At 41.9% G+C, this 288,358-nt stretch overlaps 2 protein-coding genes and 1 long non-coding RNA gene across 3 annotated transcripts; 2 read left to right on the top strand and 1 right to left on the bottom strand.

Moving 5' to 3' along the window:
- The first annotated feature begins 156,816 nt into the window (after nucleotides 1–156,816).
- On the top strand, nucleotides 156,817–241,376 carry ST8SIA4 (ST8 alpha-N-acetyl-neuraminide alpha-2,8-sialyltransferase 4). The gene is made up of 5 exons (XM_074952902.1): nucleotides 156,817–157,244; nucleotides 163,665–163,796; nucleotides 173,917–174,174; nucleotides 201,516–201,809; nucleotides 236,983–241,376. The coding sequence occupies exons 1-5, from the start codon at nucleotides 157,132–157,134 to the stop codon at nucleotides 237,263–237,265; spliced, it is 1,080 nt and encodes a 359-aa protein (XP_074809003.1). The 5' UTR covers nucleotides 156,817–157,131; the 3' UTR covers nucleotides 237,266–241,376.
- Nucleotides 241,377–253,827: 12,451 nt separating this feature from the next.
- LOC141988180 (uncharacterized) lies at nucleotides 253,828–275,539 on the bottom strand. The gene is made up of 3 exons (XR_012639686.1): nucleotides 275,388–275,539; nucleotides 261,764–261,820; nucleotides 253,828–253,872 (listed from the first exon to the last, which is right to left on the bottom strand). It is a non-coding gene; the product is annotated as an uncharacterized LOC141988180 (long non-coding RNA).
- Nucleotides 266,648–271,345, top strand: LOC141987893 (uncharacterized). The gene is made up of 3 exons (XM_074953736.1): nucleotides 266,648–267,230; nucleotides 267,819–268,130; nucleotides 271,323–271,345. The coding sequence occupies exons 1-3, from the start codon at nucleotides 266,648–266,650 to the stop codon at nucleotides 271,343–271,345; spliced, it is 918 nt and encodes a 305-aa protein (XP_074809837.1).
- Nucleotides 275,540–288,358: the final 12,819 nt, after the last annotated feature.

Genomic DNA, 288,358 nt, shown 5'->3' with positions numbered 1-288,358 from the left:
AGAAGGTGGGGCCTGCCTTGCCACCCCTTAAAACGCTACTGCATGGATCAGGTCAGCTATCTGCCAAAGACATTGGAGGTTTTTAGCAGGTCATTGATCCTGCTATATAATAAGACACCACAAGATATGAAGGATATTGGGATGGGTCACTGTGGAGGTACTTGGAAGCAGTGAGGTAGGGATGAGTGGCTTGGAGGGGTCTCCCTAACACTGACTAGTTCAGATCATTAATTCAAACCTTTGCGATTCCCCTATCACTAAATGAATGCATAGGGTGAAATCCTGTTCCCATTGAAGTCAATGGCAAAACTCCTATTGCTGCAATTTCACCCATAGTTTTGCCAGGGTAGAAAAAAATGGTTACTGCATGCTTTTGAGTGTAGCTTTGCTATAATGAGGATGGTACATATAGTTTAGCTCATCTAGTAATGGAGGTTGCCTGGGAGTTTTTTTTAATTTTATTGCCATCATAGAAGCAAGGCCAGAATTTCTTATAAAGGAAATGGAGGCAGTTGATTGCTTCAGTTAGGGAGAAAATCAGAGGAGAAAGTTGTGGTGAGACAAATACAAGTGGCTGTGTAGTGCATGTAAGTTATCTATGCTGCAGAGTGAATGCTTGGTCTGGGCCACACCCTCCATCCCTGCTTCATCTTCTTTGCTCTGCTTTCACTGTTACCCCAGAATTTGACATTCCTGCATGTACTGCAAAACTTGAAAGTACTGCAGTCAGTCATTTTGTATGTTCAGCCACTGCCAGCTGAAAACCAAACATCACAGAGCTAGGAATAATCTTAGGCCTTTGTGAGACCAGGTCAGATAGCTGCATATTTTCACTTTGTTAATTAGAATGGGAGGATGGGACAGAAATTTAAGGAAGAGAGTGAGTGGATTATGACCTTGGTTTTAGGTGCCCCTGACATATTGTTATTATGGCTAGAAATATTTCAAATATTTTGAGATAATGAGTAATTTGTTGAAATGAAGAGAATCGGCGACCCACTAGGAGTCACTATAGGTTATGTTTCAGACTGGCAGCCGTGTTAGTCTGTATTCGCAAAAAGAAAAGGAGTACTAGTGGCACCTTAGAGACTAACCAATTTATGTGAGCATAAGCTTTTGTGAGCTACAGCTCACTTCATCGGAATGCATCCGATGAAGTGAGCTGTAGCTCACGAAAGCTTATGCTCACATAAATTGGTTAGTCTCTAAGGTGCCACTAGTACGCCTTTTCTTTTTACTATAGGTTATGTGTTTTGTTGGAGTTAGCTATAAAAGGTTAGGTAAAAGTAAATACCTCAGAGCAGTCTGAGGGAGCTTTTCTTTGGGCAAAGAGCTGACATCTAAACTCCCCATCAACTGGATGGAAAAGGGCCCCTGGAAGCGGACTGGTAATCACTCAAAACCATATCAGACTGTGAGTAACTATATCTGGGATGTGCTAAACCTATTGTGTGTGTGTGTGTGTGTGTGTGTTTAATATCTAATAAATAGTAGTTTTAGATAAGAGCTTGCTTGCGTGATCAATCATTTATCAGACAGAAGTGCTGTGTTCCCATTGATTTATTCCTGAAACTGCCTGGAAAGAAACAGTTAAGTTACCATGGCTTTGGGTTCTGAAACCCCACAAGATGGTTAGCTGTCCCACCTTATCTGGACAAGACAGCTTATCTGCCCTCAGAACAGTCTCAAATAAATAGCAATGCCAATAGTTACCCTAGTGTTCCATCATTGCTACCCCAAGCAGAGCTTTACCAGTGGTAGGTGATTTCCTAAAAGAAATTAGTTAGTGGTCTCTCAGTGCAGTTGTTAGTAGAAAGATATCCATGCTACAGTCACAATTATTACACTATTGGAAGTCTCAGCAGCGTGACCAAGGATTTTTCAAGGAGACTGAATTACCCTCCCATCCATGAAAATATTGAGACACGTTAGAAGGACAGCATAGGAGAAGCTTGTACTCTTGCTGCATTGGCTGTTTCTAAGGACAGGAGAGTTTAGTTTCCAGTGATGGCAGTCTGACACATTCCATGAGTATTAAAATCATTTAAAAGTTGTGAACTTTAAAATAAAACAAACCCAATCTTGCCTTTCAGGTGTGGGATTTTTTGTTAGCTATAAAATCAATGAATCCATTTATTTTTTTCACACCTGGAACATTAATTCAATGCAATTTATTTTTATATTCCACATTTAACCCCACTACTATGTAGTACATGTAACACTATTCTCACAAAATGCTTTATAATATATCTAAGTAAAAGATAATCTGTAGGATTTAAGGCAAATTTTAAAGAGAGGAAGTGGGGTACAGTGACACAGAAAGAGGAGAATAAAGAGAGGTCCAGACTGATGATGCAGTGCGAGAGTGGCCTTCTTCCTGACCCATTCATTTATTAAATGCACTATAAAGAAGCAGGTAATAACTAGGTCAGGACTTTGATATATTCACTAGGTTTGTATTGTCTAGCCTCGTAAAAAAACAGAAAAGTGTTGTATTATGTATGTACATTTCCCTTCATATATAAAGGTAATCACAGACATTCTTTGAAAAAGTTGTTCTTACACATTGCTGACTTGCAGCTAGCAAATTGATATCTCGTTAACTATACATGCTTTCCTTGGGAAATTAAATTCATAGTTTACAAAAATGGAGCGTGGTCTTTCACTTTGCATTTTCAGTATTTGTTGGGTAAATGTTTTTTGATAAGCAATAGCAACGACTAGGGCCGCCAGTGAATTATATTCCATGCTTGTTGCCTACAAGATATTTCCACATATGCTGGCTAAAATAATATCGTCACTTGCTTTGAAAAAATATAAGAAGCCCCTTAATTCATTAAGTGAACATAAGTCCCTTAAAGTTGGTGTTCTGCCTTGCCTACTAAATTGTCCACCACTCCCAATGATGAATTGTGTTCAGCAGAAGTGAATTGCAGCAATGCTTGGAACCAGTAGTACAATGTGTATGAAAATATTTTTAGGCCCATGACCTTTTGAACTTGCTTCTCAGCAGTCATTAAAATTCAGGAACTTCCGTGTTTGCACACTATGGCCCTCATAATGAAAAGCTTCTTACCCATGCCAAGTCTCACTAAATTCATAAGACTCCATGTGGGCATAAAATTCTGCTTACTGATTACTTTCAGAACTGGCTCATGTTAAGTCAACATACCTTTTCAAAACTCTTGCTGCAAAAGAATTCTAGAGTGGTTTGGGTGCCCTCAAAATTAATGCCTGGAGATTCAACTTTTTGAGATAATTATCCAATGTATGTCTAGCAGCAGAATTCTTGAACTATTACTGGCTTTCAGAGCATGAAAGCTTTCAGAGCAGGGCACAGGAGCCAGCAAACAGAGCTGTAAACAGGGGAGTTTGAGTGGGAGTTCTGTTGGAGGAGAAGGTATTTGTATTTGGTTTTGGTTTTGTATTATTTGTATGTGTAGAGGCTTGTAGGGGCTTTGTGCTGGGAGAGAAGCTGAGCCCTAATTAGCGGGGCTTCTCTGGCTAGGGGTCCTAAAAGATAGCCAGCCAGTCAGGCAGCGGCACAGACAGCTGCAGCGGCCCAGGAGCCAGCAAACAGAGCTGTAAACAGGGGAGTTTGTCTTGTGGTGGGTGGTGGTGTTTTGGTGTGGTTTGTGTTTCCCAGATTAACAGGATTTAGGTGGGAAGGCTATGACAGATACAGAGGCAGCAGTGGGAGTGACCCATGTAGTGGAAGATACAATGAAGATGACTGGATGTGGAAGCTGTGGTATGTACATGATCCTGGAGGGGGCACCTGGTAAGAGTTCTGTCTGTATGAAATGCCGTCTGATAGAGCTGATGGAGGAAAAGATCCGAGGTTTGGAGATGCAGGTGGAAAGTCTGGTTGAGTTTAGAAGGGGTTTGAGCAGATTATGGATCAAAGACATGAGGTATCTGAAGGGAAAAGCTCAGACTTGCAGATGGAAGCAGGACTGGGGGATTCTGAGGGGAGACTGGGTGAGGAAAGTGGTCAGTGGAAGCATGTGACTAAAAGAACCAGGCAGAGGAAAAGACAGGCTAGTGAAGGAGAAATAGAGCTCAAGAATAGGTTTGCAGAGTTGCAAAATGAAGAAGGGGCTTAGCAGGTAGTCACTGAAGATGGAAGGGTAAGGAAGAAGAGAAGAGCAGCTAGTCCTATAGGAAAAGGGCAAGAGTTAATGGAGACTACACCAAATATGAGCCCCAGGAGGATACAGGATGGGTTGAAGAGGATTACAAGGGAGAATAGGAATGGAAAGAACTTGCAGTCAGAGGGAACAGGGGATAGACTGGAGAATAGCACCGTCACCAGGAAAAGGCAGGTCTATGTGATCAGGGACTCTTTACTGAGAAGAATAGACAGGCCTGTAACCAGAGCTGATCCAGAGAATAGGAGGGTGTGCTGTCTTCCAGGTGCTAAGATACGGGATGTAGATCTGAGGTTGAAAAGGATTCTAAAGGGAGCAGGAAAGAATCCCCTAATTATCCTTCATGTGGGAACAAATGATACAGCTAGATTCTCGCTGGAAAGTATTAAGGGAGACTATGCTAGGCTGGGGAAGACGCTTAAGGAAATCGAGGCTCAGGTGATCTTTAGTGGGATTCTGCCTGTTCCTAGAGAAGGGCAACAAAGGTGTGACAAGATTATGACTACCAACAGATGGCTTAGGCAGTGGTGCTATAAGGAGGGCTTTGGGATGTATGGCCACTGGGAGGCATTCATGGACAGAGGACAGTTCTCTCGGGATGGACTTCATCTGAGTAGGGAAGGAAATAGACTTCTAGGATGGAGGCTGGCACAACTAATTAAGAGAGCTTTAAAGTAGGAATTTGGGGGAGATGGTTGGGAGATGTCCAGGTAATCTCCATGCCGGATTTTAGCATTGAGACGAAAGAAAACGAAGTAAGAGAGGATATAGCCATGGGTAGGAGGAAGGGCAGTGTAGATACCAGTCTAATAGGTCATACTGGCTGTAGAATGACCGTGCCTAATAGGGTACAGAATGTGAGTGAGGCCAAACAGCAAAAATTAAGATGTTTGTGCACCAATGCGAGGAGCCTAGGTAACAAAATGGAGGAACTAGAGCTACTGGTGCAGGAAGTGAAACCAGATATTATAGGGATAACATAAACATGGTGGAATAGTAGTCATGACTGGACTACAGGTATTGAAGGGTAAGTGCTGTTTAGGAAAGACAGAAATAAAGGTAAAGGTGGTGGAGTAGCATTGTATATCAATGATGAGGTAGAATGTAAAGAAATAAGAAGCGATGAAATGGATAAGATAGAGTCTGTCTGGGCAAAAATTACATTGGGGAAGAAAACTATTAGAGCCTCCCCTGGGATAGTGCTTGGGGTGTGCTATAGACCGCCAGGATCTAACTTGGATATGGATAGAGTCCTTTTTAATGTTTTTAATAAAGTAAATACTAATGGAAACTGTGTGATCATGGGAGACTTTAACTTCCCAGATGTAGACTGGAGGATGAGTGTTAGTAATAATAATAGGGCTCAGATTTTCCTAGATGCGATAGCTGATGGATTCCTTCATCAAGTAGTTGCTGAACCGACTAGAGGGGATGCCATTTTAGATTTGGTTTTGGTGAGTAGTGAGGACCTCATAGAAGAAATGGTTGTAGGGGATAATCTTGGCTCAAGTGATCATGAGCTAATTCAGTTCAAACTGAACGGAAGGATTAACAAAAATAAATCTGCGACTAGGGTTTTTGATTTCAAAAGGGCTGACTTTCAAAAATTAAGGAAATTAGTTAGGGAAGTGGATTGGACTGAAGAATTTATGGATCTAAAGGTAGAGGAGGCCTGGGATTATTTTAAATCAAAGCTGCAGAAGCTATCAGCAGCCTGCATCCCAAGAAAGGGGAAAAAATTCATAGGCAGGAGTTGTAGACCAAGCTGGATGAGCAAGCATCTCAGAGAGGTGATTAAGAAAAAGCAGAAAGCATACAGGGAGTGGAAGAAGGGAGGGTTCAGCAAGTACCTTATTGAGGTCAGAACATGTAGGCATAAAGTGAGACAGGCTAAGAATCAAGTAGAGTTGGACCTTGCAAAGGGAATTAAAACCAATAGTAAAAGGTTCTATAGCCATATAAATAAGAAGAAAACAAAGAAAGAAGAAGTGGGACTGCTAAACACTGAGGATGGAGTGGAGGTCAAGGATAATCTAGGCATGGCCCAATATCTAAACAAATACTTTGCCTCAGTCTTTAATAAGACTAAAGAGGATCTTGGGGATAATGGTAGCATGACAAATGGGAATGAGGATATGGAGGTAGATATTACCATATTTGCGGTAGAAGAGAAACTCAAACAGCTTAATGGGACTAAATCGGGGGGCCCAGATAATCTTCATCCAAGAATATTAAAGGAATTGGCACATGAAATTGCAAGCCCATTAGCAAGAATTTTTAATGAATCTGTAAACTCAGGGGTTGTACCGTATGATTGGAGAATTGCTAACATAGTTCCTATTTTTAAGAAAGGGAAAAAAAGTGATCCCGGTAACTATAGGCCTGTTAGTTTGACATCTGTAGTATGCAAGGTCTTGGAAAAAATTTTGAAGGAGAAGGTAGTTAAGGATATTGAAGTCAATGGTAAATGGGACAAAATACAACATGGTTTTACAAAAGATAGATTGTGCCAAACCAACCTGATCTCCTTCTTTGAGAAAGTAACAGATTTTTTAGACAAAGGAAACGCAGTGGATCTAATTTACCTAGATTTCAGTAAGGCATTTGATACCGTGCCACATGGGGAATTATTAGTTAAATTGGATAAGATGGGGATCAATAGGAAAATTGAAAGGTGGATAAGGAATTGGTTAAAGGGGAGACTACAACGGGTCCTACTGAAAGGTGAACTGTCAGGCTGGAGGGAGGTTACTAGTTGAGTTCCTCAAGGATCGGTTTTAGGACCAATCTTATTTAATCTTTTTATTACTGACCTCGGCACAAAAAGTGGGAGTGTGCTAATAAAGGTTGTGGATGATACAAAGCTGGGAGGTATTGCCAATTTAGAGAAGGACAGGGATATCCTACAGGAGGATCTGTATGACCTTGTAAACTGGAGTAATAGTCATAGGATGAAATTTAATAGTGAGAAGTGTAAGGTCATGCATTTAGGGATTAATAACAAGAATTTTGGTTATAAGCTGGGGACACATCAATTAGAAGTAACGGAGGAGGAGAAGGATCTTGGAGTATTGGTTGATCATAGGATGACTATGAGCCTCCAGTGTGATGTGGCCGTGAAAAAAGCTAATGCGGTCTTGGGATGCATCAGGAGAGGTATTTCCAGTAGGGATAAGGAGGTTTTAGTACCATTATACAAGGCACTGGTAAGACCTCACCTGGAATACTGTGTGCAGTTCTGGTCTCCCATGTTTAAGAAGGATGAATTCAAACTGGAACAGGTACAGAAAAGGGCTACTAGGATGATCCGAGGAATGGAAAACTTGTCTTATGAAAGGAGACTCAAGGAGCTTGGCTTGTTTAGCCTAACTAAAAGAAGGTTGAGGGGAGATATGATTGCTCTCTATAAATATATCAGAGGGATAAATACCGGAGAGGGAGAGGAATTATTTACGCTCAGTACCAATGTGGACACAAGAACAAATGGTTATAAACTGGCCACCAGGAAATTTAGACTAGAAATTAGACGAAGGTTTCTAACCATCAGAGGAGTGAAGTTTTGGAACAGCCTTCCAAGGGAAGCAGTGGGGGCAAAAGATCTATCTGGCTTTAAGATGAAACTTGATAAGTTTATGGAGGAGATGGTATGATGGGATAACATGGTTTTGGTAATTAAATATTCATGGTAAATAGGTGCAATGGCCTGTGATGGGATATTAGATGCGGTGGGATCTGAGTTAACCAGGAAAGAATTTTCTGTACTATCTGGCTGGTGAATCTTGCCCATATACTCAGGGTTTAGCTGATCGCCATATTTGGGGTCGGGAAGGAATTTTCCTCCAGGGCAGACTGGAAGAGGCCCTGGAGGTTTTTCGCCTTCCTCTGTAGCATGGGGCACGGGTCACTTGCTGGAGGATTCTCTGCTCCTTGAAGTCTTTAAACCACGATTTGAGGACTTCAATAGCACAGACATAGGTGAGAGGTTTTTTGCAGGAGTGGTGGGTGAAATTCTGTGTCCTGTGTTGTGCAGGAGGTCAGACTAGATGATCATAATGGTCCCTTCTGACCTAAATATCTATGAATCTATGAGCAGTGCTAGATGATAGAATATACAACTTGCTTTCCCACAGCAAATGTGGAAACTGCTGCTAATGCTAAACAAATTATACTGAGAATCAGACATACTTATTTCTTATGGTATCTTATAGTACTGTGATAGTATAGTTTCAGTGAGTGGCAGCCACTGTTTTTAGCAATCTACCTATGTATAGTTATCTTTTGCTATTCTTCTACTGCTGCTTAGTATCTAGGTGCAAAGTACATTCATAATGTTTCTTTGTTTTAGTTATAGTTTTTCATGGTTTCTATATTCTGCTGTTTCCCTTTGTTTTATGAAAAAGTGTTCCTTTTTAACTAGGCAATATTTACATACTCATAATATGCATTAATGAGTTTTCAGACTTGTAACAGCTCTTATTTTACCTTAGTTGAAGGATCCTATCCAATCTGATGACCTTTTTAATAGAATGCCATTTAAGAATATTAGTAAATTACAGTATTATCAGGTCAGCTCTGGATAGACAAAGTAGATTTAGCTTCCTCAGGTGGTAGTGGAAGATATACTGCTTTATCCTTCAATGCTCTCACCAGCTATTTTAAAGAAAGATTGCCCATTTTAGTGTTCACTGATCTGAAAAAGTCTTTATGGTATAGGAATAATAATTTCCTCAAACAAATTTAGCTCATTTTTTTTTTTTTGGCACTTCACCACTTACAATGCCATTCAAGACTCTTCAACATGCCAGTATGTTTGACTGTAATTGTGAAGCAAAAATGGTACAGAATCAATTTGCTATCAATGTGTATGTAGCTTTTAAATATTACAAAAACTATCTGAGATCAGATGTCTATTCTATTTCTTATATATGGTCTGCTTATTTAATTTGATTTTACAAATAATATTTCAAATCATTAGAAGATTTGCTCAATCTTCTGTTTTATATCATGGCTATTACAACATTTTCAGTCTCCTGACCATGTTTTCCCAATATTTTATTAATCCAGTAAATTGTACGCAATCAACATTTCCACTATTTTATACACCAGATAAATCCACAAGGAGAGAGAATTTTGGGGTAAATTATTTTGAAAAACATAAAGTCCTTCATTCCTTCTGACAGCTCAAGGTTGGTTTCTTTTTTAGTGCCACATCTGTGGGCTTCGTATCATACAGGTATCTTACTAAGATCTTACAAAGATTATATGCACTAATGATATTCCTAAAAGGCATTTCCATATTGTATACATTCTCAGCAGACTGCAGAGAGTCCATATGTAAGATTCTGATCTATCACTGGACAGGGGTCTGATCAACAAACTGTTATTCACTTAAGTAGTCCTATTAGAGTCAACAGAAAAGTATGAAAGAGGCTCACAAGACTGGGCCCCAAAACCAACATTTTCTAAACTGCATGTCTGTAAGCACATTATATAGCCTTCACTATTGCCAGCTCTCACACTTCTACCACAAAGCTCACACAATTTGGTGTGTTTTTTCCCTTGAAGTCCCAACTCCTGGAGATAGGTGATTAGGTAATGATTTCAACTTTCATTTTTTTTTTTAAAAGAAATTTTCTATCATTAGTGGTTGGAGAGAGAAACATGTCAGCGGGAATGCTAGTAGCTCAAAAACCATAGGCTAAACATGAAGAACCCCAAATTATTTTTAAAAAATCTCATGATTTTACATTCAGTCTTAGGATTTCAGGGGGCCTGACTCATGATTTTCCTGTTGCTCAGTGCTGGTAATGTTGGGCCTGATTTTCAAAGGTGCTGAACATCCACAGCTTCCACTGATTTCATTATCAGACCCAGGTAAATACATATTTAGGTAAATAAATGTGGATGTACACATCTAACTTTAGATTGGAAATTTGGAAATCTGGTCTCTGTGCCCAAATCATGAAAAAAACTTAGCTTAGTTGCCTGTATGCTTCATTATTGAGGAAAAGACAAAATCCCTTTATTTTTTCTTAACACTGTAGATTTCCTACCCAAAGATGAATTCAGCTGAGCCTTAACACAGCCAGGGCTCTACAGTTATGTCACCGAATTTGTCCTGATTTTAAAAAGCATCAATTCTAATCATTTTATGTATCTTAAATATGACTTTGTTTAAATATATTTATCTTGTCATTGCAGTGTTTAGACAAACATATATTTATCTTCATTACTTTTTTCACATATTTCTTAATCAGTCACCAAAAAGATATTTTTTCTTTTATAGTGCCTTAGTATAATGGTAACTATTCTGTTTGTGTTATATCTTCTTTCCTGTCTTTATAAAGAATTATTTACGCCCACAGAATTGTTAATAATTCCCGTTTTACAATTTATCAGGATTCCTAAATATTTACCTAAGTAGTGGAGTTTTCTTGGTTGCCCTGAGCATGCTTTTTATTAACATTTCCTACCTTATAGAAGTCGATTTTTTAGAAATTGATTTTATACAGTCGATTGTGTGTGTCCCCACTTAAGACCATTAAGATGGTACCGAGGCTAACGTCGACTTCCGGAGCGTTGCACTGTGGGTAGCTATCCCACAGTTCCCACAGTCTCCGCTGCCCATTGGAATTCTGGGTTGAGATCCCAGTGCCTGATGGGGCAAAAACATTGTTGCAGATGGTTCTGGGTACATGTCATCAGGCCCACCCCTTCCTCCCTCCGTGAAAGCAATGGCAGACAATCGTTTCGCTCCTTTTTTCCTAGGTTACCCATGCAGATGCCATACCATGGCAAGCACGGAGTCTGCTCAGCTCACCATCGTTGTACATGTCCTGGGTGCTGGCTGACGCGGTACTACATTGCTACACAGCAGCAGCACATTGCCTTGTGGACAAGGCAGACAGTGCAGTACGACTGGTAGTCATAATCGTTTTTCTTCTGGGTGCTCCTGGAAGTCCTCGGTGAGGTCGGTCAGGGGCGCCTGGACATAAATGGGAGTGACTCTAGGTCATTCTCTTCTTAAGTTACGTCTCATGGAGATTCAGTCTGCCTGGAAACGATGACGACTAGCAGTCGTACTGCACTGTCTGCTGCCAGCCTACCCCGTGCTCCCCTCTCCCTCCCTCCGTGAAAGCAACGGCCGACAATAGTTTCGCGCCTTTTTCTGTGCGGGCGCCATATTGCTGTCAGCATCGTCATCCACCCGTCGCTTCCGCTGCCACTCTGCTCTCCTGCAGATGCCATACCATGGCAAGCATGGAGCCCACTCAGATCACCACGGCAGTTATGAGCTTTGCAAACACCACGCGCGTAATCCAGCAATATATGCAGAACCTGCAAAAGCAGGTGAGGAGGTGACAGCAGTGCAGTGACTAGAGTGATGAGGACATGGACACAGACTTCTCTCAAAGCATGGGCCCCGGCAATTTGGACATCATGGTGGTAATGGGGCAGGTTCATGCCGTGGAACACCGATTCTGGGCCTGGGAAACAAACACAGAGTGGTGGGACCACATAGTGTTGCAGGTCTGGAACGATTCCCAGTGGCTGCGAAACTTTCGCATGCGTAAGGGCACTTTCATGGAACTTTGTGACTTGCTTTCCCCTGCCCTCAAGTGCAAGAATACCAAGATGAGAGCTGCCCTCACAGTTCACAAGTGAGTGGCGATAGCCCTCTGGAAGCTTGCAACGCCAGACAGCTACCAGTCGGTCGGGAATCAATTTGGAGTGGGCAAATCTACTGTGGGGGCTGCTGTGATCCAAGTAGCCAATGCAATCACTGACTTGCTGCTCTCAAAGGTAGTGACTCTGGGAAATGTGCAGGTCATAGTGGATGGCTTTGCTGCAATGGGATTCCCTAACTGTGGTGGGGTGATAGATGGAATCCATATCCCTACCTTGGCACCAGACCACGAAGGCAGCAAATACATAAACTGAAAGGGGTACTTTTCAGTGGTACTGCAAGCACTGGTAGATTACAAGGGATATTTCACCAACATCAACGTGGGATGGCCGGGAAAGGAACATGATGCTCAAATCTTCAGGAACTCTGGTCTGTTTCAACAGCTGCAGCAAGCAACTTTCTTCCTAGACCAGAAAATAACCGTTGGGGATGTTGAAATGCCTATAGTTATCCTTGGGGACCCAGCCTACCCCTTAATGCCATGGGTCATGAAGCCGTACACAGGCAGCCTGGACAGTAGTCAGGAGCTGTTCAACTATAGGCTGAGCAAGTACAGAATGGTGGTAGAATGTGCATTTGGACGTTTAAAAACGCACTGGCGCAGTTTACTGACTTGGTTAGACCTCAGCGAAATATTGGGAATATTCCCATTGTTATTACTGCTCGCTGTGCGCTCCACAATATCTGTGAGAATAAGGGGGAGACGTTTATGGCAGGGTGGGAAGTTGAGGCAAATCGCCTGTCCGCTGATTACTCATAGCCAGACACCAGGACGGTTAGAAGAGTACAGGAGGGTGCGGTGCGCATCAGAGAAGCTTTGAAAACCAGTTTCGTGACTGGTCTGGCTACAGTGTGAAAGTTCTGTTTGTTTCTCCTTGATGAAAACCCACCCTCTTTGTTGATTTTAATTCCCTGTAAAACAACCATCCTCGCCCCTTCGACCATAGCTGGCAAAGGAAATAAAGTCACTATTGTTTTGAAACCATGCATTTTTTCTTTATTAATAACAAAAAAGGGAGATAACTGACAAGGTAGAATGGGTGGGGTGGTGGAGGAGGGAAGGACAAGGGCACATTGCCTGTTGTAGCCATACTACAAATCAAAACTGTTTGAATTACAGCCTTCTGTTGCTTGGGCCATCCTCTGGAGTGGAGTGGCTGGGTGCCCGGAGCCTCCCCCACATTCTTGGGCATCTGGGTGAGGAGGATATGGAACTTGCGGAGGAGGGCAGGCAGTTGTACAGTGGATGCAGCAGTGGTCTGTGCTCTTGTTGGCTTTCCTGCAGCTCCACCAGATGCCTGAGCATGTCCGTTTGCTCCCCCATTAGCCTCAGCTTTGCATCCTGCCTCTTCTCATCATGCTCACTTAATGCTTTCCTGGACTCTGCCACGGAATGCCTCCATGCATTCAGCTGTGCCCTATCAGTGCGGGAGGACTGCATGAGGTCAGAAAACATGTCATCGTGAGTGCGTTTTTTTCATCTTCTAATCTGCAATAACCTCAGGGACAGAGATGACAGGGGGAGCATAGAAACATTTGCACCTGCAGGGAGATCAAAAGGGAGAGTAAAATTTAAGATGATACGTTTCTGAGAACAAAAGGGAGACTCTCACAGTGAATCAAGCAATTCACAGCAGACACTACATGTGCTTTAGATACAAGGTCACATTTTGCCTTTTATATTGAGCGCCTGCCGGTATGGTGGCACATCACACATGGCTGGGCAACAGAATTTGGTTTCCAGGAAGCTATGGTAAGCCACAGGGTACATGGATTTGGCTTCTAATGCCTTCATAACGTGGGAATGTTTTCAAACTGCAATGTCCTCCTTTCCCATAGCAAGCAATGCCGGCTGGGTTTGCCATTTAAAAAGAGGGGCTGTGGCTTTCTGGTGGATGTGCAGCACACCCCTCCCTCCACCCCTCCACGTGGTTATTTGGGATGATCCCTTCACCCCTCCCCCCGCTGTGTCACTATGGGATCATCCCTTCTAGCTAAGAGCAAACGGTCCAGCATGAATGGGGTCCTTTTACTGTTCCCTTACAAAAATTTCCCTATTTCAACCAGGTGACCATGAATGATATCACTCTCCTGAGGCTAACACAGGAAGATAAAGGCTGAATGTTGCTTGAATGCAACCAAAACCCAGGACCATTCGCTGCCATGCTTTGTGCTACAATGATTCCAGATTACTTGCTACTGGCTTGGTGTGGTAAAGTGTCCTGGCGTGGAGGACGAAATAAGACAGCCCTCCCCAGAAGCCTTCTGCAAAGGCTTTCAGGGTACCTCCAGGAGAGCTTCATGGAGATGTCCCTGGAGGATTCCTGCTCCATCCCCGGACATGTTAACAGACTTTTCCAGTAGCTGTACTGGCCACGAATGCATCCCAAGTCTTCAGGGCAAATCAAACATTAAATGCTATTGCTTTTAACCCCTGTACTGTAGTTACAAATGTGCACCACCAGAGGTGCCTTCTCCGCCTTCAGGTTTGGGGATCCCGCCTTGGGAAGGTATTGGCTCCAGGGTGATGAAAAGGTCCTGGCTGCTGGGGAGAACAGATTCACCACTTGCCTGCTGTGCCTTCTCCTCTTCCTCCTCCACAAAAATCCTCCTCCGTGTTGCATGAGACTCCCCCCTTGCAGGTGTCCATGGACAGTGGTGGGGTAGTGGTAGGATCCCCCTTTAGAATGCCATGCAGCTGATCATAGAAGCGGCATGTATGGAGCTCTGACCCAGAGCGACCGTTTGCCTCCTTTGTCTTTTGGTAGGCTTGCCTAAGCTCCTTGACTTTCACACGGCACTGCTGTGTGTCCCTGTTGTAGCCTCTGTCCATCAAGCCCTGTGCGATTTTGGCATATATATATTAGTATTTCTTCTTTTTATCAGAGTTCTGCCTGCACAGATTCTTCTTCCCATACAGCAATCAGATCCAGTGTCTCCCATTTCCTCTATGCTGGAGCTCGTTTGCGATTCTGGTGGGACTGCATGGTCACCTGGGGCTTTTCATAGATTCATAGATATTTAGTCAGAAGGGACCATTATCATCATCTAGTCTGACCTCCTGCACAACGCAGGCCATAGAATTTCACCCACCACTCCTGAGAAAACACCTGTGTACTTGGCTAGTGCATTGGAGTTTGAAGTGCTGTCCAGAGTGGTCACATTGGAGCACTCTGGGATAGCTCCCAGAGGCCAATATCGTCGATTTGCATCCACACTACCCCAAATTCGACCCAGCAAGGTCGATTTTAGTGCTACTCCCCTCACCGGGGAGGAGTACAGAAGTCGATTTTAAGAGCCTTTTAGGTCAACGGAACCGGGTTGCTTGTGTAGATACATTCATTATAAAATCGACCTAACGCAGCTAAATTCGACCTAATCCTGTAGTGTAGACCAGGTTAAGTCACATTAACTTTGCATAGTCTTTGTTCTGAAATGCATATCCCCACTTCTGTCACCAGATGGCGTTCCATATGTCAGTAAATACTCACTGCAAATGTTACAAGGAGAAACCGATGAATACTACCTCATGGATGTATTTCTTACAATGAGAATACAAGAAGGCTGACAAGTACTGTCTGAACCTCTTACAAAGACTTGCAGAGAAAACTGATAAGAATCAAGCAGACTGTTTTGCTTTACTTGTAAAGAGGTATAGAAGATTGAATTTCTATTTCCTGTTGCAGATTTTTGTGATGAACAGGTAAGGAGGAACTCAGTGAATTCTGAGCATCCAAAATTGTCTTATGGAGATGAACAATAAAAGCTAAGCACTGTACAGATGGTATGCTTATGAAGATATATAGGGGAGAAAGCTAACAATGTTAAACAGCTGTTTCCCTATGAGGAGAGATGAAGAAAAGTGATGAGTATGGTGATGAGAATTGATCAGATAGTTTGCCTACAAGTGTATGTAAAGAATACAAAGTAGTCAAATCCTGCAGTCCTTATTCAGAGAATACTCCCATCAAAGTAAGAATTTTGCCTAAAGGGAGGGGGTGTCTTTTAGGACTCTACCTTATTGCCTTTCATATAAGAAGACTGAGGAGAAAAGGTTGTTAGAAAAGATGTTCAAGGAAAGCAGTGCAGAACTGCAATGCATTTTTAAGCTCAGTGTCTCCCAACATTTAAACTGAAGTGCATGACATTTTCTGAGCATGACACAAGCAGGCATGATGATACACTCATCACAAATAAGGTTTCTTACTTTGTTTTTGTTTGTTTGTTTTTTGTAGTTGGGGAGGGGAAACAACAACAATTTCAAAACTTGCCATCGCTCCTCTACTTTACCGTCATTGTCCACTACTAGAAGAATCAGTCAAGTATGAACATTATCAATTTAATTGCTTAATTCGTGTTCACCATTAATGTCAGAATAATTGTTTCATAATACACAGTTTACTGTATCATTCATAGATTCATAACTTCTAAGGCCAGAAGGGACCATCCAGTCTATCATCCTGCATCGCACAGATCAATTATAGGTAGTCTATAAATAATGCAGTAGAAAAAATACAATGCTGTACATAAACAGTTTGAGAAGTAGGGTCTTTTTGTTTGTTTTTCAACCATGCAAACAGATATTTTATCAGCAATGGCAACTTGGTCATAGCCTCTTTGAGTACTACCCTTTTCAATTAGGTCATTTTGTCAGCGGCTCATTCCTAAAAAGGCAGCTAAACATCAGTACACTGACTGCATATTAACAGGAGTTTACAATTGATAAATTCTATCATGAATTCAAAGCATTGTTCCAAAATATTGGGTGTCAGTTTGTCCAATTTGCAACTGCATAGGTGTGAATAATACTTGACGGTCTTTCCCAATTTATCTTCAAGAGCTATTGTCTGTATAAGCATATCCTTTCCAAGGATTGCAGAATTATTTTTTGTTCTTGACTTATAGAACTTTAAAGGAGTTCACAGCTTGTAACTGTGTAGTAAACATGTAACTGTTTGACCATTTTACTTTTGGATTAGTTGTGATACCTGAAAGGTGCTAAATGCATAGGGTTAGTTCTAAAAAAAATAGTTTTTTTCATAATGTTGACCCATGATCTTTCCTAGAAAGCTTGCTGCTGTACTGTACATTACAATTTATTTCTTATAATTTGTTTACTTTTGCACTGTTCTCTTTGACAGGTTTCAGAGTGGTAGCTGTATCAAGCTGTTAGTCTGTATCAAGAGGAGTCCTTGTGGCACCTTATGGACTAACAAATTTATTTGGGCATAAGCTTTTGTGGACTCCTCGTTGCCCAAACAATTCCTTTTTATTCATTTTTCCCCAAAAAACATGGTATTTACTGTGGTGTTGGGTGGTTTCTGGAAATATAGATTTGACCCTTTGCTAATAGGTTTCACAATTTTCTCACATGGCAATTTGCGGATTCAGTAGCAATTTCAAAACAAACAAAACCCTTATCTCCCTTTCTTGGGTCGGTTGTTAATGTGCTGAAGTAACTGTGGTCTGAAAGAAGAGCTTGAGGAGTACATTTTATTTAGTTTTCCATTATGTGTACTCAGATGGATTATATCCATTAGATGTGTGTAGACTACTGTATGTTTTGCAGTGTTCTAGGGAAAGATTAGAAAACAAGATAATTGAAGACCAATAGACATGCTACGGTAATTAAGTTCAGAGTTATAGCATGGTAGTAAATAATGATGTTTTGTATTTCAGTCAGAGCTGGAGGAAACCCACAACGAAGTTCAATCAATATTATTTGTTCAAATTGCCAGCAGATGTAGTCATAGAATGTGAATAAAAGTGCACAGCAAATAGTATAGGCAGAAAGTATAAGGCAGAAAATACTGGAGGTAAATTGGTGGCTAAACAACTGGTGTGAAGCTGTAAGTTTTGGTTTTCTGGAACATTTGGCTACTTTCCAGTGAAGTAGGGGGCTGTACAAATGGGAAAGCCTGTGAGCCTAATAAGGAGACTAATCTTAGTTGGAGACAAGCTGGAGCAGCCAAGAGGGTGTTAAACAGCACAAGCAGAGGATGCTAAGATGGCACATTCAGTACAAACTCAGCCTCAGTGGATTGCCACCAAATTGAACCACTGAGGCAAAGAATGTGAAGAGAAAAAATTGTTCAATTTCTTATATACCACAGCTAGGAGTCTGGGTAACAAGCAAGAGGAATTTCAGGTTCTCATTGATAAGAAAATCAGTATTATTGAAATCTGGTGGGATGGTTCATATGATTAGACCAGTAAAATCACTGGTTATATACCAGTGGTTCTCAAACTTTTGTACTGGTGACCTCTCTCACATAGCAAGCCTCTGAGTGCAACCCCCCCTAATAAATTAAAAACACTTTTTTAATATATTTAACACCATTATAAATGCTGGAGGCAAAATGGGGTTTGGGGTGGAGGCTGACAGCTCGCAACCCCCCATGTAATAACCTCGTGACCCCCTGAGGGGTCCTGACCCCCAGTTTGAGAACCCCTGTTATATACTATTTAAGAAGGACAGAGTGGATATAAGAGGTGTGTGTATGGTGGGGGGATGGCACTCTACATTCAAGGCACTGCTGTCTGCTTTAGAGATTAGATAACTCATGACCACCATATCTTTAATGCATATCATTCAGTGTGACAACTAATAAAGCCCGGGAGGGGTTCCTGGTGGGGGTCTCTTACAGATGACTACTGAATCAAAGGAAAGAACAGGAGAAGTTACTCCTTAAGCACCAGTCTGTAATGTGTGGAAAGAGAAACTGGTTTTGTGGGTGTCATGCAGCCGATAGAAAAACATCAGTAGAGTTTCTAAAAATTATTGATGATTATTTTCTAACACAAGATATTACACCTAACACAGGTAAATCTATTTTGGATCTCATTATGGTGAATAAAGATGAATTAATCAGTGGGTTGGAAGTTCGTGATTGCCTATAGACCTGTGATCATGACCTGATTATTCGGTATGGGCAAACAGAGGACTGTCCCAACCAGTAATACATATACTTGGTGCTTCAAATTTCCCAGAACTGAGGAAAATTGGCTGGGAGAGAAAATTTGGACTGAAAAATGTGAAAGAAATGTGGGAGTTTATTAGATGGCTACACTTAGATTCACTGTGTTTCCCTTTCCCCAGCTGTAAAATTTTCCCACTTTATGGGGCTGTAGTAAGAATAAACACAAGTAAAAGACTGGTTTCAAAGTAGCAGCCGTGTTAGTCTGTATTCGCAAAAAGCTGTATTCTACAGCTCACTTCATCGGATGCATAAAGTGGAAAATACAGTGAGGAGATTTATATACACACACAGACCAGGAAAAAATGGGTGTTTATCATACACATTGTGAGGAGAGTGATCACTTAAGATGAGCTATTACCAGCAGGAGAGTGGGGTGGGGGGAGAGAAAACCTTTTGAAGTGATAATCAAGGTGGGCCATTTCCAGCACATTTCCAGGAGTTAACAAGAACATCTGAGGAACAGTGGGGTGGGGGGTGGAGGAATAAACAAGGGGAAATAGTTTTACTTTGTATAATGACTCAACCACTCCCAGTCTCTATTCAAGCCTAAGTTAATTGTATCGAATTTGCAAATTAATTCCAATTCAGCAGTCTCTCGTTGGAGTCTGTTTTTGAAGTCTTTTTGTTGTAATATTGCGACCTCTAGGTCTGTAATCGAGTGACCAGAGAGATTGAAGTGTTCTCTGACTGGTTTATGAATGTTATAATTCTTGACATCTGATTTGTGTCCATTTATTCTTTTACGTAGAGACTGTCCAGTTTGACCAATGTACATGGCAGAAGGGCACTGCTGGTACATGATGGCATATATCACATCGGTAGATGTGCAGGTGAACGAGCCTCTGATAGTGTGGCTGATGTGATTAGGCCTTATGATGGTGTCCCCTGAATAGATATGTGGACACAGTTGGCAACGGGCTTTGTTGCAAGGATAGGTTCCTGGGTTAGTGGTTCTGTTGTGTGGTGTGTGGTTGCTGGTGAGTATTTGCTTCAGGTTGGGGGGCTGTCTGTAGGCAAGGACTGGCCTGTCTCCCAAGATTTGTGAGAGTGATGGGTCGTCCTTCAGGATAGGTTGTAGATCCTTGATAATGCGTTGGAGAGGTTTTAGTTGGGGGCTGAAGGTGACGGCTAGTGGCGTTCTGTTATTTTCTTTGTTGGGCCTGTCCTGTAGTAGGTGACTTCTGGGTACTCTTCTGGCTCTGTCAATCTGTTTCTTCACTTCAGCAGGTGGGTATTGTAGTTGTAAGAATGCTTGATAGAGATCTTGTAGGTGTTTGTCTCTGTCTGAGGGGTTGGAGCAAATGCAGTTGTATCGTAGAGCTTGGCTGTAGACAATGGATCGTGTGGTGTGGTCTGGGTGAAAGCTGGAGGCATGGAGGTAGGAATAGCAGTCAATAGGTTTCTGGTATAGAGTGGTGTTTATGTGACAATCGCTTATTAGCACTGTAGTGTCCAGGAAGTGGATCTCTTGTGTGGACTGGTCCAGGCTGAGGTTGATGGTGGGATGGAAATTGTTGAAATCATGGTGGAATTCCTCAAGGGCTTCTTTTCCATGGGTCCAGATGATGAAGATGTCATCAGTATAGTGCAAGTAGAATAGGGGTATTAGGGGACGAGAGCTGCGGAAGCATTGTTCTAAGTCAGCCATAAAAATGTTGGCATACTGTGGGGCCATGTGGGTACCCATAGCAGTGCCACTGATTTGGAGGTATACATTTTCCCCACATGTGAAATAGTTATGGGTGAGGACAAAGTCAGAAAGTTCAGCCACCAGGTTTGCCGTGACATTATCGGGGATAGTGTTCCTGACGGCTTGTAGTCCATCTTTGTGTGGAATGTTGGTGTAGCGGGCTTCATAGTGGCCAGGATGGTGTTTTCAGGAAGATCACCGATGGATTGTAGTTTCCTCAGGAAGTCAGTGGTGCCTCGAAGATAGCTGGGAGTGCTGGTAGCGTAGGGCCTGAAGAGGGAGTCTACATAGGCAGACAATCCTGCTGTCAGGATTGTCTTAGATGCCTGAGATGATGGGGCGCCCAGGATTTCCAGGTTTATGGATCTTGGGTAGCAGATAAAATACCCCAGGTCGGGGTTCCGGGGTGTGTCTGTGCGGATTTGTTCTTGTGCTTTTTCAGGGAGTTTCTTCAGCAAATGCTGTAGTTTCTTTTGCTATCTGTCCTATCTCGGGGCCTCTTCTTTTGCCGCTCCACCCCCACGAATATGTTACAGTTCTGTGGTGACCTAGAATCCCATTTTTGACATCTCCGACTCAAGGAATATTTCCAACACACCTCTGAACAACATACTAATCCACAGAGACCTTCCTACCAACACTACAAAAAGAAGGATTCTAGGTGGACTCCTCCTGAAGGTCGAAACAGCAGACTGGACTTCTACATAGAGTGCTTCCGCTGATGTGCACGGGCTGAAATTGTGGAAAAGCAGCATCAGTTGCCCCATAACCTCAGCCATGCAGAACACAATGCCATCCACAGCCTCAGAAACAACTCTGACATCATAATCGAAAAGGTTGACAAAGGAGGTGCTGTTGTCATCATGAATAGGTCGGAATATGAACAAGAGGCTGCTCGGCAGCTCTCCCACACCACTTTCTACAAGCCATTACCCTCTGATCCCACTGAGGGTTACCAAAAGAAACTACAGCATTTGCTCAAATAAATTGGTTAGTCTCTAAGGTGCCACAAGTACTCCTTTTCTTTTTAAGTAAAAGACTGTGAGGGTCTCAGATACTATGTAAGTACCTTAGATAGAAAGAGTGTCATGCAGAATTCTTATAAAAAAAAAAGAAAAGGGAATTTTAAATAACTACCCTTCAGGAGTAATGGTAACTAATGGTAGCATGTTATTTGCACATGTAGGGAGGAAATGTGATATTGTTTATATAATCACATGCTCTTCTCCTCATACACCACTGGAAGCAATTAGGCACAGTAATGCAGCTTTTGTAAATTTGCAGAATAAACCAAAGAGGATACCACATCCACCATTAAGGCAACACAGAGTACTAAAGCCATGACCTTCAGTTCCATGAATTGTCAGTAGTAGTAGTAGCAAGCAGGCCTTTTACTCTCTTTTCAAGTTAGATGCTAAAAGGAGAAAACATATTCTCTCCAGTACTAGACAGGCAGACACAAACCAATATATTAGTGTTGAAGAGAGCAGTTCCAAGGAGCGGATATCCCAGGAAAGATTATGAGCAAAACTTTCTTCATTCCATTCTCTAATACATAGTTGCGTGGATTTTTAGATGTTATCAGTGGAAACCATTGAAAGAAGTAGATCTAGAACAGTGGTTCTCAAGCAGGGGTATGCAGAGGTCTTCCAGGGAGTACATCAACTCATCTAGTTATTTGTCTAGTTTTACACAGGCTACATAAAAAGCACTAGTGAAGTCAGTAGAAACTAAAATTTCATACGACTGGTTTATAGTGCTCTATACACTATACCAGAGGTTAGCAACCTTCAGCATGCAGCCCATCAGGGTAATCTGCTGGCGGGCTGTGAGATAGTTTGTTTACATTGACCTGCCCGCAGCTTCCAGTGGCTGCGGTTTGTTGTTCCCGGCCAATGGGAGCTGCAGGAAGCAGCGGCCAGCACGTCCCTGCAGCCTGCGCCGCTTCCCGCAGCTCCCATTGGCCGGGAACGGCAAACCGCGGCCACTGGGAGCTGTGGGGGCCGGGCCTGTGGACAGTCAACATAAACAAAATGTCTTGTGGACAGCAATCAGATTACCCTGATGGGCCATGTGCCAAATATTGCCGACCCCTGTATAATATACTGAAATGTCAGTACAAATTTATATTCCAATTGATTTATTTTATAATTATATGGTAAACATGAGAAAGTAAGCAATTTTTCAGTACTAGTGTGCTGTGACACTTTTTTGTATTTTTATATCTGATTTTGTAAGTAAGTATTTTTTAAGTGAGGTGAAACTTGGGGTTAACAAGACAAATCAGACTCCTGAAAGGGGTACAGTAGTCTGGAAAGGTTGAGAGCCATTGATCTAGATGTTCCAAGTGACTGGGGAAAGGGTGGAATTTCAGATCAAGTAACTTTCTAGACTGTGTGGTGAAATTCTGGCCCTATGGTCATAGAGTCATAATGTTTAAGGCTAGAAGGTACCACTAGATCATCTAGTCTGACTTCCTCTATACCACAGGCCACCAACACCACCCAACAACTGAAATATGACCAAAGTAAATGAAATTGACAGGAGACTAGACTATTATGTGCCACAGACAGAGCATAGGAGGGACCAAGATGCATCAGCACCCAAAGCCCATAAAGTGGCAGGGAAATGATTAAATAAGATATACTTAGATAATCCTGGCAAGTGACCCGCACCCACACGCTGCAGATAAAGGCAAAAAAAAACACCCAAGCCCAAGGTCACTGCCAATCTGACGTGGGGGAAGATTTCTTCCTGACCCAACATATGGTGGTCAGTTAGACCCTGACTCAGTCAGCAAGAACTAGCCAGACAAGCACCTGAAAGAGAGAATGGTCAGTGCAAACTCAGAGCCCCGTGCCCAATGTCCCATCTCCAGATGTAGCCAACCCTGATGATTCAAAAGAATACATTTTGAGGGTGGAGAATCCATCCTTGACATCTGCTGGTGGCCTGCTGAAACCCTGAAGTATGAGTTTTAGGAAAATAAGACTAAACTGAAAGTGAGTCCCAGGACTGTTAAGCCCTCACCCCCACTATCACAAGCAACCTGTGATTTCCAGCCTGAATTTGTTCAATGCCAGTTTAAGCTCATTTGTTCTTGTGCCAACTTTGTCAGTTAGCTTAAATAGCTCTTCACACTCTCTGTTTTTATTGCCTTAATGTAGTTAGAGAGAGTAATCATATCCCCTCTCAGCCTTCTTTTTGCTAGACTAAACAAGCCAAGCTCTTCCAGTGTCTTCTCATAAGATAGGCCCTCTTTCAAGGCTGAATTCCCACTCTGTCACTCCGAGTGCAGAAGTGGGGGCCCACAATGATTTTAAAATTAATACTTGCCACTCCAGGCTTGTATTACACTCCCAAGGTTACAGCTTTTCTCTGACCTTGGCTTGGTAAACGCTTCCACCAACCAAATGCAAAAATACCCCTTTGAACCCAGGAAGAAACACTTGGGAATTCCTCCCTGTGGGGTGCCCTCAAGCCTTTTGACCCCACCCTCCACCCTCCAGGGAAAAGCTGAGAAAGAAAACAAAGGCAATTAGCTGTGGCTATCAGCTAATCAAACGACATGCACAAACCTCTTAGGACACCAAAAATCCAATCTTGTTCTTAAAAAAGGTAAATTTTATTAAAAACAAAAAGGAAAAATTACATCTGGAACTTAGGCTTTTTGCTAGATCTTAAAAGAAACAATTACAAAAATTAAGAACCCAAAATAGCTTTCTTGGGGGTTCAGCTGAAAGGTTACAAGCAAACAAAACATCTGGGGTTAGCACAGAGGAGATCCACAAGCCAAAATAAAAAATAAACCTGATTGTGTCTAACTAAACATTTCCTATCAAAATAATTTTTTCTAGGTATGGAAGATGAATTTTCATACCTTACACAGGTTCAAGCCTTACACAGCATTGCTGCTCCATTCCTGCAGCCTAGAGAACAACAGAAAAAGGGAAAAGTTTCTTTCACAATTTTAAAAGTTCTACCTTCCCATTGGCTCTTTTGGTCAGGTGCCCACTTCCTTTTCTTTACCTGGGGGACTTTTAACCCTTTACAGGTAAAGCAAGCAGAGAACAGCTACCAAGAGGGTGTCCATAAAAGAGAGCTATCCCCTGCTTCATTTACCCTCCATTCCCCTGATCATACTGGTAGCTCTGTTCTGCACCTGTTCCAGTTTAAAGAACAGCAGGACTTGTGGCACCTTAGAGACTAACACATTTATTTGAGCACAAGCTTTCGTGGGCTACAGCTCACTTCATTAGATGCATAGAATGCAAGATATAGTAAGAAGATAGATAGCTAGATATACATACATACAGAGAAAATGAAAAGGTGGAGTAAGAGGCTAATTAATTAAGGTGAGCTATTATCAGCAGGAGAAAAAAACTTTTGTAGTGATAATCAAGATGGCCCATTTAGACAGTTGACAAGAAGGTGTGAGGATACTTAACGTGGGGAAATAGATTCAATATGTGTAATGACCCAGCCACTCCCAGTCTCTATTCAAACCCAAGTTAATGGTATCTAGTTTGCATATTAATTCAAGCTCAGCAGTTTCTCGTTGGAGTCGGTTTTTGAAGCTTTTCTGTTGCAAAATTGCCACCTTTAAGTTTGTTACTGAGTGGCCAGAGAGGTTGAAGTGTTCTTTTACCAGTTTTTGAATGTTATGATTCCTGATGTCCGATTTGTGTCCATTTATTCTTTTGTATAGAGACTGTCCAGTTTGGCCAATGTACATGGCAGAGGGGCATTGCTGGTACATGATGACATATATCACATTGGTAGATGTGCGGGCGAACGAGCCCCTGATGGCATGGCTAATGTGATTAGGTCCTATGATGGTGTCACTTGAATAAATATGTGGACAGAGTTGGCATTGGGCTTTGTTGCAAGGATAGGTTCCTGGGTTAGTGTTTTTGTTGTGTGTTGAGTGGTTGCTGGAGAGTATTTGCTTCAGGTTGGGGGGCTGTCTGTAAGCGAGGACTGTTCTTTCTCCCAAGATCTGTGAGAGTGAGGGATCATTTTTCAGGATAGGTTGTACATCTTTGATGATGTGCTGGAGAGGTAGAACAAGGGTGACAAGTGCCTTGTATGATGGCATTAATAGTTCTCTATCTCTCTTGGACATGAGTCACCTAATACATCCTCAGATCACATTTGCCTTTTTCACAGCCACATCACATTGTTGGCTCATAGTCCTCCTCTGATCAACCTGCACGCCCAGGTCTCTCCCCTTTCCTGTTGCTTCCAACTGATGAGCCTCCAGCTTGTAGAAGAATTTCTTATTAGACCCTATGTGCCTGACCTTGCACTTTGTACTATTGAATTTCATCCCATTTCTGTCACACCAGTTTTTTGGTGTGAAGTCAAAAGGATTTCAGCCTATACTTCTAGATTAGAATTTGTGTATCCACAATTTCTGCCAAATACTCTGATGATTTCCTAGTGACTGTATAAAGAAATAATTTAGTCCCAACAAAGCCTCAACTGGAAAGCAGTAAAAATAAAATGATTGAATACACACTTCTTTTAATAAATGTAAGTAAAAATAACTCTTTTTGCTCATCTTTTTGTCAAGAGACAATTACAAAAAAAAGGTACAGAGCTCCTTCAGCTATTAAAAGGATTCTATTAGTTGCTCACTCCATATTGTTTTAGAGTTTTGTAGTCATAATCTAAATGACAATATACAGATCTTAGTTATTTCTGAATATTCACTCAAGAGGCCTTTAAGATGCTTTATCCTACTAATGTACTAGTGTCTTCTGTAAATGAAACAGTTTATATAAATTATAAATATTTTGTAATTCTCATTTTTAATACATGGCATTTTACATTTTCCTGTGTTCTCTGTCAGGAAAATATTGAACTTTTTAAATAATCAAGTTTCTATGTTTAATAGAAAGACCATCCTGTTTCTCAATCTTTAAAAATCATATTACTTTTTAATATGCAGGAAAGAAAAGTTCACCGTTTATTCTGCAGGGCTACATATTAATTTCTGAAAACAAGTCTCAGCAGTTTCATTACAGTCTACTTCACATTATGCAGTGTACATTATGTCAATTTCGTCAATTTAATTAAAGACATTAATGAGATTCTAATGCCCACTTAATTATTTGATTCCCATTACCAATATTATTAATCAACCGCTTGTAATGCCACTCTTCCCACACACATACAACCCCTTATAAAAGTCTTACTCAGCGAAGCAACTTACAAAAGGAACATAACCTCAAAATCAGTTCTGTGTGGGAAAAGTAAAGCATATCCCTTGGTGATTTCCTTGAACAAGTAGAGTCATGGAAAAGAAATATTTGTACTGATACATAGGTAGTGGACACTACTAGAATATATGTAGCTGACTGCGCTCAGTACTTTTTAAGAAATCCTATAGTTATGCACAACTGTGCTATTATGATGTGTGATCTGTAGAGTTCATAACTGTTTTAAAATTTTATAGGGCTGAAATAGCTACTGAAGATGTCAGCTTGGGTCCATTTGAAACAGAAAACAAAAATGGCTGTTTTTCATTCATTCAGATATAGTGCCAGAGCAATAAAATTAAAATCTTGCTATACATGTTAAAGGAAGGCCACAGTCATTTGCGATGTTGAGGGCTTCAGTATGGTGCACTTAAATTTCTGTTCAATGCACCCTTTGTCTTAGAGCTGAATTCTGCCTTCAGATTTGCACCTTGTATCTCAGATATGTGGAGTAATTTAAGACAAAAACTTTCACATGCCCATGAACTTTGGATACCTTACTTTTTGGGTGTCCAGCTTTGAGATCCTTGGGGATTGATTTGAACCTGAGGTGAATGCCTGCTGCAATGGGAGCTGTTTTAATTTCTTGAGTTAGAGAAAATGGTGCTCTTTAAATCTGTATGTATTTCAAATTTGTAATGCTGGCTCTCAACATGCATCAGAGTTCTACCAAAATACTTAAATCATTCCTATGCCACTATTTAAAGCAAGTGGCTCTTAAGTAGAAATAGATGAACCAGTTCCCACAAGATAAAAATCAGCCCAAAGCCTTCATCCATTTCCCAACAGAGATGCAGGTTTAGATCAGCCTCTGTAAGGACCACTCCCCCGTTTCCTTTCAATAACTCACAGCATAGTGCCTCATCCTTTCACTACACCACTAGCTCATTCCTTTCCTGCAGTTCTCTAGGAGAATTCCTGACCCTCCACTGACATTCCACAACTCTTAAATCCCACTTTGATGCTCTGTTGAAGGTGTAGTTCTATTTTAGATGATCAGCAAGTGAATTTTTTCTTGGCTAACCAGCATAGAAACCCTAAGAACATTTTCATAAATAACAAGGGAGCTTCATTATTACATGAATATTTCAGAGTGATTCCAACTATACTGTATATGGTGTAGGTGTTTAAAATTAGAAGTTATCTTTTTTAATTCTCTGGAGTTTTCCGGATCCTGTTTGCAGGTAAAGGGCGCTATAGGGAAGTGTGCAGTCTGGGCCTGGGTTTGCAAAGAGCCTGCCTGGAGCAGGGTGGGGTGAGTTGTGCCTCTCTGCCTTATGGAGCAGCCTGCTTTCTCTGTGTGTGTGTTTGATTCCTGTGTGTACTAGATTCTAGGAAATAAACTATTGTTACATTGCAGCTTTCCAGAAAGAGTATTTTATGTTTTTAATCTAAACTCTTTTTGTTTGTTTGCTGTGAATATAACACTACTGAGTGGGGAAGAGAAAGCTAACATTTAAACAACTACTTTTAAAATTAGACATGGCTAAGCAGTAGAAAATATATTGTGGAAAATTATCATATCTTGGCAAAGGAAAGCAGTATATGACCTTCTAGGTCTTTCTGGGTAAAATTTTTAAAAATGTTTAAGTCCTATTGAGAGTCACTTTACTCTGCAAGAAGAAATCACAGAATGGGACTACTTAAGGGTTAAGGTGATAATTTACTTGAACAAGGGTGGCAGAATCTAATCCTCCAGTAAAAAGAAAAAAGAAAAGGAGTACTTGTGGCACCTTAGAGACTAACCAGTTTATTTGAGCATGAGCTTTCGTGAGCTACAGCTCACTTCATCGGATGCATAGCATATCGTGGAAACTGCAGAAGACATTATATACACACAGAGACCATGAAACAAAACTTCCTCCCACCCCACTCTCCTGCTGCTCCACTCTCTCTCTCCTCCTCCCTAGAAGGTCATATACTGCTTTCCTTTGCCAAGATATGATAATTTTCCACAATATATTTTCTCCTGCTGGGAGAGTGGGGTGGGAGGAAGTTTTGTTTCATGGTCTCTGGGTGTATATAATGTCTTCTGCAGTTTCCACGATATGCTATGCATCCGATGAAGTGAGCTGTAGCTCACGAAAGCTCATGCTCAAATAAACTGGTTAGTCTCTAAGGTGCCACAAGTACTCCTTTTCTTTTTTCTTTTTACGAATACAGACTAACACGGCTGTTACTCTTAATCCTCCAGTGTATTTCGATTCAGGGAATTGGTTCAGGCTCCTTTAAAAAAAATAAGAGAAAAAGCAATATCAAGTAGAAAATTAACTGGGTCATCACTCAAAATATACATTCTGAATTCAGAGTTGGTGTGGTGCTTTTCTTCCAAAAATGCCAAAAGTGAAAACCATTTATTAAAGATCTTCTTTCCTTCTGTTTTTCCTCATTCTTGTATACTAGCCCTAAAAAACTTCATAATAAATAAAACTAATTTAAAATAAAATGATCTCTTTTAGTGAAGGCAGTTTTAATTTCAGCATTTTATAAGCTGCATCTGACTTCTTGGATAAAAATGCATTGCATTTTTGAACAAAGTGAAGATACATAAGAATTAAAAACAGCATTAGAAGGAAACAGCTATTTCTAAGACAGTGCAGATTGCTCATATCCCACAAGTGTACTGTTACATATTTGTGCTGCAGACAAAATACCTACCTTCTCAGAAGCTTTCTATATTTCAAAAGCTGGTTTTAGGCATATGGTGGCAATAAATCTAGACGATTTACCCAGATATCTGCTTGTTTCCTCTCTGCTAGTTTAAGCAATAATTTTTGCTTACATTGTTTTCACTACCAGATTGTACCGACTCTGAATTCCTACCCCATCACAATCAGCTCTTTAAATGGTAAAATTTTGCCTGTGACAAGTATTCAGGAAGGATTACTGAGTGGAATCTCCTCATTACCAGCACTGATATTTTCTTATCAAGTTTCATACTTAATTGTGTGAAAAAAGCTGCAAATTATTTTTTTCGGCATAGTTTTCTTCAAGTGTTTTGGAGGTAATGAGACAAATTCTCAAATATGTTACTTCCATGCTATTGGGACTCAAAATCAGTAGCACTCACCCAGGAAAAAATTCAATCTGCTTCATGGTTTTGAGATTTCTGCAGGATTTAGACACTAATAGCTACTTCAGTCTCAGTTATATAATATACAGAAGCCAGAGAAAAAAGAAGGGAAGTAGAATAGAGGCGGGTCTAACATATATATGTTTTCTCACTCCAGTACCCACTGTAACCTTTACAATATATATATTCAAAATAACTATCATGAGAAAATAGCATGCTGACATGAGGAATGCATTTAAGGTGGAAAAGATTACTTACTACATCTTCTCCATGGATAAATATATAGACTTCTGGACAACTTGAAGGCCTTAGGTAAATTTTCAGAGAAATAGGAGCATAACAACAGCATGAAAGATCTTGTCATCATTTTTTGCATATGGCCATCATATAGCTTTCCAACTTTCTACCTGTTGGAAGTACTATAGCATAATAGTTGTGATGGGGTTGATTGTTCCATTAAGGCACTAGTCTGTGTTGGAACTGTTGAAGCCCATGTTGGGACTACTCCAGAAGGAGCTCTAGAACTGCATTGTGCCTCAGAAAAGCACTATGGTTACATCTGCAACTCACTCAGTGCCTAAATTTCCATGGTAAAATTTCCCTAAGCGCCTAGGTTTCTGCTTCTGGGCATGCACACTAGTGCCTTCCTCTAGGCATCAGGCACCTATCTCCTGCCTAATACCCAGTGCAATCCACAAACTGGGGGAAGATAGTTGTTCCCGTGCCTATCTTGTCTGAAGAGCCCAACCTGATAGGTGTACTCATAGGTTGCTTAATTCCTCACAAAACCACTGGGGAGGTGGTGGGGAGGAGACCTTTTTAACATTAATCCAGTGGCTGGGTACTCTCTCAGGGTGGACTTGGAATTGCACTCTAAGCACAGACTAGAAAAAGAAATTGTGTTTTAAATTAATATGAAACTTAATGACAGGTTTCAGAGTAACAGCCGTGTTAGTCTGTATTCGCAAAAAGAAAAGGAGTACTTGTGGCACCTTAGAGACTAACCAATTTATTTGAGCATAAGCTTTCATGAGCTACAGCTCACTTCATCGGATGCATACTGTGGAAAGTGTAGAAGATCCTTTTATACACACAAAGCATGAAAAAATACCTCCCCCCATCCCACTCTCCTGCTGGTAATAGCTTATCTAAAGTGATCACTCTCCTTACAATGTGCATGATAATCAAGGTGGGCCATTTCCAGCACAAATCCAGGGTTTAACAAGAACGTCTGCGGGGGGTGGGGGGGGGGAGACTGAATAGAGACTGGGAGTGGCTAAGTCATTATGCAAGGTAACCTATTTCCCCTTGTTTTTTCTAAACCACCCCCCCCCCCAGGTCGTTCTTGTTAAACCCTGGATTTGTGCTGGAAATGGCCCACCTTGATTATCATTCACCTTGTAAGGAGAGTGGTCACTTTAGATAAGCTGTTACCAGCAGGAGAGTGGGTTTGTGTGTGGGGGGGGGGGTGAGAAAACCTGGATTTGTGCTGGAAATGGCCCACCTTGATTATCATTCACCTTGTAAGGAGAGTGGTCACTTTAGATAAGCTGTTACCAGCAGGAGAGTGGGTTTGTGTGTGGGGCGGGGGGGGGGTGAGAAAACCTGGATTTGTGCTGGAAATGGCCCAACTTGATTATCATACACATTGTAAGGAGATAAGCTTAGATAAGCTATTACCAGCAGGAGAGTGGGGTGGGGGGAGGTATTTTTTCATGCTTTGTGTGTATAAAAAGATCTTCTATGCTTTCCACAATATGCATCCGATGAAGTGAGCTGTAGCTCACGAAAGCTTATGCTCAAATAAATTGGTTAGTCTCTAAGGTGCCACAAGTACTCCTTTTCTTTTTATGAAACTTAAGACAGTTTAAAAAGGGAGACCTTTCAACTGCCTTCTTGGGTAATAAGATGATTCATAATTGCTCATCTTTCAGTTTGTTCTTACAAATAGAATGAACTTGTGGCTTTTGTGTTGGGGTAAGTGCAAGTAAGCAGTGCTGTAGCTGGAGTAATTCTGCATGACTCAACTGGAATTTTCCCTGGAACTCTGTGGGAACACATACTTGAGATGTGGTAACTCCCCTGCCCTTTCAAAGGGTGTTCCTGTGACACCTCCTGCACTGTGCCAGCTTTTTCTGGTCAACCTGTAGCAGGGGATCGATGGCCATTACCTCAGACTATCCATCCTTGTTTCATTTGGTATAGCAACCATTGCCAGCAGCAGTAGATTGGAACAGCCTTATCAAATTTATTCTACTTTATTTCTTTGTTTGCAAAATAGTTTTAACCATACACATAAAAGCTGAATAAATATGTTCAAATATGAACAAAGACAATTTCCTCTTACTATTCTTCTCCTTCAAAAGATAAGAGAGAAGAATGAACCTGGGAGGCATCTTTAGGTCTTTGAGGTTTTAATGTGCTGAAGGCAAGTATGATGATGATCATGAACACATGTAACTTCAATAACGTTAATCTGGTATGGTGTGAAAACTCTTATAGTAGCAAAGGCTCCTGAAATTACACCACCAGTTTTTGACATTCCAAGAAAGTGTGGAACCAATTAATTCACTCATTCCTTAGATACAGCACCCAGGAGGGATTTTTCCTCTGTTGAAGGCATCAGTGCTCTAGGAAAAGCCCATTTAGTCTTCCAGGGGCCTAGAAGGTCTGGGAAGAAGTAATAATCAATCAGAAAATAGCAGGCAATAAGAAGGCTTACCTCCTTCATCTCAAGGGGAGTGCTGAATGGAGCTAGAGCATGGTCTTCGGTCCTAACCCAGAACCCTGGGGCCAAGTCGGGGCCTTTTTTAAAATGGAGCAACCAAAAAGTTACCTGTTGTGTTTACTGGTTTAAAGATAAAGCCAGCCAAAGTCTATCTGTTGATTAACTGTTTAAAGACTGGCACCAAGGTCACTGCAGAAGTTGTCCTGCTCTGGGTGAGCTGCCATAGGGTTGAATTACAATTTTCATAGACATCAGTAGAATATCAGTGGTGTAATGAAAGAGCACTTGCAAACTGAAGTCCAGTCATCTACTGGGAGTTTCCATTCTGACTACCCTGAAGATGAGCCTCTGGAAAGCTCATCATGGAAATATCTCTGGATAGCATTTGTTGTAAATAACATTCTCAAAAGTGGGACACAAGAGTCCTCCAGAATCACAACACTGCAGGTTCAGTGTCAAAGAAGGCAGCAGCCAAGGTGTTGATGGGTTTGGGTGAGGACTTTGTTTGTTTGCATCAGGCTACACAAAGGGATAGATTAACTTGGTCAATTTTCTTTATCTCAATCAATAATAATCAGACACCTGTATCCAGGGGGAACAGTCATTCTTACCTTCAAGAGATGAGAAACAGTATTAATTAATAACTGCTCTTGTCACAGCCTAATTTCTTAATAGTTTCAGAAGTCCTTAAAGAGCATAACTAAGTCTTTAGTCTATTGATTCTAAAATAATTTCCCTTGCTGGCCATCGATAAAGTAATGCCCTGTCTAGGGCCCTACTCAGCAAGTGATAGGGCAAATATATGTCCCATTCTGATAAGTATACTGGAATCATGTTTACTAAAACAGATTTCCAATGTCCATAAGTATTCACCCCTAAACATTAGTGTATCTGAGAAATACAGACATTTTTACATTGAATACAGAAGTGCTTAACAAAGCAATGAAATGCTAGTACTAGTCATCACATCTTATTGGTAATAAACAAATTAATTAAAATATTATTGAACTTTTGATGTCTCTGTTGCTGTGCCTTAATGTCTAATCCTGGAAAAGGAAGCTGAATTCATTCGTACATTGTTTATTGCTATTTTATTACTTCTCTCTAAATAACTGAGCTGCCTTTACTAGAATGTGAGCTAGAAAATCTTATGTGCCTTACATAAAGGTATCTTTTAAATTATACTTGGCCTCAGAAATAGCTGAGACATCCCAGTTTCCCTTATATAATTAATCTTTTCCAATATGGACATCAAAAGTAATTGTCCCTATGAAGTCTCTACAAGAAAATTAAACGAGTCCATTGTCAGCCTTCACTGTTTTTGTAATCTCATATTTAGCATATATAACATTAATCTTTCTGATCGCTTGTGCTGACGTGACTACTTGCAGACAGTATGAATGTGCATTTATGACAGCCAAATAGTCTCTGTCCTCTAGAGTTAAAACATCCAGTCCCACTTTGTCCATTACTCCCTCTGTCTGTGTCCTTTGGATTAACTGGCCCAAAATTTGGCACAAGCATTTACCATATCAGTGATGTCTTGTTCATGTCTGATCAATATATTTACTTATTGTGCCTTCCCTTCACAAATTAACTTAAGAATTTTTTTCAGAATACAACTGATATTACAGTGCATTTACCTTTATGGAAAACACCATCAGCACTGGAGAGTTTGTGTGTGTGATATACCTATTGTTTAAGCATTAACTGCTTTCTCCCTACAGCATATGCAACATATATCACAGACTCATTCTCCCCAGAAGCTGTTTTAACTGTTCCCACCTGCTAGATGAAATGGCCTCTGGGTACTGTTAACGTAAATGTCAATGTAAGATTCAGTTTTTTGATCTCTAACATTCACAATCTCATTCCAGATCTGGAATCAAGTGTCATGCACAATTAATTAACTTTAGTTTGATAGTCATCTGGCTGGAGCTTCGATGGTAGCCTTGAATTCTAGATAGTGTCTTCTACAGGCCTTCCTTTGAAATGTTTAACAAGCGTTTTTATTGTGTTTCAACCAAAAAAGGAACTCTATCAACACATTTGTGTAAAGATTTATGGCCAAATGTGATTCCAGATGTTTCCATATCAGCAGTGAGGAAAACAAAAAATATATCTGCATGAGTATTTCCCACATTGGCAATGGTGGCAGGGACCATATCTTTAGGCCATGTGCTAGCAGAATAAAAATGGTTGCCATGATGGTTGCCAGTTTAGTAATTTTAGTAAGATTGTTTTGTTTTGAAACCAACTAAGATTTTCAATTTATAAATAAATCCCTTTCCTCATATTGCATATAGTAATATAAAGCTATAACCCCCATTCAAAATACATTCAGAATTCTCCCAGGTTGCCCATGAATTATGATTCAGTTGATGGTATATTGGCCATGTTCCTTGTATTTTTACAGGTTATCTGGCTGCCGGAAGCTGTCATTCTTCTTCTTCTTTTTTTTAAATGAACAGTTTGTATCAAAGTATTCTGCTAGATTACAAATCAAATCCACCCCTTCCTGGTAGTGTTGTCCTTAAGGAAGCAAGAAGTTCACCAAACACCAATTGTTTTAGATTCATGCATGACACCAACACCTGTTTTTGAGCTTCAGCTCCTAGCTCTCTGGCTGAAGGAGGAGTGCAGGACTTTATGCACTTAGAAGTTGAGGATGACCTTCTGTTATGACATCTTAATATGTAAGATATTCAAGGTGATTATTCACTGGCATTATTTCCAATGTAGTATCTATTTTGTTGATAGAAAATAATCTCCAGTAAGAGCAGAAGCTTTGCTGTTGCATCAGTCCAAATAATTATGGGCTCAATCCTCAGCTGGTGTAAACAGGCATAATCCCCATTGAAATGTCTCTGTTAGGCTGTGTACAAGTGAAATGGATACTGCGGTCGCTTTTTAGTAAGATTCTCTTAAAAGCATAATGGCACAATTAAACTTTATATTGTTGTCCTGCATAACCTTGTCAGTATCTTGTGCACTATCTCTGCAGATTTGTACGTGAGTGCTTCACAGGGGAAAATGCTTTCCAAATGCATTTAATTTCCAGGTTTATGTGGGTGCCCTTCTAACACCTGCTCAGATGTAGTTATGTGGATCAGCTGCACAAAATAGCAATGTGACTTTAAAAGCTGATTTACATTCAAGTATACTGCACTTGTTGTTATGTAAATATATTTTTCCCCTTTACTGAATAAGAAACTGATAAGGCTCAGAGACAAAAATAGTGATTTTTCTGAGAGAAGGTAATCTTGAAGATTATGTAACTATGTACATGGAGTGGGACACAGGTTTTTGGAAAAGTGCATTCTGAAACTGATGTGCAATCTTTGAGCTTGATAGATGTCCACTGAAGTCAATAGGAATTTTTCCATTGACTTCAATTTATATTGGATCAGGACCTTTGTTTACTGCTGTGGTAATAGGAGGAGAAATCAGGCAACAAATCTGAGGGACCTATAGCTGGGGAATTTATAAAACTACTCAAAGAAGCTTTAAAGAATTAGCAAAGAAGTCGGTTGACTTCAGTGGGAAAATGGACAAAATGTAATCACATGTTGAAACAATTGCCTATCACCTAACCCAGAGAAGACAAGAATAGTGTGACAACTTGAAGACAAGGCTGGAAACAATAAACAAACCCAAACAGTTTACTGACACTACTGTACTGTGTAGGTTAATATCACAAATGGTTTATATGTTTTCCCCGTTATTGCTGTTAAATTACATGTACTGTGTTTCAGTTTAGGTTTCCAAGAAAGGTGCTGCTGGTAAAAATTCTAGGAAACCTAATACACAGAAAACTTAAAGGAGGTAAACATACAAGAGGATTTTGATATTTCTCACTTCTCTAATCCATAAACCTCATATTCTCACAAAATTTGCCAGTGGTGTCACATTGGTGTAAACGGGGCACCATCTCCCCCCGAGTAGGCCCTTGTGGCTGAGTGTGGCTCTGCCGTGGCTTGCATCAGTTTCCCCCTCAATGAGATCACTTTAACAGTCTGATCAACGAGAAAACAAATACACTGAAGTTAAGTAGAGTATCTGCATTACTATTTAAATACAGCTTTCTGAAAGGAGCACTTGTCTCCTTCTTCACCTTAGCCTTGTCCCATCATTTACGGTTGTCAGTTCTTGTTCTGCATCTCCGAGTGTTCTTGTTGAGAGCATTGTCCAAGGTGACACCAGCCTTCTTTGTGTCCTCCTTCAGCATCTTAAACCACCTTTTTCTAGGTTTTCTTCATGGTCTTTGTCCTGTGAGTGCTAGCTCTTTTACTTTCTGGCCAACATATTCCATATCTCATCATCTCACATGACCCAGCCATTTCAGTCAAAACTACCTCAACTTTTCCATGATGAAGAGCCACCTGCATCATGGCTTGTACCCAGAGCTTAAATTCAGTCAGAGTCAACTGCAGCAGAGGTTGGGTAAATATTTTAAACTCTCAGGAGCCCAGGCAACTCTCACGGGGCTGAATCCCTGAGCCTGGCACTTCACATGGGGCAGAAGCCCCAAACCCTGGTTCTTCCCATGGGGCTGAAGCCCCAACCCCCGGGGCTTCAGAAATACTTGGGAAGAATTTAAGTCTTGCTTGTACCATTTCATTCTGTAGCCTATCAGCTCTTGTCTTATGCAGCATTCACCTGAGTATTCTCATTTTGGCATTGTGAAGTAGTCCTTCTTTCTTCCTCAGTGGCCAGCATTCCAATCCATAAGTCATGACTGTGCTAATCATCATCTTATTCACTCTGTTCTTTAGTTGACTTGGCATATTCTTATCACAGAGAATTGCTGTCCACTCCCTCCATTTACACCAAGCATTCTCCATGCAGCTCCTAACATCCATATGAAAGGAGCACTTGTACAATGGGTGGCTCCAGTCCTGTGGCCTTTACAGAGGCAGGCCATCCTAGGATCTCACACTTTGCAAAATATATTGCAGTATTACCCGGGGTTCTTTCAACCCAAAGCTCTCAGTAACTTTTACTCTGTGTGAGGTGGTATCAGGAAATAAATCAGGGAGACACCTCCGTCCAACTGCTAGATGGCTGACACAAACAGGACAACACCAAAGTTCTTTCACTTAAAGCTAAACTTTACTTAGTCTCAAGCACTTACACATGTCCGCAACAAGTTAGTAAAACACTCCCAACCCTCGATAATTACCGAAGCTGAGCGTGGCTTTCGAGTCGCACCATAACAGGCTTCAGCTAGCTAGGTTTCCGTCTGCCGGTGGAGACCAAGATGTGTCCAAAGGGAGCGTCCCCGAAGAGCCCCTCCTGAGAAGTCCAATTACCTCAAACTTTTCCCCCTTATTTATACATTAGTAATACAATGACATATCCCTTAAACAAAACTTGCTAAGCAAGCAGTTTTTAAAGATCAGGCAAGAGATTTTCTTATGGTCATCAATTTACCAGATATGTTGTTTTTTTTTCAGAATGTCCATGCCTTAGGTCCCTGACAAACTCCCGGGGGTGCATATAGACAGACTTCCTGTTTTTCTAAAATACATAGATCAGCAATTTCAACATTCTCAGCAGGAAGGATGCGAGATCAAGCTGCCCTGTCTATGGCACCCACCCTCCCCCTCCACCCATCCTGCCTTGGTTACGCTGAGCCTGCTGAATGACCAATTTACGACCTGCTAACTTGACTACTGTTAGCAACAAGCAATAGTGATTTAGGCACTTTACTGGTTTGCCAAAATCTCCCCGAACAGCAGTACACCTAAAAATCTGTTCAGTGTTATCAGGGCTGTCCCTAGAGATTGTGGTGCCCTACACCGGCGGCATAGCTGGGAGCAGGCGTAGCGGAGCGGGCTGAGGCTGGGTCACTCCACTTCCTGCCACCTGGTGAGCGCAGGGCAGGCCTGACCCCGACCCCTGCTGCAGTCCCCCGGGAAGCATAGCTCAGGGGATGGGGTTTGTGGGGGGCGGGCAACTGGGGCTAGGCTGGGGTGGAGCAGGGGCGGGAAGAGGCGGGGTGGGACGGGGGCAGAGAAGGGCAAGGGCATAGGTAGATTTCCTGGGTCCTGCTGTGCAATTTGGTGCCCCAAATTTCCTGGTGCCCTGTGCAGCTGCGTAGTTTGCATATGGGTAGGTACGGCCCTGGGTGTTACCATGTTTCATTAAACTTACAATTCAAAACAAAGAAAAGGCATTTTTCAATGCTTCATCCTTGATTCTTTTGGCATGATTTTTCGCCAATTTACAAAATTAACTAATCTGCAATAGGTTTTCCTTTCTTTGCTAAACATTGGTAAAGTATTACTCTGTTGATCTAATCTGTATATATATATATCATCTATGGCATTTCTAATGCACCCACCACCATAGTATTTAGTCACATGGACCAAAGATGGAAACTAAAAGGAATAATTTTAAACATGTATTCTGGCAAATATGTGACTTAAATAATTTATTAACAGCGCAAGGTTTCTCTTCACTCCTAAAGGAATAAGGAGTAAACTTGTAGTGTGGTATTTTCAAAAATACACAGATTTGACATTTTACCACTTACTCCAACGAGAGCAGAGTAAGACCAACACTAAACTCTTCTGAAAATCCCTCCCTCCCTCTAATGCCGAGCCTCCCTTGTGCAGGTGAAATTTGGTGTCTGAAACATAAAATTTGCTTTCATTTTTTCACCTACAAATAAATCGCAAGTGAAGAAACTTACCTCCTGCCTAAGTATCTGAAAGCAGCTGCAACAGGAACCCAATAAAAACAATATTCTTACTGTTCTGCTTAGTGTGATTAATTCTGTATTAATATATTTTTCTCACCTGTGAACTTGAAGGCAAAGTAATGAAGTGTAATTGAGACTCTCAAGGCTATTCAGAACATTTTTCCATTATTGATAATTAAAGTTGATATGACTGGATGGGACAGAGAAACTGTTACACTGGTGGGAATGTAGCCCTACAATTTTAAATGCATTAGCTTAATTAAAATAAAAATATTAGCGCATCTCTGCTACAAACAAAGGGAGACTACCTTGGATTACTGGTGGGGAATCATTTAAGGAAATGATCCATGACTACACTTTTACACCAAGTGCTAAAAGAGCAGTGAAGAATGGAAACAAGGATGGTAAACTTTGTAGAGCAAAACATTTTCAGTAAGATCCTGGGTAATTTCAAATATTAGTTTAAGTTAAATTAGAACTTAATCACATAGACAATAGGATCTGAGCCACAATTCTTGGTCCTGCTTTGAGAATAAATCTGGGCAAAAATTGCCAGCTAAACAGTTTATGCAGTTTTGGTTGACCTATAACTATTCGCAAATTTGACACAAATTCACGAAATAGTTTTGGCTCCCCCAAAATGTTTCAGGTTGGTTTTGTAAGGGGCCTTAAGCAAAGTTCACAAAATGGAGACAGGGGAACCTCCTTTTATAACCTTTAATCTAGTGGGTGGGGCATTCATTTGGGCTGTGGAGCAGTGATTTGAATTTTGGTCCTACGTTGTAGGAGTATTCTCTAACCACCAGGCTATGGGAAGTTCGGGAGCAGGGTTTTCTCTCCTGTTGAAGCTGCTCCACTGTGTATAAACAGTCAATGGAGAAGGAACATGAAATGGGTCTTCCCCCACTCCCTGGTGAGTGCCCTAAACATCAGGCTATAGGGTAGTTTGGCAGACGGGTGTCAAACCGGGAGCAGCAACACTCAAGTCAAAATCCCTGTTCTACATCAGGCAAAAGAGGGATTTGAACCCTTGGTCTCCCACATTCCTGGTGCTAAAGGTCAGTCTTGTAACTCAAGCCCTTTCATTCCTTTGCTTTTTATTTAAACAATGCCTCAAACCCCAACATTTTATTGGGCATTGAACCACACATTTCATTCGACCAGAAATTAAATTTTTGTCCACTTTTTTGATTTGTAGGAATTTTTTTGGAATTTTCAGTTTGGGTTTGACCTGAATTTAAAGGTCGGGGGCCGGGGGGGAGGGTGTTTGTTTTTCCAGAACTGTCAGAGAATTGCAAAATCAGCTATTCAGCCAGCTCTAGCTGGAGCTTGCTAGCATGGACCCCTGCAATAGGACCCTTGCAGGGGACTCCACACAGGTACATAGCTCTATGTTAGCAGATACCGATGCCAGATTGGAGCCTTAGATGCAACTTCATTAGCAAGTTTTGTTCTCATAGCAAAGCAATATTGGAGTGAGTAGGACGATGAGAATAGCCATCTTATAGCTTGGGTTCTGATTCAGCAAGCATTTAAGCATGTGCTTGACTTCAAGTTCCTATTGTCTTAAACGTTAAGCATATGCTTACGTACTGTGCAGGAAAGTATGCACATGCCTAAAGTTAAGTACAAGTTTCAGTGCCTCTCTGAATCAGAACCTTGGTTAATAAAACAGAAAGAAGCAATTAGGATAATCTCAGAAACAGAGATAGAAAGAAGGTGAGGGATGTGAGGGAAGCAAAGTCTCTCTGGGCACCCTGAAAATTAATGTTTTCTTCCAGGTTACAAAAACCTTTTATACAGCTAATTCCCAGCTAGAAGAATTTTGGAATAAATTGTATTTCTGTCTTCTAGAGTCCCTGGGAGCAGCCCAGCTGGAAAGAAATAGAAGTGAAACAATGTTATCACCCTCTGGTGGATATGTTTAATTATGTGCTGCAGCCAGGGGGATTGTTTAGTTGCTTGATATGACACAAATCTCATTATTTTACAAGCCTAACAGAGCCCCTCAAAATGGCCTCCTTACCCTCTTGCACATATCTCTCTGCACAAAGAACAGGAAAGATCTCTGCTTGATCAGCCAAATTCCTAAATTAATTCAGTCAGAACAATCCCATTTTGGTTTGAGTCATTTTATGCCCCATAACATAAGGTGACATGGGAGCCCCACAAAAGAAAGTGTGGAATTCACTGATGTGCCCAGGGCCAGCACAAGGTCTATGCAACAATCAGATCTTATGTTAGGGCTTTAGGGGAACACAGGTCTTGTGCTGTTTGTTTCCACAGAAGCGAATTACATCTTAAATATTTGTTTTCTGTCATCCTAAACAAAATGATTGTTGGTCTCAGCTATATAAACAAGGTAAAATGACTATGTACATCCATCCTTGGGGGCTTTGTAAATATTGGTGATACTTGCTCCCCCCACATAAACATAAGCTCTGCAGGTGTCTTTTATCCTCTGTTCCATTTACAACATGTACAAAAAAACGACATTACAAGAACGTCATTTAGATTGCAAAGTCAAGCACGCAAAGCACTCATGTGGAGCACTCAAGTTAGGAAGTGCTACTGTTATGTTTGCCAGGGCAATCTTAATTCTGCCCCCTTGTGTGTCCGTTCTGTGCACTGAATGAGGCAGAAGTCCTATGGAAAATACAATATGTGATCATGTATGTGTACAGTAAAGACTGTATCATGATGATTATGAACAAGGAGGTTGACTTTAGGTAGCACAAGCAACCATAAATCAGGCATTTTCTAACTATGAAGTACTTGCCTTTGCAGCATAAATGACATTCTTTTAACTTCGAGTGTGTTTGGGGGGGGGAACGGTGGGAGTTTGTATGATTTTTTAAGGGGGGGACATTATTTTATGTATAAGTATAAAAACTCCCTGCGCATGCACCATCAGGGTTTGAAGTCTGAACCTTCATCATTACAGCACAGACTTTTACCCCTTGAGCTACAGGACCAGCCATATTAGTGGGTAGCAGGAAAAAGCTGCTTTCCTGGTGGGAGATGGGCTGTTAGGGCCAATGTGCTGAGTCTTAGGAGTCGTCAGAGGAGCCTGGCAAAGTTCTCTCTCCCCAGTTCCTCGAAAGGTGAATGTAAGAACATAAGAATAGCTGCACTGGGTCAGACCGATGGTCTATCTACTCCAGTATCCTGCTTCTGACAGTGGCTAGTGCCAGATATTTCAGAGGGAATGATAATTTTGAACGATTCATCCCATTGTCCAGCCCCAGCTTCTGGCAGGAGGAGGTTTAGGGACACCCTAAAACAGTGGTGGGCAACCTGCGGCCTGTGGGATAGTCTCTCTGGGCACCCAGAAGAGAAAGGCAATTAATCCTCTGGGCACGTAGCCCAGTAGGATAATCTGCTGGTGGGCCGCAAGACAGTTTGTTTATATTGACTGGCTGCAGGCATGGCCGCCCGCAGCTCTCAGTGGCCGTGGTTCACTGTTCCCGGCCAATGGGAGCTGTGCGATATCGTGGCTAGCATGTCCCTGCAGCCCGCATCACTCCCTGCAGCTCCATTGGCTGGGAACAGAGAACTGCAGCCACTGGGAACTGCAGGTGGCCATGCCTGCTGATGGTCAATGTAAACAAACTGTCTCGCTGCCTACCAGTGGATTATTCTGATGGGCCGCAGGTTGCCCACCACTGCCCTAAAAGGTGAGGCAAACTCCTGCCCTATATGATGCCCGCAGAGGGGGATGGGCTGCTGGGGTCATGTGCCAGGTCGGTGAGAGGGTGATGAAGTCCAGCCCAGCTCCTCTTCTCATATCGCTGTCACAGAAATCTGATTTATTAAAACGTCTCAAAATATATTGAAATACCTTGGCATTAGTAATATAAATGAAAGAAAAAAATATGGGCCCGGATCCTCATCTCTGCTGAAAAGCACTCAGCACAGCTCAGGACAGGGGATGCAAAAGTGGCTTTAAGCATGGTGGCTGCTCTAATTTAGATGCTGTCTGCCATAAATCCTAAATCCAATTACATCAGCTAAGGATTGCCAGGACACTAGGATGGCTTGGGAATGTCCCTTTCTTTTACATCCTTGCACCAACCCAAGGAAGGGGTGATATGGGAACTGAAGTGGTGACTCTGTGTCACCTGAGGATCTCCTTATGATCAGGTGATCTTTCTGTGGCCAGTTAAGCTTAGCTGTAAGGCAAATTTTCACCAGTACAATAGCAGAAAGCTTGTCCTGACATGGGAGATTCTAACCTATGGTTTCAGATGTAAACTGCTACTGATAGAAATTGTGGAAAATCTGCAGCAGTGGGCCCATCCTTGGGTGTCCCGCATTCACTGCCAAAATGCCCAAGATTAATTGCCTTTCTTAACATTTTATTCCTATTCCAATCAAACTAAATATACTTAAAATGACTAGAGCATCAGCTTATCTACACACGCAAATAAATTTCCCCCCAACATTTGCAAATCTCTGACTTTCTGTGATTGGGTGTTCACCTCATACTGGAAAGGAAGGGGTTAAAAGCAGGCTAAGGAGGCTACACAGGGAGCAGCCAATTGGAGGGAGGCTGCGTGGAACAAGCAATCAGGGGCCAGCAGGCTCACATAAAAGGAACTTCCAGGCCAGATTGAGTCAGTTGTTACAGGGAGCCCAAGGAGAGAGGACTATGTTCTTAGTAGGCTTCAGGACAGTAGTTCCTTGGACAGAGCAGTTGCTAGCAGGGACTGGGGGAGCAAGAGGGAGCTCTTGACTTATTTCTAGGACTACCTGGCTCAAGGCCCTGAGAAGAGAGCGAAGAAGGTACTAGGGCCATGGGGAAGTGGCCCAGGGAACTTAAGCAACAGAGCGGGAAGTTAGTTGCAGCAAGAGACTACTAATCACAGAGTCCCTTGGCTGGCCACTGGGATACTAATCCCTCTCCCTCTACCCCTCCCTGGAAGGGGGAAAACACATATTGTGGCATGGACAGAGGGCTGAGTCATGAAGAGGATGCTGCAGGACTTGGACTGAGGCAAGTCTGTAAGTGGAGATGATTACAGGAGAGGCACCACTAGAAGAGGGTGTGCTGGCTGAGAGAGCTAATGCCTCAGAATACCAGCAGAAGGTACTGCTCTGGTGAGTGAACTGTCACACTTACCCAATGTGAAAAGAAAAGGAGTACTTGTGGCACCTTAGAGACTAACCAATTTATTTGAGCATGAGCTTTCGTGAGCTACAGCTCACTTCATCGGATGCATACTGTGGAAACTGTAGAAGACATTATATACACACAGAGATCATGAAACAATACCTCCTCCCACCCCACTCTCCTGCTGGTAATAGCTTCTCTAAAGTGATCATCAAGTTGGGCCATTTCCAGCACAAATCCAGGTTTTCTCACCCTCCGCCCCCCCACACACAAACTCACTCTCCTGCTGGTAATAGCCTATCCAAAGTGACCACTCTCTTCACAATGTGTATGATAATCAAGGTGGGCCATTTCCAGCACAAATCCAGGTTTTCTCACCACCCCCCTCCCCCCCCAACACACACACAGACTCACTCTCCTACTGGCAATAGCTCATCCAAACTGACCACTCTCCCCACAATGTGCATGACAATCAAGGTGGGCCACTTCCAGCATAAATGCAAGTTTAACCAGAATGTCTGGGGGGGGGGGGTAGGAAAAAACAAGGGGAAATAGGCTACCTTGCATAATGACTTAGCCACTCCCAGTCTCTATTTAAGCCTAAATTAATAGTATCCAATTTGCAAATGAATTCCAATTCAGCAGTTTCTCGCTGGAGTCTGGATTTGAAGTTTTTTTGTTGTAAGATAGCGACCTTCATGTCTGTGATTGCGTGACCAGAGAGATTGAAGTGTTCTCCGACTGGTTTATGAATGTTATAATTCTTGACATCTGATTTGTGTCCATTTATTCTTTTACGTAGAGACTGTCCAGTTTGACCAATGTACATGGCAGAGGGGCATTGCTGGCACATGATGGCATATATCACATTGGTGGATGTGCAGGTGAACGAGCCTCTGAGAGTGTGGCTGATGTTATTAGGCCCTGTGATGGTGTCCCCTGAATAGATATGTGGGCACAGTTGGCAACGGGCTTTGTTGCAAGGATAGGTTCCTGGGTTAGTGGTTCTGTTGTGTGGTATGTGGTTGTTGGTGAGTATTTGCTTCAGGTTGGGGGGCTGTCTGTAGGCAACGACTGGCCTGTCTCCCAAGATTTGTGAGAGTGTTGGGTCATCCTTCAGGATAGGTTGTAGATCCTTAATAATGCGTTGGAGGGGTTTTAGTTGGGGGCTGAAGGTGACGGCTAGTGGCGTTCTGTTATTTTCTTTGTTGGGCCTGTCCTGTAGTAGGTGACTTCTGGGAACTCTTCTGGCTCTATCAATCTGTTTCTTCACTTCAGCAGGTGGGTATTGTAGTTGTAAGAATGCTTGATAGAGATCTTGTAGGTGTTTGTCTCTGTCTGAGGGGTTGGAGCAAATGCGGTTGTATCGCAGAGCTTGGCTGTAGACAATGGATCGTGTGGTGTGGTCTGGGTGAAAGCTTGAGGCATGTAGGTAGGAATAGCGGTCAGTAGGTTTCCGGTATAGGGTGGTGTTTATGTGACCATCGTTTATTAGCACTGTAGTGTCCAGGAAGTGGATCTCTTGTGTGGACTGGACCAGGCTGAGGTTGATGGTGGGATGGAAATTGTTGAAATCATTTTGGAATTCCTCAAGGGCTTCTTTTCCATGGGTCCAGATGATGAAGATGTCATCAATATAGCGCAAGTAGAGTAGGGGCATTAGGGGACGAGAGCTGAGGAAGCGTTGTTCTAAATCAGCCATAAAAATGTTGGCATACTTTGGGGCCATGCGGGTACCCATAGCAGTGCTGCTGATCTGAAGGTATACATTGTCCCCAAATGTAAAATAGTTATGGGTAAGGACAAAGGACACTTACCCAATGTGAATCATAGTCATGTAGAGCTGGAAGGAGCCTTGAGAGGATTTATACACCTAACCTAGGCAATTAAGACACACCTATGGATGTTCTTCACTTTACTGATTTGAATAATCCCATTGAAATCCACCAGACCATTTATATGTGTAAAATTAAGAATCATAGACATGTACAGGTAGAAGGGATCTCAGGAGTTCCTTCAATTCAGCCACCTGCACTGAGGCAGGACCAAGTAATTCTAAACTAGACCTGGCAGATGTTTGTCCAATCTGTTCTTAAAGATCTCTAATGATAGAGATTCTACCACTTCCCTTAAGTTTATTACAGATCTTAATTAGCCTTATAGTTGGTACATTTTTTTTCTAATATCTACCCTAATGCTCTCTAGCTGCAGAATAAACCCATTCCTGCTTGTCCTACCTTCAGTGGAAATGGAGAAAAGTTGATCTCTGCCCTCTTTGTAATACCCCTTAATATTGTTAAAGACTGTTAGATCCTCTCCCCCGCCTGCACCACAGTCTTGTTTTCTTAAGGCTAAACATTCCTGTCTTTTAACTTTTCCTCGTGGGTCAGGTTTTCTAAATCTTTTTTCATTTTTGTTGCTCTCCTTTGGACTCCCTCCAATTTCTCCACATATTTCTTAAAGTGTGGCACCCAAAACTGGACACAGAACTCCAACTGAGGCCTCACTAGGGCCAGAAAAGCAGGATAGTTACCTCCAGTGTCTTTCATATGACACTTCTGTTTAATACACTCCAAATATGTCCTTTTTGCAACTGCATCACATTGTTGACTGATATTGAATTTGTGATCCACCATAACCCCCGGATCCTATTCAGAAGTACTATTGCCTTGCTAGTTATTCCCCTGTTTGTAGTTCATTTTATTTTTCCTTGTTAAGTGTAGTATTTTGTGCTTGTAGTTACTGAATTTCATCTTGGTGGTTTCAGATCAATTCTTCTATCTGTCAAGGTCACTTTGAATTCCAATTCTGTCCTCCAGAATCTTAACTTGGTGTCATCCACAAATTTTATAGGCATACACTGCACTCTGTTATCCAAATAATTAATTAAAATATTGAATAATACTGGACCCAGGACAGACCCATGAGGGACCCCATTTGCTATAGACACTCAATTTGACAGCAAACCATTGATAACTACTCTTTGAGTATGGTCTTTCAACTAGTTTTGCACCCACCTTATAGTAATTTAATCTAGACCACATTTCCCTCACTTGCTTATGTGATGTGGGACTGTGTCAAGTCTTTCTGAAATCAAGATACATTATATCTACAGCTTTCCCCTCCAGTCCCCACCCACTATGCCAGTAATCCTGTCAAAGGAGGAAATTAGGTTGGTTTGGCGTGATTTGTTCTTGACAAATCAATGGTGGCTGTTATGATCCTCTAGGTGCTTAGAAATTTATTGTTTAAAAATTTGTTCCAGTATCTTTAGTTAAGTGACGGGTCTAGAAATGATCAGGTCTGCTTTGTTCCTCTTTGTAAAGATAGTACCTATCTTTGCCCTTTTTCAGTCCTCTGTGACCTCACCCATCCTCCATGAGCTCTCAAAGATTATTGAAAATATTGAATAATACTGGATCCAGGTATTCAGAGTTCCAGAAACCCAAAGATTTCTTTGGAACTAGTTCCATAAGTACCCTAGCATGCATTTCATCATGCCCTGTCAACTACCTGAATACAGCTAACTTACCTAAATATTCTTTAACATGTTCTTTCCCTGTTTTGGCTTGTGTTCCTTCCCCTTTCTTGTTAATATTAATTGTGTTAAGTATCTGGTCACTTTTAATGCCTGTTTTGCTTCAGCCTTCACTACAAAGGTTAAACACCTCAGCCTTCTTGATGTCCACTATTAGTTCTCCTTTCCCTCTAAGTAGAGGACCTACATTTTCCTTCAACTTTCTCTTGCTCCAAATGTATTTGAAGAACCTTATTGCCTTTTATGTCCCTTGCTAAGTGTAACTCATTTTGTGCTCTAGCCTCTCTGATTTTGATCCTGCATGCTTGTGCTATTCTTTTGTATTCATCATTAGCAATTTGTCCATGTTTGCATTTTTTTTTGTTTTTGAGTTTCAGGTCACTAAAGAACTCCTGGTGGAGCTATATTGGTCTCTTACTGTTCTTCCTAACTTTTCTTTGCAGTTGTGCCTTTAATATTCTCTGTTTGGGGAACTGCCAGCTCTCCTGAACTCCTTTTTCCTATAGATTTTCCTCCCATGGGGCCTTAACTAACAGTTCTGAGTTTGTTAAAGTCTGCTTTTTTTTTTTCAGTCAATTGTCCTTGTTCTGCTGCTCTCATTCCCTCCTCTCCTTATCATAATGAAATCTGGCATTCAACAATCACTTTCGCACCAATTGCCTTCAAGCTTCAGATTCATAACCAATTTCTCCCTATTAATCAGAATCATATCTAAAATGAATGTCCCCCTGATTACTTCCTCCACCTTCTGAAACAAAAACTTGTCCCCAGTACACTTCAAGAATTTACTGGACATTTTGTGTTTAGCCATGTTACTTTTCCAACAGATGTCTGGGTAGTTAAAATCCCCCATTACTCCCAGATCTTGTGTTTTTGGATATTTCTATTTGTTCTAGAAATGCCTCATCCAGCTCCTCCTGCATGATCTGGTAGTCTATAGGAGACCCCTACTATAACATCGCCCCTGGTTTTCCCCTTTTATCTTCATCCTGAGTGAAGTCCTGTCCTATTTTTTCTACATAATAAAATCACTATTTCTGTGTTCAAATGACCTTTGTCCTCTCAATTTGACCCAGAATAGTGATGCCACTAGACAAACCAAATATTAGGTGAACAATCCACTATAGGAACTTCCATATTCCCTCAAAATTAAGAGTGATATGTAAAATGCAGTTCTTGGTGGTGTTGGTAACAAAGCATATGTTTTAGCTTACTATAACTATATATCCATTTGGACGCCACTGAACAATAATGAGGTGTCATGGTTTTGTATAAAATATTATAAAATACAATTGGGAGAAAAACAAGGTAAAATAATATTTACACAATAAAGTCAGACACTTCAATTATTATAACATAAAATGAATTCTGGCTGAAACAAGCTTCTTTTAATTGATGAAATCTTCCATTCAAGAGATGGTTAACTGAGGCACCCTTTTTACCGGTGCAGATTTACTGGTATAAATCACTGTGGTCAAAACTTAGGTCAATTGGGCCTCTTAATCTGTTTTGTAGGCACAATTGGGTACATTCTCCTCTAAAAAACCTAAATTGTACCTGTTTACTCATGATGTTGGCATGAAACAGGAGACCTCCTATTTGAACATCTGGTCCTTAGTGCTTGATGGTCTGATCCCATATTTGTCAAACTGGCAACACTTCCCTTGTCAATGGAGTTTTTCTTGTATAAAAATTAAGTGATCAGGCCCTGAAAAGGATCAAATGAAAATCTCATTATCCACTCTCAACACTCTTTACACAACTGATATCCATAGCTAATGGCTGTGTTACTTTGAAAATGTGTGAACAGAAAAAATGGAGTCAGAAATGACAATATATTAATATTGGACATAGAGAAGATAAATATTTTTGATGTGGTACAGAGCATACTTACTGTAACCCATCAAAAGTTGGCATGCATTACAACAACACAAATCCTGTGTTTCAGATATGCCATATCCGTAATGACAGCCTCCTACACATGTTCTGGTTTAACAGGATATTGGAAGGAAAACCACCACACCTGTCAAATTATCAGTAAGCAAACCCCTCTGTAACACACAATGTGTCTCTTGTATCTAAGTAATGAAGCAAATGCAGATCTCTCCAAAAGAATATGTATAAATACTACCTAACTATAGAATGACTTTATTTGGAACTATGACAGAGGGGGAAAAAAACAAAATAAAATATTGGTGTCCTACTGAATTAATGACAGCCTAGCACTGTACCTACAAAATGCTGGAATGCAACATTCTAGTGATCTGGTCCCCAGGTCTAGGGAACTTAACCTACAACAAATAGACCATCACACATTGGTGTGTGCCTTGGAAAATAAATTAAATTTAATTCTTGCTTGATATTTATGTTCGGTGCCTACTGTGCTCCATGAAGCAGGTTCTCCCATGTCCCTTAAATAGATGGTATTCGTCTTAAATAGATGTTTCCTTAAATAGGTGGTATTCATACCTATGGATCAATAACTCCCATATGTAACCCTTCTGCCCGTCAGAATTGGCAGCAACAAGAGCCGGGTTCAGTATCTACGGGTTCCATTCCAATAACAAAATGCAAAACCAGCTCAAGCCCCCATCCAGTGACCTGGGACAAATATATACCACCCCCGCTGGGTGGCGCTAAGAGGCAATCCTTCCCCTCTCGCAAGCACAGAGTCTGAGTGTAGCAAAAGCCTTTTAATAACAGAGAGAAACAATGTGGCATTATGTTGGGGGAACACCACCAACAGGATTCATAACACAACCCATGAGCAAAAACCCATCTCAAGCAAATTGGGCCGTGTCCTTTCCCTTTGGTTCTTGAGTCCAGCAACCAAAAGTCACCCAAAGTCCCAGAAGTCCAACAACCCAAAAGTCTCTGTCCCTGGTCAGTGCAGCCCCAGAGTTCGAAAATTTATCTGCAGAGTTTTACCTCCCAACCTGGGTGGAGGTGGGAGGGTTAAGGGGCACCTTACATGGTCTGAAGCCAATTGCCCCACCTCTCCATGGGGCTCGGCTCCGCTCCTCTCTACCAGCTGTCCCACGAATCGCTCTGCTCTGCCAGCCCCCCATGAGCTGCTCCAGCTGCCCCGCAAACTGCTCCACTCCACCAGCCACTCTGCTCTGCCAGCTGTCCCACGAGCTGCTCTAGCTGACCTGCAAACTGCTCCACAATATATCTTCAGGCTCCCCCACTACTTAACACAACACTCAGTGATTTCAGCTCACAGTAATTTTAGCTCTTTTGTGATTTCAGCTTGTAGTAGGGGAGCCTCAGTGCTGGTACACCATTGGCTCAAAGTGAATTCAGCTCAGCAGCCTGTAACTAAACTCCTAATGTAATCAATATTAGCTCTGACATTCCACAGCAGAGAGAGACGGCAGTGCAATTGGCATGTGGGGCCCATACCACCAAGTACTAATACCTGTACCCAGCCTCTCTCAATTCACTGAGTTTTGGAACCCATGTCCCTTGCCAAGAGAGTGCTATTTCATTGATGGCGAGTACCTCCATCATAACAAAAGGCCAAGCACAGTTCCACTGTCCTTGATTCACATAATCAGGATAATAACAATTTATTCTTCCTGCCCCAATAACAGAGAAACTGGGGATCACACAGCAGCCAAAATGACCATTTGGGCAGCTATGGGCTCATGCTAGGTGGGGTGGGTGTGCCTATGCAAATGAGATCAGCCCCTGAAGTTCTTTTCCACAACTTGCCACAACTCACCACCAGATGTCAGGGTGGAGCTCATCCTGACTCTGCTTACACATATATTGAGCTACTCTCTCTGGGGAGTATGAAGACTTTACTTTTCATATGGATACTTAAAAAAAAACAGTTAAAACAATATGTATTTAAAAATATCTTTTAGTGGTGTCATGGCATGGTAACTGTGGCATTGCAGGAGGTTCATCCATGCAATAGAAATTCTGAAACAATTCTTGTAATTAAAATATATAAAACATTAATGTAAACTTCATGACCAGTTGTCTAGTCACTAAGTAACCTGTGACATCTAATACCAATTTAATAGAATAGGAGTGACTAAATCCAATACACACTTGAAGAGAATCCAGTTTAATCCTACTGATGGATTGAATACTTCACTCAAAACACAATACCCATACTCAGAAGTATGAAAAATAATAAATAATTTAAAAACAATGAAGAGGTAGAAGTCTTCATGAATCCCTACAAGTTTTTATGATTAAAAACACTCCATGCCGAGTTTCACATACAACACTCAGGAACAGACACTAGGAGAAAATATACTGTAGTTATAAACCTTTTAATGTTATATACGTTACACCTAGTATTATACCTTGGTGCATTAGAAAAAATTACAATTAGAAATTGTTGCCAACAACACGCATCATTCAAATCCTCACATCTTTGCCGCACTGTTCATTGGTCAGGTAAATTCCCTCTGTGCAGGCCTCTGTTAAGAAAAATCCAGAATGAAGAAATGCTGCTTGTGCTGTACCCTAAAAATTGTCCAAGTGAACTCCATCAGAGTGCAGGAAAGAGCAATTCAGAGAATAGAGAACTCAGCACTGAGACAGCCCTGTTGCCCGCCCCCTGGTATTCATGTATAGATGGTCAGGACAACTTAAACAGACAACCCACCACTTAGAACAGGTCTGCTGATCTAGACTCACAACAGATGGAGGAAAAGAATAAACTCTGCCTGCACAACCAACCATTTAGGAACATAAAGCACTTCTCTCCTGCAAATGTTTGAACGTAGAGTATATTCTCTGCCACCATGGTCCAGTTGTCACCTATGTTGAGCCATCTGTGTACCGTGAAAGGAAAATACAGGGGGCAGAACATAGCTATGGACCAGAGATGGTTGTAATGACCCATTAAGCCATTGCCACACTGGATCATTTGAAAAGTCCAGGCTCAACTATTCTCAGAGCGTGGAAAATCATTATCCTTGAGGAGATTATGAATCAACCATGATAATGTTTTGCTTACTCTACCCTCTGTAAAGGTACCCTCTGCCCTCCCACACTAGGGCTATGTCTACAGTACAACCTAGTGGTGTGACTCCCCTGCTCATGTACACATCCTTGTGCTAGCAGTCGTCCAACCAGCATGAGCGTGAACAGTGGTGTAGCCATGGTAACACAGGTAACAGCAGCAGAGGCATGGCACAGCCACACCAAGTACCAAGCCACCTGAAACCGATGGGTAGGTACTCAGCATGGCTGAGCAGTGGCTCCGCTGCCACTACCTGTGATACAGTGGCTCCGCTGTTATTTATACTTGCATTAGCTTGGGGACAGCTAGCATGAGTCTGAATACAAAAGCAGGGAAATTGCACTCCTAGCTTGCAGTGTAGACATAGCATGTTTAAAATCATATCTGGACAGTGACTACCTGTGACTTATGGGTTGTAAGAAAGCCCACAAAATTCTGAATCAATACTCCGTTACTGTCTGTATTAATGTTTTAAGTCACCAAAAGCAATAAGTTTTGGAATCTCCAACATCAGGCTCAACAGCTCAGCCAAAGATTAGAATACTGTACACTTTCATGATTCATAAATATTTGTCCCAGGATACATAAAATAAGTGGATACATTCAAATCAAAACTCTTTTTGGCTGAGATCAGATGCATATAGTACAGTTACTCCCAAATCTATCAGAACATGCAATACCAAGCTATTTAATTTCTCCAAATAGTTCCCCGGGGTTAGTTCATGGGTGCTGATTAATGTATTTCCATCAGTCCCCACCCAGCAACAGTTATACCATAAAAGCCAGATGTCAACACTTTGAAAACTAGAGATCCTAAGAATTTTTATTAATGATTATTTTATTACATGGGCAGATGCCAAAAATCCTCAAAGATGACATCACTGATGCAACCACTGGCTAAAAAGTCTGAAGGCGAATGTTGCCAGGCATGAGGCATCCATGCTGGTGACCTCAGTCCTCTTGTTCCACCCACTAGCTCCTGAGTTGGAGGAGGGGTCTGGAGGAGCATGCTTTGGGGCACTGGCCATTAGAATGTGGTTGCCATGCCGTTCGTGAAGAGTGTCATCTTCTCCCTCAAATCCGTTGTCCCCCACATTGCCCTAAGTCAAGAAGCCATAAACACTAGACAGAGATGCTAGGAATTCCATTAAACATAGTGTTTGTGTTTAAATACATCACAACTTGTGGTCTAATAAAGTACTGGGCTGCACTGTTTTTTTGTTCGAAATGGACCTGAGAATTTTGAAACAATATACCTATACCTTCTCTGTGCCCCCCCTTTAAAATGTGTTTATTGTCTTTACAAATAATTCCTAATGAGAGTTATGTTTCAAGCAAGGTCATTAGTTGATACTAGTATTAATAGTCACCTTCTGAATGTTGGACAATGGTACATCAAGTCACTTTTTGAAGAGAAAGTTGGCCTTAGTGCATCCAGTAGATAACTCACTGCATTTATTTTTTTCTTAAATGCATTGGAACCCGGAGCCATTTTTGAGAGGTTGATTTGTTTGAAATGCTTCACTGGAATCAGCAGGGGAGATAGGGGTTAGATCCCCATTTGATAGGGGGTTTTTTTGGACATAGCTGTGAATTTTATGAGCAAAGACTATATCCAATTGCCTATTTGTAACCTTTATTGCTATCCTTGATATTGCTATCCTTGATATCTTGATATTTTTTCAGCCTTTTCTATCCCCATGATTCATACCTATAAAAACAGAGTCAAAACTCTATTTTGTCTATCATTGATCTCCACTGATTCCAAAGAATAATTGTTGAAACTTTATCTTTGTCCCTTGTAATTTTCTGGTGACTCAGGTTCCAATATAAATGAACTACATACTGTCTGTCTGAGAACTTCCCCACTGACTTGTGCTGTGTTACATTAACAGAAGATGTCTTGCAAAGAAGTATTAACCTTTCAACACGTTTTATTTCCTATCATTCTGTAACTTATAAAGTAATAGAAATTAGCAATAGAAAAAGCTGTACTATATTAGACTGAGACCACTTATGTGTGACTTTTCCCTTATTTATTCTGTTGTGCTTTCTAATTCCAGTTCCACTTTCCAAACTATAGTTTCTAACTCATCCCTTGAGAGAATATTCAGTAGTATGATAAATCTTCAGATATTTTTCCTGACATTTTTTCCCCCACTGAGAGCTGAATAAATAAGACAAAGTATTTGAAATCCACTGATCTGCTTCGCTGATATTGACCGTTACAACTGGTCAGGAATTTTTCCATCAAAATGATATTCCAATGGAAAAATGTCCTTCTTGTAGAATCAAAATTTTCTGTGGAAATTTCAGTTTTGATGGAAAAACAAAGTTTTCTGACAGGAAAATCAAATAATGGCACTCCAGCTGCCCCGTGGAAGGCTTTTGCCAATTTTACTTGTGAAAAGGAATGTTTGGGAATTTCTGATCCACAAAAACTTTGTTTTCCCCCCGAGATGTTGACATTATCCATGGGATGGAAATTCTGTTTTCTGGCCAGCTCTGTTCACAACACTTTTTATTTGTATTTATTCACAAATGCTTGGATGAGCAAATGTTTTTGTACAGGCAAAAGCATGGCAAATAAGCATAAATATTTATGGGAGAACTTGCATAGAAAGTGCTCCAATAACTACTTTGAAAAGTCCCTTGTTTTTATTTGCACAATTTAGTAACAAGAAACAAATTAGTAAAAATCACAAGAGAAAAATGTATTTTTACTGTTTTAAACATTCAAATCATCCAGCCATAGATTAGAAACAATGTCATGTCTTGTCTAATGATGATTATATTAGACTAGTTACAGTGTGACTAGTTATAGTGACCCATTCATGATCAATATTTTTGCACAAATTATTTGCAATAGTTCTGAGAATAACAAATTCCAAATAAAAAGACCTGGTTATGGATAATAGATGAAGAGAAGAGGTTAGAATACAGTTAGAGTTGTTTGATCTCTTATTTGCAATGGATAATTCAATCTACTCCAATTGTCACTTTATTGTTTATAGGCAACTTTTTAATGCTCAGCAGCATTCACAGCATTATATGTATGTAATCTATATACTGCAGGATACCTTTTCCTTTGTGAAATTAACTAGTGAGTGCACTTGCTCTATATTGGTATGCTAATGCCTCACTACACGCTGATATGAGACTCTGAAAAGACAAAGCTTCCTATAGTACTCCCTCAGTCTGCAGATTGAAAGATATACCCTGCAAGAGGAATTCTTGATATAGTACCGGGAATCTTTCCTGATCCCTGAAATCATATCCTGATTCACTTATAAAATGTCATGGTGAGACCTTCAGGAGCAACTGAACTGTTTCACATTTTGGATGGCTGCTTTAAATATATTAACAATTTTTAAAACTGATAGCAGGTACCATGGGTGCTCACCATTGTGGAATAGAAATCCTTTTACCTATCTGCACTGGGACTCATGAATCTGAACCCTCAAAGACTTTAAAGTCCAATTATCCACATTGTTGATTCCATCACAAAATTATCAGAGAATGAAGGGGAGTTGTGCAGTTTTGCGACTATACTAAAAGTTTTCAAATTCATAGTATGAACAGAATGATGGTAGCTGTTACCAGATTTGCCCATTACTTTGGGGTATGCTCATTTATTAGGGTTATCTTTTGGGGATGGGAGAAGGGTCCTGTAATTCTATTAATGTACTGCTTGTGTTACTTGTGTGTTCATATGGAGCTCTACTTCTCCCTTCTGCAAGTCCCCTCCCAATGGAGCTATCCTGCAGGACCTAGGTTCCCCAGGGCCGGGTTCCTCCAGCTCCAGAATCTCACACACTCACACACTAACAGAGCAAGTCTGAGTAGACCGGGTCAATCAGCACTTTCAAGCTGACCCCCTTATGTGCCCCTGGTCTCAACAGGTTGGGCCAAGCAGCACTTTCAGCTGACACCCTTATGTCACAGGTTCAGCACATCCCTATCCCCACTTTCACGTCACAATTGTATTGGTAGTAACCCATTTGATGAGCAAACCCCACAGTATTTTGGGCACTGCAGGAATCTTTAGCTTATGTTAAGAAGTGTTGCTGCAGAGTAGAACCATAGAATACCAGGGTTGGAAGGGACCTCAGGAGGTCATCTAGTCCAACCCCCTGCTCAAAGCAGGACCAATCCCCAATTTTTGCCCCAGATCCCAAATGGCCCCCTCAAGGATTGAACTCACAACCCTGGGTTTAGCAGGCCAATGCTCAAACCACTGAGCTATCCCTCCCCCCATAAAGTAAATGGGGGAAGCTAAAAACACAAAAGAGTAAAGTTCAGAGAGAGAGAGAGAGAGAGAGAGAAGCAACCAGCTTAACCATAAAAGTTATTTATTGAATAATAGTGATAACTACACAAGGAGGGCTAAACAAACATAAGTTACACTATTGAAGGTTAATACCTGAGGTAGAAAAGGAAACAGAGAGGGAGGGAGGGATCTCACCCACTCCACAGAGCTTGAACTGTTCGGGGTTCCCAGGTGATGGTGGTAGCTCAGGGTCCTGAGTGCTGGAGACAGGCAGAGCCCCCAGCACAATCAGTCAGGAGATGGCGTTCCAGTGGAACCGATGCAGAGTTTAGCATCAGAACACTTACTTGCCCACAGGTAGTGGGTTTTGTAGAGAAAATACAATGGTTCAAGGGAGAACACTAGATTTGTTCATGGGTAAACTGATGACTCAAGTTTCAGTGTAACAGCCGTGTTAGTCTGTATTCGCAAAAAGAAAAGGAGTACTTGTGGCACCTTAGAGACTAACCAATTTATTTGAGCATAAACTTTCGTGAGCTACAGCTCACTTCTTTAGGCTAGACAATAGGAGCGGATCACTCTTGGCTATGGGTGGTGTTTTCTTCCAGGGAGCTCAAAATTCAGTTTGGCTGCTTCAGTATTTTGGATATCAATCAAGGATTTATTACTAAAATTGGTCTGATAACTGCTACGCTGGGTGTGTGCAGGAGTAGGTTCATTAACATCTGGAGCAGAGATTCCCCCACGATGCAGTACTTCCCTGTTTATCTGGTCCCAGAGTTCAGTGTGGTTCTCTGTTCTCCATTCTGTATGCAAATAGAGATGTCTCCCTGTCCCATCCTTCATGCAGATGAGGCTAGTAGAATTGTCTCTGTTCTTCATTCTGTTTGCTAATGGAGATGTCTTAATCTTGTCACCCTTGTCAGGAGGGGTCAAGGTGTGTCTCCCAACACCCTTCACTGCTCTCTGCAAGCCTTTTCTCTGATTGGTTTTGGTTCAAGCAGAGACTGGGGGCGGTGATGTCTTTCATGTGTCAGACAGGCTAGATACTGCGCCCTGGTTCCCCAAAAACACAGAGCTGACTGGTATCATAGCTCAAACTGTTTTAATCACTCACCCAAGGTGAAATAGTTAAGGTTGCACGTTCATTTTCTACTCTATTGATTTGTCGATAATTGAAATTTGAACTATTCTGCTTCATTACTCTGACTTCTGAATAGTCACTTTTTTTTGTTCTCTGACTAGTTTAATGCACAGGTAAGTCTGACATGACTACTTTTGCCTACAATTTTAAAATTGTTTCTACAAATACCCATGACTTTGATATTTGCTTTCCTGAATATATTGCCAGTAAATCACAAATGGGCCTGAACAAATGCAAAGGGAATTCATTAATGAACTCAAACCAATATTTGTAGAAGAAAAGATTTTACTCTAGTAGTCCGCCTTTTTTAGTTAATACTGTTCTCTCACACACTTGGGGTGAAATTTTTCTTTACTGAAGACTGTAGCAAATCTACCCTTAGTCTTTGGATGGGCTAGGGAAGGGGTGTAAGACTTTTCATATAAATGGAATTACACAAGGGTTTCTTGTCACTTCATTTTTTTTTTTTTTTTTTTTTAGAAATTAGCCCTGTTCCCTCCTCCTTGAGGTTCTGAGGAGACTCCCATTTTGTCTTGATTCTTCTTTCAGTGCCTCTTCTCTTCTGTGCACGTGTGCATGCATACAAATTTGTGTGATAACAAAGGAGTAGGAATGACATTTAACTAGCCTTTAGTTTCTCTTATCAAAACATTATTGCAATCCTGTCTTTACAAGCCTTCTCTGGAGAAGAGGGAACAACTGTCTGAGGTAGTAGAGGCTACAGCTCAACTAAAGCAATAAAATTATTTTGCACCTTCCCATCCAAGGATCTTTAAGTGCATTACGGCCATTAATAAAATGAGTCTCACAACATCGCTGAGATGACAGAAGTACTATTATTCCCATTTTACAAATAGAGAAACTGAACTATTGAGAGGATAAGGTCACACAGGAAATTTGTAATAGAACCATGAATGAAAGCCAACATATTCTAATGCGATTTGTTAGCCACAAAACAATCGGTAATAGAGGTGGCTGAACTATGTTCAGTGAACAATATATTCAACAAATATAACAAATTTTTCTATTCTATTTCCCCCTCCCAAGAAATAAATAGTTTAAAAAAAATCTGTTCATTCTTTGAAATTACTTAAATGATTTATGAAAAATTATTCCTGGTTATAAACTATTAGCCATGTAGTCTGTGGAACAGAAGAGCCCTGTTACAATCAGTGATCCAGCATTGACATAATCTATATATTTTACTTAATACTGTAATGGGGGCCATATAAGTACCTGAACATCTCACAATCTTTCATGTGTTTATCCTCACAATACTCGTAATAGCTAGTGAAGTACTATAATCCCCATTTTACTGATGAGGACTTGAGGCACAGAAGGGCTAAGTGACTTGCCCAAAATTGCATAGAAAGTCTGTGACAGAGCAGGGAATTGATCCTGGGCCTCACTCTCAGATTCTAGGTGCCTGAACCACTGGTATACTCAAGATGATTTAGCTGTTAGATATTGTATGTGGTCTCAACAAAACGAAACTGTAGAAAATTACTGTTTAGTTAGTTCTAGTAATTATTGGTAACAACATGACTAAAATATGTACAAGCAAAAGATGGGAAAAACAACAGAGCCGGTCAATTTTACAAGGAAACAAATTATGGCCCCAATTCAGGAAAGCACTTAAACACATGTTTAAGGCCATCCCTACTCAAAGCACTTATTTACAAGCTTAGAGCTAAACATTTGCTCAAACACCCTTCCTGAATAAGAGTGCTTTCCTGAAACTGAGCCTAAAATAGCAATATCTCCCATTGCTTAACAGAAGGTAAAACTGATGAATTAGTTAAAAATGACTCCTTTGGCCTCTCGGTTAATATCCGTTCTAAACCACTGTGCATACCGTGGCATTTATAATCTGAATTAAACTGATACATCAGTGAGAATATTTAGAAGTAAGGACAAAATGACTGTTCTGTGCCCTATTACAACTGCAATTTTCGAGATCAAATTTAGACCTGCAAGTCCTTTTGCAATTGAAATCAATCAGCATTGACTTCCTGGACTATCTACTTAGCTCATGAGCTGATTTAGAGAAAATAAGAGAAGCCATATGGAAAATGCTGTTAAATAATTTCTTGCTATTGCTGCTGCTCCAGAAGATCTTAAGAGCTACATGCAAATGAAGCAATATTCACTTTCATCTTTGCAATTGCTTTTGAATATTTGTATTGACTCCCCCCGCCCCCCTGCCACCTGCACCCACACAACCTTTCAAGTTTCTGCCTGTTCTGTGTCTGAATGTTAATAACTGCATGGGAAAGTCAGATTACAGTAGGCGTACCTAAAAAGTTATACTGTTTTTAAAGCTTCAACACATTCCATTCTTTCATGTGGACGTGGCAGAGATTCCATTAAAACTGGTAGAATCTTTTAGACCAGTTCAGCTGTTTAAGGATTCCTGTTATGTCAAAATCATTGCTGGCTGAAAAACTTTTTTTTCTCTCCATAAGATGGTATAAAATGTTTAGGGCTATACGAACTGCAACACACCAACGGCTTATCAAGTTGGGGGTATTCCTGACAGTGGACAATGGCTGAAGTGGTTTAAAAAAAAAAAAAAAGCCAAAATGCAACAAGGCAAATGTGAAATACTTTACTGCAGTGGTTGAGGATGAAGAAATATTCCTTTCTGACTTCAGGGCCAAAGCGGATTGCTTTTTGAAGCAAGAGAATCAAAAAGATAAACCAAGAGGTTTCAAACACCTTGTCTAATAAACAGTGAGTTCTCCATTTCTTTTATCATATAACATAATAAAGGTTTATTATATGGTTATAAAGTATGTGACTTGTCTATGATCTCTTTTCCTTCATTTCTTTCAACTCTGCTTCACTCCTTAAATTCCTGGTCACATCACCGCTCTCTTTCCATTCCCATCTCCACCCTCTCTTCCTTACTGGACGCTTTGGGTCTATCTTCACTGAGAAAAATTGTTCTTATGTTTGTGGTAATCATTTTGAAGACAAGGAATTTTGTAGCTTTCACGTGTTAGCAGCTCCAGGTAAAGACTAAGGGGGAATCTAAGGTATACCTTGACCTGCTAACTCATTTTAAAGCAACAGAGTACCTCAGTTTCACTAAGATTTTACCTCATGTTAGTTAACAAGTTAAGAACACACCCTTGTTTCTAGTGCATACAAGGCCCTACTGTCTGAAATAACTGTCCCCTAATACACACTTAAGTCCCTCCATCAAGAAACTGCCCAAAACCCACCTTTTCCATGAAGCATGCACACTCAAACAGTGAAACCCACATTCTTGTTTTATCTGAAATGACTGTCTCCATCAAGGCCTTTAAATTGTAATTCCCTCCCCCTGGGTTGACTATGAACATCTAGCACATTTTTAAATACCACTGTATTAATTAACACTAGGTGCTAAGTAGCATTTAACAATATGCTAACCAACATGTGTTTGCTAGCAAATTTGCTAAAACACTCCTCATTTTCATAGTTTAACAAGGGTCTTGGTGTAGTTGGCATGTCTGATATTTGGCATGGCGTTCCCAATATGTGCTGGGTACATGCATTGGCAACATGGCTTCTTAGCATGATTTATTTATTATTAACTTGAAGTAAGATGGATTGCATCAGCCTTTTTTATTTTAGCCAAGTTTTTACCACTCTACCATAATGGTTGTTTTGCAGTACTGTAGGTAGGAGCGAAGGAAAATCCCCACCATTAATAGACTTCTCTAGGCAGCCTCTAAAAGTAAATATGGAATATAATGCTGTATACTAGTACATTTTTAATGTAGAAATAATGCTAATACTTTTCTGTTCCTTGTGCATGGAATACCCTTCCAAAGCACATCTGTAAGGCACCTTGTCCGTTCTACCTACCTGAAGATCCACCATTGCTGTGAAGCTTATGGGAAAACTTTCTGGCTGGTGTCAAACATGAGGAGTCATTGGGGAATAATTTAAGCTCTGTATTTAAAACAGATATATGCACTGATAGTTACTCCATAATTGAAGTTGTACTCAGATTTCCCCTAACATGTATGTTGCATGCAAAAAAACTGCTAAAAACATTATTAGGGTTGCAAGACAAAAACTCAAGTTAGGAAATGGAAGAATTAAGGTTGCCTCCACCAAGTCTGGCTCTTGACAGTCTGTATTTGTATCCAGCAACTTCCCTCCTCCTTGTTCCTTGACTTCTTCAGGGGAGGCACTGAGAGCATAGCAGACAGGCTACCTGTGCTCAGTTGCAGTGCCAGACCTGGCATAGCCTGGAACAGCTAAGAACTGCAATTGCAAGGTTGAGCATTCTCAGCTGTGGCTGGAGCATGCCCAGTGTGTATGGAATCTTCACAGAATATAGATGAGGTCTAGCAATTTTTTACTAAGAATGTGCAAACTGGTTTTTCAAAGGCTTGTAACTGGACCAGATTTTGCCTCTGAGAAGAAGCACATCCCTGATGCAAAGGCCACTCTTCCTCAAGTGCCTACTCCAAAACATGGGGGCATTAGACCCTCTCAAACGAAAGCTCACCAAATATTTTTAACAAGGGCAAAACAATGTATTTCCATAGCCTCTTTCTCAGAAATAGTTGAACTGTTTTGGCTGAAATTTTCCAGAACATTCAGCCTGAGGCAGACAGCCAGCAGGTAAAATGTCAGCCTCAACCATTAGTTTGGCAAAGTTATAAGCAACTTAAAAATCAGTCGTCCAATGGGGTGTGTCAGGCAAACTTATTAGGCAGGGATATAAGACCCAGTTAAAATAGACTTGATATTTTTCTTTGTCAAATATGTGTTGTGCCAATTCCTTCTAGCTGCTTTCTGGTGTTTCTTTGTGTCTTTAGTTTGTGAGCTCTTTGGTGCAAGGATCATTCTGCCTTTTCTATTTGGAAACATTCATCCATGTTAAAGGAGTTACTTTCTCTGAGTGTAATTTGTATGTAGTTTCCTTTTCAGATTTAAATTTTATTTCCACTAACTTTTCCATTGTTTGAGAAGAGTGTACTTTACAAACTTTACCCCATCTAGCCAATCACAGCTTCATAGAACCATAAAATAAGAAGATTAAAACGATTAGGTCAAGCAGTCCCATCCCTCCAATCTTTCCAGCAGAAAAGGAACTTAAAAAAATAGTAAAGGTAGGAAATGTTTTTAAATTATTTCTGTCAAGGTTCCTTCCCCACTCTGAACTCTAAGGTACAGATGTGGGGACCTGCATGAAAGACCCCCTAAGCTTATTCTTACCAGCTTAGGTTAAAAACTTCCCCAAGGTACAAATTTTGCCTTGTCCTTGAACCCTATGCCGCCACCACCAAGCATGTTAAACAAAGAACAGGGAAAGAGCCCACCTGGAGACGTCTTCCCCCAAAATATCCCCCCAAGCCCTACACCCTTTCCTGGGGAAGGCTTGATAAAAATCCTCACCAATTTGTACAGGTGAACACAGACCAAACCCTTGGATCTTAAGAACAATGAAAAAGCAATCAGGTTCTTAAAAGAAGAATTTTAATTAAAGGAAAGGTAAGAGAATCACCTCTGTAAAATCAGGATGGTAAATACCTTACAGGGTAATCAGATTCAAAACATAGAGAATCCCTCTAGGCAAAACCTTAAGTTACAAAAAGACACAAACAGGAATATACATTCCATCCAGCACAGCTTATTTTACCAGCCATTTAACAAAAGGAAATCTAACACATTTCTAGCTAGATTACTTACTAAATTAACAAAGTTTCTGAGACTGCATTCCTGATCTGTTCCCAGCAAAAGCATCACACAGACAGACCCTTCCCCCCCCACCCCCCCAGCTTTGAAAGTATCTTGTCTCCTCATTGGTCATTTTGGTCAGGTGCCTGCCAGGTTATCTTAGCTTCTTAACCCTTTGCAGGTGAAAGGGTTTTGCCTCTGGCCAGGAGGGATTTTATAGCACTGTATACAGAAAGTTTACTTTTATTTTTATGACAATTTCCATCTTGCATTTTAAAAAAAATCACATCCTTAAAAACTCAAACATTAAAAGCTCTGAAAATGAACAGTTAAGGTACCTAGTCAGTACTCCTCAGCCATGTAATCCTTCACCACTCATACCACCCACCTCTCATCACCCATAAAACCTGCCCACTTGATTTCAGTACTTGAAATATGCTGTTGATGTATTAATTTTTATTTATAAAGCACTTGCCTGCCCCACAAAAGCATTCTGGGTGTTGCACAACAGTCATAAAAACAAATTATCATTAAATAAAAAGAACACTCCATCTATTATTGCATATAGTTTGTTAACTGCATAGTAAACATTATGAAAGGGATATAGTCCCAGTGTGCCTTGAATTATGTCAGACTTCTAAGTAGTGCAATGTGTTGGAAGAGTAAATATTTTTATTAATGGAATTGGAATTATTAATCTGTGATGAAATATGTTGACATAGTGTTGTAGATTTTTATAAGTGTATGTAGTCCAAACAAGGTTTTATTTTTACCGGCTGTATCATAACTGTATATTGTAGCAACTAGTATGGATTTTTTTTTTTAGTATTGTAGTAGTTTAGTGTTATAATATGTTGTAAATGGATTCTTTGAATAGGAAATAGGATTTTATAATCCCCTAGTAATTTATTTTGACTAATGTATATCTTTACAAATTTTCAGTGTGACATTAAGGTTATATTTATATAGCTTCATCACAACCGTATCCAAGTGAATTCATCTTCACAACACTCCTTTGAGGTATAATATTACTATTGGCCTCATTTTACAATTAGCAAACTGAAACACAGAAATTTGGGCCCAGACTTACAAATGAGCTCAGGGCCAGATTTTCAAGTTCTCAGTACCTGCAATTGAGAACAGATTTTCAGAAGTACTCGGCATCCAGAAAGTCTCATTGTGACACGTATGGCCTGATTTGCACACGATGTGCAGAGTGAACTCTCTGAAAATCTTGCCACTTATTTTTGCTGCCTAAATGGAAGCTGAGCTCTATGTAAAACCTGGCCCAGGTTGCAGGTGCTGAGCACTCTTGAAAATCTGGCTATCGGTGAATTGCCCAAAATCATAGAATCATAGAAATGTAGGATTGGAAGGGATCTCAAGAGGTCATCTAGTCCAGCTCCCACCATTGAGACAGGACCACGTCACACAGGAACTCTTGCAGAACTGTGAACTGAACCCAGCTCTCCTGACTCTCAGATAAGGGAAGTGGTTTCTTTTTGAGGAAGGCCAGGGTTGAGGCTCAGGTTTATAGTAGCAAGGTAGCTTCAACTTGTACTTACCAATTTACTTTTAAATGTCTCCATGGGTGGAATTTCTGCTCTTTCCCTTGGAACACTATATAAATTCCTGATTCTGGAAGGAGCACTGTGCTCATGCAGAAACCCACTGAAGTCAGTGGAGTTCTGCGTAGGCTCTCGATGCAGGATCAGTGCTTGGTTGAGGATATGATGAGTTACTTATGACAAAGTCTCAATTTTTTTTAAGTCATCGTTCCACAATTTCACTTTATTTCATATTTGGCACCATATTAAGTAGTATTGTGACATGGTAGATTTTAAAATGGTGCCTTTTGTTAGTGTGCTCAGGTATATTGCACCTGAATTATCTTTGAAAGGTTTGACCCATCCCTACAATACTGTCCACCTGACTTTAAAGGCGGGGAAAATTTCTGGTATGGGTTCTAGCACATGTATTTGTCTCATGCACTGCAGATATGTATTAATAAAAGGTAACTTTTCTGATAAGTGCAAAAGTATACAATTCCTCTTTAAAAAACTCCCACTTGGTACTTTGCATTTACTTTCCACCTATGCTGCACTTATCTGCACTAAATTGCAATTACAACCTGCTTACCCAGGTAAGTGATAGGTCATGTTTCTTAGGTGATTATTATTCCAGATTATGTGCTAAATATTCAGTTAACCTACAGACATAAGGACAGTCTGGCCCTAACCAGTAGGGCATGTGCATTAGTGGGTAGCAGCTGGAAATCTAGATTCCCAATGCTAACGATAAATAATGAGTGCTGTCCTGCAAACCTTTTCTGGTGCAATTTTTACAAAATATTTTGAATATTCAACAGTTTGGTTACCCTTTGCTTCATCTAATATCGATCCCTGAAGCATCTGCTCAGTCACTAAGGGCTTGATTCTGTTAGACCCTGAGCATCCTCAGATCTCATTGGAGTCAGTGGGAGACAAGGGTACTCAGCTCCTCTTATGGGGAACGTTGTACCTTGCAGAATCCAGCCTGAGAATAACTATTTTAATGAACATGATTTGTAGAACCTAATACAGATTTTCTCTGCATCTTGCATTTAAAATACTGGGCTTGCATATATACTGGAGTTTTTTATTTGCCAAAAAATAAATACAAATTAGAAGTAAAAGGCTGAAAGCAACTAGATTTTTTTTTCCAGGTGTATGTGGCCTAATTATTGTGTGCAAATGAGTTCTGACCTTTTTTGAAGATCTGCTTACAGAAGGTGGAAGTGTGTGGGGGTTGCTTGGTTGATTTTTATTTTTTATTTAATTTTTTTGCTTTTATCTGCATTGGACAAGGTCAATATCTTCTCCTACTTCTCTGAAGTTCTAGTTTTGTGGGTTAAGTTTCCTAACCAAGCATTTTACTAGTCAAATCAAATATGGTCATGTTTTAACATCTGGTCTTCCATTTATATAGCTTTTTATGCAAGTGATTTTGTACCCAGTGTATTTTACTGCTAAAGCTAATAAAGCATTTAAACACACCCAGAGACTGAATATTTAAAAGAAATCTATTTGTCTCAATGGAATTTGATGTGTTTATCAAATTATCAAATTTGATAAATTATCACACATATATATGATTTGAAAAAATTAAACTGCCATTAGAATTAAAAGCTGCCAGACTGCAGATAGCTCTGTGTGTGCATATATGAAAAATGAATGTTCTACTCTTTAAGGCAAGTCACATAAAAATACAATATTGGCTACAGCATTCTACTATTCTAACATATATAGTGATTCCTGTTTGACAAGGAAAAATGGGCAATAATGATTCCACCAGAAGAAAGATAAATGAAGAATCAACAGAGATCTGATGTTTGGTTAAATTGTAGCTGCAACTTGCTCAAGATCAATAACTGGACTCTCTACCAGTCCATTATCCAACAGTAAAACACAGTGCATAGGGTGTCCTTCACAATCACTTGTCTTGAGCAAATTCCCCACAAAAATGGAACGTACACAACCAACCACCTTCTGTTCAAAGACCTGGACCCTGAAGAAGGGGGCAGTAAGCTGGAATTTTCTAACTTAATACCAATTAGCATTAAACTACCCCTTATCATAATTATATTTGTCACCTCCTTATTGTTCTTTGCATTCACATTATTTAAATTAACATCTGCCCCATGCTATCCATATAGATAGCATTTTAATAGAACATTCCAAAAGTCTCAAAACCCTTATTAAAAACCCTGCTAAAACCAATTATAACCAAAACATCGCCATAGCACAGCCTTGGGTCATGTCCTTGTCATGTCCTTGCTACCTTCTATTTTCCCGCCTTGCTGTCTCCAACACCTGTAACTTCTACTCACACTAGCAGACTCAATTCCCATACTCCTCTTCACTTAGACTAACATTAGGCCAAAGCCTAATGTCTGCTTAACATATTGTGTATGCTACACTGTGAATGCTATACTGAATTATATACTGTGGAGAAAGGGGGAAAAACACCACAAACAGAAGATTTTTGAATCCAAAAATACATATTGATATACTGAGAGAATTGATTTATTAAATAGAGGAACCCCAGGGTTCAGTTTATGGAGGTATTTAATTTGGCTTGATTTTTTTTTCCATTGGTCATTGTGGCCTGAACTTAATGGGAGGTTTTTAGTCTAGCGTGATTTCTAGACTGTTTGGAAAGGGCAAAGGGTGGGGATTAAGAACTTGTAAACTTACCTGAAAGGAGATTACAGTGGACGAGAAACTGGATATGAATCAACAGTGGGCCCTTGTTGCTAAGAAGGCCAATGACATTTTGGGCTTTATAAGTAGGGGCATTGCCAGCAGATTGAGGGACGTGATCGTTCCCCTCTATTCGACATTGGTGAGGCCTCATCTGGAGTACTGTGTCCAGTTTTGGGCTCCACGCTACAAGAAGGATGTGAAAAAATTGGAAAGCATCCAGCGGAGGGCAACAAAAATGATTAGGGGACTGGAACACATGACTTATGAGGAGAGGCTGAGGGAACTGGGATTGTTTAGTCTGTGGAAGAGAAGAATGACAGGGGATTTGATAGCTGCTTTCAACTACCTGAAAGGGGGTTCCAAAGAGGACGGATCTAGACTGTGTTCAGTGGTAGCAGATGACAGAACGAGAAGTAATGGTCTCAAGCAGTGGGGGAGGTTTAGGTTGGATATTGGGAAAAACTTTTTCACTAGGAGGGTGGTGAAGCACTGGAATACGTTACCTAGGGAGGTGGTGGAATCTCCTTCCTTTGAAGTTTTTAAGATCAGGCTTGACAAAGCCCTGGCTGGGATGATTTAGTTGGGGATTGGTCCTGCTTTGAGCAGGGAGTTGGACTCCTGAGGTCCCTTCCAACCCTGATATTCTAAGATTCTATGAGTCTATGAAATAGCTCTTAAGACACTGCCCTGTTAATTACAGTTCATCCCAAAGCTATTTCAGATAGTCACTATTTCTCTGCTCTGGCAGCTCTCTTTAATTGAGCAATCTTGTGAACAGGTCTGCTGAAAGTTTCTCCCACTACCCCTCTCCTGTCTGCCTTGAATGCTGAAAACTGAAACATATTATCTAACTTAAAACACAAAGAAAATCTTGTGAATGTTATCAATATTGCAATAGAAGAGGCAGGAAATTGGGGGAGGTAATATGGATGAGGCACTGGACTGGGAGTCAGGAGATCTGGGTTATATTCCTGGATCTGCACTGAGCTGCTGGGTGACCTTGGTCACTTTACCTCTCTCTGCCTCTGCTTCCCCTTCCTCCCCTTTTATTTTTTAAATTGTAAACTCTTCAGGGCAGGTACTCTCTTATTCACTGTTTCTACAGTGCCTAGGAAATAGGGTCTTAATCTTGGTTGGGGCTCTCTAGGTGATGCTGAAAAGCAAACTCTTATTTGTGGGTAAAGGAAAAGCCAGCTCACCCCCGTCTAATCAGAACTGATGTTTGGAACTTTTGGCCATCCTTGCACATAGTCTTCTACAATAGATGAGAGGGAAGGCCTTCTTGAGCGAGGAATGTTCTTCCCTGTACTACTTCCAAGCATGTTTGTGACTTCCTTCCAAGTAAAGCTCGATTGTGGAGTCTGATAGGCATTTGCCAGAGAACATTTGTTGTGGATTCATTATCAGATTAAGTGTAGTGCATTCTCAGTGCATGGATTGGGGGCAGGGGAAATCAGGCCCCGATTCTGCAAGTTATTCTGTTCAGATGGACTCTTGTGTCCCTGCTGAACCCCAACTGAAATCAGCAGGACTCCAGACAGGCTTAGGGAGGCATCAGTGTGGAATAAATTGCAGGATCAGGGCTATAGTGTTTTTTATTTTAGCTATGAACCTGGTTATCACTTACAATTCAGTATAAATTTTGTTTGGCATGTCTTTATTGGTTCTCTTGTTTATATTCTTTGAAACTTGGTTCAGTTTTCCTTTTCTGTTATAACGTATTACTTTATATAGCACATTATTAGCATCAGAGTACAGATAAGTGTGGTTTTGTAGTGAATAGGTTTCATAAGTGTTCGGTTTTCTTATATATTGCATTTATTGTGTGGCAGGTGGATATGAGAGCAATTAGACAGTCAGCATTCAAAGCCAGTCATACCAGCTTTCACAGAGAACTACATTTCTGAGGGACAGCTCTATGCCAGAAAGGGTAGAGCCTGGTGTGGGTGTTTTTTTCAAAATCTGAGACAATAATTCAATAAAAGGTGACAGCACAATTTGTCAAACAACAATCACTCACAATAATGTGACTCTTGGCTACAATTACAACCATGATGATGAACTATGTGCAATTGTCATAACTTGAGGAGTACTGTGAGACCAAATGGCAGGAACATAAATGTGTTATGATCTAATTGGAATAAAGCCTCCCAAAGCCAGATAATTCCAATGAGTTTTGGACAAGTGGGCTACATAATAATGGCTATAGACATTGGAAGCACTTAAAGCTGTGAAAATATACAATGCAGTTGGGGTGAACTCCACCATTATATAGAAGACCAATACAAGATCTCAAGACCCATTTCAGCCCACAAAATAGGAGCAGAAACCTTATGTTGACCCTTTGGACAGAGTTGAACTTCACTTTTAATGAGATTAGTTTTGCATAGGAAATCTTTATTGGTCAATTCAACATCACCACCCAACTTTAGTCACAGTACAAAGTGCCCTTATGCCCAGTCATCCTTGACATGTTGTGGACCAGTAAGTGCTAATATGTATACCAATATGTCATTCACTGATGACATTTAGACTCAAGTTCCTCAGTTATTTGCATTCCATGCTTCCAAAACAGTGACTGTTTGATTACCAAATAATTAGCACAATATACTGTCTGGTATTTCTCAGTAAATTATTCAATTCTGCAGGTAAGACCAACTTAATTTGTATACGACAGCAATGAGCTCAGTATAAATACCTAGAAAGTAGGGTGTCAAGTGATTAAAAAAATTAATCGTGATTAATCGCGCAATTAATCGCACTGTTAATAATATACCATTTATTTAAATATTTTTGATATTTTCTACACTTACAGTGATTTCAATTACAACGTAGACTTCAAAGTGTACAGTACTCACTTTATATTATTATTATTTATTACAAATATTTGCCCCGTAAAAACAAAAGGAAGAGTATTTCTCAATTCATCTAATACAAGTACTGTAGTGCAATATTTTTATCATGAAAGTTGAACTTACAAATGTAGAATTATGTACAAAAAAATAACTGCACTCAAAAATAAAACAATGTAAAACTTTAGAGCCTACAACTCCACTCTGTCTTACTTCTTGTTCAGCCAATTGCTCAGAAAAACAAGTTTGCTCACATTTACGGGAGATAATGCTGCCTGCTTCTTGTTTCAGCTGAAAGTAAGAACAGGCATTCACATGGCACTGTTGTAGCTAGCATCACAAGATATTTATGTGCCAGATGCACTAAAGATTCATATGTCCCTTCATGCTTCAACCACCCTTCCAGAGGACATGCGTCCATGTTGATGACTGTTGATGACATGTTGATGATAATGATCCAAACTGGTGTGGACCAATGCACGTTCATTTTCATTATCTGAGTCAGGTGCCACCAGGAAAAGGTTGATTTTCTTTTTTGGTGGTTCAGGTTCTGAAGTTTCCACATTGGAGTGTTGCTGTTTTAACTCTTCTGAAAACATGTTCCACACCTCCTCCCTCTCAGATTTTGGAAAGCACTTCAGAATCTTAAACCTTGGATCGAGTGCTGTAGCTATCTTTAGAAATCTCTCATTGGTACCTTCTTTCTGTTTTGTCAGATCTGTAGTGAAAGTGTTCTTAAAACGAACAACATGCTGGGTCATCATCCGAGACTGATATAACATGAAATATATGGCAGAATGTGGGTAAAACAGAGCTGGAGACATAGAATTCTCCCCCAAGGAATTCAGTCACAAATGTAATTAACACATGTGGTTTTTCATGAGCATCATCATCATGGAAGCATGTCCTCTGGAATGGTGGCCGAAGCATGAATGGGCATATGAATCTTTAGTGCATCTGACACGAAAATACCTTGCAATGCCAGCTACAACACTGCCATGTGAATGCCTATTCTCACTTTCGGGTGACATTGTGAATAAGAAGTGGCCAGCATTATCTCCCCAAAAGGTGAACTCACTTGTTTGTCTGAGTGATTGGCTGAACATGATGTAGGCTCTAAATTTTTATATTGTTTTTGAATGTTGTCCTGTAACAAAAAAAATCTACATTTGTAAGTTGCACTTTCATGATAAAGAGATTGCACTGAAGTACTTGTATGAGATGAGTTGAAATACCATTTATTTCATTTATCATTTTTACAGTTCAAATATTTGCAATCAGAAATAATATAAAGTGACCACTGTTGTAACTGAAATCAATATATTTGAAAATGTAGAAAAACATCCAAAAATATTTAATTTCAATTGGTATTCTATTGTTTAAAAGTGCGATTAATCACAATAAATTTTCTGAGTTAATTGCGTGAGTTAACTGCAATTAATCGACTGCCCTTCTAGAAAGCAAAAAAACAAAACAAAAAACCCCAGAATAACAAAGGGAGGGGAAAGATTTTTTTCCAGCCTTTTAATACTGTCTTAAATCTTGCCTTGTAATCAGAAAACATCTACCAAATTCTGCTTTTAGTTACACCAGCATAATAAAATACCCAATAACTACCATAACTGATTTTTAAACAAAACTCTGACTAATGGTTTGTAGGTTGTGTGGATGGGATTTGGTCAGAAGAAAGGCAGTGTGAAAATTCACATGGAATTTCAGCATACAGTAAGACACACACTTTCCATTTCTCTGTATATAGCAGTCTTTTCCCTCACTCACACAGATACTCTAACTTTCTAAATCCCACAGCGCAAGTAGTAGTGTGTGGTTAGCAGAGTTAATAAGGGGTGAAAGCATTTCTGTATGTGGTATGCAGCATTCCCTGTAATATCACTTGTCGTTATTCCATCAGACATTAAATAGTGTTAGCAGGCTGATATGGTTAAGATTAATGAGACATTGATTCTTATCCAAGAAGCCAATTAACACAACAGGTTTTCTTTCAGTCTGTTGTAGTAATAAACTAATTAACTCCTCCTCTTCCATAGACCAGTAAGATTGGTCAGCATGACATATCTGCTCATTGAGCCAGTCTATTCATCCAGATAATGCTGCTTTTTGTTTCTGGCTTTTTAACATCATTATAACCAGATAGAACCACATCTCCATGATGAGGCTCCTTGCTGCTACAAATGAAAGTATTTATATTAATTAAAGCCAAATGAATGGAGGAAAAATAGACTTTGCAATATGCAGTCATATTACATAGTAGCTGTTTAATCTGTCTTCTTTCAAATTGCTAGGGTGAGTGACATGAGCAATATCAGTATCAGTGGCCTGAAGCAAGAGATTATTAGTTTTAAAGGTTAAAACATCCTTGTATAGATCATATGTAAGACTACGATTCTGTCATGTCACTTTCTGGGACCTCTATGACTACTTCTGAGACAGGGCTTCAGCAGCTGACCAGTGGCCAGCCCCCTGGGGCAGCACTCATTGTCTGTCCGTCCCCCCACAGATCTCGTTTTGGCTGATGGCGTTCACTGTCCATGCTCTGCTATCTGAGAGACTAGGATTTGTGCTACAGTCCCATACATAATAGGTGCCATATCTCCAAATATAGATGTTACAGGAGTGAACACACTTGAGGTTAGGAAAACCAATTGCAACATAACTTTGCCCCACAGTACCCTTGCCAGTAAAGCCAGAACTTGGGGGACAACAATCCCGAGTTTTTTGCATCAATTCAGCTAGATTTCTTAATTGTACAAAATCATTGTCCCCATGCCCTAGATGAGATTCTTAGTAATGCCTTTCCAGAAGCCTTTCCAGAAGCTCAGGTGTTTAAGAGGGGCAGTACAGGAAGGAATGGGTGGAAAGTGGCTTTATCACAAAGAGTGTATGTCTCAAATCTGGGACAGGGCTGGGGCTCATTGCAGCCCCTGGCACAATTTAAATCTCCTTGTAGTTATAGAAAGAGATCAAACACCCATACAGGAAAAAATATTAGTTCTATCAGCTGCCTTCAGAGCCATTGATCATAAGGTATTGTTGACTTGTTTACGGGCTGGAACAGAAGTAGACTGAACTGCCTTGTGATAACTTATTTTTACCCCTCTTGGAGAGATCTCAGAGGGTGGGTTTCAGTAATTGCTTTTTTGTCTCAAGGACACTTGTGTCGTATGAACAATGTTCCACCTTTTCACCCCTCCTTTTCGGTGTCTGTATACAGGGCCATAGAGCGGAAGCAGGGATTGAAATGTTTTCAATATACCAATGACACTCAGCATTGTCTTTTCATTTCCTCCATCCAAATGGTACAGTTGAGTGTCTTTCAGTATATGATAGTGCCTGGGGCATGGATGGATTTGGCTGAGGATTAGTCAAGAAAAGGCTGAGGTGATGTTAGGTTACATGAAGTAACAGGAAAAGGAGGACTTTTGGCACCTTAGAGACTAACCAATTTATTTGAGCATAAGCTTTCGTGAGCTGGAGCTCACTTCATCGGATGCATTCAGTGGAAATCAAGTAACAGGGGATATAGCAAATATTGGCTGAGGGTGTCTGCCCATCGTATGTCACTTGAGTTAACAAATTGTTAGACTCCCAGCTGCTCTTAGACCATCACATAGCACAGTGGTTCTCAAACTTTTGTATTGGTGATGCCTTTCACACAGCAAGCCTCTGAGTGCGATTTTTTTCCCCCTCCCTCCCCCATAAATTAAAAATACTTTTTAAAAAATATATTTAACACTATTATAAATGCTGCAGGTGAAGCGGGGCTTGGAGGTGGAGCTGACAGCTCTCTACCCCCACATAATAATTTCATGACCCCCTGAGGGGTCACATACCCCAGTTTGAGAACCCTGGATATAGCACCAGTGACCAGGATGACTTTTTCCTATTTGTGTCTCGCCAGTAGGTTTCAATCCTTTTTCTGGTATGTGGGCCCCTAATTCAAGACTATTGCAATATGCGTGCTATGGGACTACAACTTAAACCAAGCTGAAGACTGAAGCTGCCTATAGGAGGCAACAGTTCTGTTAAGTGGTGCGTCTCACTGTGAACACGTGACACTTGTACTCTGGCATCTACATTCAATGCCAGTTGATTTCAAGGTGATGTTGAAGGTGTTTGTTCTCACCTATAAGGCACTAAATGGCTTAGGATCTGCCCACCTGCTTGACTGTCTCAATGCTCTGCAACTCTGCCACAGACAGAGCTGGTCAGGATAAAGAATTTCTGTTCCATGGGCAATTACAGCACCTGTGGGGTGAAGGGAGGGGCGGGATTCTTTTGAAATTGGAACGAAAAGTCAAAATTAAGAAATTTCTCGTGACAGTGAAAATTCCAAAAGAATTTGATTTGGGACTGTGAAAACATTTGGTTTTAATAGTGTTGAAATGTTACAATTCCCTTGGTTTTGACTCTTATTTAATATTAAAATATTAAACATAGTGTAAGTGTATATATTTAAGCTATTCAAATATGAAACATCATATGATATACAATACAGGAGATCAGACTAGATGATGTCATGGGTCCTTCTGACCTTAAAATCTACTCGTATAGCTCAATCTAGTCATCTCTCTATATAGTAAAATTACTCTTTTAATATAATATAAAAGCCTAAACACAAAATTGACAGTCAAAATGAAATATTTTGACAGCCCAACATTTTTCAATGGTGGTTGAAATCAACATTCCTGAAAAATATTTAGATTTTGACAAAACTGCATTTCTCAATGGCAGATTGTTCTGTTGAAAATTTTCTGACCACCTCTAGCTGCAGGTGAGAACACTAGATACTGCTCAAGCTAGCGTTCCTTGGACATAGAAGAGAGGGAGCTTCTAGAAGAGGTCCTTGACTTTCAGATTTACTCCCCATCCACTACTTTTCTCTGAAAGAGCCCAACTTTGAATGTATGGGCTTGGCAATGTGCCCTACTGTTTGGACAGGCATTTTAGAAAGGTGGAGATTTGGGTGTGGATTTTATGTGGGACGACTAAGAGTTTGTAGGAGCTGGCTGCCTTTACTCACACAAAAATGCTGTTGGTTTACTATTGCTGCAGTGGTCTGTATTTTTAATTAAGGGCACCTAAAACATGGGGAAAGTATTTTTATATTTACATGTTGAGAACTAAATAAAGAAATAAAATACCTACCGCCTGCAGGGAAGGACTGGTGCATGATGATTGCTGAGCAGTGATTTCTACTGGCCAATTTAAGGTGTGGAGTTAGTAGCTCCACAGGCAGCTTTGTCCTATACTTACTGGTCAGAAAATAAACCTGTAGTTACACAAAGCAACAGGAATTAAGGATCAAAAAAGTCAATGTACAATTATTCTGATACTATATTGTATTAACACTTAAACTATAAAATACTAAAAATGTCATGGAAATTACTTTTTTATAAAGGTACTTAGGTCATCAGAAAAGTACAGAGGGAAGGGATACAACTGCAGGGCAAAATCTCATAGTCAATGAAAAGACTCCCATTGATTCTAATAGGCTTAGGTCAGGCTCTTAATGATCTTTTAAGGATAATTATCAAGTATGCCCTATTTTGTGTGGATGTGCTGAGAGCAGGCAGTCTATTTCTCCTTCTCCTGTTGCAGTAAAATATCATGGCACTACCCTCAGTATAAGGATGGAACCCCTTGTCCCCGTTCAGCAGCAGGCTTTGGCAGAACCTCATGCTATATATATATTTGAAGCTCTGTTGGGGGACCCCTTTGTGTATAGCCCCTGCTAACCCATCCTGCCCTGCACAGATGGAATGCCTTAGGAACATCTCACTCAGCAGTTTCCCAAAGAGGCATAGAGAAGCAAGTAAAGATTTGGGTCTGACCTTTCATCCCAGAAGTTCTCAAACAGTGAATCACTTTGCCCTCCATTGAAATGCAGCCACTTCTGAGGTAAAAGATCATAGCTGTTAAGAGCATACAGTGACACTCCACAATGGTTTAGGTCCAAATGTTTAGAAAAATAGTGTCCAATTAAAACTCAAGGGGGAATTTAGTCAGCTGGTAAGCACCCAAATTAGAATTTGCCAGGGGAAGTGATATTTATGTAATCTTTGATGAAAATGTGTTACATCTCCTCCTCTGTGCTGATCAGAGGACATGAATTGTTGTTAAATCCCCCAGCCTCGTGTCTGTATACTGGGGATTGAACCAGGGGCCTTCCATAGCTAGAAGCATGAGATGCTGCATCTAGAGCTAAAGCTCTAGAGTTGGGGCTGGTAACAACTCATACGATCTGTGAACAGAACAAAAGGGGCCCTGAAACACACACACCTGTGAGCTACACTAATATCCCTACTTGTGAAAAATGCAATGGAATGCTACAGCTGATCAGGATCATGGTATCCTGTCTCAGTTGAAAGGCTTTTCATGTCAGTGGTAATTTCTGCTGAACAGCCACTTCACAGGATGGGAATGGAGAGTGTCAAAGAATAACAACATCACACTCTGTTTTGATGTTTATTTCACAATGTGGCCTTACAATGTGATTGTGGGTAAATCCTACTTGCTTTGGGCCAGGCCCACAGTCATGGGAGTAGCCCCATGGATGTTGCTAAGACTACTTGAAAGAATAAATTGAATTATTTCCTTTCTCCCTTCATCCTCCCTTTCATTTCATGGAAAGATTTTCAAAAAAATGAAACAGAATGATCAATGACAACGTAGTTCTCACATATTTCTCTCTCTCCCTCCTTTGATCAATAAATAACATAAGAGATAATATATACCCTGGCTATAAATATACATATATTTTGGCCATTTCATAATTGCTATTCAAAGCATTATTGGAAGAACTTACAAATGTCTTACAGCTTGTTCATGTTTGTGCAATGGCAGCTGAACTTAACACATCATTTATTTCTTTGACAGTAATGTCTTCCTGCCCACAAATTAGCCTGAATCCTGCTTTTTTGTGCTGCATCTGTCTCTTGCATTTATGTACAGACATGCAATGGTAGGGTTGTCTGGAGTGCTGGAAAATGTCTTATTTTAGGTGTCTATATCCTAATTCTTAAAACATCTAAATATATGAACCTTCTACACAGGTGAGTGAACACTAAATCCAAATCCTAAACTATGGCTGAGGAGCAAATAGCTTAAGTTGAGGGGCAGGAGGATGCAAAGGAGCCATGAAGCTCACGTTTGCACCCCCGAACCATGACTCACTGTGTGTCAGACTGGTCCCAGGTATAAATTAGCGAAGGCCAGAGTCTGATTGTAAGTTACATCAGCTTCCAATGTAAGGGGCTGAAATAACAGCTGGGGATTGGTGGTAGACAGTGAATTGCTGGCCACTGCCCTTTTGCTCTAGCTATGCTCCATATGCTGGCAGATATAAGTTACCACATAGTTCTTTCTAAACAAGTCTTTACCGTTATTCTTAAGGTAAAAAGCATAACAGAGAAAACAAAGCAACCTGCATGCATGCTAGTAAACTTAACAGGTATCACCCCACTCTAGAGATTTCTTTGTGGTTACAAGTTCATCAAAACTTCAGCTCAGAACAAAGACTAAGTCTTATCCAACCTCAGCAGGCCAAGTCCTTCCAATCTTCCCCTAAGGATTGGTAACCTCTGTGGACCAGGGGTCCTGTCCAGTTGATGGATCAGAAAGAAGGCCCGGACTCAATTTAAAATTCAGGCTTTTTTCCAAGTGTCTTTTCTTTGTCTGTCAGTCTCTGTAGAATCCAGTTTGAACTAGAATTTCTGCCCTGAGGGATATCGGGGGAAGTTCATTAGCATCCCTTCTTCCTACTAGAGAAGGTACATCCAATGTCTCAACAACACATACACAATTGCATTTATAATACAATGTACCCCAAAGTATTAACCCTAATTTCAATCAAATTTAACTTCATCCAATAAAGTTAATCTTAATTCCATAAGATTTGCTCAGGATATTTGACACAATCTGTACCTCCTTTTCTTGAGGTTCTTAGGTCAGTGCTGTTAAAGGAGATGCTCTGATGGCATTAGTCATTACATCACTGGTATTTTTCAGGCAAATGACTACTTAGAAAGTTATATCTTTGTCTGCATTACCATTGGGTGAATTGTTCACAAACATCCTTTGATAATTTGTTCAACTATGAATTTGCTCAACAATTAACTTTCTTTTCACTGTGTCTAGTTCTAGTTGTGAATATGAATGAAGCAAATTTCATTCTAACATGCATATGAAATATTAGCATACGTTTCCTCACTCTTCACCCAGCTGTAGTCCACATTCTGCTGTGTACTTGTGAATGATAACATTGCTCTTATGTGGGTCCCATTGAGTATTATAATCCCATCCTTTACCATTCCAGACAGCAAGAGCAAACAGAATCCTGTTGCTGAGCCAAGAATAGACTGACATTGCACTGAAGAGATGCATGTTAACTGGACAAAAGCCCCAAAGTGGGATGTGGAGTTTACTGTGAATGTTGGGATGATTGCCTGGAGACATGTATTGTACATTATTACTTAATCTGGCAAATGTACAGCATTATGAACTATGAATTCCACTAATGTACTACATCATCATCTTAAAGTTGCTACTGAGGAAATCTGTTTTCAAATCCACAGTCTTCAGAGATCCTTTATAACAATCTGATCTATAGGAAGGTGGTTATATGGATGAACCCTGTAGGGTTTTGGGCACAGTTGGATACCAGCCAGCACTAAATACACTGATATCTGCAAAACAGTACTTCTCATTTGCTGCTTATTTCACTGTGATCCTGCAGCTTTTCTGTTTCCTTTTAAATGAGAAAAGCATAGGGCCAATATCACAGATTGACAGAATCCCAGGACTGTCTAGTAGACAACACATTGTACCCCAAGTAATTCCAAAGTACTGATGCATCTGACAGGACCACTGACTCATTTAGGGATGTACTGCATGTTAGGAGTTTCTCCTCCATTCCTAGGGGCTGAATTTATAGTAAAGGTGTCACACTTACTCTCCATGCAGGTATGTTGCTATGTACTATAGATTGGCTGAAATCTGAACCTCTCACATGCTTGTATGAGATGGGGGAAGGGGCAGGAAGCTTTTGCTGGCTGGCTGGATTTCTAAAGTACCTGACCTCCACCAGTCCTGAAAACAGCCAGGCTAGGGGTGGAAGAGGGGCAAAGAGGCTCTCCATCGTCTGTGATCCATGAACTGACTGGGATGGAGACATCCTCCTTAGTAGCTTTCCATGTGTTCCTTCTCTCTAGTGCTCACTCCACCATAGAGGTTCCTCGGTGGAAGAAAAAGGGACCAGGATGGATCTCGAAGTGTGTTTAAAAAAACTAAAAAATATGTACAGTTTGTATTGGAGATTTGAGGGTAAGTGTTATGGAGCAATGGAGGAGGAAGAAGGGATTTTGCTTTGATGGATATTGTCCCTCTTTTGGATAATTGCTCCATTTGTACCCATAGGACTAGCTTGCCTTTACTATATTCTCTGACTTGTCTTCATTATATTTAGCTGCTTTCATTATATTCAGCTGCAATGTAAAAAACCTACAGTATCCTGTAAGGCAGCTGAAGCATAAATTAGTATAAGTGTGACTAAATAGCCCACCACCCTTGGCATAGATAATGGTTACCTTTAGATTTTAGGAATTAAGGAGAGCTTGCTTAATGGTAGGAGTTAGAATGTTCCAGTAAGTGCTACTGCAAGGAACAAGGAAGTAATAACTGCAAATCCACTTAAGCAAGAGGTTATTGGTATAATCATGAGCTGAAATGGTAGTAACACATATTAAGATGCTAACCTATAGAAGAAGGAGACCTCTTCATTAGTAGGATGAGGAGATACAAATAAGGAAAAAGGGAAAAACCCCTACTGAATATGCATTAGACATAGTGGCATCAGCATAACATATTATAAAAGTTGCGTCCCAGCCTCTGGACAATAATGGGTGAGATGTGGCCCTTGGAAGGGGCCAGCATGATGACCGATGAGGAAGATAATGGCTAATATTTCAGGTTGTCCTGCAAAGGATGGTGTGAGTATATGGATGTGCAGCTGTACATTCTATAATCTCTATTTACCTTACTGAGTTAGAGTGTTTGACTTTGCTAAATGGATCAAACTATTTGTAAATATAGAAGAGTTCCTATAGTTTGAGAGTTGCAGCTGTGCACATGGGGGTTCCCTACTATATAGTAATTTTAATAATACTGGGCCTGATCTTGGGACAAGAACCTATATACTCTCAAAGTGATAACTTGGAATTCTTAAGTAATCAATATAATTATTACATAATCTATAGATCGGGCTACACTCTTCACAGCTGTCATTAGAAGTGATCCATGTTGTTATTTCACTATGCCTGGTTTGGGTGAAATCTGTCCTTGGGCAGGGTTTGGCTCCTGGCAGCAATGTAAGTATACTGTTTCTGAGGGAAGAGTTAGGCTGACTGAATTTAAAGGCTTTTAATTACTGTACAGAGCTGTGCTTCACTGCTCTGGCTGTGCCCTCAAGGCATGCCATGCCAGGTCTAGGATCTGGCCAACAGAGTACTTCTAGTGACTACAAATGAGTACTTCCAAACATGCTTAGATCAAGAATCTTGATGAAAGATGTTCATAAAATACCCCAAATTTAGCGCACAGCTGATCTATTCCTATAAGGTGTGCAGAACTGATAGATTGCAGGTTTTTGTTGTGGGTGATCTCAGACAAAAAGCAGTGTGTATATTCATTTATCAAAGAATACAAAGTCTGAGAAAATACTTTAATTGTCTTCATATACTTTGGTTTTAACATTTAAATTAGATAAAACTTTCAAGCGTCTAACGGTTTGCAAGTGCAGTCCTCACACAATTTGAGCAGTCCTGCTCCACAGAAAAGGAATTGTACATTGAGGCTATACTTACAAAGAGATATCTGACTGAAATAAAAGGGGTAGGGAATAAACCCTGAGAGACTACACCCCAAGAATATTCTCTGAGTGCGTTTTGTCCAACTTGAGGTGATGACATGTTAAAGTAAGCCATAGTATAGAAACTAGAAACAATAGCCCATACTTCTATGCCCACATATTTTAAAAAAAAGTATGTACACATACTGGTTGAGCACTATGAGTCCAGTTATGCACTTATTGAAGTAAATATGAATTTTGGCAATTATTTTAAAGGGAGAAAGATAATGCCCAATGTTCTCCAGGGGCTTGGAAACAGGAAACAGATCAGTTTTCACCTCTAGGTCACTGATTCAAATCCAAGTAAGATTATTTATAAGCTTTTATCATTTGACCACTTTTAAGTAAAAGTGAGGTGAATTGAATCCAGTTCCTAGTGGACAGTAACATCAAAAATAGGCCCCTCATAATTGGCACCAGTGGCACTCAATAGATAGATCAGACCTTTGGAGACATAAAAACAGCCATGGAGACTGAACTATCCTCTCACTTTTAAGCTTGGTCTCTCCAGATCAGAGTTGAGATGTGTTGGTGGGGCATGGTGGAGAAGCTTTCACTGTTCCTGTTCTGTGGATAATTAGAAGACCTCAGTTTTTAGGGCTTTGAAACTATCCCATTTCATGAGCACTGTATTCTCACACTTAAAAAAAATTCTGCTGAACTCATCAGTACTGCTTTTTGCAATACTGATTTCTTAACATTATGAGCCACAACATTAACATTATCTACTATAGAAGAATTCTCTCTGTGGGAAGCAATAGAGAAAGAAAAGCAAATTTCTTCCAAGCCACCTAAAGACTAGTTTCTAAATTATTGCACAGCAGAAATTATTTTAGTAGACCTCCTGCTTTTTCCCATCATTGAAAGAGTTGCATTTCTTGAGTGTATAGAGTCTTTGCTAGCAAATACCATCATGGAAATATTTTCCCACTGAAGTTGCACAAAAAGGTCTGAAAACGTCCTACAAAAAGTCAAGCAGCCCCTAGATGGGGCAGGGAATGGAGTCGTTCATTCTAGTACTTCTATATGCTCTATTTCACCATAAACATAAGTTTTATAGTTTTCACCACTCACTGGATTTATTTTTCTCATTTTGTTTTATATTTATTATGTTGTATTGTTGAAGAGAGATACAAACCTCTTCATTTTATTTTTCTATGCTATGAAATATGTACATGCCACATACTGATACATACCAAATTGAGAGACAATAAGTTGACCATTGGTGCCATATCTCTCAAATACAAAATAAGACCTGAGTGATTTTACAATACCAATTGAAACAGCTAATGACATCTGACATGGGGCCAGAATAATTTTCACTGAACATTAGGTTTAATTTGCCTTGGTCAGTTTGTTGAAAGAGGGAGGCCAAATTCCATAGGATAATTACTCTACTCTACTCTACTCAGAGTAACTTATGCCATCACAGTTCTTTATGTAACAGAGTGATATGGGGAGTGGCAAATCCTGTGCTGACATAAGGCCTCCGATTGAACAGTGCTGACCACTTTCAAGTCACGTTTTATTCCAGAATGCAGAATGAGGATCTTGAAGCCCATGCATCCCAATTGTGACAAATTCTGTGTTCTTTCAGTACAGGGTAACGGCGTCATGATGTGACTTCTGAATAATATCAGAAGCTGGAAAATGTTGTGAGGTGTTCAAGCAATATCTATACCTAAACTCAATTAAGACATCTCTGCAAGCTTCTCCTCATGGAACTACCCACACATATCATTTGGGAATGCAGTGTTACACACACACACACACACACACACACACACACACACACACACACACACACACACACACACACACACACACACACACACACACACACACACACTGCCACCACAGGGCCCACCACATCTTGTGGCTCCCTAGAGATCAAGGGGAGGCCAGGGTCATGTCTGAAAAAGCCCAGAAAGGTCTCCAGTCCCCTCTTGGCTCCCTGGCAGCACATTCATAAAACCATTAAGGTATAATCAAACCCTTACCAGGAGTGAAATAGCTCATATCACCATCCGCCTCCCTCTTTCCTTAACACCTTCCTTTGTGTATCTCCGTGTTCATGTTTGTCTGACTCTTCAAGACAGTGACTGCGTCTCTTTGGTTAACCATTACAAAGTATCGTGCAAAGATATGAGATTTCAGAGGTGTTTAATACTAATAATTCCTGTTTTAAAATCTCTTCTTTAGCTGCCAGTGAAAATTCACAGCAGCTTTGTAAAATCTTATTGTTTGTTTGTAACAGGCCAGCCTATATTACTGACCTATTACTTTTGTGCCAGAAATCTTTCACTGATGTTTGAGTCTTCTGAGTATGTCAGAGCTAGAAGTGGGAAAGTAAGGGTGTAAATGGAGCAGAATTTAGCCCAGTTGCTGTACGAGTCAGTGTAATCCGGTTGCTAAGTCACCAGAGTAGAAGTCAAGAGACCCAGGTTCTGTCCCTAGCCATGCATCTGACCTGCTACATGACCTGAGGCAAGTTGCTTCACCTCTCTATGTCCCAGTTTCCCCATCTGTAAAATAAGGATATTCACCTTCCTTAGTAAAGGTACATTCCTTGATGAAGAGTGGAAAAGCAAAGTAGTAGTATCCTTAGAAGGTGTGGTATTTATGCTTCATGCTATAGAACCCACTTACAATCAAAAGTTCAGATTCAGTGGGGGTGTTCTGGCTGTTTTGTGCTGTTCCGATGATGCAAATCACCCATAACCCCAGGTTAATTGGCTCTGTAACCTGCATCTACAGCCACTTTGCATTACCAAAGAAGCAAAAGCAGCCAGAGTGGACCAGTGAATCTTGCCCATTATTAACACTTAAATTCTGATTTAAAAACTGAATTTGTAACATTTGTATGACGCTCCTTTAAATTAACTTTGCATGGAAAAGTGCCTTGAGGGTTTGTTGTACTGTTTTCTTCCCAATGTATTTATTTAAGTACAGAAATAACGGTTTTGAATTGTAGCAATTTCAGAAAATATAGGAAAAGATGGTAATTGTGGAGACTTGTTTCTACATATTTGGCTTTGCCCATTGCTTGTACATTCTGCTGTGAATTCTTAATAGATTAATACACTAGCCTCATAGATCTTTTGCTTAAGGCCTTCAGGAAAACAGTAATAATAACAATTGTATCTTATATTAGACACTTTTGCCTCAGCCAGATCTTATAGCTGACAAATCATGTATTCTTAGTTTTATTTTATACATGGATGGATAGATGCATTTTAGAACTCTATGAAATAAATAAATATCAACAGCTGAACCAACACATGCTATCAAGATAGGCAATACGGTAGGCTAAATTCTATTAGGATGGAAGAAGGTATCATACAATTAATGTTTAGAATACATAGTCGCTCAGGGTGTAACATTAGTATGTTGCTATTGGTGATGATGGAAAAACATCTGTCATAGCTTCCAGTCCTTTTTACCAGAATCTTTCAGTGGACTGTTAACAACTCTAATACTTAAGAGCCTCTCATCTTTCTCATAGACTCCTAAAGCAACTTGTCAATCTAAGGGAAAAGTGTTATAAAGCAAAGACTACACATATGCACTCCTTGTGGAAAGTCTGGTAAAATAGTTTTCAAAAAACTAGGGTAGGAGATCAGGCTCCTAATAAATGCCCTCTTACATTCTTGTTTCTTTCTAAATGTTTCAAATGTGTGTGGGTAGTTGAAGGACTAAATGCCTGTCTATTCCATGACACATATCCTGGCAGTCAGGTTGTCAAAGAGGAAGGGTTTGGGTTCTGTGGAATTTTCAGGGGTAAGGTCTCCCTATCTCATGTCTACAAAGTAGGAACTTGCCTTCTCAGTTCTCCACTGTTCCTCTCGGCTGTAAAGTTGCCCCTGCAGCCAGGCTGCTGTTGGCTAGGTACCCCTGCAGCTGCTCATGGGCAACCATGGAAGAGACTCAGAAGAACTTTAATCAGTTGTAACTCATATTTTAATATTCACTAGGGGATATCCAGCAGCTTAGAGTTGTGCAACATAAACATATTCCCTGCTCCACCCCACCTCTCACTCCCCAAATTCTTGCAATGTTTTTCGATGGAGCTCCATCAGAGTGGTATCCACAGAACTTTAGGGAGACAGATTGGTGCTACAGACATCACAGGACAAGCCACTCAGCTCTTCTACCCACTGAACTGTACATATAATACATTATTTTTTAAATCTGTTTTCACTTGTCAAACAGGTATTTCTTCGGGTTCTGGTGTCTCTTCAATATCTACCTGCAAGGGGCTGATCTCACCAACAAAGTGGAAAGTGCTGTATCAGCAGCAACATCCCATCCCTTGAACTTGGGGAATGCCACTCCAGTGAATTTCTATGAAGAAAGGGCTCCCCATGGTTTTGGAGGTGACTTGGAAGAGCATAGTCAGTCTCATGCTCTACATGTCACAGTCCAGTGCTAACACCACAGATTGCCCAATTGGATATTCAAGGAGAAGGTTAGAGTGTTTGTGGGAATACTAATTCCCTCTGAGCCTCCTTAATGGCTGCTGCTGAGCAGATGGAGAGGTACAATGACAATGGGAGCCATGTTATGATAGAAGATAGAGGGTTCGTGGAGAAGAGTATGGACGGAACCATACATGTATTCATGATCCATTTCCCATGGATCCTCAGGATCTGGGAGGCCTCATTCATGTGAATTTTCAACTGTCCCCAAACCACCCCCGTTGAGTGTATCTCGACAGATGTTTCCTGTCTCTCTTGCTGACAGCTGTTGTTATTCCACGGTATGGGTCATTCTGGGTTTTGGTCTTTACAGTTATAAGGCTGCAGATAAACAAGTAGCTCTTCTCAATATCAATCTACCTTTCAGGGCAAACAAAAAATTTTGTCTCCTCTGAACCGCCTGACAAATGAACTGGGCAGCTGAACACATGATCTATAAAATACACCTCTCTCTTTAAACTAAATATGGCTTATATTCTATATCCTGTATCTTGCTAGAGGAAAAAGTCAGTGATCTGGCCAAAACTCACTAATGATTTTCTATTATTTGAGTTGCTCATCTGCAAGTATGCATTCAAGACTATTCTTGGTGCTCCTGAGATTATAGTTACTGATAACAGAGTCATCTCACTCCCTGAAGATATGGAGTAACTTCCTGTGATCAGAATAAATCACAAGTTTCAGCACTCTTATGAATTAGTAGTTGCCAGGTAAATAAAGCAAACTGCCTTACGATGCTAGACTAGTACATTGTAATAGTACGTGATGGCAAATGAATTCTGCAGTGTGACTATTTTTTCTCCCGAGGCCCACTTTTCCCTGCATAACTCTCTGTCTTGCAGTAGTAGCAAAGTGTCACATATTACAAATTAAACTTTGCAGGATGACTTATGCTATAACTTTTCATCTGCTCAAAACCATGGGGTAGGATTGAATGAGTCATTTTAGCAGTGCCAGGTTAAGTCTGCACACTTGTCTTCCTTTCTCTCCTGCTGCAATATTTTTGTGATCGTGCAATTGTCATATTTGTTTCTCTCCCTCCTGTCATTCAGCCTCCCATGCTCTGCAGTAATAAGTGACGTCAATTCATATCTTTTATTTCATAATGTCAGATTGAAAATGTATGATGATTGGGCTGCATTGTACCAATTATGGAAAGCAGGTAGATTATGCTTTTGTCTATTGATTCAACACTTTTAGTAGGTGAAATGTCTAAGGTCAACAAAAAGATAGAAAGAACCTAAGAAATCGGTATTTTTGACACAGATCTTGGCTATGGCACAGTGACAGATGTTAGTGGGGTGCCGTTGGCCTCACTCAAAGAAATCTATTATTTATAATTACTTAAAATAAGTTATTTAAATTTTTAGCAGTGATAAAAATGTTTCCTTTCTGGGTGACAAGGCGGGTGTGGTAATATCTTATTGGACCAACTTCTGTTGGTGAGAGAGACAAGCTTTTGAGTTTACACAGAGCTCTTCTTCAGAACTGAAAAATGTAATCTGAGTCACGGCTAAATACAAGGTGGAGCAGTTTGTTTAGCATAGTAGTTAACATATATTTCAAGAGACCATTCAAGTTGAAGTGGACTGTTAACACCCCTCCACTGATGCGGGAGGGGGACAAAGGAAGGAAGGGGGAAAATCATTCCTTAAGTTTTCTCTTGTAACAGAGTATAACAAAGTTGTTGTGTGGGGTGTGTGGGTGTTTTTTGGCATACCCGTAAACAGCCCATGAAAGGTGGGGCTGCTTCCTTGTCCCAAAAATTCATTCCAGGCTGAAGTTTACAGATGTGTCTGTCCTTTCTGCTTCTTGAAGAGAGGCAAACAGATTTTTAATAGCAATTCTTGCAGCAGGAGGAGGGCTACCTTCCCAGTAATACATAGATGTGGTTTTTTGTTGCTGAACTTGTGGCTGCTTGTGCAGACCCACCAATCCGCTGATCAGGACCTTGCCTAACAGCAGAACTGCATTCATTTAGAGTAATGAATAGCATTTGTTGTGACAATGCTTGCACCAGGACAGTACGCCTCTATACCTTTATTTTAGAAGTAATTTCTAAGCCATGGCTTTACAGAATTTGGCAGAGCAATACATATGTTGGCCAAATTGTGCTTTGTTCCACTTATGTAAATCCAGAGTAATTCCACCCAAATTAGCAAAGAGAATTTCCCCCTCCTGTGGCAGAACCCTTGAAAGATCATCCTTGCGGAGATCTACTACAGTTATCCTGGAGGAGTGAAGGGATGGGAAGTTGGGAGAGGGTGAACATGGGGCCTACACCTCCCATGGTCCTCCAACAATTGAGATGGAGATGGAGTTCAACAGAGCTTGCAGTACTCAGGAAGACTGCCAGAGACATACATGGGTCCATATATGTGGAAATCATGTTAGTGCCTGAGACTTCCTGCTTCATTGGACCACTGGTGACAGGAGTTCCCACATCTCCATTTGCCTCACATGGGGATCCCTCTTAGGCGGGACTCCCCAGCACAGAGAGGTCTCAACATTACAAAAGTTAACATAGGGATTTACTGCTGACTGTTGGGGATGATGGACATTGCATGTCTCCTTTCCCCTACCATGCATGGATTGCTAGATTGCTCCTCTGCAGGATACGGAGCAGGTAGCAATGGTACCACAGAGGTGGGTTCCTGTGAAGTCTCTTACAGAATTACTATTGCCATTGTAAGCAGGGGAATAGTCCCGCTATTGTGGGGAACTTTCCTGGCTTCTACACTACCCTGGTGAAGTGGGCTAGCAAAAGGATCCGAGTCCTCGCTCCCACTTACTTTACCCAGTGGCCTCCCTGCCCTTGAGACTCCCCTTCCACTCTCCTGTCTGGCAGAGTCCTCGTAACCCCAACAAGGCTGGGCCCAGGATTCTTGGGGGGCTCTACCCCCAACCCTGCTGTGGTCACCTAGGACAGGGGCTAGGGTGTCCCCACTCCGGGGTACTCTCTCTGCATTGGGCGCTTCTCTGACCCACTGATTATTACATACAATTTGAAGCAAATGCAAGTTATTTAATCAACAATTAATTTTAAAAAGAATAAGGGGAAATGGGAAAGGTTAAAGAAAACACATCAACCCGCTCTGTGGCAGGGAATATCACAAACAGTGTCTCTGGAATGTCAGGGCAGTTCACAGTCTGTTCCTTGTAAGTCCCAGGCCTCCTTCTCAGGCCCTGGCTGTGCTGCAGAGATGCTGTGGGTTGGACACTCGCTCTGGTGGTGGCCACAGGCTCTAGGTGGCAGGGCCCTTCTTCCCAGCGTTGCCCCCGACTTGTCGGGGTTACCAATCCCCCTTCGAGTCTGGCCTGCAGAGCCTCCTGGCTGAGGTGTCTCCCTGTACTGGGCCCGCTGCCCAGGGTCCCCCCTCGCTCCCCCCAGCTGCTCACGACACCCGGCTCCGGACTGCTCCAGCCCCAGCTCCAGCTCCACTCTGCCTCAGCACAGCTGCTGCTCTGCCTCCAGCTCCCTGGGCTGCTTCTCTGGCCCCTCTGGCTCTGGTTGCTGCAGCTCTGCTCCCAGGACAGGTCTGCTCTGCAGGCTGCTTCTGTGACTCTGCTCCCAGGACTGACCTGCTTCGTGGGCTGCTTTTCTGGCCCCTCTGGCTCTGGTTGCTGCAGCTCTCCTCCCAGGGCAAGTCTGCTCTCTCTGGGCTGTGCCTCTGGCTTTGGGGCTGCAGCTCTGCTCCCAGGCCAGGGTCTGCTCTCTCTGGGCTGCTTTTCTGGTCCTTCTGGCTCTGGCACAGCTCTGCTCCCCAGCTCAGCTCAGGCCCCTGTTTTCTCCTTAGCTCGGCCCCGCTCTGTCTGACCCAGGCAAATCCAGCTCACACTGAGGACTGGACCTCCCTGGCCTCCTGATTCCCTGATTAGCCTGCTTGCCCTGTCATTCAGGCTGACCTGGAGCATTGGCCTCTCCCCATTGCTCCTAGGGACTGGCAGTCTCAGGGTCCTGATTCCCCATCGTCCCTTCCCCCTTTTAGTACTGGGAGCTAGCAACTAAAACACCCCCACTGATTGTTAGTAAGGGGGCATGGACATGGTCCCCTTACACCATGTTGATTATAGTGAATTGATTTAATTTGTATATAAATTGCCTTTTGTCATTCCAACCCGTCTACTTGTCTGTCTGTCCTTAAACTGGGGCCTCCTTGTAGCAGAAACCATCCCTTCATTGTTTGAGAAATGCCTAATACATGGTAACATGAATATATATTTAGAAATAATTCTTTATTTAACTTTTGGGTGGTGGAGCACTGTGCTACTTTGCCAAAATAGCAACCCACACATTCCAGCTGATTGGGTTAATGAAATATTCTTTTTACAAAATAAAATTCTATCATTTCCATTCAAATGTAACTGTGATTTAAACATAATTGCAGAAGAGGATTTATAATGACTGGAGATTGAGGCTGTAGAATGAATTTAATGAAGGCTAATTAAAGCTAATCACTTTTCCCCCTATATTAAGTAGCCAGAAGTGAATGTAATATTAAAAGAGTATCAGCTGGGTCATTTATTACACTAAATACCAAAAAATGAAAGATAGTGAAGAAACTTAATGCAATAATTACTCTCTAATACTTTCTGGCTAGCAGTATAGTCGGTAAGCACGTTGAGTAGCACAGTGAGCTAGCAAACAGGAGCAGTAAACAGGAGAGTTTTGAGAGAGAGTTTGCAATGACCAGCAAAACTGAGTAGCAAACAGGATTTTTGGAAGGGGATTTATAGAGGGAGCATGAGAGCCAGATACACCTAATAAACACCTAAATTTAGGGTGCTAACATCCCCCCTACATAACACACACACACACACACACACACACATATAGAACAAACAAAACCCCTGCAAGAGTGAAAAAATAATGCAGGCAGAAGTCCAACAGCAGAGCGGGAGCTATCCAGTTTATTGCACTGAATGCGGATATATAATTACCTGCCTTATGAGCAGGTAACATATGTGTGCATTCAGTGCAAGCAGCTCATGGCCCTCAGAGACAGAATACAAGCTCTTGAGACCAGAGTGGCTGAGCTGGAGGAGCTAAGGGAGACAGAGAGGTACATAGAAGAGACTTTCTGGGACACAGTAGAGTGTGACAGCCTCTGTTTTGTATTGCTGAAAGCCTTGGGGAAAGAGAACACTGAGCTGGAGTGAAGGGAAATGGTCCCATAATTGCTTTCCAGATGATGTCATGGCATTCCCTCACACTGAGGATACCTCTTCGTTATTAGGAAGAGCCAGGTAACAGTAATGGGGGATGTAATTATTAGAAATATAGATAATTGGGTTTGTGATGACCTGGAGAACTACATGGTAAATCACCTGCTGGGTGCAAAGGTTGCGGACCTTTCAAGACATCTGAACAGATTTATGTGCAATGCTGGGGTGGAGCCAATGTTTGATACATGTAAGTACCAGTGACATAGGAAAAGGTAGGAAAGAGGTCCTAAAGGCCAAATTTAGGCTGCGAAGGAAGAATTAAATTCCAGGACCTCCATGGTAGCATTCTCTGAAAAGCTTCCAGTTCCACATGCAGGACCAGTTAGACAGGCAGAACTGCAGTGTTTCAATGGATAGTTGGAACAATGGTGTTCAGATGGGAGATTTAGGTTTATTAGGAACTGGGAATCTTTTCGAGGAATAAAAGGACTGGGGCATTTCATCTCGGAAAAGAGATGACTAAGGAGGTGTAGGGAGCCAGGGTGGCTTCCCTCCGAACCAGAGGGTAAAGAGCCACCTTCTCAGCCTGAGTGGGCGGGGCCAGACCAAGCTTACGCCAATCCCCGGAAGGGGAGGGGTGGGACAGGAAGTACAAAGGGCAGGGCCCTTTGTCCAGTGAGGAGAGCACTAGGGAGGGAGACAGACACAGGCTGCTCCCTCGTGATCCTGCTGCCGACCTAGGGGAGGCCCTGGGCCAGGAGGAACCTGACCGGGAGGAAGGCCTGTGGTGACCAGGACTGCCAGCCGCTGAGTACCGGCAGGACCTGGAGGGGCCCGGCTGTAACCCGGGCCAGCGTGAGTCTGACACAGAGGGGGGAGCTGGAGCTGCCAGCAGCGGAATACCCGGACGAGCTGGAGGGACCGGAGAGACCCACTTGAGAGACCGGGTAGGAAGTAGCCTGGGGCAGAACTGCACCGTGGGGTGGGTGTGTTTGGTCAGCGGGCGCAGATGGCTCCCCGCTGACCGAGCGGCAGGACCTTCGCCTCCCGCCACTGTCAGGGCTCTGGGCTGGAACGCAGTGGAGTCGGGTGGGCCTGCGTTCCCCTACCCCGGCCAACCTGCCTTGGGTAGCAGACTCGTGCCGGCGCCCCCCTGCCTGAGGGACCATAGCTCTCCATCGCCCCCCTAGGGGCTCGGAGGACCGACTGAAACATGTCACGGGGGGATATAATAATGGCCTATAAAATCAAGAATGGTGTGAAGAAAGTGAATAAGGAAGTGCTATTTATCCCTTCACATAACACAAGAATCAGGGATTACCCAATGAAATTAATAGGCAGCAGATTTAAAACAAACGTAAAGAAGTACTTCTTCATACAATGCAGCATCAACGTGTGGAACTCATTGCCAGGGGATGTTGTGAAGGCCAAAAATATAGCTAGGTTCAAAACAGAAATTGTTCATGGAGGATTGGTCTATCAATAGCTATTAACCAAGATAGTCAGGAACGCAACCCCATGGGCTCGCTGTCCCCAGATCTCTCACTGCCAGAATCTGGGACTGGATGACAGGGTATGGATCACTCAGTAAATTGACATGTTCTGTTCATTTCCTCTGAAGTATCTTGCACCAGCCACTGTTGGAAGATGAACCATTGGTCTGATCCAGTATGACCATTTTATGTTCTTATGACTCTAAATGGGCACTTTTGCTGGCTATAATCTACCATACCCTGTATTTGTTGTATAACCAGAGTAAATGGGTGTCTAACTTAGGCCTGGTCTACATTACAGAGTTAGGTCGACATAAGGCAGCTTATGTCAACGTAACTGTATAAGTGTCTACACTACAATGTTCCTCCCACCGATTTAACTTACCTGTTGCACCAACCTAATAGCTCCATCTCTGTGAGAGGCGAAGTGGTTAGGTCAATGTAATTAGGTCAATGCAGTGTCTATGTAGACACTGCATTTCTTACATCGTCTGTTGCTGCCTTTGACAGCCTAGCCCCGCCGCCCCGGGGCTGACAGCAGGAACCCTGCCACCTGGGGGCTAATAGCCCGAGCTGTCAGCCCCTAGGGTGGCAAGACTGTCAGGCCCCAGGGCAGCTGGGTTCTGGCTGTCAGTGCCCCATAATACTCCACTTAAGTCATTGCAAGCACTCCTGGTGAGGATGCAAACCGCCAACAGAAGGAACATAGTGTGCACACAAAGAGCTAATTTAATTACTGTGGTGGCTGTAGGTTGACCTAACTTAAGTTGACTTAATTTTGTAGGGTAGACATGCCCTTAGTAAGTGCACCTACTAATGTTATAAATCTAAGTAAAGGCCAGTTTAATTACTTGTTCTGAAAAGGTTTCAATGAAATGAGCAATATTTTGAGAGAAATATATGTATAAGTTATGTTTAATGGCAAATCTTAAGGTAACAGAGGGAGCTGAGCAGGTCACATACACTATAACAGTACTATCCTAGGATCTGAGTAGTCATTCCCTTTTTAACTCCTCAGAGGCCTCATTTCATGGGTTGCCATATTTTAAAATATTTATCAGTAGATATAGCTCCAAACTTGCATGTGTTTGAGTCATCTGCTGAAATATTTGCTATTTAGCTGAAAACTAACAAATTACCAACTGATTTGTTTGTGGATGTAATGATGTCACCTCCCCACTTTTTATTGATGTTTGAGTAACATAGGTTATTTATAATAGTTAAAATATAATGTACCTACTGTAGCATCATTTCAATTTTACCAGTTAACAGAATTTAAATATACAGTTATGCTTATTATTTTAGAATCAAAACCTGCTCAAAGTTGAAGGGCAAAATTTGGTTCTTTGCTAGACAATTCAATCAGAACTCAGGGACTGCAGCACCTGGAAAGAGGATCTCAGTACCTTGATTCCATCAGGCCTCTCTGGCTGTAACTGAAGTACAAAAAAAGGTGTGTTCTTAACTTAGGTTAACTAACGTGGGTTAAAATGTCAGTGAAGACATGGCAATTTAGTTTTTAACTCAGATTAGCAACTTGAGTTAAAGCCTATAGGAGAGTCAGAGGTTGAACTCGAGCTGCTAACCCCAGTTTAATTGCCGGTTCTTCATTGCTCGTTTAACCAGAGTTAGCTAATGTGGGTTAGCTGAACTAAGTTAAGAGTGCACCTTTTTTTTTTTTTTCAGCACAGACATACCCTTTGAAGAAAGAAATCCTTTGGCTCACCAGGAGTCAAATTTTGAAGAGTTGAAATAACTCTGGAGCCTAAGTCCCACTGTCAAAAGTGACTTAGAGCCAGATTTTCAAAGGTATTCAGAGCAGTTAGGCAGCTAACTTGTTTAGGTGTTTTTGAAAATCCCATAGGGTACCTATCCACATCTTGATGCACCTAAATACTTTTAAACAAGATCCAATGGTTGGAGGTTGACAAATTCATACTGGAAATTAAATGTGATTAATTAAAAATCACATTTTTAACAGTGAGAGTAATGAACTATTGGAACAACTCACCAAAGGTCATGGTGATTTCTCAGTCATTGGCAATTTTAAAGTCAAGATTGGGTTCTTGTTTTTTCTAAAAAATACACTCTAGGAATTATTTTGGGGAAGTGGTATGGCCTGTCTGATGCCTGAGGTCGGATTCATGATCACAATGGTCTTCTAGCCTTGGAATTTATAACATGTGGCCATTAGAAAACTTCACCCTATACACATAGTCCCTAGTACCTTTTAGGATCTAGTCTTAAAAGGGAGTGGTGCTAGTCCTTTTATCCCCACCCTAATCTAATACAGTGACAGACAGTTGACTATAGTTAAGATTTGGTGGGTTTGCTGGGTGACACTGAGTAACAACAGATCAGAAGATAAGGACACTGCAGAGAAATCCAGTGATATCTTTGCACAAAGGAAGCAGAGGAAATTCCTGCCTCAGATCTTTTCATGTAATAATGAAGCATTGTTGAAGATTGTAGTGTCAAATGAGGAAGTGCTATAACAAACTTAATTAAATAGCAACATGTCACTAGGATCAGATGATATGCACCTATGAGTTATCAGGAATTTTAAAATGAAGCCTCTGAACTGTTAACAAAAATATACACTCTCTCATTAGAACCATCCCAGTACTGGAGGGTAGGAAATGCTGTGTCTATATTTAAATAGTTTGGGGCTGGTCCTGGTAATTACAGTCTAGTGAACCTCACTTCAGCGCCAAGAAAACTATTTGAAACAATAATTGAAATACAGCATTCTATAACACATAGATAAATGTGGTCTGACAGAAACAAACCAGCCTGGCTTTTCTAAAGAAAAAGTGTGGGTCTCTAATTAGCTAGATTTCTTTGAGAATGCCAACAAAATTGTAGATCAAGAAGAACCAGTAGATATAATTTACTGGGACTTTTAAGAAAACTGTGATAAAGGCCCTTGCTAGGGGCTAGTAAGGAAACTATCATAATCAGGGAGTGAGAAGTAAACTTCTGTCATGGATTAGAAACTGGCTAAGAGACAGAAAATAAAAAGTAGGAATAAGTGATCAATATCCAACATGCCAAAAAGTTATGGAATGCTGCAAGGATCTCTGTACTACACAACAGCTGATCTTTTTAAAATATATGCGTTAATAACCTGGAATTCAAGGTGGCAACATTTACAGATGAGATAAAATTACATAGGATATTCAAGACCAGAGAAAACTGAGAAACTCCAGAGGGATTTGACAACTGAGCAGCACAATGGCAGACAAAATTCAGAGTTGTTAAATGCAAGATAATGCACATTGAAAGGAATATTTGAACTATTTATCTACATTGATGGGTTCCAAACTAACTGCAGCAAAAAGAGCTGGGGGTCACTATGGAGTGTCCCTTGTAGTGATCTGCTCATCTGCAGTGGCCAAAGAAGCAAATAAAAAGTTAGAATGTATTAAAAATGGATTAGAAAATAGTGTGATTATTGTAATACCATTCTATAAATCAATGGAGAGCCCTTACCTGGAATACTGATCATCCTGTCTCAAAAAAAGAAATAGCAGAGCCCTAGAGACAGTTAACAGAAAAGGATTAGAGACACAGAAAGCTTTCCATATAAGGTGAGATTGAAAAGGTTAAAACTATTTAGTAAGCTTATAAACAAAAGGGGACATGATAGAGAGACAAGGTTGGTGATGTAATATCTTTTATTGGACCAACTTCTGTCAGTCCAATAAAAGATATTATCTCATCCACATTAACTCTCTAAGCCCTGGTCTACACTATGAGTTTGCGAATTTAGCAGTGTTAGATTGATTTAACCCTGCACGCATCCACACAACAAAGCCATTTTTGTCAACTTAATGGGGTCTTAAAATCAATTTCTGTACTCCTCTCCAACTAGGGGATTAGCGCTGAAATTGACATCGCCGGGTCGAATTTGGGTTAGTGTGGATGCAATTCGACAGTACTGGCCTCCGGGAGCAATCCCTCAGGGCTCCATTGTGACCGCTCTGGAGAGCACTCTCAACTCGGATGTACTGGCCAGGTACACAGGAAAAGCCCAGCAAACTTTTGAATTTCATTTCCTGTTTGGCCACCGTGGCGTGACCACCCAGAGCTCATCAGCAGAGAAGACCATGGAGTCCCAGAATTGCAAAAGAGCTCTAGCATGGACCGAACGGGAGGTACTGGATCTGATCACTGTATGGGGAGACGAATCTGTGCTATCAGAACTCCGTTCCAAAAGACGAAATGCCAAAATATTTGAAAAAATCTCCAAGGGCATGAAGGACAGAGGTTATCACAAGGACCCGCAGCAGTGCCGCATGAAACTTAAGGAGCTCAGGCAAGCCTACCAAAAAACCCAAGAGGCAAACACCCACTCGGGATCAGAGCCCCAGATATGCCGCTTCTATGATGAGCTGCATGCAATTCTAGGGGGTGCCCCTACAACTACCCCACACCTGTACGTGGACTCCTGCAAGGGAGTCTCACACAACAGGGATGAGGATTTTGGGGATGGGGAAGATGATAGCACACACCAGGCAAGCGGAGAAACCATTCTCCCCGACCGCCAGGAACTGTTTATCACCCTGGAGCCAATACCCCCCCCCCAACCTGGGCTCCTGGACCTTGAAGGCACCTCTGGTGAGTGTACCTTTGTAAACATAATACACGCTTTAAAAGCAAGTGTGTTTAATAATTTTCCCTGAAGACTTGGGATGCATTCGCGGCTAGTACAGCTACTGGAAAAGTCTGTTAACGTGTCTGGGGATGGGGCGGAAATCCTCCAGGAACATCTCGGTGAAGCTGTCCTGGAGGTACTCCCAAAGCCTTTGCAAAAGGTTTCTGGGGAGGGCAGCCTTATTGCGTCCTCCATGGTAGGACACTTTACCACGGCAGGCCAGTAGCACGTAGTCTGGAATCATTGCATAAGAAAGCATGGCAGCGTGTAGTCCTGGTGTTTGCTGGCATTCAAGCAACATCCATTCTTTATCTCTCTGTGTTATCCTCAGGAGAGTGATATCTGAAAATAAATCATCCCCGCTGTTAGCCACAGAGTGGGGGGAGGGGTGAAGCAATCATCCCAGAGAATTGTGTGTGTGGGCGGGGGGGGGGGGGGGGTTAGTGATGCACATTAACCCGAAAACATCAGCCCCTCCTTTTAAATGGCCAATGTGTCTTTTTCAATTTTAAACTCCCTTTTTTTTCCTCCCGCAGCTGCAAATGTTTCACCACTGCGACTAGCATCTCCGTCCCAGAGGCTAGCACAGATAAGAAGGTGAAAAAAATGCACTCGTGATGAAATGTTCTCTGAGCTCATGCAGTCCAAACTGAAAGAGCCCAGCAGAATGCGTGGAGGCAGACAATGGCAGAGTCCAGAAAAGCACAAAATGAACGCAAGGACAGGAGGGACGCGCGAGAGGATAGATGGCTGGAGCAACAGGAGAGGTAGCAGGATCAATAGGAAAGGTGGCGGCAGCATGATGAAAGGAGGCAGGATGCAATGCTGAGGCTACTGGAGGATCAAACTGATATTCTCCAGCGTATGGTTGAGGTGCAGGAAAGGCACAGACCGCCACTGTAGCCCCTGTGTAACCAACCACCCTCCTCCCCAAGTTCCATAACCTCCTCACCCAGATGCCAAAACCTTGGGAGTGGGGGGCCCCCTCTGGGCACCCAACCCAGAGGACTACCCAAGCAACAGAAGGCTGGCATTCAATAAGTTTTTGAAGTGCAGTGTAGTCTTGTCCTTCCCTCCTCCCCCACTCCCCCCAGTGCTTCCCTCCTCCCCCACCACTCCTGGGCTACCTTGGCAGTTATCCCCCTATTTGTGTGACGAATTAATAAAGAATGCATGAATTTGAAACAACAATGACTTTATTGCCTCTGCAATCAAAGGAGGAGGGGAGGGTGGTTGGCTTTCAAGGAAGTAGAGTGAACCAAGGGGATGGGTTTTCATCAAGGAGAAACAAACAGCACTGTCACACTGTAGCCTGGTCAGCCATGAAACTGGTTTTCAAAGCTTTTCTGATGCGCAGCACACCCTGCTGTGCTCTTCTAACCACCCTGGTGTCTGGCTGCGTGTAATCAGCAGCCAGGCAATTTGCCGCAACTTCCCACCCTGCCATAAACGTCTCCCCCTTACACTCACAGATATTGTGGAGCACACAGCAAGCAGTAATAACAATGGGAATATTGTTTTCGCTGAGGTCTAACCAAGTCAGTAAACTGCACCAGCGTGCTTTTAAACATCCAAATGCACATTCTACCACCATTCTGCACTTGCCCAGCCTGTAGTTGAACAGCTCCTGACTACTGTCCAGGCTGCCTGGGTATGGCTTCATAAGCCATGGCATTAAGGGGTAGGCTGGGTCCCCAAGGATAACTATAGGCATTTCAACATCCCCAACAGTTATTTTCTGGTCTGGAAAGTAAGTTGCTTGCTGCAGCTGTTGAAACAGACCAGAGTTCCTGAAGATGCGAGCATCATGTACCTTTCCCAGCCATCCCACGTTGATGTTGGTGAAACGTCCCTTGTGATCCACCAGTGCTTGCAGCATCATTGAAAAGTACCCCTTTAGGTTTATGGACTGGCTGCCTTCGTGACCCGGTCCCAAGATAGGGATATGTGTTCTGTCTATCGCCCCACCACAGTTAGGGAATCCCATTGCAACAAAGCCATCCACTATGACCTGCACATTACCCAGAGTCACTACCCTTGATAGCAGCAGCTCAGTGATTGCGTTGGCTACTTGGATTACAGCAGCTCCCACAGTAGATTTGCCCACTCCAAATTGATTCCCGACTGACCGGTAGCTGTCTGGCATTGCAAGCTTCCAGAGGGCTATCGCCACTCACTTGTGAACTGTGACGGCAGCTTTCATCTTGGTATTCTTGCGCTTCAGGGCAGGGGAAAGCAAGTCACAAAGTTCCATGAAAGTGCCCTTACGCATGTGAAAGTTTCGCAGCCACTGGGAATCATCCCAGACCTGCAACACTATGTGGTCCAACCACTCTGTGCTTGTTTCCCAGGCCCAGAATCAGCGTTTCATGGCATGAGCCTGCCACATTGCCACCAGGATGGCCAAATTTGCGGGACCCGTGCTTTAAGAGAAGTCTGTGTCCATATCCTCATCACTCTTGTTACCACGCTGCCATCGCCTCCTTGCCTGCTTTTGCAGGTTCTGCATGTACTGCATGATAATGCGTGAGGTGTTTACAATGCTCATAACTGCCACGGTGCTCTGAGCGGGCTCCGTGCTTGCTGTGGTATGGCGTCTGCAGGAGAGCAGAGTTGCAGGGGAAGCAGTGGTTGGATGACCGGTTTTGCAGACCTACTGCACCTTCTGCTGCCAGGACACAACAGCTGAGTGGGCTGCATGCTTGCCGTGGTATGGCGAGACAAGAGCAGCCAAGCAGAGTTGCAGTGGAAGCGGCCCTGCGTGACCAGCAGGAGAGTAGGGTCGCAGGGGAAGCGGTGGATGACGATGACTGTTAGCAGTCCTACTGCACCGTCTGCTGAAAGCAGTATGGCGCCCGCACGGAAAAAAGGCGTGAAATGATTGTCTGCCTTTGCTTTCACAGAGGGAGGGGCGACTGACGACATGTACCCAAAACCACCCGCAACAATGTTTTTGCCCCATCAGGCATTGGTAGCTTAACCCAGAATTCCAATGGGTGGCGAAGACTGCGGGAACTGTGAGATAGCTACCCACAGTGCAATGCTCCGAAAGTTGATGCTAGCCTTGGTACCGTGGACGCACTCCACCGACTTAATGCGCTTAGTGCATTAGTGTGGGGACATACACAATAGACTGTATAAAATTGCTTTCTAAAAAATCGACTTCTATAAATTCGACCTAATTTTGTAGTATAGACATACCCTAATATCCTGGGACCAACACAGCTTCAACAACACGGGACATGATGGAGGCAGTAAAATAACTGTATAGAAACGATAATTCAGCAACTTATATTTATCCTTGATAATAGTAAAAGAATAAGAGGACATCTAATAACATTGAAAAGTCATAAATTTAAAACTGATAAAAGGAAACACTTCTTTTCACTATGCATAAGTAATCTGTGGAACTCACTGCCCCAAGATACCACTGAGACCAAGAGCTTAGCACAATTCAAAAAAGGATTTGATATTTATACGAATAATTAGAACATCCACAGTTGCATTAGGGATATAAGCCCTAGAGGAAAATGAACCATTATTTGTCTGGCCAATAGGAAGCAGCTTCTCTTGTGCCCAGGTTAATCCATAATTGGCCATTTTAAGGATTCTTGTATGTTCCTCGAAAGAATCTTGTGCTGGCCACTATGGAAACAGATAACTGGATTACACAGATCACTGGTCTCATCCCATATGACAGTTTGTATGTTCTTGGTTTTGCCTTTAGATGTGTATTAATCGAAGATTTTATCTATATCTATGAAAAAATACCTGTAAAATATAGGTTATATTGATTTGCATTCAAATTTTTATTTTCCTGCTGTAGCTTAGGCCACTTCTTTTACTTCAGCCAGGCTGGGGACATCAGAACAACACTATCTAGCCTCCATTATTAGTCCTGTTCCTGTACAGGTGCTCCCTTCGCTTTGGGATTGAAGCACACAGACAGGGTGATAGTGGGGAGCCATGCACAGCAGAGTTGTTTTTTCTCTGGATGGAGGACTTTGTTCTCTAGGGCTCTTAGCCTGACACCTTTCACAAGTACTTAATTCACTAAAAGAAGAAAGAGAGAAGGAAACAAAACAAAAAAATGGTGGGCGGAATCATGTTTTCAGATACTTTGGCATTTTTATCTTGATGAAATATGACACTTCAATTTCAGTTCAGACCCAGAGGATTTGTGAGTGAAATACATCAATTTAGCTCCGTTTAATATTTTTTAAAAGAAAACTGTTCAGTACATTGTAAGTGCATTAGCAGCTTCAGAGCTAGGCATTACTATGTAAAAAAGTGAGATATGTGTGGGAAATAATCATCTTCGCTCCTTACAGCCAACACATTTTTTTTAATGGTACCAAAAAACCCCAATGCACACACGGCCTGGAAAACCACCAATATTTGGAATTTCAAGTGGCTTGAAAAATATTGGACAAAAAATGTATTGTTAGCCCCTTTTGTACCACCAATGATGTTGATTGAACTGAATTAGAGATAAATCTGGTATCTTAACTTTAACAATATGTAACAATCCTAACTGAAAATATATGGACTAAAATTCTGTTTTGGACCACTCGCTGATTCTACTGCCACACCCAGGTTTCCCGAAGGAGGATGGAGTGCACCCTCCTAACTCAGTTCATGACTACAGTAGGAGTGTATGGCTGGTCTACCTAATTCACGGCCATGAAAAACACATCACGGACTGTGAAATCTGGTCTCCCCCCAGGAAATCTGGTCTTTTGTGTGCTTTTACCCTATCCTATACAGATTTCATGGGGGAGACAAAGCGTTTCTCAAACTGGGGATCCTGATCCAAAAGGGAGTTGCAGGGGGGTTGGAAGGTTATTTTAGGGGGGCTGTGGTATTGCCACCCTTCTGCGCTGCCTTCAGAGCTGGGCTCCTGGTCAGCAGCCACTACTCCCCAGCTGCCCAGCTCTGAAGGCAGCGCTGCTACCACCAGCAGCGCAGAAGTAAGGGTAGCAGTATTGCAACCCCCTTGCAACCCCCTTGCAACCACCCCACAACTCCTTTTTGGGGTTAGGACCCCTACAATTACAACACTGTGAAATTTCAGATTTAAATAGCTGAAATCATGACATTTACCATTTTCAAAATCCTGTGACCGTGAAATTGACCAAAATGGATCGTGAATTTGGTAGGGCTCTATATATCAGTAAAACACTCTTAGCATAGAGACACCCTATACCGGCAAAACTGCGCTTTTCCTCGCATCGCTTATCCCAGTGCCACTCATACATAATCACACCCCTGTCCAGGAGAAGTTTGTGATGTAGATCTGGCCTCAGAAATAGCAGAACTTTTGCTGGACAATTCTCCTCTTTTGTGCATTTTTATGCTAAAAAGGATAATCTAGTTCACAGAAATTTAGGACAGAGAGAATTTGAAGGATATATAGCCATACAGCACAAACTACTACTTGTCAGTAGGTACCAGGTGTCCCCTTGTACTGCTATTTTTACATAAGTGAATGTCTCACCAAAACTTGTATTAACTAACTGCACCAGCTCCCTCAATGATTTGAGGGAGCTTTATGGATACTTTTGATTAAAAAGCCATTTTGCAGCCCTACCTCTTTGCAGAGACCAGCAAGCAAAATCAAGAACAGCCATCTCCTTTTCCCTTTCCCTTGAATTCCACCTGAATTTCAACAATTTCCACCCCATCATCAACCTCAGCCTGGACCAGTCCACATAAGAGATCCACTTTCTGGACACTACAGTGCAAATAAGTGATGGTCACATAAACATCACCCTGTACCGGAAACCTACTGACCACTATACTTACCTATATGTCTCCAGCTTTCATCCAGACCACATCACATGATCCATTGTCTACAGCCAAGCCCTAAGATACCAAACACATTTGTTCCTATCCCTCAGATGGAGACAAACACCTACAAGATCTTTATCAAGCATTCTTAAAACTACAATACCCACCTGGGGAAGTGAGGAAACAGATGGACAGAGCGAGAACGGGTACCCAGAAGTCACCTATTACGGAACAGGCCCAACAAGGAAAATAACAGAACACCACTGGCCATCATGTACAGCCCCAAACTAAAAGCTCTCCAGCACATCATCAACCATCTACAACCTATCCTGGAAAACAATCCCTCACTCTCACAGACATTGAGATGCAGGCCAGTCCTCGCTTACAGACAGCCCCCCAACCTGAAGCAAATACTCACCAGCAACTACACACCACACCACAAAAAGAAAAGGAGTACTTGTGGCACCTTAGAGACTAACCAATTTATTTGAGCATAAGCTTTCGTGAGCTACAGCTCACTTCATCGGATGCATACTGTGGAAAGTGTAGCAGATCTTTTTATACACACAAAGCATGAAAAAATACCTCCCCTCACCCCACTCTCCTGCTGGTAATAGCTTATCTAAAGTGATCACTCTCCTTAAATAGGTTACCTTGCATAAAGACTTAGCCACTCCCAGTCTCTATTCAAGCCTACGTTAATTGTATCCAATTTGCAAATGAATTCCAATTCAACAGTCTCTCGCTGGAGTCTGGATTTGAAGTTTTTTTGTTGTAATATAGCAACTTTCATGTCTGTAATCGCGTGACCAGAGAGATTGAAGTGTTCTCCGACTGGTTTATGAATGTTATAATTCTTGACATCTGATTTTTGTCCATTTATTCTTTTACGTAGAGACTGTCCAGTTTGACCAATGTACATGGCAAAGGGGCATTGCTGGCACATGATGGCATATATCACATTGGTGGATGTGCAGGTGAACGAGCCTCTGATAGTGTGGCTGATGTTATTAGGCCCTGTGATGGTGTCCCCTGAATAGATATGTGGGCACAGTTGGCAACGGGCTTTGTTGCAAGGATAGGTTCCTGGGTATAAGGAGAGTGATCACTTTAGATAAGCTTATTACCAGCAGGAGAGTCGGGTGGGGGGAGGTATTTTTTCATGCTTTGTGTGTATAAAAAGATCTTCTACACTTTCCACAATATGCATCCGATGAAGTGAGCTGTAGCTCACGAAAGCTTATGCTCAAATAAATTGGTTAGTCTCTAAGGTGCCACAAGTACTCCTTTTCTTTTTGCGAATACAGACTAACACGGCTGTTACTCTGAAACCTGACACCACACCACAGAAACACTAACCCAGAAGCCAATCCCTATAACAAACCCCGTTGCCTACTCTGTCCCCGTATGTACTCTAGCGAGACCATCAGAGAACCCAACCACATCAGCCACACCATCAGGGACTCATTCATCTGCACATCAAGGGTGGTGAAGCACTGGAATAGGTTACCTAGGGAGGTGGTGGAATCTCCTTCCTTAAAGGTTTTTAAGGTCAGGCTTGACAAAGCCCTGGCTGGGATCATTTAGTTGGGGATTGGTCCTGCTTTGAGCAGGGAGTTGGCCTAGATGACCTCCTGAAGTCCCTTCCAACCCTGAGATTCTATGATTCTGTGATTGACTAATGTGATATATGCCATCATGTGCCAGCAATGCCCCTGTGCCATGTACATTGGCCAAACCAGACAGTTGCTATGTAAAAGAATAAATGGACACAAATCAGACATCAGGAATGGTAATATACAAAAGCCAGTAGGAGAACTCTTCAATCTCCCTGGACATTCAATAACAGATGTACAAGTAGCCATCCTTCAACAAAAAAACTTCAGAAACAGACTTCCAAGAGAAACTGCAGAGCTACAATTCATTTGCAAACTTAACACCATTAATTTGGGCTTGAATAGGGACTGGGAGTGGCTGGCTCATTACAAAAGCAATTTTCCCTCTCTTGGTATTGACACCTCCTCATCAATTATTGGGTGTGACCCACATCCACCCTAACTGAATTGGCCTTGTAAACACTGGTTGTCCACTCGTAAAGTAACCCCCTTCCCTTCATGTGCCAATATATTTATGCCTGTATCTGTAATTTTCACTCCAAGCATCTGAAGAAGTGGAGTATTTTACGCATGAAAGCTTATGCCCAAATACATCTGTTAGTCTTTAAGGTGCCATCAGTCTCCTCATTGTTTTCGTGGCTATGACTAACACGGCTCCCCCTCTGATACTCTTTTCTTTCAGAAACTCACAGTGGAGGAAGGGGATGTCTTTCTCAAGGTCCTTCAAGGTTTTCATGTGTTTCCATTCTTTGTACAAAGTTGCTGTTTACTTCTATTGATGAAAGTTCCACATATAGTTCCTGGCCCTAAATTAATAATCTGCTAGCAAAAAAGCCACAGGACCAATGGCAGAGAATGTGAGAGTGGAAGAGGAGGACTAGGATCACAGAGCCAGGCAAAAAAGAATGTAACAGTCTTCACAGCTTTTTGTCTTGGATTGTGTTTTACCTCATTCTCTCTGTGAGAGCACTGATATAATTCCCTCATATTAAGAGGGGATCTAACATGGAATAAAGAGTAAAGTGCTTCATAGCACAAGTCCCAGATCATCTCTCCCATTTTTAACATACTTTTTATTTGAGTAAAGGAACAATCAAAAAGAGGAAATAATTATCAGGCAACATATATCCTTGGAACAACAGTGGCACAGGAAAATCTGCTCAGCAGCTCCAGGGAAAGATGCAGAAGCAACCCAACACCAATGATGCTATGCAGAACCAGAGGAAGAGAGGGCAGAAGAATGCTCCAGCTGATATTGAAGAAGCTGTAATGGTAAAAATAATTTGATGCATTAATTAAAAGCTTTGGCCCTAAAACAATAGCTGCCATCTTCTCCGTCCATGACCCTACGATTGTTTTTTTTCTTCTCTGCCTGCAAACAATGTAGCAGGAAATCATAGAGCAAATGGAGGAGTCATAGAAAAGGTCTTCTGACCTAGAGAACAAAGTTGCATCTTCATCAGTCAGCAACAGCTCCATAAAGAATTAGGATGTGACATTGCTGTAATCAACAACTTGGCCATCACTTTTCCTTTTTTTCTTTTCTTTTTCTGTCACTTTATGGCATAGCAGCCTCAGCATGTGAGGCCATGACCACCACCTACTGGAGTTTTGGCATAAACAAAAATCTGTATTCTCTCACCCAGTCCTGTATCCTTAAAAATATATATATATACTACCCCACTTTCCTGTTACTCTTACCAATCCTTTTAGACTGTATTCTTTCACCTTGAGACATCTCAGTTCTTCATAAAGAATCTTTGTTTCTTTGTGATTCTTCCTGCAATGCCAGAGCACATGGTCAATTATTTCTTGGACTTTGCATGTGTTCACAACCTGTCTTTGTGCTTGTTTAGTAAATATGAATTTCCATTCAGGTCACAGTGACCTGTTAGCACTCTGAATATAGCTGCTTCACTTCTTCTATCATAGCTATTAAAAATACCATTATCCTCAAGTTTAGGACATATTTCATAGAACCTTTGTCCTTTTCTTCTCTTTGGTCCATAGTTCTTGCCAGTCCATCTTAAATTCTCTCTTAACCAAATTTTGAACTTCTGTTTACTCAGAGGAATCTTTATATCAACCTATTCATTCATTAAGGCATTATTTGTTGCTTTATCTGTTATTTCATTGCCTGGTATCCTGACGTGCACCAGATTCCACACGATTACTATATATATGCCTAATTGAACTATCTCTGTAGTTAAGAATATTTCATTGATTAAGTGATTCCTGCTTTCTGAGGCTCCCTTTCTAACTGCCATTATACCCCATAAAGAGTCAGAGACGGAAGCAGTCATAGTATGGCAGACATCCCTTATCCAGGTCAGTGCCAACTGTATGCCCATCAATTCAGATCATAATGGCCATAAAATTGGTTAGTGTCATTGATCTCGTAACTCCAAATTCAGCTATACAAAAGACTGTTCCCACTCTACCTGTGTTGTCATTTCTAGAGCTGTCAGTATACATTTGGCAATGATGACCCCATTTGTCATATACAAATTCATAAATCTTAGTCATCATATTTGATGGTCCTGCACTTCCCTTTATCATATAATTCCAAATCCACAACTGAAGATACAACTGTACAGCTATAGTCTGATTTCCCATAACTAAAGATTTTAATTTCTTCCAGATTTTCCTTTTCACCTAAGTCTTTTACTCACTTTTGGACCCTGTTGGCATATCAGAGTTAGTGGCATCCAATTACCTCTTGTCTACTTAATTCCCAGCTGTCCTCATATATTCATTTAGAGCTCTTATCACTATTTCCATTAACTTTAGCTGAAAAGGTTAAATCTAACAATTTCATCCTTAAATTTATAGGCATTTCTCCAGTTGCTATCTACAATGCACACAATGGAATTGTGATACTTGCACCACATGTGATTCACAGAGCTCGGGCTTGGATGGGATCTAATTTTTTTAGTGTTGATTTAGAAGCTGAATGAAAGGCTTGTCATCCTTAATCTACCACTAGTCTTATTAATGTCCTATACAACATCTTCAACGTGTTCTTATCTGCACCTCAATTGTTCCCAGCAATACTTTTAAGCAAATTCATCCTTTCTTTAACTTGGAAGGGTCATATAGATAATGTCAAGACTAAAGATAGTTTGTTCTCATACATAACTCCTAAGAATGTAAAATTTTGCACCACCTCTATTTTTTCTGCATATGTGCCATTTTCCCAATCTTCCTTTTTGTGAAGATCGTTCCCTTTGTTTTAGCAAGTGAGAACTTAAATCCCCAAGTATCTCCCCATTCTGAAATCCCTCTAAACACGTCATTGGTTCTCTCCACAGCTATCCTAAGTCTTCCATGTTTGAGCTATATAAGATACCCACCTCATTCTAAAACTCATGAATTCTGCTGATATTTAAAAGTAGAGCTGGGCAGGAAACAGCTTTCCAATCCCATGAGAATTTTTGGGTTTTGAAAAAATTTCCCGTCCCAAATGGTGACAAAAGTTAAAATCTCAAAAATGTTCTCAAACTGCAAATCCCCCTCAAAAAAATTGCAGATTGTGTCATTCAAAACATTTTGCTGAGCTTGCAATCTCTTGTTATTGTTTCACATTTTTTTTACTATAATTTGGGTTACAAATTTAGGAGACAAAGTCATTATGAATTGAAAAAACGGGACATTCCTTTTCAAAAATGTTAAAACAGGATGCCTTGATCATTTTGAAACTTTTTTTTTTCAAAAGTCAAGATACTCTTTCCTGTTAACAATTTCTGGTTCAGCAAATCAACAATTTCTGACGAAAACGTGTTTTGTTGAAACATTCTTGGTCAGCTCTAATAAAAAGAGGTCATGTTCATATTGCTTTACTCCAGAAAATTAAACCAATCAGTTAGAGCACTCTAAGCATGAATGGGTAGAAAAGACATTGTCTTCATTAACATGCAATAACAAATCTGGGTGCTGGTGGGTGAGGTTGTATACCAGGGTTCAGCAACCTATGGCACGTGTGCCAAAGACGGCACACAAGCTGATTTTTAATGGCACGCTGCTGCCTGCCAGGTCCCAGCCGCCGGCCCCGCTCAGCCCGCCAATGAAACCACGCTGGTAACAGGCTGAGCGGGGTCGGTGGCTGGGACCCCAGCAGGCAGCAGCGTGCCATTAAAAATCCTGCCTGCCCCGGCCTTCTCTTCTCCACCCTCCCCTCCCCCGGGGCAGGACCTGGTCCTGGTGGCTGCTGCTGCAGGGCAGGCAAGCTCCCCCTCCCCTGCCTCTTCCCCCAGCGTGCTGGGTTCCTGCCCCTCCTCCTCTTCCTCCATGTAGCCGATCAGCTGATGGCCCTTGCCAGAGAGGGGGAGAACCGAAGCCGCAGCATGCTCGCTGCTCCATGGAGGAGGCGGAGAAGAGGTGAGGACGTGGCCTTGGGGAAAGCAGGTGGAATCAGGGCATATCCCCTCCAGCCCCTGCCGTGAGTCGCTCTGGGTAGGGGGCTGGGAGCACCCCCATGACCCCAGCCCACCCCGCCAGCCCTCTGCCCTTACTCCAGCACCACCCACACATAACCATTCCCCCACACCTCATGTCCTAACTCCTGCACCTTCCTCACATACCCCCAGCCCACTGCCCTGACTCCTGCACCCCCCACATTCCCACCCCCACCCTGAGCGCCAAACAGGAGCTCCTGCACCCCCCACACATTCCCACCTGCACCCCTCACACCAAATGGGAGCTGCCCAGGTAAGCACTCCACACCCAAACCTCCTGCCCCAACCCTGAGCCCCCTCCCTCATTCTAGCTCCTGTCCAGACCCTGCACCCCAACCCCCAACCTGCTCCTTCATCCCCAGCCCTGTGTTCAGTGCACTCCCACCCTCAGCTCAGTGCAGAGAGAGGAAGAAAATGGGCTAGAACCAGTGAGAAGGTAGGTACCCACTCTATGTGGGCAGGGCCGGGATCCCAGACCTGCAGCAGGCTTAGCGGGGCCGGCAGCTGGGACCCTGGCTGGCAGGAGCCTGCGGATGGAACCCCAGACTGGCCGTGGGCTAAGTGGCAGTGGGCTGAGTGGCTGAGTGGCTGTCTTGGGTCCCAGCCGCCGGCCCCGCTCAGCCCGCTGCCAGTCTGGGGTTCTGGCTGCCAGCCCCTTGCCAGCCGGGGTCCCAGCTGCAAGCCCCGCTCAGCCTGCTGCCAGCCTAGGTGAACGGAACCCCAGGCCGGCAGCGGGCTGAGCAGGCCGGTGGTGTAAGATCAGCATTTTAATTTAATTTTAAAAGAAGCTTCTTAAACATTTCGAAAACCTTGTTTACTTTACATACGATAATAGTTTAGTTATATAATATATAGACTTATAGAAAGAGACCATCTAAAAAACGTTAAAATGTATTACTGGCACACGAAACCTTAAATTAAAGTGAATACATGAAGACTTGGCACACCACTTCTGAAAGGGTGTAGACCCCTGTTGTATACTAACCTCATATTTACAATATAATTACAATATAAAGATCTTTTTCAGATCCTGAATGGTGCAATAGTTATTGTTACAAGATATTTTATAGAAAGAGGTGATTTCCCCAATAACCCAGAAACAAAAGCTTTTAGTAGGATGTTATTCTTTTAAGCCCCTTGGCTCAATGGGTATATTGTCATTTGGGGGTGAGTTTAACTGTGTGATACTCCAGTTTTAAGAGAATTCATAAGAGACCTTCACTAAGCTTCTCCTTTCACTAGTGGACTTGTAGACACAACTACATTTAAAGGATCATCTGTGAGCAGAGTCAGGATGAGCTTTACCCTGACATCTGGTGGTGAGTTGTGGTGGGTTGTGGAAAAGAACTTCAGGGGCTGATCTTATTTGCATAGGCAAACCCACCCCGCCAAGATGCTCACTTTGGCTGCTTTGGGATCCCCAGTTTCTCTGTTATTGGGGCAGGAAGAATAAAGTGTTATTATCCTGATTATGTGAATCACGGACAGTGGAACTGTACTTGGCTTTTTGTTATGATGGAGGGACTCGCCATCAACGTAGTAGCACTCGCTAGGCCAGGGACATGGGTTCCAAAACTCAGTGACTGGAGAGAGGCTGGGGACAGGTATTTGTATCTTGTGCTATGGGTCCCTTCTGAGGGTCCTAAATGCCAACTGCACCTCCTCCCTCCACTGTGTAATAGCAGAGCTAATTTTGATTCTACTAGGAGTCTGGTTACAGATTGCAGAGCTGAATTCACTTTGGGCCAATGGTACACCAGCATTGGGGCTCCTCTACTATGAGCTAAAATCACTGAGTACTATGTTAAATGTGGGGGGGACTTGAAGATATATTGGTGAGCAGCTCCCAGGATGGCTACTGCAGAGAAGCAGCTGGTGGAGAGGAGTGGTTGGTGGTGAAGGCTGCAGCAGAAACCCACGGAGAGGTAGGGCAGTCGGCTGTTGGAGCACGTAAGGTGCCCGTTTCTTCCACGCACACACCCCCATTTCCACACAGGCTGGGGGGGGGGGCATTAAAACTCTGCAGATGAACTTTTGAACTCTGGACTCACCAAGGACAGAGACAGAGACTTTTGGGTTGCTGGACTCAAGAACCAAAGGGAAAGGACACAGCCCAATTTGGATAGGGTGGATTTTTGCTCATGGTTTGTGTTATGAATCCTGTTGGTGGTGTTTCCCCAACATAATGCCACATTGTTTCTCTCTGTTATTAAAAGGCTTTTGCTACACTCAGACTCTGTGCTTGTGAGAGGGGAAGTATTGCCTCTTAGAGGAGCCCGGGGGGGGGGGGGGGATATTTGTCTCAGGTCAGTGGGTAGGGGCTTGAGCCAGCTTTGCATTGTGTTATTGGAACGGAACCCCTAGTTACTGAACCCGGCCCAGAAACTCACACAGAAAAATTATAAAGGACAAGAACACCTTATCATCCGTGGGTGAACGTTTTTCACAAAGCAGTCACGCCATATCTGACCTCTCTGTCTTCATCCTCAAAGAAAACCTGCACAATGCCTTTAAATGACAACCCTGGGAACTTAAATTAATAACTGGGCTGGATACTGAAAACCATGGACTTAACAGAGAGGTTAGTTTTATGGCTCATTTCAACAATCGGTAACACACCATACTGCCTGCCAAATAGTGCTTAATTTGTAATGAAAGAGGTGCTGGGGCTCAAGCAACTCTTTTACATTCATAACTGATGCAGCAAGCCCAGAAGTGCCAGGGTTATGAACTGCCAAGCCTAGAGGTACTGGGCCTAAGCCCTGACACAAACTAAGCACTGCTGCCAACCCTTAATTGCCCATTTCATTTGAAGTGGCCTCCTACAGCATGTGTGAATACCTTAGGCTTAACAATCTGTCCCACCTTGTATTTAGCTTGGATACTCTGGTTACCTTCTCCAGATCTGAGGAAGAGCTCTGTAAAGCTTGAAAGCCTTCCACCAACAGAAGCTGGTCAATAAAAGATATTACCTCACTTATCTTCTCTTTCATAGCCTGGGACCAATATGGCTATAACAACACTGCAAACAAATTAGAAGCTTTATCAAACAAGGGGATTACCCTGGAAAGAGGAAATTAGATTGAAAGATGCTGTTATCAGACGTTCCCTATCCATTTAATAATATAAATAGTTCGAGTGTGCACTGGCACCTGTGTGCTCCCTGTTGAAAATTAGAACAGTACAAAGAAACCTGCATCATGTGATGCTATGCCTACCCCATGAGGAATTGCAAATCCTTCCCAGAGCACCCTGTGGTCAGTTGCACAGTGGGATAGCTACCACAAGGCACTGCTGTCTTTGCCGTTGCAAGAACTGCTAATGTGGATGTGCTCCAGCATCACAAAGAGCATAGTGTGGACAGCATTTAATTCCAGCATTTTAATAAAAGTGATATAACTTGTGGCACAGAAACTTGCCAGTATAGACATACCCTTCGTATATGGCTATTTTGCACCACAGGAATGATATAAAACAACCAGTGAAGGCCAGATTTACTGTTCCAAAGCCTCAACAACCACTTTCTTAACTCTTTTCATCTGATTTATTCTCTTGGCATAATTTTATTTTCAGTGCCTACTTCTATGTACACAACAGTTCTGGAACAAAAACAAGGCAATTTGTGTGTTTAAAGAAAAAGCAGAAAACCTCCTCTTTTACTTGAAAGAATAAAGACACTGGATACAAACAGATTTGTGGAAGCCAAAATAAATACAATGGGTCTGAGTAGATGCAAAAAAGAACATAAATTAATTTGAACAGCTGCTTCCTTTTAAATTATAATAGAAACAATAAAGTGAGATAGGAAGCTGTTAGATGGATGTTTAAAAAAACAGCCTACACTAAGAATTAGTGTTGAACCACTCTAAAAAGACACCTAATAATGTAGATAAAGGAAGTCAACACTTACCTTTGTTGTAATTCAATGTATCTTTGGTTCAGAGAATAGATTAAAAACCTCTGAAAAATCCAGTGTGGAAGGTATGTATGATTGATTAGAACAAAACCTGGATCTTTGATATAAACTCATTTGTAATCTCTTTTCTTTTAGCCTGAGACCTTGAAAACACAGTACCAAGAACTTTTCATCTCAACATTTGCAAAACTGCAATCCTATATCAAGCTTGATAATCAAATCACTTAGTAGAAAATTAGAATACATTTTAAATAATTAAATGAAATCAGAGGTGCATATCAGAAGAACCATGAAGGTAATATTACAGAACCCTAAGATCATTCACTTCGCTAGTCTTCATGAGTAGAAGAAGCAACAGCCATGCCATCCATTTACAACTTAGGACTGAATTCTCCACTCCATTACATCAGTTTTATGCTGGTGTACTCCACAGACTTCAATGGAATTAACTGGCAGAACTCTAGTGTAATAGAACAAAGAAAACGGGCCTTTGTAGTAGCAATACGGTTAGAAACAGAACCATAAAAATGGCTTCATGGAGTTTTATATTCAGTTGTGATTTTTATATAAAATTTGCTCAATCTACAAGTCACAATACAACTTTCTACTTCTCATCCTTCAAACTCAGCATAGGTATCTGAAAAATCAAGCTGTGCTTTTTTCCTCTTATATCATCCTTCACAAATAATAAATATTCTGGGCCAGCTCCTCAGCAGGTGAAAATTGACCTAACACTATGCAATTAATGGAGCTATGCCAATGCATAGCAGTATGAAAACTGACTTTGTGTATTTATTCTGTAATAATTTAATATGCTAACAAAATGGCATCCCACTCACTCTTCCATATTTTTATTGGCTCTGGGGTGCTAGAAGCATGTAAAACATTGGTTTTGGTCAATAGGTGGGCAGACGAGTCATACTGAGTTAGAAGGTGCCATTTTATTACTAAGGAAGCTTTTATTGCATTTTATATACAGTACCTTGAAATGGTCTTATGAAAAGCATTTTAGAAGTAGTTTTGCCTTTGCATTAAATCTTTTTTGCTTTACAATGAATTTATTTTCTCCAAAAATAATGCATTGTAATTTTTAAACCAAAATATTTTCCCTCATTTGTTTGTACCACAGTTGAATCCATATTGAAATAAACCTGTAGAAAAAGCATTTATATAATCTAAATAATTTTTATTTAAATAATCTTAAGCAAGCAAATTTAGCTTATACAGATTTCCTTGAAACAGAATATAGACACATATAACTGAAACTATATAACTATTGTGACCACTGCTGTATGTGTTCTATATCTTAAAATAATTAATAGAAAGAAGCATGTTTACTGGAACTAAACATTAAATAAAGTAAGGTAATTTAATTCACAATTGTACTGCACTTATGTGGTTGATGAAATCCCTTTGCTCAAGATGGCATGTTTTCAATACAATCAGTGCATTAGTTATAGCATATAATATTAAGGTTGCAAACGCTCAGAAGTGAGGAAATGTCGAAAATATGGTTGTCCGTGATACCTTAATTCAGTCCCCTTGTGAGTACATATTATGATATAGTCTTTAATGATATGATCACATACTATTTTTTCCACAAGAAGTCTTGGACAACCTTAATAATACAGTCTACCAGCCCCGCCTACAATAATATTGTTAATTCTTTGGGGCAGAGACTGTAGCTCAGATTATCTGCTGTTACCAGTAAAAACTGGGGGCAGTGGAGGGAGAGAAGGGGGGGATTATTGGGGAACTGGTAACGTTTTCCTGATTCTCTGGCTTGTCCCATCCCCAGTGGAGTTTAGAACAGTCCATGGACCACTCTAAATTCTGCCAACTTATAATGGTCCCAAAGGACCATATTTCAGCTGGGGATTGAGGGAAAACAGTATGATCCAAGGATAGCCACTTTACCCCTTTCTCCTTGAAAGGACAGGAATCCCCAGCTAGACAGATGTGACTTCTTTCCTTTCTCTTTGACCCTCCTGAAAAAAGTACACTACCATAGCTATAGTAGGTACATACCCATACTGTATTTTATTATGATATATTATGTTAACTGAAATTAATTTGTCTTAACATCCATTCTAAGATAAGATTTGTACTGTGAGCAAAATTCTGTGATTCATTCAATAGAACAGTTCTAGGTCATTTTGGTTAACTGTATATTTCACTTATGTGCACATTCAGGGGTGATCATGTGGCTATGACCATATAGGGAGTGCAAAAAACATCATTTTGTTGTGAAAAATTGTAACAATTTCCTCCAAGAAACAGCAAATGTTCAGACATTTGCCACTGTGCAAATAGACAATTCCCTTTCCCCCCAAAAGTATCCATTCAACAGTTTTTCCTATAAAAAAAATCTTTTGTTTGAAATGTTTGAGTGAAACCTCCAGATTTCTCACTATTGCAAAATGATATAAAACATCCTGGCCAAATTCTTTATCCCCACTTTAGCCCCTTTGCACCACTCCCATGCTGCAAATGGGCCAGAAAACTTGCCTAGGGAAATTCCCAGCTGGTTTACAACCAGCATAGCTAGTTCTGTGACACCAATTCCCAATATTATTGGTATAGAGGGCATGTTGCAGATGATATGGCTGCAGTACACTCCAGTCTAGCTATTCTTACTGACATAATTGTGGCTCCTCTTACTTGTGCCAGAAGCTGAACTGGTACTTATATCAGTACCTATTTCTAGACTGGGATTTTCAAAAGCATCTAAGGGAGTTAACTTCCACTGGTTGTTGAACTCCATTAAGTGCCTATGAAAATCACATATCAAGACAGATCATCTAATTATTGTTCTTTTTGGTGGTAGGGAAAAATATAGACTTCTGGATTTCAATAAAAGAGGGGTCTAACTTATTCAGATTTCCTGAGCTCTCTTACTAAAAATCCTTAACTACTAACAAAAAATATTTCCGAAGAGATTTTGCAATGTTTCGTCTAACTGTGCTACTTACATTTAAATATATGAAATTATGTAGTGTAGGCAATGACATTTCATGTTCTGTTAAATGTCATGTTAAATGTCATAAAATGTCATAAATCATTATTGTTTCTAGTTTCAGAATAGTGAGCTGGATGGTTGATAGAGCTTTTGTTCAGAAATATTTTTCTCTAACGCAACAACAGAGCTGGCTTTGATTTTTCTTATCAAAAATATCACCCTGGTAAGTTTTCTGTTGGACGCAAAGCTTGTAAAATTGCAGATGAATTAAGCTCTAAGACTTTTTAAATGTATTTGTATCCATTCACAAATATATAATAAACAAGTGCTGCAGGGGATCACCTTTTTAGCTGCTGCTTCTGGATTTTTGTCTTCAGTGCCTCAGAAGCAACTTGATGATGAGCCATTTTGCATCTTACAGGCATTGAAAATGTTGTTTTAATTTTTCATTATGAAGAACAAGAATATTGGATAAGAAAATATTAAACCCAAAAGGAAACAATTGGTTTGTGCTCATTGTAGCGCAGAAATAGCACCACATTTGTGAGCAGGTTTTGAGATCGAAATCAGTTTTTATTGTATCAGCTGAGGGGCTGCTCTAACTAATGCAACTGCCTTAGGGTCTCAACATCTCAAAAAAAAAAAATTCTGCCACATCCTTTCCCTACCTCTGACAGCCCTGTATTCTGGGGATGGGGACATCTGGTGCAGGAGCTGCCTCCACCAGCTTTACACCAGCCGGGAGTTTCCATACACCAGGGAAATTCCTGCTGCCCACTTATGGCCAGATTCCATCCCCTTTCTGCTGTTTGAGTGGTGCAAAAGGGATGAGTCTCAGTAGAAAGTCTGACCCTCCTTCTCTACAGGCCACCCAGAGATGGACTGTCATATGTGAGCAGCATACACGATTGACTCCAAAACAGCCAACAAAATGCTAGAATAACTGCCCTCAATTAACCATAGCCATTTTTTTAAATTATGGGCCACACACTCAGCTGCTATAAATTGCAATAGGGCCATTGAAGCCAATGGAGTGACACCAATTTACACCAGATAAGGATTGGACCCTATGTGGATTAGAATAGATTTTATTCTGTTATACCAATGTAAATCTAGGTAGATCCACTTATTTCATGGAGTCACTTCAACTTTACACTGGTGTAAGTGAGAGAAGAATTTGGTCCCTAGTGCAGGTTATACACCAATAGTTCTAAAAAAATGTGGAGAGTTATAGTTGATTGTCATGGGCCATTGAAAAGACATTTGGCCAAATACAGCAGTGATGTAAATGATTGTGTAAAATATGTATCTGATATAAGTGGTCAGAAAGTAGGAGTAAGAAGGTGTAACTTAGTTGCTCTTCCTGTACTCTCCCCCAGCTTTTAACCCTCAACCACTAACAGAAGGCTGCGAGATACACCACCTCCTGTTTTGGGTGGAATTTTCCAAAGTACTTAAATGACTTAGGAGCACAAGTCCTATTAAAAGCCAATGGAATATAAGTCTCTAAGTCACTTAGATGTATTTGAAAAATATACACTTTATGTCTATAACATTCTAAAAACATGGTCTCAGGGCTAATGTTTTCTGGATGTAGTCAGCACTGAAGTGAATTATTTTGGGTTTTGCCATTTTTGAGGTAAGTATGTGGAAAAATATCAGGCTTCACTTGTCAAGACTAAAATACAAATAAGCAATTTTAAAAGGTTTTTGTTAAGGTGTTTTTTGTACACAGATTATTCAAATACTGTATAGCTTTAAAACATCAGACTTGGCATAGATATTCGTGTATGATACTTAATGTGAGGTATTGGTCAACCACAACTCTGATTGAAGTCAAAGGGAAATGACTTAGATACTCAGAACCTAGCAGGATCGGGCTTGAATGAGGACTGGAGACTTTGCCTTGTTTGAAGAATTTTTATTTGACATAGCTATGATATCGATTTTTTTTTTAACAAAACACACTGCAAATTATTTATTTTATTTATTTATTTTTCTGGACTAGGTTCCTGTCAGATAAGGATATTTCTTCATTTGATGTTACTGGCTTGTTTATCTTCTTATATTCTGCACTGTCATTGTTTTCTGCACTGTCCACTGTCGGATGGGTAACATTTTGTAATGATTTTTGCCAGGGTGCACTGTTATATTAGCATTGTTTGTTTATTTTTAATGTAACCCTTGTACATTAATAACCTGTTGTGTGGATGGTACGATGAATGGTTAAAAAGTGTGCTGGATGAAAATGCTGAGAACTGGCCAAGATGGATACAAATTTAAACTGCAGACTGAGGGCCTGGTTCCACCTGCTCTTTATTTGGTTGGGCAGGAAGGGGAAAGGGCATAAAGAGCCATCTGAGGTGAAATCCTGGCCACACTGAGATAAATGGGAGTTCTGCCATGGACTCAATGGGGAAAGGATTTCATTCCTCTTTTGTGGCATGCATAAGGGCCAGGCAAATTTGCAGTCCCTGTTTTATGTGGAGTGCAGAGGCTTCTCTCTCTCCACTCCCGTGGTAACTAATACCCAGAAAGGATGTGGGAGGAGGTGACTAGATCATGACTTTGATCCCCTTTATGCACTGGCAAGACGAACGGGCCAGCCATATAAGGCAAAGTGAGTTGTGTCCCACAAAGGAGTGTGATAGCAGGTGCACTCACTTTGCATGCTTGAAAGCTTCAGAAGTTTTTCCAAATGATATGGTATAGCCCAGAGTTTCTCAGCTGGCAGGTTGCAATCACATTGTTGGGGAGTCATAAAAGGTACTAAAAATTTTATTATAATTCTAAAACAAAAATGAAAAACATTCACAGAATAACTTCTGGGAGGCCAAAACCTTCAAAGATTGTGATTTCAAATGTAGTAGTAGCTCCACTCCTTTCATGTCTGCCCAGGAGACCTTGCCGCACTATCTTGCTGCCCCACACCTTTCTGTGATGGGGTTTTTCCAATACAACCTACTAGAGAAGAAATGAAAACCCAATTAGAGACATGCTACATACCTGTGGGGTGATTGACTGATTGATTTCCTTTCATCTGTAGGAGGCAGAGATAGGTCATGAGCCATTGGTCACCTGAGTCTTGTAAGGAACCTGAGTGAACTCAGTTCAGACCGTGTATGGGAGCAAGTCTGATGGTTTAAGGGTGGCTGTGACTAAGTGGTAGGAACAAAAAGTTAATTTCTGCAGTGGGCCCCTGGAACAAAGGTGAGCTGTCCAGGGAAGCAGTCTTGGGACCTGTGTTCTGGAAGGGGAAAACAAAATAAGAGAGACCCACAGGGAGAGGGTAGACTCCTTTGGGGGAAGTCCTGAGCTAGGATCTGTAAGGAATGGGGGACTGGAGAGAAGCATAGGAAGAACTGTGATCTGAGCCCAGGAGGGGTAGAGAGCCTTTTGTTTGTTGGGACTTTGAGTACCCTGGAAGGTGTTGAATTTTGTCATAGGGCTGAGCTGTGGAAGATCTGGAAAGAGGCAGATGGCCTGCAGGAGGTATTAGAGTTGAGGATACTAGTGATATTATGTGCTGATGCAGGGAAGTTTGCTCTAAAGGTGAATGTGCCTCATAACACCTTCCAGGCAATGCTTTGTTAATCTCTCAACACACACAATTAAACTTCTATAACCCTTTCAAAGTCAGATTCGAGGCTCACAGAATTTGTCAGACCACTCTGTTTATTAGCAAAGCGCTTTGCCAATGCACCCAGATATGTGAGCTCTCTGCAAAAGCCCAAGCTAACTTATTTATACAGATAAGCCAAAGCCAATTTAACATAAGAGACAAAAGGAAGCAGAAACTGACAAATATACATACATATCTTATTTGCATACTAACATTTACCAATCTCCTAGCTCAGTAGGAGCTCTAAGTTAATTAGTTTGAGGTCCCATTGTCTCACACTCCTTAATGTTTCTCTTCCGGACAACTTTATTTCAACAAACCCACCAGATGAATTTCTTTAATGAATTATAATCTCAATATAATTCATTCTACTTTCACAACCCTTATCATTGATACTTATTCCTATATCGATACCATCTGTAATGGGATAAGTTCCCTTAATTGAAGCCCAAAAAAGGGTTGCTAACCTGAAAGTGATAAGAAACATTGGTCGAGTCCTGCATCTCTGTTGCTGGAGTGAAAATGGCTCTTCCATTATACTTTACTTCTGCTTTGTATTTTGTGGCTTTCTTTAATTATAAATATTTTCTCTTCCTTTAAACACATAAAGGAAGTTATTGGCAAATGAACTTTGAGGCAGCTCTTCAGCTGGGGTAAATTACTATAGTTTCCTTGAAGTCAACAGAACTAATAGAGCTCACCTGATGAACAGGCCTCAAGTGGAATATTTTCCAAAACATCCTTCACTGTGTCTCGTAGTCTGAGATACCAAATTTCTTTCTCAGGAAGTAGCTTCCTGGTTGGGAGTTTTGTTAATACTTTGTTAGTAAATATAGTGTTGAGGGGAACTGGAGGGTTAAGTTGATTGTGTTGTGAAATCTGATGGCTGATTGGATAGTTGATAGTTTCAGTAACTTAAACTGAGTGTTAAACATCTGGGAATGTCATTATTATGTGTTTGGGAATGTATTTTTAACAACTGTGGATGCTTACAGGTGGGGATGGATGCTTTTGTAATAAGATCATTTGACATTGTTCTTTTGTGAAGTTTTGACGGAAAACTAGATTTAACAAACTTTTACCCCAGAAAAAAACACCTTTGCTCAATGTCCAAAGTTTTTTGTCTTTTGGGGGAAAAAAAAATACCCCCAAACTGAAATTTTGGCCAAACACCAAAAAGTTTCAGTTTGGCAATGATACCACGGTTCCTTAGGAGAGTTGCAATTTAGCTGCCTCATGTCCTCATTCTCCTCTGTCAGCCAGATTCCCAGAGTGGACTAATTTGTTCTCATGCACCATAGCTAGGGACTCCCATGATGCACTGCAACACAATGGGGAGCCTGTGGTGCATCATGGAACAAGCTGCCCAACCAAGGAGCCTGGATCATAGGGAGAGATTGGAGTGGGAGGGGGCAGGCAAAGGGATCCAAACTAAAACTCCCATGAGGCACTGTGGTGGCTTTTCCAACTTGTAATTTTTCTGTTTAAACAAAAAGTCTTTGACTGAAACGCTTCAGTTTTTGGACAAAAGTGTGTGTGCACGCTCCTCCTTCTCCCCCCTCCCCTGCCCTTTGTTAAGGAAAAGTTAGCACATGTGACTCCATTTTGGTTTGGGGCCCACCATTGTCTAAAAGCAAGCACATCATGCAGCAGGAGGAGTGTTTCTTAGATACTGCATTCCTGTGAAAATCCTCCTCCTTGTCTCCAGCCTGCCTTGACTCCCTGTATCTGTTCTTTGTCAATCCCTAAACTCCCTATCTCCTGGCCTTTGATGTGAGGCCTCCCATCCTGATAATAAAAGTTACTGATGCATGGCTTTAGGACCATGCTGTGTAATTAACATACTAGTTTAGCACGAGGAATGCACCAAGCAGGGATAGGTGGTAGATAAGAAAAGGGTTTGTTTATTGGCTAAGGTTTCCGATGCACGAGGGCAACATGCTTTGCTAAGAGGTATATAACCTTTGTATAATGTGTATTCGGGGTCCCCTCCTGGCTAGCAGGGGGGCACCACGCCCAAGCGTAATAAACTTGGTGTTTTTTGGGAACTCGGCAGTTGTGGACTTTGTTTATGTGCCTCAGCCTAGATTCGAACTGTGCGTGTCCTACCAGGTGTAATTCGTAGCATTTGTGTGCGTCCTACCAGGTGGAATTCGTAGCATTTGTGTGCGTGTCCTACCAGGTGTAATTCGCAGCAGTTGTGTGTGTGTCCTATCAGGTGTAATTCATAACACTTTGAAGACTTCCATGGAAATCTAACACAACATCTTCCTCAGGAAAATGTTTTTCCTAACTACCTCTTGTTTTGACCATTCAAATGGTCATGAGCTCTGGAGCTGCAGATCTAAAATGCTCATTCACATCTCACCTCTAAAATAGCTATTTTCCCAAGAAAAATATCTAACAGAACAGTATTAACTAGACTGCATTAAATTTGCTTTACTGTCACATGAAAACATGTCAATTAACTTGTCATGACTATACATCCTCTGAAATAACTCAATGAATGGTGTGAAATAAAGGTTACTTATATATCCTAGTCCAAAAAATGAATAAGATAAATAGGATGATTTGCCTCCTATTGCTTGCATCTGAAGCAGTAATGAACAGCCACGGTTTCTTTTTTTGAAGAATAGTTTTTCATTACTATTAAGGTACCCAAATAATTCTTCCCTGTGGCACAGGAAAATCAAATATATGACAAACCTCTAATGTGCCCTTAAGCATCTGTTTCATTTCATATTGGGCCACAAACAGTAAAATACCTCAGTCATACTTGTATGCTAATGGGTAGTATCATTACAAGGTTGTTAACGCTGTTAAGGAGTTAACTGTGCATTTCCGTACCTTTACATGTTTGGATTTCTTATGTGTCATCTTAATTCTAAATTTCCTGTTTCTAATGCTTGGTTTTTGGGTAATTGCAATGTCTCTGTAATTGTTTTACCCCTCTTACATGCATCCAACCTTAACTCCATTTTAGTGTAGACTTTTTGTTTGGAATGTTATTAGTAACTGTTCCAGTTACAGAGTAGCAGCCGTGTTAGTCTGTATTTGCAAAAAGAAAAGGAGTACTCGTGGCACCTTAGAGACTAACACATTTATTTGAGCATAAGCTTTCGTGAGCTACAGCTCACTTCATCGGATGCATCCGATGAAGTGAGCTGTAGCTCACGAAAGCTTATGCTCAAATAAATGTGTTAGTCTCTAAGGTGCCACAAGTACTCCGTTTCTTGTTCCAGTTACAAAATCTTTTAACTTTTTTGGATGAAGCTGAACTAGCACCCGCTCATTCTCTGTAGCTGTATTAGCTATGTAGTGCTAATAGAAGTGAGGTATGTATTTTAGTAAGTCTGAGTACATCCAGGAAGCAGATCAGTTGAATTGTCACTTTTATATAGGGCTTGGTTCTCCAGGGTTGAATGTAGCTTCCCAATTCAATGGGTGTACTTTAATTCACTACTGACCAGCCAGCTACAGCAGCACACTCTGCCCTAGTCCTAACCCAGTGTGAAGGGGAGGCACTGGGCAAGGAGATATTGGAGAGCAGGCCCGTCTGACACTCACCTTGCAGCAATGGCTCCTGTCCCACGGGGCTGAGCCCAGCTCCCTGGTCTGGCTGTTGAAAGCTGGTGCACAAGGTTGCAATGCCACCCAGGTTTGGCTTGGCTGTCCCTCTGTCAAAGGGGTGACCAGGCTGAATCTGAGTCAATGGAGAATCACTGCTGATATGAGTGCAAGGTGGGCTTGTTCTCCAGCCTAAGGCCTCCCTGCTCTATCAGACAAGGACCAGAGTATGTTCACCTGTTTTTTGCACACTTGGTTTCATGATTTCTGTGGGTGCAATTAAACCTGTGAACACACACCAAAGCTGCCTCATTTGTCACTTATGTTGCTGTTATTTCATTCACTTATTTAGTGGAGTTGTTCCTGATTTAAATCAGTGTCCTATAAGGTCTAATCTGAAGTCCATCTGAGTCTTTCCATACACTTTAATGGACTTTAGATCAGGCTTGTGGTCACTTTACTTTAAATTTTTGAACTTTTAGCTAGTAATTCTCTCTGCTGCCAAGATCAAATATCAAGATCAGACCTAATTTTCCATTCACTTACACCAGTTTACATTGGTGTAATTCTATTGACATCAGCAGAGTTAGAATTATTCACATGTAAATGAGAGGAGAAACAGGCCTCAAGTATCTTATTTCATCTTAAACATATCTGCCCTGTGAGCACTTATTATAGTAATGCCCCAGAAATAAATGAGACTCTGGCAATTTAAAAACAATTGGCCTGTTTTACTCATGTTCCAGACCAACTGGTAGTATACTAACTTTACTGCAAGTAGAAACTTAATTTTATATTTTCTTTTATAGAGCACTCCTGAAAAGGTAAAAATGTCAGATGTGAATCAGAAATAAAGTTGGCAAAGATTTAAAATTACACTTTTTTTGTTCCATTTGCGGTACACATGTTTCTTGTCTTGCAGTAAATCTGGAGACATCTGACAATTTTTAGCTCATAGAAGAAGCAGAGATTTAGAGGACATATGGCACTAAGGACAACTTCTGTTTTGAAAATCGAAATAGAACTTCATTTGGAAGTTGCATAAAAGCCTGTTTAAGCATAAATCTTTGAAACAACCAGTGATCAACTTTTTGTTTTGTATTGCATCAAAAATTGTGTCCTGGATGGACTAGATAGCAAACCTTCCAGTGGATCAGTCTGAGTCTGTGACTGAAAAAATAGAAGGGGATTTCTTTTTTAGTTATGAGATTATTGAAGCTGAAGAATAGAGGTGGGAGCCCTCCCTCCACATTTATTTTACTATTTTAAATATTTTTTCAGTATCTGAAAAAATAACTAACTGTGCACAACGTTATTCAGACTATAAGGCACCATCACATCAGTACACATTTATTGGCCTGTAAACTATGAATATGGTATATCAGCCCATGAAGTGATAGGGGGGTGGGAGAGCAAATTCTGCTACTCAATGAGATGGCAGGGGTGTGTGTGTGTGTGTGTGTGTGTGTGTACATTTTATTCCAACTGGTGAATCTATGAAATTAACAGGCCCAGAAACATGAATCCATAACTTCCCTTCCCCCAGCCATTCTCATCTGTGTGCTCCAAGGACTGGGCTGCAATTGACCTCAACTCTATAGTGTTCAGGGTTCATAAAGATCTCCTACAGGGCCTCTTCACCACTGCAATTTTGCATTGTGGCCCTCGTGAAGCTCTGGTGGCAGGGTAGCATTCACACATGTAATACACACAGGGACTTAACCTGAATACCACAGCTCAGTTTTTGTGTTCCCTTGGTGCCAGAAATTCCACCATAAGTAGGGGTACAGTAGTACAGGTGTCTCAAGTCAGGCCCAGAACTACCCAAAATCACTGAAAGTCTATATGGGAAAGGCCATATCAGCAAAGATATGAGCTGATTTGAATCAAATCCTATGAGACCTGGAGCATCTTGGATGAGGTGATGGAGCAAGCAGCTAATCCATAGTTAAAACTTAATTACAGTTTATGGCAGGTGTGCCCATGAAAATATTGTTAATCTGGTGCCTGGAGATTAGTAACGTGAAATAAGCCAACAGAAAATGGCCTTGGAAGCTAGAACCTGTTTTATATCTCTCAGTAGGCTTGGAAAGTAGGAGAGTGGCATTGCATTTTTTTCTTATTGCTTTATTTTAAATGAAAAAGGACTTGCCACTAGCTTTTAAGATAACAATTGATAGGTGTCTTAATGGGAATTCAAAAAGCCCTATGAACAAGGCATAACTAACTGAGAAAATGGAGATGGTGATAACATTCCAACTGCACCTGCTATTACAGTTCCATCTACTGCTCAGTTGGACAAAAAGATGATCTTGACCAATTGTAAAATAATATTAAAGAAAAATCTTTGCTTAGCAAGAGAGCAGGCTTCATTTTTTTTCTACATGTGCCAGAGCAAACACAGGCATGGTAATGTATTGTAAATTCCCAACAGGAGTTCTTTACAAATTGTGCTTTGTCCTTGAGCTATCATGCAGCAAACTGATTTATAACCAATTGAGGACAAAAGTATTTTGATGGGCTGTAATTCAGCAAAACCCCTCTTAGGCTAAAATATGTTGTTATTAGCACTCTGAAGGATTGGTTGATAAAATAGACCAAGGTACTGGAACAAAACATATCCAGAAAGATTGTTTGGGGCTCAATCCTACAGGGTGTTGAGCAGTCTGGATTGGATCCAATTAAGCAGATGGGTAATTTAAGCATATGCATACTCCTATGACTACACCACATTTAAGATAAATGATTTTTCAGTATCCTGCAGGGTCAAACTTTAATGTCTTATTTTAGGTTGGACAGTCATTAAGCTTGTACATGCTCACTTTGGGTACATTTCGCTATGTCCACTATCTATTTTGAAACATTTTTTATTTCTATTGGCACAAACCAGTCCATGGTTAGACATTGCTTTGTACATTTATAAAGAGACCCAACAAAGAACTTTTTTTTTTTTTTTTTTTTGCAGATACAAAGAAATGTAGGACTGGAAGGGACATCAATAGGTCATCTAGTCCAGTCTGCTGCACTAAGACAGGACTAAGTATTATCTATACCATCCCTGACAGGTGTTTTTCTAACCTGTTCTTAAACTTCCAGTGATGGAGATTCCACAACTTCCCTAGGTAACTTGCTCTGGTGTTTATCTGTCCTTACAGTTAGGAAGCTTTTCCTAATGTCTAAATCTCCCTTGCTGCAATGTAAACCCATTACTACTTGTCCTGTCCTAAATGGATAAGGAGAACAATTTTTATCACCTTCTTTTTATAACAATCTTTTATGTGCTTGAAAACTGTTCTCTTCTCCAGACTTAAAAAAAAACAACAACAATTTTTTCAATCTTCCTTCATAGGTCATGTTTTCCAGACTTAATTATTCTTGTTGCTCTCCTCTGGACTTTCTCCAGTTTATTCACATCTTTCCCAAAGTGTGGTATCCAGAACTGGACACACTACTCCAGTTGACGCCTTATCAGCACTGAATAGAATAGAAGAATTACTTCTCATGTCTTGCTTACAGTATTCCCGCCAATATATCCCAGAATGTTTGCTTATTTGTAACTGTATTACATAGTTGACTTTCATTTAGCTTGTTATCCACTCGATTCCCAGATCATTTTCTACAGTACTCCTTCCTAGATTGGCATTTCCCATTTTGTATTTGTGTAGTTGATTATTCCTTCCTAAGTGTAGTACTTTGCATTTGTCCTTATTGAATTTCATCCTGTTCATTTCAGATCACTTCTCGTTTGTCAAGATCACTTTGAATTTTAATCCTGTCCTCCAAAGTGCTTTCAACCCCTCCCAGCTTGGTATTGTCTGTCAACTTTATAAGTGTACTCTCTATGCTGCTATTCAAATAATTTATGAAGATATTGAATAGAACTGGACACAGAACCGATCCCTCTCAATTTGTCCTTTCAGTTTGATTGTGAATCACTGATAACTACTCCCTGGGAACAGTTTTCCAATCAGTTATGCACCCACCTTATAGTAGCTTCATCTCGGCTATATTTCTCTGATCTGTTTGAGAAGGTCATATGAGACAGTATCAAAAGCCTTACTAAAGCTGAGATTGATGCATCACATTTACTGTTTTCCCCATCCACAAGACTTCTTTCTCTGTTGAAGAAGAAATCCTTCTTTGCAAACCCATGTTGATTATTACTTATCTTATTTTCTTCTAGGTACTTACAAATTGTTTTGCTCCATTATCCTCCTGGGTACTGAAGTTAAGCTGAGTGGCCTATAATTTCCTGGGTTGTCCTTATTTCCTCCTTATAGATAAGTACTACATGTGCCCTTTTCCAGTCCTTAGGTATTTCTCCCAGCCTCCATGAGTTCTCAAAGATAATCTATAATGGCTGAAATCTCTTCAGTCAGCCCCTTAAATATTCTAGGATGTATTTCATCAGACCCTGCCAACTGAGATATCTGATTTGTATAAGTGATTCCTCACTTGTTCTTTCCCTATGTTAGCCTCAGATCCTACCGCACTTAAACTGATGTTCACTGTTAAAAGTGAGCCATCACTGGAAACTTTGTTGTTGTTGTGAAAACTGAAATAAGCCATTTAACGCTTTGGCCATTGCTGTGTTTTCTGTTGTCTTCTCACCGCTCCCCACCCCTTGAGTAATGGGCCTACCCTCTCTTTGGTGTTTCTCTTGCTCCTCGTGTGTCTGTAAAATGTTTTTTATGACCCTTTATGTCCCTGATGAGTTTAATCTCATATTTTGTCCCTACATGCTTTGGGTTTCTTATATTCAGCCTTTGTTATTTGACCTAGTTTCTCCTCTGTATGACTTTTTTTATTTATTATTTATTTGTGGAAGATCTCCTGATTAAGCCAGGGTGGTCTCTTACCATACTTTCTAGCTTTCCTACACATCAGGATAGTTTACTCTTGTACTCTTAAATTGCCAACTCTCCTGAATTCTCTTCCCTTAGATTTGCTTCCCATGGGATCTTACTATCCATTCTGAGTTTACTGAAGTCCTTTGTCTTTATTCTGCTGTTTTCCTTAGAATCACAAACTCATCATTTCACGATCACTCATCGAAGGTGTCTTCTACCTTCAGATTCTCAACAAGTTCTTCTTTCTCAGAATCAAATCTCGACCCTAGTCGCTGTCTTCACCTTCTGTAATAAGTGCTCTCGATGCGTTCCAAGAATTTCTTGGATAAGCTTTTATCTGAGTAGCTGAAGTCTCACATCACCACCAAGTCCTGTGTTTTGGATAATATTTTAGGGGTTTTTGTTTGTTTGTTTTTTAAAGCCTGTAGGATTCATAAAGGTTTATGCGCTTGGCAACATTCAGGGCACACCTGGAGTGTTGTGTAGGAGTAGTGCACACACTGCTCCATCCAAGGGCATCAACCTTGGAATCTCGCCAAAATGACATGTATCGTGGGAAGCCTCTCAGGACTGGGCTCAAGGCCCAAGAGCAAGGAATGTGGAAAGCTGACAGGCAGAAGTCGGTTAGCAGACCAGCCTGCTTGCTTGCTAAAAGCTGTGTTCTGTCTTGTCATTGAACCGCCACAACTGGCGCCCAACGTGGGGCCCTCAGCACTCACCTCGCCCGGCAAGGGTTTCAGACACGTCACTCATCCGCCTCGCGGATCCCGGTGAGTATTTTTCATTGTGGTAAGTATGGGAAGCTCCCTCTCTGCTTTGCAAGTGCAACACCGCAATGAGCTACAGTATTTGCTGCGTAAGGCTCAGCATGACTGCCCCACTCGAGAACTCACTCTCCTGCTACAGGAGGTGAGTGTCCAATGCCCGTGGTACCCTGAAGCCGGAACCCTTAAGCTAGCGGACTGGGAGCGGTTGGGCCAGACATTGCACAAAGAGCCTTGGGCGTCTGTGCAGGCTTTACATGCCTGGCACCTCTGCTGCGACGCGATACAGCGTGTCGCCTCGGACAGGCCCTCCCTCGCGAGGCTGGTGATCTCGCCACGCCCGTCCGCTCCTGCGGCCACCCCCCCTCCTACCGATGCAACACAGTGTGTCGCCTCAGAAAGGCCCTCTCCCGCGCCAACAGAGGGGCTGCCGATCCCGCCACCCCCATCCGCTCCTGCAACCATCTCTCCCCCTGCTTCGCCCCCAGTGCCTCTATTACCACCACCTCCCTGGCTTTCCCCACCAGAGCCGGTGTGTGATGTGGGACCCCATGCTCCGGGGCCCCGCCCGGGGGTCCTCCGCGTTTCCTCAAGGGCTTTCGCTGGTGCAACAAATGGTTCACGCAGCGAGGACTCGCTCAGATATTACAGCAGAGGAGCTGGCTGATCTGGTCTCAGCTTGTCCAGTGACCTGGCAGGATGATGGCCAGGGCAACCAGGTTGCAAACTGGGTCAGTTTGCCTTACTCGGTGATCAGAGAGGTAAAGAAAGCGATTTGCGAGTTTGGCCTGACTAGCACGTATGTGCGTGGTCTCATTGAAGGGCTAGGTTCTGGGTACTCCCTGATCCCTGAAGATTGGAAGGCGCTGTTGCGCATGATGCTGACACCCAGTCAGTATGTTATTTGGCTTAGTGAGTATTGGCAGATGGCGGAACGCCAAGCCCAGGTATATAGAGAGCTAGGTATCATTTATGAGCACTTGGCAGGGGAGGGCCAGTTTGCTACCGTTCAGCTGCAGTCTCAACTCCCTCAGGCCGTCTTCCCCATTATTTCCACCTGCGCCCAGCATGCTTTCCGGAAGGTCCCAGATTCAGGCAGGCCTACTAAAAGCTTTGCCAGTATCCGTCAGGGTGCATCAGAGTCCTTTATGGATTTTACCAACAGATTGCAGGAGGCTATCCTCCGACAGGTGGATAACCCTGCGGCAGCTCAGGAGATCCTGTTAAAAATGGCGGTTGAAAATGCGAACGAGGATTGCCGCCGTGCTCTCCAGGTGGCACAAGCCTCTGGAATTCTAGAGCTGTCGGACATGCTGCGGGCATGCCAAAACATCGGAACTCAAGCACATAAAGCTGGAGTTCTGGCTGCCGCCCTGCGGAAAAGCGGGAAGGAGGGGAAGCGTTGTTACCGCTGTGGTAAGGAGGGTCACTTTCAGTGGGAGTGCCGCTCATCGACGGTGCCCGCCCGCCCCTCAAAGAAGTGCCCCAAGTGTCGGAAGGGCTATCACTGGGCTAATCAGTGTCGTAGCGGGTCGGGAAACCGCGCGACGGGTCTCCCCCGAACCCAGGGCCAAATGGGGGTGTTTCCCACTCAGACAACTGTTCCTCTGCCTTAAAATCCATAGACTCCATGAGGGCGGCGACTGCCGGAAGTGCAGGGCTTGATTTGATTATGCAGGAGGACGCTGATTTTCACTTGCCGGGGGAGGTCTGCGCCATACCTACACAGGTGACGGGACCTCTCACTGCCGGATTTGTGGGTCTGGTTCTCCCTCGCTCACACGCTGGGAAACAGGGTTTTTTTGTCACCCCAGGAGTCATTGACGCCGATTACACCGGCGTTATTAAGGTTCAGGTATGGACCCATCTTCTACAGTTGCTCCCGCGTGGACGGTCAATTGCACAATTGATTTTAGTCCCTTATCAGGTGCCAGCCGCCGAGGATCGAACCTGGGGTGGAGGCGGCTTTGGATCAACGTTGTCTCACTCGCCGTCTCACAGCACGTCCTCTCCACTTGTTGCTCTGACAATGTCGGTCCGCCCCTCAAAACCTCAGTTAACACTTCTCTTAAATAATGTTCCTTTTACAGGGCTGGTGGACACTGGAGCTGACGTTACGGTGATTCGTGATCCGGAGTGGCCGGTCGGTTGGCCAACAGTTCCTTCTAAAGAGTTGTGAGGGATCGGGGGTAGCAAACCCGGGCGCCAAAGTTTGTCTTGGGTCACGGTCTCTAAACCAGAAGGCTGTGCCCTTGCTACAATCTGCCCTTTTGTACTCCCTGTCCACCTCAATATTTGGGGCCATGATTTACTTACAAAGCTGGACACCACCCTCGATATTAATATATAATGGCCCAAAATCCTCCCTCACCCACCTTGCCATCCGCATTACCATTGGTATGGCAATCCTTAGAGCCCATATGAATTGACCAGTGGCCCCTCCCTCTAGAAAAGCTGAAAGCGCTTCATTCACTTGTACAATAATATTTGCATGCACAGCGCTTGGAGAGCTTTATTAGTCCTTGGAACTAGCTGCTGTTATTTTGGCCTTTTAATTTTTTGCTGATTGTCCCTTTAATTTGATTGTGGGCACGCATTATGTTTATCAGGTAATTGATCATTTACCCCTTGCCCTTATTATCCCTCAGGTCGATGCAGACCTCCTTCGCCTGTTTCTGTTCTTACAGTATCTCCTCACCACTCGTAATTTCCCTTATTTTGTTGCTCATATTTGCAGTCATACCCCTCTGCCTGGGCTACTCACTGAAGGCAATGCGCGCGCTGATCCCGTGTTACGTGGTCAGGTAAATTCCCTTTTTTCTGACCCCATTGAAAGCCATGCCTTTTTTCATCAGTCTGCCTCTGTCTTGGCCCGACAGTTTCACATTCCTGCTGATCATGCACGTTCTATTGTTCGTTCCTGCCCCCACTGTGCCGCTGCTGCCCCTACCTTTTCTTATGCCGTTAACCCCAGAGGTACCGCAGCGAATCAGCTGTGGCAAATGGATGTCACTCATGTGCCACAATTCCGCCCCTATTCGTTTTTACATGTTTTAATTGATACCTATTCGGGATTCCTTTGGGCGACCCCACAGCGTGGGGAAGCCACTCCCAAAGTTATTCACCATTTGCTAGCCTGTTTTGCTGTTATGGGTCGCCCAAGCCAGATAAAAACGGATAATGCCCCAGCCTATTGCTCCACAGCCCTCTCCACCTTTTGTGCCCAATGGGACATCCATCTCAAACACGGGATCCCTTATAATTCCACAGGCCAAGCTATTGTTGAACATGCAAATCGCACGCTAAAAACCTTGCTTGACAAACAATTAAAACAAGGGGAGCTGCGTCTCCGAATCTTAGGAGACATTCAGCAACAACTGCATATCCTTTTGTTTACTTTAAATAATTTAACGCTGAACGCAGATCAGCAGACCCCCGCGGATCGGCATTTTCACAAATCCGAGGTACTGGAAAGACCGCGTGTCTATTACCGTCAGCTGCCCGATCCGCAATGGTTGGGCCCAGTGCCTTTAATCACTTGGGGTCGGGGATATGCTGCTGTGTTTCTCCCTGCAGGACCGTTGTGGGTTCCAACCGGTGTGTGCGACCGGCACTGAAACAGCATGGCATGGCACCAGGGGCTGTCGAACCCCATACCGGAGTTTCAGCTGACCTTGGAGGAGACCGCGGTGCCTCCCGGGTCGACAACGGCGGGACGGAGACGGAAGAGACGTAGCATCCCAAGCCAGCCTGTGACATGGGGAGCAGTAAAAGCATTGGTCGCTGCGGCTCAACGAAGACTGGCAGCAAACCAACAGCCAGAGACTCTTGAGACTTTGTTTGTGGCAATTCTCGCCCAAATCACTGCTAATTCTGTACTGATTGAATGCCTTTTGTGCCTGCTATTTCCTGGAGGGGTTGATTCGGGAGCACTTTCTCCGTTACGGGCCCGAATGACATATAACCTATGGGAAAGATTGGCTTCAATAGCAAATGTTACCCACTTTTGTTTATTTGATTTTGTAGCAGCTGAAGAATTGTTAGGTACATGCCTTATTTCAGTATGTCATCACCCTGAGGAAATTGGGAATGAGATGATGCTCGCTGCTTACTCGAACCTCTCTTCCCAGTACTTTAGCATGGCTAATCGGGGCCCGGCCAATTACACTTTACCTTCTTAAGCTTATTTTTTGCTGCTGCTGTGTACAATGTATTCCTTTTTGTTAAGGCTTTGTCGAGACCCGCCCTGGCAGGCTCCACGAGTTATGACCTTGTCTGTCTGGGAGTTAATTGGCTTGCAAAAGCAAATTGATGGCTACCATGAGATGGCCGAGCACAAATAAACAAAAAAGGAGGGGATGTAGGATTCATAAAGGTTTATGCGCTTGGCAACATTCAGGGCACACCCGGAGTGTTGTGTAGGAGTAGTGCACACACTGCTCCATCCAAGGGCATCAACCTTGGAATCTCGCCAAGATGACATGTATCGTGGGAAGCCTCTCAGGACTGGGCTCAAGGCCCGAGAGCAAGGAATGCGGTAGATAGAAATTGGTAAATAAGAATGTTAAACAAAGCCAGTGTATTCCTTTTATCTGTTGGAGAATGTAATGCGCGGGGGGAGAGAGAGAATAAAGGGGAAGGTGGAAAGCTGACAGGCAGAAGTCAGTTAGCAGACCAGCCTGCTTGCTTGCTAAAAGCTGTGTTCTGTCTTGTCATTGAACCGCCACAAAAGCCTCATCCACCTCTTCATGGTTAGGTGGTCTATGGACACCTACCATGCAGCACCCTTTTTTATTTTTTTTTGCCACTTTTATCCTTACCCAGAGACTTTCAATAGGTCAGACTCCCACTTCTATCTCAAACTCAGTGCAAGTGTATACATCTTTGATATAAAGGGAACACCTCCTTCCTGAACAGGTTGTACCCTTCTAAAACAATATTCCAATAATGTGAATTATCCCAGCAAGGGTCTCTGATGCCTGTTATGTTGTAAACTTAACTATTTGCTAGTATTTCTAGTTCTTCCTGCTTGTGTAACAAGTATGGGGAAATCGTATGCAGACATTTAAGATGTTTGTTGATTTCCCCTCTTCAGTCCCTTTTGTCTCTCTTTCATCCCTACTCTGATTGCCCATGTTCCTGTAAGATTCCAACTCCATACTTTGGACTTACTTGTGGGCTTTTGTCTCCTGCCCCATCAAACATAGTTTAAATCTTCTTCATCAAAACCTTGTCCTCCAGATACATGTTCTTTGCTTTTTGTCTATCTGTACTGAGTTAAATACTTTGCGTGTATGGTGTTTTCCTGCCTATTGACACAACACCCTTTGTCCTAGACATGTTTGCATCCTGTTGTGATTATCTTCACACTTATTGCAAACAAATCTGGCTTCTGTCAGTGGTTTACCCTTGTATTTTGTTTACCTTGGTATGCACTCTTAGGTAGATGCACTTCATTTTTCTCTGCTAGCTAACACTTGCATTTGGGAAGCAGTTTTCACTAGTTCTGCAAATACTCACTGTGCTTTGAAGTGAAGTTCATTCCTCACAATAACCTTGCTTTGACCTGCTATACCACATATAATCTTTAACTAGTTTCCACTGGTCAATTTCATATTACTGTGCTTAGCTTTATTTCACATTTCTATAACCAATGGTCTTCCTTGGCACCTTGTAAAGCTGTCTTTCCCAAATAACACTTTTTCATGGATCCAAGTATTCTTAAAACTTTTGAAAGACTTTGTGCTTCTAATGGAATGTAGTATAGCTCTCCTGTACTTATGGGGCTCTCACAGTTGTGTGGAGGACTTTCTCATCAGTATCGCTTGCTTAAAGACAAACCTGAAAGCACTGCAACCACCTCCTAATCTTCCCTCGCAGGGGACCTTCCAAAATGCAGGGATTCGGGTGGCTTAATTTACTCCACTTTTGCCACAGATTCAGGCAAGAAGAGTTTTAATTTCATGGTTCCTGTCACATAACAAGGGGCAGGGTTAAATCCCCTGATACCTAGCAAAGGCTGCTAACCATTAATCCCAGTGGCTATTCTTACAAACCCCACTAGCTGTGAAGTTTGGAAACTTGACTCACAAAGGCCATTAAGGGATTTCTTGGGCATTTGTGGGGGCGGAGATTGTTTCTGGTGGAGGCCAGGGGAATTTTGCTCCCTTCTCTCCCTGGTTGAGTAAAGCAGTGGCACCCCCAAGACCCTTTTTTTGATCTGGTGCAGTGAGAGCTCCCCCTCTTGTTTCAATCTACTTTAACCACTGGCTGAGAGTACCAAATGCACAGGCACAGTCGTTACTTGTGCCTGTTAGCACTGCAAGAGTGAAATGTGGTGGATATAGTGGTGCTTTAGCCTTGCTCCGGCAAGTGTAATTACATTAGTGGTGTGAATGCCTTTGCTGTTCGGTGAAGCTTTGTGTGTAGACAGTGACACTTTAAAAGAGATATTAGTGCATGCAACACAACCACGCTGTAGAATAGACAGACACGTGGCCAGATTCAGAGGCTAAAAGTTCTTACGGGGAAAATGCCACCTACCTGGGAAGCAATCTGATAGCTGTGTTCCCATAACTGTCTGCTATATCAGAGCTCTGGTCTCCAAGACCTGGTCCTGACATAACTTTCAGGTGCTGCCAGGCAGCTCTAAATTTCACCAATGGGAGATCATCCCAGAGCATCTGCTAAACTCTCAACACTACCTCCCCCTTGCCTGACACACTTCTTATGCTGGAGACATAGTAGAGAGGCTGAGGTTTGGCACATCTACATCCTGCACTAGAGAAATTTTCTCCTGGAATTTGTGACCACATTACAACACTCTTGTGCTACCTGAGCAAAGTTGCAGGTGAGTCTAGTCCTGTATGTGGGCACAGGACTAGATTAATCAGATCACATTGAGCTTTTCATTAGCCTGGCCCAGAGATACAAGCTCTCCCAATCCACAATCTGCAACCCAGAATGCTGCCTTGGTAAGAGGCAATTTTCCTCTAGAAGTGCTTTTAGCTTCAGATTTGACCCTTTCTATGTAACTAAAACATAGTTACAGCCTGTAACACTATATGTGTATATAAAAAAATAATTTTCCTTCACACAATGGAGTTTACTCCAAGCAAGGCTCAAACTGTGATTTCAAGATCAAACATTCCTGTAACTTTAACATTAAAGTTCACATTATCCTACAGACTCGGTAAATCAAATTTGCCTTTCAGAGCACTTCACTGAACTAGCAGTGCTTTTATTGTGCTACTCCCTTGTATCAAACATATTTGTATTTGATTGTGTGACCATTTGCTTTTTAAAGAACACTAAAGTTCAAAGGTTCCCAGCAAAAGAAGATCTGTGGCCTTTATTTAATGAAAAGCATATTTGAAGAGTCAAAAGAAAAATGTTGTGAAGTTGATACAGTACTTACATTTCCTCAGATGAGAGAGCCTTAGCACTGAAAAGCTTCTAAGGGACTCCTGTAACTGTGACCAGTTTAAAACTTTGCATGCTTTCCCGAAGCCATCAGAATGGGGGGGGGGGGGGGGTGGAATGCAAGTAATAGAATTAGATCATTAATGCAATTTTTTAAATGGAATTTGTTACTTATTTTTGGAAACTTATTATTCAGAAATAACTTTCACTGCAACATATTTTGTAAAACTAGTTTTCTCTCCCATGATATTTAGCAACACGGTCTAAGTGGATATATCATGGGACTGAGAGTCAGGAGAGCTGGGGTAAAATCCTGGCTCCACTGAAGTCAATGGAAGTTTTGCCGTTGACTTCAGTGGATGCAGGACTCCACAGCTAGATTTTCTTCCCAGTTCTACCTCTGACCAATTGTGACATTGGGCAAATGACTTCACCTCTCTGTACTGCTGCTTCCCCTCCTACCCTTTGTCTTTTCTAGTTAGAGTATAGACTCTGGGGCAGGCTTTTTTTTCTTGATTTGTTTGTACAGTGCTTAGCCCAATGTGGCTCTGACCTCAGCTAGGGCCTCTAGGTGCTATTTTCATACAAAACCTAATAAAATGTAGCTTCTTTTTTTGAGAAAAGCAGAGGAAGGCAGGTGTGCCTTCCTACAGACACTTTAAACAGTGGTAAATTAATTGACAGTTTAAAAAAAAAATAGAACATCTTCCAGGGCACTGAAAGCCCCCTGCTGTTTTCCTGAATTCAAACACAAAGCTTACTTTCCTTAATCCACAACATCAAACTGGGCTTCCTGCAGGGAAGCATTAGTTAAAGGAGAGGTCTCACTGAAGGACCATTTGATAATTAAAAAGAAAAGGAGTACTTGTGGCACCTTAGAGACTAACAAATTTATTTGAGCATAAGCTTTCGTGAGCTACAGCTAACTTCATCGGATGCATGAAGTGAGCTGTAGCTCACGAAAGCTTATGCTCAAATAAATTTGTTAGTCTCTAAGGTGCCACAAGTCCTCCTTTTCTTTTTGCGAATACAGACTAACACGGCTGCTACTCTGAAACTTGATAATTAAAATACAGTTGAATCCTACTAATCCACACACCTGATTCACCAACAAGACTGTCAGTCTTGGTGGAAAAATAATGCAGTAAAGTTCTCAGATTACTGCATTCTTATTATGGCATGCTTACAAAACTTACTACTCTGCATTTACTAGTAGTCTATGAAGTCTTAACTCTGGCACAATGCTTAAAATAAATGAGAGATTTTGAGATGTATCTTCCTTGATTTTATTTAGTCACTTGCAAAGGTGCAAAATGCAGACATTTAAGCTCATTTACAGTGCCGAGTGGTCTCTTACAAATGTTATCTGTTCCATCTTTATCTGTATTTGTCTGTGACAGGGTATAGTTTCCAGACTGGAAGAAGAGATCTGTACAAGCTGAAAAGCTTCTCTTTCACCAACAGAAGTCAGTCCAATGAAACATGTCACTCATCTGGTCTCTGACACTAAGCTCCACATAATATCCATAAAGGCAGTACATTTTCTCCTTCAGACCCTTATAACTTATGTCTGCCATGATGTCTAAGAACTGTTGTTTTGGAGTCAAGATGAATGAGCTAATCTCTTTTATTGGACCAACTTCAGTTGGTGAAAGCTTTTGAGATACACTGAGCTCTTCATGTCTGGGGAAAGGTACTCACCATATCACAGCTAATACAAGATGGAAGAGATTGTTTAACATAAGAAACTCATGTTCTAAGAGACTATTCAAGGTGTGGTGGCTTTTTAACACCTTTGCATTCCTGGGACAAAAAAGGGGAGGGGTATTAGTGGGTTATAGGTTGTTGTAATAAGCCATAAATCCATTGTCTTTATTAAAACCATGATTTTTAGAGTGTAGCAAAATTATGAATTTAAAATCTTCTGAAGGTGTTGTGCAGGTTTCCTTTGAAGAGTGAGAGGTTAAATATGGAATGATCATTTTCTGAAAAGTGTTTGCACGGTGTGGTGGTTGGTGGGGAGGGGGTTGGGGGGGGGAGGGGGGAATGTTTGGTGGGAATCTATCTGAAAGCATAGTGATTGTCTGGTTTCACCAAACTAAGCCAGTGCACTTATTGCACTGGCTTAGTTATACTACATGTTGCAATAGGCACATGTAGGACCCATGGATCTTGAAAGGTATGTTGTTGGGGTGTTGATCATCCTAGAAGTAGAGATATGCCTGCATGTTTTTCATCTGTTATGGCAGGGTCTGGTGTTGCCTTGAGAAGGTGGGCCTTGGTCTGTGGGGAGCTTATAATAATGAGATTATTATAGGGTTGTTTGAAGGCCAGAAGAAGGGGTTCAGGAAAGGCTTCTTTCAGGATACGGGTGGTCCCTACTGAATACAGGTTGTAACTGTTTAATGATAACCCCATCTGGGTGTGGGGTGATAGGTGACAAGAGGGTTTGACAGTTGATGTGATGAGACCACTGTTCATTGCAATAATCATAGCTTTGCTGTTGTCTTCCACCCATTAGCCCAGGGGTGAGCAAACTTTTTTGGGCTGAGGGCCATATCTAGGTGGGGAAATTGTATGCAGGGCCGGGGGTTGGGGTGCGGGAGGGAGTGCGGGGTGTGGTAGGGGGTGCAGTGTGCAGGAACAGGCTCAGGGCAAGGGATTGGGGCAGTAGAGGGGTACGGGGTGTATGAAGAGGCTCAGGGAAGGAGGTTGTGGTGCAGAAGGGGTGCAGAGTGCAGGAGGGGGCTCAGGGCAGGTGTGCAGGAGGGGTGTGGAGTGCAGGAGGGGGCTCAGGGCAGGGATTGGGCGCAGGAGGGGTGCGAGGTGCAGGCAGGGTGCTTAGCACAGGGACTTGGGGGGCGGGGAGCAGGAGGAGTTCGGGGTGCAGGCTCCAGCCCAGTGCCGCTTACCTAAAGCAGCTCCAGGGTGACAGCGGCACACACTGGGGCCAGGGCAGGCTCCCTGCCAGCCCCGGCGCCATGCCGCTCCGGGAAGTGGCCGGCAGTACGTCCTTGCGCAGCCGCTGGGTGAGGGGGGACACAGGGCTCCACGCGCTGCCCTTGCCGCGCCTCCAGGTACCTCCCCCGAAGCTCCCATTGGCCGCAGTTCCCCATTCCCACGCCTTTGGATTTACAACTAGAAAGAAATGTGTCACAGGTACAGTTGTCAACTAGGTAATATTTAAAAACCAGACACTCCAGCAGGAGTGCTGGAACCTCCCTTGCTCTCCTCTTACCTCCCTCCTCTTCCCCCCAGGCTCCGCCCCTTCCACTCCTTCTCTTCTCCCCCCATTCCCCCATAGCTAGCTGCTTTTCCCCTCCCACCCCCCTGCCTGGGTCAGGAGGGACTCTCCATTGGGCAGCTGAAGCTCCCAGCCCTGGCTCCACAGAAGGTAGGAGGCAGCCCCAGAAGAGTAGAAGTGGCACAGGTGTTGACCCAGCACTTCACCTGCTGGCAGTAACCTCACTTTGGGTGTCCAGTCAGTAGAACTGACCAGATACCATCAGGTCCCCTTTTTGGCCGGACTCTCTGGTTGAAAACTGGGCACGTGGTCACCCTAGTCACAGGGCTGATGGAATGGCCCCATATGCAGTCTGCGGATGTGGGGCCCTACAGTATGTGCATCCGGCGGGGGCAAACTCCTCAGAGGTAGATGGGTTGTCCAGGGATGGTGTAACCCTGCCTCTGCTCATGTGATCTTGCATGAACTGTGTGTGCAAAGTCACACAGGTGTGGGCAGAGCAGTGCACTGCATTATGGTATCCATATCTGGGTTTGTCCAGTATCAGATGGGGGACAAACATTACAAAAGCAGGATTGTCCAGTTTAAAACTGACTGAGTGGCCTGCCTATTGGTAGACCACATGCGGCTTCAGTAGTCTTAGACAAGTTTGCAAAACAAAATATAGGCATTCCCCCTCATACACAAAGACCTAACTGACCCCCATCTGTTATGATCACCCCACTGTGCACAGGGCCAGCCTGAGGATTTGGAGAAGGGTTAGTAAGATTATTTGGGATGCATCCCAAATTTTACTAATTCGCTTATAAAATGCGTGCATGGAGGAAGGAGGAAAATGTTTACTTCCTACTTCCCCAGCTGCAGATATGGAGGTCAGCTGCTTGTGCTGGGGTCTCTGTTTAGCATTTCAAGGAAAATAATCATGGATAATCTGGGCATGTGGAAGCTACTACATCTGCAGGCACTGGAGTTTTTTGGGTGGCACCCAGCCAAAGTCTGGCATGCACAGGTGGTTCTCTACAAACAGCAACTGTTTAAGTTTCATAGCCCTCTTCCTGTGTGGTAGGCAAGTATTAACTCAATTTTATAGCTGAGGGAACACAAAGGTCAAATATCTTGACCCAAGCTTCAGAGGGAGTTAGTTTCAGAGAGTGTGGGAGTCCTTGTTTCCATTCTCATAATCTAGTCCCCGGTGCTGCTCTGTATTTGGAGTGTGCTCACCACACTTGCCCTAAAGGGGTTAATGTAGGCCAGGTGGGCCAGTTAACCTATTGGGCTGTAAACTGGGGGATATTTAGGCTGAGAAAATTCCTAATTAGGGGAAGTTCACCTGTGCAGGAACAGGCAGGGTTTCTATAAAACCAGGAAGCTGTTGGCAGAGAGAGGGTTACAGTCACTCTCCCTGAGAGAAGTGAGTGAAAAATTTAGACCCAAGCAAAAGAGTTCAGCTAGAAGGGTGGAGAATGCAAGCCTGGGATAGGCAAGGTAGGAAAGGTTATGATTGCCTGGACCTTTGCTGCTGGAGATACCCCAGCGTGGCCCTGAATTCACCTACTGGCCATTGTGTGGCCCAATCTTGGCAGTGTACTTGAAGGCTGTCTGGGACCATGTGAGAGAGTGGTCCAGCCAGGGCAATGGACTTAAGGACTGCCTAGGAAGACATTGATATTACCCTGGAAGGAGAGGACTCTTGTGTGTTGGCCATAGGAAAAAGCCACAAAGATAAGGCACTGCAACTCCTGAAGAGCAAGAGGGGGCCGCAGACTGAATGTGAGATGATAGGCCAAGGAATTGCAGGAAGAGAGCATCCGGTTCAAAGAGCTAATCCCAGAGTGACCCAGAATCCCAGAAGCAGGTGCTCCTGAGTAATGAGTAGCTGACCCCAATAATCTCCTTGTGTCCAAAAGTGTCTTAGCTGCCCCACAGAGGTACTTGCAGACTCTGCTGCAAGGCCTCTGGCTGGGAGTGATCTTACGGCTGTCATAATGCTGTTAGACAACTAGGTGATGCTGCTCCCCATAGCTGCAAACTAACCTTGGTCCCCACCAAATCTGAGATCTGATGCCATGGTTTCCATGGAACTCAAAGGTTAGTCCTGAGCACTCCTAGCATAGACCTGGCCTAAATAACTCCTTACTATTCCTTAATCCAACTTTACACTAGGATGAGTGATCATGAAGAAACACCTCCACCCACCCACCCCTGAGGGGTGAGATGAACTATATCAGCAAACATGTAATTTGCTAGTATAGCTGGGTCTAAGCTACATACTTTTGCTGGCACAGCTATGTTGGTCAGCAGTGCGATTGCTGACCAACATAGCTATGCTGCCAAGAGTTTGTAATGTAGTTCTGGCCATATAAGGACACATCTGGATCAGGGAAACTTGCTCGAGTCCAGAGGCTCCCAAACTCTTTATTTGTATGTGTGGTGTGGCTCCCTTCAGAGATCTTATGTCCCTTGCATGCCTGCCCCCTTTTAAGGCCACGTCTATACTACCTGCCGGATCAGTGGGTAGTGATCGATCGCTCTGCTGTCGACTCCGGAACTCCACCAGGTCAAGAGGCGGAAGCGGAGTCAACAGGGGAACGGCGGCCATCAATCCCGTGCTGCGAGGACGCGAAGTAAGTGATTCTAAGATACGTCGACTTCAGCTACACTATTCTCGTAGCTGAAGTTGCGTATCTTAGATCGATTTTGCCCCCTCCCCCCCCCCCCAGTGTAGACCAGGCCTTAGAAACAGTATTTCTGTGGAAGCCCAACCCAGCCAGCTGCTCCTGACCTGCAAGTGTCCTCTTACTGGGATGTGTTCCAGACAGGCAGCCCCACCAGGACACAGATTGCACCCACTCTCCACGATCCCTGGGAACCCAGAATCCCTGACAGGCCACAGGCTTCTCTGACCCTGACACAATCCCTAGCATACATGCACAAGAGCCTGGGAGCACAGGGAGGAACTACCACTGTGGGGCCCATTTGCATCAACTCTGGAGAGGCTAGTGAGCTGGAATGGGGTGCTCCCCCCACCTCCTGTACAGGGTCTTCCTAGCTCCTTGTTCTTCCAACCTGGCAGCAGTGGCTAGAACAGGTGAGTTGGTGGCAAGTGAAAGGAATTCTTATTTTATCAACAATAGCTTGACGAAACAAGAGAATTCTTAACCAGTAAGGTCCCTCTGCCCTCCCAGAAACTCATTGCTCTGCCCCCTGGGGATTGCACTGGACAGTTTGAATACCAATGCGTTAGTGTAACTATACTGAGTTACACTGGTGCAGACCCCTAAAATAAATGCATTGTGGCACCAGAGCAAGCTCTGCCTTACACTTTTACAGTTCAGCTACAGCTTGGTATAGGTGCTGGAACTGGGGGTGCTACTGCTTGTGCTTGAAGTGGTTTCCGTTATATACAGGGTTTACAGTTTGGTTCAATGGCTCTCAGCACCCTCACTATACAAATTTCCAGCACCCCTGCAGCATGGGGGTGTCTGCACTGGTTTAGCTACACCAGTGGAAAAGAAATACACAAGCAAAACCTACTGGCATTTGACATCAACATTATGCTTTACTACAGCACTTCTGGGGGAGGGGAGGAAATTTCCACCACACAAGAAATTGCTGAGAAAGATTTGGCAATACATGTAAGTTTATTGCAATTCTATGTTGATCCTGGGGCTGTTCTCTCAGACTGTCGCACATAAGTCATTGTACTTTAAGCACAAAAAAAGAGGGGAAATACATGCTTTTTATGAACCCAAAAACCAAAAATCAACATGACCTGCCCATACTTCATGTTCTATATGGTGGAATAAATGACGAAAAGTTTACTACAACTACTTTAATCCTGCTGCATATAGCAAAGCCATTCCTCTACACTGCTAATGTGCAGTATTTTGCTATTTGAAATGCTAGTAATTTTAAAAATACAAAACAGGATTATGCTTCTGCTACAAGAAGAAAAAGATTACATATCAAATAGTTCCTCTAGCATAAACATGCTGAAGGACAAGGTTTAATGGGGGGGGGGAGAAACACAGGGAGGCAATGTTCCCTCTCATTTTTGACAGGCTATGTGTGCAAAAAATTTCTTCTGTGCAAATTTTTTGTGCACGTGGTGTTTCGCCGGGTGCACGGGGTTTAGGATCTGTGTGTGCGCCCACAGCTTAGAGGGAACAGTGCAGGGAGGTGTTAAGATTGGTGTTTTGTTCAAAGTATTGTCTCCTGAACATCAACACTAAACAACTTAAACAATGATAGTGTTAACTTTATCTTTACCTGAAATTATCAAGGAAAATGATGATGCATATTGAATCATGTCTCTGGGGGTAGAGAATCTAGCCGTGAGAAGTACTTAAACTGCTCAAAGGATTAATCATTCATCTAAGATTTTTATTACATAATAAAAATAGAATGGTTTGTAGTAGCAAATGTGGTGTGTAAAACTAAATCCATTATAAAGGGTTGAGCATATATGAATATCTCCCTCCTCAAGAACAGACATCCACCTTGCAGTATATGTAGTTACAAATACAGAGAGATATTTTAACATGGAGATTCTTGTTTAAAAAGTGACTGTGTGATAAAGCCCAGAGAACTAAATTTTTTTAGGTTTCAGAGTAACAGCCGTGTTAGTCTGTATTCGCAAAAAGAAAAGGAGTACTTGTGGCACCTTAGAGACTAACCAATTTATTTGAGCATAAGCTTTCGTGAGCTACAGTTCACTTCATCGGATGCATACTGTGGAAAGTGTAGCAGATCTTTTTATACACACAAAGCATGAAAAAATACCTCCCCCCACCCCACTCTCCTGCTGGTAATAGTTTATCTAAAGTGATTATTACCAGCAGGAGAGTGGGGTGGGGGGAGGTATTTTTTCATGCTTTGTGTGTATAAAAAGATCTGCTACACTTTCCACAGTATGCATCCGATGAAGTGAGCTGTAGCTCACGAAAGCTTATGCTCAAATAAATTGGTTAGTCTCTAAGGTGCCACAAGTACTCCTTTTCTTTTTGTAATTTTTTGTACTTTGACTTCTGTGGATTTATATTAGTTTAAATGAGAGAAGAATTTGACCACACAAGATTGTTTGGGGTTTTTTTGGCACAGATGCGTAGAATGAAATGTATTTAATGGAAAAAGACTTAATATGGTTTAACAAATGCAAATATTTCCAGTCACTAAATGTATTCAGTACAAAGTTCAGCCTCTCTCATGAAGTCTGATGTTGGAACGAATTAGCGCACAAAAACGTGAACTGCTTAAATGCACAATTATTTGTAGTATTCACAATTTTTGCTTCTCCATTACCCCTCTATGAAAAATCTTACTTATAGCTGCCATGAAATAAGATTTTTTTTTTCTGAGCATGTTTCTGGATTAGTATAACTAGACTATTTAATTCATGTTATAAACTATATTTGATATGAATTCTTTTTATGTAAATGTCAGTTTTTATTAAAAAAACAAACCATATAATTTCAAGGCATAATTTAGATAGCTTGTTACAGCTGTGAAGTGCTGTTGATGGCCCATTAAAGAAAGGTAATTGGTGAAGTACTAGGTAAGAATTTCAAAATTCTTTATACAGTAAACTCCTTTTGTGTTGTAATAAACTGTCATTAGAAATGTACCACCTGGCTCAATTAACTATATGCCTCTGCTTATTACTTGACTACATATGAGAGCTAGCATACAACCTACACAAGAAGGGGAAACAGGGGCAGAGCATCCAGGTAGAGGGGTCTCCCCGCATACTCCTAGTGGGCCTTGAAGTAGAAGCTTAGAGGTAGGTGCTGAAGAGACTGATGCACAAGTGCTTTGGATAATGGACTGGGCCAAGTTGAGGAGGGGCCAATAGTTCACATTTGAACTATTCCAGTGGCCAAAAAATCCCTGCATAGTGCATACAGACAGGTTGCAGTCTCCTAACCTGGAATAACAGCCACAAAAAGGGGCCAAGGGGACTGATAGTGCATTCCTTATGCAATGAGAACACCCGGTGATGTAACTGGAAGAAAAGGGATGTTGATAGTAATGAACGTGAATTGTAGAATATTTGATATGGAAAGCAAAAGGGCATGAGAAATCTATGGCCAGCAGAGTTCAGAACAATAGGGAGTTTAATATTAAAGAAACCTAACAATGGTATTGGTCCATTATTAGGCGGTGGTAATGCAGAAAAGGCTGAAGTGTTCAAAAAAATTTTCTGTTCTGTATTTGGGGGTGGGGGGGGACACTTTTCATTTTGCTATTATCTCTGGAGGTTATTAAACAGAAGCTACTAATGTCATATTTTTAGATCAGCAGGTCCAGATAACTTGCATCCAAGTGTTTTTAAAAGAGCTGGCTCAGGAGCTTGCTGGCCCATTAATGTTGTTGACTTTTTTTTCCAATAAGTCTTGGAGCACTGGGAAAGTTCCAGAAGACTAGAAGAAAAGGAATTTGCCAATCTTTAAAAAGGGGTAAATAGGATGACCTGGGTAACTTAGACCTCTCAACCTGACATCAAACCTGGGCGAGATAGTGGAGTGGCTGAGATGGGACTTTTTAATAAAGAATTAATGCACATCTACATGGGTTTATGGAAAATAGATCTTCCGTAACTTGATTTCTTTTCTTAAAGAGATAAGTTTGGCTGAAAGGAATAGTGCTGACATAAAATACTTTTGTATAGTGTTTTGACATGGTACCACATAACGTTTTGAGTAAAGAAAAATACATCATCATTAAATGGATTACTAACTGCTAAGACTCAAAATATAATTGTAAAGGGGGAATCATTGAGTGTTTCTTCTATAGGGTGCTGCAAGTTCTTGGCCCTATGCTAGTTAACATTTCTTATCAAGGACCTGGAACAAAATAAAATAACTGATAGTTTGCAGATGACCCACACACTTGTGGAGTAGGGTTGCCAGTCCTCCGAGTCTCCCGGAATCAGGCCCTATCTCTCAGAGGCTACTGAAGCCAAATGAGGAGATTTTAGGCGCTAAAAGTCTGGCAACACTAAGGCAGGATCCCTGCCTACCCTGGCACCCACTGCTCCCAGAAGTGGCTGGCACATCCCTGCAGCCCTTGGGGTGGGGGAGATAGGGATTATCCAAATGCTACCCCCACCTTAAGTGCCAACTTTGCAGCTCCCGTTGGCCACAGGGACGTGCCAGCCGCTTCCAGGAACGGAGTGGGGTCAGGGTAGGCAGGGAGCCTGCCTTAGGCTGTGCCACTACAGTCGTGCTGCTAAAAGTTGCCCCATGTAGCTGCTGTTTGTCTGCTCTCCTGTGGACAAAAAACATCCACCCCCAATGAGCAGTATTAGCGTTGTCGGCAGGCGAGTTATCCTGCTGACAAAGAGCTGTTCACACTGGCGCTTGTCAATGACAAAACTTTTTTTCTTTTGGGGCGGGATTAACAAAGACAGAGAAGACAAAAACTGAAAGACAAAATTTTGTTGTTCAGTTGCCAGTGTAGACATAGCCTTAACCCTGCTGCACCATCACCTGGGAGCTGCCCAAGGTAAGCACCTCCCTCCCAGAGCCCACACCCCAACCCCCACCCCAGCCCTGAGCCCCTTCCTGCACCTTGCCCCCTTTCTCTTCCCCCCTCCCACACGCTTTTCTTCAGATGTTCTTGTCAACTGCTGGAAATGGCCCACCTTGATTATCACTACAAAATGTCCCCCCCCCACCTCCCCCCCGCTCTCCTGCTGGTAATAGCTCACCTTACCTGATCACTCTCCTTACAGTGTGTATGGTAACACCCATTGTTTCATGTTCTCTGTGTATATAAATCTCCACACTGTATTTTCCACTGAATGCATCCGATGAAGTGAGCTGTAGCTCACGAAAGCTTATGCTCAAATAAATTGGTTAGTCTCTAAGGTGCCACAAGTCCTCCTTTTCTTTTTGCGGATACAGACTAACATGGCTGCTATTCTGATTCCTGTTCCTAAACTCCCTCCCAGAGCTTGCATCTCACACCCCTTCCTGCACCCTAACCCCCTGCTCCAGTCCCATGGAAGTGAGTGAGGGTGGGGGAGAACAAGCAACAGAAGGAGGGGGGATGGAGTGAGTGGGGCAGGGCCTCGGAGATGGGACAGGGCAAGGGTGTTTTGGTTTGAGTGATTAGATAGTTGGCAACCCTATTGTGGAGAAGTAAATAAGGAAGAGGACAGGTCACTAACTCAGTGATCTGCATTGCCTGTGCACAATTTACATGCAAACTATGTATTTTAATACAGCTAAATGCAGAACAAAGAATGTAGGCCCTACTTACAGAATGGGAGACTCTATCCAGGGAAACAATGATGCTGAAAATGACTGGTGCATAATCACCTGAACATGAGCTGCCACTGTGGTGCTGAGGCTAAAAGAGCTAATACAATCCTGGGATGCATCAACCAGGGACTCCTCAATTGGGGTAAAGGTTATTTAACCCCATATTTGGCACTGGTATGACCACTGCTGTGACACCTTGTCCAGTTCCGGTGCCCCAATTCAAGAAGTAAGAATATAAAGGAGGATAAATTGGCAAAGGTTCAGAGAAGAGCCAAAAGAATGATTAAAAGATTAGAAACCTGCCTTATAGTGATAGAGTAAGCTCTTTGAGTCTATTAAACTTAACAAAGAAGGAGAGGGTGACTTGATTACAGTCAGTATGTATCTACATGGGGAACAAATATTTTAATGGGCTCTTCAGTCTAGCAGAGAAGGTATAACACACTCTAGTAGCTGGAAGTTGAAGCTAGACAAATGCAGGCTGGACATAAGGTGCAAATTTTTACTGGTGAGTAATTTCACATTGGAACATGTGAGGAGGCTGAGAGATGGCATTTGAACCAGCAGTCAGGTCACTATTAGCACCAATTACATTGCCCCAAATAGGGTGACCAGACATCCCGATTTTATCAGGACAGTCCCGATTTTAGAAGATTTGTCCCACGTCCTGACCTTACATCAGTCGGGACGCCCTTTGTCCAGATATCGGGACTGTCCAGACCACAGCTGCTGCTCACCGATTCCTGGGGCAGCTCCTGGCGCTCACCCGCTGGCAGGAGCACCCATGTGCAGGGGCAGGGCGTGCAGGTGCCGAGAGTGGGCAGAGAGCCCTCCGCCCCCACCACCCGACCCGACCCGACCCGTGACCCTAGGAACCAGAGGGACCTGCCGACTGGATGCTTCCTGGGATGGCAGCAGCCCCAGGTAAGCACCGCCGCGACTCCCCACCTCGCCCCCTGGCAGGTCCCTCTGGCTCTTAGGGTTGGGGGGCTCAGCTTGCTGCCGGCGCCTGCAAGCCCCGCTCTGCAGCTCTGGCAGCTCCCATAGAGCTTTTCCCAGCCAATGGGAGCTACGGAGCTCGCACTTGTGGCGGGCGCAGCACATGAAGAGTCTGGAGACTCCCCTCGCCGTTCTCACCCTAGGAGCCAGAGATTTCCCAGCAGGGCTGGCGAGTGTGACCAGGGAAGGGTGTGATGGTGAGTGTCTGGGAGGTGTACAGAGGGCGCTGGGCAGTGGGGGAGGTTTGTATGTTTTGGGGTGCTAGGCAGTGGGGGCCTGTTGGAGAGTGCTGGGCAGTGGGGGAGATCTGTGTGTGTCAGGGCCCTGGGCAGTGGGGGTCTCCATGGGGCATTGTGTAGTTGTGGTGGTGGGGCTGTGGGGAAGGGCACTGGAAGGGAGGGAGGGGAAATCTGTGTGTATTGGGAAACTAGCGAGTGGGGGGTTCTGTGTGGGGTGCTGGGCGGCTGTGGTGGTGATGCGCTTGGCAGGGGTGTGTGTGTGCACAGCAGTGTGCATTTGTGGTGGAAGGGTTGTGGGAGGGCTCTGGGCATAGTGGATCTAGGGAGCGCTGGGCAGGGGAGCTGTGTGGCACAAGCATGGGCCCACCTCCATGTGCCCCCTCTCATGGTTCCAGTCGGGGCTGTGCACCTGTGTCTGTCTCTTCTCCTCCCCCTCAGCTTGCCCAATGTGACCTGATATTTCACTCTTGCGATCTGGTCACCCTAGTCCCAAAGAAGATCCTAGCGGATCTTAAACATAAAAAAGAAGCTTACAAGAAGTGGAAGGTTGGACATATGACCAGGGAAGAGTATAAAAATATTGCTCGGGCATGTAGGAAAGATATCAGGAGGGCCAAATCGCACCTGGAGCTGCAGCTAGCAAGAGATGTCAAGAGTAACAAGAAGGGTTTCTTCAGGTATGTTGGCAAAAAGAAGAAAGCCAAGGAAAGTGTGAGCCCCTTACTGAATGAGGGAGGCAACCTAGTGACAGAGGATGTGGAAAAAGCTAATGTACTCAATGCTTTTTTTGCCTCTGTTTTCACTAACAAGGTCAGCTCCCAGACTGCTGCGCTGGGCATCACAGAATGGGGAAGAGCTGGCCAGCCCTCTGTGGAGATAGAGGTGGTTAGGGACTATTTAGAAAAGCTGGACGTGCACAAGTCCATGGGGCCGGACGAGTTGCATCCGAGAGTGCTGAAGGAATTGGCGGCTGTGATTGCAGAGCCCTTGGCCATTATCTTTGAAAACTCGTGGCGAACGGGGGAAGTCCCGGATGACTGGAAAAAGGCTAATGTAGTGCCAATCTTTAAAAAAGGGAAGAAGGAGGATCCTGGGAACTACAGGCCAGTCAGCCTTACCTCAGTCCCTGGAAAAATCATGGAGCAGGTCCTCAAAGAATCAATCCTGAAGCACTTACATGAGAGGAAAGTGATCAGGAACAGTCAGCATGGATTCACCAAGGGAAGGTCATGCCTGACTAATCTAATCGCCTTTTATGATGAGATTACTGGTTCTGTGGATGAAGGGAAAGCAGTGGATGTATTGTTTCTTGACTTTAGCAAAGCTTTTGACACGGTCTCCCACAGTATTCTTGTCAGCAAGTTAAGGAAGTATGGGCTGGATGAATGCACTATAAGGTGGGTAGAAAGCTGGCTAGATTGTCGGGCTCAACGGGTAGTGATCAATGGCTCCATGTCTAGTTGGCAGCCGGTGTCAAGTGGAGTGCCCCAGGGGTCAGTCCTGGGGCCGGTTTTGTTCAATATCTTCATAAATGATCTGGAGGATGGTGTGGATTGCACTCTCAGCAAATTTGCGGATGATACTAAACTGGGAGGAGTGGTAGATACGCTGGAGGGGAGGGATAGGATACAGAAGGACCTAGACAAATTGGAGGATTGGGCCAAAAGAAATCTGATGAGGTTCAATAAGGATAAGTGCAGGGTCCTGCACTTAGGATGGAAGAATCCAATGCACCGCTACAGACTAGGGACCGAATGGCTAGGCAGCAGTTCCGCGGAAAAGGACCTAGGGGTGACAGTGGACGAGAAGCTGGATATGAGTCAGCAGTGTGCCCTTGTTGCCAAGAAGGCCAATGGCATTTTGGGATGTATAAGTAGGGGCATAGCGAGCAGATCGAGGGACGTGATCGTTCCCCTCTATTCGACACTGGTGAGGCCTCATCTGGAGTACTGTGTCCAGTTTTGGGCCCCACACTACAAGAAGGATGTGGATAAATTGGAGAGAGTCCAGCGAAGGGCAACAAAAATGATTAGGGGTCTAGAGCACATGACTTATGAGGAGAGGCTGAGGGAGCTGGGATTGTTTAGTCTGCAGAAGAGAAGAATGAGGGGGGATTTGATAGCTGCTTTCAACTACCTGAAAGGGGGTTCCAAAGAGGATGGCTCTAGACTGTTCTCAATGGTAGCAGATGACAGAACGAGGAGTAATGGTCTCAAGTTGCAATGGGGGAGGTTTAGATTGGATATTAGGAAAAACTTTTTCACTAAGAGGGTGGTGAAACACTGGAATGCGTTACCTAGGGAGGTGGTAGAATCTCCTTCCTTAGAGGTTTTTAAGGTCAGGCTTGACAAAGCCCTGGCTGGGATGATTTAACTGGGAATTGGTCCTGCTTCGAGCAGGGGGTTGGACTAGATGACCTTCTGGGGTCCCTTCCAACCCTGATATTCTATGATTCTATGATTCTATGAAAGAAGGCCTAATTGGTCAGGAGTGTATCCAATTATTAGGCCAGAGTGGAGTTAGGAAGTTAGTGAGCTAATTAACCCATCACAGGCCAGTGTTTAAAAAGAGCAGGAGGAAAGGAAGCAAGGGGTTGGGGGGACAGACAAGAGAAGGTATGTGAGAGCCTGGCCTGGGGAGTCATCTGAGGCTATACCCCTCCCCCGGTGTGTATAGGGGGCCTGGAAAACAGGGCAAAGGGGTGCATGCACTGATATGTATTGGTGAAGAGAGTGAGACATTGTGAACACTGGCCTGTCCTTCATTTACAAGGTCTCAGAGTGGTTCATGGGAGAGGCAGGGATACAGGAACTACACCCTTGTCACAGACCAATTTACTACCATTTTTAAAGTATCATTTGATGTTGTTCTAAATTATAAACATTCACAAAATAGTTCCTAGAGTATATAATCTATGTTATACACAGACTAGACTATCACAATGGTCCCTTCGGGCCTTGGAATCTATGAACATTTTATTTTAAGGTTGTAAACTTCTTGGGACAGGAACCATGTGTTTCTCCATGTTTTGTATAACGTGAAACCCACTGTTACTGTGTAATGTTACAGAAATTCTCAACCTTTTTCTTTCTGAGCTTCTCTTCCCTCTCTCCCCTTCCTCCTCTCCCTCCCCCCCCCCGCTATAAAAACTCCACGGCCCACCTGTGCCACAACAGCTGTTTTTCTGCAGGGCCAGCATTAGGGGGTTGCAAGCAGGGCAATTGCCAGGGCCCAACACTATGGGGCCCTGTGAAGCTAAGTTTCTCAGGCTTCGCCCATGGGTTGCAGGGCTTGGAACCCCAGGTTTCAGCTCCATGTGGTGGGGCTTCAGCTTTCTGCCCTGGGCCACAGGAAATCTAATGCCGGCCCTGCTTGGCGGACCCCTGGCTGAGACCCATTGTAATATTAGACTGCATACTGCCATCACTGAATGGCAGTTCAGAGCACTTAATTCAAAACCCGAGTACATTCATGAAAAGATGAATATATTGTACATCCTGCATGCCATTATGGTATATATTTTGACATGTACAAATTATATACACAACCAGAAATAGAAAATATCACCTATGTACAGCATAGCTAACATGGCAAGTGGAACTGTAACTTTTGCATTTCCTTGTGATCTTAGCTATGCCACTTTTATATTATGTCAGTGTAGATTTTTGTATTTCATATATAATTTTTTTTTTAAAAGAGAGAAAATGTTTGCTCTTAATGGTAACATTTAAATGGTCCCAAGTAGCCTTGGAAGACCTCATCTCGTCAAGGTGAAGTGGTTTCTTACCTTTGTTACTTCTGTTCAGATGGAGACCATTATCTCTTGAGTCTGGGTTATCAGAGCAGTAGTAAACCAGTTTTCTTTGCTGTTTGATTCAGTTCTCATTAATGTCACTGGTACAACTCCTGTTGACTTCAATGGGTGCTGGTTCTGGACTGGGCCCCTTCTCTAAATAAATATTAGAATTTGTAGATTATTGTAGAATGTAGTAAATGTTAGAGACCCTGCAACAAGAGGGCTTCAGTCACCCATGCAAATGTGTGGGAGAAGGTTCTGCTGCAGTGAGGAGCTGGGGGGACACCTCAGATTCTCATGAGGGAGCTTAGGTATGAAAATTGTAGAGCTCAGTCTTGGAGAAGAACAAATTAACACATTTTAAAAGGTGTGATCTAGGGAATTATAAACCAGCAAGCCTTACATCTGTACTTGGTCAATTGGTTGAAATAAAATAAAAAAAATTCTGCAAGATAATCATGTGATAGGGTCTAATATGGTTTCTGCAAAGGAAAATTGTCACTAATCTCTGATGTCTTTGAATGTGTCAGAGTAATGGTTAAAGAGGAACTGCTTGATGTAATTTTAGACTTTTTTTTTCCCCCAAAAGGCTTTTGACAAGATTCTTCACAAAAGAAACTAACAAATTGTGGGATGAGAGACAAAGGTTTATCATGTATCAAGTGTAGGAATGAACAGTCAAGTTAACAATGGGGTGCCTCAGTATTCTTCACTAGATCTGGAAAAGGGGGTGACTAGGGATGTAATAATTTGCAGATGCTTAAGATAAATAATTGTGTGCCAGTTGAGAAACAACTGAGAGAAACTTTGAAGGAACCTAAACAATGTAGATGAATGGGAAACATGACAAATGAACATTGTTGATTAAATGCAAAGTAATGTACAGTAAAGGAAGAAAAATAAATTACTCTATATACATGATAGGCTTGTAAAAGGAACCTCACCCATCATCAAGTCCAGTCTCCTGAACATAAATCTATTAAGCTCCATCTTAAACCTAATTAGGTTGTTTGACCCCATAATTCCTAGGGGGAGGCTGTTTGCAGAACCTCACTCTGACAGTTAGAAATCTTCTGTTAAGTTCCAGCCTAAATGTATTCACAGCCAGTTTATACCCATTTGTTCTTGTGCCACCATTAAGCTAAAAGACAAACAGCTGTTCTGCCTGCCTGGGGTTGACTCCACCCTCCCCACCCTCATGTATTTACCCGGTCAAGCTCCATGGATTTCCCATGCAGTTGATGTGTCAATTCTATTGAGAGAGAGCATAGCAGGGCCATAGGAGAGTAAATACAGCCCCAAGTGAGCCAGGTTTTGACTCACTTTTGATGGTCAAGTTTTACAATTTTCTACTGCCCATGTCTTTTTGTTTGGTCTCCCTCTACCCCCAGCTTTACTGAGTATTAAAGGGCCACTATCCATTTAATACCAATTGTTCCTGCAGCAGTCTGATAGTAACAGCCTGTTGAGTGCCAACCCAGCTAATAAGTATATACAATAAAATTGAGCAGAGTGGGTTAGGATTTAACTGTAGCCTCCTAAAATCTTAGCAGCTGCTGTCCAGTAAGCCTCTAGTCCTGCAGAGGCTTATGCACATACTTAACTTTATGCATGCCAGTAGTCCTCCTGACTTTGATGGGACTACACACATGCATAAATCTTTGCACGATTAGGGCATAAACATGGTCAGTTAATGTTGTTTCCTCTTAAACCAACTCTAGCCTGCCAAGGTGTTGGATCATATTAAAGAAGTTCTGTATTAAAATCACAAATGAGTTTGATTCCCCATAGTTTAAATTCCAGGGTATTACTAATTAAGAGGTCTTTTGGTTTTTGGTACTGTTTCTCTCCCTCTCTGTGTGAAACTTGCAAGCTGCTAATTGTGTTAGTACATTCTAAGACAGAGTCTGTTCTCAAAGCAATTCTTTGTAACAACTACTCACACAGAGAGAGACTCAAAGCAATACTCTTTAACAACAGAAACCCAGAGATTCTCCACCCTTTTGTTGTATTCATCTTGCTTTGTTAACAATTGTGATTAAAAGAGAGATAGAGGATGTATGTGGATGGATGCTTGGTGTGGATAATAACTGAATGATCAGGGAGGTGCCAGCCTAAGAATCCAGTGTCCATCGGCTGAAGAAGGCGTCAAGTGGAAATAACCAGAGGACCCCCGGAGGGCAGACTGGAATCCACCCAACAGCCTCAAGAATGGGAGAACCAAAGAACAAGATAACATCTGGCAGCACGGAGCCGTCAGGAATGTGCCATCTGCTGATTGATTCAGCAACAGCATGATGAAGCAATTCCCATAGACTGGCATAGGAAGAAATTCCTATAAAAATGGACTCTAGAAAGTGAGAACTTTGGGGGTCTGATTCTGCAAACCAACTTCCAGGAGCATCAGATGAGCATCTGACAAGGCCCTGCTCCCTCCTCATGTCCAGGCCACCTGGCCAGTGGCTTGGCATGAGCAACTCTAAGGCTGGTAACTATGATAACAACCTTGCAGAACCTGTGTGTATGAATGAATGTGTGAATAAATATGAAATTGAATGGAATATTATAGCTATAACTAACTGCTTACTATGATTCTCTCTGTATTCACAATAAATGTGGCATTTTGCCTTTTCCCCTTTAATAAGATCCTTTTTTATTTTATTGGTATAACAAAGGTACAAACGTGGGGGCAATTTGTGCTATCACTGCCCCTCCTTTAAAAAAAAAAAAACTCTCCTACTCTTCCCCCCTCCTTAAAAGGGAATGTATTTTTTTACTATCCCATTGCTGCAGGGTGCTTGAAGTGATTTTACTGAAAATTCCCTCTCCTTCCCCTTAAAAACAAGAAAATCAGGTCATACCATCAAGGGCCTGGTTGGGGACATTGGATCAGGGTGTATTTGAAAAAAAAGGTATCACAAAATAAATTTTTATACCCTTGTGCCAGCTGTAATAAACACCTTTTACCCGCATCAAAAAAAGAAAAGGAGTACTAGTGGCACCTTGGAGACTAACCAATTTATTTGTCTCTAAGGTGCCACTAGTACTCCTTTTCTTTTTGTGAATACAGACTGACATGGCTGCTACTCTGATACTTGCATCAAAGAAATTGCTAACCAACTGCAGAGTGGATGACTGAATTCATGCCAGGGGTCAGTGCCAAGCACTAGTATGAGACGGAATTTGCGAGCAGCGCACTGACTCTAGCGGTGCATGCAGAATACGCAGCTGTCCCCTTGGGGTTGACAGCTCATGCCTCCAGCTGTAGTCAAAGAGGAGGGAAGGGAATCCTTAAGGACTTTTCTGCGGGGCGCTCCCTTCAGCGCGGTAAGATGCCACTCCGCCCTCCCCAGCTCTAGCAGCATCAGAGACACTCAGGGCGCCGGGAAAGGCTTTTAAAGTTGGGGAGGCAGCAGTCCCCGCCCCCCATGCCACTTATTGGCCGGGCTGCGCTCATCATTTCCCCGCCAGGAAAAGGGCGGGGCTAGCGACGCAGCAGAGCCTGGCGCAGCTCTGTACACTGGGAAGAAACGTGAGAGTCGCTGCCGAGCCAGAGAGAGCGGCGGCGCGTCGGTGCGCACACGGGCTCCGGGCGGCGCCAGGGGGAGGCGAAGGACTTACTCCCCGAGCCGAGGAGCAGCAGCAGCCCTCGCCGCCGCCTGTGATCTCTGCCCGCTCCTTCTTTTTTATTTATTTATTTATTTTTTTAGGCAAATTGGCGTAGAGTCTTTGTCTTTTGTGTTTGTTTGTTTGTTGCACGCCCCTGCCAAACAAAGAGAAGGGGGGTGGCTGAGGGAGAAGACATGCGTTCCGTCAGGAAGAGGTGGACTATCTGCACGATAAGTATCCTCCTGATCTTTTATAAGACAAAAGAAATAGCACGAACTGAGGAGCACCAGGAAGCGCAACTCACGGGGTAAATGCAAAGCCTTGGCTTGTAAGGATTTGACAAAGGCAAAGCAGCGTGTGAAATTTAAATGACTCAGGCTCTTTCTTTCTCTGTCCACCCCTCCACTCCCCATTTCCTTGGGTTTATAGTCTAGCATCTATTTCAACTTTGCGTTTCTCAGCTTGGGGATTGTTTTCATGGTCAAATGACAAAGGCAACCATAACGGCAGAATTGTCTCGCAATAAAGAGTTTGTCTTTGATTTGAGATTTAAGGAGAAAAAGTAAAGTGTGATCTGAGGCTTGCTGAATACCCCCACGCCTCACAAATGGTTGCCTTTTTTGCGTGCGGAAAGAGGCAGAAGGAAGCCGGTTACTTTTAAACAGGAAAGGGTTGATCAGTGTCGTGTAGTTTTGAAACGGGTGGCACATTAGATTCGTTGTTTATTTGTGATCTAGGCAAGAGCACATTTTTTAAGAAGGTTAGATGGAAAAGGCTTTTTACTGAGGTCTTGGGGACACCTTTCTGGTGGTTGCAATGGCCATAATAATAAAATCAAGTTATTTTTCGTTTCGTGGTTTGAGTAATAACAAGGAGTTGTCTCTTTCTGCTTTTGTTGCTTTTGAAGTTTGTACAGCAGATTGCCATAACTTTGGTGATGGTGGTCATTGCGTGTACGCTGTTTCTCGGGGATCTGAGAATAGATTAGAAAATCCCCTTCACTCTTCAGACGCTTCCTCTTGCAAACCTCTTCTTGCGCAGACCACCGCCTGTTTCTTTCTTCTCCCGATCCGTGATTAAGACAAAAAACTAAAAGCTGCTTGCTGTCTTCCTCTTGGGCTCTTGGGTTTATTTTTTTCTCTTTGGTCACTCCAGTTTAAAAAAAAAAAAAAAACAACTTGAAACTAACGTGAAGAAGCTGGTTTCTTAGCCAAGTCTTTGTTTCCGTCCACCAGAGATGACTGTAGAATTTTTATTCTTCCATGGTTTTCTTTTTAAAGAAATGTGATAACGCAGCGGAATTTTATTATTTTTTATTTATGTCACCAGAAGCGTAAAACTCGATTTTTTTGGCAGCGTTCACAGTGGTGGTGGTGGTGGTGGTGGGGGGGTATTCATTAATGTTTGCACAAGCCCAGAGCTCATTGGGGTTGGAGGCGCAATATAAATGCAATATAAAAGCAGCGTCACTTATTGTGAGGGTTCATTGGGAGTGGGGGGAAGAGGAAGAATCGGAGATCCCCAGTGAATCATTTACAGGAAGGAGAACTCCTTAAAGGGCTCATGGCAAACCTCTGCCCCGTACACGTGCCCCCTACGAAGGTGCCATATGTGAACGCGGCGGGGCTGTGGAGGTATTACCTAGAGGGAGCATGGACCTCTCCGTATGTGCCTTTCTATTCATGCATACAATATGGTTCCGTTACCCATGTGTGGCTGGGAAGGAGGGTGTGTGCAGGGAGAGCCAGCCGGTGGCTGGTGTGCGCCCTTCTGCTTGCTGCCAGCCTGCCAATGCTTCGGAGCGGTTTGGTCCAGCCGCTGGCGGGCACAGCTGTGCTAGTGTGAAGGAGGCGAGTGCATCGTTCCCCCAAGCTCCTTTCTATGCTAGAGGGAGGCGAGTGCATCGACCCTTCTCCACCCTCATCTCTCGCATCCCGTTTCCAAGTTCCTTGACCGGTAGCTATGCTGGAAGGAAGCCGGTGCATCGCTTCCCCCTTCAGCCCGACCACGACCAGGGTCCCTGACAAGCAGCTGTGCTGCTGGAAGGAGGGGCGGACCCCGCACCGCTGGAGCGCCTCGCCTGCTCCCCCTATGCCTGGTTGCTGTGACCATGACAAGCAGCTGTGCTCAGCTGGTAGAAAGGTTGCTGTCGGCGGGATAGAGCAGCTGCAGCAGCAGCTCCGGGCAGGCTTTGTGGTTGCCTCGTACGTAGTGTGTCTGACAATTTGCATTGCGAGCGTTTCGCTGCAAGTCGACAGGAAAAGCGCTGCCCATCTCTTTCAACCGCTGAGCCGAGCCGGAGCCTTTGTTAGCGAAGACAGGTTGCGAAAGGAGCAGGAACAGTTCAGATAGCAGGGCTCCTCCTCCTTCATTAACGCCACTAATTACAGAGCTAGGGGGCCAGGCAGATTGTTCCTGCCTTGCCCTGCTTTTTTTTTTTTTTTTCTCTTCCCCCTAGCACAGAGTTAAGCGTGGGAGCCCCTTTGTATTTTATATGGTTAATAATGTCTTGTTTGTATCACCTTTATAAAGGGACACATAACTGGGTGTAACTTTTTCTGTCTTGCTGCAATTTGGTATATTAAAATCGCAGGTTTAGTATAGTTTCTTTACAAATGTAGGTATTGTAGATACACACTTCACTCCTTTTCCCATTTACACAGGATCAGGGGCACCCACCATTCCTCCACACTCCATTTGGGCCACTTGCAGTTCCCTTCTCTTCAAAAAGAACAGGAATACTTGTGGCACCTTAGAGATTAACAAATTTATATATTAAATAAATTTGTTAGCCTCTAAGGTGCCACAAATACTCCTGTTCTTTTTGAGGATACAGACTAACACGGCTGCTACTCTGAAACCTTTCTCTTTAAACGTCTCTTGATGTGTGTATGTATATATAAAGTTAAATGTTTTAGTTGTGTGCCCAAAAAGACATTTAAAACTAGTTGGGCTTCTTCCTCACTAGCTTCTTAAAGATAAATATATCTCCTAATAAACATGTATCCTAATAAATGTGTTTTTTGGGGCACATATAACACATAAAAATATTTAAAATAATTTAGAAAGTAGTCCCTAACTGTTGTTATAAGACATAAAACCGGCATCTCCGAGTCCATGATTTTTAGTGTCTAGCAAAGTTATGAATTTAAGATTCTAGGTTCGTCTCTTTGAAGATGGTGTGTAGGTTTCCTTTGAGGGTCAAGAACTGAGAGGTCAGATATGGAGTGATCATTTTATGAAAAGCATTTGCCCATGGATGATATGGTGTCTTTTTGTCTTTTATCATTTTTCTGTGAGTTCATCTGAGAGTGAAGGGATTGTCTGTTTTCACCCACATAGTTGTTGTGGCATATGATGCTCTGCATGAGGTATACCAACATCTTATGATAGGCATATGTAGGACCTATGGAACTGGAAAGGTGTGTTGTTGTGGTGTTGATCATCATAGCAATGAAGATCTGTATTCCGGCTTTGCATCTGTTCTGCTAGGGTCTGGTGCTGCTTTGAATTGGTGTGTCCTGGTTTGTGGGAAGCTTGCTTCTGATGATTTTGGTGAAGTTGGGGGTTTGTTTGAAGGCCAGAAAAGAGGGATTGGGAAAGATTTCTTTCCGGAGTCATATTGGGCCATATACAATATGATTATCCATTAATATCAATGAACCAAACAATCAGTATTTTACCCAAGATTGATATGACCAGAGAGTTTAATATATCTCCAAGGTCAGGAGAGTCAGCATCAAGGTTGATGCTTTCAGTCCTAAATTGCCCTTTGTCTTTAGGTGGATTTCACACTAACATCAGTTGTAGTTCCACACAAATCTGGAGGGTAGAATGTAGCCCAAATTTGTTGTTACACTTGCCAGACTATTTACGCAAAGAAGAATTTCTGGGTGTTTGACACATACTTAGCTTTACGTAAATGTAGCTTTTTCTTCGGTGTATTTACTGATATATCGGGGTAAAGAAGGGATAAGGAGAGCACTTCTATAAGTAAGCAAAATTCTACTTCATTTGGAGTAGTAGAGCATTAATGCAGAACATTTGGGACTTTAAGCTCCTGAAAACATGGTTTTTAAAGTTGTTTTATTGCATCATATTTGTAGTTTGTTGTAGCTGTAGAGTACATCTTGAAGACTAAATCAACCACATTTCAAATAGTGAAGTACTTTTTAGGTACAAGTAACTTAATTGCTAATTCTGTCATGTATGCCACTGTGTGAAAGTACTTAATGGATTACTCTTGGTTCAGTATAAACCAGAATCCTCTCCAATGTATTGTGATACAGTATACTTTCTTTGATTTATTTTGTTAATTTTGCTTTAGACGCATGTACTGTATCGTGTTGCAAGGCAAATATATGCAGTAAATATGTTCACTGCAGTTGTATAGAAATTTTACTGCTTGTGGAGTTGCATGAGAATGGTTAAATGACTTCTGATTGAGATCTTTCCCAAAGAACATATGCAGATAACTTTCATTGACGCTAATAGGATTAATGCACATGGACTTTTGCAACATCCTCCTACCCACTTCAAGTTAAAATAGAATAAGTTGCATAAAGGTGCCAGACCTGTAAAATTACTTAGTTGGATTTCAGTAGGTGGCATCTTACCTCTGAATTAGTACTACATCAGTGCCTCAGCATGATAGCAATGGGGCACTGGGTTGCTAGTAGTGTTCTCTTTTTGATGAGTTGTGAAACCATGTTTGGCAACTTATGGGCTATTTAATGACCATGCCTGTTTGAAGTGCTACCCAAATTTTAGTTTAGGTAATTACATCCAAACTAACTAAAATCCCACTGCCGTTTAAATTAGTCTGTGGTGATGAATCCAATCGAATCTGTTTTGTACTGTTTGTGTACTGCCAAATAATATTTTTTTGTAGTGCCTAGGAGCCCCTATCCCCAACCAGGAGCCATTTGTTCTAAGCACTGTATAAACACAGAACAAAGACAGAGCCCCAAAGAGCTTACTGTCTGTCAGCTGGCATGTTCCATTTACCTGCTTTGAGATCTATTGATGAAAAGCTCTATACTGGAGCCAAGTATTAATTTTATTATTTATATATTATTTCAGAGGTGAATGTGTTTCATTAGTAGGCAGAGAGATTCCTGTAGGTAGTTGGTAAAGTAGTTTGAAATGCTATTGGATGAAAGGCACTCCAACTCTAAAATATTATCCAGTAAGGATTAAAGCAGTGATTCTCAAGCATTTGGGGATCAAGATCCATTTGTAAATCTTGATGTACTGTCATGACCCAGCAAATAGCTGGTTTACTAAATATTTCTTACTCACAATATATAATACACACATTAATGTAATAAGTACTACATATGTATGCCATGTGTACCATAGCGGCTGGTTCTGTCCTGTGGGCTGGCTATGTTTTGCTTCCTGCTCTGGGTATTGTGACCTCTGGAGTTTCAGTGCCGCTCATGTTTGGCTCAGCCTTCCTGATTGGAGGGGTGGGGGACATCTGAGAGTGGGATTGTGAACAGGCACATGGGGTTGTAGTGCCAATCAGATTTGGCTGAGTTGGTCCCTTGTCATGATGGAAGAGTGGCTGGGCCAACCGTGAGTGGCACTGCGATCCCATGCACTAAGACCAAATTTTCCCCCACCAGGCCTTGACACAACCTTTTGATAAATTCTCGTGACCCAATTTTTGAATATGACCCACAGATTGGGAAACTCTGGATTAAAGAACCTCACGTTTGGGGAGCCAGACTTTGTCTCGTGTATCTCTGTGCTGGAGTCAATGGGATTACCTACAAGAGAAGAATTTGGTTTAATGTTACTCTTGATATTTTTATTTGTAACTTTTTTAGGTGTCTATTAAATTTGTGTCATTCTTTGGCCCTCAAGTGTCCCACAGACCAGGACACCCCAATTCAATTCAATAATTGCAATTATTATTGTCTGATTTTAATTACAATACCTCCATACATGTTCATGATCATCAGCCACCACTTCCTTTAGTGCACAAGGTTTTTCCACCTAAAAAATGTCCAGGTCTAACTCTGCTTAGTATGTAACTATGATAAGATCATTCTTTGATGCTGTGTGGCTGTGTGAAGCGCATGTGTGTGCAAAAGTTCCTAAAAATCAAGCTTCAATTACTCTGGGCATATTCTCCCCTTTGTTTCAAGCATGAACTTGTATGGAAATTCCATGAGCAGACCAAGGAAGAATATGCCCCAGTAGGTTGAAACTCCACATATGGGGGACTTGTAGTATCATTGGGAGACAAAAAGAATCGATGGTTCCCAGCACATGCATGATAACTGAGAAACTGTGTTGGGGAGAGGGGCGGAAAGCTAATACTTAGTGCATCAATTAATACTTAATGGGAGTATGTGATGTGCCAGGAGTACAGGTTCTGGCCCACATCTGGTCAGTTTGGGACCATATTCACAATAAAAAGCTCATAGTACATTGTTTCCCCTGTATTTAAGGTATATGATTTAAAATAACTTAAATACACTGCAATTAAAGCGTTTATATATTTTTCAGATTAAATATTTCCTTGTATCTAAAATACCGTTTGGTTAAGTGGAATTTCATTTTTTGAACATGTAAAATGAGTGAGGATGGGGAGAAATTCTTGCTGCTTTTCCTAATGGATATAAATAAAACTCCACTCGTATTTGTGATGTGTAGAAAAATCATCCTGGCAGCCCCAACCTTACCTTAATGGTGTCTTTTCCATATTGCATTTCAGAGATGGTGAGTTGAGTTTGAGTAGATCAGTGCTCAATAGCTCTGATAAAATAATTCAAAAGAGTGGCTCTTCAATCTTTCAACATTCTGTAGAAGGCTGGAAAATCAATTCTTCTTTGGTACTGGAGATAAGGTGAGTGCCTTGAATAACACACAGTTAATTTTATATTACTATAGCCTATAATTCTCTCGGTCTAGCAAACGTATCTAGAACTCTTGATTTACAGAGTAAAGGTGGCTGTTGCTTAACAAAATACTGTGCTAGTTCTATTTAATGTTGCACGGTGAATGACCTGAAACCCTGAAAAGAAGTAATACTTCCATCCTCAGTGTATAAGAATGAATAAGATGTGAGCTTGAAATAACTGTGATTGATCTTTGTGAGGTAGTAAAATTGTAGTAGTATTGACATGTTATGCAGTTTCCTTTTTTCCGTTAAGTTACTTGAGGCCATAATGTGCCTGACACTAGGGTGGTCATACCGCGCAGTAAGAGGAAGCGACAACCTCTCACTCTAGGTGGTTAGAGCAGGGCTTCCTGGACCTTGGGCCCAAGCCTGGGGGCTAAACGAAGGGAGACCGGAGGGCTGTGGGTATGGTACTTCCTCTCCCTGTCAAGAAAGCAGGGATCAGAAAGGGTAGGGAATGTGTGAAGCCTTGGCTAGCAGAATTGAGCCAGTAGGCGTGGTGGAATATGCTATACCCAGCGAAGGACACTGGAAAGTTGCGTGCCTCCATGCTAGGGCAGCAGGGCAGTCTATGTACAGGCCCATATTTGGGGCATTGAGCAAAAATTCAATCTAGTCCTTAAAGTGGGGCATCTGTGCCCTTTCTATGTAACCATTTTCTTTTTTAAGGGGCAAATCCTGAAGTCCTTAATCAGGTAAAACTCCTATTTATGCAAGAGTAGTTTGCCTAAATAAAGGTTTAGTGAGGCCTGCTGTATTGGGCCCATCGTTTTTATGTCTTGAATACTAAAGCAAAGAGAAAATATTAATAGCTCAATGATAATTAGCATGTGCAAAGTTGTGGTAAAAGGAATCTGTGGGATACTTATGACTCTTGAATGTACATCTGAACATCCATATGCTCTCACCATCCCTTGCAGAACAACCTGAAATGTTTGCCATTATCTTGCTCATCACCATCATCTTCCTCATCACCAGTGGCCATCATCTTGGCATCTCCCAAGGGCTACTCCATCTCTCCCTTCCCAAGCACACAGGCTGGGATACAACTTTTATGTTACGCTGACACCACTGTCTCTAATACATATTCAGTTATGGTTTCTCTCCTCTTCCTTATTTGTATTTCCTCACTCTACTAATGTTGGCGTGCCCTTCTCCTGTAGGTTAGTATATGAATGATCTCAGCTTACTATCATATACCTCAGTTCATTGCCCATGACACTATTGTGGTCAGACATCAGCAGATGTCTGACCATCCTAAAATATCAAAAGCTGGTGTTGGCTCATGTGCCTGTGGTTGGCTGGTGTTATGGACAAACTTCCCCCTTAAACATACTCTATTCTGGGTTCCCCAAAACTTAGGAGTGACCCATTAGGCCATTTATCTGCACCCAAGTTCATAGGTCTCAAGCCTTATGCTAATTGCTGAAGCCAGTGTCTTACAGGATAGAGGCCTGTAGGTTCCTTGCATTACTACTGAAAAAAAATAAATGCTAAAGCTAGCTCTACAGGCTACAGTGATTAGTAAATGAACTCTAAAGTGAGACCTTCTACCTTTAACAAATACTTGGTCCCATTTTTCTTTAAGTTACACCAGTGTAAATTTGGAGTAAGTCCAGTGATTTTACTTACTGCAGTTTTATGTTGGTGTGACTGAGAGCAGAAGTAGTTCCACATGTGCTTTCTTAATTTAGTCCAAATTTTGCTATTTTTGCTAGTGCTGAGTGGTACCCTTAATGCATGAGTGGCCCCACTGAAATCCGGGGGTGGGCGGTGTAATGGGCAGAGTAAAGTTCTGCTTACAAATAAGGGTGGCAAAATCAGACTCTTAAGCTAGTTTTTGCTTCTATTAGTACTCTGGAGCCTATATGGCTCATGCATAGTTAATTAATAACTAAATTTTGTTCTAATTTACACCTAGTGTAAATTTAATGTAATTCCTATATCAATGGGATTATTTCGGGTTTAAATGGATGTAATGGATAGAACAACTTGAAGTGGGGATGGTGAGTGAGCTCAAAAGAACACTTCTTGACTTTCAAATCCTAGGTTGTTGGGCTGGCAATTAGCAAAATCATTGTTTTACTTGCAAACTGAGCATATTTGCTATGCAAGTAATTGAGAAAACATAATTATGAAACCCAGTAATACCCCTTTTTAGTCACTTTCCAAAATGTAACCATTTAAAACAAATCTATCTGGTTATGCAGGGCAAACCATAAGTGTGACCTTCAGCATTGTAGTAAGTATTTGGTTTACAGGTTACAGAAGGAAGCGCAGAATGTTATACGGTTGACAAACTTAATTTTCCCCAGTTTCAAGAAAGCAAAATATAACATTAAGACAAGGAGAACAAATGTTGAGGAGAGTGTCAGATAAATGCTGCAAAGCCTGTTTCTAGAGCTCTATCACACACGCTATCTTTACCAAAAATCTTCTGAAAAGTGTAAAGAAAACTATTGTAGAAACAATGGTGAGACAATTCAGATACAGCAGAAACAAAAATAATGTTACTAAGAGAACTTTTTAAAATACTTTGGGCGTGTCTTCACTATGGAGCTAAATCGGCATTGCTGCAATCGAAGCAGCAGCATTGATTTAGTGGGTCTGGTGAAAATGTGCTAAATCGATGGGAGAGTGTTCTCCCATTGATTTCTGTTCTTCACCTCCCCAAGAAGAGTAAGGTAAGATGGTGGGAGAGTGTCTCCCATTGACACCGCATGGTGTAGACGCTGCGGTAAGTGGATCTAACTACATTGACTTCAGTTATGTTATTCACGTAACTGAAGTAGCGTAGCTTAGATCAATTTACTGCGGTAGTGTAGACCTGGCCTTCTTTTGAATAAGTGTTAAAAAATTACATAATGGTTTATTAAAATGACGATGTAGGGTATGGTATCATCACAGCAACACATGTGAAGAAGAGCACATGCTTTCTCTCAGTATAAGTAGGAAATATTCCACTACACCAGTGTGAAGACTTGTAACAGCTGTGAAGACTAAGTGGCTCCTTGCTTTTTGAGCCATAGTGGTCATGAGCATCAAGTCATGCAAGTAGCTTTTAGCTGAATAGAACTTAGGCCTGCATCCTGCCCTAGTCCTCAATGCAAGGGGGATCAGGGATGCTGGCAGATGCATCTCCTTTCCAGGAATCCTTACTGCCAGGGTACATGCTAGTCAACAATGGTGGATGAAGGTTGGGAACAACTTCTACAGAGCTGACCATGCCTTTTGGAAACACAGTCAATTGCTATATCTGGTCCCCTTTCTGATACTCTCTAAACGCTGAGAAGAAATCTTATTCTTCTGCTTCCACAACAGGCTCTCTGTGCAACCTTGCCAGCCCATGAACAACAATAAATAGGATCTATCCCTTAATATTTTTTATACTGTTGGAGTCATAGGGACTAACTTCAGAATGTCTCTAGCAAACTCCTAGAGTGTTTTCACTGCTAAAGTAATTGTTTAGCTTTCCAAAGTATGTTAAATGCACTATGTGGATCATGAAGATGATTCATGCTCCTATTATTGCAACTGTTAGTGTGAATAAAGTGTTTGTACTTGTGGTGAGAGGTATGCCATAGCAAATAACACAGAGAAACACACAATAAGAAAAAGCTATCACCTACTGAATAATGTATAAAAAGTTGTCAGTTCTTTGCAATGGAGAAATAATTTGTGAAACCCTTAATGTATAGTGTACAGGCATTTTATAAAACACAATAGATGGCAGCCACTGCTGTGTATTACATCAGCTTGACACCCACAATAAAAAGTTCAAAATGTGAAAAACTTCTGACTGGGATTTGCTTTCTACACGGATAGCATGTTTCCTTGTGTGCCTGGATCTAACCTCTAGGCAGCTGAAAGTCTATGGTTCATTTTGTACTATCTCTTGAGCACTCTCCATTACCATTTTTGACTTGTGCAAGTAAATGACAGCTTTCCACCATCCACAGAAGTCCTAACTTTTTTATTTATTTATGTATATTTAATCAGATTTTTGAGATGGTCAGGTCCACACAGGTGGGAGGGTGAGTAGCTGCTAAGCTGTTCCATGATCAAGACTCTGTGGGCAGGTTTATATCTGAGCTCCTGTCATCCATCAACTGGCCCTTGTGGGCCTTAGCACCTGTCTCTAACCTGGGAATCAGCAGAGGCTGATATGGTAGCCCCTGAGAACATGCCTGTTTAGAGAGGAGGGGGGGCATAATTAGTTAGTAATTGGAGATTGCAGCAAATCTGCTGCCTTCCCAGTTGTGACTGTTCTGGTGAGAGAGTGATTTTCAGATTGATGGTACCCTTTGCCTGCTGCCAAGTTAATTTCAGAACAGATAGCAGCTCCTGTGCCTGTGGGAAGGAGACTAGTTGGCTCCCTTAGTATCTGCTGGCTCAGTCATATGGAGGAGACTCCACCTGGTCATGGAAATTGACACCCTCCTCATATTTTTTTCCTCAGTCCTTGCTATACTGGATGACAATAAGGTTGTGTGGGTGGTAGTGGGGGTAGTGTCGAAGTAGAGATTGTGCTGTCAGGATGGGGGATGTAGTAGAGTTGATGAGGAGCTTACTGTCCAGGGATGACTCAAGCACATCTGAGAGATACAACCTCCTACGTCTTCAGAGTCCCACTCAGTGTGTGTGACCCTCTTTCACCTCCCTTAAACTCCAATACTGTGTAAACGGTTGGGGGTTGAATCCTCAGAGGGAAAGCAAGGAGAAAATTACCCAAGTGTCTAGTGTGCTGTGTCAGGGAGCAATGAATGGAGATTCCTGTTAAGTAAGAAGAGTGGTAGCCTGCAAAGTGCCCAGAAAAGTCAGTAGCTATTTTTTATGTGATCCTGCATTGATACTCGCAACTAAAATGATCCCCTCACTTTTTTGTCTTCATTCGTTTGTGAAGTCCATCAATTAGAGTGTAAGCTCCTCAGAGTAGGGACCTATTTTTTAATGTGCCTTCTGTGGTATGCCTCACACACTGATGGGCACAGTTTTAAAAAAAAAAAATTGATTGGATATACTTGTGCTTGCTTCATAGGTTTTGCTGCAAGCCAACAAATGACATGCCAAACATACTGAATGATTCTGTAGCATCTTTCTAAAGGAGCAGTTAGTAATGTGTGAGGCTTGCTAGTTGCTTTTATATATTTAGACGTTTTGTTTATTCTAGACAAAAATACATACAAGGACCAAAACAGAACTAAAAAGCCCAAAGTTGGGCTCAAGTGAGAAGACATGTAAGGTTTGCTATTTTTGTATTCTAATTAGAGAAATTAGTTTTACCTACTGTCAAAATGATCCATTTGATATTTAAAAATCAGAGACTACTTTACAGAGATGCTTTAAGGGCAATTAAAAACACATGCAGATATTCTTAAGTGACCATTTGCCTTTAAGTAATCAGCAACAATTCCTTGGAGAAGTTAAACATGAATCTCCCTTTTTTTATAGCATGCAAAAAGCTCGTTGCAATTACTAATATATATTCTCAAAAATGTACAGTATGTAAAACAACTGTTAGAATTGCTTATCTATTGTCAGTTATGTCTGTTAGTGATCACTATGCATAGTGAGAGCATGAAAATAAAAATTGGTTAATCAAATTAAAGTATGCATTTTTTCACTGATTCAAAATTATTAAAAATCAAAATACACTCTCATTTATCCAGATGACCCAGGGGACAGAGGTGACGCTAGCCCATTGGGGGCCCAACGCAGAAATGCCCCCCACCCAACACAAACTAAAAAAGCAAATAGAGGGCTCCCTTGAGCTGCTCAGGACCCTAAGCAATTGCTTATTTCTGCTTATGCTTGGAGCCAGCTCTGCTGGGCAATATCCAAAACTTTCAGATAACTGGGCATTTGGATAAATGGAAGTGTTATTAACTAACCTAGGACTACATGGGGGGTGGGGGCACTGTGTGGATTTGGATAAATAGTATTTTCAGATAACTGGAATTATAGTATACTACCTTCTGTTTGGATGCACAGCTGAAGGCAAGCCCAGTTGTTCCCTGTGAAACAATAATATTTTTGGTTCTCTCTCTTAATATAAACATTTTAAAAAATCTGTATGAACATAAAGCCACAATCTGCTTTCAGAGACACATGTGCAATTCCTATAGACTTCATTAAGAGTCAGTGGGAGAGGTGTGGGACTTGGGCGGGGGGGGGGGGGGGGGCAAAATTTGGTCCCCAAATGCTTATCTAAATCTATATGCAGCCAGATAAAGAAGGTGAGTTGTTAATACCTTTTCAGGGAAAGCACCATTTAATTGATAACACATCGTTTTAACTAAATCTTCCATAACTAATTTTGAAATTAAGAACTTCCTCTGCATTCCGGATGGTGTATGCTTAATGAATGGTATCTGGTAAAGCTTTGGTAAGAATTAGGCTAATGTCTTTGCCAGGGGAGGACCTCTCAATGTAGTTCTAACACCTTTAATGCTACAGTGTTTCTGGGATTGGTCTGGCTTCTTAGATATTTATGGTGCTCTTTGGCAAGTTTGCCTCATGAGTTGTTTCTGCTCGAGACAAATGGAACATAAACCCTGACCCTTTCTGGAAACTAAACTTCCAGTGCTAGCTACTTTGCGGATGTGAATCTTCCTGGGAGATGTGGTCTCTGTGGATCTTGCTGGGAGATTTGACGTTGAGAGATTGATCCATTTTCTTGAACAATCATCAGTGAGCTACAAATTAATCCAGAGCCTTTAAATTCAAAAGGTCTACCCACCCAACTCTTCTTCAGTGTACACAATTCTCAGGCAGAGATTGGGGAAGCTACCATTGTTTATGGCACTGTGGCACAGTACAAATATTGCATTTTGAGTTTTATAATGATAAACTACATATTAAGAGAAAAATGCCAATTTATTCTATGGACTCCTTTTAATATCTCCCAGAAAGCTATAAATAAGTGTCATCACTAACAATTATATATTGCCTACAAAGTAATCCACAGTTATGCCCACAGTTTTGATATAAACTGAAATCAGAAGTTCATATTAAGAGCGAAGTCTCCAACAAATGATCATGTCAGCAACAGAGCTATCTTGTAAACTTGTCCTGTAAACAAAGCTGTAAATTGTGAATTACCTCTTCTTCAAATTATTCCATACATATGTATGAAAGACTTCCATTAAAATTAATGGAAGCTAGATCATGACCTTCATGCATTTAAAAATAATTAACTAGTGAATTTAGGCTGTGAATTACCCATATTCAAATTAATAAGTACAAGTCACAGTTCAAGCCAGGGCTCTTTCTATCTAATCTCTTTCATGTTAATTGAGAGAAAGTTATTCCCCACTTGGATGCCTTTACTGTGTCTCTTTTTAAATTTTAAAATAATACATGGGAAATCCTATTTATGTGCAAACATAGCTGCACGTTGGCTAACACACACATAATAGACAGGTCCTTCTTTGATATTGAAAGTGTGTATTAGGTATTGAAAGTGAATCCTCCTGATCTCCCTTCCCTTGTGATTCTTACTTCACTCAGGTCCTAGAGAGTCCTTTTGACATTTTCACCTATTCATTGAGGCTCTCCATTGTGGCGACCACCTTCTAGCTGTAGTCACCATCTCCTTTAAAAAGCCCCAACTCTGAGGGCTGCATTCCTATGTAATGAACATTTTTACCAATCTGCTCAAATGTTTTTCTTCATTCATTCTTTTTCTAGTCATTTCCATCTCTATTGCAGGTACCCACAAAACTAGGCATATCAAACCCACAGGGCTTTTAAGTCTATTAAACTTACGGGCTGAAGAAATTCTTTATCTTGCTTTACAAAAAACAAAACAAAAAAACCCTGCCTTGCCATTTACCAAAAGCTTAAAGCATTTAAGGTTTTAATATCTCCCATTCTGCTTCATTATTCTCAGTCCCTCATGCATGCTACATCATCAGATGTCCTTGCTCTGATGCCACTTCATACATACACAAGAGCCCTAAAATAGAATTTGAAGGTTTTCTCTTTTAGTTAGGTTTAAGATGTGTGAGGTAACATTAGAAAAAAAAAATCTTACCATGTTTCACTTTCCCTTAGGCTTTTAAGGTAAATTTCAGTGTAGCAAATGTTTTGTAACCAGTTTCATTATTAGACATTCTCTTGTATCTTGAGGCAGTGACACAGGATAGCTGACTGGCCTACATGATGATGATGTTTTTTTGTCCCTTCACATCTGGAGAATATTTCCCCCCTTTCATTTCCCAGTAGGTACTTCTAAATAGCTTGTACAGCAGTTAAAACAGCAGGGTGGTTTTCCTGGTAAGTATTGATCCTGTTCTAAGGATTAGCAATGCAGAGTCCTTAAAGTGACTATAAGAAAATACTATTTTTACACTCAACAAAATGCTTGTTGTGCATTCAGAGTCTTATCTGCTGACTTGAATGACAAACATGTCTCTCTTTACAGCTTTTTTTTCCCCTCCTGTTAGAATTGCAGAGCCAATGCTGAGGTAGAATACCTTTTTAGGGAAATTTGTTAATTGATAACAAATCTGCTTCAACTAAATCTTCCTCCATAACCAGTTTTAAAATTAAGAGCCCTCTTCGGCCTTCCGGATGGCATATACATAATGAGTGGTCTCCAGAAAGCTTTAGTAAGAGTTAGGCTAATGTCTTTGCCAGGTCAGGACCTCTCAGTATAGTTCTAACCCCACTTCTGCATTCCATCCTACTGAGCACCTGCTTAACTTTAGACATGTACCGTAGTCCCATTAACAAACATAAGTACATAGCTGAATAGGTGTGGACTTTAACATGTGCTTAAATGCTTTGCTGATTCGGGATTTGTAGCTGGTGGTATTTGTACAATTGGGCTCTATGACAGAGTGGACCAGATTCTTTTCCAACTCATGCATTATCAAGTAAATTGTTTACTAAGGCCCAGTCTACATGTACAGTTGCACTGTTGATTTTAAAACTGATGTAGCTAAAATGGTGAAACTTTAGCTGCAGACACTCTTCGACTGGTTTAAACCTGGCTGTTTGGCTTGCAGAGGTGCAAGCTAAACTGACATAAACCGGATTTAAATCTTTGAGTGTCCACACAAAGGTACTCTTAACTTGGTTTAATAGTGGCTTATTTTGGTTCATCTTAAACCCGTTCCTAACTGACTTAAGATAAACCAAAATAAGCCAATATTAAACCAAAATAAGTGTCTACATTAGGGTTTGTACCAGTACAACTGAATTCGTTTAATTAAACCACTGCAAGTTTGTGCAGACGAGGCTTAAATTGAACTTAAATTGTTTTAAGTTACAAAACTGCAATTTCTCTGTGTAGACAAGTGCTAAATTCTAATGAGTTATATATGTGCAAGCACACTGAATAATAATACCAACTTGGTGCTTAAAACTGAAGGGCATGGTGATCAGAGGAACTCTGCAAATCTTTTAAAAGTGCAGTTCCAACATGATCATGGATCTGTTTTTAAAAAAAAAAAAAAAAAAAGGCATTATGGGGAGTCCAGACTTCTCTCCTGCTGATTTCCATGACAGAGCTGCTCAGTTTACAGGTTAAAACAAGTTTTATTTCGCTGCCAGCTCTGACAACTCGACCAAGGCTGTGAGAGCCATGCTAGTTCATTCCTTGATTTTTGACACACGAGGCTACCTTGAAATCCTTTGTAAATATCTTTTAACTTACCGGTTGCTAATAAAATAAGATGATGCAGTTTATTTTGTAATCTGTGCATTAACCCACGTGCCAGATAGTTTTCTAAAACACTACTCAAAACCAGTTACTGCGCATATGCACTGTCCAACTTTTAAAACTTGAATCCATAGTCACTTAATTCTTTAACACGTGGTGATTTAGACTCTGTCTTTGAGTAATTGCTTGTCACATTACATTTTTTTTAATCAAGACCATAAGGGTTTCTAATGGAGCCCTAACATAACTTTATAGCACCTGAAATGGCCATAGTCTAATATTATGGGAATGAAAATCTGAAACCTCACACTCTTTTATGTTATATGTTTTATACCATATTACTAAAAGATGAGCTGATTGTAAGGAATGAATACTGTCTGCCTGTTTCTTTCAAAATAGGAAGAATATTCTTCGGTTTTTGGATGCTGAAAGAGATGTCTCAGTGGTCAAAAGCAGCTTCAAGCCAGGAGACATAATTCACTATGTGCTAGACAGACGTCGCACCCTGAACATTTCTCAGGATTTGCATAGCCTCCTTCCTGAAGTTTCACCAATGAAGAACCGTCGGTTTAAAACATGTGCAGTTGTGGGCAATTCTGGCATCCTCCTGGACAGTGAATGTGGAAAGGAGATTGACAGCCATGACTTTGTAATAAGGTGAGCTTTCATCTGCAGCTGGGGATTATAGCCTGCTATCTGTCACTTTCGGGGCGGGGGGGGCAGGGAATGGCAGAAATGCTTTAACCTGAGAGCTCAATTTCCGGGATTATTTGGAATTACTGAGTAATTTATCTGTAGTGATATTTTCACTGTGTGATGCCTAAATTTAAATACATTTTTGGTATGGAAAAAATAAGATTACTTCTATATTGAAAATGAGAGGTGTGCACATTAGGAGGTAGAAGACAGATTCATATTACTCGTTGCTTGTGTTTGTTCATTTGTTTTATTCCAGATAAAATCATTACTCTGATAGAAGAATTGGTCCTATAAATGGAAAATTGTTCTTTTTCCAAAATCTCTTCCTGTCTCTTGGCCAGTAGATGTGGCCTAAAAGTAAACTACTCAATTACTTTATATACAGTAGTGGGGGGCAAAATTTCATTGTGATGCATTGGAATTTAGTCAGATGCTTTCTGGTAAGGTAACTGAAAGCCACACATCTCTCTCACTGCACATTGCACTGAAAATATATCCCTACAGCATGTACAAAAAGTTTATTTTTACTCAAACATGCTCAACCGCCACAAAATTTTGTCTTAGGACCTCACAGATCAATGGCAAATTAAGAGCAGTTACTGGCTCCATTTGACAAGCTGTCATTATATGAACATACATAGATAAATTTAAACAAAAAAGATAGTCTGTGCTTTTTAGGCAAAGTCTCCATTGGTATGGAACAAGGAGGGTGAAATGATGGTGATAAAGAATTATTATATATGTAGGGTTAGCTCACATCACTGCTCCTGTTCTTGTTTTTCCTTTTCTATCTTGTACAAAGCTGGTGGTCAAAGAAACTTGGAAAGGACGGGGTCTGTGAAAGAAAAAATTATAGTTCTTTTCTTTTTATAAGCCTGGGAGTTTCAAAAGCTTTCAGTGGAGGTTGGACATTTAACTCCCTTAGGCAGCTTTGAAATGCAAGCTAAAGAAATACATCACCCTTTTCCTAGTAGTCACAATTGGCAGGAATTATTGAGTAGTATTTTCTTCAAAGGCATGATTTTAGGCTTGAATAGGGAAATGCAGCAAGTTTTTTAGAAAGACTTAAGAAAACCTCATTAGTATATTGGACAATGTGAAATACATTTCATCGTTCTTCATCACAGCTAGATATCCTATTTTATGATGATCTGCAAAAAGAGCACTTTTCCAAAGATGCTAATAAAAATGGATACAAATCCTTTGGATTCTATTATGGAAAAATGCTGCATGTCATTTAGGGTTGCCAAAGACCTCAGATACTCCTGCACCTTGCTAACTGAAGGGCCTGCCTTTTTTGTTTTGGACAGTGACACTGCAGAAAGCTGGGAGGACAGAGACAAGAAAATTATCAAGAGTTGGAAGCTATATTATAATGTCTGTCTTCATATTCCATTCTATCCTACAACACGTGACCCAAACACTGCACATACAGATATAGGAGCTATATTTTATTTTGGAGTTATTTCAGTGATTGGCCAGAGACTGCCCTTTCCTTTTCCATGAGTGTTCGACTTGTACTGAGAACGCTTTGATTCTGCCAAGTTGGAACTCCTGCTTATAGCCAAGAGAGTTCATTATAAACAGTCCATTGCCTAACTGCACTTAGCCTGTAGCTTCTTTGTTGATGTTATGCCCTCTTGCAGGTTTAATGTGTTTGACTTGACAAGCTGCATAATGATGCAGATACCAGACTTTCTGCAGGAAGTTCTTCTATGTGAAAGCAAACTCATGATTGTCCCTCAAAAAGGCCTGGATTCAGCAAAGTATCTAAGCATATATTTAACTTTAATTGTGTGCTTAATTCCTACTGAAGTCAAATAACTCATCGCTAAGACCTCCTGTGCCTATCCCCAAAACATGTCTTTTCTAGTAGTGAAACCAGAGAATGAGCTCTAATATGAATTTTGAACTAACAAAGAACTTGAGCTCTATGGAATAAAGATAAAGTACATTTGCAAAGGTTTAATCTACAGAAATTAGCCTGTGAATAAAAGGAAAATGATAAAGCTCAATATGAACATCAGGAAGCAAAATCTGCAATTTAGATTGAAGGCACATGTATCACTTCAATACAATCCCATCACATCAGAGGAACTAGCCATAATAATCAATATTCCTAGTATTCCAGAATATGGTCAGATTAGCCAAGAGTGAATCCTTCATATGAACAAGAGGCAAGGAAGTGAGTGTGTGACTTTGGAGTATGTATGGTACAGAGATTTTATTCACTGGTCAGACCTTAAAACTCTTCAGAAGTGCACAGAACGTGTATGGCTAAACTGCATTCAGAGACCTTTCACTGCTTAAAGTATGTAGTAAGGAAGTCCTTTAGGAATTATGGGAGAAGAATGAATATATCTTTTTGCTAGAAGGAGGAGAGAAAGGAACCTAATAAAAGTAAACAGCACTCTATGCTTCCTTCATGCTGGATAATTGTATTGCTGTAAGGGCTCAGGTATGAACTCCATGAACTGACTTTGCTGCTTCTTTTGGTTTATGTCTCTGAAAATAAAATATACACATCTTATTCACCACGCTTCTTTGCTTTTCTGAAAAAGCAGTTGTATAGGCTATATTGGACTCACAATTGACCATACAAACTAATGAAGAAAGCTTCTGTAGACTCAAACATTTTTGTGTAGTATGAGCAAACAATTTTAGAGAGATACTTATATTGGTTTGGTAAAACTAAATAATATTCTGTTAATTTTGGTAATACTGTGTTTTCTTCTTAAGAGATTCATGAAAGGAAATACATAACAAAAAGTATGTATGTGATTTATTAGAACAGGAGTATATTGATCACACTACCCCTAGTATAAGTGGTCTTGTTAATTTGATGGTGGCAATGATAGTGAGAATGAGACCAGAGTCTGAAGATAAGGAAGGTACTTCAGACATTCTACAGTATTTGAATTGTGATACAGTAAATTCAGCAATCTTGCATTACAGTATGATGGAATTGGATACTACATTAAGGTAACCTGAAAATATTAATAACCAATGAAATGACTTGGACACCCTAAAAGCATTATCAAGGGTAGAAGGAAGCATTCACTATGTAGCTTATTTAAATTTTATAGTGTCTTATCTCTAAGGTAGTCATCCAAGGTCATTAATAACTGGCTCCCTTTCCGTGAGACATCACAGTGTGCTGTATGCTGATGATGTCAGACCTATCATAGTCTCTTGGAGCATGCAGCTAGCTAAAGGAGAAAATAACTAGGTTGTGTTTAGAATGTTTAAGCCAGATTTTTAAAAATAGGTACCTAATAAAGAGAGACAGTGTATGCATACATGGGAACAAACAGGTAATTGTGCTAGTAAATTACAGTTGCATGAATGCAATTATCACTCCTCTTTACAGAGTGCTAAAAATATATATGTAAACACACAACTGCATTTGCAAATGCAGTTGTATGTTTTGTCAGTGTAACTATCTGTTTTTACCATATTTAGGGCACATCTTAAGCAGCTATTTTTGAGATAAAGCATAACTCTACATACGCACAGGACTTGATTCTCTTCATGCACCAGTGTAAATCAGGAGTAACTTCTTTTGTCAGGGGCCAGATCTTCTGCTGGAGTAAAGTGGCTTAGCTCTGTCAAGTTCAGTAAAGCTACAACAGCTTAAGCATCAGGTTCAATAAGGATAAGTGCAGGGTCCTACACTTGGGATGGAAGAATCCAATGCACCGCTACAGACTAGGGACCGAATGGCTCGGCAGCAGTTCTGCGGAAAAGGACCTAGGGGTGACAGTGGACGAGAAGCTGGATATGAGTCAGCAGTGTGCCCTTGTTGCCAAGAAGACCAATGGCATTTTGGGATGTATAAGTAGGGGCATAGCGAGCAGATCGAGGGACGTGATCGTTCCCCTCTATTCGACACTGGTGAGGCCTCATCTGGAGTACTGTGTCCAGTTTTGGGCCCCCCACTACAAGAAGGATGTGGATAAATTGGAGAGAGTCCAGTGAAGGGCAACAAAAATGATTAGGGGTCTAGAGCACATGACTTATGAGGAGAGGCTGAGGGAGCTGGGATTGTTTAGTCTGCAGAAGAGAAGAATGAGGGGGGATTTGATAGCTGCTTTCAACTACCTGAAAGGGGGTTCCAAAGAGGATGGCTCTAGACTGTTCTCAATGGTAGCAGATGACAGAACGAGGAGTAATGGTCTCAAGTTGCAATGGGGGAGGTTTAGATTGGATATTAGGAAAAACTTTTTCACTTGGAGGGTGGTGAAACACTGGAATGCGTTACCTAGGGAGGTGGTAGAATCTCCTTCCTTAGAGGTTTTTAAGGTCAGGCTTGACAAAGCCCTGGCTGGGATGATTTAACTGGGAATTGGTCCTGCTTCGAGCAGGGGGTTGGACTAGATGACCACCTGGGGTCCCTTCCAACCCTGATATTCTATGATCAGAAGGTCTGACCCAGTTGAGTTAACTTAGTGAGAGAGGAGAATCAGGCCTCTCTTCTCTTAAAATGGTACTGATTGCAAATTGTTCTCTCTTCAGATTCTTTCCTCGTCACCTTTTAAAGCTAAGTGTATCCAAGTAAATGAGCCCTGATCCCTGCATCCACAGTACTGATGTGGTAAATCACAGCATGTAGCATTTCTGTATGATACCATGAAAAGGTTTCTTAACTCCAAGAACACCTGTCACTCTATGAAAGGAATCAGTACTGTAAAAAAATAAAATACACTGATTACTTGCAGGCTGCTGAGAAGTGGCCTGGATCAACTTGCTGCTGTTCCGTAGTTCTCTAGCTGTTGAATCAGACAGATATAAGATGATGCTCCTGTCTAAGATTAAAACAGGTCAGGCTTGTTCCTCCACTGAGGATGTTTTCTAAACAATATTTCTACTGCTGTTGCTCTCAGGGAAAAAAAAAAAAAAAAACACTTGCAGTAAGATTCAGTAGATCTCTGCAGCTCTAAGGACGCCTTTCCTTTGTCTGCATAGTATGATTGTGCTTTTTCTTTAGAGATAAGTTGCAAGGATTTAGAAAACCAAACAGACAATAGCCATAGGACTACATGTGCTGAATGCCCCCAAATAACAAGGGTGAAATAGGCATTCAGGACACACACAATTTTAACCTTAACCATTTTTCTGACCAGCTCTCACTGTTCAAGTTTTTCAAGCATGAACTCTGCTAGTGATGTTACACCCACTAAAGAGTATAGAGCTAACCTTAGTAGGGCAAGCAAGTGGCAATTTTTTTTTGTTTATATGGTGGTTTTAAGACCTTTGTTTAAAAATATACAATTTTATATTTTTAGACATATATTGTAAGAAAATTGTTATGTTTCCAGGTATCAAAAAGAAGAGCCACTTGTGCACGTGCCAAGAAATGAGTTCAGGATTCTGATTTTTCCTATAACAGCTCGTGATTTCATGAGTGCACACAAAAATTCAGTTTACTTTTAAGAACGCTGAGGATTTAAGAAAAACAGCTTTGTTTTGTCCACAGGACTTAAGGATTCTGATAGTCACTCAGGAAACCTTTGCAGTGTAGCTGCAGATAGTTTATTGTGACAGTGCAAAGTAAGGACCAGATTCTGCCTGCCTTACTGACACTGAGTAGCACCTTACTCCACAAAGAATCCAGACCTAAATATATTAGTGTGGGCTAGATGGAGCATTTAGGCTTATCCTTGAGTAAGGGGCAACACCTACTCCTCTGCTTTAAGAGCAGCTCTGTGAGGAAATTGTAACTTCCCTGCTCCCATCTTCTTTGGTGAGGGGAGTAAGTTGTGAAGTGTCATCTGAGATAATGGCAACTACGACATGTGTATTAAGCAAATTATTGTTGTGCATAAAACTACCAAATATTAATTTTGATAAACGTTCCATGGAGACGTAGGCTGAGCAGAGAAAAGAATTTTTTTTTTCATTCTATCCCATGACCTTGACTCCCTCACAGCTCTTCAAAACTGTCCACGTAGTAAACATTTAATCAGTCTTGGGGTTCTGTCGCATCTTAAGTTACATTTTACCAGAATACTGTATTTATGCATATATGATGCAGTCCTTACTTGCACAAGTAGTTCCATTGGCTTTATATAGGAAAATGATGCATCTCTTGTAGAGACGGACAATAGACCTTCGGGCAAGTGTCTTTCATGTGAGTAAGGGTTTGTAGGATCACTCTACATGTATGGTCAAAAAAAATCTCTGCGTCTGTCTCCTAGAGATGTATGGACATACAACTTTTGTGCCTATTTCAAGATATATCTAGTCTATAGACTAGAAATACTTTAATAAAATGCCAAAATATGAGTCCCTAATTTTTTGAGAATCATTTCCTAACTTGAGAGATTTACAGAGTGCCTGTCCAGGTCTGAATGGAGCTAATTCCGAAGAGTTTTGGTGGGCGGGAACACATTGTACTCATTCAAAAAATTTCTTTAGGTTTCTGCCAGCCATTTATTCCAGAACATAATCAGATCCCCTTCCAGTGTGCCCAGGATATGGAAGTAATTACTTCTTAATCTTGTCTACTTTCTGCACAGTCACGCTTTTACAAATAGCCTCATTGAAGTAGTGAGGTGTCACCAATTGAGCCTCATTTGCTGTAGTTTAATTTCAGTTTCCCCCAAATGACCCATAGCAGATTGTTTTGTTTTTATGTTGGTTCATGATGATTTCTGGACAGAAATCCAGCATTTTGAGTAGAATACTGTTAATCATGGCTCCCTGGAAGGCCTCCAGTGAAGCCTAGAAGTAAGGGCTACCATCTTGTCTGTGTACTTGGAAAAGTCCTTTTTGCTCATGTTTTTGTGTTTTAGTGATGTGATGTTATCTCCCTCTTCTCTCCCCCTCCCCCGATGGCAGGAAGGTGAAACTTTTTTTTTATCTCAAAGGGTTTGACGAGCTTTTGATGAGCTTCTTTCAGTAGGCCAGCTAGTCCCACCAATGTTTGCCTTCCTTCCCCTCATTCATATACCCTCCCCATCTGCAGACCAGACCCATGCCTTTCCCAGAGAGAGTACTGTGACAGCACTGCTCAAACTTCATCCAGGCAGCTGGGGGTTCAGGAGGTGATTTTCCTTTTTCTTCCCTCTGTAAAATAAAAATCCCAACAAATTTGTAGTGTAGTGCTCTCCTGGCTTCACAAAGCTGCTGCTGCTTCAGCAAAAATAGTTCTGTCTCAGGGACACATTTCTTCTGTGTTCCTGGAGCAGGACTAGTGGGCAGCTCTAGATGGATTTTGGCAGGAGATGAATGGTTTCGTATTATTACAGGCCTTGTAGCTCACTGGATGAAAAAGTGCACATTCCCATGCTAAACATTAATGAAACCCTAAAATATATACAAATAAGTTACTTTTACTAACAAAAAAATCAGTGTGTGGTTTAGGAGATTCTGGGATATGAAGCCTTTAAACCTGTAGGTTGCCATTGTGAATCAGATCCAAGTAGATCATGGCTAAAGTCCCACTGTTGTAAGTTGATCTGAGTGGACAGCCCTGAGCCCATTGAAATTAAGGGTCTGCACAGATCAGCTTGTAGGATCAGGGCCCAGATTTTGACCAGCTGACAACTGTGCTAGTTCTCTATGAGATGAGTTGATGATCTCAGTCAGTTTTAATAGAACGTGTTTGAATGTGTCAATTGATTTAAAAAACAAAGATGTGAACTACAAGAAGCAAAGGGCCATGTCTTCAGTGCTTTTCAGGTTGCAATATGAAGTGTGCAAACTTGGGGAAACATCAAAACATGAATTTAAGTCATTAAAAGGATCACTGCGTACCAGTGATTTGAAATGAGTGAGTCATTCACATTTCTGTTGAGAAAGGGGAGGGAGGAAGAAAGGAGGGAATTGGGGAGTCACTTTCAGCCTTTTGGAAACATGAACTGTAATTTTTGTAAATCTGTGGTTATGAATGAGGGTGGTGTGGGGGTGTGTATGGTGGGGGGATGGGAGCGGGGGTTTGAGTCCTTCCCATGCTGGGGGAAGGAATCTGGCTATCTTTTTAACCTGTACTTTGAATGTCTTATTGAACTTGTCTGAATCTGATTAACATGTATGACAATCCCCAAACATACCATTTCCGCATTCGTATGGTTTAATTTCCTGCTGTGCATTAGAGAAGTGAAATGGCCCCTGGTGTAAATTAAAGCAGTCTCTAGCTGCTCAAAGTAATGGCAACCCATCTTGGGCTGCAGTGCTGCCCAGAATCCTCACAGTACCAGTATGGGCACACTCCTGATTTGTCTCTCGCCATGTCCTCAGCATGCCCTCTATGCCAGGGCTAATGGGGGGTGAGGGGAGCAGTATATACCTGCCCTACATTGTGCCTGTACCAGGGGAATGTTTTCATGGTCACTTGTGTGTGGCTCCTGTACAGCAGTTGTATACCTCCAGAATGGTGGATGGAATCTTTCTCACTTTTCAGAGAAATTCTTTAAATTTAGGGAAAAGGAATACCTTAATAAAGTTACCTACTGTACATTTTCATACCTCATTCTAATATATTATTATATTTACTAACCAGCAGATGTTTGTCTTGTATTTTTTTTGTTTGTGTAGCTTCACTGGGAGTGATACCTAAAAGTTAGAGGAACCTACTCTTAGTGGTTAAACCACTTATATCTCTCATAACAGACAGGTTATATTTCCCAATATCATCTAATACAAAACCCTTTTAACCATAGTACTCTACAAAGACTAAAATTCAACACAAAAGCCACGCAGGAAGCCAAATAAAAATGAGAAATCCAATTTCTCTGTAAATCTCCCCAAACAAAAATTCTGCAATCTTCATGCAACAATTTGCTGCTTCTGTAATCCAGTAGGTTCCCCAGATTTGTACTTCTGAGGTTTCTGGTCAGATGAAATTACATTGAAACAGTATTGAAAAATGTTAAGAACTTCTTATTTCTCTTCTAAATCTCCAAACTCCTACCCTAATCTTTTTTTTTTCCATGAGGGAAAAATATCTAACCACCCCCCAAAAAGGGAAACAGTCACAACACTTTATCCCATCTGTCTCCACTGAACTCTACATGCTGCTAATATACTATGTTACAGAACTCTACTTAAGGTGTGGTAGTAGTCTCAAAATTGCGTATGTAAAAACAGCATTTTGGGGTTTCATGTTAATTGTCTCAAAGATTTTTAGTGCAAAAGTGCACAGTTTAGAAGTATAAAGATATTTCCTGGCCTCTGCAATTGCTATTTCTGCTGTCCCTTCTTTCTAGGAAGCAGATGGATCTTTGTTGCCTACAGGGTGGATTTGATTTAAATCAAATTTAAATTGCTAGTTAGGAAGACTTGATTTAATCATGGATTTCTACATAACACCTTTTATAACCTTAATACATATTCTTCACAACTCAGAGATAGACACAGGTATCATTTTTAGAAGTTACACACTACACATTTTTAAAGTGATTTTTGAAAACTTTTCAGATTAGTTTTACAGCTATATCAGAAAATGAATGATTGTTTGATTATTGTTTTCATTTACCAAAGGTAAATGAAGCAAATAGTTCACCTCCCAATGACTTCATAAATATCTCTAATTCAACAGGGTAATCATTAATATTTGAAGGATTTTCTTGCCATGCTGTATTAGGAGGAGAACATCACCAGACAGACATTTAAATTGTTTTATTTAACTAAAACAACAACGTTATGTATTCTGGATTTTTTTCTTCAATAGCAACCATAATAGTTTAACAAAACAAGTATATGAATTTTTGAATTTAAACATAATGTTTGATTTTTGTTGTTTTTTTAACTACGATAGTTAAATGAAATATTAAAAAAAATTTAAATCTACTACGTCAGCCAGGTCAATACAAGAAACGTAAAATATTGGCTTCTGCAGCTAATTCAGTCGTCTCCACCTTCATTTTCCTGTTTGTTCATAATCTGGAAAAGAAAAACAAGCTTTCCTGCTTTTTTAGGTCCCAAACGATTTCTCAATTTGGAATGAATTAGTCCAAAGGAAGAAAATTTTCTTTCTGCACCGGCAGAAGAAGCTACTGCTGTTAAAAGTGAGATTATTACTTCAACAGTGTCTGAATCCCAGTGCTTAAGTGACTTCCACCAGTTCACTGGTGTAACTTTCTTTAAAACATCACCAGCAAACATATATTTCTTGAATGGTTCTTATTCCCAAACTGGGAGATCTCTTTTACGGCCCCCTGTAATTATAGGCTTTCCCTTCTAGTGAGAATGGTATGGTAGATCTTAAATCAATGAAAGCTACACTCAGAAAGACCTCAAGACTTCTGGAATATGCTGCTCAAATAGTTTCACTTTGGTTTCTACTGCCTGTCCCTCCCTTCTCACATTTATCTCCAGACTTTTCCTTGTCTGGATCTATTCCACGCCCAACTATCTTCTATTCCTTGAACTTTCTGAAACTTTGCACTTTTAGGGAGAGGTAAGGGATTGACTCTGTGTACACAAATTTGCAAAGGGACAATAGGGTTGAGGTCCATTATTTCTCACCTCTAGATATTTATTTAAAACATTTTTGCTGTTAACAAGCATGTTATCTCTGGAGACACAAATGCACAGTTTGAGAACTGGAAAACAAAGCATCTGATGGTATCTTCTAGACTCAGCACTGAGTCCCACTGGGTAGATAGAAAGATTAATTTAAATAATCTATACAGAAGCCCTTGGAACCTGATAAGATTGGGTCCCTAGTCCATGAACTATTGGAACTCATTTACAAAACTTTACTTAAACATTACATGAATATATTGTCTCATACTATAGAATTAGAGTTTATAATCCCTATTCCATGATGATATCTTTGAGCTATAATGTATCTTAATTAAAACTATCTTTAGATTGCTTTTTTCCCCCCTCAAAGCATTTTATTAAAAAAATCATTTTTTTTTTAAATAATTGATTTTTATCCACCCTGGTTGCACATCAGCATTGTCAGTAAGAAAGATTTTGCCAGTCAAATTAGGCCCTCAGTTTTCCAGTGTTCATTGTCTTTAAATTATTCCCTTAGGCCTGGTCTACACTACAGCATTAGGTTGATTTTAAGGCAGTTTATGTTGACCTAATTATGTCAGTGTACATACTACAGCCTTGTTTCTGCCATTATAAGTGCCCTGCTACACTGACATAGTAACTCCATGAGAGGCATAGGGATTATGTGGATGTAGTTAGGCTGATGCAGTGTCCTGTAGACACAGCATTACTTACATCTATTGGCAGTCATTCTTGTCAATTTCTGGCTCCCCAGTCAGGCTGCTGCTCAGTCTCCGCTCCAAGCTGGGCTGCCACCCAGGCTCCCAACTCAAGCTGCTGCTGGGCTATCCACTCCTTCTGGGGAACCTGCTGTGCCCCAGATCCCAACTCCTTGCTCCCAGGTGGACTGCCCCCAAGCTTCTGGTTTCCCGCTCTGATTTGCTCCCCACTGGGCACATGGCAGCTGACCAGTCTCCCAGTTGGGAGCCTGGCTGCCCCCACCTCCCTGGGCTCCTGGTTCCCTACTAGCGTGACCTGATTTTTCCCACTTTCTATCTGAACAGGTTGGGTGGTGGTGATTAATAGGCGCCTGTATAAGAGAGGGCTCTGAATATCGTGACTGTCCCTATAAAATCGTGACATCTGATCACCCTGCTCCTCACTGGGAGCATGGCAGCTGACCAGACTCTGGGTGCGGATCTCCCGGTGGGGAACCTGGCTTCCCTTCCAGGCTCTTGGCTCCCTGCTGAGAGCACAGCTGCACCTGGCAGGGAGCTCTTTGCCCAGAGACTGGTCAGCTGCCCCATTCCCAGTAGTGAGCGGGGAGCCAAGAAGCCTGGTGCGGCTACCCTGTTCCAGGCAGGGAACTGGGCTACTGGCGGGGAGCTGTGTGCGGAGCTAAGAGTCCTGGCTCTCAGCCCCCAACACTGCCCCTCTGAAGTTGGTGGAAGCACTTCTGGTGAGGGGACACACCGCCGCCAAAAGAAGGGCAGTGTGGTCATGAATTACCACAATAATTACTGCGGTGGCTGTAAATTGACTTGACATAGGTTGACTAAAGTTTACAGTGTAGACATGCCCTTAGTGAAACTTGTGTATTCCCCTTACCTTTAGTGAGGTTTGCACAGGTTTAGGTAATTGGAACCTTGATAAACAACTTTTGTTGATTATTCACCAAAAGGAATAGAATCCAGCTCTATTACTCTTAACTCTCCTGGCTTTGTAGGAATAAGAAGTAAGGAAACAGTAGAAACTTTCTTTTCATTGCGAAAGTAAAGTAAGCAGTTACAATGAGAGCACACAGGCAGCAGCACATCTGGTGAGAGAAGTTGCCAATTTTACAGACTCACTCTTCAGAGCAGAACTGCACGTGTGATAGACAATCTCAATAGAACCTTTAAAATTCTCTTCCTCTTTATGTTCTACAAATACTTGAGCCCATTGTCTGTCCTCTTTCTGAAAATTGTTCTGTTGTGTGGTAAAATAGCTTTAATTACAGTATTTAGCAGTGAGTGAGAAGAGTAGCGCCTAGAGTAATATCGCTCACTTCACTGAGTGTTTACCTATGCATAGGCCCCAGCTTTCTCTTACTTCTATTTTTCTCCCCCCCTGTGTCGTAGCAAAAATTTGGCTGTAGACTTGTTAGTAGCACAAGATTTAGGGTGACACTTTACCCTTTTTTGGTCTTTGGATAACACTATCTCACCTTATGTCGTATCTTTTATTTATTATTTTATTTAAAATATAGAGTATCATAAATATAGATGGCACTTCAAAGACAACTTTTCAGGTTCTGCTGACACTTTCTCCATCCTAGATTCTGATGCTTCTCTTGCTTCTCTTCCATACATGACAATTACTAATTTGCCAGCTGATTAATCTTTTTTCTATTGTGTTCCTAATTACATGTCAGACAAAACAGTTGCATAAAAATAACTCCTATCTTCAGCTGTTGCTGTTCTTTATTTGGTGCCTCTGAGAAGTGGGGAGGGCAGAAGTGACTTACTACCACTACTCTGTTTCCCGTCTTCGGGACGGCTGGAAGCACCTTGTATGAGTTAGAGCAGCTCTGAAATTATTCTTACTTTGTTGCAGCCAGAATGTTTCAATTTGAGTTTCTGTTCCAGTCCAGGATTTCTCTAGCTAGGCCTTTTCCATATCTTGGCATACCCACTGTGCCATAGGTCCCAGAGTAGGTAATGTAGAACCAGCTTTAGAAACTTTTTTCATTACCCGTGGGAATCATCAGTTCAGTGAGCACCTACCATGGCCATTGACTTCAGGTGCTCAGCAGTTTTGAAACTCAGGGCAGTTGTTAAGGGATCTCAGGGTTTAGAAGCCTAATTTAAGACACGCAGTTTCATAAATCTTGGCCTGAATGTGCAATTTGATGGAAGATCAGAGTCTAAATCAATAAAACAATAACGAGGGGTGATTTCAGCTGCACACATGAAGGCTAGTCAAATGTCACAAAAGGATATTTAGAGAGACAAGGTGCATGAGGTAATATCTTTTACTGGATCGACTTCTGTTGGTGAGAGAGAGAGGCTTGTCTCTCTTACCATCAGAAGCTGGTCCAATAAAAGTATTACCTCACCCCCACCTTGTCTCCCTAATGTCCTGGGACCAAGATGACTATAATACTGCATACAACAGATAGGATTTAGATAAAGTTTCTTGACATCAGCAATGACTGCTTTGTGGAACAGCTAGTTCTAGAACATACAAGATCCAGTCAGACTTTTTTTAATGGTTTTCCTGGGAGAGACACCTAAGAGTAGGTAAAATTTCCATTAGTGGTTAAGGCACTTAAGTTAGTCACTAGCAAAGACATGTTCTAATGTAGAACATCCATTAATATTTTTTCCTTCAGAAGTTACAAAACTCTAAATTTACCTTTTAAAAATTGCCATAATTCCATTATTCTATAAAACTCTCCTAATCAAAAAAATATACTATCAAACTGTAATCTGAACCAAACGTTACCAGTTCTGTAATAAGTCTGCTTCCCTCTAGCCCCCTTCTTCTTTTGGTGGGTTTTGTGGTTTAAAAACCAACAACAACTCTTCAGTGAGTGCAGCTCCACCAGCATAAAAACTCTTCCTTTTGAATATCCAAAGTGCTGCTACTTACTATTCACAACCACAAAGATCCTTTTTCTGCATGACTGGAAAAGGAAGTTCCACTTAACCCTCCCAGAAGTGTAAATAATCATAATATTTAACCTCTCTTCCTCCACTGAGTGACATAATGGCTCTAAAATTACCTATATTAAAACAGTATTAAAAAGTTAGTGTTGTGAGATCTGCCCTCTAGACTAATTCTCTTATATAGAGTAAGTAAAGCTACATATACGCAAGAAGATGGAGTTAGGGTGGAAACTACAACTTAGATTTTTCTGGCTTTCCGTGATTGAGATCTCATTCTTGATATTTCACTTACTTAGTTTTTTGCATATACTATGCAGCAACATTTCAGTGATATGAATTTATTTCTTTGTAACCATGTCAGAAGAACTCTACTGGAAACAACAGTAACTACTCAGTAACTCATGGGTAGCAGTGCAGCAAGGTCTGCTGCCAAATAAGTAAATAATGTGTCGTCACTTTTTCTAAGTATTTAATACCATTTAAACCTTCCTTGTCACTTCACTGTGTGGTCTCAAATGAGAAGAACCCATATCACAGTCACTGTAACTTCAGGAACAAGGAACTTAGTGGTCATAAGTTTAAATTCCTGTTTTGTAAACAACTTAAAAATAAGGGCACTAGAAATGCAGAAACTTGTTGGCAGCTGACTTTAAAGAAGGCAACGCTTTTTTTTAATGAAATCTGTCTTGTCTTGAACTCTGAATTCTTGCAACAAGTCTTACAGTAGGGAATAATTAACAAATGATAACATCAACATGATAGACCTTAAGGGGTACACCTGGCCTCTGTACATCAGTGGCAGATAGGAGCTGGCATTGTGCTGCCACAAAGGGCCTTGGGAAAACTCCCCCAACGCAGGCACATCATATGACTACGATAGGAAGTTATATAGTGGCTACTGTGCATACCCAGCAGATGGAGAAAGTCTTAGGAGGGGCTGTGTAGGAAGTGAGACCATCACTTTCAGGGATTCTGGGCTGTCCAGACTGTGGAGTAGCCTAGAGGTAGCTGTTGGGAGCTTAAATTGGAGCAGCCTGTGCACGAGTGTATGGCACAAACCACGCTGGCTCCTGGACCATCCTACACGCCTGAGGGCTCCAAACCATAGGCTTTTCAAATCACTCCTATTGCCAGACCTCTTCTGTTCTTTTAGGGAGAAATACAAATTTCTTTTTAAACTAAGGGCTGGGGGAAAGCCAACGGGTGTGGAGAGCACACCATTTGGATAGAGATGGCCCTTAGGGGAGGATCTGTTAAAGGGGAGTCTCTGTATCCTCGAAAAGAGGTGAGGATAGATGTTGATAAAGTCCAGGTAGGAACTGAAGACAAACAGTCAAATGAAAGAGTCCCATTCAGTTACATCACATAATGGCAGAGAGCTAAAAGTGACACGTTTTATAAGTGCTTATTTACAAAAGCTAGAAGTAAGATGATGATGATGAAACTGGCATTACAGAAACTTGGTGGAATGATAATCAATCGGACATAGTAATACCAGGGTACAAAATACATAGTAATGAGAGAGTAGGTCATGCTGGTGGGGGAGTGGCACTATATGTGAAAGATAGCAGAGTCAAATATAGTAAAAACCTTAAATGAATCAAATTGTACCATAGAATCTATATAGATAGACATTTTATGCTTGAATAATAAGAATATAGCAGTAGGACTATACTACCGACCACCTGACCAGGATGGTGATGGCGATTGGGAAATGCTCAGGGAGATTAGAGCGGCTATAAAATAGGGAAAAAAAACCTCCGTTATAATCCCCCATTATTATTATCTCTATATTGACCGTGTACATGTCCCCTCAGGATGGGATGTGGAGATAAAGTTTCTAGACACCATAATGACTGCTTCTTGGACCAGCTAGTCCTGGAACCCACAAGGAGAGATTCACAGGCTCTGGTCCGAGAGGTGAATATAGATGAATCACTCAGTAAGAGCAACCGTAATATAATAAATTTAAACATCCTTGAGAGGGGGAAAACATCAAAGAAACCCACCACAGTAGCATTTAACATCAGAAAGGGGAACTATGCAAAAATGAGGAAGCTAGTTAAATGGAAATAAAAAGGTACAGTCACAAAAAAACACCAAAATAGAGGCTCAAATTCATGGTATAGTCCAAATTAAAAAAACTAACAAAAAACGGAGGACCAGAAAGTGCCATCACGGCTAGACAACAAGGTAAAAGTAGCACTTAGAGCAGTGGTGCTCCTTTCCCCAGTAATAGAATCGGTGTGCACCCCCTTCCATTACCGCACAGTTGGCTCAGCAGAGGAGCTTAGGCTGCAGGCAGAGCTGGGTGGGTGGTGGAGCTGCGGCTGGGGACGGAGCAGGGGGTGGAGTAGAGCTGCTACATGGGGGCACAGTGGGGCTGGGTGGCACTCCATTCCAGCCCCCCAAATGTTCCTCTGAATCTTCCACCCCCCAAACGTTCCTCTGTGCAGTTTGGGGAACACTGAGTTAGAGGCAAAAAGGCATTCTGTAAAAACCAGAAATTAAATCCTATTGAGGAAAAGAGAAAGGCGCATGAACTCTGGCAAGTCAAGTGTAAAAGTATCATTAAGCAGCCAAAAACAAATTTTGAAGAGCAACTAACCAAAAAAATCCTGCCATTTTTAAAAAGTGATATCAGAAACAGGAAGCCTCCCAAACAATCAGTGGGGCCACTGGGTGATTGAGGTGCTAAAGGAGCTGTCAAGGAAGATAAGGCCATTCCGGAGAAGCTAAATTAATTCTTTGCATCAGTCTTCACTGCAGAGGATGTGAGGGATGTTCCCACACCTGACCCATTCTTTTTAGGTGTCAAATCTGAGGAACTGTCCTAGATTGAGGTGTCAGTGGAGGAGGTTTTGGAACAAATTGATAAATTAAATATTAATAAATCACCAGGACCAGATGGTATTCACCCACGTGTTCTGCAGGAACTCAGATATGAAATTGCAGAACTACTAAGTGTGGTTTAAATCAGCATCTGTAGCAGATGACTGGAGGATAGCCAATGTGGCACCAGTTTTTTAAAAAAAGCTCCAAAGGCCATCCTGGCAATTGCTGGCCAGTAAGCCTAACTTCAGTGGCAGGTAAATTGGGTGGCTGAAAATGTAGAAAAGAACAGAATGATCAGACATTGGCTGCAGGCCAATGGGGGCTGAGGGAAGTGGCAGCTGGTATGTCCCTCTGCCCACATCCCCCATTGGCCTGCAGCAGCGAACCGTGGCCAGTGGGAGCCGCGATCGGCCGAACCTGCAGAAACGGCAGGTAAACAAACCGTCCTGGCCCGCCAGGGGCTTTCCCTGAACAAGTGGCTTCCCAAGTTTGGGAAATACTGGGCGAGATGAACCATTGGTCTGATCCAGTATGGCCATTCTTATGTTCTCTCCTTTATTTTTTGTTGCTTCATGCTACATGTAGTCCAAATGGAAGGCAGTGAAGCTGTTTTCTGTTAAGTATGCAGACAGCATAGTGATGTGCTTTCTGTAAATAGACAGATGAGCAGGCATTACTCTCTCTGGTACGTTCTGTGATATCCTTGCTTTGTTTTTTTGTTTTGTTGCAGTGTACTTGAGCCTTGAAGTTCGGTTCCAGATTTAGATACATTCTAAAAGTTCAGGGGCATCTGAATTCAGCGTTCCAGTTTTGGTCCATTTCAGAGATCAGGACTTGTATCTGTATTACCAAAGTTTTCAGGCTGACGGGGAAGGCTTTCGGGGTTCTTGGTACCAGTTTAGGCCCATCTGTAGAGTTTAGATGACATGAATACATATCAATTTTCCAACATCAGGTTAATCTTAATATTTTGGCTTCCAGAGTACACCTCTAGTTAATACCATATGGTGGGCATATTATCCTTTGATCCACAAGGAATCGTTTGCTAAAAGAGGAAACACTTTCACAGCAGTGCTCTGTGCAGGTTCTGCTTGATGCCAGTAACTGTTGCCAAACACTTCTATTTCAACCAACAAGCCTGTATTCTACAAATAACACAGATTAGGCAGTGGATCAACACACTTAAAATGTATAGGGTCAAATCCTGAGGTCCTTACTCAGATTTTACCTGTTGCTTTACATTGGAATTTGTCTGAGCAAGGAATGCAGGATTTGGCCCATAAATACTGGAGTTGGATATGTACATTGGGTCGTCTAGCCCATTCCATTGCATCACTGTGGAATAATAAAATCTGTATTTGGCTGTGGCTTCCATGAATGTGATTGCAATACCTTCTTTATAAGGTTATTCAGTGTGCGACGGGCTTAATTGGGCCATAAAACGAGCATAATGAGCCTGGCATGGAACATTTCTGTATAAGAATGTAGATCCTCTCATGATGTAGGTGACGGGGGCATGGCCAAAGGAAAAGAAGTATGTGCAATGCTAATCTTTGGCAACATTTTTAATTCCTTTGGCCACTAGAGCTTAAGGAAACTAAGAGTAGTCCTCAGGCTGCTCTGACATGGGGGCTGTTCCTGGGCAGTACTGCAGGAGGATTGAGGGTTTAATCACTTTGTGTGCATGCACGTAACCTGTACTCTGTACATCTCAGGATGTGGTTCATTATATGGATTCCCAAATGACATGCAGTGTATTTCGGTACTTTTGTGGTGACAGCATCACATTGCGTGGTCATGTTCAATTTATCCTTTCATGTCACCCCCAATGGAGTATTGTTTCCTGTCAAGGAAACAGACATTATACTTTAGAATATTTTTTTCTCCCCAAGTGAACCAACTCATAATTTATCTGTTAAATCTTATTATCTTAATTTCTGTCTGTCACTCTAATTTTTTTTTTTTTTACAGGTTACTGAATTTACTTGTTCATTGTGCTAGTCCATCCATCATTTTATCAGCAAATCTGATCACTGTACTCTCTACTCCTTCCTCTAAGTCAGTGGTTCTCAACCTTTGCAGACTACTGTACCCCTTTCAGGAGTCTGATTTCAGCCCTGAGTGGTGGGGCCCGGGCTTTGGCTTGAGCCACAGGTGGTGGGGCTTGGGCTTCAACATATACCTCAACTTCAAGGGGCACCTGCTTGCTACCACCTAATGGCAGTCCTGCACTTGTGACACCCCCCCCCCAACTCATCCTGTGACACCCCCCTTCCCCTGAGGGTTGCCACACCCAGATTGAGAAACACTGATATAGTATGTAGAGCAGTATAAACAAGTAATTGTCCGTATGAAATTTTAGTTTGTACCAACTTTGCTAATGCTTTTTATGTAGTCTGTTGTAAAACTAGGCAAATAGCTAGATGAGTTGATATACCCCCGGAAGACCTCTGCATACCCCCAGGGGTACACGTACCCCTGGTTGAGAACCACCGCTCTAGGTCACTTATGAAGATACTAAGTAATAGTGGATACAACACTGACCCTTGTTGAATGCTTCAAGATAATGGCAACATGTAACAGTAATAAATAATCTCCTCCAGCCGGGGGTCTGTATCTGTCCTTATACTTTTTGCGTATTATTACATGAGTACTTTTATCGAAACAGCATTTTTGCTTTCTAATTGAGACTCTGTGTGGAACTGTTTTTTAATATCTTCATATATTATGTTCACTATGTTTGTCATATATATGTTTAGTTTGACCTGAACTTGAACTTACCTTAACTATCTTCTTGCTGCTTACTTATCCTCCTTACTAGGTTCTTGAATCCTTATTATTCTCATAGGTTTTTTTTTTATATGATGTTGAGGTTAGATTTACTGGTCAATAATTTCCTGAATATCATTTTTATGGGATAGTGAACCATCTGAGTTAGGATTTTGGATATTGTCTTAATTCATCCAGTAGATAAGAGTAGTGAGCTGTGGAATCCAGGTGTGCTGCCTTGTGTTCAATGGAGTGGATACTAGTGAACACATGTATTATGACCCTTCCCCACCTGTTTACTTTTTCCCCCAGATAAAGACTATGATAGTTTAAACTTTCTGCACCATCAGACAAAGAAGAATCTTTCTAAGAATTGGGAGATAAAAGGAATGAATATAGTTGAATTCTCTAGTCAGTGCAAGGGGAAAACAAGGAGCTAAAGCTGCTAAGCTGTTTAATCCATATAAAAATATTTGTTCTTTCAATCTCAAAGACCAGAATCATTTCCCAATGTGAAATTTAATGGATAAGAAACAAAGAACTAAATAAAACAACCTCTTTTTTTGTAACATTCTTGTTACCAGGGCAATCCCTGTTTACATTGCAGTCCCTTTATAAATAAGCAGCAGTAAGGAATTTGTGAAGACTGCTGTAGCCTTGCAAATTTCCGCAGGATGTGATGACGTTTTGTCAGTGCTCATATGCAGAGGCAGTCACCTGCTTCCTGAAGTCTGTCTTCTGTGTAGGATATAACTGATATTTCTGTTCTGTTTTCATGTTCCCAACTTCAGTATGTGACTTGAAGGATTTCTTATATTCAGGTCTGTCCTGCTTGGCATTGATGAGTTAGGCTTGCTTTCTTGCAAGTTGACTTAAGTAGTGGTGATATTGTTTTTGTTAAGATGGTCACGTGCTTGTGAAGCTTAAAGGGAGTTGCTGAGATCTGGGAGAGAATTGTATTTGAGAGTGGGATTTTTAAACAGTAGTGCAGTAGGAAGAAAACAATATTGGGGTAAGTGGGCAGGAAATAGCCCAGTAAACGCCACTGTAGTATTTATTCTCCCTTGTTCAATCTGGCTGAGTGGTAGCAGGGACACTTATGCAATAGCCTTTTATTAACAGGAGAAATTAAAGTTTAATTTGAAGCTTGTCATTTAATGTCCAGTACTGGAAAATTATTGTCATGAATCAGCTGGCTTATTACTGGGTATCCACCTTCTTCCCTGGCTGAGCTGGAGTGAAAGGATCTAGCAAATGGAACATATTGTGTTATGCAGTTCAATGCCGGCCAGTAGAAAGCTCCATACAAACATCTGTCAGGGATGGTCTAGGTAAACTTAATCTTGCCTCAGTGTGGGGGGGGGTGCACAAGATGACCCCTGGAGGTCCCATCCAGCCCTACATTTCTATGGTTCTGTAATCCCTCCAGGGCAGAAAAGGAAGAGAGTCCCTGAGGTAGTGTGACCAAATGTCCTGATTTTATAGGAACAGTCCTGATAATCATGGCTATGTCTTATATAGGCACCTTATGCTCCACCCCCTGACCTGATTTTTCACACTTGCTATCTGATAACCCTATTCTGAGAGCAGAGGGGAACAGGCTCAGGAGGGCAGCAGAGGCTGTGCCTGTGTGTGAGCAGGAGCAGTAGGCCAGAGTCAGCAGTTGAGGGCTTTGAGGTAAAGGCTGGGTAGCAGGTGGCCTGAGAGCTGGGCAAGGAAGCAACATCTTGCCTGTGGCTGTCGGGAGCCGCACAAGCAGCAGTAGCAAGATATAGGATGATGGCCTGAAAGTATTTGACATGGGACTGCATTACATATGGTTGGGAGAATTGTAGTTTGGAGAGGTCCCAACAAGACATGGTTACTTTTTATACCCCTCTCTCAGACTGCCCCAAGGACTGGGTTAGGAATGGTTGGGTTGACTTTTTTTTTGTTTGTTTGTTTTTGTGGTAACCATTTAAAGTGATTGTGCCTAGATTATTCCTCTCCCTTTATTTATGGCAGCCCTAGTAAAGTAATCTTCAGTTACTTCCTCAGAATCCATGAGTGTTAATAAGGATTCACTGAGGGCTAAAACCTATTGATCCTAGTGCTTGGAGCACTTTCAGTGCTGGTCTCTGAGCTCATGTTACAAAGAACATGCTCCCAGACCTATACAGGAGTCTGGTGTATCACAGCATACCCTGCAGTGAGGTTGGGTGTAATGCATTATGGTTAAATAAACAATAAGTGGAGTAAGATGCATACCTTTTTAGTGAATTGAACTGACAGCATGATAGAAATGAATTAGTTGGGCAAAAAGCTGTGGTGGTTTGAAATATGGTTAAAAATTGAATATGTGATTAAAATATGACATTTTAATTCAGATACCATTCCTTTTTCACATGTCGTTCATCTGAGGTCCCAATTCAGGAAAGCAATAAAGTATATTCTTCCATGTATTTGTATTCTAGTACAGGAACTCCTCACGTAACGTTGTAGTTATGTTCCTCAAAAATGCCACTTTAAGCAAAATGATGTTAAACGAATCCAATTTCCTCATAAGACTTCATGTAAATGAGGGGGTTAGGGTCCAGGGAAATTTTTTTCACCAGACAAAAGACTATTTTATATATGTACACACAGTATAAGTTTTAAACAAACAATTTAATACTCGTACACAGTGATGATGATTGTGAAGCTTGGTTGAGGTGGGGGAGTCAGAGGGTGGGATATTTCCCAGGGAATGCCTTACTGCTAAATGATGAACTAGCAATTGGCTGAGCCCTCAAGGATTAACTCTCACACTCTACAAGGCAGCAGGAAAGGAGGGAGGGCAGGCAGAGGCACACACCACCTGTGCGTGTTTGAGAAATAGAGATGCCCATTTCCCCTTTAAGTATGAAGAGTGGGGTCAGAAGTACACTGCCTTGTTAATTAGATCAGCAAGCTGAGACCAGACTTCAGCTGTTGCCTAAGGCAGCAGCTCCCTCCAACCCTGTCCCCCCTGCTCTATGGAAGATGGGGTAAGCAGGGTGCAGGAGCTGGGGGAAGGTGGACACCCTGACATTAGCCCCCCTCTTCTTCCCCTCCCCCACAAACAGCAAGCAGGAGTCTCAGGGAGCAGCTCCAAGGCAGAGGGCAGGAACAGCACATGGTAGTGGGGGTAGGGACAGCTGAACTCCTGGCAATTGATAGCCTGCTGAGCAGCTGCTGCACAGGGAACTTAGGGGAGCGGGGGTGGGGGGCTGCTGGTCCACCCTGGTTCCAGCCACCCACCAGCTAGCTGCAACGGGCTGCTCTTCCTGCAAGCAAGCAGAGGACAAAGCAGGCGGCTGCCAAATTACATTAGAAGGGAGCTGTCAAGGTTCCTTCCCCACTCTGAACTCTAGGATACAGATGTGGGGACCTGCATGAAAACCCCCTAAGCTTATTTTTACCAGCTTAGGTTAAAACTTCCCCAAGGTACAAACTATTTTACCTTTTGCCCTTGGACTTTATTGCTGCCACCACCACCAAGTGTCTAATAAATATATAACAGGGAAAGAGCCCGCCTGGAAACGTCTTTCCTGCCCCAAAATCCTCCCAAACCCTACACCCCCTTTCCTGGGGAAGGCTTGATAAAAATCCTCACCAATTTGCATAGGTGAACACAGGCCGAAACCCTTGGATCTTAAGAACAATGAAAAAGCAATCAGGTTCTTAGAAGAATTTTAATTGAAGAAAAAGTAAAAGACTCACCTCTGTAAAATCAGGATGGTAAATACCTTACAGGGTGATCAGATTCAAAACATAGAGAATCCCTCTAGGCAACACCTTAAGTTACAAAAAGACACAAAAACAGGAATATACATTCCATTCAGCACAGCTTATTTTATCAGCCATTTAAACAAAACAGAATCTAATGCATATCTAGCTAGATTACTTACTAAGTTCTAAGACTCCATTCCTTTTCTGTTCCTGGCAAAAACATCACACAGACAGAGAGAACCTTTGTTCCCCCCCCCTTTGAAAGTATCTTGTCTCCTCATTGGTCATTTTGGTCAGGTGCCAGCGAGGTTATCCTAGCTTCTTAACCCTTTACAGGTGAAAGGGTTTTTCCTCTGGCCAGGAGGGATTTTAAAGGTGTTTACCCTTCCCTTTACATTTATGACAGGAGCATTGCACAACTTTAAATGAGCATGTTCCCTAATTGATCAGCAATGTAACAAGGAAACAACCTTAACTGGGGCGACTTTAAGTGAGGAGTTCCTGTATGCATTAAACCTGTGCTTTTCTTTAAGTATGTGCTTAAGTCCATTGACTTCAGTAAGATTTGAGCCCATGCTCAAAATTAAACACGTTTACTGCTTTCCTCAATCAGGATGCTGTCTTGAAACAGATCTGCAGAATAGACCGTAGAAAACAATTGACGCCAACTAAGAAAACAGTTTGTTTATTTAAGTACAGTATTGCAAGCATGATACATCACAAAGGTGTGCATTAGAGACTCAAAAAAGAGCTTGAAAACAGATACAGAAAGTTATCTACATGTACTTAGATCTATGTGCAAGGGCAGTGGCTGGTTTTATAAGGTTCATGTATGTGTATCTGAAAACATGCTGTAGTTTCCATTTAGGACTTAAACTAAAAGCTTTAGAATCTGAGCCTTCCAGAAAGAATAAAAAATGACCTGATTATGGATTCTTGAGAGTGGAAAAGTGGAAATGTGCAATGTAACTAGTGTATGATCTAGAAAAAGATCTAATGAACTGCAGAATATATGTGAATCTTAATGCCAGATATAAATACATATAGGCATAGGTAGTGATCATTCAGAAAATGCAGTGCTGAATTCCAAGAAAAATCCCAGTTGCATGAAAAAAGAAGAACATTTTGCTGATAATGTAAGAACTAAGTCTCCAAAATGCTAATAATTTTTTCAGAAACCAAAGCATAATGTATGCAAGTGCTGAATCTCTCTGTGGAAATTATTCACATCCAAGTTTATAGAAAGGCACCTATTTTTAAGTATGCTACTCTGAAACCTTCAGTAAGGCGGATACAGATATCTTTCTGTAGTGTGCTCTCTCTCTTGCTCACTCTCTGTGACCCCACATTATTGTAGTATGTGCGTGTGTCCAAAGTATTTAAAAAATAGATTCTGAAAGGCATCTTAATATCAGATTTCCAAGAATCCTCTGGAAATATAAGTTGATTGGTAGTGGCAGCGTGGTGTCAGAAATACAGTTGATGACTGTTGTGAACATAATCTTGGATGGGTCACTTAGAATGGCAGAAACAATTGTACCATAAGTTGCTTTGTGAAGAACTTGCTATTTTGAATTCACAGATTTTGCAAGATTTTGCATTGCTTCTAGGCTGGGCTATAAGCTATTAAGCTACTGAGAAAACATTAAGTACTGCTATCTTATGTTCTGTAAGCCACGTTTTTTGAAAAAAAAAATCTGTTAAATAGGTAGGAAGTGAGCAAAGTCTGATAATACTATTATAAAGCAATCAGCCGCTCTCAAGGTAGTATTGTTCGTTCTCCTAACACAATTCTATATTGCTGTAGCAGCTAGTGTTACGTTGGTATTCTACCAAAATAATAATAGTGTAGGCACTGCACTACCATAGCAACATTGAGATATTCTCATGAAATTAGAGTTTCACAGGCATTGTCATACTTTTACTATCACAAAAGTTTTTCAAACCGAGTTCCTAAAATGATTCTCTTAAATTCATAATTATGCACCTAAAATAACTGACCAGATTCTCAGAGGACCAAGCACCAATATTGAAGATACACAGCATGTCTAACAATAAAACCACTTATTTAAATTCCTCTATCCATATAATGAGGCACCAAGGTTTGAAAAATTTGATTAAGGTGTTTAATAACAATGCAGGGACACGTCCATTACCAAGGAGTGAATTTGGGCTGGCTTATTACCTTTTCTGACCCAGGGTTGAAAAATCTTGAGATGCTGCCTGTTATAAAACATGTACTGCCAGATACATTAGGCCAAGAAAGTACACCATTATAAAACATAACCTTTTGCATTAGGTATGTTTCTCATGCACTGGTGATAACTCACAAGGTACTAGCCTTTATAATTATTTTTCAGGTTTATGGGGAAATTACATTTAGGCACCATTTTCTAACTGCACAAAACTTTTGGAATTGAAGCGAGATGATGCTACTCAAACAGTAGTGTAGTTGCCAGATCAGAAGAGGTTTGTCTTAAAGACATACTGGCCAAATTTGTGTCAGTGCAGTTTTACATAAAAAAAAAATTTCAGCACCATATCCTTCACATCCATGTGATTCTAGCAATTATATGTACAGGCAATAGAATTTGCATTGCAAATCTTGTGTCTTGTGAAATGAATCAGCCTCTATTATAATCACTATTATTTATATTATAGTAATGCCAAGGGTCACGTTCAGAATTAGCCATTGTGCTGGCACCTGTACAAACTCTAGGTACTTCATTTGAGTTACACCACAGATATGAAGTGGATCCAGTATGTTTTTCCATTTCAACGTCTACTTCCCACTTAACTGTCTTCATTTAAATTTACATTGTTCGAGAATTATTGTGAGGAAGGCAGCTCTTGTGGTTAAAGCACTAGACTTGGATGGCAGTGTTGTGAAGATAAATTCAATGTTTTCCAGGGGCACATTTATGATACTGATGAGCACCATAAAATGGTCACTACATGAAATTTTCTGACAATTTTTGCAAAATTTACATCCCATTTTTGTCACAAACAAAAAGATTACTCAGTAGAAGAGTAGGAAGATTTTGTTGCAAAGCAACAACTGCAGAAACAAAGAAATAAGTAAGAAAAACCCTACCTATTTTGATACTTGTTTGTCCTGTGCGTGTATATGCATTAAATAGATTCTCATATTCTTCTGTAGATATAATTTATATATTAAAAGTTTTAAATGCAATTTATTGTAGAACAGATTTTAAATATTATCAGGTGTATAATATGTGGATGTGTTACTAATGATGAGCTTAATGGTCAATATGTTACAGTAAAAATTTAATCCAAATCGTGATTGTCAGAATTTTTCAACCAGCTTTACTGAAAACTAAACAAACCCAAACCAGTTTGATTTTTCTGACAGTTGTTTGTGATTGGTATGAAATACTGTGCTGTACAAACTGCATAATAGATAACAAAAATAAATGAATCTTACTTGATTGGCATGACTACCTTTAAGAGCTTAAGCTGTCCCCAAGGAATTTTATCAAGATAGATTATACAAATGCACACTAGTGAAAATAACAATAGTTGTAAGAGACATATGGCTATTGTTACGCACTTGTCTACGTTTTGACAGATTCTGTTTGAATACTAATTATATGAATTTTAAATGTACTGTACAGTATCTTCTTCACTGAGTTGGTTACACTTAATACCTTTCTTAGAACATGCTTGGAACATCCAGGCTGTGTACAGCCCTAAGTAATATCATGCAGATTACCACTGGTACTTTTTTGCTCACCTAGTTTGAAACAGCCTTACATGTTCATTTTCGGCTTTTCCTTCATGCATACCCTTATCTAAGTTAATGGTTCATATTTATTTTCATTTGTCCATTAATTTCTTCCTCTTCAGGTGCAATCTAGCCCCTGTGGTGGAGTTTGCTGCAGATGTGGGAACTAAATCTGATTTTATTACCATGAATCCATCAGTTGTACAAAGAGCATTTGGAGGCTTTCGGAATGAGAGTGACAGAGAAAAATTTGTGCATAGACTATCCATGCTGAATGACAGTGTCCTTTGGATTCCTGCTTTCATGGTGAAAGGCGGAGAGAAGCATGTGGAGTGGGTTAATGCATTAATCCTTAAGAATAAATTGAAAGTGCGAACCGCCTATCCATCACTGAGACTTATTCATGCTGTCAGAGGGTAAGTGTCTGTAAAAGACTGGTCTGTCCTTGGCACAATGGAACTCATAGCTAAAATTTCCAATAGATAGAAAAAAGCTCTAGTAAACCTCTAAAAAGGTTTATGGTATATCTATTATTTTCATAATGGATTACATTTGTTGATAAAGCTATTTGTTTGGTAATAAATGTCCACTCATTGAGTCTGTTCAAAGGTAAACATATGGGGTGTTTTAGCTCAGAAATTTTTCTCTTCCACCTTCATGAACACTTCTGTTATCATAAGGAGGAATCAAAGCATGGGTGGAAATCTTTTGGCACACAGAAGGCAATAAAAGTGCTTCATGTCCTTTATTAGGCCAGGCTGTGGAGGACAAAAAGCATTGGTATTTCGTGAGAAACAGTTAGATTCCATCTCCAGAAATGGTGTACCACAAAAGAGTCTGTCTGAAAAAACCTGAGCTCCTTTCAAAACGATCCCTGTTTTGTCCTGAATTGAGAGCCTTTTGGGCCATCAAAAACAGCCAACTAGTCAGAATAACTGAAAACTTAAAAGTTGTTGTTGTTAAAAGCTATGTATGTGTCCAGTGGATCTAGGAGACTATTTTTTTCAACCAGATAAAATTGTGTATGCTTCTTGGATGTGGACCTTGTAACTGTCATTCATGGCTATCATTTTAAGATTAGATTACCATGATGCACATAGGGATACACTTTAAAACTATGAACTGGAGTTGGTGCAATATTTCAGCTAATTTATTAGGTGCAATACCTTGCTGTGAACATATTCAACCCATGTTCCATGAACTTCACTCGTGACTTGTAGGTTTCCAGGTGTTGTTTAAGGTGTTTGTTTTGATTACACAGCCCTAAACAGCTTAGAGCTTGCCTGTCTACCAGACCACCACAACTGAGATCAGCTAAGATGTTTGAGCTGAAGTCTCACTAGTAGACCTGAGAAGGAGCTGCTGTGGCATAGTGCTTTCCAGGAAAATTGCTTTACAGTTTGCTCACCTCCCAAACCAAACAGGTTAACTTTGACTACCTTCAGATGGCAAACCTCATCTTTTTTTTTTTCTTCAGTCATTTGAGAATAGGACGACAATTGTTAGAGGGGGAGGTAAATTTGGTATTGGATTGCCTGGTTTCTGTTAGTGGGTTGTTTTGAATAGTACCGCTACACTTTAATTACATTTGGGCACTGATTTTGTTGAATTTTTGGGTCGTGTCTCTAGTATGCCTGGAACATATGGATAGGTGATCTTTATTTAATGTGTATAAATCTGAATGAATAAATACATAACATAATAAATCCTTTAAAATAAGTCCCGTTTCAGTTTACAAACAACTGCTGTCAAGTCCATCTGTAGTAGTAATAGCTTACATTCTCAAAAGTGACTAGTGATTAGGGATGCTCACCTTTTGGGTGGCCAACTTGAGGCACCTTGAAGGGGCCTAATTTTTTGAAAGCACTGAGCACTTAAGCTCTGAAAATCAGGCCCCTTTATTGTATCTTACATTGGTAACTTATAAGTAAGTCACCCAAAATCACTAGTCAGTTTTGAAAATTTAGGCCAACAATTTAAAATCTGTTAGGATTACCCTATTTATGAGACCCCATATTTAGAAAAGTATGGGATTTCAGCTCCTGTGTTTCATGAAATCTGTTAAAACTCTTTCAAATCATTACTCTGAAGTCAGTTTTTTTGTGAAGGGGATTAATCATCCCATTCATTTGGACTTGTAGCTACACCCCTGCAGCAGGTATGCAAGTCATCATTATTCTCATTTACAGTTTGAATAAAAATGAAAGTTCATCTAATGAAAACAAAAACTAAAAGTCCTGGGTCTGATTCATCCCTAGTCTAACTCCACTGACTTCCACAAAGTAACATAAAGGATTAATTTGGCTTCATGTGCAGATTGACAGGTAGCATACAGATATATTTTGATTAAACTTAGAGTAAATATCCTTCTAGATTTCCTAATAAACAGGCTTTTCTGGCTTTTCCAAAAAAAAAAAAAAAAGTACAAGTCTATAGCAATAGGTTTAGTACTAAATACAATTTATGCCTCTGAAAAAAGTCCCATCTCTGTCATATTTAGAGATACATATTGTGGTGATAACTTTTGAGATTTATCGGGTCTATGTATTTCAAGCAGAACAATTTGTATGTTATGGCAGTGGTAGAAGTTGATAGGCAAAGATTAATCTTGAAGACTGATTTTATAAAAATGAAATTTATGCCTAAATTTCCGTTCCACATTCCCCAGTGACAAACATATAATGTGAAAACATGAAGTAAACTTTGCCACCCTTCCCCCCCAGCATGCACTCCCAACTACTTTACAAGGTTAGTGTATATGAAAAGGTTTGTATAGTTACCTTGTCTGACTTAAGTAATAGCTTGAAACAAATAGAGAACCACTGATTGCCACTTCATGTAGTAACTATAATTTGCATATTATGGTATAGTAGTTTTGAGGAACATTTAGTACATGACAATTCTATTTTTATTTTTGTTCCATTCATTTTTATTTCAAACCCTATATGAATTGTGTGATGATTTGTGCTCTCCTGAGAAGACACATTCCGGAAGCAACGCTCCTAAAACTCTCTTATGTGGAGGCTGAACTTGTCGTCTGTATAACAGTATTTTTTGCTATGCTTGAGCACAAATCTCCATAAGTTACTGTCCAATAAATAAACCGTGATAATTATTGGAGCCCTCAGCTACTGCAGAAGTGAAAGAAATAGCATGAAAACATGTAGAAGATGGCTGCTAGCTATGTGGTAAAAAGGAAACAGGATATGTACACCCAAATACTCTGCTTGTTTGTTTAAAGAAAAGGGGCGGGGGAAAGACTTGTGAAAAACGTCTAATCTATTGTATACACCAGCTAAATAATCTGTTAGACATGGTATATTTTACATCAGTGTTTGAAACAATCACAGGAGATCAAGTTTTAACTTTTGATGAAAGAAAGATAGGCAAGGCTGAATTCAATGGCTTTTAGCCAGGATGGGCAGGGAAGGTGTCCCTAGCCTCTGTTTGCCAGAAGCTGGGAATGGGTGACAGGGAATGGATCACTTGATGATTACCTGTTCTGTTCATTCCCTCTGGAACACCCGACATTGACCACTGTCAGAAGACAGGATACTGGGCTAGATGGACCTCTGGTCTGACCCAGTATGACCATTCTTATGTTCTAACTGCAAAAAGTGGTATTGTCTGTTCAGGTACTTTATTTTACAATATGATGCTAATTGTATAGCCACTACTTTTGTGGTCCTTGTTTTGTAAAATATCAGGATTCTTAGAGTTTTCATATTCTTGCCCTTGAATATAGTGTGGTGACTTTCATTAAGGACCACAAAAAGCTTGGAGTACACACATGTGAATGTAACATTTAGAATCATTCCCCCAAATTAATATTTGCATTTTCTCCAAAGACACAGAAACTCCCTTTTAACCTTTAAACACATGAATAGTAGTTTTGTGTTTCCTCTCGATTGCATTCACAGTATCGAGGCTTTGTTGTTTTACATTTTATTTTGCATTTAAATATTCATTTATATGAAGGTTTTTTTGTTTTTTTTTAAAAATTAGACTTAATAAGAGTATCAGTCAGCAAAATCGTTAAGGCTCTTATGTTGCTTTTTTTTTTTTTTTTGTCTTGAAATCCTTCCAAAGTTATATTAAGTGAAACATGGAGATATTTTTATAAGACCATGCTAGAGACATACTAGGAGGATCTTAGTATCCTGAATTTGAAATGATAATCTAATGGGGATAAATAAAATGTGCAATTTGATGTTTAAATGACTCCATAAAGTTGTTCTGAAAGACAGGAATTTTCATCTCTTATAGAGAAGAGACCCTTTATTGCTTACACATTCACTGTTCTTTCCCTTTTGAAGGACAGAGCTCTTCCATAGTTCTGATTTGCAAACTGAGGCTCTTTAGTGAGACTTTGTTTGTTCGGGTTTTTTTTAGATTTGCAAGTACAATTCTGCAAAGGCCTGCAAGTAGAACTGTGTATTATTTGTAAGATGGTAATGCTCAAAGGCTCAGTCAGCCTTAGGTATGTCTACACTGTAATGAGGTGGCTGGCTGGAGTCACCGTTATGAGGTGGCTGGCTCGTGTCAACTGACTCAGGCCTGTGGGGCTCAGGCTGCAAAATTGCAGTGTACATTTGAGCTCAGGTTGGAGCCTGGTTTAAGAGACCCTGTGAGAGGGGAGAATCTCAGAGCGTGGGCTTCAGCCCTAGCCCAACTGTGGACACTGAAATTTTATATCCCCGCAGCCCGAGTCAGTTGACTTGGGCTCTGAGACTCAGTGCTATGGTTTTCTTATCACAATGTAGCCATCCCGAACACAATGGGTCTCTGTGGGTGCTTTACAAACACACATTAAGAGACCATCCCTACCCCAATGAGCTTACAATCAAACTACAAAATATTCATTCTTTTGTAGAACAAGCAAAACTTTGTCCTGTGCGACTCTATATTTAATTCAGTGTCAAGAGCCCTGTGGTCTGACTCACTTGAAATTTTCATGAAAAATTTGGCGCTTTAGGGAGACCTGTGGTGTAAAACAGGCTGGATGAGTTTATGATTCTTGTTTCCAACTTGACATGTTGAGCAAGGGTTAAAGAAATTTCATGCTTCAACGTGTAGGCTGATGGCTGCAGGGTTCAGGAAGGAATCGCCCCTGTTCTCTGCCTACGAACAGCATTGCCAAGTCATCCAGGGGCATTGTTTTTCCTTCATCTTTCTGTGACTGTCAGGTGTAAGCAGTTTCCAGAGACAGGATATTAGACTTGATAGACTACTGAGGTGATTTAGTATGACCACATTATTTCTTCATGTGTACTAGCGTATGTAATAACCAGACAGTTTTGCAGTGATCACACATGGCATTAAACCTTTCTCTTCTTACTCATTTAACTCTGTTGTCTTTAATAGGATTACTTTTAGCTGGATCTGGCCACTCTTCTTATTCAGAATGTATCCTAGTCTCCTTCCACGGTATGAGAGAATTTAAAGAAAACTTTTTTTTTTTTTCTGGTCACTTGGGGGTTGTTTGGTTCATAAAAAAGGTAATGTGGTGTTTGAAAAAGAAATTGCTTTTTGCAGATTTCATGCTCTATTAAACTTCTGTGAATGATGGGTATTGCTCAGGAATCTCATGATGATTTAAAGCTTTGTATGCACATATTATGTAAATACTAGGTCCAGTATGATAACTGCATTTTTAAGCCATTGCATATTTTTAGTGACCTTTACATTCAGATTCTGACTTAAGCAGTTCTTGCCCAGGATGATCAAGTAGCTTTATGCTGTAATCCATTTCCTGTTGGCAAATACAAAGAAATTTCTCTTAAGCGTTGTGTTCCTTGCTCAGATATCAGTTTGTATAACTACTTTACAATTTGGGGCACTAAGAGTTTTTCTTTGGACAGTTGTGTGACTTGCTCGTGCATTATGTCGAATAGCTTTTACTGAACTTTTATGTAATTATGCATGCATTATTGACAAAATAATTGAGGTAATCAATATCCCATGGTATTCAAGATTAATGGCAGGAAGTAGAACCTCTAAATTAGAGGTTTAATTGATTAAAATGATTCACTTTCTCTAGCCACTGACAAGAAGGTTAATTATAGGGTAATTCCAGTAAGCAAACCACACAGCTTTTAGAAATAATTGACTTGAACAACAAAATTTAGAAAGATGAAACCAGCGTTTATTTATAGACCTGAGACTTCATGCTGAGCTGTTGTTTGCTTTCTTGCTTTTGCTTTGAATGATACACCATAAGACAGCTGAATAGGAAAGTAAGTGCAGTGTGTACATATAGCGTCTTCTTCAAGTACCTTGTTGAGTCAGAACTTCCATGGAAGCCACGTTAAACAGCAGACAAAGAGATGAGTAGAACTTACTAGGACTGGCTAGCATTGTGGCCCAAATGCTGCTCTTCATTTCCACTAATGCAAGGCAATTAAAACTAGCAGAGCAAGGGATGCTCTCTTCCATGGCATGCTGCTCTGCAGACCACATGGATAACCGAGCAGCTGTTAACAGTGCTCCAAAGATCATTAGCCTCCAATGAATTCCATCTGCTGTTACATGGCCACAGAGAGAAGCAAACAGTGGCACCAAAGCTCCTGTAAGAACCGTGCCATCGGGGGGAGAGGAACCGGCAGGCAACATGGAGGGGCTGGACAGAAGTACACATAGCTCCAGGAACTGGAGAGCGGTGGCACAGTGATCCACAGATCCCTGGGTTCTGTGGGACTGAGGGTCTCTTCCCCCTGCTTCCTCCACGGTCTTCACTCCTCATTGATGAGAGCACGCAATGAAACACAAAAGAGCCAGTAAAACAATTTTACTCTCTTTTATACTATTCTTCTATTAAGTGAACCTGCCGTGTCCAGCCCGCTCCCTCTCCGGGAGTCCAAAGACCATATCCTCATGTGCATCTTCATTTAAATGTAATGCATCATCCTGACTTTTTTTTTTTTTTTTAGTTGCAACCGTTCATTCCCTTGAACTGTTCTCCAGTCAACCTCCATATCGCTGGAAGTTTCTTCACGCCTTCCTAGTCCTTTGTGTAGGGGAAATCACATAACCATTCTTCAGGCTTTCCCTATATTAAGATTTTCATCTTGCCACCTCTTGTGAAAGACAGTAATGAGCTTGATCTTGTACTCCCTACTGATGCAAAATTCCTAATGAAGTCTTTGTGAGTTTGTGCCTATTTATGGCCATTTTTTCAGTGCAGAGCCCTTTTCCTTTATAAGTTGAGACAAACAGCTTATTTTGAAGGGAATGACCTTTTATACAACTTCATTATCTCTCTGATGTCCTTCACAGCGGGCAGTACAGAAAAATAATACTCTGTGAAATTCAAACATGCATAAGTCAAATTGTCCTCTTGTAGCTCTATGCTAAACAATTGCTGGAAGTGATCAATATTGCACTTTGTGGTTTGTCCTGCTAACATTCTTCCTCTATTTTTGCTGCCAAAATAACTATATATATATATATATATATATATAAAACTATAACTATAACTATATAACTATAACTATAACTATAACTATAACTATATATATATATATATATATATATATATGGGACACAATTGGTCTAAAAATCATATATTGTATATGTTTTAATACAGTAAATGCCTTAACGCGTCTTTCTAATCATCTCACAACGAAAGATTTCTTTTAAAAATTTCCTTACTGCTTTTTCTGTTTTTGTTTCCATTTTGTGTCTACCTCAGGTTGCTAATGAAAATAGGCTAGTCAGGGTAATTTGTTTTTTAATTGTCAGTTTCTACACAATTTCTCATTTGTTTTTTATGCAGTAAGCTTGTAGTGCAATATTTCAGTTACAAGGATTTAACTTTTTATTGGGAATCATTCTATTGGGCTTTACAAATGCTAAATTTTAGTCGAAATGTGATTTGCCAGTGTCTTTTTAATGCAGTAATGGCCTGATGATGTGAGGTGCTGGGCTGCAACTCACATTGACGGTTGTGACTTCCTAGCATCTCTGAGCCCACGTGGATCTGACTCTGAATTTACTTATACCAATTTTACACTTGTGTGATTCAGGTTTAGTTGAGTTACTTCTGGTTTACGCTACTGTAAACAATGTAGTAATGCTCAATGCATTACAGGCATGCCACACTGGAAGTATAAAAAGGAAAATATCACTTTCCAATATAAAATAATGCTAATATAGAATGTACTATTATATTTCCCTTCAGCCTTCACTTAGGATAGCAACAGAACTGGCTTTGCAGAGAGCCCTTAAATGGGATACCAGATAGCACTGACTTTGTGAATTAACACATTGGGCCAAATTCTGTGGTCCTTACTCTGAGGTCCATGCTCCCTCTGCTGACATGAGTAGAAGAGAGGTGAAGCTGCTCTGTGGAGCTCTAGATGTTGGATGGGGTGAGGTGAAATCAGGAATGAGAGCTTTGGAGGGTGAGAGGGTGGAGCTGGATGTCTTGTTTCTTCCCTCTTTGAACAGTAGGAGAAACAAGTTCAAATCAATGATCTCAACATGTCCAGTGGTTGCCATGACTCTTTTGTAAACAGACATCTGCAGATGTTCTCATCCTAAAATAACAAAAGCTAGTGTTCGTTCATGTTCCTGTGGTTGGCTGGTGTCATTATGGCCAAACTTCCCTCTTAAACGCTCTATTCCCAGTTCCCCAAAACTTAAGAGTGACTGTTAGACCATTTATTTGCATCAAAGTTGATGGTCCTCAAGCCTTAAGCTAACTGCTGAAGCCAGTGTGTTACAAGATACAGGCCTGTAGGTTCCTTATGTCACTACTAAATAAAATAAATGCTAAAGCTAGCTCTATGGCAGGGGTGGGCAAACTTTTTGGCCCAAGGGCCACATCTGGATGGGGAAATTGCATGCAGGGCCATGAATGTAGGGCTGGGATAGGGGGTTGGCGTGCGGGAGGGAGTGCAGGGTGTGGGAGGGTGTGCGGTGTGCAGGAAGGGGCTCAGAGGGGTGCGGGGTGTACAAGGGGGCTCAGGGCAGAAGTTGGGGTGCAGCAGGGGCTCAGGGCAGGAGGTTGAGGTGCAGGAGGGGTGCAGCAGGGGCTCAGGGCAGGGGGTTGAGGTGCAGGAGGGGTGCAGCAGGGGGTTGAGGTGCAGGAGGGGTGCGGCAGGGGGCACAGGGCAGGGGGTTGAGGTTCAGGAGGGGTGTGGCAGAGGGTTGTGGTGCAGGGTGCAAGCTCTGGCCCGGTGCCAGTTACCTGGAGTGGCTCCAGGGTGGTAGCAGTGCACAGCGGGGCTAAGACAGGCTCCCTGGCTCCGTGCCGTGCCGCTCCCAGAAGCGGCCAGCACCATGTCCCTGTGGCCCCTGGGGGAGGGTGGGTAGAGGGTTCCGCACGGGTACCTCCCCCGAAGCTTCCATTGTTCCCAAGCTCCCTGTTCCCGGCCAATGGGAGTTGCGATGCGTGCAGGCAAGGGCAGCGCATGGAGCCGTCTGCCCTCCTGCCGCCACGCCACGCCCCCCGCCGAGGCCGCAGGGACGTGGTGCTTTCCACTTCCAGCAGCAGCATGGGGCCTGCGACACCACGGGAGTGGCAATCCCACGGGCCGTATCCAAAGCCCTGACGGGCCGGATCCAGCACGTGGGCCGTAGTTTGCCCACCCCTGCTCTATGGGCTGCACACCCAAATTGAGGGAAAATGTTGGGGAGAAAGTGCACATGGGGCTGGTGGGACGTTTCTGCCCTTAAAGGTGATTTGCAAAGGATTTAAAAATAATTGGATTTGTGTCATCTAGTGCTTCTACAGCAGTGGTTTTCAAACTTTTTTTCTGGGGACCTAGTTTAAGAAAATTGTTGATGCCCGTGACCCAACGGAGGTGGGGATGAGGGCTGTGAGGTCTGGGGGGGGGGGCAGGGGCTCAGGGCTGGGGCAGAGGGTTGGGGTGCAGGGGTGAGGGCTGTGGGGTCGGGCTGGGAATGAGGTGTTCAGGGTGTGGGAGGGGGCTCTGGACTGGGACTGGGGTTTGGGAGGGGCTCAGGGCTCTGGGCTGGGGGTGCAGGCTCTGGAGTGGGAGCGGGGATGAGGGGTTTGGGGTGCAGGAAGGGCTTCCAGGTTTGGGGTGGCTCAGAGCTGAGGCGAGGGATTGGGGCGTGGGATTGGGACTTACCTCTGGTGGCTCCCAGTCAGCGGCACAGCCAAGGTGCACTGCGGACCGCGCTGCGCCCTGGAAGCAGCCAGCAACAGGTCTGGCTCCGTGGAACTCTTGTCCGCAGGCACCGCCCCCGCAGTTTCCATTGGCCGGTTGCCGGCCAGTGGGAGTGCAGAGCCAGTACTCGGGGTGCGGGTACTCGGGGTCCTGCTTAGAAGCCGGACCTACTGCTGGCCACTTCCGAGGCACAGTGCGGTGTTGGAAAAGGTAGGCACTAGCCTGCCTTAGCTGGGCAGCACCACTGACAGGACTTTTAATGTCCCGATCGGCGGTGCTGACCAGAGCAAGGCGACCCAGAGCCTTACCTGTCGTGACCCGGTAGTGGGTTGCGACCCATGGTTTGAAAAACACTGTTCTACAGGACATATAAGAAAATCCTATAAGATTTGTTTGTGTTACTGTTTTAAAGTTGATTTTTACCTTAGCTATTTCAGGAGTATTAGCTCTGATCTTCCCTGGTTTTGTGGGAGGTCTCGGAAGATGTATATTGTCAGCTCTCACATATTATTTGAACTTGTAAAGTGACAGGATAGGGATTTTGAATATTTAACCAAGATTTTTTTCTCTAAATTCTTAGTTAATGAAGTGAAATAGGAGTAAAATAAACAAATTAAGAGTTTATTCTGACTAAATATCCCTTTCTCTCTTACCATCTCAGTTTACCTTCTTTTGGCTCTTTTGTTATAATTTCACTAGTTCTCCAGTCACCATTGAGTTCTCCAGACAATATTGGATCTGAATTTCTAAACACATAACCACCTTCCTTTTGAAAAAACAACTAAGTATACCACCACCACCACCAAAAACATTTTCAGGTCTTTATTACAGAGGATGGAGAAAAGCAACAACCACAACAAAAAAGATACAAGCCTGTGTTTCTTATTGCTATTGTGGGTCACCTTTACACTACATTCCTGGGTATCACTGTTTGATTTTAATGAGTTGGATCCAGCCCTTAAAGAACAACAAAGCATTATATGTATTTCTGCATAGGTAATCATGAGGAATAGATGATGTCACCACAGGACTCTGACTGGTACCTTTTACCTCACTACAAATCATAGGATTGCTTATTACTTTATATAGAATTTTAAAAATAGCCCAATCCTGTTGCCAGTAAATCAATGGGAATTCTGCAATTGGCTATAGTGAGAACAGGACAGAGCCCTAACAATTTTAAGCTACAACAAATTCGTTTGGTTGTCCTACTGTTGAAAATGCAGCAAAACTTCCAATCAAGGGGGCTTAAGTATGCCTTCAGATATGACCCATAACTCCTCCTGACTTCAGTGGGAGTAGTGAGTATATATTTGAAGGAAGGATTTGGCTCAGTCTTTTTTCTTTTGATAGCTCTAACGTATAAGTCAAGTAATAAATAATCCATCATTCTTTGCGTAACACATTCTAAATCCACCTTTTTTAGTTTACATGTAGTTTTTTAAGAATGGTCGTTTGAGGATCTGTTTTTCATCTAACACATTAATTTGAAACAGTAAGAGGAGACTTTTTAAATGCAAGCTGTGGGCTTAATGCCTAAAAACAGAATTAACTGGTCATTTAAAAGTTATGAACATCACCCCTCTTTGAGACTGTGACTTCCATTTTTATTGTATTTCCTGATGAAATCACACTTGAAAATATACCCAAATTCACGTGAGCACTGTGTAGAGAATGGGAACAGGAGTTTTATCTCATGTAGTTTGCACCCATCAAAACATAGAAGTACATCCATGACAAAGTTGAAGCATAGAAGTTATTGCTAGCACTTTTTTACTTTTTAAATTTGATTGCTGTTTGTGTGCTAGAGATGGAACTGTCGGATTGCCATTCAGAATTAGTAATCATTTTCCGCTGGACTGTTAAACACTATCTGTAGAAAGAATCTGAGATAAGATGCCATTTCTAGCAAATGCAGTAACCGTTTTCCACAGTGTTTTGTAGGAGCATGAGTTTGTGTCTGTTTCAATCTAAATGTGTGCACTGTTGGCAGAAAAATTTGCAAAGAGGAAGTTGTGGGTGTATCAGAGTTGTGCCAAACTGTGAAACAGATACATCTTACAGTCATATAAAAATCCATGTCTTCAAGTAAAATCTATAACACCCACAAGGATCTTAAGATGTACATGTGTGGCCTGAATTGGTATGACTTTTGTCAAAGCAGTATCCAGTTCCTCATTACATTCCCACACATAAATCTACTTCTGCAAACCTTTGAAACTCTTTGGAAGGAGGACTTATAATCACAGGTTTCTGGTGCGTAGGCACAAAAACCCTTCTCATAAGACATGGTCTCAGTGGTTGTTTCTTTCTGTCTTAGCAGAAATGTCAGTCACAAAAAGATCTGTTAAGGAGAAACCTCACAGGAGAATTTAGACAAGATCCTTGTAAGGGTCTCCAGTTTCATAGTGAGTCTGAGAGCTTCAGGCATGATGCACTGGTGAATGTTGGCTGCCAGCTTCACTGACAGAACTCATGGCCTGATCTAGCACACGTTGAAGTCAATGAGTGTCTTTCCAGTGATGTCAGTGGGCATTGAATGGGGTCTTCACAAAGGAAGAGAGTCACTGGTTAACCTGATGTCTCCCTAAATCCCTTGGGTCATTTCACAGCATGACCCAAGGTGGAGGGAGGCAATGGGTGGGAATCTGGGCCTGAATGACTTGTCTGAGGTCAAACAGGAAATCTGTGGTAGAGCCAGGAATTGAACTCCCTGAGTTCCTTAGCCATGAGACCTCTATAAACAATTGTGGGTATTCTGGCAAAATATTTGCCTACTAATATAGTTGAGAAAGGGCAGATAAAAAAAAGCAGTACATTGATTTACGAGTGTTAGGCTTTTTCTGTTTTTGTTTTTGGTATTTTTATTTTCAATTTTTATAAACTTCTGGGCATGAAACGTCTGGAAACTGTGCCAATATGTACACACACTTAATTTCTATAACAATGATGACTTGAAGTTGAGTAGTTTGAATTCAAAATAAGGATCTCACTTCAAATTAGTATTAATCATATGGTTGTTGGTAAATAAGTAGGGCCATTGGCAATATGCAATGACTTGCAGCTTATTTATTCAACTACACAGTTTAGTATTTGCTTGAGGGGTATAAGAAACAAAGTGAATAATATTTGCATTAAAAATATATTTAAAATAGATTTGCATGGTTTCATTTTTAAGAATGTGACTTTCATGCAGTTCATTGGACCTAGTTAGCTAGTTTATTGGAAATTAGTCATGACGCTCTTTTATTGAGTTGATTTGTAACATCTTAATAGGCATCTCTCTACTTGGACACCTTTGTTCTGTATTAAAAACCCACAAAACCTGCAATAACAAAATAAAACAAATGGTATAATAAACCACACACACAAGCGCACACACCTATATTTGCCTGACAAGAATTAATAGTCATATAATAAAGCCCCTCAAGCATACTCCATTATCTCGATGTCCCAGACACCCAGCAGAAAAGATAGCTTTCTGTATCAGCCCATCAAATGTGGGTTTTGTCAGACCAAGGAGGGAAGCTAGTCATGGGATCCTCATGGAGAACATGCTGCCAGTCGTCTCCTGGTGTGCATCACAGATTCTTTTGTGGTTAAGTGGTTGCTCAAGGAATTAATAACGGTATCTAGAGCCTTTCATCTCTGTCACAGATTTCATTCTGACCTAGTCCAGCAGTGATTGGCAGTCATTGTCAACTGGTGGCTATGTGGCCTGTATAAAACAAGTTGGTGGTCTTGGCCTAGTTGCTGTTCACAGTTGGTGCTAATTAGCACTTATGTTAGCCGAGAGAGGCCAGAGACTGAGTGGACATGGAAACTAGGAAGTAGACTGTGGCATTTTGGCATGACAGTATGTGGAAGTTTGTGGTGCCTGTAGGTGTGCTGTATGTGTTTTATGGATGAATAGAGAACTTCACTTTACCAGGCTGTCAGTCTGGCATCTTTCACAGAATTAAATTCCAGTAGGTCCTGATTCAGCAAACAATGCCTTTTCAGAAAAGCACTTAAGCATATACTTAAGCATCTATTTAAACCCCATTAACTTCTGTTCATAAGGACTCTGCTGAATCTGGGTCCTAGATTGTAACTTGTACCTCTTTGGTTATTTAAGTACTTTATTTGTGCACATATCCACCATGGCTAAAGCTGAGTGTCTTTCAGGGAGGTCACGGAAGTGTGGTTTTCCAGGACCTCCGTGACTTTTGCAGTGGCCGATGCGGCTGACCCCAATGCCTCCTGAGCAGCTGGGGCAGCCCGGGGCCAGCCGCACTGGCCACTGCTCAGGCGGCCCCAGGCAGCTGGTCCCAGGTGCTGCCCAGAGCAGCAGTCCAGGAGCAGCAGCAGGGCCCCTGGCTCCTGCCCCTCTCCCGGAGCAGCAGTGGCTGGGTGGCCCTGGGCTGTTTCCCCTTCCCTCCCTCTCCCCCTCCCCCCCCCACCTCCCCTGAGCAACAGCATTGGCAGGGCCCTGGGCCACCCCACCCCAGCAGGGACAGGGCTCGGAGCACCCACCTCCCAGAGCAGCAATGTCCACAGGAGTGCACCCCCGATCCTCACACCCAACACTTCGGATTTAGTTAGGTATATTTTTAGTAAAAGTCAAGGCTGGATTTGGGTTGTGACTTTTTGTTTGTTTCCCATGACCTGTCCATGACTTTTACTAAAAATACCCGTGCCTTATCGTAGCCTTAAACATGGTTCTTCTGATTGACTAATAAAAATACACTGACAACTGGGATGTAGAACTGCAAAATCCATAGTTTTATAACTGATTAATATGTTCTGGTTTATTATATTTATCAAATCTAATTGTCTGTAATGAATATTTTATATATAATAATCTCTAAAAAGGAGACCTTAAATTGTCTTGATTTAAAGAAAAAGTGGTCATATTTCCAGCTGTATGATTGTAGTTGTTCTAATAAACAACACCAAATAATAATAAGCATGTGTTTCACCATATGTATCTGGGACAGGCCATTTATTTTAAACTTCATGATGTGTAGTTTTGAACTTCACATCAGATCTAAAAAGTGAAGGCTGTTAACAACATCCTTAATGTATTGAACATCATGCAGTGTATTTTAATTTTTTACATTTTTCCTTTTCATCTTAGTGTTGACAGTGTGTCCAAAAGGGAGATGTATTGGGATATTTTCTATAGGGAAAACACATTCCTTGGATATTAGCATAAGAGCAATTATCTGTGTTATTAGGAAAGACTAGAGCTAATGGTGGAAGGTAGAATCAGTGCAAGTGGTTAATTATACAACTCCAATGGTATGCATTTGCAATTTAAAAAGAACAAAACATAGATAAAAGGTAATTTGTGATAATGTTTGCATAAATAGTAAGATTCCTAAGTGTGGATTGGGTTTTTTTTGCATTTTATTTTTTTTTTAATGCATGTTTTAAAAATTACAACTGAAGTATACTGTTTATTGCAAAGCACTTAGGGATCATGAGCTAATCAGACTTCTGCACTGGCAGAATATTCGTAACACTATAATTTTGCAGTTCGATTACATCATGCTGTTTTCCTAACTACTCTTACTGCTGGGTTATCATCTCTCGTCTGCCAAAAGGTGTCTTTGTTTTTCACTAGGGGAGTACAGATCTTCATTCTATGTGACTTTTCCACAGTGAGTGGTGTATGGTTATGTAGTCTTGTCCATTCAAACCAAATATTGTCTTGTTACAAATCATGTGATATCCTTGTCCTATTGTGTTTCACACCTCCCTCTCTTGCAAATAGAGATCCGCAGGAAAAGTCAGAACAATGGCCCCTGTGCAACAGATCGCTTAAGTCATGATTAACTTTAAGCATGTACTTGCATCCTATTGACTTCAGGGAGATTTGATACTTGCTGAAAGTTGAGCGCCAGTGCTTTTTTGAACCAGGACCTGAATTAGCTACAACATAATTTGTGTGACCATCATTTAAAGGCCACCCCTCTTGCAACAAACAGACCATTTTATCTCACAGAAATCAATCTTTTAATAGGTTCAGATGAATTTGTCAAAGAAACATTCATATGATGGCACAGGACACACTAAAACGTATGGGCCAGACTCTTGCCCTGGCTGCCTCTCTTATGAAAGCTGAAGCCCCTATAAAACTGCCTTATAGAGATTGCTGGAGATTCCTCCTGCGGGGGGGTGGAAGGTGTGTAGAGCCTGTGTCAGGAGGAGGTAAGAAGGTGGGATGGGTGTCTAAGGCTTGTTTACACTGGCAATTAACAGCGTTGCAACTTTCTTGCTCCGGGGTGTGAAAAAACACCCCCCTGAGCACAGCAAGTTGCAGCACCGTAAAGCACCAGTGTAAACAGTACCCCAGCGCTGGGAGCCACACTCACAGCGTTGGGAGCTATGCCCCTTATTGAGGTGGGTTTTTTAGGCACATTAAAGTGCTGCCAGTGTAAACTAGCCCTTACTCTGCATGATCCCTGTGTGGGACAGCACTCCCTGAGGTACTGTTGCAGCCAGCACAATTAAGACTAACCCTTAATCTGCTGTAAATTCAGTTAGGTGTTGTTTCTTGTTTAAGAAATGTAGTACACAATAACTATGAATTACTAGGCTATGTCTGGTTTTAGAGTAGCAGCCCTGTTAGTCTGTATCCGCAAAAAGAAAAGGAGGACTTGTGGCACCTTAGAGACTAACCAATTTATTTGAGCATAAGCTTTCGTGAGGTACAGCTCACTTCATCGGATGCATTCAGTGGAAAATACAGTGGGGAGATTTATATACACAGAGAACATGAAACAATGGGTGTTACCATACACACTGTAAGGAAAGTGATCAGGTAAGGTGAGCTATTACCAGTAGGAGAGTGGGGGGGGGGGGGGGGACCTTCGTAGTGATAATCAAGGTGGGCCATTTCCAGCAGTTGACAAGAATGTCTGAGGAACAGCAGGGAGTCGGGGGGGGGGGGCAGGAATAAACATGGAGAAATAGTTTTAATTTGTGTAATGACCCCCCCCCCCCCCCGCTCTCCTGCTGGTAATAGCTCACCTTACCTGATCACTCTCCTTACAGTGTGTATGGTAACACCCATTGTTTCATGTTCTCTGTGTATATAAATCTCCCCACTGTATTTTCCACTGAATGCATCCGATGAAGTGAGCTGTACCTCAGCTTATGCTCAAATAAATTGGTTAGTCTCTAAGGTGCCACAAGTCCTCCTTTTTTTTAGGCTATTGTCTGCAGTCCAACTGAAGGGGTAACATGCAGCTTGTGTAGTCATATGTGCTTTAAATCTATCTAGATTGCTAAAAACTGGGCTTCAGTGCGGACTAGCAATGCCACTACATACCCAGAGCAGCGGGGTGGGTTTGGACAGTCTTGTACACAACTGTAGTCTTTCATGCAATAAATGTTTGCTTGTCTTTCATGAATATGTTTCTATCATTTTGCTGTTACAGATAGCTGGTATTACTGTACTTTAGAATGTATCCTTTGTCCACTACTTCCTTTTTTACTCTTTCACTCACTCTTTTGCATGTTTCTTTCCATCTTTGTGTGTATGTGTGTTTACACACAGCATAACTTTTGCCATTCTTGACAAAATGAGGACCTGTATCTGAATAAATGGAGAATTGTACTTGCCTGGTAATTTCAAACATTGCTATGGATAACTAACTAACCTCAATAAATTAGTTTCTGGGTAGAACATGTTATCTATTTATCTGTCTGTGTGTAGATCTCTCTAGTTTCTTGCTTTTAGCCTGTTAACTTCAATAGACTAGAACCTCTTTATATTGTATTTAGTTAAGTTTTTTTGTTTTATTTTTAAGTTTTGGGAGCTTTTTATGAAGGATTACCAACTTAATAATGAAGGCAAAGTATGAAATATAATTTTTTAAAGTTCGAAATAAAACAAATATTGCAATGATTAGCTACTATAGTCAATCAATAATAGTTTGACTAATTCCTCTACTCATATTACTTTTGTTTCCAAGTCATGGCTATTATATTCATTTTTTCACAAGCGTGTTTTGATGTCTGTCTCATTATCTCTTTGCTGTTCTCCCTTTTCCTCAGTCTTGTGCTGTTTTAATTCTCGTACAACTATGCTTACAGAAGGGAAATGAAATATTTAAAATATATCTAACAGAAAAATCTAGGAATGCTGACACTTACTCGTGTGAGTAGTTCCGCTGACGCCAATGGGACTACCTAGCATGAAACATGATTACTCAATGGAGTATGTTTTCGTGGGACCAGGCCCATTGTTTCTCCTAATTTTAATCATAACACTGCTGTTGCTGCCAAAGAGATTGGCTTTATGCTTGTGCTGTCAGCATGCTTAACTGCTCTGACCTTGTGTTGAATTGGCGCTTCAGTGGACTAAGGGCTGTAGTGGTTCACTAGCCTTTAACCTCTGGAGATTTTTATTAACAGCTGACTTAGCTCACCAGTGAAAATGAGTTTAGAGGTTTTGATACAGTCTCCAGTGTATGTTTAACCACATCAAAAGGAACTGTACAATTCAGCATCATTTAATGTCTGTGATCTGAGGAAACAAGGGCCTGGAACAGCAGAGATGTGTCCTAATTGAGGTGCATTGGCAGAGCTACATAAGCAGTGTAGCACAGCTCCTTGTTCACATTATGCTATTGCCCGAGCTATTCGTTGGTCACTTTTATGAGCATCAGCATTAACCCGCATCTCCGGGAAGTATTGCTACCTTCTACTTGTGATTTACAGGAGGCGGCTTTTGTTATGTTGTGTTAGTTACATAGTGCCAGAAGAGTATGTGATGTGTAGAGTGCAGTTGCCTTCAGACTAACCAAACTTCTTGAAGGTTCCGCATTTGTTAAAAATGACATTTTTGCCAGTTGATCAAGTTGCTTCAAATTCTGGAATCTTTCACTAATTTTGAATTAAGATTTGGATAATCGTTAATTTGATGTGACCTGATGTGATCAGCCTAAAGAAAGCTCCTAGCTCCCTCATATCCCCATCCTCATCTACCCACACACATACATTTTATTTGTCCTTTTTGACTGTTTGGCTGTTTTACTTTGCAGAGCTGTTTCTCTGCCTTAAAGAATTCCAAATATTTTCTTTCCTGGCTTTTTGTTCATAAATGTTTTTTAATCAAGTGTGATCTTAGGCCCTGATCCTGTAAACTCACACATGCTTAACTTAGCCTCTGTGGTATCCCTAGCCTCTGTTTGCCAGAAGCTGGGAATGGGTGACAGAGGATACATCACTTGATTACCTGTTCTGTTCATTCCCTCTGCGGCACCTGGCACTGGCCACTGTCAGAAGACAGAATACTGGGCTAGATGAACCTTTGGTCTCACCCACTGTTGCTGTTCTTATGTTTACTACCACTGGACTACTCACAGGAGCATATGTGAAAAGGTTTGCAGTATCAGGGTACTTAGCAAATATTGGTAGAGTAAGAAAACACTAACGCTGATAAGTTTCAACCAATGTTAATGCATGTTTTGTTCACTAGGTGTAGGTACAGTCCATGTTAATCAAAAATAGATTCAGCTAATTTCTGTGCTTTAAAAGAGCAAACTTGCATTCTCTGAATAATCAGTGTTTACAAAAATATTTTGCAGAAAAACTCTTTTAGGACTGTGCATGCATGTGTGTGAAGAGAATTGAGACCAAAAAATAATTAAATGAGGAACCTTTTGTAATTTCACAGTAACAACTTACCACTTTTAGGAACAAAAATATGAACTGATGACTTTCTTTGGACAGTTGTTTGAAGCCAAAACCTGAGGCAATGCCCAAAGCAATTAAAATACAGTTTTTGAAATGCACAGATAAAGAAACTTGTGAGGAAGATAATAATCAAGCACTACCAGGTTTATATGTACTTCACTGTACCCGTTAAGTGTGTGAACAAATGGTTGTGGAATGAATAAAAAGGACATGTGAGCAACATGGGCCTACAACTTGGTATGTGCTCATCTGAACTTCATCACTGATGGGAAATGCCATTTCCTTGGCGAAACTAGTGAGGTGGGCACTTTCTTCAGAACAGAGTGACATTACATTCAGGAATAGCGTTCACATTCACTGCCAGTGCTTACACTGGTGGATGACATTCGCCCGCCGACATAGCTTCTGCTTCTTGCCGAGGTGAAGTAATTCTGCCAACGAGAGAGCTCCTGTTGGCATAGTGCATCTTCACCAGACGCGCTACGGCTGCATTGGTGCAGCTTCGTTGATGTAGCACTGTAGTGTAGACTTGCCCTGAGATCCAGACAGGACACAGGCCGAATCCACAAAGGGACTTAAGTATAGCAGTGCCTAACTTTTAGGTGTCTGGCCACCCAGTGGAATCTACAAACCCTGAATTAGGTGCTCAGGTGAGATAGACAGGGGAACATCTGGTTTCATCTAGTTTGAGGATCCCACGTGGCCCCTATACTGAGGGGTTGTGTGCATGCCCAGAGCCAAAAACATAGGTGCCTAGGGGACATCTACAGCAGAAATGTAGGCACCATTGGATTTTAGGCAACTCTGAGGGCTAGGTCGCAGTTTAATGGGGATTGTGAGGGTCTCAGTGGTGCCTACTTTTTGGATTTTAGGCACCAAAATCCTTTTGTGACTCTGGGCTCAGTTGCTTCCTAGCTATTTTGTAATCTAGGAAATATTCTCCTTTAAGCAACTGTAATGAGCCTTTCAGCTTCTAACCATATATCTAATTGTTGTTCTGCTGATATAAAATTGCATAATAATATGAGTTCCTGAATTGGTTAATTATTGTGATCTTTAAGGACATGCAAGTTTTTAGAGGCTGGTTATGTTGGTAGACTAAGAAACAGGTATGTAAAACGAATCCAATATATAAAATGAATCTCCAATTTCACCCTGGAAGTAAAAGATCTTAATCAGAATAAATGCCCATTATGAAAATTAAAATAAGAACACAAAACCAGAAATTAATTTTGATTAACAGTATACATACTATCTAAATGGTACATTGAAAATGAAAGGTGAGATGAACAATCGAGAAATCTGTGAGAGAGCAATGAACTCCATCATATTAAAGCTTTTCATTTTGATAAAAGGAACAAAATTGACAAAACACTTAGGTGGAAAAGACATAACAATGTTATCAGAAATCCTGTCTAGCCAAGGCACAATAGTATAATCTTGCTGAAATAAGTGAAGAATTTGTAGAGTATATTTGAGTCCTATGTAGTTTAGAAAGGGGAGATTATCCGCCTATCATAGAATCATAGAATATCAGGGTTGAAAGGGACCTCAGGAGGTCATCTAGTCCAACCCCTTGCTCAAAGCAGGACCGATCCCCAATTAAATCATCCCAGCCAGGGCTTTGTCAAGCCTGACCTTAAAAACTTCTAAGGAAGGAGATTCCACCACCTCCCTAGGTAATGCATTCCAGTGTTTCAGTGATTTTCCTAATATCCAACCTAAATCTCCCCCACTGCAACTTGAGACCATTACTCCTTGTTCTGTCATCTACTACCACTGAGAACAGTCTAGAGCCATCCTCTTTGGAACCCCCTTTCAGGTAGTTGAAAGCAGCTTTCAAATCCCTCCTCATTCTTCTCTTCTGTAGACTAAACATCCCCAGTTCCCTCAGCCTCTCCTCATAAGTCATGTGTTCCAGTCCCCTAATCATTTTTGTTGCCCTCCGCTGAACTATTTCCAATTTTTCCACATCCTTCTTGTAGTGTGGGGCCCAAAACTGGACACAGTACTCCAGATGAGGCCTCACCAGTGTCGAATAGAGGGGAACGATCACGTCCCTCGATCTGCTGGCAATGCCCCTACTTATACATCCCAAAATGCCATTGGCCTTCTTGGCAACAAGGGCACACTGTTGACTCATATCCAGCTTCTCATCCACTGTAACTCCTAGGTCCTTTTCTGCAGAACTGCTGCCGAGCCATTCGGTCCCTAGTCTGTAGCGGTGCAATGGATTCTTCCGTCCTAAGTGCAGGACTCTGCACTTGTCCTTGTTGAACCTCATCAGATTTCTTTTGGCCCAATCCTCCAATTTGTCTAGGTCCCTCTGTATCCTATCCCTACCCTCCAGCGTATCTACCTCTCCTCCCAGTTTAGTGTCATCTGCAAACTTGCTGAGGGTGCAATCCACACCATCCTCCAGATCATTTATGAAGATATTGAACAAAACCGGCCCCAGGACCGACCCTTGGGGCACTCCACTTGATACCGGTACCAACTAGACATGGAGCCATTGATCACTGCCCGTTGAGCCCAACAAACTAGCCAGCTTTCTATCCACCTTATAGTCCATTCATCCAGCCCATATTTCTTTAACTTGCTGGCAAGAATACTGTGGGAGACAGTGTCAAAAGCTTTGCTAAAGTCAAGGAACACCACGTCCACTGCTTTCTCCTCATCCACAGAACCAGTTATCTCATCATAGAAGGCAATTAGATTAGTCAGGCATGACTTGCCCTTGGTGAATCCATGCTGACTGTTCCTGATCACTTTCCTCTCCTCTAAGTGCTTCAAAATTGATTCCTTGAGGACCTGCTCCATGATTTTTCCAGGGACTGAGGTGAGGCTGACTGGCCTGTAGTTCCCAGGATCATCCTCCTTCCCTTTTTTAAAGATGGGCACTACATTAGCCTTTTTCCAGTCGTCTGGGACTTCCCCCATTCGCCATGAGTTTTCAAAGATAATGGCCAATGGCTCTGCAATCACATCCGCCAACTCCTTTAGCACTCTCGGATGCAACGCATCTGGCCCCATGGACTTGTGCACGTCCAGCTTTTCTAAATAGTCCCGAACCGCTTCTTTCTCCACAGAGGGCTGGTCACCGCCTCCCCATGCTGTGCTGCCCAGTGCAGTAGTCTGGGAGCTGACCTTGTTCGTGAAGACAGAGGCAAAAAAAGCATTGAGTACATTTAGCTTTTTCCACATCCTCTTGTCACTAGGTTGCCACCCTCATTCAGTAAGGGACCCACACTTTTCTTGACTTTCTTCTTGTTGCTAACATACCTGAAGAAACCCTTCTTGTTACTCTTAACATCTCTTGCTAGCTGCAACTCCAGGTGTGATTTGGCCTTCCTGATTTCACTCCTGCATGCCCGAGCAATATTTTTATACTCATCCCTGGTCATTTGTCCAATCTTCCCCTTCTTGTAAGCTTCTTTTTTGTATTTAAGATCAGCAAGGATTTCACTGTTAAGCCAAGCCGGTCGCCTGCCATATTTACTATTCTTTCTACACATCGGGATGGTTTGTCCCTGTAACCTCAATAAGGATTCTTTAAAATACAGCCAGCTCTCCTGGACTCCTTTCCCCCTCATGTTATTCTCCCAGGGAATCCTGCCCATCAGTTCCCTGAGGGAATCATAGTCTGCTTTTCTGAAGTCCAGGGTCCATATTCTGCTGCTCTCCTTTCTTCCCTGTGTCAGGATCCTGAACTCAACCATCTCATGGTCACTGCCTCCCAGGTTCCCATCCACTTTTGCTTCCCCTACTAATTCTTCCTGGTTTGTGAGCAGCAGGTCAAGAAGAGCTCTGCCCCTACTTGGTTCCTCCAGCACTTGCACCTATGTTCTTTATACTGGTGCACACCATTATTAGAATGCCTCCAAAATCTCATTCGACCAGTGGTCTGCTTTCCCTGCCTCCTGAAGCAGTAGAAGCTATTTTTTTAATGTATTTACTTTCTTTCTACTTACCTGTCTCCTGCTTCTTTCTCTCTCTCTACCTTTTTGCCTTCACTGCTTTTTCTTTCTTTTCCTTTTCTGCTGTTCAAAATAGCAGCTGGGGAATGATAGTTGGAAGTAAATTTAACACTTTATTCTGAGGGCAGAGAGATTTGTGGTCCTTCATTTCTGGTGCTGAGTTTCAAAGCCTTGGCCTTGTTTCCAAATAAGACTTTTCACCTACTCTGAGGAACTCCATCTTTAAGCTTGGCTGCTTCATAGTTCCTGAGGAATGTTGAGGGAAATCTTTGTCTTGGAAAGCATCTGCGGTGGATTGGGCCAATTCCATAGAGGACCTTGAAGTTCAGCACAAAGATGTTGAATGCTGTCTTTAGCTAACAAATTTGGGCCTGCTTCTGATTCCATTGCCATCAATAGTAAAACTCTCATTGACTCCATATTGATGATTTTGAGCATTTTGACTGCATTTATTTGACAGCTTCTTAAAAATACCTTCATGTTTCCCTTTTAATTGTATTTACTGTGGCACAAGCTCTGTTACTATCACTCCATAGTTACAGAGGAACAGCCAGCATACATTATTTAACTATTCCTGAAAAATACATGTTATAGCACAATTTTGTTTTTAAAAAGTATCTATTTAAGAGTCTGTATCTTAATAGTCATAACTACCCCCAAAGCTTGCTATCCTTCTAATGTTTTTTATCCAGGAGAAAACAGTTTTGCAGCTTTTTATATGTTAGATTGTTCAACTAAATTCTTCTGAACATCTGGTTTAGGTGGTTTTGTGATTTATTACTGGAGTTCTTAGGTTTGGTAGATTGTGGTCTAGTTTAAATGTTCACTTCCGGTATGAGGCATAACTGTTAATCATATGAATAGTTGCATGTAAGTCAGTAGAACAACTTCCATGAGGGAGGATTGCTTGCATGAGAAGGGAGGATTGCTTGCATGAGTAGGGGCTGCAGGCTGAGCCTTTATAAAGTCAGCAATCTGTGTTGTTTTTACAATGTGTGCTGAGTGTATTTAGGTCTTTTCTGAGTTAAATAACCCTAAATTGAAATAGTTTAATGCATGAATGTTGATAATTATTAAGCAGACATTCTAAGCATGTTAGGATTTTGCTCCCAGATTGTCTGCCTTTGGGTAGTTCTTAAAAACATTAGTAACCAGAAAAGTTAGCCTGGAAGTTTGAGGATAGAAGTATTGCTCCTACACCAAAAGCACAACATGACAATTACATAACTTTTTAAGAGAATCATGATTTCTTACTTTGCTATGTTTATCATTTCGGAGGCTGAGTCAGTACTCTTTCCGCAGAAGCATATGGAATAGATTTCTTATTAGTATTATGCATGGCTTGCAGTTGTAAATATTACAAAAGAAAAACATATAGAGGCTCCTTGGAATAATATGTCTAAATTCATGTTGAGTATTTCACCTGTACATGAAAAGTAATATAGGATGGTATTTTGCCATTATATTTATGTAGTGTAACACCTGTGTGTTTGATCTTCTAAGAGAGATCAATACATTAATTTTTCTTAAATTCATCTAAAACTTGTTCAGCAGTGAGGTCCAAATTGAACTAATTACTGTATCATGGGTCAGCTTGTCCATGTGGGATCTTGTCTTCTGAGCTTCTAACAGTCAATTTTAATAATTCATACTCAATTGGCACTTCAGCAGCCATTAGGGATATCAGTCTATTCTGGTTCTGTTTTATTCAGGGATATATATGCTTATATTGTGATTTTTATTTATTTGTTTTGTTTTTATTTTATTTGGTTATCTAAAGTTAGCCATTTGGAAAACTTCACAAACAGATTATTTTTTAAGAATCATTGATACACCTACTCTTCAGTGGGATTTTTAATGTTAGTTTTGATTTAAACCCTACTTGAATATACACACAGTAAATTCTTGTGTGGGAGCAAGACAGTGTACCTGAATGAGTAAATGAAAATTTTAGGCATACACATTTTTTTAAAAAAATCTTCTCTTTGATGTTTAGGTAGTGCACAGTTTTAGCTACTCTACACATTCCTGAAAACATAGAGCTAAATTCTGTTCCCCAGTAAACCATAAATTCTGCAGATCTAAATATAGACAGAATTTGCCCGAGAAGGTTCAGAACCACTTTAAAAGGGAAAAAGTGTTTTCAGGTGTTTCGTTTAACATGGACAGATAAAGACAATGAGCCAGCTGCAGCTGAAATAAACAAAGTGCAGGCAGAGGTAGGTACAAAGGTTGTTTAAAGCTCACATTTGCAGTTTCCCAACCCTGATGCTGCTCGGCACAGGGCCATCTTGAAGGCAGTTCTAACATATGCCAGGTTATAAAGGCAAGTTAAACGCAAGTCAAAATACAGCGAAGGGTTGGTGTGGTTCAGCTGCGTGGTAGTCGGGCCCCCTGGCTTTTTGCCATGCCTACTTTTCCACAGTACACTGATTGCAGGGAGGGGTGTGTGACATAGGTGCCCGTACATCACATCTATGTTACTGGAGTATCATCCTTGTAGTAAGGTGGTCTTCTCTAGATGATTGGCTAAATTTGCTCTCGACCCAGATTATGCCCCTGGAGTGCTGTAAAGCAGCTACACTATATCAGAGAATTAGGCCATTATTTTTAAGGATGTACAAATTGAGCTTTAATATATTGTTAAATGTTTTGTCAAGTCGCTAAAACTAACATTTGAAATACTTAAAGTTCTCCATAGTGGTGATTAAGATGAATACACAGTCTTCTTAGCACTTTCATGCTTATTCATAACAAGATATAGTGCCTCCTGCAACTTGATTGTCTTTACTGCTTCAATCACTGATTTTTTTCCCCTTCATTCTGCAGAAGAACAAAAACATTATTATCAAAGGCCATGCTAATGGTCTTTTCATTCACCATCTGCTTTATAAGCAGGAACCTAAATGTGATTGAAAATATTTAGCAGAAACCACTTAGGACCAAGTTGGTCAAAGAAGGAGGAAGGGGGGCGGTAGCATTGACTGCGCTCATTATTAAAGAGAGACTGACAGTTTGAGCAAGTGCATCTCCCTTTATTAAAGTGCATTATTACTTTTGATAAAAACACTTTTGTTTGTATCCTAACTGCTTAAGAATGCTGTACAGCAGTGGTTCCCAAACTTGTTCCGCCGCTTGTGCAGGGAAAACCCCTGCCGGGCCGGGCCGGTTTGTTTACCTGCCACGTCCGCAGGTTCGGCCAATTGCGGCTCCCAGTGGCTGCGGTTTGCTGCTCCAGGCCAATGGGAGCTGCTGGAAGCGGCGTGGGCCGAGGGACGTACTGGCCGCCACTTCCAGCAGCTCCCATTGGCCTGAAGCAGCGAACCGTGGCCACTGGGAGCCACGATCGGCGAACCTGCGGACACGGCAGGTAAACAAACCGGCCCAGCCCAGCAGGGGCTTTCCCTGCACAAGCAGCGTAACAAGTTTGGGAACCCCTGCATTATAGTAAATATTGCAAATTAGCTCATAGGTAAGCACTCAACAGTGCTTCCTGTGCTCTCATTGTACAAATGTAATTGGCAACAGTTTAACCTCTCCTGGGCATGGAGGAGGAAGCTGCCTGATTCAAATGAAGAAGAGAACAAAATCTGTAGAGGGGCATAGGCTGGACCTGAAGTCCTGTGGAAAAAATAGCATGTGGTCATATTGTAATGCCAAGTTTTTAAATTAGAGCCAAATTAAGTAGCATGGGCAACCTTAATTCTAGCATTTCCTAACTTTTGAGTGCTTGACTTTGCAACCCTGATTACGTTTTTTTAACATAGGTTTTGTGTGTCTGTGTAATTATATGTGTATACTCATTAAACAATAGGGAACAAAGTTTGTCTGTCTTTGTACTTATAAACATATTGTGCTATTTTTCATTAGCCTATAACAGCATGGGCTGTACTTCAGTGTGGTTTCAGAATGATACAGGATATGTGCCAAGAAAGTTAATGTGCCATAGTCTGATAGCCAACAGCTGATACTGTTACTTTTTTTTAAGCTTACTCTTGGTTTTTTAGCTATGCTGTATTTTCCATCCACAACTGAGTAAAATGGTGTAAAATATATGAAATAAAACCTACCCTCACCACCATTTTGCATTTGATTTCACCCCTAATAACGTCAGTTCAGATTTTCAGCTGTTTAACTTCTCAAGCAGGAATATGTAATGATTAATATGGCACAATTTTTGCTAGTCACAGTACCTCAGCATCTTTTATCTTACTGGGGTGAAACCACTGTGCTGAAAGGCGGTCTCAAAACTTAGCCACACTTGAACAATGCAAGATGGTGAGGACACGAACCATTAGACAAATCCATCCTTACATCACCTTTCCACCATGATAGGACTTCTAAGAGTCTGTTGTCCCTGAAAACTTTATTCTAAATGTGTCTGCAAGACTTGTTGCCACTCACTCCTCTCCTAAAATCTTGAACCTGGGACTTCTGCATCAGAAGTTCAATAGAAATTATGCATTAAGCTTGTGAAGTAATAATCCTTAATGCTAAACACTGAAAATGTAAACAGGTCTCATTTACATAAATATTTTTGTTGTGTTCTTTCTGATACATAAATAATTTACCTCACAAACCTTTTTAAATCTTAATATTACAAAATGCAAGGCTTTAATGGCTAAGTCAGCTTTCTATGTAGATTACACTCAGTATACTGATCTCTGTTTAATGCCATTAACCGAACAGTATTTTGCTAATGACTTCTGTTTTAAGATGACTAATCAGGATATTTAAATTGGCAAATTGCTACTATATATATCCATTGTAAGCAAATATGCAAACACTTGCTACCATTGCTTTTTGAGAGGTAGGAGGGAGTTTGGATGGAAATAGTTGACTTTTTCACTGCCTGTTGCAACTTTAGGCTGAGAATGGGAAAATTCAGTTTCCTGTCATCAGGCCTATGCCCGATCCATGCTTCCTAGGGCTCCAAGAGTCAATGTTTGATTTGGATGACTTTCTCCAAGATCATACTTCTCTGATCATACTTCTCAATGAGAGTAGCTGAAGTACGCTGTTAACAAGAGGATTCACAATCTGTAATAGTTCAATGGAATATGATTTAGCACCTGCTATGGTGGAAGAAAGGTGGGATTTCTCTGTTTCTTCAATAGCCAGGACATAAGCTTGTATTCCTTGTACTGGGGCATGTCGATATCTATTTATGTTTTTGGTCACTGATGCACTGTCTTCCTTTTGCCCTTTTTTTTTGTCAGAGATAATCAGAAAACCATGGAAACCCTTGGGAACTTTGGGGAAGGAGCAAAATTTTCAATGCCAGAATGTCAGCCCTTGTGGTTAATGATGACACTACCACTTAATGGTCATAATGACCTACTTGGTCATCTGTTTTATAGCCTTTTGATGAGTTGAAGTACTATGCAAGGATGTTTTAGAATTTGAATCCAGGAACTTCTGTCTTGCCAGGAGACTTGGGAGGATTCTAATCTTAGTCTGAAGGAGCCAATAGTCTGTTCAGGACTGGTGGTGTTTCTTGTTTTTGCTGTATCCACAGCCAGTTTGAAAATCAGGTCTAGGATGTCGATCACCATGAATGTAGGTCCAGAGATAACCTGTGGAAAAACTAAAGATGCCCGCTGCATTTTCCAGATCCTGAGTAGAGCTGTCTTTTCCTTTGCTGCTTACAGGGAACTAATACATCTCAAACCATACTCCTAAAAATAAATAAAAAGAGGCTGTCATTGTAGCTTAGATTTAACTTAATGTATTCACAGACAGGAAGGGAAAGGTGCAAAATGGTTATTGGTCAAACAATTACTTGCAACCTTAAGGAATTTCCAAAAATTAAACCTTAATTGATCTCATAGTGGGGCAGTTATTCTAGTCATTAACAATTTTAGTCATATAATCCAAGACTAAATGACAGAGGCCAGGTAGACGAAAAGGTCTATTTTAAAATCAATTCAAACAGTGATTGGGATCTTGGCTTTGCAGAAGTGAGCTGTGTTCATTCCTGATTAATTACAAATCTGATTTCTAAAGAAGGCGTTAAGCTTCAGACTGCTTAAATGCCTCTAACCATTTTATTCATTTCACATCTTGTGTCCTTTGGATCTGTATTTGAGTTGATCTCAAGCTGCAAACTTCAGCTACAGATTTAAACCAACCCCATATTTTGAGTGTGAAGTTTAGTTTGGGCCCATGTCTCATTTGTATGAGTGGGTGAACAATTACATTTTTCTCAGAATGATTTGGATAAGAGTTTTGACAGGTAGAAGAAAAGTTTCCTTGCAGGTTTTTAATTCCTACTGTAAACTCTACTCGTGATAGATTTTGGCATGCTGGGGGTGTTTTTCATCGTAGCTGTAATAGAATATTCATCTCTGTCTCTTGGAAATAACTTGTACTAATTCCTTGTGCCAAAATACGGAACTTTCTGTATATTGCAGTTTTATTTCTTGAACACTTAACTCTCCCAGTCTTTCTAGAGTCGCCAGGCATCCAGTTTTTGACCAGAACACCCGGTCGAAAAGGGACCCTGGCGGCTCCGATCACCCCCTCCCAAACCCCTATCCCTGCCCGGAGCCCCCTGCTGCTCCCTGAACCCCTCATTTCTGGGCCCATCCCACAGCCTGCACCCCCAGCTGGAGTCCTCACCCCCTCCTGCACCCCAACCACCTGCCCCAGCCCAGTGAAAGTGAATGAGGGTGGGGAAGAGCAAGCGATGGAGAGAGAGGGTCTGGAGTGAATGGAGGGTGGAGCCTCAGAAAAGGGGTGGGGTAGGGACAGGTCCTCATGGAATCATTGAATCATAGATTTTAAGGTCAGAAGGGACCATTATGATAGTCTGACCTCCTGCACAACGCAGGCCACAGAATCTCACCCACCAGCTCCTGTAACAAATCCCTAACGTATGTCTGAGCTATTGAAGTCCTCAAATCGTGGTTTAAAGACTTCAAGGTGCAGAGAATCCTCCAGCAAGTGACCCGTGCCCCACGCTGCAGAAGAAGGCGAAAACCCCCCGTGGCCTCTGCCAATCTGCCCTGGAGGAAAATTCCTTCCCGACCCCAGATATGGCGATCAGCTATACCCTGAGCATGTGGGAAGACTCATAGAAGGAATGGGGCAAGGGTGTTCGGTTTTGTGCAATTAGAAAGTTGGCAACCCTAGTTCTTACATGAGTAAGGGTAAGAGGAGGCCATGTAAGGTTCCCAACAACAAAACAATGGAAGCACCTGGTTGGGCTTCTGAGGGAAAGGCAGCAGTATAGTAAGTAGCTTGACTCTGCAACCTCCTGCATATGGTGAGCCTGCCACACCAATTCTGCATAGCCCTACAACACCTGTTTCGGCTGAAACTATATCCCTGGGTTTCAGCTTCAGCCTATGTTGAGCAGGTATCTGTATCTCTTGCCTGAAGTTCTTGAACTGGCTATCGCTCAGTCTGAAGTTGTTTTCAGCTCAGGGAGCCTAGCATTTGTTAAAACAAAACACGACAAAAATCTTATCAGTTGTAAAATGCTGGATCAGTTTCTGTTCTGAAAGCAGACAGCAGAGGGAACATCTCAGAGGTCTCTCCTGCCTAAAAATGCAGGTTAATGAAAACATTCAGAATAACCCATAGTAGTATTGTGCAATTATCATAACTTCATACCATAATATTTGCTTTTTTAATTTGCTTTCATTCATAGGTCTTTTAGACGAAACAGATTCCTGAGTCTTTCTCTGCTGTCTTTAAACTGTCAATGGCTCAGCCTGGAGCTGCTTTCAGCTCACAGAATCTGTCAGCTTTTTAAAACTGTGTGAGTGCAACAGGAATGATTCGGGGAGGAGGGGGGAAGGTTCTTTTTCTTTTTAAACAAAGGTCAGTTTTTTTTCTGAGCTGAAAGAACCACTGTCCAAGCCACAGCCACTTCAGAGACTCAGACTGCAAGACACGAACTGAAACTGAAAAGGTCAATTATAACAGAATGGATATTTTTAGGATTTTGGGGCTTCTGATGCTTTTAAGACACTTCCGATATTAAAGGCTAAATTTTGCTACTCTTACTCATGTCTGTAAACACATGTATTCACACGAGGTCCCAATGTTGCTCTAAATGAATACAATTTGTGTGTCTTAAAAAAATCCCAACCACACGACCATAAGTATGCACTCCAAACCAGCATTTCTCAAATGCGGCCACCAGGGGCTTTTCATGCAGTCACGAAAAGCTCTTGGGTGGTGATGGGGGGGGGGGGGCAATTATCGGCTTCTCCCCCCCTTCCCCCCCCCCGTTGCTCCTGCATGCACTGCCCTGCACCACCTGTGGAGGGCAGTGCATAGAGCACAATTCTGACTCCTGGTCCCACGGGCTCCAACCCCAGACTTCAGCTGTGCAGCCCCCAGTTCTGACCACACATTAAGTGCGCTGACCCCTGGCTCCGGCCATGCAGGCTCAACCCAATCGCCCTGGGCCCCCACTACCTTCCCTTGCCCCGCATTCACCGCCCCTGGCCCCGCTGCCACTTCCTGTGCCCCCTAGGCTTAATTTGTCCTGGGGCTTGCTGAGAAAAGAGATATTAACAAACATACAAGTATCACTTTTCACAGCAGACTTAGTAGCTAGCTCAGCAGCTGTGATAAGTGATACTAACAAACATGCAAGTATCACTTATCACAGCCTCCCAGCTAGCTAGTAAGTCTGCTGTGAAAAGTGATATCAACGAACATACAAATATCACTTTTCACGGCATTATTTTTACTATTGAGTCTGCAAAAAAAAAAAAGCTACACAAATAAATTACAATGATTTGAATGTGTATATGAGCATATTTATTTGCTTTTCCTAAAGTATCAGCACGGCCACCAGCAAGAGCTGGTGGCCACACTCTGAGGCCACCAAAAAATTTGTTGTGAGAACCCCTGTTCCAAACAGTGATAATACTTAATGTTTACAGAGCTTTACCTCTTCAAAGTACTCAACAAACCTTAACTAAGTGTTTGAGCAAGCATGAGGCCAGTCCTTACCAAACTGCTAATATGCCAAACCTAATTTAATTAGTATTGGCCATATTTTTCAGAACTAGGTGCCTGAAGATAGGGAGACGGTGAAGATTTTCAGTTAGATGCCTAACTCCCATTGATTTTCCATGCTGTTTAGGCACCCAACTTCCATTTGTGTCTTTGAAAACTCCCCCGGGTTCCTAAATTCATATTTAGGTACCGGTATCTATGTAAAAGTGACCTCATTTTCAGTGGAGCGAACAAACATAATCCCATTAACTTCAGTGGAATTTATGGATATTCAGCACAAAAATCAGACCACTTTTGTTTGTTTCAATTAACAATAATAATGATAATAAAATTTAGCTCTTTTTTAGCACTTTTCATCCAGAGATCTCCACATGTTTTGCAAAGGAGGGTAAATGTCATTATCCCATTTTTACAGATGGGGAAACTTTTAAGTGTGTGTGTGTATATATATATATATATATATATATATATATATATATATGAGCAAGACAAAATGTAACTCTTGGCCTGCAGTTATGAGAGCTGTACATTACTGTTATGTCTTGCTCTTCATATTCACTTGTTTTTTAGGCACGAATGATATGTGAAATAGCCTCTGTGCTTGACAGAGGTTCAGTGTGAGGCCAGTCTGCTTGGGTAGTAGAATGGCAAGCTAGTTTGGAGGTAAAGGTTTATCACTAGAGAACAACATGCTGTCTTCGTTGTTCAATGGACGGAGCAGGTTATCTGCAATTTCTTTCAGCACCTGCTTGCCTTGAGAGCTTGTTAGAATTTGGAACTCAAACTCATGTGCCTGGCCTCTCTTTAACCTGGTGTTAATATAAAAATTAATATATCTTAGAAGAAAATAAGTTGAACTAATGAGTCATTGTCAATGTAGCTGTAGCTCTATCTTAATGTTATGTGGATTAGTTCCATTGGCCCTAACAAAAGTGTTTCCTTTTCCATAAACTTGTGAAATGCTAGTACATCCATCTCTTAAAAACAGATTTTGGCAAACCTGAATAGAACCAAGAAAACAAAATTCTGTCAAAACATAGTTCAATTCAGTGCTTCCTTCCAGAATACAAGGTTTATTCAAAATGTACCAGAAAACAGATGTGAATGGTCTTCCAAAGGATTGTCATCGGTCAGGATTTCTTTTTGGCACGCAAGAAAAAAGCCTAAATTTAGCAGATTCTTCACATCCTTGTGTTTCTTTCTCTGTCTGTCATTCTTTGCATCATCTTTTTCAGTTGAGAGGCTCTAAGTCATTGCCAACATATGCTTAAAAAAACCTGAGAAACCTGTGATTAATGGAATCCAGAAAAAACCTGCTAAGATGTGTGTTTGTCATTGTTGTGTCTGGAAGGAGAGCTTGCTGCAAACCAAAGAAACAGTGTAACTACAGCACTGCACAGTATTTTAGATTAGCAGATTAGATACATCTCCTCTTGGTAGGTAGTGCCTTGATTTCGCACAGAGATTTGTCTATCAAGTCAACAAAAGCATGTTCAGATTTATGGGGGTTTTGTTAGTAAGTATAAAGATATCAATCAAGGATAGAGCTAGTTCATTTTAATGGTGAATTTCTAAAAAAGTTGCAATCCTTGTGATGGGGAAAAGGAATCGTCTCAAATTTCTAGTAAACATGCAAACAAGTTAAAGGGTCAGATTACTTTAATAAAAATGGCCTTTATTTTTCAATGAAACAATTAATTAGATTTTACAAAAATAAAATTTTGCCTTCATGCGTTTTGTTAAGGGAAGCTAAAGGTCATTACACAAAAGTGTTTATAACTGCGTCTGCTTTTGCACAGCAATTAATTTGCATATTTGTGTGTATTAAATTGACTAATTAGATATTTATTTATTAAACTGGATTGTTCTAAGTACAAATGATCAGATATATGTCTATGTGGCCAGTTTTGCCTATGCAGTTACCTGATAATTAGAAAAACTACATGCATATTTTTGAATAATAGTCTAAAAGACTTTGTCCCAAAGAGTTCAACTTATTTCACAGTCAAAATGAACTATTTAGACATTTTTTGGCACAGATTCTTCCTCCTATCTTAGTGTTTAACTATAGCAAATGATCCTGATTAGTAGGTGCTAATCTTGAATTAGTGGCTCCCAGTTTTTTTAAATACTGTGACCCCATCTCACAACAGAAGAAAACTTAAGACTCTGTCCCATTAAGAAAGGGGGTGTAATTGTTACCCTTTGGACCTGTTAACAATGCCCCGGAGGGTGGCAGTCCCCATCACCTAGGTAAACTGGTATTCTAGGTGTTTCCTTCATCTAACATCTACAAAATAATGTAAAAACAGTGTCTTTTCAAGATGGATGAAATCTCCTTTTATAGCTTTTGGAGCTGGCAGTTCCAGAACTCAAGTGGTTACTTCATTTTCTCTTGGAATTCCTAACTCCTAGTATACAATTGAGCCAATGTAAAGCTTCAGTTCAGGAGCAATAACAGGTGTTGGTCAAGGCTTCAACCTCCTCCTCCAAAAAGAGAGTTAACCCCTGTAAAAACTTGTGAACTCCTTTCTCACACAAGTGAGCAGTTACCTGCACAGGTCATACTACTGAAAATTAATGGAACTACTTTTGTAAGTAACTGCTCACCATCTTGCCCTAAAGAAGAAGAAAACCAGCTAATCTGTATATATCCATTCCAAGGAAATCAATGAAGCCCATAAAAAACATGCATGGAAGAAAAATAATGTATATAATGAAGATAAACTAAGGGCATTTTACACGTTGTGTTTACATGGAGTTATATGTATGTTTCATGACTTGTCTTTTTCTTGTTTGCTTTGTAGTTACTGGCTGACAAACAAGGTCCACATCAAACGACCCAGCACCGGTCTCCTCATGTACACACTCACTACCAGATTTTGTGATGAAATTCACCTGTATGGGTTCTGGCCGTTCCCAAAGGATTTATATGGAAAACCAGTCAAATATCATTACTACGATGATCTAAAATATCGATACTTTTCTAATGCCAGCCCTCATAGGATGCCATTAGAGTTTAAAACTTTACATATGTTACATAACCAAGGAGCACTGAAATTAACAACAGGGAAATGTGTACAGCAATAAAGCACATGTAAAGTACAATATAAAGTACAGAATAGTCACTTCATCATAAAGATGTTGTGAAGGCAATGGGATCCAACAGAGGATATATTTCAATACCCACTAAGCCATTGGGAAAAGGAAGCTTACCTGAAGTCCATGACCAGCTGATATTATACCTGTAAAGTGCTATAAAACTAAGATAACTTGACTGCAAGGGTTCAAGTAAGTGCCACTTTCACTAAGAGCAAAGCTTGAATGTAAAATCAGTAGTGTTTACAAGATCCAATGATGCATTCATCGTCAAAGAGGAAGCAAATATCCATTTAATGCTGACTTGCCACCACAAAGTTGAGCAGCTTATAGAAGAAATACCCAGAAGATGGACTCTATCCTTGGGGAAATAAAGCAGCCTTTGGCATCAGAAATCATGGTGGAATTAGTGGAGAAAGTGATGTCCATAAGATTAAATAGATCAAGTAAATGCCTTCAGTCAGGGGACTGTCTGACCTTGTATTATAACCTCATTGTTTTTGTTGGTGTTTTTTCTGATTGCTGTTTTTTTTTTTTTATTTGGGTATTGGAATCCTTAAAGGATTTTATGAGGATGATAGGAACAATTAAAAATAAAATCTTCAAAGAGTTGTATTTGAAGAAATAAGTTCTTATTGGGGGGGAAATCAAATACTTAAAAAATATTTATGTTGTATCCTGCTGTTGCACAACTCTAAACCTCCAGATTGCTTTTTTAACTGAAATTGTCAGTGCCAGCTAAACAGAACCACTATGAGATTGGTAATTTTGAGCCATTCTTAAGGAAAACGTTCTGTTACTTGCCAACTGGGAGGACGTACTTAATAAGAAGGTGCCCTTACATTTGGTACCAAAGATTACACTGATTTTTTTTGTGTACATGGATAAAACGTACATTTAGTACTGTGTTGCTGTGCTGCTGAAGGAAAAATGTTTCTGGGTATTGTTGTTCACTGGAATATATGTTCCCTATTCTGTTTGAATGAAGAGCCTCAAACAAATTCCCTAAGCTGACTTTGCCTCAAGTGATTTGTTCTTCATAAATATCCAAATTGTTTTTATTCCATGCACTTATTTTCATTGGAGCAAAATTGATATTTTCAATTTTTTAATTATTGTAATAAAAACATTATGGCATAGTCAATGGGAGGTTTTAATTCTTTGGAATCTGTTTGTTTTCTTTTAACCCAAGATGACAAAGAATTAATGTAGCAAAATTTTGCTACATGTAATATCCCTGCCATATTGGAATGGGTAAAAAACTGAATGGAAAATAAAGCATAAATTGAACAAAGTCCTTTTTAAATCTAAATTTCTCATAGTGATGGACAATATACCTGTCTTGTATTAGTCCAACATGCTGATAAGTAACTGAAAATAGCACATTGCTGTATTATTCCCATATCAGTTCTTTTCTTCCAAACCTCATTCATTCATTTTATTACTCAGAACAACTGCTCTTGTCCTGTACTTGTGCTTGTCCAAGAAAGAGATTTAGAAGCGGTAGAAGGAGTATCTTCAGGATCTAGTACAGAAGAGTCTGAAGTACCATTTCTTAGTCTGTTCATATGACAGACTTGGGTAATTAGAGTGACTGAATGCACTGGAGTTAAACAAAATCAGAATACTTCCTTTTTAGAATGTGTATGTCAGGAAACTTAACACCAGACGCATGAGCAAGGATGCACCTATTTAAAAGGGGGAAGAGCTAGTTTAAAGAACTTTACTCACACCTTGGTAGAGGAATGACTGTAGCCAAGTGAAGACCCCTCGATCCCAACTTCTGGTCTTGGACATGATGGTTCTAGTGGAATGAGCTCCGTATCCAGAAATCGTAGGGGAATCACTTAGAGCTACTTGGCAGCACTGAATGGAACATATTTAAATTGGGTTTGAAAAACTGCAAAATTGTGTAGGGTAAATATTAAAGGGTTGCATTTTAAAACAAATATGGGTGATACCTTATTAACAGTAAATATGCATGGAGGTCGTCTTGTTCCACCCATTATTTTTTATAGAATGATTGACTGTCCACTGAGAGATTTACTGATACCCAGCTCAGAGTAGTGCCTTGTTAGCTTATTCACCTACCTTTATTACTACATACTTCATGGTCTGTGAATTTGGTCTCTGTGTTGAGATGGCAGAGTCTACAGTCAAAAAAGGGCTTCCTCATGGATTAAAACTGTTTTTTTCTGCCCCATCTCAGGGAACTTTTTAATACTCCAATATGAGTTCAATCAAGATAGAAAAAGCTCAAAGTAGATGGACGCGCTTTATTTCCCATTGCACAAAAAAAGAAAAATAAATGGCTTTTTTAATAGACTTAGGGAAACCAGTGAGACCTAGAAATAGAATGGTAGATGAGATTTTTCTGTTCAGATTTAAAATTCCATAGATGAAGATTGGGGGAAGTAGGCAGAATATGAATGAGTATTTAAAAGATATGCATGAGTCTATTTTGAAGTGTTCATATTTATTTCTGTTGATGAAACTGACCCCAGTGCAAAAATCACAAACAAACCCAGTAGCTCAATGTAATGTAGGGAGGTTCTTTGGTAAACTGAAGAGGGTGATTTCCAGTCCTGTGGCCATTACTGCAACCACCTTCTCCATGGTCCTGTATCTCCCTTTTTGGAGGTCAATATCCGGTAAATCTTCTCCACATCAGCAGATCCACGGATGCCAGCCCATCCCTGGCTTGCCATGCCCTGCTCCTAAACACTGCTGCGTGGGGATTTCACAGCTGGTCTCCATAATGTACACGGCTGCCCCTGGACCTCCATTCAAGTTCCCCAAATCCTCCACTCCCTTAACAGTGAAATCACACTGTTTCCACTATGTGACCCTCTTTTTCCTGTGGAGGTCAGTGAAGGATTGGCCTCATAGAACCTATATGGAGGTTAAAATAGGGCATACGACCTATGCAGGGGAGTGGATTTCACTGTGTGGTTCTTCAACTCACAGTACAACAGTCTAGCTCAAATCTGCATGGCAGCTTTGGATGACTTCCGTTGTTTTCATTTCCCCATACTGCTTACAGAACTGCTAGTATAAACATCCATTGTAATAATTAGTGCCCAACACTTATCGCTGACTTATGTTAACTAGATAAAATAAAATGGACAAGTAGCCCGCTTGCTATAATGATACCTGATTTGGTGGGGATATGAAACGGGGCATCAGATTAAGCTGATTATGAATGAGGAATGGTCTCAAATGACTGACTTCTTCCTACACAAGATGTAGCAATCACCAGTAATGATTCTTGCAAATATGTTTTAAAAAGAAGAATAATTGAAAGCAAAATTCTGGAAACAGTCTGTTATGTTGCCTGAATCTTGAGGCAGATCTACAGTGAGGCAAAGTTAGCAGAGGAATTTGTTTTCATTCAGACACATTTGTTGTAAATGATTTATAAACTAGTATTTTCACATTTCTTTGGCAGGGACCCTCTCTCCTTTGGTTTAATGGAGAATAATAGATAATATATTTTCTTGTTAAGTTTGCAGCTTGGGACAGTTCTCCCTCTCCCACCCGCCACATCTAACATCTACTGAATGTTTCAAACCTTGAAGGGATTTGGGCAATTTGACTTGTTTTGCAAACCGAACCACAATTAATAAATCCCACCCTGAAATAAACGTCTCATTAAAAATAAAATCAACACACTCGTGAGGATGACGATTTGTTTGAATTGACTGCAATTTGCAGATAAATACCTGTGGGCTCAATAATTTTTTTTTCTTTTAGGGTCTGATCCTGTAGTGCTGAGTACTCGTTACTCTCATTGAGTTCACTGAGAGTTGAAGTGCTCAAAACAAATAGGCGCCTAGCCTCTTGCAGGATTTAAGCTTTATATTGCACATTAAGTTTTATTGTTTTTAAGATATGTTGCTTTGTATAGGGAAAAGCACAATTGTTCTAAATGTGTATATAATAAAGGAAGAGAGTTTATGGAGTAGAGCATTTCTGCACAGTACTATTGCTACTGAGCATTCACAATACCATTTGTGGAGTTTAAAGTGTTAAGATGTATTCTGTCAGGCTTGTCCTCTAATATTATTTTGTGTACAGCATTTGGGTATTACTGTTTTATTATTTGTATAACTGTAAAATAAATTAAACTTTTTTTTTCATTTTTTCTGTTACTTTCTTATACTGTGTTCCTATGTACTACAATCAGCCTTGAGTTTTATTTTCACAGGTTTTCAAATTAGTCTTAATATGTTTCAATACCTTTAAAATATATCATATGTCAGGATTTGAGGGTTAGAGAAACTAATCAAACATGGCCAGATTTAATATTTACAGACACTTTAGAATGTAACAGGGATGAAATCCATAGGGTTATGTAGGAATTAACGGAGTTCTATAAAAGTTACTGTAAAAACCCATAGAGTTAATAGCAAATGTTATCATTTGCCATTGACTTGTAAGTTATACTATAGAATCAAACAGAGAATATATATCCCTGCTATGGAATTGTATAGATTTAAAAAAAAATATTATAAAAAATACTGTTCTGTAATAAATTTGATCATCTGTTTCCATAATGGTAGATTCAACTTACACACACTGCTGAAGCCTGGGCATATTTGAAAAAGTCATGAAAGTCAATATTTTGCAGAGCTCCACTGTTTTCCACTGCATAGAAGTCAGACATCCTATTTTACTGAATCCAGCCCATAGTCCTATAATATTACTGGGATTGTTTAAATAATGGTCAGTTTTTATAGGGGCAGTGTTATTGCTTTAATTACCTTCCACTATGAAGATGTAAGCATACCAGATTATATACAACCGCACCATGATATATTCTTGCACTATAATGAAGGGCTACTTATGCTGAGAATTCTGAGTTTTCTTGCACAGTTCTCAACAATGGCCTTGCCATCCTCATCTTTTTCTGCTCATTGTATTCCTTCTTGTCCTCTATTTTCTCATTCCAAAACCTATATATATATTATATACATATTATATGTATATGTATACATATACATATAATATGTATGTATATTTAGCATTGTTTAATTGCTTCCTCAGAATCCTAAGAAACCCTGGTTAGCAAGAATATAAAAGACTATTTCTAAAAGAATAATGTAAAAGGGAACATAATTTTCAGGTGTCTTTTTTATGGCACCCAGATACTATGGTATTAGATAGCAAAGTGGAAAAGCTGTTGGTGAAGAGAAAAGAAATATTTATTTTCGAGGGACTAAAATTTGCCTAAGGAAAAGAGTGATGAGGAACAAACAGAATGACAAAGACACCCCCTTTGTTGATCCACAGTTTTTTTGACTCTGGATCATATGGAGGACCAGTCTTATTCTCATTGAAGTAAATACTAATTTTCCCTGAAGATCAATGGTAGAATATGGTCTTACTGGCCAAATTCTGCTCACAGTTACACCAGAATAAATCTGAAATAACTCCCGTTGACATAAACTCCATTGATTCTAATTAATTGACTAATTCTATTGTTGTAACTGAGACCAGAATCTGGTGCCATGTGGTTACTAAAATGAAGAAAGTGCCTATTAATTAAAAGTCTGCCTCTTCATGGAGAACTCGTCATGTTCTAGTGTAGTGCATGGTCTAAAGGTTATTGGGACTGCTTCTCACTTTCACTGGTTTTGTACCAGTAAAACTACAGTAGAAACAATGGAATTGCTCCTGATTTAAATTAATGTAAGTGAGTGTGGAATAAGAGATTATGTTGGTCTTGAAATAGACAGGGAACCAGAATGCAATAGCTTTGGATTAGGGCAACATGTATATCAAAGACTCTCAAGAACAAATTCAGCCCTAAAACAGATCTATTGACATTAGAACTGATTAGAGATCCTTAGGAATTTTCTTTCTAATTTTTTTTTTCCAGTGAAAAATGAGGTTTCCACAAAGTTGATGTTTTCCATCAGTTTATTTATTTTACCTTCTCCCCCTCCTCAATTGAGAAAAACTAAACAAAACATTTAGTTTCAGGTGGGTTTTAGCCAAATCAAAATATTTTAGTTTGTCAAAGCAAATGGATACATTTCAAGTCAGTTTGACATTAAACTGTGTCCATCTGAGTGGCCACACTTCCTCATGGGAGTTGTAGTTTAGGTACCTCATGTCCCCATTCTTATGTATGGCCTTGGCCTGACACATTTCCCATGATGTACTGTGACTGCCTCTCTCGCTGAACTGCCTTGATGCGTCATGGGAATCCTATGACGGTGGTATATCCTGGGAGATGTAGTCCAGCCAGAGAGCCCATCAGGAGAAGGGGGGGCATGAGGTACCCAAACAACAGTTCCTATGAGGCAGCTCAGGCAGATGTAGTTAATGAACCAACCCAAAATAAAATATTTCAATTTGGGAAAGTTGAAATGATTTACTTTGATCATAAATATGTATTATATTTTTAAAACGAAATATTTCAACATTTCCAAACTGAAAAAAATCAGAACTTTTCTTTCTGCAAAAAGGTTTGGTATTTTAACGTTTTCCATCCTGATTTAGGAAAAAACAAATGTCAAAATATTGGATTTTCTCACAAGATGGAATTTCCAATTTTCTACCAGCCCTACTGCACACACCACGGTTGATTGTTTAGAGAGTTCCTTCTGTGGGAGCATCCTATTATAGCCCTGCTTTAGTGTGTCCTACATTGAGTCATTCTTCCATGAATTAGAGCAATTTGTAGGCCCTCACCATTCCTGGAATTTTTAATTCCATCTGTTGGTATTATGCATCTATGAGTGTCGGGGAAACAGCCTAATAATAAACACAAAGGGACAAATTCATTGGTAGTGTAACTGCATTGAAATGAAATGCATGCATGTGCTATGTACTGACTACAACCTCACCTTACCTGGACATGCCACTGGTACACACCCACTGCTAAAGGACAACGCAGGGTGATTCCAGAACTTCTACCTATCTAGGAAACCCCATTCATTACACATTGGAGTTTAAAATCCAATGGACAAGTTATAGAACAGTGTAAAGAAGACAGAACAGAGCAAATAATCTGTCTGTATCTGCCAGGCGCTTAGAGTGCTCAGTGTAACTGAATTGGACACTTGACCTAAAGTTAATATCCCCTTGGGAATGTACTTGAGCAACACCAGGAAATGCAGAGTTCATTAGCTGGTAGGGGGCAATGTGTTGTGAGAGAAGCAGAGCATTAGATACAGCTGAGCCTTGATTAGGGGGAAAGGCATCCCTTATTAGGCGGCAGGTCATCTCTAATCATCAGTCCTATAAAGGCAGCCAAATGGCCAGCTAGCAGCACAGGAGTCAGCAAACAGATGAAGATGGGAGGGCAAGGAAGAAGAGAAGAGTGGTTAGTCCTACAAGAAGAGGGGAAGAATCAATGATGATAGCTAGTGTTCAGAGCCTCAGGAGGATAGAGGATGACTCTCAGAAGATTACAAGTGAGAACAGAAGACAAGAAGAGTTGCAGCCAGAAAGATCAGAAGGGGGAAGGCCAGAGAATTGCACCAACACCAGGAAGAGGCAGGTCTACGTAACTGGGGACTCCCTACTAAGAACAGGCAGGCCTGTCACCAGATCTGTTCCAGAGAACAGAAGGGTGTGCTGTCTGCTTGGAGCTAAAATATGGGATATGGACTTGAAGTTGAAGAGGATCCTAATGGGAGCAGAAAGAACCCACTGATTGTCCTTCATGTGGGAACAAATGATACGGCTAGATTCTCACTAGAACACATCAAGGAAGACTGTGCCAGGCTGGGAAAGATGCTTAAAAAAAATTGAGGTTCAGGTGATCTTAGTGGGATTCTCCCTGTCTCTAGAGGATGAAAGTGAAGGTTTTAAGAAAGATGAATTCAAACAGGAACAGGTGCAGAGAAGGGCTACTAGGATGATCAGGAATGGAGAGCCTACCTTATCAGAGGAGATCTAAGGAGCTTGGTATTTTTAGCCTAACCAAACAAAGATTATGGGGAGATATGATTGCTCTCTGTAAATACATCAGAGGAATGAACACCAGGGAAGGAGAGGAGTTATTTAAGCTAAGGGTCAATATTGACACAGGAACAAATAGACATAAACTGGCCACCAGTAAATTTAGACTTGAAATTAGATGAAGGTTTCTAGCCATCAGAGGAGTAAAGTTCTAGATAGCCTTTCGAGGGGAGTAGTGAAGCAAAAAACCTAAATTGTTTTATTAAGACTGAGATTAATCAATTTATAGAGCGGATGGGATGATGAGATTGCCTGCTACAGCATATGGCTCATCCATGACTACTATTAGCAAATATCTCCAACAGCTGCAGATGAGACACTAGATGATGTGGGCTGTGATTTACTGTAGAGAATTCTTTCCCAGTTGTTGAGTCTCACCCGCATGCTCAGGGTCTAACTCATTACCATATTTCGGGTTGAGATGGAATTTTCCCCCTGCTCAGATTGGCAGAAACCCTGCGGGGTTTCATCTTCCTGTGCAGCGTGGAGCACAGGTCATTTGCTGGTTTGAATCGGAGTAAATGGTGGATTCTTTGTAACTTGAAGTCTTTAAATCAAGATTGGAGGACTTCACTAACTCAGCCAGAGGTTATGGGTCTATTACAGGAGTAGGTAGGTGAGGTTCTGTGGCCTGTGATATGCAGGAGGTCACAATAATGATCATGATGGTCCCTTATAACCTTAAATTATATGAGTCTAAAAGTGCTCTGGGTTTCTTTGGCTCTGGCCATCTCTGATGGTCCTGCTATGTTCTATTCAGTTAGTCCTACTTAATTTTTGCCATCATCCGTAGCAGTGTTGTCAACTTAGTGACTTTGTCACTAGATTTAGTGACTTTTTCATTTCCCTAGTGAGAAAATAAGTGTCAAAGTGACCAGTGACAAATCTAGTGGCTTTCACTGCCAATTACAGTGACATTCAGAGACAGAAATCACCAATATCTATAGCAGGGGTCGGCAACCTATGGCATGCGTGCCAAACACGGCACGCGAGCCAATTTTTAGCGGCACACTGCTGTCTGCTGGACCCGGGCAGACAGCAGCGTGCCACTAAAAATCCGGCCCGGCCCGGCCTGCTCTTTTCCGCCCACCGCTCTCTCCTTGCAGGGCAAGCAAGCTTCCCCCTTCCCCCGCCTCTTCCCCCAGCGTGCTGGGTTCCTGCCCCTCCTTCTCTCCCTCCCTGCGGCCGATCAGCTGACGGCCCTTGCTACGAGCGGGAGAGGTAAAAGCGGAGCCGCAGAGCGCTCTCTGCTCTGGGGACCTTGGGGAAGGGGGTGGAATCAGGGCATATCCCCCTCCAGCCCCCTGCCATGAGCCGCTCAGGGCAGGGGGCTGGGAACACCCCCACGACCCCAGCCCACACCCCCAGCCCTCTGCCCTTACCCCTGCACCCACCCCCACAACCCCAGCTCTGACTCTGGCACCCTCCACACATATCCAATCCCCCCAGCCCCCTTCCCTGACTCTTGCACCCCCCACATCCCCACTCCCACCCTAAGCACCAAATGGGAGCTCCTGCACACACACCCCCCACATTCCCACCTGCACCCCTCGCACCAAATGGGAGCTGCCCAGGTAAGCACTCCACCCAAACCTCCTGCCCCAACCCTGAGCCCCCTCCCTCATTCTAGCTCCTGGCCAGACCCTGCACCCCAACCCCCAGCCTGCTCCTTCACCCCAGCCCTGTTCTCAGCACACTGCCACCCTCAGCTCAGTGCAGAGAAAGGAAGAGAATGGTCTAGAAGCAGGGAGAAGGTAGGTACCTACTCTATGTGGATAGAGCTGGGACCCCAGACTGGCAGCAGGCTGAGCGGGGCCAGCAGCCGGGACCCTGGCAGGCAGGAGCCGGCGGACAGAACCCCAGACCTGCCACGGGCTGAGTGGCAGCAGGCTGAGCCACTCAGCCCACTGCCAGTCTGGGGTCCTGGCCGCTGATCCTGCTCAGCCCACTGCTGGTCTGGTATTCTGGCTGCCAGCCCCTTGCCAGCCAGGGTCCCGGCCTCAGGCCCCACTCAGCCCGCTGCCAGCCTAGCTGAACGGAACCCCAAGCCGGCAATGGGCTGAGCGGGCCGGCGGCGTAAGATCAGCATTTTAATTTAATTGAAGCTTCTTACACATTTGAAAACCTTGTTTACATATGACAATAGTTTAGTTATATAATATATAGACTTATAGAGAGAGACCTTCTAAAAAATGTTAAAACGTATTACTGGCGTGCGAAACCTTAAATTAAAGTGAATAAATGAAGACTTGGCACACCACTTCTAAAAGGTTGCCGACCCCAATCTATAGTCACAAAATCATTCACAAGCAGCTCAATAGTGTTAATAAAATCCATTCCATGCTCTTCTCACTACATTCTGTTGCACACCAAGTCAATGTCATTACGTCTCAATTGAGCATGGCCTCAGATGGAATCACATTCTAGGGCTTCTTGGGCTGAGATCACTATAATCTGCAGGTGAAGAAAAGAAGTTTGTGGAGGCTAACTGAATACTTTGCTAAAGCCAGGTGCACTTTGGAGAGAGCAGCACATTAGCCAGGACTTGTTTTTAACCAAATGTGTTCTTTCTCACCACTCCATAGTAGGTAGCACACCCTGTGATGCAGGGAAAGATGGCTAATGAAGTGGTCAGGGCCAGGGAGGGCAGGTTAGCCAGCAAGGAGAGCTGCACGGATGGAAGGTGGGGTGGAATGAGACAGGCCCATGTGCCCCAGTGGGGCGGAGTGGCACCATGCCTCCAGGAATGAAGCCCTTACTACAGAATCAATGGTGGAGCTAGCTTGATTTTGGCTCGCCTTTACTCCTTCCCCTGGCTAGGCCTGGGGTCAGCTGCCCAGCTGTTTTCAGAAATGAAACCCTGGAAGGGGCCCGGCCAGCAGATTTTTGTTTTTTAATCTACTTTCTTGGCTCCCTGCAGCACCGAGCTCAGGTCAGGTGAATGCCCTCTTCGCCTAGCTCTGGGACCTCCCTTTCACTAACCTGGTGGTTCAAATCCAGGCTGGCAAGAAAGGGAGGGTTAGCTGAAATTAACTAACCCCAGACAACCTGGGCTGCAGTGTACAGAGCACCCTTCCTAATGAGCAGAGGCATAGACGCCGACTCCATGGGTGTTCTGGGGCTGGAGCACCCACAGGGGAAAAATTAGTAGGTGCTCTACAGCCACTGGCAGCCAAGTTCCCCTCACCCCCTGCCCCACCACCTCCTCCTCCTCCTCCTCCCCCGAGCTGTTGGCAGCGTTAGTACGCTCTGGGAGTGGGGGGAGGAGTGGGAATGTGGCACGCTCGGGGAGGAGGCGGGACCAGGGCGGGGATTTGGGGAAGGAGTTGGAACAGGGGCAGGGACTTTGGGGAAGGGGTTGGAATGGGGGTGGGAGTGGGGCAGGGGTGGGGACTCATGGAAGGGGTGGAGTGTGGGTGGGGCTGGGGGCAGAGTGGGGGTTGATCACCCATGGGAAAGAGGGGAATTCGGCGCCTATGAGCAGAGGGCTGCACTTTCCCTCCCAATAAGCAGAGCGTGCCCTCCTGATGATGACAGTGTGCTGGTGTAGTTGCTTCTGGTGTGCAACAGAATGTAGTAAGAAGAGCATGGAATGGAGTTTATTAACACTTGAGCTGCTTGTGAATGATTTTGTGACCATACTTGTGTATGTGTATATATACACACATCATTCTCTTGAATTCTCTGGAAATCTTGTTCGATGACATTTCTGACTCCTTTTGACTGCTTAAACAGCTACATCTAGTGACTTTTCAGGGTTTGTCTGGTGACTTCCTGCTCTGTGGAATTGGCAACACTGTAGCATGGGAGGGGATGTTGTGGGATTTTAAAATTAATATATAATTACTTGAGCAATTATCCAGTTTTTGTGGTCTTGGAGGTTGTTTCTGTTGAGAGAAATTCATGGTGGAGTCAGGTATTTCTTTGATGCAGTTCTGTTTATTTACAAATAATTGTATATAAAGCCCCACACAAAAGCTTCCCTGAACACAGTAGCAATCAAATGGCAGGAGACAATATCTTTGCTCAGTTCCAAGCCACTCTTTAGCCAGCATTCTAGACACAAGCTCTTTCTTTTAGCTTTTCTCAGGGCCACACTACAAGTGCTTCTCTGGACATCTTGCGGACTTTTCTGTATGCTTCTCTGGTGTTTCTGCAGCTTCTGACTCACATATACATGCCCCACAATCAAATCAATCAATTCCATGTCCTTGCATTTGTTGTGAGGAAACCCCTTGGATGGCCTGGTCCAGCCACTGCCCAGGCTATCAGATAATCTAGTCCTTGGGCAGTGTTTACCATTGTTTCAGTATTGCTAATCAAAGGGGCATGTAATTGTTCCCCCATTATCTTGAATGGAAGTAATCTGTCACACCCAACAGCTTCAGGGAGGTAGTGTGATTGCCTAATGCCCAGAATAATTCTCTCTCTCTTTTTGGGTGCATGTGTGCACACACACTATTTCTTAACTGCTTATGTGTATGCATATCTCCACTTCAGTGGTTCTCAAACTTTTGTACTGGTGACCCCTTTCACATAGCAAGCCACTGAGTGCAACCCCACCTTATAAATTAAAAACACTTTTTAATATATTTAACACCATTATAAATGCTGGAGGCAAAGCGGGGTTTGGGATGGAGGCTGACAGCTCACGACCCTCCATGTAATAACCTCGTGACCCCCTGAGAGGTCCCGACCCCCAGTTTGAGAACCACTGCTCTAGTTATTGGGCTGAAAGAGAACAGCAGTAGAAGGGGACACGAATGAAAATAGGAAAGTGTGTGGGAGGCCAGTAAGAAGAAGTGGCAGAATGAGAGTGGCTAGGATCTTCTACTCCTCAATCCCCAGTTAACTCCGTTCACCCACCCTTCCCCCAGCTCTCTCAGCCCATCCCCATGGTCTCCAATCACTTTCCTGTTGTTACCCAGCTGATTCAGAAAGTTATGAGTGGAGATAGGAGGACACCTGGAGTGGGAAATAATACTTGTTCTCACTGGTGAGAAATGTCACACGTGGAGTTGCACAATAATTGGCAATTCTAACTCAGTTAATGAAAGAATGACCCTTCTGGAGTAGAGGACAGAACTATGGATCCAAGGTGGGAAACTGATGGCCTGAAAAGAGTCCCAGTTCCTTCATATTCTCCCAACCCCTGTAAAGTCTGGATTTATCTCTGGTTGGCTACTGCATTTGTAGGAAAAAGGGTAGATGAGCACCAGTTACCCACTTTTCTCTTCCTTTCCTCCTCACTGATTTCATACACTGAGCTTATGGTAAGGGAAGGGAGAACCATGATGGATGATTCCTGATAGACTGATAACCTGTCAGTAAGAAATGAATACACCAATTATAATTCCACCCAGCAGAGGAATAATTTTTGCTCTTGGTCCCTTGTGGATCACAAGGTCATTTTCTGACTATGTAGTCTTTTCTAAATGGCTTCAGTTTGAGCAGGTATACAAACAATGACTTAATTTTGGCAAGGGACTGGAGGAAGGCCAATGAATTGCTTATTTTCAAGAAAAAGTGCATAAGTCCATGTGACAATCAGTTGAACACATACCAATTAGTCTGATCAAGGTTTTCAGAGCTAAATGCACAATTAAGGATTGAGAACTGGTTTGGGTGCAAAGTATCAGTGGAAATGGGAATAGATCCATTTGGAAGATGATGACATTTGGGGTTCATCCCCATTCAGTGCTGGAACCTTTCTTACTGTATATGATTTTAAAAAAGAGAATGAGCAATATGGTTTCAAAACCTGCAGATGACTCAAAAATAGGAAGGATGGAGTATTCATTCTTTTGACAATGCCATTGATCAACAGAACAAAGCAACAGAATATATGTGCATAACAATTTGCACAGGATATATTCCTTTGACTTCTCTATATAGAATACAGCCAAAAGATGACAACATACCAACTGCAATCCATTTGCTACAATTAAAAAAAAAAAAAAAAACCGTAAATGGGAGTTTGCTGAGTAAGGATTAGATAAAACTGAGTAAGAGCTTCAGGTTTTGGTGCATTGACTGAACTGTGAGTTTTACCTGAGTAAACCTGCAGAACATGAGTGGAACAATTTTCCAAAAGAAGTCTTTTTTGCTTTGTTTGATTTTTCAAACAGAAGCCACAAAGTAAAGGGAGCAGAAAGGCTTTAATCAGACACTTGGTGAGAGGTCAGGAGAATCCCGTGAAGGTGAAAATACATCTATCCAATGCACCCTTTACAGCTCAACAGCCATCTCCAGCCCACCATGGCTTTTACATTAGCGCTTAGGTCTATATGACCAGGGGTCCTGATCCTGGGTGAGGAATCTAGGAACAGCTGCATTATGCAGCATGCTTCTATCTCAAGGCAAAAGAAGTTATGGAGCACAATGCATTATCAGATACTGCAGCCCAATGCAGAAGTAACTTCTTTTTTTGCAGGGTGGGATCAGGGAGACGAAGGCTAGGCTGGCAGCTGGTAGAAGACTTACATCCCAGAATGAGTTGTTGCCATTTGGTATTAGCAGGAGTGTTGTAAGCAAGACACAAGAAGTAATCCTTCCACTCTATTCAGTGCTGACAAGGCCTCAGCAGGAGCAGTGTGTCCCGTTCTAGGCACCACACCTTAGGAAAGATGTAGACAAATTGGAAAATTTCCAGAGGAGAGCAACAAAAATGATTAAAGATGGAAGGCTGATCTACACTACCACGGTAAATCGATCTAACTTACCATGTCCCCTGTCAACTTCCCTTACACTTCTCGGGGAGGTGGAGTACACAAATCGATAGGAGAGTGCTCTCTCATCGATTTAGCCGGTCTGGTGAAAATACGCTAAATCAATATTCACTGCATCGATTGCAGCAGTGCCAATCTACCGGTAAGTGTAGACATGGCTCTAGAAACCATGACCTACAAGGAAAGATTGAAAAAAACTGTGTTTGTTTAGTCTGTAGAAGAGAAGACTGAAGGGGGGGCATGATAATAGTCTTTAAGGTTGTTCTCCTTATCCACTGAGGCCAGGACAAGAAGTAATGGCCTTAAATTGCATCAAGGGAGATTTAGGTTAGGCATTAGAAAAAGCTTCCTAATTGTAAGGACAGTTAAGCATTCGAACAAATTACCTAGGGAGGTTGTGGAATATCCATCATTGGAAATTTTTAATAATAGGTTATACAAATTCTGGGATGGTCTAGGTCAGTTCTACTCAGACCTCAGTGGTTCAGGAGCCAAATTAGTGATCAGCATTACCCAAAAGAGCCACAGTATTGTGAATTCATTGTTTCATTTACTATAGTATCATATAGTCATTTTTAAACAGTATGACCAGAGAAATATTTAGTTTATATAAAGTCTCACAGCAAAATGACTCACCAAGTACTATTATTTTATCAACTACAATTGGTTAATAACATAGTAAAAGCCTCCTGATTGGTTAATAACTTAGACTGGTTAATAATTAAATCACATAGTGTTTTAATATCATGTGCTGCAAAGAGCCGCAGGAGAGACATTGAAGAGCCACTTGCAGCTCACGCCTCAGTCTGAGTATCACTGGTCTAGATAATACTTAGTCCTGCCTCAGTACAGGGGACTGGACTAGATGGCCTGTCGAGGTCCCTTATAGTCCTACATTTTTATGATTCTATGATTTAAGCCACTAAGTCCATATTTATTATGTGAATTACAGTGTACAGAAACAAAGCTAACAGGGTATGTCTATACTACAAAATTAGGTCGATTTTGTAGAAGTCGATTTTTAGAAATTGATTTTATACAGTCAATTGTGTATGTCCCCACTAAGCACATTAAGTCGGCTGAGTGCGTCCTCACTACTGTGGCTAGCATCGACTCACGGAGTGGTGCACTGTGGGAAGCTATCCCACAGTTCCCGCAGTTTCTGCTGCCCATTGGAATTCTGGGTTAAGCTCCCAATGCCTGATGGGGCAAAAATATTGTTACGGGTGGTTTTGTGTACATGTCATCAGTCTCCCCTCCCTCTGTGAAAGCAACTGCAGACAATCATTTTGCACCTCTTTTCCTGGGTTACCCATGCAGACGCCATAGCACGACAAGCATGGAGCCCGCTCAGCTCACTGCTGCTGTTGCGAGCATTGTAAACACCTCGTGCATTATACTGTAGTATGTGCAGAACCTGGCTAAGAGACGGCAGCACGAGGACAATTATGAGGAGGACATGGACACAGACATTCCTGAAAGCATGGGATGTGGCAATTGGGACATCATGGTGGCAGTGGTGCTGGTTGATACAGTGGAATGCCAATGTCTGGGTGAGGAGGATATGGAACTTGCGGAGGAGGGCAGGCAGTTGTACATTGGATGCAGTGGCGGTCTGTGCTCTTGTTGGCTTTCCTGCAGCTCCACCAGATGCCTGAGCATGTCCATTTGTTTCCCATTAGCCTCAACATTGCATCCTGCCTCTTCTCATTGCGCTCACTTAATGCTTTCCTGGATTCTGCCACTGAATGCCTCCATGCATTCAGCTGTGCCCTATCAGTGCGAGAGGACTGCATGAGCTCAGAAAACATGTCATCGCGAATGCGTTTTTTTGCCTTCTAATCTGCGATAAGCTCAGGGACGGAGATGATAGGGGGAGCACAGAAACATTTGCACCTGCAAGGGGACAAAAAGGGAGAATAAAATGTAAGATGATACATTTCTGAGAACAAAAGGGAGACTCTTTCATAGTGAATCAAGCAATTCACAGCAGACAGCACATGTGCTTTAGGTACAACGTCGCATTTTGCTTTTTATATTGAGTGTCTGCTGGAATAGTGACACATCACACATGGCTGATTTCCTGGAATCATAAAATAACAGTAATTGGTCAGATAGAGCATAGAATTATTGTATCTATGAGATGAATACTGTTAATTGCATTTTATTCTTAAAAGGAATGGGTTTTTTTTTTTAAGAAAAATACTTTTTGCATAGATGCCCAGTTTCTATGTTCCTGTATTGTAACTTTGTTAAACTAATTGGAGAAAAAAAAAAAGGCTTTACTTTATAGACATGGAGTGTCACTGTGAAGGCTGACAAGTTCCATATTCAACCTACTTTAAAAATTCCAGGACTGGTTGTCATTTATATCAAGGCCTCTTTACATCAACCTGATAGTGTAAAGGGGCTTTAATGTGGCAATAAGCTATATTTACATTTCTTTTAGGGGCATTTTGCAAAGCTAGAGAAGTGTACATAATGTACAGAAGTGTACATAATGTCTCATGACATTAGTGTAAATGAGAATCAAGTCTTACTGGTCATGAAATATAAAGAGTTAAAACTGCTTTTGCCATGCAATGCAACAGCAAAATCTGTGGGCTAACAGAGATGGTCTTTAACGTAGAAGTTGCTTTACTTTCTGTAGAGGTCTTCAGACTTTGGGGGGGTATTCTTTAAATGGCTGTTTGAGAGAAGTTTGTCTAATAATAATTTTTAGAGTGCATTTTACTGTGCATAACTTCTAAAACAAAGGATAATGTGAACACTTCAGCTTTTCAGGTAGATGACTTTCCAACATCAAGCACAGGACATGAGATTACTCTCTGAATACAGGTGGATGGATGTACTCCTTACCATCTTGTTTGTCTGTCTTCCTTTTCTGTACAGGCCTGTTCCTAAGAAAAATCCTTGTTTATTTCAGTGGTCAGAATGCTCACAGGAATGGAGCAGACAAGCAGGTTGAGGGATGGTGCAAACAAAACAAAGCTGATAGAATATATTCTATGCATGAATAGAAGGTAATATGTTGGAGATGTAATTTTAGATTTACCAGCGCTAAGAAGATCCCTTTCAGCATTGATTAAATGTACCCTGACAGCCAGGATAGAAAACATCGCACACCATAGATTCAGTTTTCAGTAAATAAGGGATGGGGAAATTTCCCAGTGTGATTTTAAGTGATGACTATTGATGGATCTTTCTGTGAAAATTCTTAGCCTTAGGTGGTGTACAGACGTGCCATCTCATTGTTCGTAAAACCTCTTTCTCTAAGACCATTTTTACTGGTATCTGCATTATTTCAGCTCCTACTTAACTGAGAAATCAGTGATGTCCTAACATGTTACTGGAAACCACGGAAAAGCCCTGCTATGATCTTATTAGTAGCACATACAGGGCAAAATTCTGGCTTCACTTGCTCCAGTGTAAGTCTGAAGTCTGAACACCATTGGATTCCATAGGCTCTCCCAATTGATCCAGAGATCAGAATTTGGGCCACTTATTAGCAATAGCTATTGCCATCAATATAGAACCAAAACATCTTCTCCTCCATTAAAACTCAGTGGGGGGCTCTCTGCTTGGGGCTCCTCAGAGCTATTCCTCCTCCTCCTCCCGTGTCATCCCTTTGAGAGGGTGAAGGAAATAAGCCACCAAGCCTCCCTCTAAGCCAGACAGATTCCCAGCTATCTAGGGCTACATCCACATTAGTGATTGTACATGTGTCCAGCTGTGACATAAGCTTGTCCACAGCTAAACCCCGAGAAGCACATGTCTGAATCATAGAATATCAGGGTTGGAAGGGACCTCAGGAGGTCATCTAGTCCAACCCCCTGCTAAAAGCTGGGCCAATCCCAAATTTTTGCCCCAGATCCCTAAATGGCCCCCTCAAGGATTGAACTCACAAGCCAGGTTTAGCAGGCCAATGCTCAAACCACTGAGCTACCCCACCTCCCCTAAGGTGACTAGAGGGTGAGTAAGGTAGCATATCTGAGGGGTATCAGTACATACATGCCTCAGACCAGTGTGCAGTGTAGATGGGGGTAAGGGGCATATACTAAATCTCAAGTTTAAATAGTCCTCCTCCCCCATTCCCATAATGCACTGAAAACTTTTCTGCCTGAGTCTTACCCAGTCCATAAAAGTCCCTGTCCCCCTATTTTCACCAATAGTAGCAAGCTGCCCATATAGAACAGCATTCCAGAGTGCTCTTTTGATCAGTACAGGTGAACCAAGAATCCTACTCCAAGAGCAGTCATCTGGACCACTAACCACACCCAGGGGTGCCAGAACAGGAGAGTCAGGGGGTCATGGCTCTCCCACTTTTTACTGGCCATAAGGGAGAGGGAGCAGAGAGGCGTGAACAGGGGGCAGGGTCTTGGGGGGGAAGAGGTGACATGGGAGAGGGGTCTGGGGCAGGGGATAAGGGGTGGCAAGAGAGAGGGACATCAGGGGAGTGGGTGATGAGGGTGGGGCCTCAGGGAGAAGGGGTAGCTCGGTGTGGGTGGGGCCACAGTTCGGGCACCAGTGCCTCCCCACTTTTAGGGACTTTCTGCCACTCCTGATCACACCCACATGCTGATCAATGTGGTAAGAGTACACCGTCCTCCACATGTTCACTCAGAGTGGCAGGAACATACAGGTCTAAGGGAAATTTCCTGGATGCTGGAACAGGCAGGCATTGAGTGGACTCCAGCTCAGTGCTAGGAACACATCAAGCACCTGAGGCTCCTGTACAGGAGGGCAAAAGACTCCAACTGTCACTGCAGGACAGCTTCTTGTACATGCCCCTTCTGTGACAAGCATGACTGTGTGCTTTCAAGGGCTCCCACTACAGACCCCAAACTGGCTCATAACCCCTTCCTCAGACAAAGAGGTGCTCATTAGGGCCAGGATGAGGAAGCAGTAGTGACTCTGAATGGCCCTATAGGATAAGGAACATATGATTCTGCATCTCCACCTGGAGCAGCCAGTTAAGGAAACCCCTTTGTCCCCAGTGAATTAGAGGAAGATCCTGAGCTGTGGCATGAACCCCAAACCAAGGCTGCTAAGTTATAATTGGACCCCCGACCCCATCCCTATCCCCTCTTTCTCTGGTGCTACAGGCCTGGTTTTAAGCCCAGTCTGTGACAGATTTGTTACCAATCTGCCTGGGGTGTCAGGTGATCAGGCTGAGACCACAGGATCGTTAAGGGAGGAGATGACAGAACGCACCAAGTGTCTAAGTTTTAAAGCTTTATTGATAAAATAAAATAACAGCGGAGAGTGCTGGTGGGGGGGGGTTCCCCACATCATTCAGAGGAAGGAAGAAAGCTTTAGTGCCCCAAGCCCTAACCCACTTTCATACTCACACCCGCACTACCTGAGGCTGGCCAGGCCTGGGTGTAATGTAAGAAGAAGAGGGGGAGGGATGAACGGGAGTTCTGTCCTGTGCGCACAGGTCATCTAGGGTCTGCTGCCAATCTCCAATTTGCTTCAGCTCTAGGGAGGGTTTTAAACCTTAGGGTCCTTTGGGGGGCATCTCAGTCTGGGACTTCGTGCTCCCCCCCACCCCCCGTGCTCTTTGTACTGGTCCAAGCCAGCCTTTCATGATGTCTTCAGTTTTCCCAAAACATCCTGGCTTTAGGGACGCTACATCAGTTGTTTCCCCGCCTCGTCAGCCTTCACTATCTCGCTCGGTTTTGCAGCCGCTGCATGTTTATGCAGTTGAATCTTCTTTTCTCGCTGCTGGTCAGAGTTGGAATCCAACACCCCTCCCGCCCCGGTCTTTGGTTGTGTGCTGTCACCTTGAGCTGGAGCCAGCATCTTATCTTCAGACTGAGCTAGCCAAAGTGTTGAGTGAACTTGTTCTCTGCTCTCTCCCTCCTTCCCCCTTTGGCCTCTTGCAGCCTGCAAAGGAATGTTCACTCCCCACTCACACCTTTGACCCTCCCCAAAATGCTTTGCGATGCTTGCAACAGCGTTAGCAACATGCAGTGCTGATCTGCCTTCTCAAGGAACCCCCTGGGCGGGGTGTGGGGGTGTGACAAGTCCCCACACCCCATCAACCTTTACGTGGTCTCCCCACAAGACACAGCTAGACAGTTGTGGTCCATGCCAGCTCCCCACTGCTGCGTGCATGGCTCTTACCCTGACCTGGCTCCAGCAGAGGGGCAAAGCCTCGGACCCGCAGCCTGGCCATGGTAAGAGCCACATGGGCAGTTGTGGGGAGCAGTGGCGGACCCCTGGTGTGGGGGTCTGAGAGCGGCCCCCTGCCTATGTCCCTCCCCACCCCCCCAGGACTCCACCCCAGAGAGGTGGCAGGTCTACACCAGATCCCCAAAGCTGTCCACATGGCTCTTACCAGGGCCAGGCTGCGGCTCCAGGCCCCACCCCTCAGCTGGAGCTGGGTTGGGGTAAGAGCCACACTGGCAGCTGTGGGGAGCCTGGGTCCCTCTATCTGCTCTCGGCGGAAGCCCCAGAGGACAGGAACATGGGCAGGGAGCTGCCTTTGCCCCCCGGCCCTCCCTGAAGGGACGGGGTTGGGCTCCCTGGCCCCACTCTGACTTCTGGTTTGGGGGAGGGCCTCGGTGGCAGGGCCCCTGGACCCCTACTTTTGGGAAGGCTCCACTGCCCATGATGCTAGCTGAGCGTATCATCAGTTTCATCAGAACTGCTTCCCATTTCTTCTGTAAGTTTTTTTCAGCAAACTTCTAGTGCAGAAAGGAAGTCCAGCTGGGTCTTGAGGTTCAACAGCCATGCAAATCTGCTTGGTCCATCATTATAGTTGGCCAAATCTCTCCATTCTGCAATAGGTAGAGGAGCGACCATAAACAAAAACATCTCTCTGGCATGGAGTGCCACATCTCCTCTACAGGGCCGGAACAATTTTCCATTTTGGGACCCTGAAAACACTTTACATACTCCAAATATTGGCAACTCTTAAAGAAGAAATTGCAAACTGGTAATATCACTCCTGAAGGAACTGCCCCCAACCCCATGAGACACTATGAAAATTTTAATTTTTTAAAGAACACTATGACATGTGTCCTACTATTAACAGCCTCTGCTACTTCTTCAGGAGCTGCAAAAGTTGTCTGAGACCCAATGATAGTCTAATAGTCATTTCTGGAATGCTGAGAAGTATCTGTATTGTGGACTCCCACAGCAAAGTTATCTGTGGTGGGGAATTCTCAGCTTCATCCAAATGGAATATATATAAATAAAATGCTAGCTACCCTGGTCTTTGAATTGGCAGGACCTTCAACTCCTGAGAGGGAAAGCATTCAGCCCAGAGGGCAGGGAACATTACCCCACAGGCAGCCTGAGAAGCATCCTGGAGGAGCTGCTCATTGGCATGGACAGAAGGAACCAGGAGCAGTTTGAGTTTCTCAGGGCACAGGGTGATCACAGGGGCTCTTTAGCAGGAAGAGATACTGAGGAACCAACTTCTGGAGTAGGAGGCACACCACAGGGAACAGGAACATGCCCTTAGGGAATGGGAGCGTTCCCTAATGGAGATGCTGATAGAAATGGTGGCCAAATGAATTTGGGGTCCACCTGCCACCATGGCCACTGCCTCTTGCCCTAAGCCACCATCACTACCTTTTCTTCTATCCCTGACTGCCACCACGCATGCCTCCAAGTGACAAGGAGAAGTCTGCAGGACTCCCAGGACCACACCCTCCACTGGCATCCAAAAACCTTCACATGGAGCCCCTCCTCTCAAGTGTTCAGGAGGGGAATTATAAACCCTCAGGTGTCCCTGAAACCCACCAAGTGCTTGCCTCCCAAGTCCTGTGTAGGAGACATCCCGGTTTGTTCCCAAGAACAATTTCCCCTGTTATTCCTTCCTCATTAGGGAGAGGGGTAGGGCAAGGAGATGGGTGAAGAGACATTAACATTTGGGTGCTGTTCACACATTCAGTCCCAATGTGTTTTGTTGGTTTTTATGTCTTTCAAAAATATATTCAATTATGTGTTCCCTAACTTTTAATAAAGATTCTACCTGCAGTTTGTTTGTCTTGTGTGTGGACCCTCCTTCTTCAGTATGATGAATGTAAGAGATGTTTTTAGGTTCAGGATTGGGCTGCATGATTTACAGCATGTGAATTGGAACAGTGTAACTGCTTCGTGCCATCACACTGCAAACACTTTTCATTCTGTCCTACGCCCACAACCCCACAGTTAAGAAATATCCAAATTCCCAAGGATACAGAGGAAGGATAGGGAAAGTGTTAGGTTAGGTGTTTACAGAAAGAAGTGCTACTTCTAAAAGTAGCAGACCTCACCATAGAAAATGAGTACAGAAATATCTTTATGGCTTGGTTTGCATGCAGAAAAATGAAACAATTCAAGTAACAATGCAGGCATCTGCCACAGTTATTAATCATCCCCCTCTCCCCCAGACCATGACCACCTTCAGCCTGGGGATTAATACTCCATAGCTTGTAAGTATAGTCAGCATCGCTGACAAAGAACAGGTTAAAAAAAAAAAAAGAATAGGTGCAGTCCCCAAAGCAAACCGTTAAGAGATTGAGCTCTCCCGCTAACAGAGGTTCGTAAACAATTGAACAGTTAAGACAAAAGCATTGCACAATGATCACATTACAACTCAGCCACCACTTTCTGCAGCACAAACCAACCTTAAGGTGATAACCCACTGGAGGTGCCCTGTAATAAATTGTCTGTAATGTGTGAATTGCTCAGGAATGAATAGCTAGTGAGCATTGGCTACAGGAAAACAAAGCCCCACAAGCATGTGCCAGTGTTCCATAATGTGCTTTTCCAGCAGCTGCAGAGGGTGTACAGATGGCCCTTGAGGCAGGTAGATGTCATCCTCTGCCTCCCTGCTGTCCGAAGTTGTGTGCACATATGGTATCTTTGATTTCCCTTGGCTTTTGGGGACCAGGACCAGTGTGCATGTGATATGGGTGGGATCTGGCTACCTGTTTGGAGTTTGTAAACCAGACTTGTCCTGTGCTCACTTGGGGTGGGGCCCACTCCTCACAAACATTATGGAGTGCTCAGCAGGTGATGATTATATGAAAGGCATTGGCCACTTTGGCATCCTGATGAGTGCAGTATTTACTACGGTTTATGTACTGTACATTGTAAAAATGCATATTAGAAGTGAAACAAAACTAAAAACGAAACAAAACTATGCAATCAAAAGTTCTTCTGAATAAAAAAATGAATACATCTTAAAATTAGCATCTTTAAAATTACAGGTAGAAAATTAGCACCATATTTGAACTATAAAAAGATAATTCCAAATACTCCCTTATGTCTTAGAGCAGTTGAAGTGTGTTTCTTTATATCACATAAATCAATTCTTATGTTGCATCAATCTTTGTGTAAGAGAGCACACAAAAAAATCCTTTTGAAATCAGAAAGTGTTGCCATTTTTTACTGAATATTCACTTTAAGATGGCTACTGATGCTAAAATGCAAATTGAAGATGGAAGCAAAGTGGAGTGGAAGACATTTGTAGTAGCCACAAGTGATCAGATGTAGTGATTCATAATGAGGAACGTGGTAACTATTTAGCCTGAACAGTAAGTTTCTCAACTGTACCCATTCACAAAAAAGACCTGGTCATCATTTTGGAAAGCTTAATGAAAACTTCATCTCTGTCACAGTGGATAAAATTTACATATACATAAACAGAGGATAGGAAAACATTCTTGCTTCAGGACCTCAGCCAACCTGATGACTTTAGGAGGACACATCCTCTGTAAGTAGGCTTTTCCTTAGTTGTCCATTATGAACAATTCTTGCACCTTTCTTTAAAGCATATGATGCTCACCTTTGCCAAAGATGGGACTTCTGGTCTGATGTGCCATGGCAATTCCTTTGTTCCTACCTGGTAGAAAAATGGGTTGGAGGGATAGGTAGATGAAGGTACAGGATTATTCTTATTTTAACCGAACCATTTACCTATCTCAAGTACAGGTGGAAGTTGGATACTTTAATAGTAAGTGACACTATTCCCCAAAAGAAAAAAAATTGTATGGTACAGCAATAGCTATAAAAGTGGTTTCAGTCATGCAAATCTATGTGGACGATCTTTCCTCTATAATTATTTCCATTGATTAAGAAAATGTAGAGCATTCCATCAAAGGCAGAAAAAGCCACTGAAATGTTCATCATTCTTGGTATTTTTCAAATATTGTTTGAGAATTAGCTGGTCAGATGCAGTTTTTACTTTTCAAGCTCCTTTTAGTAATATGAAATAATGTTTCTTTACACAAAAGACTTGCTCAGTAAAAGAACAATATGTTAAATCATCCATTCTGATGACAAATGAATAAGTAGTATGAACTGATGGTCACTCTCAGATATTTCTTAATTTTGCCAAATTAAGGAATTAGTATAATCTTTTTTCTGAACATGCTGCAAAAATATATGATTCAGTCATGTTTTCCCCATGCTTAGTGCTTATTAAATAAATTCTGTCTCGTAGCTGGCTAGTTCGTAGAGAAAAATCACAAGCCATCCATCACTTACTGAGATTCAGATAACTGTACCTAATGTGAAGCCTATTTATCTTCATTCAGGTATAAAATTATAATCAGTTTAACATTAATTCATTCCTAGATTTTCTTTTTTCTTGAGTGTTATCAATTTAAAAATATATTGCTGAAGCATAGCTACTGGTAAATCTTATTTGTATTGGAAAAATACATGTCCATCATTGCACTACCTCCAAACCTATTGGAAAAATGTCCTAAGACCCTAATGATCTCTGTGCCATTTTATTCACCTAATGGGAAGGCAATATTTGTGCTAGATAATATTTAGTGATGAGTGAACATTAAAAATTTTGAAGTTCAGATAAGCATTTAAAAGTTTTATTTTCAAAAATATTCAATGGACAAGATTCTCAAAAGTAACCAGTGATTTTTTTGGGTGCCTTGATTTTTCTTTACCCAACTTGAGACAAGGATCCTGACTTACAGAGAATGGTTGCTTGGGCTTAGCACCCAGCAGGGATCAATTCTTATATCAATGAGAGGCTCTGTGAAGATCCTGAGCAGAAACAATAGCACAGGGAAAGAAGGCAAGAGATCATCAGGAGATGTTCCACAGGAGAGCAATATAGCTGAGGGATAGGGCAGGAAGCTTCAGATTAAAGGGTCTATTCTAGGCCATACAGACCTTTGAGGGTCCCGGAAGGTCCCTTAGTGTTTATGATACTCCCACACCTCATTATCCTTAATAAAGAGAAGTAACATCTGCCTGAGAAGTGGGAGCCTCAGACTCAGGGGAGCTATTTTAATTGCTTGTGATGGTGCGTTTTCACAGCCTATGCATAAAAAAATTAAATAGGGTAGTATTCTAACTGATGGGTAGCTGCTAAGTGGTAATTGCATTCTCGGCAGGATCATGGTGCTGTTGGCAACAATGACAGAGATGGAAAGGGTTTGGGAGGAAAGAAAAAAGAGTTCAGTTTGGTCCCTCTTTAAGTTGTGGGTGAGATATCCAGGAGATGTCAGAGACACACGCTCAGATGTGGTTGGATGGAGGGGGACAGCTCTAAAGTGGAGAGATGGATTTGTGGGTCATTAGCATAGAGATGGGAGGTGAAACAGTTTGAGTGGATGTGGTCACTACAAAAAGGGTGCAATGCATGAAGAAGAGTGGACCAGTAATGAAGCCCTGTGCAATGCCCATGGAAATGGAAGAGGGAACACCAAAAGAGACATTGAAAGAGTGACCGAAGCAATAGGAATAGAATTAAGAGAGGCTGGAATCACAAAAGCTAAAGGAGAACGAGATTTCAGGAAGAAGGGTGTTATCAACGTGTCCAAAGCAGCAAAGAGGTCATGGAGGATAGAATAGAGACCCTGAGATTTGGTCATCAAAAGGCAGTTGGTGAGTGTAGTATCATCAGCATGGAGGGCGGTTGGGGGGGATAGGTTGGAGTGGGTTAAGAATAGTGCTGGGAGGAGAGAATTTTGAGGCAAAAGTTATAGATGACATTAATTGGTTTAGAGGTGAGGACTGGGGAGAGAACAACATTTTGTATTGTGAGAGGGAAGGGACCTGAGAGAATGAGATGTTATGTAGAAAGCTGATGGAGTGAGTGAATTATAGGCCCTACAACAGCAAAACCCAGACAGGATTGTTATAATATTCATTTCAGTTCCAGAAAATTAGCAAAAATTTATCGTGTTGAAGTTGTGCTTTTTACTCTACAGTTTAAGACAGCATAATTATTTTTTTTAATTACCATTTAAAAAACAGATTTAAATTATACAGAATATCAAAGTATTCATCATCTTGAATTTTATCACTATCTTTGTGAAATTAAATCAAGTATAAGATCAGTTATACAAGAGAAGCAGCAAAGGAGTGTATATTCACTTGAGAAAAGAGGCATCTGGAAGATTTCTTATATTACTCAAACTTCCCTTAAATGTTGTTGTACATAAACTAAAATGGCATTTTCTGTCCTATTTTGTAATATATAAGGAAATCTATTTGTTTCTGAGTGTCATGCATTGTAATTTCATATTGTTTCTGCATTCGTTATTCCAGTTGGCAAAGCTGAAAAGCTATTATATTTTGTACTGTTAAAACGCCACACACATGAGACACTACAGAGGCAAAGTCCTATTTCTTTCAACCAGCTTCAAAGCACGTTTTAGTCGTTTGCAATGTACATTTCATTGTGGAATTATCTGTTTAAATGGCAACAGGAGCATAAAATATTGCCACAATTTACGGTCCAGAATATAATACCCAATCTTGCAATCCTTTCACAGATCAAACTTTGGAGTTCTTGTAGGGAGAATAACAACATTTCTTAACCACTCATGTCCCACATTAAAAGCATCAATTATATGTAAAAGATCCTCTGCTAGCATAAATGGGGACAACTCCACTGGCTTCAATGGAACTGCACTCATTTAGACCATCTGAAGGCCTGGCCCTATGCGTCCATATGAAAAAGAGCAGGTGTGCCTTACTTTGAACACCAATAATATAAAGAGCACAGCAGTTTCTTGCCTCTTATCTCCATTAATTAGATACATGATCAGAACAAACTAGATTTACTATTTCATGCTTGAGATTGTTTATTGCCCAGAATTGTTAGTAATAAACCGTTAGCCAGTGGCTCAGCTCATTCCCACAGTCAATTCTCATCAGTTACTGATTTCTGTGAATTTTGACCTAGTTGTTAGACAGCAAGAAAACTTAATAACAACTAATAAATGCGGTAACTAGTAATGCACATTTCAGTTTATCTATTTAGATTTTAAAATGCCCATGCAAAAAGCTTTAGGAATCCTAACAGTTAAGGAGACTTACAAGATCATAATGACCACTCAAATTCATTAGGTACTCATAAATAGGAAACATTAACTCAGGAAGCCAGTAAATTAAAGAAACGTAAAAGCGTAATACCTCTCTTTATTAAACATAGCAATAGTCAGTTTTTGTATATCTTCATCTATATATCTTGGAACACCATTCTCCAGACACACTTAATGACCTTTTAAAAAGGTTTTAGGGGCACAGGTCCTCAAAAGGCATTTAGGAGCCTAACTTCCAAGGATTTCAATGGGAGTTAGGCTCCTAAATTCCTTTGAGGATCTGTGCCTACACACTTAAAGTTGAAGATAGCTGAAAGAGCATGTAGGCATCTTACTCCCATGTGACAGAAGGAACTAGGCACCTATTTGTATCTTTAGGCACCTAAATACCTTTGAAATTCTGGCCCTAAGTCTTTAAGCGTTTAATTGTAAGTCCCGTATTTTTGTTATAATAATCTGCTCCTGGGCTAGTGCAGCTATACGCTTACTGAGGACTAGACTGTAAATGTATATTCTAACCATGTATAATCAAACATTGTTGCAACAGCTAGTGTATACATTCTATATACCGTTTTTAAAATATGTGCAATATATTTCACTTTAAATTTCTCATTCTTAAAAAAAAAGACTTGTAAAAATCAATCTGCTCATTAAAATATTTCAATCTCCATTATAAGAGATTCACATTTTGTTCATTTATTATTTAAAATAAAACCTGCTCTTTAAGACCCTATAGAAATAAAATGGCATAGGCCTAGAGAGCATCTTAAATGTTTCAAGAACAAAAACTGTAGAGCAGTGCTCATTTTCCCTATTCTGAATTCCACACACAAGCAATACACATGGTTTATCCTTCATTAAAAATACAAGTGCAAAACTTAACCCGACTGGGATCCGTACCTTCACCCTGGGAAGAAAATAATAACCTATATACCAAGAAACACACATGTTGTAACATTTATAATTGGGAAACTAACTTCTTGTATTGAAGACATAAAAAGAAAAGGCTAGTTAGCCCTGGTCTACACTAGGACTTTAGGTGGAATTTAGCAGCATTAAATCGATGTAAACCTGCACCCGTCCACACGATGAAGCCCTTTATTTCGACTTAAAGGGCTCTTAAAATCGATTTCCTTACTCCACCCCTGACAAGTGGATTAGCGCTTAAATCGGCCTTGCTGGGTCGAATTTGGGGTACTGTGGACACAATTCGACGGTATTGGCCCCCGGGAGCTATCCCAGAGTGCTCCATTTTGACCGCTCTGGACAGCACTCTCAACTCAGATGCACTGGCCAGGTAGACAGGAAAAGAACCGCGAACTTTTGAATCTCATTTCCTGTTTGGCCAGCGTGGCAAGCTGCAGGTGACCATGCAGAGCTCATCAGCAGAGGTGACCATGATGGAGTCCCAGAATCGCAAAAGAGCTCCAGCATGGACCGAACGGGCGGTACGGGATCTGATCGCTGTATGGGGAGAGGAATCCGTGCTATCAGAACTCCGTTCCAGTTTTCGAAATGCCAAAACCTTTGTCAAAATCTCCCAGGGCATGAAGGACAGAGGCCATAACAGGGACCCGAAGCAGTGCCGCGTGAAACTGAAGGAGCTGAGGCAAGCCTACCAGAAAACCAGAGAGGCGAACGGCCGCTCCGGGTCAGAGCCCCAAACATGCCGCTTCTATGATGAGCTGCATGCCATTTTAGGGGGTTCAGCCACCACTACCCCAGCCGTGTTGTTTGACTCCTTCAATGGAGATGGAGGCAATACGGAAGCAGGTTTTGGGGACGAAGAAGATGATGATGATGACGAGGTTGTAGATAGCTCACAGCAAGCAAGCGGAGAAACCGGTTTTCCCGACAGCCAGGAACTGTTTCTCACCCTGGACCTGGAGCCAGTACCCCCTGAACCCACCCAAGGCTGCCTCCTGGACCCAGCAGGCGGAGAAGGGACCTCCGGTGAGTGTACCTTTTAAAATACTATACATGGTTTAAAAGCAAGCATGTGAAAGGATTACTTTGCCCTGGCATTCGCGGCTCTCCTGGATATACTCCCAAAGCCTTTGCAAAAGGTTTCTGGGGAGGGCAGACTTATTGCGTCCTTCATGGTAGGACACTATACCACTCCAGGCCAGTAACACGTACTCGGGAATCATTGTACAACAAAGCATTGCAGTGTATGTTTGCTGGCGTTCAAGCAACATCCGTTCTTTATCTCTCTGTGTTATCCTCAGGAGAGTGAGATATAATCCATGGTCACCTGGTTGAAATAGGGTGCTTTTCTTCAGGGGACACTCAGAGGAGCCCATTCCTGCTGGGCTGTTTGCCTGCGGCTGAACAGAAATGTTCCCCGCTGTTAGCCACAGGGAGGGGGGAGGGTTGAGGGGGTAGCCACGCGGTGGGGGGAGGCAAAATGCGACCTTGGAACGAAAGCACATGTGCTATGTATGTAATGTTAACAGCAAGGTTTACCCTGAAAGAGTGTAGCCAGTGTTTTATAAAATGTGTCTTTTTAAATACCGCTGTCCCTTTTCTTTTCTCCACCAGCTGCATGTGTTTCAATGATCACAGGATCTTCTCCTTCCCAGAGGCTAGTGAAGATTAGAAAGAAAAAAAAACGCACTCGAGATGAAATGTTCTCCGAGCTCATGCTGTCCTCCCACACTGACAGAGCACAGACGAATGCGTGGAGGCAAATAATGTCAGACTGCAGGAAAGCACAAAATGACCCCCAGGAGGAGAGGTGGCGGGCTGAAGAGAGTAAGTGGCGGGCTGAAGAGAGGGCTGAAGCTCGAATGTGGCGGCAGCGTGATGAGAGGAGGCAGGATTCAATGCTGAGGTTGCTGGAGGACCAAACCAGTATGCTCCAGTGTATGGTTGAGCTGCAGCAAAGGCAGCTGGAGCACAGACTGCCACTACAGCCCCTGTGTAACCAACCGCCCTCCTCCCCAAGTTCCATAGCCTCCACACCCAGACGCCCAAGAACGCAGTGGGGGGGCCACCGGCCAACCAGCCACTCCACCACAGAGGATTGCCCAAAAAAAAGAAGGCTGTCATTCAATAAATTTTAAAGTTGTAAACTTTTAAAGTGCTGTGTGGCATTTTCCTTCCCTCCTCCACCACCCCTCCTGGGCTACCTTGGTAGTAATCCCCCTATTTGTGTGATGAATGAATAAAGAATGTATGAATGTGAAGCAACAATGCCTTTATTGCCTCTGCAAGCGGTGATCAAAGGGAGGAGGGGAGGGTGGTTAGCTTACAGGGAAGTAGAGTGAACCAAGGGGCGGGGGGTTTCATCAAGGAGGAACAAACAGAACTTTCACACCGTAGCCTGGCCAGACATGAAACTGGTTTTCAAAGCCTCTCTGATGCGTACCGCACCCTCCTGTGCTCTTCTAACCGCCCTGGTGTCTGGCTGCACGTAACCAGCAGCCAGGCGATTTGCCTCAACCTCCCACCCCACCATAAACGTCTCCCCCTTACTCTCACAGATATTGTGGAGCACACAGCAAGCAGTAATAACAGTGGGAATATTGGTTTCGCTGAGGTCTAAGCGAGTCAGTAAACTGCGCCAGCGCGCCTTTAAACGTCCAAATGCACATTCTACCACCATTCTGCACTTGCTCAGCCTGTAGTTGAACAGCTCCTGACTGCTGTCCAGGCTGCCTGTGTACGGCTTCATGAGCCATGGCATTAAGGGGTAGGCAGGGTCCCCAAGGATACATATAGGCATTTCAACATCACCAACAGTTATTTTCTGGTCTGGGAATAAAGTCCCTTCTTGAAGCTTTTGAAACAGACCAGAGTTCCTGAAGATGCGAGCGTCATGTACCTTTCCCGGCCATCCCACGTTGATGTTGGTGAAACATCCCTTGTGATCCACCAGAGCTTGCAGCACTATTGAAAAGTACCCCTTGCGGTTTATGTACTCACCGGCTTGGTGCTCCGGTGCCAAGATAGGGATATGGGTTCCATCTATGGCCCCACCACAGTTAGGGAATCCCATTGCAGCAAAGCCATCCACTATGACCTGCACATTTCCCAGGGTCACTACCCTTGATATCAGCAGATCTTTGATTGCGTGGGCTACTTGCATCACAGCAGCCCCCACAGTAGATTTGCCCACTCCAAATTGATTCCCAACTGACCGGTAGCTGTCTGGCGTTGCAAGCTTCCACAGGGCTATCGCCACTCGCTTCTCAACTGTGAGGGCTGCTCTCATCTTGGTATTCATGTGCTTCAGGGCAGGGGAAAGCAAGTCACAAAGTTCCATGAAAGTGCCCTTACGCATGCGAAAGTTTCGCAGCCACTGGGAATCGTCCCAGACCTGCAACACTATGCGGTCCCACCAGTCTGTACTTGTTTCCCGAGCCCAGAATCGGCGTTCCACAGCATGAACCTGCCCCATTAGCACCATGATGCATGCATTGGCAGGGCCCATGCTTTCAGAGAAATCTGTGTCCATGTCCTGATCATTCACGTGACCGCGCTGACGTCGCCTCCTCGCACGGTAGCGCTTTGACAGGTTCTGGTGCATATACTGCTGGATAATGCGTGTGGTGTTTAATGTGCTCCTAATTGCCAAAGTGAGCTGAGCGGACTCCATGCTTGCCTTGGTATGGCGTCCGCACAGAAAAAAGGCGCGGAATGATTGTCTGCCGTTGCTCTGACGGAGGGAGGGGCGACTGACGAACGGCTTACAGGGTTGGCTTCAGGGGGCTAAAATCCACAAAGGGGGTGGCTTTACATCAAGGAGTAGTTCAGGCAGGACTTCACGGAGGGTTCCAATAAGAAATGGTGCACCTAAGTTATTGTTCTTATTGGAACAAGGAGGTTAGCCTGGCCTCTGATTGATACATGGCTAGATTTACCTCGCTGCACCTTCTCTGTGAGTGACTGCAGTGTGACCTAGAGGAATGAGTCCCCTAGACAGGGGAGAAGGCAAATGAGTACAAAACAAATCTGGTCTATTTCTTGTTTTGATCCACTCCATCTATCTTTTACATCTTTGGCTGGCAGTAGACGGTGCAGAAGGACTGCAAGCCATCCACATCTCATGGCTGCTCGGCAGAAGATGGTACAGTACGACTGCTAGCCATCCTCATCTCTTGCCTGCCTGGCAGAAGATGGCACAGTATGATTGCTAGCCATCGTCATCTCTTGCCTGCCCGGCAGAAGATGGTACAATACGATTGCTAGCCATCGTCATCTCTTGCCTGCCCGGCAGAAGATGGTACAATACGACTGCTAGCAATCCGTATTGCCTGCCTGCTCACCATTAGACGGTTCAATATGACTGACTGCAGGACTAAAGAGAATGACCTGGTCAAGTCACCAAAAATTTAGTCCCTGCGCCCATGTCTGCCCAGGCGCTCCCAGCCGACGTGGCCAGGAGCACCTCGGACATGACGAGGACGGCTATCAGTCATACTGCACCGTCTGCTGCCAGAAGGCAATGGGTTGCTGCTACTGTGTAGCAATGCCGTACCACGTCTGCCAGCACCCAGGAGACATACGGTGACGGTTACCTGAGCGGGCTCCATGCTTGCGGTGGTATGGCGTCCGCACAGGTAACTCAGGAAAAAAGGCGCGAAACGATTGTCTGCCCTTGCTTTCACGGAGGGAGGGAGGGAGGGAAGGGGGGACTGACGATATGTACCCAGAACCACCCGCGACAATGTTTCAGCCCCATCAGGCATTGGGATCTCAACCCAGAATTCCAATGGGCAGCGGAGACTGCGGGAACTGTGGGATAGCTACTCACAGTGCAACGCTCTGGAAGTCGACTCTAGCCTCGGTACTGTGGAAGCACTCCGCCGAGTTAATGCACTTAATGCACTTCTGTGGGGACACACACACTCGAATATATAAAACCGATTTCTAAAAAACCGACTTCTATAAATTCGACCTTATTCTGTAGTGTAGACATACCCTTAGTGTTTCTCTTATCTTAAATGAGATGTCTGGTTTGTAAATGTTTTACATGCTTTGCCCTTGAATAAAACGCAATCTGTATATCAGTAAACTTAAATTCTTAACTTGTTGCCTCAGGTCATTGTCTAAAGTTATCATAATTGGACTACATTCATTTTTGCCCACAAAAACTGTTCAACTACTTCATACCTCTTTGTCTTAAATGGAACTTGTCAGTTTTGTTATAAAAACAAAACATTTAATGAAAAGTACATTTCAATATACAGATGTTCAAAATATATAAAGTGCACTAATTTTCCAATATATGTAAATATCTCAGCTGAGGTCAAGGAGTGCTCAGTGCACTTCAGGAGTGAAGGGGAGAAGCCTTGAGCTGCTCTGTGTCAGGGTCTAGCCCAGGGGTGGGCAAACTTTTTGGTCCGAGGGCCACATCGGGGTTGCAAAACGGTATGGAGGGCCGGGTAGGGAAGGCTGTGCCTCCCCAGACAGCCTGGTCCCCGCCCCCTATCCGCCCCCTGACTGCCGCCCTCAGAACCCCTGACCCTTCCAACCCCCCCGCTCCATGTCCCCTGACCGCCCGCCCCTAACCACCCCCTGGGGACCCCATGCCCTATCCAACCCCCCCTGCTCCCTGTCCACTGACTGCCCCGACCCCTATCCACACTCCCGCCCCCTGACAGGCCTCCTGGGACCCCCGACCAATCCATCCCTCCCCCACTCCTTGTCTCCTGAATGTCCCCTTCTAGGACCCCCATCCCTAACTGCCCCTCCAGGACCCCACCCCTTATCCAACCCCCCCTGCTCCCTGTCTCCTGACCGCCCTCCCCCCGAACCTCCTCTCCATCCAACCGTCCCCTGTCCCCTTACTGCCCCCCCCCAGGACCTCCTGCCCTCCTCCCCGTGCCCTTACCCTTACCAGGCAGCTCAGAGTGGCAGGACAGGCTTATTTGAAAGCCTGGGAGGAGGGCGGGCGCAAGCCACGCTGTCCGTGCAGCGGCATGACTGCAGGGGAGAGGGGACAGTGGGGGAGGGCCGGGGGCTAGCCTCCCCTGCCGGGCGCTCAGGGGCTGAGAAGGATGGTCCTGCAGGCTGGATGTGGCACACGGGCCGTAGTTTACCCACTCTTGGTCTAGCTCGTGACAAGTTAGAGCAGCTCTTGAGCCACTCTGAGGTTATGTCTACAAGTCAAAAGCTGTGCATGGGCTATCCAGTTAGTGAAGATAAAAATAGCAGTGTGGTACAAGTCCAGCATAGACCCTGGCTATGTACTCAGCTCACAAGCCCACTGTCATAAATATAAAGGGAAGGGTAAACACCTTTAAAATCCCTCCTGGCCAGAGGAAAAACCCTTTCACCTGTTAAGGGTTAAGAAGCTAGGATAACCTCTCTGGCACCTGACCAAAATGACCAATGAGGAGACAAGATACTTTCAAAAGCTGGGAGGAGGGAGAAAAACAAAGGGTTTGTGTCTGTCTGTGTGATGCTTTTGCCGGGGACAGAACAGGAATGGAGTCTTAGAACTTAGTAAGTAATCTAGCTAGATATGTGTTAGATTATGATTCCTTTAAATGGCTGAGAAATTAAGCTGTGCTGAATAAAATGGATATTCCAGTCTGTGTGTCTTTTTTGTAACTTAAGATTTTGCCTAGAGGGATTCTCCATGTTTTGAATCTAATTACCCTGTAAGGTATTTACCATCCTGATTTTACAGAGGTGATTCTTTTTTACTTTTTACTTCTATTAAAATCCTTCTTTTCAGAAACTGAATGCTTTTTCATTGTTCTTAAGATCCAAGGGTTTGGGTCTGTGGTCACCTATGCAAATTGGTGAGGATTTTTACCAAACCTTCCCCAGGAAGTGGGGTGCAAGGGTTGGGAGGATTTTGGGGGGAAAGACGTTTCCAAACAATGCTTTCCTAATAAAAATAAACCCAGATAAACGTTTGGTGGTGGCAGTGGAAGTCCGAGGGCAAAGGGTAAAATAATTTGTACTTTGGGGAAGTTTTAACCTAAGCTGGTAAAAGTAAGCTTAGGAGGTTTTCATGCAGGTCCCCACATCTGTACCCCAGAGTTCAGAGTGAGGAAGGAACCTTGACACCCACGCTGCTTTGTCTTTGCTGCTGTTGCTAGCTGGATTCATGTAGGCTAGTTCATGCACAATTTTTGCTGTGTAGATATACCCTAAGTTGAATGTGCTGCGTATGGCCCCAACCATAGGCGCCGACTCTGTGGGTGCTCTGGGGCTGGAGCAGCCACAGAGAAAAATTAGCTGGCACATAGCACCCACCGGCAACCAAGCTCCCCCCGCCCCCTCCTCACCCGAGTGCTCTGCGCAGGGGGAGGAGCACAGCGCGCTCAGGGGAGGACGTGGAGAAGAGGCGGGGCGGGGGCAGGGAATTGGGGGAAGAGTGTGGAATGGGGGTGGGGCAAGGGTGGTGCAGGGGTGGGGAAAGGGGCAGGGTCAGAGGCGGGTCGAGCACCCCCTGGGAAAGGGAAGTCGGCACCTATCGCCCCAACAGACCATTTTGTCAGTGTGCTATTACTGAGGCATGGATCCTTTGAGCATGCTGCCAATTCTGGCTGCAGGAAGTAATGTAGGAGCCACTATCACAAGTACAGAGCACCTGAGGGGATCTCCTTCTACAGGTGAGCTCTTCCTAGGGGATAGTAAGCTAGCTTAAGGGAACTTTTCCATAGGTTAGGCCCCCTTCCCCCCCAAGTATTGGTAGTAGATGAAGATTTAGGGAAAACCCTTATGCTTTGGGGAACTAACATTAATAAAGCACTTGATGTTGAACTTGCACAGTGCAGTAAGAATCTAGGGTGAGGGAAACATACTCTGTGACAGGCAGTCAGAGCAGTGCTACACTGGTAATCCTTAGCCATCTTAGTGCTCTTTACTACTGGAGCAAGTTAGAACAGCCATGAGCTGCTGGCCGCTTTGGAGAATGGAGTGGTGCAAGTGTGTCATACAACCATATTTGCCCTTCACCCTTATGAAGGTATTTCATAGCATCATATAAATACAGGGCTGAAGGAACCTTAAGAGGCCATCTAGTCCAGCCCCTGTGCTGAGGCAGGACCAAGTAACCCTAGATCTGACCTGATAGATGTTGAACCTGTTCTGAAAAACCTTCAGGGACAAAGATTCACCAACCTCCCTTGGTAACCTATTCCAGTGTTTCAACCTCAAAGCTTAAAAGGTTTTCCTAATATCTAACTTAAACCTCCCTTGTTACTGATTAAGTCAATTACTTCTTATCCTATCTTCAGTGGACATGGAGAACAATTGGTCACTGTATAACAGCCATTAATATATTTGAAGACTTATGTCCCACCTCAGTCTTCTTTTCTTAAGACTAAATATGTCTTTAAAAAAACCAAACACCTTTCCACATAGGTTAGGTTTTCTAAAATCTTTTAATCATTTTTGGTGCTCTTAACTCTCTCCAATTTCTCTATATCTTTCTTTAAGTGCGGTGCTCAGAATTGGACACGAATACCCCGGCTGAGGCTCACCAGTGCTGAGGCGAGCAGGACAATTACTGCCAGTGTCTTACATACAGCACATCTGTTAATACACCGCTGAATGATATTAGCCTTCTTTGCAACTGCATCACATGGCTGACTCTTCAATTTGGGGTCCACTATCACCCGCAGACCCTTTTCAGCGATAGTACCACCTCACCAGTTATTCCCCATTTTGTTGTTAGGAAGGAAAAAAATCAAATGCACAAGTGAAATACTTTGCACTTGTCTATTGACCATCTTATTAATTTCAGACCAATTCTCCAATTTGTCATACTCATTTTGAATTCTAATCCTGTCCTCCAGAGTGCTTGCAACCCACCCCGTTTGGTGTCATCCACAAGTTTTATAAGTATGCTCTTTGCTCCATTATCCAAGTTATTAATGAAAGCACTGAATAGTACCAGATACAGTACTGACCACTGAGAACCCCACTAGATACACCCTCGCAGTGTGATAGCAAACCATTGATTACTCTAAGTATGGCCTTTACACCAGTTGTGCACTATCTTATAGTTATTTCCTCTAGACCATATTTCCCTACTTTGCTTATCGGAATATTATTTTTATATACAGGTTGTAAATATTTTAAGATGATAAGGAAACTCTTTAGAAACAATCCACAACTTATGTTAATGAAAATTCTTTTACTTACTTGCAATTTTGAGGTCTCCTGTTCATTTTCTGTCCTAATGGCAACTTAACACTTTCTTCTTAGTGACTAAGAATGTTACTCGCTTGTGACTAGGTTTTGGTTTTGGTAGAGTAGGTTAGTCAAGTTGTTTTGGGAGAATCTTAATTCCATTTTGATCCACATTTTACAGGCCCGCATTCCTATTATTCCACATAGTCTGCTGCAGGACTCCATCAGGAATGTATTTGTTCAGCTTAGAATCCTTATTAGTATTCCAGAATGTCTTCTGTGATTAACCAAATCAAAACCTTTCAAAGGCAGCAACTCTATTCCAGCTGAAGTGCTGCAGCTGATGCCTCCCTACCAAAACGTTATCCTCTTTTTAATCTGTGGCTTGAACACATGATTTCATTTCTTGCACACAGTGCATAATTGCACTGTCTGCTTCAAACTGAGTCTTGGGGTGCTGTGAACAAGCCACAGCTTTATTTGGCAAGTTGTTTCTTTGCTTCAACTCAAACTGCTGATTCTTCTCATTCCAGCTTTGTACTGAGTGATCCTGAAATTCAGTTTGACACACCTGGCTTTTGAGCTGAACAGAACATTGTGCCTAAAGTAGCAGAACCTGAACAGACTGGCTGTGTGCGAATTCACACTCAGTGTAGAAAGCACCATTCTGACAGAGCCAGTTCCAACCATTTCATCGTGTAAGGCGCAATGAAGAGATTAAGTGCCATGTCTGTCTCACTTGGATCCACTGACCTGCTTACTGTTGGGAACTCACTTCCACAAGCAATATGTCAACTGTCCAGTACTTCATTCCAAATCTAGTAGCTTTCCGCAGGTCTTGACCTACTTTTCTTGACAGGAAGTATCTGGCATTAGGGCTATGATGGTAGAAGTAGTGGTAGAAGACAAAAGGGTGGCTTTGAACTGACAAATAACCTACATAATAATTTGAGTTCAAAGAAATAAAGGAGACGTCACAGCACGCTATGGTCTATGTTTAGTTGTTCAAAGTGCTAAGTAGCTGTCAAATACTTTAATAAAATAAGAATAGATGGGATTTTGCTCTGAGCATGCTTTTAAACACTGGGTTGTCTGGATTTCATAAAATGTCTTATACATTTCTATGCCATTTGGTTTTATAGATCTTTCCAAACACATCTTTAGATCACGAAAAGTGAAAACAGGGACAACTATTTTTTATGAAAAAAATCTTAAGCCTTGGGTTTTGTTACAGAAGTCATGTCTGTAGCAAACATACAGCCTCAACTATGGTAAAACAAAATATAAATCATGGACTGGAATGCAGCCTACCTTCTTAAATGTATGAAATTCTGATTTCTTGTTTCATGAACTACTGTTCATTATTCTCCTTCACTCATCTGTGACCTGTTCAGATTTGCAGCTGGTTATCTCAGCTAAGACTGGGCTGTTCGGATAGCAGTTTTTTTGGGTGTTCTCCATATTTGGCGTCTGCTTCCTGACACTTCCTAAAATTAAGAAATTTGAAAAACCCTTCTTATGGGTTTGCTATGCGGTATTCTGAGCTCCCTTAACACAATACACTGATTAAATCATACTTGTTAAGGAGAAGCTTTTGAATGTAATATATAGTTGTGATTGTGTAAAATTTCTGTATTTTTAGAGGATTTTTATGGGTTTCACAAGTAGCTAAAAAAAATCTGCTGAACCAATGCTTCAATTTCTTGTGCTTTCAGACCATTCACCTGTCAAGAAGGTAATTACAAAATAATAATAATAATTCAACTAATAAAATTACTTTTGATTATGTATTTACCTTAAATTATGTTTATGAAGTAATTAATTTGGAATTTGCACATCATTTTGTTGGAACTGGTGATTTCTTTCTGTGTAATAATTGCAGGCAAGACTATTTCTCAGTAATAGTGTGGGTTTGAAAAAAGTCTTCCAAACATGACAGCTCCCAAAGTCTTTTTTCATATAATGAAAGCTGAAATTGCTTCCATTGTGTCACCAAGGGTGTGCCAGGAATTAAGAAAACATATTCTGCAAGAATAAATAGAAAATTACTTTCCCACACCCATTCTTTTTTCTTAACTGATGACCCAGTCAGAGAAGCCATAATTGGTTCTTGCTTTGCTCGACATGTAGGTGATGTCATGCAAGGACTGAGGCTATGATTATGTTTTTCAATTTTGACTTTCTAATGGCTTATAGAAAATCCTTGCTCTCTCTCTCTCTATCCCAACCTCCACCCCTCAAAAAAACTTCACATCTTCTCTTTTTAATTGTTTATAGAATTTTGTAAATTAGTATAAATCATTTCAACTCCGATTTGCTTACCAACATCAATGATTGAGGAATAATGGAAACAGAAGAATGTAAGCCTTGAACACTCTTTTCTAACATAGTGATATGTTGAGTAATACTTGTCTACAAAAACCCAGTAATGTCTGAAATGTAAACATGTTGCCAACACTGAATGCAAAACAATAATAAAAATCAGGGTGTGAGAATGAAGTTGGCAAAATATATAAGAAATAATGGGCTTTTAATAGGAGAGCTGGATTCTGTATTTTCTCATTGGGCAGTGTCCTAATTTAGAGGGTGAAAGAGAGGCAGCTACCAAGCAGCTCATTCCATCTCCTATTAAAATGAATGGAAATGCTTTCATTGAGTTCACGAAGAGTTGGAGTGGGCCTATGGACAGTATACCTCCAGCTGGGACCATAGTCTCTCTCCACTCCCTCGTTGTAAAAAAGAGAGCTGGCAGGTGGGAGTGGTCAGCCGGGTAGTCATATGGGTTACCTAGGGAGGTGGTGGAATCTCCTTCCTCAGAAGTTTTTAAGGTCAGGCTTGACAAAGCCCTGGCTGGGATGATTTAGTTGGGGATTAGGTTCTGCTTTGAGCTTGGGTTGGATGAGATGACCACCTGAGCTCCCTTCCAACCCTGAGATTCTATGATTCTATGATTGTATCAGCTGGCCCAGAACTATTTTATATGACTGGAATGCTAAGAAATTACTAATAAAGGCAGTTTGGATGGAACCTGGAACACAACATATGTAACTCACATCTAGGGAAACACAAGAACTAGACTGATCCCTAACTAGCATCCTCAGTCCTGGTACAGCCCTTAGATCAGGAGAAAGGCTGTCGTGCTGGCCTAGGGTATAGGGATGACATACAATCCTTACCACAAGTCCATGTTTAATTGAGAGATGTCTGCATCACTTGATTAAGACCGATCAACCATTTTCAGGGATGGAATAGGCAGAAGAGAGTATAGGTAGTGTAAGCAGGAGGTAGACAGTATGGCAGCCTATAATGAAACCCATGCAGACTAACCTGTATATTGTGAGCCACTGCAGAAAAGTGTTGAGACACGTATCTGCATTAGCGTAAACAGATGGAAAAAGAAACAGCTACCTTTGAAATGCCTGGAACACTGGCTACCTACAGTAGATTAGAAAGGAAATTTGCTCATGCTTGTAGGAATAAAAACCTTTTACAGATGGTCTCTCAAAATATTACCATGCTCAATATTAACATACCCAAAGCCCTTCAAAACTCACGTATGAAAACAGGAAGAGGTCACTGTCACCTTGACCTATGATTTGTTTGCAACAAGAAACAAAATGAGGCTTCAAAAAGCTTTAGCAATGCATCAGACAGAACCATTCAATGTCAGCAAGATATTGCATTTTATTTACACACAGATAAGCAGCAAATGCATTCAAGCACACATCATGCAAATAGAAACCTTTCTAAAACATCAGCATCAGTTTTCTTTCCTTACTCTCAATAATCCTTTTTTCACCCTTTGTTTCTCGTTAAGAAGCTCACCCCAAATATTAGTAACATTTGAGAAAGTTCCTTGAATTTAGTGTAAGTGTACTTTAAATAAGACTTAAAAATAACTGTTCAGAAATTAAACTGGTGTGTTTAGAAAGCTGCTAATCAGATAGAAATAGGAGCCTTGCCTTGGGTTTTGTTTATTTAAGATAATCGGTGTTGGTGGTCATGATAAAGTGCTTCACAGACAACCAAAACATAAGATTAGGTTGCTAGAAACAAGCTTTTCTGCTTATTCTGTGCCAAACCTCCTGTGAGCAACTCAGCTCTTGGCTGTAATATACTCATTTAGTACAATAACAGGCTTATACATAGCCCAAGGCTAAAGAATTACATGTTGCACTCTGCAGATAGTGACTGTTTTCACGGACCTTTTCATGCATCCACTACCCCAGTAACAGACAGATCCCATTGCTGGGTTAGAGTGTGAGTGACTTTGCCAAATGTATTGATAAAACTGTTACAAATACAGAAGGATTTTCCAAAGGTTGAATGTTGTAACTGTGCACATTGGGATTCCCAACTGAACATTAATTTTAATACTAGGCCTAATCTTTAGAGATCAGTGTTAACTGGGAATGCTTAAGTAATCACTACAATTAATACACAATCCATAGATCAGACAACAAAGGGGAAAGAAGGGAAGGCTCCTGGAGCAATGCAGCTATGCAGCATTCCTTAATCAGGACAGAGTAATGTCAGATATACAAGATAATGGAACATAGCAGACTCGATGCAATACGGATCATGGTTCAAGTAAGGACACTTACTCTCATTAAACTTATACCAATGAATTGTTTCTAATCAGTTCATCCCAACTGATCCATTAGGTTTTTAACCTAATACAATCAGTAAGTTGTTCTATATCTTTTAATTCTTGTATTGTGAAACATTCATACAGTAGATTTATTTGTTACTATATTTTTAAAATACATTTGACAGCAGTCACAAGGAAACTAAGCAATTTATCTAATTTCACGATAGATATTTCCCTAACACTATACTAAGAAATTGTGGTCTTCCCGTAGACTTTAACAGGCTTTGGATCAGGCCCTTTATACCACTGAAATAACTTATTACTTATGCATCAATTTTCTATTCTTAGACGAGAAGTCTTTGAGACATTCCAGTTGATGTAAAGGTGGTCCTTTACACCATGGGATTTGGCTGTACATTTGCATCAATTTTGGTTTGTAAAGTTGGTGAATGAAAATATTTAACCATAATTTTCCACTGTTATTCTCTCCAAGACTTTGAGCTTCTTACATAAGCAGTGCAGTTTTATTAAATGATTTTATATGCATTGTGTGAGTTCTCGGTTCATTAGTCCCATTTTTGCCATGTAAGCTTCATTCTTTATTTCAGCCCTGAGGGTATACAAGTCCCTAACATGTAGAGTGTAGTGAAAAAAGGAGCAGCAGTGCAACCATTCAGTTATTTGCTAGTCATCAGCTACTTCATGAGCAGTGCATCCACTGAACCCCAGTAATAATCACAGGTGAAATTATTCCAACTTCAGCAGCTACTGCATCTCACTTTGTATCTTAGCCAAACTTACAGCTAAATGGATACATCTAAGTTAGGTGGCCAAACCTCTCTGGCTGTTTCTCAGGCCATACTTATGGCTGAGGATCTGCCCCTCTATGTCATTCAGGCATTTCTCACATAATCTAATTTCCCTATATAAAAGCCACATAAGGCAGCAGTCTGGTTAATCTTATTGCTGTCCTTCCCCACAAGAAAATTCATAAGAACATGATTAAAGCAGGCTGCCAATTCTAAAGCAGTCACTTAATTCAGGTCGGACTAGTAATGGTTCTTTGTAGTGCCATACAGGAGAAGTGAAACTAAGTCAGTTTCTCACTTCCTTGACTGGCACGGGCAGCTGAGCTCTGGAAACTACGCAGGGAGGACAGGGTGTGCCATGGTGCTACACCACATTGAATCTGGAAATGTGGTTTGAGACATTCTCACTTTGTATCTTAGCCAAACTTACAACAAAAATCCTTCTTGTCTAATTCAGGGGGGCATCTGAGGAAAAACTAATTTCAGAAATATGTAGTAGATGGTCTAGAACGAGATGTTCAACTTACTGTTTATAGGGAAACCTGGACCAAGCTACCACCTAAGAGGCCTGCAAAAACTTGTTGGTCAGTAGTGGTAATTTTTACTGTAGAGCTGAACTTAAGGTTGTACTGGACAATTTGGGGAAACTTTTGAAAATTGTTGCACAGGACCAAAGTTGGAAGTCCAAGTGCAAATTATACTGTATACTTCATCAGTAAACCATAAGGACTTAGTTTTACTCTCACTTGCACAGGTGTAACTCCCATTAGCCACAGCACTTCATCTTTGTACTGATACAGGTAACCAATATGCTTATATTCTATTCATGAAATAAGAACAGTCAATGACATTTGGGCACCAGCTTTTATCTTCATGAAATACAAATTGTATAATCAGAAATTGATTCAGACGTCTATCCCCTCCCTTCCCCCATGAGAAGATACAGGGCAAAAGTTTAGAGTAAAATTTTCAAAAATGCCTAAGTGACTTAGGAACTAAAGTCCCATTTTCAAAAGTGACTTAGGCCCATATCCTCAAAAGGTGACTAATTCTCATCTAGGTCTCACTGAAAGTCAATGGAACTTAAAAGTCTGTCACTTAGGGTACACCTACACTGCATACCCTACCCACTGTTCGACAGCAGCAAGTCTCAGAGCCCAGGTAAACTGACTGAGATGTACGGGACTTGAGTTACAGGGCTAAAAATAGTAGTGTAGCTGTTTCTGCTCAGGCTGGAGCCTGGGACCTGAGTACCCCCCACTTGCCAGGTCTCAGAGCCCAGGCTCCAGTCTGAGCAGTAACAGCTACACTGCTCTTTTTAGCTTGTTAGCATTGACTCAGGGCTTTAAGGGCATGGCTACACTTGCAGACATAGAGTGCTTTGAGTTAAACCTGCCTTTGGAGAGCGCAGCAGGGAAAGCGCTGCAGTCCGTCCACACTGACAGCTGCAAGCTCCGTGGCGTGGCCACATTTGCAGCACTTGCAGCAGCATTGGGAGCGGTGCATTATTGGCAGCTATCCCACAGAGCACCTCTTCCCATTCTGGTGCTGTGGCTTGTGGTAAGGGGGCGGGAGGGGGGCACTCTGGGGCCTGTTCCAACGCCCCATGATGCATCGGTTCTCATCCCAGCAATCCCTGTGCTTCCGTCCACATTTAGTGCCATCTTTCAACGTTTTTTGTACTGCACGCTCGGTCTTCCCTTCGGTCTGCGGGAATGGAGCCCAAACTGCTGAGGAGTATGCTGATGAGTCTCGCCAGCATGTCACGTTTGGCAGTCGAGTTATTCCTTGTGATCCAAAGTGATAGTGAGGGCTCCGACGATGATATCAACTCGAGTAACGCATATGACACGAGTTTGCTTGTGGCATTCACAAACAAGCACTGAGTGGTGGGATCACATCATCATGCGAGTCTGGGCTGACGAGCAGTGGCTGCAGAACTTTCGGATGAGAAAAGCCACTTTCATGGGATTGTGTGAGGCGCTCGCCCCACACCCTGCGGCACAAGGACATGAGATTGAGAGCTGCCCTGACGGTGGAGAAGCAGGTGGCTATTGCAATCTGGAAGCTGGCAACTCCGGACAGCTACCGATCGGTTGCTAACCAGTTTGGAGTGGGAAAGTCGACCATTGGAATCATGTTGATGCAAGTTTGCAGGGCCATTAATTGCATCCTGCTCAGAACTGTGACTCTGGGTAACATGCATGATATGGCTTTGCACAAATGGGTTTCCCTAACTGTGGAGAGGCGATAGATGGGACACATATACCAATTCTGGCACCAGCCCACCTAGCCTCCAAGTACGTTCATTGGAAGGGGTATTTCTCTATGGTTCACCAGGTGCTTGTGGATCACCATGGGCATTTCATTACATTAACGCAAGCTGGCCCGGAAAGGTGCATGACACACGCATCTTTTGGAACACTGGCCTGCTCAGGAAGCTGCAAGCCGGGACATTTTCCCCCAGACCAGAAGATCACCGTAAGGGAAGTTGAAATGCCCATTCTGGTCCTTGGAGACCCCACTTATCCTTTAATGCTGTGGCTCATGAAACCCTACACAGAAAGCCTTGACAGCAGCAAGGAGCCATTCAACAACAGGCTGACCCGGTGCAGAATGACTGTGGAGTGTGCTTTTGGCTGTTTAAAAGGCCGCTGGCGCTCTCTGTATGGGAAGCTGGACCTGGCCAATGACAGCATCCCCATGGTTATAGCCGCATGCTGTACCCTCCATAACGTTTGTGAAGGGAAGGGTGAACGATTCACTCAGACATGGAACTTAGACGTTCAACACCTGGAGGCTGAATTTGAACAGCCAGAGAGCAGCGCTATTAGAGGGGGCCAGCGCGGGACTGCAAGGATTCGGGATGCCTTGAGGGAGCAATTTGAGGCTGAAAGCCAACAGTAATGTTTGGTGCCCTGCACGGGAGTGGAGTGCAGTTGTTCCAACGTTAGTAGGAATCTGTGTTTGCTAAGCTGACTTGCAGTGCCTGTTTCTTTCCTGGGCTAAGGTATCTTTTACTTTATGCAATAATAAAGAATGATTTCAAACCCAAAACATCCATTTATTGAAATGAAAATTCATTTATTGAAAAGAAACACAACTGCTTGGAAAACAGAAAGGGCAAAGGGGTGGGGAGGGGAATGGTACAATCCCAGATTTGCGTATGTCCTGTTATCATACTCAGCCTTCCTGTCTGGAGTACTGTGCACTGAGTGCTGCGCTTCAGGATGGCTATACTGCATGGTGATGCGGGTTGAGTGCAGTGGGTAAGGGTCGTAGTTTTCAGGGCTGGATGGTGAAGCGACAGGTGTTGGAGGCAGCTGGTGGTGGTAAGAACCTGGATGTGGGGGAAAGTGGGTTGGAGGTGACATGGGGGCACAAGGGAAAGATTTTTGGGACAAGGACTGCGGGGGGGGAAGGAGGGAGCGTTAGTGCTCTGCCTGCATGGCTACGAGTGCCTAGATAGAGTTTGCTTGGCGCTCCATTATGCTTATCAGCCAATCCGTGCTTTGCTGCCAGAGCACCGGGCTTTTGTGGCGGCGCTCCTCATTCTGCTGGCGGATCCTCCTTTCACTGTCCTGCCATTCCTGCACTTTTTGATTTTCATTACTTGAATGCTGCATTACTTCATGCAACATGTCTTCCTTGCTTCTATGTGGCCTCTTTCTGATTCTTTGGAGTCTTTTGGCCAGTGATAACACGGACGGCTGAGATCTCAGGTTGCATCTGTAAAGGCAAAATGTAACGCTTAACAGAGGCAGCATTGTTCACACCAGACAGAGCAATGATTCCCCCCTTACTTAAGGGCAAGCACAGTCTACACAATAGCATAATTTGCCCGTCCCAACGCGAGTGCACATAACCCACAGGAGCCCCAAAATGGTGAGTAAGCACAGGGTCAAGTGTGACTGATTGTTTCACCGCTGTACTGTCCTCTGGGTTTCTGTGCCTTGGGGGGAGCCAACAGCAGCAGGGGACCCCTAAACTGAACTCTGTCCCCACAGGAGTTCATCCTGGAAGATATCTCACTGCTGAGGGTGACCTGGGAAGTAAGGGAGGGTCTTCCACTCCAATGCAGCTTCCACCCTGGCCCATATGCAGCTTGCCTGTCTGCAGCAATGGTTCCCCTGCCTCTCACGGCACAGTGGCACGGACAAGTTAGCTTTACTGGGTCAAGGACCACAGTGGCTCTCCTGAGAAACCTGCGCAAGCGCATTGGCCAAGTTCTGGGTGAGACCTTTGAAGAGATCACTGAGGCCGATTACCGCGATGTGAGAGAGCATATCAATGCCCTATTCTGAATCTAGGCATGCATGCAGCCCTAACCCTCCTCGCCCCAAGAGCTCACACTGAATAACTTCCTACCCAAAATAAAAGTCGCTTACTGGGAAGCTCCTCTGGTGTTTGTCCTTCCCAAAGCACCAGCCGCCGCAACTGGCTACCTTCCTCCTGGCTTGAGAACAGCTCCTGGCTGCATGCATCTAGGGATTCCGGGGTGTCTTCCTCCACCTCAGCACCCTCACTCCTGCTTTGCTCCTCCTCCTCCTCCTCCTCCTGTCTTGTTGCACTGGGCTCTGAAGTGTCCATGGTGGTCCTTGGAATTGAGGTGGGGTCACCCCCAAGTATCACGTCCAGCTCTTTGTAGAAATGGCAGATCACAGGGGCAGCACCAGAGTGGCTGTTTGCCTCACAGGCTATGCAGTAGGCATTCTGCAGCTCCTTCACTTTAATCCTGCACTGCAGTATGTCCCAGCCATGGCCCCTTTCCATCATGTCCCTTGATAGCTGCCCGAAGGTATCGTAATTCCTATTGCTGGAGCACAGCTGGGACTGGACATCTTCCTCCGCTCAAACACTGATGAGGTCCAGCACCTCACCATTGCTCCATACAGGGGATCGCCTGGCACATGGAGGCATGGTCACCTGGAAAGATGTGCTAAGAGCACTCCATGCCTGGCTGAGCAAACAGGAAGGGAATTTTCAAAATTCCCAGAGAATTTAAAGATCGGGTCTGACGGTTGGTCATCTGAGGGCAGGGCAGTAGAGTTCAAAGTGATGACCAGAGTAGCTAGAACAGGCATTGTGGGACACTTCTGGAGGCCAATCAGAGAGCACTTACAGACCAGGGCATCCACACTGGCACCAGGGTGCTCCAGCGGGGGTGCACCAAACGTTATTCCACTCGCTGAGGTGGAGTACCGGGAGCACTCTGGCCGCGGAGTCAGAGCACTCTGTGTGCCTTGCCAGTGTGGACAGGTAGTGAGCTAGCTCACCCGGGCCTCCTTTAATGTGCTCTAACTCGCAAGTGTAGCCAAGCCCTAAGACTTGCTTCCGTGGGGGTGGGGGGGAGAGGGGAGGAGATGCTGCAGTGTAGATGTACGTTTAGGTGCTTTTGAAAGTTTTACTCTAAATTTTACCCATAGTACTTAATACTGTTTCCTGATTAGAAAAAAAATTGGATCCATTGCTTTGAGAAATACGTAGATGAAAATTATATTTAAAATGGTATATGCTTTCATCTGAAGTAAATAAAAATTACATCAGATCCTCAGTGGTAGGTCCACAGAACAGAAACTTGGCCTCACCTCATGAAGTCAAAAAATTGTGCATTGTGTGCTGACTGAAGAGTTGCAAAAATGAAGAAAAATTCCCATGATTATGATCTAATCTTGGCCTACATAGAATCCACACGTTATTATAGCAGAGGTGATGAATGCACAAAGCAGCCTGCAGTTGAAGAATATTTTGATAATCCATGGCATCAAGGAAAAAGGTTTCACTGTGTGAAATATTGATTAAAGCTATAAAATAAAATTGGTGTTTGCTGAAAAAGCAGTGTAGAGGCATTACATAATGTAAAAAAAAAACAAAACCTAAAGACTGCCTTTCTGACAATGTTGATATTGGAGACACAAAAATACTTGCATGGAAGAATTCTACATGCAGCTTCACCACTACAATTTATTCTCATTTTCACTGACTGTTGTAATATTCTCTTTTCAGGTCTCTCCCTATGTGACTTTGCGCCCTGACTGAGACAGGATTTGAGGTTTTAAATAAATCTGACATTACAAATTCTTTTTCTTTTTCACTAGACAATTTATATCAGAACACTTGAAGATTCAGACGGTCAGCCAATCTGTTAACAAATTCCACATGATACATACTGTTCCCAGCTCATGTGGCAGTGGGATTGAACTCAGATCTGTGACTCTCAAACCAGAGGCTTTTGTCTTTTGAGGTGAAAGATAATTACTCTTAGCTTTTAACAGCACTAAGGTTTGTAGCCACTAAAAGGCCTAAAGGTGGTGTATCTCATATTACATCTAAAACTTCTAGTGAATGCTGAAGTGTAATCTTTAGTTATGGCACATATTAGTACCAATGATATAAGGAAGTATAAGGTCCTGGGAGCTAACTTTAGATTAATAGGAAAAAGTCAGAGGGTTGCTACAGTAGCTTTGTCTGAAATGCTTCCTTTTCCACTTGTAGGGCCAGCTACACTGAGGAACTATTAGGATCTTAATGTGTGAATGGGCCAGTGTTTAAATTGATTAGGCATAGGGAAGTGACTTTCAGAGGTTGGGAGTGCACATACAGAGAAGATGGGTTCCACCTTAACCAATGGTGAACATAACTGCAGACAGAAAATTAACTACATGTTCAGGGAATATTTAAAGTAGAAATCTGGGGGGAAAGCTGCCAGGTGCTGAGAAGTACTCAGGTCAGATAGTCTTCTGGTAGGGATATCAGTAATGTAAAAGTGTCTCTGTATCCAAGAGAGTAACCACAACTGAAAAGACAGAGGGACAGTCTGAGATCAGATATATTCCAGTAGGAAAAAACAAACAAATCAAAACCCTAGATTCCAGTTAGAGTTAAATAAATAAATAAAAAATAGGTAAAAGACGCTCCTCCACCCCCACCAAAAAGAAAGTCTATGAATGCAAGAAACTTTAAAAGGAAAACTAAAAAGAGATGAACTAGAATGCCTGGAAATGGATGAAGATCTTGACATGATAGGTTTTACTGAAATATGGTGGAATAACAAAAAGACAATGGGATGCTGTAATAAGTGGCTATAAACTAATCTGTCAATCCTGTACAGTTTATAGAAGTGTACCTATCAGATTACATAGAATAGAATAGAAGTATGCAGCAGTGTATTTAAAAGTCATAAGAATACAAATGTCATTTTTATTATTTACATTATGATAAGGCCCAGAATCCCCGATCAGGATTGGGACCTGCTATGCTAGCGTGAGGAATCTGCAATTAATATAATGATAGAAATGGCTTTAGAGTATAAATGTATGTATTCACTAATCATTCTCAATTTTTATCGCATTTTATTAAAACATGTATTTGTTATGTAATCATAGAAATGGGAGCTATCCCTTTGACAATGGGGCAGGACATTGGGTGGTATTGTGCTCTGGATGTTCATTGTGAAGTGGTGAGAGAGACTGGATCCCATATCTGACATTACGGTTTCAGGAAGGAGAACTGCTGGGAAGAAATGGGGTCCTGTTGGAGAAAAAAGAAGAGCATCATGGGACGCCAACTTGCCAACCTAGTGA

Source organism: Natator depressus, chromosome 5, assembly GCF_965152275.1.
Source record: "Natator depressus isolate rNatDep1 chromosome 5, rNatDep2.hap1, whole genome shotgun sequence".
NCBI classification, from domain to species: domain Eukaryota; kingdom Metazoa; phylum Chordata; order Testudines; family Cheloniidae; genus Natator; species Natator depressus.
Note: the sequence above shows the minus strand (reverse complement) of the source record. Positions and strands in the feature narration are given on the sequence as shown.

Excerpts from the sequence above, each read along its gene's own strand:
- ST8SIA4 (XM_074952902.1), top strand. The coding sequence starts at position 157,132 with ATGCGTTCCGTCAGGAAGAGGTGGACTATCTGCACGATAAGTATCCTC. Across the intron at positions 174,175-201,515 it reads AGCCATGACTTTGTAATAAG|GTGCAATCTAGCCCCTGTGG; the intron begins GTGAGCTTTCAT and ends CTTCCTCTTCAG. Across the intron at positions 201,810-236,982 it reads CTTATTCATGCTGTCAGAGG|TTACTGGCTGACAAACAAGG; the intron begins GTAAGTGTCTGT and ends TTTGCTTTGTAG.
- LOC141987893 (XM_074953736.1), top strand. The coding sequence starts at position 266,648 with ATGCAGAGCTCATCAGCAGAGGTGACCATGATGGAGTCCCAGAATCGC. Across the intron at positions 267,231-267,818 it reads AGGCGGAGAAGGGACCTCCG|CTGCATGTGTTTCAATGATC; the intron begins GTGAGTGTACCT and ends TTTCTCCACCAG. Across the intron at positions 268,131-271,322 it reads GTTGCTGGAGGACCAAACCA|GTCATTGTCTAAAGTTATCA; the intron begins GTATGCTCCAGT and ends TTGTTGCCTCAG.